The sequence below is a fragment of the Ornithorhynchus anatinus genome, chromosome 2 (assembly GCF_004115215.2).
Source record: "Ornithorhynchus anatinus isolate Pmale09 chromosome 2, mOrnAna1.pri.v4, whole genome shotgun sequence".
Classification (NCBI taxonomy): domain Eukaryota; kingdom Metazoa; phylum Chordata; class Mammalia; order Monotremata; family Ornithorhynchidae; genus Ornithorhynchus; species Ornithorhynchus anatinus.
Window position 1 is genome coordinate 55,423,531 of NC_041729.1, and position 287,002 is coordinate 55,710,532.

The 287,002-nt window shown below is 49.2% G+C and overlaps 4 protein-coding genes and 2 non-coding genes across 8 annotated transcripts in view; 2 read left to right on the forward strand and 4 right to left on the reverse strand.

The window, feature by feature from the left end:
- RMI2 (RecQ mediated genome instability 2) overlaps window positions 1–5,307 on the forward strand; it is a 7,547-nt gene extending 2,240 nt beyond the window's left edge. The window contains exon 2 of the mRNA XM_029051584.2: window positions 4,273–5,307. Coding sequence (XP_028907417.1) covers window positions 4,273–4,421 — 149 coding nt within the window. The 3' untranslated portion in view covers window positions 4,422–5,307. The remainder of the gene's footprint in view (window positions 1–4,272) is intronic.
- A 25,105-nt stretch (window positions 5,308–30,412) lies between these two features.
- On the reverse strand, window positions 30,413–154,644 carry LOC103170737. Its single transcript, XM_029051572.2, has 72 exons — window positions 154,575–154,644; window positions 150,541–150,591; window positions 149,095–149,255; window positions 148,391–148,461; window positions 145,233–145,398; window positions 144,206–144,343; window positions 141,089–141,275; window positions 139,682–139,809; window positions 131,494–131,597; window positions 128,120–128,285; window positions 123,541–123,723; window positions 122,286–122,438; window positions 121,080–121,224; window positions 118,371–118,529; window positions 117,222–117,346; window positions 115,600–115,872; window positions 114,648–114,806; window positions 114,365–114,549; window positions 112,674–112,856; window positions 112,392–112,483; window positions 112,128–112,291; window positions 110,624–110,783; window positions 109,391–109,470; window positions 108,626–108,806; window positions 107,131–107,286; window positions 106,259–106,392; window positions 105,121–105,279; window positions 104,053–104,233; window positions 102,566–102,777; window positions 101,460–101,648; window positions 100,324–100,463; window positions 98,818–98,980; window positions 98,570–98,656; window positions 96,294–96,431; window positions 95,496–95,612; window positions 94,899–94,991; window positions 92,816–93,033; window positions 92,361–92,557; window positions 89,916–90,227; window positions 88,164–88,387; window positions 87,062–87,223; window positions 86,226–86,303; window positions 83,978–84,334; window positions 81,533–81,889; window positions 79,136–79,486; window positions 76,985–77,116; window positions 76,538–76,687; window positions 75,682–75,798; window positions 71,973–72,180; window positions 69,533–69,699; window positions 69,071–69,183; window positions 67,850–67,931; window positions 66,320–66,457; window positions 64,139–64,301; window positions 62,904–63,025; window positions 60,808–60,948; window positions 59,556–59,669; window positions 57,117–57,245; window positions 55,923–56,084; window positions 55,080–55,244; window positions 52,555–52,720; window positions 52,081–52,271; window positions 51,355–51,447; window positions 50,664–50,868; window positions 49,195–49,382; window positions 48,763–48,860; window positions 46,764–46,948; window positions 42,866–43,059; window positions 39,287–39,476; window positions 38,105–38,214; window positions 34,130–34,252; window positions 30,413–31,436 (listed from the first exon to the last, which is right to left on the reverse strand). Exons 1-72 carry the CDS (start codon window positions 154,642–154,644, stop codon window positions 31,245–31,247), a joined length of 11,547 nt encoding a protein of 3,848 aa, XP_028907405.1. The 3' UTR covers window positions 30,413–31,244.
- LOC114809661 lies at window positions 111,230–111,367 on the forward strand. Its single transcript, XR_003757438.1, has one exon. It is a non-coding gene; the product is annotated as a small nucleolar RNA SNORA7 (small nucleolar RNA).
- Window positions 154,645–170,853: 16,209 nt separating the features above from the next.
- Window positions 170,854–197,425, reverse strand: LITAF (lipopolysaccharide induced TNF factor). 3 transcript variants are annotated; one of them, XR_003756866.1, is made up of 6 exons: window positions 197,390–197,425; window positions 178,734–178,852; window positions 177,781–177,984; window positions 175,955–176,111; window positions 172,430–174,667; window positions 170,854–171,488 (listed from the first exon to the last, which is right to left on the reverse strand). XR_003756866.1 is itself a non-coding variant. In XM_039911128.1 (6 exons), the coding sequence occupies exons 3-5, from the start codon at window positions 177,977–177,979 to the stop codon at window positions 174,559–174,561; spliced, it is 465 nt and encodes a 154-aa protein (XP_039767062.1). In that variant the 5' UTR covers window positions 177,980–177,984; window positions 178,734–178,852; window positions 197,390–197,425; the 3' UTR covers window positions 172,234–173,797; window positions 174,541–174,558. The 3 variants fall into 3 exon arrangements, 2 of the variants coding, with proteins under 2 accessions (XP_039767062.1, XP_028913937.1); XM_039911128.1 differs by lacking the exon at window positions 170,854–171,488 and having other exon boundaries at window positions 172,234–173,797; window positions 174,541–174,667; XM_029058104.1 differs by lacking the exon at window positions 170,854–171,488 and having other exon boundaries at window positions 172,234–174,667.
- Window positions 197,426–256,746: 59,321 nt separating this feature from the next.
- Window positions 256,747–269,523, reverse strand: LOC100075226 (H-2 class I histocompatibility antigen, Q9 alpha chain-like). The gene is given in 2 exon segments (XM_039914586.1): window positions 256,747–256,871; window positions 268,869–269,523. Coding segments are annotated over 2 exon segments (759 nt in total). The 5' UTR covers window positions 269,503–269,523.
- A 14,376-nt stretch (window positions 269,524–283,899) lies between these two features.
- LOC114809629 lies at window positions 283,900–284,036 on the reverse strand. The gene has a single exon (XR_003757405.1). It is a non-coding gene; the product is annotated as a small nucleolar RNA SNORA7 (small nucleolar RNA).
- Window positions 284,037–287,002: the final 2,966 nt, after the last annotated feature.

The following is a 287,002-nucleotide window of genomic DNA, read 5'->3' on the forward strand; positions in this document are numbered from 1 at the left end:
GAGCCACGCAGCTTCTCGCTGGGGAAGATAGACCACGACAACGAACCGACCTCAGTCCCTGCCCACAACAAGCTCGCAGTCGAAAGGGGGGGAGACCGATGTCAATACGGGTAAATGATTGGGCAAGTCACTGCACTTCTCTGGGCCTCAGTTTTCTCATCTGTAAAATGGGGATTCGTGCTGGGCGCCCCACCCAGGACAACCTCATCTCCCCCCCAGTGCTTAGAGCCGGGCTTGACACATCATAATAATGTTGGTGTTCGTTAAGCGCTCACTATGTGCAGAGCCCTGTGCTAAGCGCTGGGGGAGATACGGGGTAATAGTGAGTGCTTGCTTAACAGATACCATTATCATTATTAATAGAATGACAGACATGTACATACGTGCTGTGGAGCTGGAGGCCGGGAGAGAGCAGAGGGAGCAAGTCAGGGTGATGCAGAAGGGAGTGGGGGAGGAGGAGAAGTGGAGCTTCGTAATAATAATGATGATGGTGTTTGATAAGCACTTATTAAGTGCCGGGCACCGTAATAATAACGATAACGATGGTATTTGTTAAACGCTACGTGCCAAGCGCTGTCCTCAGCCGTGGAGTAGATACGAGGTTATCAGGTCGTTCCATGTGGGGCTCTCAGTCTTAATCGCCATTTTCCAGAGGGGTAACTGAGGCACAGAGAGGTTAAATGACCTGCCCGGAGTCACGCAGCGGACAGGTGGCGGAGCCGGGATTAGAAACCGTGACCTTTGTCTCCCAAACCCGTACGCGCGTTCCACTAAGCCACGCCGCTTCTCAGCGCTGTACCAAGTGCTGTACTCTACTAAGCGCCGGGCTGGAGGCGAGCAAGGTGGGTTGGACACGGTCCCCGTCCCACATGGGGCTCACGGGCTCAATCCCCGTTTTACGGATGAGGTCACCGAGGCCCAGAGAAGCGAAGTGACTCGCCCAAGGTCACGCAGCGGACAGGGGGTGGAGCCGGGATCGGAACCGGAAGCCGGGCACTGGGACCGGCCGGGACCGAGTCGGAAGCAGCGCGGCTCGGTGGAAAGGGTCCGGGCTTGGGAGTCAGAGTTCATGGGTTCGAATCCCGGCTCCGCCGCTTTGTCAGCTGTGTGACTGTGGGCGAGTCACTTCACTTCTCTGCGCCTCAGTTCCCTCATCTGTAAAATGGGGATTAACTGTGAGCCTCACGTGGGACGACCTGATTATCCTGTATCTCCCCCAGCGCTTAGAACAGTGCTCTGCACATAGTGAGCGCTTAAATGCCAACGTTATTAAATCGTCCAGCCTTACCTGGGGTGGGGGGGGGGGCGTTGCCCTGGGGGCCTGTAGCCCAGTAATAATATAATAGTGAAAATGATATTTGTTATGGGGAGGATACACGGTGATCAGGTTGTCCCACGTGGGGCTCACAGTCTTCATCCCCCTTTTACAGATGGAGTAACTGAGGCACAGAGAAGGGAAGCGACTTGCCCAAAGCCACACAGCTGACAAGTGGCGGAGCCGGGATTTGAACCCATGACCTCTGCCTCCCAAGCCCGGGCCCTTGCCACTGAGCCACGCTGCTTCTCTAAGCAGCGATCTGGTCACTTCCAGGCCTGAATCAGGCAGGCTGGGCTAGTCCTAGAATTCCTCTAGACTCACTGTGGGCAGGGAACGTGCCTGCCAACTCTCTCGTACTATACCCGCCCAAGTGCTTAGGACAGCGCTCTGCACCCAGAAGCAGCGAGGCTCAGTGGATAGAGCACGGGCCCGGGAGGCGGGAAGCCCTGGGTTCTAATCCCGGCTCCGCCACGTTTCTGCCCTGTGACCCGGGGCGAGTCGCGTAACTTCTCGGGGCCCCAGTCGCCTCGTCTGTAAGATGGGGAATAAGACTGCAGGAGCCCCGTGTGGGACGGGGGCTGTGCCCAACCTGGTCAAGCTGTAGCTACTCCGGTGCTTCGAACGGTTAACGATACCATCGTTATCATTATTAGGAAATCCTCAATAAGCGGAATTGGTTCTCGAAGGCGCATCTCCAAGAGGCCATCCCTGACCCGGCCCCCATTCTCTCACAAGGCCCTGATTTCCTCTTCTCCCAATCCCTTAGGCGTTTCCCTTGCTCCCTTTATTCACCCCTCATCCAGCCCCACAATATTTATGTATACATTCATAATGTATTTCCAGTAATCTCTCTAGACTCTGAGCTTGTTGTGGGCAGGGAGCGTCTCTCTCATTGTTATATACGGTTGTATTGTCCTCTCCCAAGTGCTTAGTGCAGTGCTCCGCACACAGTAAGCGCACAATAGATACGACTGATTGTGCTTCCGGTCCAGGCATCTTGAAGCGACCCTCGCCCTCTTTGCACCTTTTTTTTGTCCCAGATTTTGGAAGTAACCAGCCTCGTCTCTTATCTCTGCGTCTCTAGGGCTTGGTGACTTTTATCTTTCCGGTAAGGCCTCGTCCATCCCCACTGCATAGTTGTTCCCGGGTCCTTACTCATCCCTCCCTGAAGAATTTATGATTCGTCCCTTTGATCAAAGCACTAAGCGAGAAATTGGGGCCGAAGGTTGGAGGGGGTGGGGTAAAACCGGCTCATCTTCGTCGGGTTTTCGCTTTTTTCTTCTTTTTTCCTTTTTTTTTTTTTTTTTTTTTTTTACCCAGTCGAGTGGGATTTAAACAGACCAAGTTTTGCTTTCGAGCCCAGGCACTTCCTCAGGGGATCAGAGACGTCATTAGATCATTAAAATAGCAGATTGAGGAGCCGGGAGAGCCAGGGAGCAAAACCGCTGGGACCTTTGCGGAAGAATTACGGGCAGAGGAGTCGGAGGACCTGGGTTCCAATCCCGGCTCTGCCACTTGGCCGCTCTTTGACCTCGGGCAAGTCACTTCTCTGGGCCTCCGTTTTCTCATCTGGAAAAATGGGAATGTTAATACCTGTGCCCCCCCCCCCCCCCCCCCCATCCTCAGACTGTGATTACCCCTGTGGAACAGGGACCGGGTCCAACCTGATGATCTGTTTTCTACCCCAGTTCTTGGTCGCTGTTGTAATAATAATAATGTTGGTATTTGTTAAGCGCTTACTATGTGCAGAGCACGGTTCTAAGCGCTGGGGTAGATACAGGGTTATCAGGTTGTCCCACTTTGAGGCTCACAGTCTTCATCCCCATTTTATAGATGAGGTAACTGAGGCCCAGAGAAGTGAAGTGACTCGCCCGCGGTCACGCAGCTGACAGGTGGCAGAGCCGCGATTCGAACCCATGACCTCTGACTCCCAAGCCCGGGCTCTTCCCACTGAGCCACGCTGCTTCTTACCATTATTACTGCCCTCACATTTTTTAGTTTGCCAAGTGGTGGTGTGGGGTTTGGGTGGATATTGGCACGGTGTCATTTTCGTGCCATTTGGTCCAGTGATCTGCCTCTTGGGTTTTTCGGTAACTCCGGGGGAGGTCAGATTTACCCCGTGTGCAGATCAGCTCGAATGTGCTGAGGCTCTTCATCGGCCAGCCTGTTCTTGGCTTATGATGGGTTTTGGTGCCTTTTGTTTTCATGGTATTTGTAGTACTCGGGTGTTTGCTGGGATAGATAGAAGCTCATCAGGTTGGACACGGTCCACGTCCCACAGGGGGATCACAGTCTTGATCCCCATTTTGCGGGTGAGGAAACTGAGGCAGAGAAGGGACGTGACTCGCCCGAGGTCACACAGCAGACGTGCGGCGGAGCCGGGATTAGCACCCGGGTCCTTCCGACTACCAGGGCCGGGCTCTGTCGACTGGGCCACGCTGCTTCTCAGCATATACTTCAGGCAGAGGCATGAATTACCTTCTCTCCTAGCATTCCTGTCGGTGTCGTGTGCTCCGTTTCTCTGATTCATGCACGGTTTGTGCGCAGGGATTTGGTTATGATTTGATTTTATTACCTTTAACAAACACATATGTGCCAGGTATTCTTGTTGATGGCGATGACTGATTATTTCATTTATCTGCAGTCTGCTCAATTACGAGTGAACTTTTGTCCACTCAGCCTAACCTGCGAACTCGATCTTTTGTTTCAAGTTATGGGCGGGGAATGGGTCTGCCGTTTCTGTTGTATCGTACTCTCCCGAGTGCTTAGTACAGTGCTCTGCACCCAGTGCTCAGTAAATGCCACCGATGGACGACTCAACGGTAGGTAGTTCACCTCTGGTCTTGGCAACCCTGGCACAGAAGAGACACGCGTTTTGACGAATCGGAGCCGCCTTATTTGTTTTTACATTTTCCTTTTCCAGTGGAGTAAAAAGACTTGTTTCTCTCTTTCAGGGATGTATGTGATGATAATGGGAGTGGTTGAATCCTTTTGTCCCGAGCCCTGTCTTCAGGCGGTGAAGATGACAGATCTGTCTGGTAATCCTCTGCACAAGAGCATGTGGGGACTGGAAGTTGAAGATTTACACAGCGCTATTCCCTAGACGAATTTTAATTTGCGCTTGCGGGAATTGGCTTTCAGCACTCCTTGGGCCTCACGGGACTGTTTGTGCCTGTTAAGTTCTCAAGAGCCCTCGTTCATTGGCTTAAGCGATCGAACGATTCCTTTCTAAATGGCCTCCGCAGTGAGGGTAAGGATTTGGGACTTTTAAAATGCTGAAGATATTTCATTTTATTCAGCCCCAGCACAAGCGCTCATTCCTTTCGGCCAGAGTACTGTTGTGAGGAAAACCAGATGTTGTTTTCTGTTTGTGTTTTTTTTTTTTCTTTTTTGTAAGAAAAGCCCCGTATTGCATTTTCCAAATACGGCAGGTGATCTTTTTTTTTTTTTCCACGACCCCGCTCTAGGTTGCAGTATTTGAATCTCAGTCACTGGCCATGGTGATTAGCGTGGCTTTGGGCGGGAAAACAGACTTTATGTGAGAAAGAAGTGACATCACTGCCCCATTTGTTCTCCATTGATGACTTCCATATCCAGTCTGCAAGGCAAACGCTACTTTTTGTAAAGGCAGCCGCTAACAGCTAAGTGGAAAAGACAGCTGCCCTTATATATCAGTCTCATCCCGGTCCAGGACCACATTACCCTGGGACAGAGGATAGGCTGCATCCCCTTACACCCTCAGAGTAACTGTTCAAACTGATCCGCGGGTGTCTGTTTTTCATGGCCTGTTTCGCTTCCGACTGCAAATTCAGCATCTGTACAACTTGCAGCAAATTCCTGAGGCGCTGGCATTGTTAATAAGAGCCTAATGTATTCTATTAGATGTGGAAAGGGTACGTCGGGAGTGGCTGGAAGAGACGGTGTCTTAATTGTGGTTTCACATTTGTTTAGGGTTTTCCAATCTCTGAATAAATTCTTCCTGATATTCACCGGTTGCCTCTGTTGATATTTAGCGCGTCCAACCCAGCCCAACTGAATGGGCTCCCCGGCAAGATCTTTTGTCTTGGGCTGTGAGGTTCAGACACGCCAACTTCTCGTCTAGGAGCCGCATGGCCTAGTGGCTAGAGCCCGGGCCGGGGAGTCAGAAGGACCTGGGCTCTAATCCCGGCTCCGCCGCTTGTCTGCTCTGTGACCTCGGGCCAGTCACTTCACTTCTTCGGGCCTCCGTTACCTCATCTGGAAAATAGGGATTAAGACTGTGAGCCCCTCATGGGACGGGGACCTTAGAACGGTGCTCGACAGGTAGTAAGCACTCAACAAATGCCATTACTGTCATTATTGTTGTTGTTATCCGGAGCCCCTGGGGCAGAAAGGGAAGTGGGTATGAGGACTGGGAGAAGAAGGGCCTCGAATTGCTAGTAGGTCAGTCTCCATTTTGTATCTTTCTCAGCCCTGATTAGAAACTGGCGGATCTTGTCAATCAGTGGTATTTAACGAGCTCTTAGCGGACGCAGAGCGCTGCACCAAGCGTTTGTCAGGCACCTGGGGATAAGCAACTGTGGGAGTGCAGGCCCAGAAAGCCGTGGGGACCATCATTCAGCAGTATTTATTGAGCGCTTACTATGTGCAGAGCACTGTACTGAGCACTTGGAATGTACAAATCGGTGTCCCCATGAAATGGACACTTAGGGTAATCAAAAGCATCTTTGATCTGATGGAGCTTGTTCGGCAAAGCTCTGAGGACGTTAGAGATTCATTTGTGCTTACTAAATGGACGTAATCGACCTGACAGTGTTACACAGCAAGTGGTGGAATGCAGGGGGAAATTATGCTTAAAAATGTGTCTAAGATCTTCCTGGGACACTAAACTTGAATGCTGACCTCCTTTCCTCCAGAGCCTTTGTATGTTAATTGACGTGCTGTAGTAGATTTGATCATTTTGGGACGGGGGGCCCTTTGAAGTGGATTTTTCTTTCCTCACCTGCCATCTACCCTCTAGAGCCTGCCTTAGGATTTATGTCAGTCTGCTTGCTGTGGGCAGGGACCGTCTACCAGCTCTATTACCTTGTACTCTCCCGGACCGTTTGGTAGAGTGCTCTGCACCCAACTGTTCCATAAATACCATTGACTGGATGAAAGGACAACCGTTGGGATTGGCAGGACAAGAAAAGTGGAGAATCAGTCAGAGAATGTCTCTTGAAAGGCACTTTTGTGGATAATAATTGTAAGATCGTCATCCATTCATGTATTCAGTCATTTATTGAGTGCTTACTGTGTGCAGAGCACTGTATTAAACGCTTGGGAGAGTACAATGCAGTGATAAATAGACACATTCCCTGCCCACAATAAACTTACAGTCTAGGGGAGAGAGACGTCAACAGCAGTGAGTAAATTACAGATAGGTACCTAAGTGCCGTGGGGCCGGAAGGGGAGCAAGCCAGGGCGTTGCAAAAGGGAACGGGAGATGAGGAAAGAGGGGGCTTAGTCTGGGAAGGCCTCTCGTAGGCCTTCAATAAGGCCTACAATCTTATTGATGTACCTTCGATGAGACTTTGAGGCAGAGGGGGAGAGTAATTGTCGGATTTGAGGAGGGAGGGCGTTCCAGGCCAGAGGCAGGACTTAGGCAAGGGGTCGATGGCGAGACAGATGAGCTCGAGATGCAGCGAGAAGGTTAGCACTAGAGGAGCCAAGTGTGTGAGCTGGGTTGTAGGAGGAGAGAGGGGAGGGGAGGTAGGAGGGGGTAAGGCGTTTGAGTGCTTTAAGGTCAATGGTGAGGAGTTTATATTTGATGTAGAGGTGGGATGGACATCCACCGATGTAGAGGTTGGAGAAATAGGGAGAAAACCGCAAAAAGTATACTGTGTTGGCAAAATCAAGGCTGGAGAAAGGTTCTAGGTAGGACCGATCAAGGATCAGAGGCAGTCAAGATACCGAGGTGAACAGGAAGCAGCGAGGTCTAGTGGAAATATATCTGATGGAGAGGTGGGATGGACATGTCCTGAATGTTTTTGTAGAAAAATGATCCGGGCAGCAGAGTGAAGTGAGAACTGGAGTGGGGAGAGACAGGAGGCAGGGAGGTCAGCGAGGAGGCTGATATAGTAATCAGGGTCAAATAGGATAAGCGCTTGGGTTAAGATAGTAGCGGTTTGGATGGAGAGGAAAGGGTGGATTTTAACGTCGCGAAGGTTGAAGTCGCAGGATTTAGCGATGGGTTGAATGGTTTGAATGACAGATGAGTCAAGGATAACGCCAAGGTTATGGGCTTGTGAGACAGGAAGGATGTTGGTGCCGTGATGGGAAAGTCACGGGAAGGACAAGGTTTGGGTGGGAAGATAAGGAGCTCTGTTGCGGACATGCTAAGTGTGAGGCGACGGAAGGACATCCAAGTAGCGCTTTCTTGAAGGCAGGAGGGAATGCGAGATTGGAGAGAGGGAGAGAGATCAGGGCTGGAACTATAGATTTGGATGTCATGGCGGTAGTCGAAGCCGTGGGAATGAACGGGTTCTCCAAGGGAATGGGGTAGATGGAGAAGAGAAGGGGACCCGATACTGAACTTGAGGGACCCCCACAGTTAGGGGGTGGGAGGCAGAGGAGGAGCCCGCAAAGGAGACTGAGAGCGAACGGCCAGAGAGATACGAGGAGAACCAGGAGAGGACAGAGTCAGTGCAGCCAAGTTTGGATAACGTTTCCAGGAGACGGCGGTGGTCCACAGTATCGAAGGCAGCTGAGAGATCGAGGGGGATTAGGATGGAGTATTCATTCATTCATTCAGTAGTATTTATTGAGCGCTTACTATGTGCAGAGCACTGCACTGAGCGCTTGGAACGAACCCGTCGGATTTGGCAAGATCCAACTCTGTTATAGTGGTCTCTCCCAAGTGGTTAGTACAGTGCTCTGCACACGTTAAGCGCGCAATAAATACTATGATTGATGATGTGAGAAGAAATGAGCCAGGAGAGGTTTTGGGGAGAGTGAACTGACATCTTAAGATGCAGCGTGAGGCATGTGCATAGGTAGGATGTGTGTCCGCTGTAAGCAGGGACCGTGTCTACCAACTCTGTATTGTAATCTCTCAAACGCTTCATGCAGTGCTCTGCAGTGAATGCTCAATAAATACCTGTGATGGATCGATTAGGCCGGAGAGGAGTCAGGCTGGAGGCCGAGAGCCCCCCTTGACTTGGGACTGGCATGCTCATGCAGCCGGGAGGTGGTGAGGGATTGAAACAGGTTGTGGGCGGAGAGGAAGAAATGGCAGGATTTGGAGACCATCCCAGTGCCAGGGAGGACACGAAGTTCACAGCAAGGGAGTTTCTGGGAATGGCAGTGACGGGCACGTTAAGAAGATGAATTCTATTTTAGAGAATATCGGTCAACCGGTAGTATCGTGGAAGCGCTCACCGTGTGCGGAGCGCTGTACTGAGCACGTGGCAGAGTCGGTAGACACTTCCTCTGCCCAGATATGGAGAATTACGTGGCATTGGGAAGAGGGCTGGACCTGGAGATGTTGATTTGAGAATTGTCTGTTGGAAGTTGGTAGGTGAAACCATTGAGCTTTCCAGGAGAATAAGTGTCGGGGGGGGGGGGGGAGCGTCGAGAGCCCTGGATTAGCACTGGTGGGACACCCACAGTTAACGGGTGAAGAGAGGAAGAGCCAGCAAAGGAATTTTCAGAGAAACGGTTGGAGAAATAGGGAGAAAACCTAAAATGCGTCTTCGATGCCTATCCTCCCCTCCTATTTAGACTGTGAGCCCCATGCTGGGCAGGGACCCTGTCCGACCAGATTAATTTGTGTCTTCCCCAGCGCTCTTAACGGTGCTTGACACGGAGTGAGCGCGTAACTCGTAGTGATGAAATAGATTTAGTCAGAAGGCGATCATTGGAAATTGTGGTGAGCGAGGATTCAGGAGAGGTTGAAGGTGGAGACGTTTCAGAGGGGAAGTGGAAGCAGCAGGACGTCATGGCTCAATCTCCAAGATTTATGGAGAGGAACCGTTCATTCATTCAATCATATTTATTGAGCGCTTACTGTGTGCAGAGCACTGTACTAAGCACGTGGAAAGTACAATGTAGCAATAAAGAGAGACAAATCCATGCCCATTACGGGCTTACAGTCTCGAGGAATATTATCAATAGCATGTCTTGAGCGCTTACTCTGTGACGCGATCCCCGCCTTCAAGAAGCTTACGGTGTAGCCGGGGAGATGGACACTAAAATGAATTGCAGGCTGGAAGAAGCAGTGGAGTATAAAGATATGTATGGAAGTGAAGCAGGACCCCAGAAGTACCCCAATCGTTTAGATGACCCAGAAATGCTTAGGTGCTGGTGGGGGGAACTATGTTGGGGAAAAGAGATTAATCAGGAAGGGCCTTCCGATGGAGATGTGATTTTTTTTTTAAATGGTATTTAAGCACTTACTATATTCCAGGCACTGTTCCAAGCGTTAGGATAGATACAAGATAATCAGGTTGGACACAGTCCTCATCCCTTGTGGGGCTCATAGTCTTTATCCCCATTGTACAGATGAGGTAACTGAGGCCCAGAGAAGTGGAGTGACTTCCCCGAGGTCACACAGCGGACAGGTGACGGAGCTGGGATTAGAACCCAGGTCCTTCTGCCTCCCAGCCCGTGCTCTGTCCACTAGGCCACGCTGCTTACAGAGGGCCGTGAAGATAGAGGAGAGGGGTGTTGCTTCAGGCAGGAGAGATGGCATAAGTTTAGTGGAGAGATGTGGACACGTGGAGCAGATTGCCTCAAGGGATAGTATCTGCAAGCTGGGGTATAGGGGGAGAGCAGCGAGAGCGAGCTTATTTAATGTGTTAAAGCCAAGAAATCAGTTATTTATTGAGCACTTACTGTGTGCGGAATACTGGGAAAGTACGGTAGACACGTTCCCCATCCACAAAGAGCTTCCAGGCGAGAGGGGGACACAGACATTCAAATAAATTATGGATGTGTACAGAAGTGCTGCGGTGCTGAGGTCGGAGTGAATAAGAGGCACAAATCCAAGTGCAAGGGTGACCCGGAAAGGAGAAGGAGTCGGGGAAATCAGGGCTTAGCTGGGGAAGGCCTCTCGGAGGAGATGTGATTTTAATAAAGCTTTTAGTAGCGGTCGGGATTTTCTGTTGGGTGCCGAGGGAGGTTCTTGAGGAATGGGGAGATGTGAGGAAAATGATGTTTTAGGAAAACCTTCTGGGCAACAGAATGATTAGAGTACGGGTGAAACTGGAGGCGGATGCAGTTAATTCGGGATACGACTGGTGCTTGGACTAGGTGGTGGAGGTTTGGACGGAGAGGTGATATCTGGAGGAACCGGTGGGGTGGGTCGGGAGATAGCGAGATAGAGACACAGGTTTTCTCCGGAATCGGGAGAGGTTTGGACTTATCTGAAAGCTGAAGGGAAGGAGGCAGAGAAGAGTGAGAGAAGGAGATGATGGTAAGAGGAGGATGTTGAGGGGGAACAAGTCTTTTAAATAGAGGGGAAGGAATGGGGGTCTAAGGCCTAGGGCATTTACAGTTCGCGTGCATGGTCGGTTTCCTTGCTCTGTCTTTGGAATCCCATATTTTTGCCCAGTTCCGATTTGTGGGCTTCTGCTTCACGTTGTACGTTTTTCATCATTCAATAGTATTTACTGAGCGCTGACTATGTGCAGAGCACTGTACTAAGCGCTTGGAATGTACAAATCGGTAACAGACAGAGACAGTCCCTGCCCTTTGACGGGCTTACGGTCTAATCGGGCGGGACGGACAGTCCAGAACAAGGGCAATAAATAGAATCAAGGGGATGGACATCTCATTAAAACAATAGCAAATAGAATCGAGGCGATGTACGTTTCATTAACATGATTATCTTCTCTCATGGCAGGATAGAAAGGGAAAGGGGAAGAACGGGAGAAGAAAAGAAAAAAACTGGAGGCGGCATTTAAGGAGGATAGGGACAAACGTCCATCGCACCGGTGAAAGTCAAGAAGGTCAGTGGGAGAAAAACGGCTCTGTAAAATGTTCCAAACCGACTCCCCTCTCACTCGCTCTTTGTTGCACTGCGATGACATGTTTTCTCTTTCTCCTGTAGCGCCGGTTGGTTAGCATTACCCGTTGTTGAGACTGTGAGCCTGTTATTGGGCAGGGATCGTCTCTATCTGTTGCCGAATTATACATTCCAAATGCTTAGTACAGTGCTCTGCACATAGTAAGCACTCAGTAAATACTATTGAATGATTTATCCGGGGAGCTTAAATGTTAAGCGTTCCCCATCTTCTTTAATAATAATAATGATGGCATTAGTTAAGCACTTACTGTGTGCCATGCACTGTTCTCACTGCTGGGGTAGATATAAAATAATCCGGTTGTCCCACTTAGGACCCGCAGTCTTAATCCGCATTTTCCGCATGAGGTGACTGAGGCACAGGGAAGTTAAGGGGCTTGCCCAAAGTCACACAGCTGACAAGTGGTGGAGCTGGGATTGAAAACCACGACCTCTGACTCCCAAGCGCGGGCTCTTTCCCCCAAGCCACGCTGCTTCTCTAACATTTCTGAAACGTCAACCTTCTTCTCAGCCATCCTCAAGGCACGCAGGGGATCCGAATCACATGGACCAAAGCCCACGTGTGTCTGTGGGATAGCCACATTGGTTTGAGCCCAATCCCAAGCCTATCCTGAGTGATTACAACATATACGGTTTCCCAGATGGTTTTTTCTGCTTCGAGAACTTACCCCTTTAACAATTTTTTTGTTGGTTTCTAATGTGAAACTAGCTGGCTTTTGTCTCGTTATCTTGGCCGGTGTAGGTCTCTCAGTTGAAGGAGCCCGGCCGGATGAAAAATGTGGGGACACGATAGCGACGGGGGGCCAAATCAAAGTCGATTTGTCAACATCCAGTGCCGGACAAGATCGACTCAGATGCTAGGGCAGAATGACTTCCTTTTTTAAGGGAGCCTTTTCTAAGAACCGAAAGCATGCAAATTAATTTATTGACTTTACTTTTCTTTGAACTGTTTTACATAGGAAAAAGAAACCGAGTCCAAATTTAGCTATTTGTGAACGCAGTGATCCAAAAATCACTTTTTCTGGCTCATTCAGCTGAACACGTGTGAAGAAAGTGGGTGGGAGTGAAGTGCGTATTTGTAATTGTTTCTGTGTATTTAGTTGGTCTGTGAACTCCCGACCATTGAATTGAGGGCACTCAAATCGGCTCTCTGACGCCTACCTAACCTTACTGATATCTTACTTCAACTCAGTCATTCATTCATTCATTCAATAGTATTTATTGAGCGCTTACTATGAGCAGAGCACCGTACTGAGCGCTTGGAACGATCAAGTCGGCAACAGACAGAGACGGTCCCTGCCGTTCGACGGGCTTACGGTCTGATCGGGGGAGACGGACAGACGAGAACGATGGCGATAAATAGAGTCGAGGGGAAGAACGTCTCGTAAAAACCGATGGCGACTGAATAGAATCGAGGCGATGTACATTTCATTCACAAAATAAATAGGGTAATGAAAATATATACAGTCGAGCGGACGAGTACGGTGCCGAGGGGATGGGAAGGGAGAGGGGGAGGAGCAGAGGGAGATGGGGGGAGAAGAGGGTTAAGCTGCGGAGAGGTGAAGGGGGGGCGGTAGAGGGAGTAGAGGGAGAAGGGGAGCTCAGTCTGGGAAGGCCTCTCGGAGGAGGTGAGTTTTAAGTAGGGTTTTGAAGAGGGGAAGAGAATCAGTCTGGCGGAGGTGAGGAGGGAGGGCGTTCCGGGACCGCGGCAGGACGCGGCCCCGGGGTCGACGGCGGGACGGGCGAGACCGAGGGACGGCGAGGAGGCGGGCGGCGGAGGAGCGGAGCGTGCGGGGTGGGCGGTGGAAAGAGAGAAGGGAGGAGAGGTAGGAAGGGGCAAGGGGACGTAGAGCCTCGAAGCCTAGAGTGAGGAGTTTTTGTTTGGAGCGGAGGTCGACAGGCAACCACCGGAGTTGTTTAAGAAGGGGAGTGACATGCCCAGAGCGTTTCTGCGGGAGGATGAGCCGGGCGGCGGAGTGAAGAATAGACCGGAGCGGGGCGAGAGAGGAGGAAGGGAGGTCAGAGGGAAGGCCGACACGGCAGTCTAGCCGGGATATAACGAGAGCCCGTAGCAGTAAGGTAGCCGTCTGGGTGGAGAGGAAAGGGCGGATCTTGGCGATATTGTAGAGGTGAAACCGGCAGGCCTCGGTAACGGATGGGACGCGTGGGGTGAACGAGAGAGACGAGTCGAGGATGACACCGAGATCGCGGGCCCGAGAGACGGGAAGGACGGTCGTGCCATCCACGGTGATAGGGAAGTCTGGGAGAGGACCGGGTTTGGGAGGGAGGATGAGGAGCTCAGTCTTGCAGTCGGTACCCTCTGCCCCTCTGACGCCAACCTGCTCGCCATACCTCGATCTTGTCTGTCTCCCCGCCGTCAGTCGTATTTAATTGAGCGCTTACCGCGTGCAGAGCACTGTGCTGAGCGCTTGGGAGAGTACAGTACAACAATATAACAGATACATTCATTTGGCCTGGAACTCCCCGCTTCGTATCCGACAGACCACCCCTCTCCCCACCTTCAAAGCCCTCCTAAAATTGTATCTCCTACTAGAGGTCATCCCCGACTAAGCCCTTATTTCCTCACCCTGTTCGCCCTCCTGTCTGTGTCGCCTAAGCACTCGCGTCTGTACCTTACGCACTTTGCTCATAATAAATAAAAAAATGATCGTGGTATTCGTTAAGCGCTTACTAGGCGCCGGGCACTGTACTCGGCACCGGGGTAGATACGAGCCAATCCGGCTGTACACCGTTCACGTCCCGCATGGGGCTGACGGTCGTAATCCCCATTTTACAGATGAGATAACTGAGGGCCGCAGAAGTGAAGCGACTTGCCCGGGGTCACAGAGCAGACAAGCGGAGGATCTGGGATACGCACCTGACCCCACAGAACTTTATGCGCCCGCTTCTCCTTACATTCTGCTGCTTCCCCATCGGTAATTTAATGTCTGTCTCCCCCAACTAGACCGCAAGCACCGTGAGGGAAGGGATCATGTCTACCGACTTGATTGTCCTGTACTCTCCCAAGGGCTCAGTGCTGTTCTGTGCCCACAGGAACCACCCAGTAACTACCATTAATTAAGGCTTTCATAGAGTAAAACAGTGCTTTGCACATAGTAAGCGCTGAACCAATACCATCATCATTATTATTATTAAAACCAGGAATCGAAAGATGTCGGGTTTCAGGCATCAGCTGAAGAAAGCTCGTCAAGGGTGGAGAAGCAGCGTGGCCTAATGGGTTAGAGCACGGGCCTGGGAGTCAGGAGGACCTGGGTTCTATTCCTGGCTCTGCCACTTTCATTCAATTCAGTCATATTTACTGAGCGCTTACTATGTGCAGAGCACCGTACTAAGCGCTTGGAATATACGATTCGGCAGCAGATAGAGACGGTCCCTGCCCATTGACGGGCTTACAGATTCTAAGCTGGTTGCGGGCAGGGAACGTTTCTGCTAATTCCGTTGTACGGTACAGGGGAAGCAGCACGGCGTAGAGGATAGAGCACGGGCCCGGGAGTCAGAGGTCGTGGGTTCTAATCCTGACTCTGTCATTTATCTGCTGTGTGACCTTGGGCCTCAGACACCTCATCTGTGAAATAGGGATTGAGACAGCGAGCCCCGTGTGGGACAGGGACCGTGTCCAACCCGATCTGCTCGTATCCACCCCAGTGCTTACTACGGTGCCTGGCACGTAGTAATTGCATAAGAAACCCCATAATTCTTATTAATCGTTGTTATTACTCTCCCAACTGCTTGGGACAGTGCTCTGCGCCTAGTAAGCACTCAGTAGATACCACGGATCGATTGAGAGACTTTGTTAACTCTCCTTTGTTTCCAGAGAGGCGGTTTCGGAGGGCAAAACCAAGCACGCGTGTGGTGTGGTGTGGGTCCGGGAGGCCGCCGTGGACGCCGGGGTGGGCGGAGGGGGCTTTTCTTTCCTTTCATCCTTTGGGTGGGTACATTCCACGTATCGCTTTGTCCCGGGTTGGCTTCGTCAGACTTGTAGGGATGTATATCTCGAGGTGCACGTAGGCGGATCTCGATTTTTTGGGGTCTGAAATCTGTGAGTCGCAGAGCTGTGAAACAATAGCAGGAATTCCAGAGACGTCCAGGCGAAGCAGACCTTAAGGAGCCGTGTGTCACCGACTCCGCCCTTGCCCCCCCGGCCCCCTTCTCCCCGCCCCGGCCGTCTTCACTCTTTCCCTCTCTGTTCTTTCCCCCTTCCCGCCGTCAGCACGGACACCGCGTCCTCGAGTGGGCCCGACCCCCCTTCTGATGAGGGGAGGCGAGCCCTCTGGGAGTCAGAGGACCTGGGTTCTATTCCTGGCTCTGCCGCTTGTCCTCTGTGTGGGCTTGGGCGAGTCATTTCACTTCTCTGTGCCTCAGTAACCTCATCTGCAGAATGGGGTTTGAGACCCTGAGCCCCACGTGGGGACAGGGACCGTGTCCAACTCGATCTGCTTGCGTCCGCCCCAGCGCTTCAGTACGGTGTCTGACACCCAGTAAGTGCCTCGCAAATACCGTAATTATTATTAGTAGGCCACACTACTTCTTAGTAGGGCGTCTGACACGTAGTAAGTGCTTAACAGATATCACAATTATCAATATCATTTTTTCCCATTCTGCTCCGGGCGCCCAATTGCCTCATTGCCAAGTTGCGCCCTATTCAGGGCGGCCGGGATCACGGAGGGTGAAGCCACTTCCCACGGGAGGGAGTCTGAAAAAGGATCAAGGGAGAGAGGTGGGTTTGGTTGAGGAAAGAGTTTGGTTTGGTTCCTAGTCGAAAGGGAGTAAATTCCTTTTTTCAAAGAGTTCGGTTTTAGGCTGCTGAGGGATGGGAGGGAATCTTTCCCCTTTTTGAAGTTGTCACTTTGTCTTGCCCTGATTAAATTGCCGATGTTTGGAGCTCGTGCAATTAAAAGCAGTTGTTTGGGGCTTAAAGGGCAGTTTTGCGGGCCTCGAGGCTTCCGTGTGGATTAGTGGTTTCGGGGTGTTGGGCGTGCAGCGGCTAATCATTTGCTGGTTTGCGCCAGGAAAACTCCTTCTTCTCCGGGCCCTCCAGGGAGAAGGGAAAAAAAAAAAATCTCCTAATCCCCCCGCCTCCATGCAGCTTTAGTTTGGCGCCACCTGCTGGAAAGCACCAGCGGCCCCTTCCTTTTCCGTAGGTGAAACGGGGAGTGTAAAACCTGGGCAAGAGAGAGGGGTTGAATACAGGCCCTCAAAACAATCAACTAACGGTATTTATTGAGCTCTTCCTGGTGCAGAATCCCGTACTAAGCGCTTGGGAAAGTACCGGCTGTTCCTTCTTCTTCCGCTGGTAACCGGGAGCGTGAACCAGGGGTGAGAAAGAGCGGTCGATTGCGGGCCCTTGAACCAATCATTAGAGGGTATTTGTTGGGCACTTGCCCGTGCTGACTGCTGTACTGAGCGCTTGGGAAGGTACCAGCTGTTCCTCTTCCTCAGGTAACCGGGAGCGTAAACCTCGGGTGAGAAAGAGCAGTCGACTGCGGGCCCCTGAACCAATCAATCAGTGTATTTGTTGAGCACTTGCCGGCGCAGACTACCGTACTGAGCGCTTGGGAAAGTACCGGCTGTTCGTTCCTGTTCCTCCGTGTCCGTGCGCCGGTTCTGCTTCTGGGGAAGTTCGGTAGCCCTTCCCCCGGCCCTCCTGGCTAACGTGGATGCACTGTGCTCATTTCGTGCTTTCCCACTCGTGCCGATGCCCTTGGGGGGGGCAAACGTCTCATCGATTGGGAATGAGCGGCAGGGAATGTGTCTGTTGTGCTGTTTGCTACTCTCCCAAGTGCTTAGTACAATGCTCTGCACACAGTCAGCGCTCAATAAGTGCAGTTGATTGACCGAGGGCCTCGATCCACAGCAGTGTCTTTTGATGATATTTGTTACGTGCTTACTATGTGCAGCCGCGCCGTCCATGTGCCGCACGGGGCTCACAGTCTCAATCTCCATTCTCCAGATGAGGTAACTGAGGCCCAGAGAAGTGAAGTGACTTCTCCAAGCCGGGATCGGAACCCGCGTCCTCTGACTCCCGGGCTCGTGCTCTATCCACCGGGCCGCGCTGCCTCTCCTTTCCCTACTGGGCCCCTCCCGCTATCGACTCCTGTTGCGTCCAGAAAACGCGGCGATGCCGGGAGCACGTGCCCTGGCCAGGCTGGTGGGCGAGTTCGATAGCGGGGCGGGGAAGGCGGCCGTGGCACGGTATGGTGCCGCCTGAGGGAGGGTGGCACCCTGGGAGCTGGCCTGCGGCTGCCGGTTGTGCGGGAGCGGTCTGTCCTCCGGGTGAGGATCCCTCAGTCTGAGAATCGCTGGGATCGTCCCTTCCGAAACATCAGTTACAGTAAGTCTCGTATTTGTTAAGCGCCTGCTACGAGCCGGGCACCGTACAGAGTTCTGGGGTGGCTCCAGGCGAATCGAGACGGACGCAGGCCCTGTCCCGTGTGGCGCTCACCTCTCAATCCCCATTCTGTAGATGAGGGAACGGAGCCACAGAGAAGTGGGCGGCTTGCTCAAGGCCACGCGGCAGACAAGTGGCGGAGCTGGAATTAGAACCCGTGACCCCGCCTGTAGGGAGTCAGTGACCCCGCATCCAAGTGGGCGAGGGTCTATGAGACCCTCTCGTACAGGATCGCGGCTCAGACCCCGCTACCTGTCTGCTGGGTGACCCTGGGAAGGTCACTTCGCTTCTCTGCGCCTCAGTTCGCTCATCTATAAAATGGGGATTGAGACCGTCGGTCCCGCGTGGGTCGGGGACTGTGGCGTTGAGTTGTCTTGGCAACAGCGGTGCTCTCTCCACTCTGCCCAGAGGACCAGGTGACCCCCCCGGGTCCACCAAACTGCCCCGTGGCCCAAGTGTGCTTGTCTGGACAGCCCCATCCCTCCGGCTCCTGCTGTTATGCAGTGTAGCCCATAGTAAGCGCTCAGTAAGTACGATCATTTGATTGACTTCTGCCCCATTCTGGGTACCCGTGCAGAAGAGATCTCTGCCGTTTTCGAGGATACCTTGCTTCTTTTGGTTGACTTCTGGCTTTTCTCCCGCTTTGTGCCAGAAGGTCCTACCGACCTCTCCCTAGCCTCGCGGATTACCGTAATAATAACGTTGGTATTTGTTAAGCGCTTGCTACGGGCAGAGCACCGTTCTAAGCGCTGGGGGAGACCCAGGGGAAATCAGGTTGTCCCACGTGGGGCTCACAGTTTTAATCCCCATTTGACAGATGAGGTAACTGAGGCACACAGACGTTAGGTGACCCGCCCACCGTCGCCCAGCTGACAAGCGGCAGCGCCGGGATTCGAACCCGTGACCTCTGGCTCCAAAGCCCGTGCCCTTTCCACTGAGCCACGCTGCTTCTCATGGTAATGGTGGGATTTGTTAAGCGCTTCCTATGGGCTAAGCCCCGGGATAAATACAAGGCAGAGAAGCAGCGTGGCTCAGTGGAAAGAGCCCGGGCTTGGGAGTCAGAGGTCACGGGTCCGAATCCCGGCTCTGCCGCTCGTCAGCTGGGCGACTGTGGGCGGGTCGCTTCACTTCTCTGTGCCTCAGTTACCTCATCTGTAAAATGGGGCTGAAGACTGTGAGCCTCACGTGGGGCAATCTGATTCCCCTGTATCTCCCCCAGCGCTGAGAACAGTGCTCTGCGCGTAGTAAGCGCTTAACAAATACCACCATTATTAAGATGCTCGAGTGCCACGTGAGGCTCACGTTCTAAGTTGGAGGGCACGCAGGTACCGACCCCCCCCCCCATTTTGCAGGTGAAGGAACTAAAGCACGGAGCAGTTAAGTGACTTGCCCAAGGTCACCCAGCTGGTAAGTGACAGAGCTGGGATTAGAACCCAGGTCTTCTGACTTCCACTAACCCAAGCTGGCTCCCATCCTGTTCAGCAGCGGCCTACCCAACGGGCGAGGGACCGGTGGGGGTCTCACGGCCGTTGCCGGCCAGAGAGATTCTCTTCTGGGAACCCAAATGGTACTCAGAGAAGCAGCGTGGCTCAGTGGAAAGAGCATGGGCTTTGGAGTCAGAGGTCACGAGTTCGAATCCCAGCTCTGCCACTCGTCAGCTGTGTGACCGCGGGCAAGTCACTTCACTTCTCTGGGCCTCAGTTACCTCATCTGTCAAATGGGGATGAAGACTGTGAGCCCCACGAGGGACAACCCGATTCCCCTGTGTCTCCCCCAGCGCTTAGAACAGTGCTCTGCACGTAGTAAGCGCTTAACAAATACCAACATTGTTATTATTATTGTTACTACTCCCCTCTGGGCAGAGAGCGCCGATGGTGATGCCAAAACAACCCAACGACACAGTCCCTGACCCAAGTGGGACTGACAGTCTTAATCCCCATTTTATAGATGAGCGAACTGAGGCACAGAGAAGTGAAGTGACTTGCCCAAGGTCACCCAGCAGACAAGTAGCGGAGTCTGAGCCGCGATTCTGTACGAGAGGGTCTCACGGACACCCACCCGCTTGGATGCAGGCTCCCTACAGGCGGGGTCATTTTTTTTTTTTTTCCTTAATGGCATTAAAGCGCTTACTATGCGCAAGGCGCTGTGCCAGGTGCCGAGGTAGATACAAGCCAATCCAGTTGGACACCATTCACATCCCACGAGGGGCTCACGGTCTTAATCCCCATTCTACAGATGAGGGAAATGAGGCGCTGAGAAGTGAAGTGACTTGCCCGAGGTCACGCAGCAGACGTGGGGCGGAGGGCAGCCTAGAGAGCGGATTAGAACCCAGGTCTTTCTGACTCTCGGGCCTCCAGACTGTAAGCCCGTTGTGTCCTTTTGTGTTGTGCTCTCCCAAGCGTCTAGGACAGTGCCCCGCAAGTGCTCGATAGAGGCGATTGATCGATCGATTGCTTTATCCATTAGGCCACGCTGCTTCGCTGCTTGAACCTTAGGACACCTTGGCAACTAGGGTCCAAACCAGTCCTCCGGCCCGAGCTCGTTGTGGGCAGGAATGTGTCTGTCGTTATATCGTACTCTCCTAAGTGCTGCTCTGCACGCAGTAAGTGCTCGATAAATATGATGGATCAATCGATCCCAGGCAAGCCAATCTGGGGGGGGGGGGGGGTGGGGTGGGCAAGGAAACACATTATCGTTGGAAAGACCCTTCTTTAGACTCCCCTTTCCAGCCTTTATCAGTCATTTTCTGTGACCGCTAAACGGCATGAGGCAGGCACGCCCATTGGACTGTCCTACCCTACTCCCCTCCCCACCTTCAGTCAGCCGGACCCAGACGGCCGAGAGCAATTTCCTGTCCAGAAAAGTAGTAAAGGAGTAGCGTGGAGTCACAAGGAGCTGGGTTCTAATCCCGGCTCTGCCACCCGTCTGCTCCGTGACCTCGGGCGAGTGGCTTCACTTCTCTGGGCCTCGGTTACCTCATCTGGAAAATGGGGATCACGACTGGGAGCCCTGTGTGGGACAGGGACTGTGTCCGACCCAGATACCTTGTATCTCCTCACATAGTAAGCGCTTAACAAACACCGCTATTACTGTAAGTAAGAAGGAGAAAGAGCAAAATGTCCTTTCATTGTGCTGGATCCTCTTGCTGGGACAACATGAAGAGTGAGTTTCCTCGATATTTCTCAAGGCCCTGTCTCCTGCCCCTCACCTACCTGTGTGTCCAGTAAGAGCCACGAGAGATGGGAACCGGCGTCACTCAAAGAGCCGCTTGGTCTTCAGGAACAAGCGTGAGTGGACAAACTGTCCTTTTTCATATTTCACCTGTAGTGTTTCTTGAAATGTCTATCCCGTGTCGGCCCCTGTGCCAGAAGCGGCCCGCTTCTTGGTCAGACTTGATTTTTTGGGGTCAGTGGACTCAAATTCCCCACCCCTCATCATCCCCTCCAGGTGGTTTAGGGTAGGTCAGGGAAGGCTCCCTGGAAGAGGGGAGCCTCTGAGCGTCGGGAGACTCTCACCGGGAATTTTAGTCATCGACATCCCGTTTGCTCTCCTTTTGAGGGCCTTTAGCACCAAACCTGCTTGGAAATCTTGTGAAATGATTTATGGGGAAAGGAGGGATGAGGAAGGTTGGGCAGCGTGAAGCAACCGATGGGATTTGCGAAAGTCCCCCGGTACGGGTGGTTTGCACGTAACTGAAAAAGCGTGTCTCTTGAAAGCTGCCGTGGGATTTCACCGGCTTTTCCCAAGATCCTCAAGGCTCGATAATCTCTCCTAGGTGGCCGCCCTAGACTGACACGAGCTTATCTGAATTACCCAGGCTGGTTTGCAAAAATTAAGCAATCGGGTGTAGTTATTGAATGCTTACTGTGTGCGGAGCCCTGTACTAAGCACCTGGGAGAGTACAAGTTCAAGCTGGAACAGCTTTTTTGGGGGAGTGGGGTAGGAGGGGTGACGGTTTCTGAGGTCACTTGCTGCACATGAAGCTCTTCTCAAAGCCAGGTAGATCCTAGAGCACTTAGCTGCTGATGTGTACTTTCCAGGCGCTTAGTACAGAGCTCTGCACCCACTAAGCGCCCAAATATGACGGAATACATGAATGGTGCATTCATGTTTCTCTCTTTCCCTTGTTCCCTGCTGCCCTCCCTGCCCCCCAGTCCTGCTCTTGAAAGCTATACCAGGGTTCCCGGCGCTGGCGAAGCAGATGGCAGTGTGGTCTAGTGGAAAAGGGCGCAAGTCTGGAAGCCAGAGAACGTGAGTTCTGATCCCGGATTTGCCCCGTGTTGGTTGTGTGACCTCGGGAAAATCTCTTAACTTCCCTCGTTCCCTCATTTGTAAAATGGGGATTCAATCCTACGCAGACTGTGAGCCCCATGCGGGACGGGGACTGGGTCTGACAACCTGGTACTCACCCCAGTGCTTAGAACAGTGCTTGGCACCTTGTAAGAGCTCAACAGATGCTACAATTATTATTATTATTAGATAGGATGCAGCCTCCACCTTTGCCCTCAGAATGACTTTTGCTCTGTCAATCAGTCGTATTTCTCGAGCACCTACTGTGTGCAGATCACTATACCAAGCGCTCAGGAGACTTCAGTAGAGGTAGAAGACACTCTCCCCTCCCACCAGGAGCTTATAGTTGATGATGATGATGATGATGACAGTGTCTGTGAAGTGCTTACGATGTGTCAAGCACTGTTCTAAGCGCAGGGATAGATCCAAGGTAACCACGTTGGACATAATCCCTGTCCCACGTGGTACTCGCTGTCTTAATCCCCATTTTATAGGTGAGGGAACTGAGGCACAGAGCAGTGAAGTGACTTGCCCAAGGCCACACAGCAGACAAGGAGCAGAGCCAGGATTAGAACCCAGGTCCTTCTGACACCCAGGCCCAGGCTCTAGCCACCAGATACACTGCTTCTCTGTAACTGAAGCACGTGCATTAGTTCAATGGCAAAGAGAGAACCGTGGACGACTCTCGGCCCCTTCTCTCTGCAGCATTTTGGAGTAGAATACGAACGCCCAGAGGAGTTTGTCGTAGGGTGCTGCGGAGCCCCTTATGGCGGGGGAGACGCCGCGATCGACCCTCTGCTGAAATCCACAAGCGTCCCGGGACTCGTGGGCCCTGGCTCCTGTCAGAGCAGGCAGTCGCGCCCAACCGGCCGAGCCGGGCTCGGAGTGTCAGGTGGCAGGGTGGGGATCACACTCATCCAGAGGAGTCTGGGGGTTGGGCTTGGGCTGTTTTCTCCTGCCTGCAGCCAAAAATGCATTTCGCTGGAAGTGGCTTTCATTTCCTTAAACGTCAACTGGAATTCTCGCTTGACCTTCCAGCAATCTTTGCTCTCAGGGAACAGGGAAGCGGTCTCTCCTGGGGCCTTCTGGTTCCCAGCGATCTTCACGACGCCGTGGACATCATTCATTGATTCATTTAATCGTATTTACTGAGCACTTACCGTGTGCGGAGCACTGTACTAAGCTCTTGGGAGAGTGCAATGCCACGATAAACAGACATATTCCCTGCCCACAGCAAGCTTACATCATCAAAGCGGTACAGTCCTCTGGGAAGGAGGATTTACTGTTCTTGCTGCTGCTGCTGCACCTGTTGATCATAGAGGTCCAGAAATGGGTCATCTTAATGAGTGGCCCATCTAAGAAAGAACTTCACCAGCAATCATGGATTTTGACATCGATGAGCTGCCCACCTCGCCGATAAGGAGCTGCTTAATTAGATAAGTTTAATCAGCTCCAGAGAACTCTAGGTGGACTGGCTGATTTAATCAATTAATCGATTGTAATTCTTGAGTGCTTACTGCGTGCAGAGCAGTCAGTCCTACTTATGGAGCGCTTAATGTGTGCCCTGCATAGCATACCGAGTGTTCTGCACGTGTACTAAGCGCTTAGGAGAGAACAATATAACAAAAATATTCCCGGTCCACAGTGAGTTTAACTATACTAAGTGCTTGGGCGAGTATAACAGCATCTTTACACACGTTCCCTCCCCACAGCTAGCTTACAGTCTAGAGGGAACCCCAGGATAGTGAAAAAGCTGGGTTTTAAAATAATATTTAAGCACCTCCTACGCGAAACGCACTATAATGAGTGCTGGGATAGATATAAGTTAATCAAGTTGGACACAGTTTACGTTCCAAGAGGGTCTTATAGTCTTAATCCCCATTTTACAGATGAAGTCACCGAGGCCCAGAGAAATGAAGTGACTTGCCCAAGGCCGCACAGCGGTCAAGCGGCAGAGCCAGGATTAGAACTCAGGTCCTCCTGACTCCCAGGCCCCTGCTCTCTCCACTGGGCCATGCTGCTTCCGTATCCCTCTTGCTGGTGTTTTCTCCTTACTGTGAAAGGAATGTGGCCACTCGCCCACATTCCGTTTCCCAACGGATCCCAGAAGCCCAAATCCCGGGCTCCTCTATAAAGTTCTAGACAGGGCCCAGAGGCAAAGGAACCACTGATGTTTGGGTCGACTCACCTTATTTTGGGTATGATATCGAGGTCAGAGTCAAGAACTGACTTCCTTTGGGAGATGGGGAATTACTTCTTTCCTGATGACTTCACCGTTAATTCGTACATTCTGCAGTAAAATGCACCTCAGATGAACCTTTCTCGTTGGGCCACTGCCTTCTCTCGCTCTTGAGGGCCTAGGGGAATTCAGAGTCATATTTCACTTCAAAAGTACTGAGCTCCGAGGGAGACACGAGGTAATCAGGTCTGGACACAATCCCTGTCCTACAAGGGGTTCCCAATCTTATAGGGAAGAACTGGTGTTTTCGGTTCATTTTACAGATGAGGAACTGAGGCCCAGCGAGGTTGGGTGACCTGCCTGAGGTCACGCCGCAGGTAGGCGGCAGAGCCGGGATTCGAAACCGGGTCCTCTGACTCCCAGGCCCGTAATGCTCTGCCTCAGATTTCCCAGAGGCTAAGTAAACTCTGCGCCTTGCGGGGACCAGTTCCTTCAGAAGCTTAGCATGTATCTGTGGATTGTTATCCTATTGAGGCGAGGTGTTTCCAGAAAGCAAACCGCCCTCCGACAGGTTACGGGCAGGTGGCGGTGGCGGAAAATGTCTTTAAGCTAGTGGGAAGCTGGGCTTAGGCCAGGGACCCCGTCAACCCCGTCTGTGCCCCTCGGAGGGCGGTGGCTTCCGCGAAGGGACGGTGGATGAATTGAAGATGCTGATATGAACCTGAGCTCACTGCCTCTCTCCCGAAGCAGTGTGGCCTAGCGGAAAGAACCGGCACCCGGGAGTCAGAGGACCTGGTTTCCAATCCCAGCTCTGCCTCCTGCCTTCTGGGTGACCTGGGGCAAATCACTTCTCTGCATTTCACCCGTAAATTGGGGCGGGAGGGCGGGGGAGATGCCTGTCTTCGCTCCTGCTTACCCTGCGAGCGCTACGTGGGACGGGGACTGCGTCCGATATGATCGACCCGTTCCTGCCCCGGCACTTGGCAACGAGTAAGCACTTTAAAGATACCACAGTTATTGTTAAATGTGCGCAGCCGACAGCCTTAAGCCTAATTCAACGGAGGCAGATTCCCGGTTCTGGAATCTGCAGGCTCGCCGACCGAGGTGACCAACCAGATTATGGCGGGAGACTGGGGGGCTGGGGCCGGACAGCCAACCGTCTGGCTCGTTTTCCTCACTTTTCTGCTGTCCTTCAGCCCTGGGGCCCAGTCAGAAAGAGTAGAAGGACCTTTGGCCCAGTTTGCCACAGGCCAGTAACCCAGAGGTACTGTCTTGTTGCTTTAGTCTTGTGACCACATGAAAATGATAATAATTTGGTCATCTGTGTGCCAAGCCCCGGGGGAGAGACAGGATGGTCAGGTCGAGCACAGCCCCTGTCCTGTGAGGGGCTCACCGTCTATGCAGGTGCCGAATTCCCATTTTGGAGGTGAGGAAACTGAGGCCCAGAGAAGTGACCTGCCCACGTGAGAGGGCCCAGATCTCCCGACTTCATTCATTCATTCGTCCAATCAATCCTGATTATTGAGCGCTTACCGTGTGCAGAGCACTGTTCTAAGCGGTTGGGAGAGTACATTACAAAAAGAAACACACGTTCCCTGCCCACAGCGAGCTTACAGCCTAGACGAGGGACGACAGACATTAATATAAGTAAATAAATGACAGACGCGTGCATAAGTGCTGTGGAGCTGGGAGGGCGGGGCGGACAAAGGGAGCGCGGCAGGGAGATGCGGAAGTGAGTGGGAGAGTAAGGGCAGCCCCGCGCCGTCACCGTAATCGTCTCCACAACGAGGGCAGCCGTGCCAACCACTCAGCACTGTGCTCATTTGCTCATCTGGATCTATCTTTATTACCCTATCTATTTTGTTAACGAGGTGTACATCCCCTTGATTCCATTTATTGCTATTGTTTTTGTCCATCTGTCTCCCCCGACTAGACCGTGAGCCGGCCAGTGGGCGGGGATGGTCTCCATCTGTTGCCGAATTGTCCGTTCCAAGCGCTTAGTACAGTGCTCTGCACATAGTAAGCGCTCAATCAATACTATTGAATGAATGAATGAAAGAGGAGAGGGGGGGCTTCGACAGGGAAGGCCTCCCAGAGGAGATGTGCTCTGAAAGAGGGGGAGAGTAATTGTCTGTTGGATTTGAGGAGGGAGGGTGCTCCAGGCCAGGGGCTGGACGTGGGCGAGGGGTCGGCGGTGAGATAGGTGAGTTCGAGGCACGGGGGGACTTGTAGGCCTGGCTCTCTCCGCTCGACCACGTGGCTTCTTAACCAAACATCTTATCCGAACCAAACAGTTAAGATGAGGTAAGGGAGTGTTCAGAAGGCCTCGTGTACGAGCACTTAGTCCAGTGCTCCGCACACAGTAAGTGCTCAAGTACCACTGTTTGATGAGGGTGCCGTTTTCTACTGCTCCTTGGGCTCCCTGGCATGCAGTTGGGGTGAAGCTGCGTTCTGGCTGCTTCCTAGTAGGGCTCAATAATTGGTATTTACGGAGTGCTACTGGGTGCAGTTCATCGTACTGAGCGCTTGGGAGAAGACAGCAGAACAGAATCGGTAGACGTGATCCCTGCCCACAAAGAAGCTAACGGTCTACAGATCTTCCCGGACTAAGTCTCTCCTGCACTTTTTCAGGTTCCGGTGATTTCTCTTCCCGTTGTTGGTTGAGCTGTGGGTTGTTGGTCGTGCAGAGTTTCATTAGGAGAAACATCTTGAGGGAGACTGTAAACATGGTTAAGAGGCGGCAGACTTCTCATTCAGTTGAAATCGAATACATCCGTTGTGAGGGGGAGGGCTGAAACTATGCTTGATGACCATATTAATGCCCCAACCACCACCCTCTCTACTGAACTGAACTCACTCGCTCCCCCTATCCCTCCGTCGATCTCGCACCACTATCCCACAGTCCTGGATCACCTCCGCAGCCCGCCTCCTTTGCTTTCGTGCACGAGCCGCGGGACGCCGCAAGCTCTCGTGATATCCCGACTGGATTATTGTATCAGCCTCCTCTCGGATCTCCCTTCCTCCTGTCTCTCCCCACTCCGGTCTGTTCTTCATTCCGCTGCCCGGATCATCTTCCTGCAGAAAGGCCCGGGGCGAGTCACTCCCCTCCTCGAAAACCTCCAGTGGTTGCCTATCAACCTTCGCGCTAAACAAAAACTCCTCACTCTTGGCTTCAAAGCTCTCCATCACCTTGCCCCCTCCTACCTCACCTCTTTCTACCGCCCACCCCGTACACTCCTCTCCTCTGCCGCTCACCTCCTCACGGTCCCCCGTTCACGCCCGTCCCGCCGTCGACCCCTGGCTCGTGTCCTACCGCTGACCTGGAATGCCCTCCCTCCTCACATCTGCCAAACTGACTCTCTTCCCCTCTTTAAAGCCCTACTGAGAGCTCATCTCCTCCAGGAGGACTTCCCAGCCTGAACCTCCCTTTTCCTCTGCTCCCCCTCTCCTCCCTTACTCCCTCCCTCTGCTCTTCCCCCTTCCCCTCCCCTCCACACTGTGCTCATTTGTATATTTTATTTATTACCCTATTTATTTTGTTAATGAGGTGTAGATCTCCTTGATTCTGTTTATCTTGATGATGTTGTCTCCTTTAGTTTTGTTCTATTTTGCTTTGCTGTCGCCCCCGTTTAGACTGTGAGCCCGTTACTGGGCGGGGATTGTCTCTGTTGCCGAATTGTACGTTCCCAGCACTCGGTACGGTGCTCTGCACATAGTAATCGCTCAAGAAGTACTATTGAATGAAATATAGTTGTCAGGTCAACCTCGTCCACTTCAAGTTTATCTTTGTGTGCTTTAATAATAATAATAATAATAATAATGATAATTATGGTATTTGTTAAGAGTTTACTTAGTGCCAAACAGGGTTCTCAGCTCTGGAGTTGTTACAGGGTGATCAGGTTGTCTCATGTGGGGCTCGCACTTTTAATTCCCATTTTACAGATGAGGTAACCGAGGCCCAGAGAAGTGAAGTGATTTGCCCAAGGCCACACAGCAGACAAGTAGTGGAGCCAGGATTAGAACCTATGTCCTTCCACTCCTAAGCCCATGCACTTGCCACTAAGCCATGCTGCTTCACTTTAACTCTGCCTGGCGAAATTATTTCTCCATCCTTATTGATACCCACGCCCATTATCCTAGCCAGTTGTTCCAGATGTTTAATACCCTCTTCCAATCCCCTGCCCCCCAACCTCCCCTGTCCCTCGCCCCTACTTTACTGAGAAAATTGACACGATTAGATGTGATGTCCCTAAAATCTCCCCAGTCACATCTCCTCTAAGAGGCCGTCCCCAGTTAAGCCCTATTTCCCCCGGCTCACTCTCCCTTCTGCGTCTTCTTTGCATTTCAATCTGTGATCTGTGGACTATTTGCCCCACCCCCAATCCCGCAGCATTTAGGTACAAATCTTTAAATGATAAATATAGAATAAATCATTTATTCATACTGTCCGTCTCCTCCTCTAGACTGTAAGCTCCTTTCGGACAGGCGTCTGCTCATTCTGTTTTATTGTACTCCCCTAACCTCTTAGCACAGTCCTCTGCACATAGTAAGTGCTCAATGCCAACGATTCGCTGATTATAGAATCCTAAAGGTCTCTCTCTCGCTCTCTCTCTCTAGACGCCACTTATTTTCCGGACCGGAAACCTGTTCGCTACGCAGAGGGCGAGGCGGCTGGTAGGGGCATCTAGTGGCTCGTTCATCTTCCACCCTGGCCACCAGGGACGGAGACTCAGGGCGAGAGCGAGGCAGTGGCGACAGGCCGAGACCTTCGGAAAATCCAGCGTCACGGTGGAGTTGGAATGGCACGCAGCAGCTGCAGGCTAGTCAGGCAGCAGGGCCTGATCGCTGGTTGATGTCTGCCACGTGAGTGCTCTCTGTCTCTCGTCTCCCACCACCACAGACTCCCAGCCCTGTTGCCCAAGAGCTGCATAAAGCACTGAGGGCTTCTCTCTCTCCCCCACCCAACGCCCACAACCTCCCAGGCCTGCCACCCAAGAACTGCGTATAATGCTGAGGGCGTATCTCTCTCTCTCCCCCCCACCTACCACAGAGTCCCAGTCCCGTTGCCCAAGAGCTACTTACGGTACTGGCGGTCTCTCTCTCTCCCCCCCCGCCCCCCCCCCAGAGCCTGCGACCCAAGAACTGTGTACGGTGCCAAGGATATCACATTCCCTCCCCCACAGCCTCCCAGACCTGCCATCCAAGAGCTGCGTACGGTACCCAGACCATCACGCGCTCACTCTCCCGCTCTCTCCCCCCAGCCCCACCACAGCCTCTCAGTCCTGTTGCTCAAGAGCTTCATACAGCACCAAGGCCTCCCTCTCTCTCTCTCTCTCTCCACAACCTCACCACCATCCTGCCACCCGAAAGCTGTGCGCAGCGTCGAGGGAATCGGGAGGAAGCCAACGCCAGCCTCGAGGAGGGACACGGACTTGGGCGGACCACGGGGAGAACGGAGAGTATTGGCTCGGCCTGCTCAGGTGGGTCAGGACTCATCGGCCCTCGGCGCCTCTGCCCTGCTTCGTAGAGGGTCGGCCTGCCGCCTCTCTGCCACGTCAGTTCAACCTTGGCGAGGGTTTTGCCCTTTAGAAGCCAAGTAGGAGTCACTGCAGTTCCCACATCATGAATGGAGGTCAGGTGAGCGCTGTGTCCAGCCGATAGAGCTCCGTTTTAGGTAGGGGGTGGAGGTGCCACCCCTTTTATGCCACGGGCCCTTGAGAGCCTGAGAGAGTTTAACCCAGCTCCGAAAAAGCCAGGAATCTCCCCCGGTCCGCGCCTCGAAGCTCGGCACACCTGGGTCACTTGTCCCATCTCCCGTGTGGAGGTTTGCAGAATGACCCTCCCAGGGGAACCACTGCCCAGTAGTGCCTCAGTCCCCACCCTTTCCCCCTCCTTCCATTCCCACCTCCAAGCCACCAAGGGCCTTACCTCCTGACTTTTATGTTGATTCAAAAACATAAACTTGCCCATCTGTACTGTCAGGCTTGGTGAGAGAGGGCGAGTATCAGGGCCTCCCCACCACCCTCCAACAAGTTCCTGGGAGGGAACTGCGAGGATGGACTTCCATCCTTTGTTCTGTAAGCAGCCAGAGGGCAGAATCGGCTCGGATTTCTCAACTTTGGTCAGGGCTCCAGCTCGGCCCGATATTTGTAGTCGTACTTATTTTACCCCAAGTGTGACGGAAGACTTTGGAAAGCTTTATTTTTCTGTTCCCCCTCAGGAGGAAAAGCACAGTGTTTGGGTGGGCTCCCCTGACCACCTCTTCACTGAAGCCCAACGTCTTGATGAGGTTTTTTAAAAAACGTCTACAGTCCTTCCTGTCTTCTAGGGTAACAAGGAGGAAAAGTGGACGGAGATTCAGAAGCAGTTGATTCGGCCAGTTAAAAACCGAAGAGGGAGTTTTGGCTGAGTGGGAGTCTTCCTCCTCCCCCCTCCTCAGGCTTGCAGAGCCTTTATATCCCTTCACAGGGGTGGAAGGGCTCCTACTTGTAGCATAGGGAGAATTAAACTACCCAGAGAAGATTCCTCCGGACAGGGCGCTGCAATGTGTATCGCAGGTCTGGGTGCTGTCTGTGGTGTGACTAGACCCTCAGTAAAATGGCGATGGATCAGGCTTGTGTCTTCTGGTCCCTCTAGGTTAGAGTGGAAACGCAGTAGACAACAGGTGGGAGAGAATGGTGGAGCTATTATTTGGGGGAGATAGGATGGGGCGACCCCGGAGGATCCTTCCTGCCATTTGGGGTGGGAGCCCCTGGGATGGTGTTGGAGGGAGATTAGGGAGTCTCCTTGTTCTAGTGACCATCATGAAACTCAGTGCTGGCCAGAGCCCTTGGAGTTGTCCCTCTGTCTCCCCACCATCACCACCCCAACAAGGAGTTGAGGAATCTGGAAGAGAGCGCATTTTTTTCCCATCATCTCAGCCTTCCAGCACAAACAGTTCCACCTTGGAGCCGGGTGAGGAGCCCAAACGCAGCGGGCTGTGGAGAGAGATCGCCTTTCGAAAGACTCAGGGGTGGTGGGTCAGGGAGCCTTTCAGCCCTGATCGCTGGAACTGACTACACTGAGGTGGAGTTTCCAGGGGAACAAAAGCCCTGTTACACAGATGAATGAAGGCGGCAGCCAGGCCGCAGGCGGCTTGGAGCCCGTTGGCCTCACAGGTGTCCTGGACGCACGTGCTGTAAAATGGGATGGGATCCACCTGAAACGGAAGCATCTGGAGTCAGTCGCCTCCCGCCTTACGGCTCAGGTAGAGACTTTGCAGCCGCACAGTATGGGGGAGAAACTGAGCCAGAGTGTTTATCCGACCGATGCCAGAAGGGTTTTCGATTAGAGAAGAAGCATAGCCTCGTGGCAAGAGCACAGGCCCGGGAGTCAGAGGACCTGAGTTCTAATCCCGGCTCTGCCACCTGTCTGCTGGGTGATGTTGGGCAAGTTACTTTGCGTCTCCTGGCCTCGGTTTCCTCATTTGCCACATGCGGGGCAAGGACTGTGTCCAAACTGATAATCTTATACCTACCGCAGCGCTCAGAACAGTGTCTGGCACATAGTAAGCTCTTAACAAATATCTTAATTATTGTTATTATCGGGGTGTGAGCCCTGTGAGGGGAGGTGGAGCACCCCTCAATCAGTCAGTAGTCTTTAGTGAGCACTTACCATGTACAGAACACGGAGAGTTATAGTGGCATAGGTAGACATGAGCAACTCTAAGTTCCCTGTGGGCAGGGAACCCTACCAACTCTGTTATACTGTGCTCTCCCAAGTGTTTAGTCCAGTGCTCTGCACAAAGTAAGTGCTCAAATACCATCGATTGATTAGGGGTCTGGACTTAAATGTACATAGGTGATCCGGAAGGGAGGGAGAGCAGGGTGGGAAGGCGAGAGATTAGTCCAGGAAGGCTTCCGGGTTGAGGTTTTAGTAGGGCTTTGAAGATGGGAAAAGCAATAGAGTCTGTCAGATATGAAGGGGGAGGGAGATTCAGATGGGAGGGAGAGCTTGGGCCTAAAGCTGGCCCTAAAGCGAGTTTCTCTTTGATGTGGAGATGGATGGGCAACTGTTAGCATTTTTTGAGGAGTGGGGAGATGTGTGCAGGTATTTTAGAAAACCAATCTGGGCAGCAGAGTATGGACTGGAGAGGAGAGGGTTTGGAGACAGGGAGGTCAGTGAGGAGACTGATGCAGTAGTGAAGGGGGTGGGGGGATGTTGAGTACCTGGATCAACATAGTAACGGTTTGGATGGAAAGAAAGGGGTGGATTCTAGAGGTGTCACGAAGGTGGAACCGACGGGATTTGCTGACTGAATGAATGTGCAGGTCGAAGGAGAGAGAGAATATCGTGGTTGTGGCTTTGAGAGACAGCGAGGCTGGTGGTGGTGTCTGCAGTGACAGGAAAGTGGGGAGGAGGAAAGGCTTCGGGTGGGACTGTGGCTCCAGTATAGAACAGGCTACGTCTGAGGGGTCGGCAGGATGTCCAAGTGGAGATGTTCTGAAGGCAGGAGGGAATGTGAGACTGCAGAGCTGGAGTGGTAGATTTGGGACTCTACTGCTTTTACCACCTGCGTAGAAATGGTAGTTGAAACCATGAGAAGGAAAGAGTTCCCACGAGAGTGGGTATAGACGGAGAATAGAAGGGGGCACGGAACTGAGCCGTGAAGGTCTCCCGCGGTTAGAGGGTGGGAGGGAGAGGAGCAACTGTCAAAAGAAGCTGAGAAGGGACAGCTAGAGAGCTAGGAGGAAAACCAGGAAAGGAAAGGACAGTGACAGTGAAACCAGGGTTCAGTAGTGTTTCGAAAGCTGCTGAGAGGTCAGGGAAGATGAAGGTGGAGTAGAGTCCATTGGCTGTGGCAAGGAAGCCCGTCGGTGGGCAGGGACTGTCTCTATCTGTTGCCGATTTGTACATTCCAAGCGCTTAGTACAGTGCTCTGCACGTAGTGAGCGCTCGATAAGCGCTGTTGAATGAATGAATGACCTGGGAGAGGACCATTTTAGTGGAGGTGAGGGGACAGAAACCAGATTATAGGGGGTTGATGAGAGAGTGGGAGAAAGCGGATGTAAAGAACTCATCCAAGGATTATGTAAAGGAATGATAGGAGGGAGGTCAGATGGTAATTGGAGGGAAAAGTGGGGTCAGGGGATTATTATTATTTTTTTTTTGGATAGTAGTTACATGGGCATGTTTAACAGATTGAGGGAAGACCTGACTCTCGACTTTGGGGGAAAAATAATGGCAATTTTATTTGGTAAATATTATTATGTGCCAGGCACCCTACTAAGAGCAAGAGTAGATACCTGGGGTGGACACAGTATCTGTCCCTCATACAGCCAGACAAGTTCCAAAGGTTTGAGATGCCTTCCGTTTTATACTATCCCTGTCATTTCTCCACTCCTAGAGTCTGCCACTTCCAGAGAAGCAGCGAGGCCTAGTGGATAGACCGTTGGTCTGGGAGTCAGAAGGGTCTGGATTCTAATCCCGGCTCCACCACTCGTCTGCTTTGTGACCGTGGGCAAATCACTTCACTGTTATCGCCTCTGTTATCTCACTGTAAAATGAGGATTAAGGCTGCGAGCCCCATGTGTGGCAGGGACTGTATCCAACCTAACTTGCTTCTGTTCATCCCAGCACTTAGTAGAATCCCTGGTACATAGCGAGCGCTTAACAAATATCACACTTATCACTATTATTAATTTCCTCCCTGTGATTTTTTTGCCCAATTTAGATTGGAAGTTCCTTGAGGACAGAGATCACGTCCAGCAGCTCGAATGTATTGAACTCTCTCAAGCACCGATTACAGTGCTCTGTACACTGTAAGCACTCAATAAACATCACTGATTGCTCCATTTGTATCTTGGATTTCCCTTCTGCCCACCCAGGCAGAACCACCATTACAGAACTTACCACCTGGAAACAGTTCCGGAGCAGGGAGTGAACATCCCGAAAAAACATCCCACAGATGTTTGGTGTCACGGTGCTAGGACAGGATTGGGCTTTCCTCGGCAAAACACTGCACTCACTGTCCACCTGGTAGGGCAGACACAAACTTCAGCTTTCCAGGAGTCAGATTCAGTTAGATAGGTAAAAGAGACAGGAGAAGGAAAAGAGAGAGATGTGTAAAAGGATAAGGCACTTGGTAGAAGATAGAAGAGAGGGGAAAAAGACCGGTAAGAGAGAAAGATAGAGAGAGGTAGGAAAAGGTTGAGATGGATGGTTAGAGAAGGAAAAGAAATAGAGAAAAGGTAGGTATTTGAAGAGGTGAAGGAAAAGAGATAGGTAAATGATAGAAGAATGAAGAGAAAGATAGGTATGAGAGGAGGAGGAAAAGAGCTGGGTAAAAGATAAATTCATTCTAGACTGTAAGCTCATTTTGGGCAGAGAACAGGTCTGCTAATTCTGCTGTACTCTCCCAAACACTTAGTACAATGCTCTGCACATAAGTGCTCAATAAATATCATCGATGAAGGGAAGGAAGAGGTTAATGTCAGAGTTCAAGAGGAGAAAGAAGGTAGAGACAGGGTAAAAGATGAGAGGACAAGGAAAAGAAATGAGGTGAGGCAGAGATGAAAGAAAAGAGCTGGGTAAAAGAAATAGAGAAAAAGTAGATCAAGAGGGAGGAGAAGGAAGACAGGTTAATAATAGAGAAGGAAAAGAGAAACAGGAGAAAGAGGGCGAGGTAGGGAAAGGACAGTTGAGAAAAGAGAGACCAGTAAAAGATAGAGGGAAAAGAGATAGGTAAAAAGATAGTTTGAGATTAAAAGGAAAAGAGGTGAGAGAGAAGTAAAACAAGAGAAGGAAGAGAGTGTAGGTTAAAGATTGAGAGAGAAGTAAAACGGGGCAAGGAAAAGAGGTGAAAGATAAAGATTTATAGAGAGGAAGGAAAAGAGCACAGGCCTGGGACTCAGAGGACCTAGGTTCTAATCCTGACTTTGCCATTTGGCTGCTGTGTGAACTTGGGCAAATCACTTAAGCTCTCTGTACCTCCTCTGTAAAATGGGGATTAAGACTCTGTCCAACCTGATTAGTTTGTATCTACCTCAGCCCTTAATATAGTGCCTGGCTCATAGTAAGCACTTGATAAATACCATTTTTTTTAAAGAGAGAGAGAGAGAGATAGGTGAGAGGTAAAATCAGATAGAAGGAGAAATAGGCGAGAGATGGAAAGAAGGCGGCAAAGAGGAAAAGAGGTAAATGATACAAGAGAAGGAATGGAGAGAGAGGGAAAAGAGAGGTGAAGGAAGAGAGAGGCAAAAGATAGAAGGAAAGGGGAGGTAGGTTAAACATAGATAAGGGAAAGAGGTCAGGTGGATAGCTAGAAGGAAAAGATAGGTAAATCAAATAGAGGAAATAGATCAGTGGACAGGAGAAGGAAAAGATAAATAGGTTAAACAAGAGAGATAGGTAAAAGAGGGAGAGAGAAGATGAGGAAAAGATAGGTAAGATAAAAGAGGGAAAGGAGAGTGGTGAAGAAAAAAAGGAAAAGAGAGAAAGGGGAAAGATAGATTGAGAGATATTTTGGAGGAGTGAGGTAAAATTAGAAAGAAAATAGAAGAGGAAAGAGAAATAAGTAAGAGATAGATGGAGAGGAGTGGAGAAGGCAAAGAGAGATAAGTGATCAGACAAGGAAAAGAGAGAGCTAACAAAAAGATAGATGAGGAGAAGGTAAAGAAAGAGATAAAAGGGAAGGGAAGGACCTCCACTGGTTGACCATCAAAAAGAAACTTCTTACCCTTGACTTTAAAGCACTCTATTATCTTGTCCCATCCTATTTTACCTTGTTGTCCTACAACCCAGCCCTCAAACTTGCTCTTCTAATTCCAACCTACTCAGTATATCTTGATCTCCTCTATCACTCCACTGACGCCTTGTCTATATCCTGCCTTTGGCCTGTAGCTCCCTTTATTGACTTCACCCTCATCCCCACAGTACTTATGTACATAACTGTAATTTTTGTTTATATCCGTCTACCCCTCCCCCCCATTCTAGACTGTAAGCTCCTTATGGACAGGGAACATGTCTACAAATTCTGGTATATTGTACTTACCCATGCACTTAAGCACAGTGCTCTGCTCTGCACACATTTAGCTTTCAGTAAAGACTGTTGATTGAAGGAAAAGAGATAGAGAAATGGTAGACTGGCAGAGGAAAAAATAGGTAAAATGTTGAGGGAGAGAGGTACAATTAGATTAAGGAAAAGAGAGCTAGGTAAAGATAAATGGATAGAGGGGGAAAGGAAAAAGAGGGAAAGATTAAAGACAGAAAGAAGGAAAAGGAAAATGGGTAAAAGATAGATAAATGATAGGTAGTAAGAGAAAGAAAAGAGGTAAGATGGATAGACAGTGAGAAGGAAAAGAGAAGAGAGACAAAAGGTAGGTGTATTAACAGAAGCAAAGGAAAAGAGATATGTAAAAGATATTCAGGTGCAGAAAAAGCTTGGAGAGGAGAAGGAAAACTGGGAGGTAAAAGAGAAGAGAATCAGAGAGAGGAAAAGGAAAAGAGATCAGTAGAAGGAAGAATGAAAGAGGTAAGGTAAAGATAGCTAGAAAAGATAAAAGAAATAGGTAAAAGATATATACAGAGAAGAAGGAAAAGGGATAAAACAAGGAAGAGAAAGGTAGATAAAAGATAAGAGAAGGAAAGAGAGGTAGATTGTAGAGGAGAAGGAATGGGAGATAAAGAAGAAAGATGGGTAAAAGGATAAGAAAAATATTGAGAGGTAAAAGAAGGAAAAGAGAAGTGAAAGCTAGATAGAGGAGAAAGAAAAGAAATAAGTAAAAATAGTTTCAGAGGTAGATGGACCAATAAAGAAGAGAGAGTTAAAGATAAAGAAGAGGGAAGTTAAAATAAGGAAAAGAGTGGTAGAAGGTGAAAGCAGACAGGAGAAAGCAAAGAGATAGTTATAGAAGACAAGGAAAAAATAGATGGAGAGAACTATGAGATAAGAAAAATAGAGTAAAGGAAGAGAGATGAGTAATAGAAGAAAAATAGTCAAAGGTAAGGAGAAGGAAAAGAGAGGGAAAAGATAGGAGAAGACATAGATGAAAAGATAAGCAAAGGAAGAGAGAGATGGGTAAAAGAAGAAAAATAGTGATTGGTAAAAGGGAGAAGGGAAACACTGAGGTAGGTAAAATATTGACAGAAGGGAAAAGATGGAGAGGAGAAGGAAAAGAGAAATAAATAAAAGATACATAGCTAAATGGAGAGGAGAATAGAGAGATGGAGACAAGGAAAAGAGAAGTAGGTAAATAAATAAATAAATAAATAAATGTTGGTATTTGTTAAGCGCTTACTATGTGCAGAGCACTGTTCTAAGCGCTGGGGTAAACACAGGGGAATCAGGTTGTCCCATGTGGGGCTCACAGTCTTCATCCCCATTTTACAGATGAGGGAACTGAGGCACAGAGAAGTGAAGTGACTTGCCCACAGTCACACAGCTGACAAGTGGCAGAGCTGGGATTCGAACTCATGAGCCCTGACTCCAAAGCCCGTGCTCTTTCCACTGCTGCTTCAAAGATAGAGATCGTTAGAGAGGATATGGTGTGAAAAGAGGGTGGCCAGAGAGGGCGTGCCCCAAAAGCTCCCTCCGCACAGGCACCGGAAAAGGAAGAAGGGAACACCCAGAAAGCTCTCTCCTCTCATTTTAAAAAACTTTTCCTGGGATTAGAACCAGCTACCTTTCCCACTGCACCTCACTGAGGAGTCCTCTTGACCCCAAGTACTCACCCTTTTACCTCTCACGGCCTAAGCACCCTCCCCCTCCCTCCTCCCCGAACCACAGACACATCCTCTCACCCAGATAACTGCCATTCCACAATCAATCACCTGTCTCCAGAGGAGCCACATTCCAGGACACGCAAGCTGTCCGCTGCTGGGTCTCACCTGCCAGGCTTCCGTGAACTCCTGCCAACTCCGTGCAAGTGAACCATCAGGAAGCATCAGTTCGTCGCCTGCCTCGTTGTCGTTGGTGCCCAGTAGCCCGGCTGACACACCTGGGAGAAGGAAGCCACACGACTTATTGACTGCCCCGGCACCGATGAGGGAAGACCGAGTTACGCCACCCTCCTGCTGTCTTCTCGCACCACGCATCTCCCCAGCCAGGGGCTCAAAATCTCCCTGGGAGGCATAGGGCCATCCGGCAGACCCTGCTGCCTTGTTGCCCTGGAGACTCTGTGCTGAAAATAAGAAAGTGGCACCATCAGTTGTCTGCTGTGTGAGCCTGGGCAAGTCACTTCACTTCCCTGTGCCTCGGTTACCTCGTCTGGAAAATGAGGATTGAGACGGTGAGCCCCATAGGTCCTACCCAATTTGTTCGTATCCCCCCCCCCCCCCCCAGTGCTTAGTACAGTGCCTGGCACATTGTAAGCACTTAAGAAATACCATAAGTATTATTTTGTACTTTTCCAATGCTTAGTACAGTACTCTGCACACATTAAACTCTCAATAAATACGACTGATTGATTCTCTAGGCCTCAGTTACCTCATCTGTAAAATGGGGATTAAGACTGTGAGCCCCATGTGGGACAGGGACCGTGTCCAAACTGATCATCTTGCGTCTAATAAAGTGTCTGGCATATAGTAAGCACTCATCTAATACCATAAAAAACACACACACAAAAAAGCACATGCTGTTTGCCTGAGAGGAACCAATGAGTAAAACAGCCAGTTATTCCAGATTCTCCGGAAAACCCTCACGTGGGCAGGCGGGGAACCCAAATCGGATTTCCACAGGTGCACCCCCGTGTGAAATCACAGTGGTCCGAGGAGGTGGGTGGGTTGTTCTGGGTCTGGTCCGGAGAGAGCAGAGGGTCCACCTCACTCCCGCTTGGGTCCTCACCCATCCCGGAGGGAGAGGACAAGGAGAAGGGCCGAGTGGGAAGCGGGCCGTTTGGGGGAAATTCTTCTGCGGCCATTTCGCACAGAGAATCTTGTCTGTTGCTGACAGCCCAGTGGCCGGAGGAGGGGCCGAAGGAAGGACCGTCCAAGTGGTGATGGACAGAGCTGGAAAACCCGGGCAGGGGGAACCCCGATGGAAGCTGAGAGGTGGGGTTGCTTGGGACTCACCGTGGTTCCAGCCGTCCAGCGTTAGGCCGCACAGGTCGGCCTGGGGGTCGCAGGACAGGGTGACCCCGTTCTGATTGGACAGTTCCACTTTGACCTCTTCTCTCCTCGCGCTGGCCCTGATTTTGGCAGGGGGCAGAGCCAAGTTGGGGCAACTCTCTTCCACCTGGGAAATACTGTTCATCCTGTGGACCTGCGGTTCGGACAAGTAGAAAACGGCATTTCCCAAATTGAGGACTGCGGTGAGACGATCTGAGCCGAACCATCCCGCGGCCTGTATGTGTCTGGCCACACCTTAAGGACTTGTCCAAAACTGTGCCCACTCTATTCCTTAGGTTTGGAGCAGTGTCCCTATTCTGCTCCGCTTTGACCATCTTGCTACTTGTTAAAAAAATCATAATTTGATTCCACCTCTGCCTGGAAGCCTTCCCTGATCCTGGTAGTTGTAACGGTTCGGAGAGCGGTGCAGAGCGCTGTACTGAGTGCTGGGAAAAGATACACGGCGGTTGGGATGGGGTTATTTAGACACGGACCCTGGCCCTTGAGGGGCTCATGTTCGATGAATAAATGTTGGGGGAGAGGGACTGGAGATGGGCACACTGGGAGCAACAAATTACTAAAACGGCATAAGAGGCCAGGACAGATAGTCTGCGAAAAGAAAAAAAAAGTTGGCTGTGGTTAGAGGAGTAGAATTTCTCTGGTTGCAGCGAGGCCTAGCGGATAGCACACACGTGCCTGGGTTCCAGTTCTGCCTCTGCCACTTGTCTGCTGTGTGACCTTGGGCAAGTCGCTCGGCTACCTCATCTGCAAAATGGGGATTAAGTCTGAGTCCCATGTGGGACAGGGACTCCGTCCAACCTGAATACCTTGTATCTACTCCAGTGCTTAGTACAGTGCCTGGTACACAGGAAGCGCTTAGCGAATGCCATAAGAAAAAGAAATTCCTCGTGATTCAGTGGCCATAGCAATGGGTACATGAGCACCAGCTCTCCCGAGGTGATGTGAGGCTTCGCGCTGCTCTGCCGTCCTCTTTCCTGCTGGAGGGGAATAGAGGCAAGGCAGCAGCTTGTACACCCGGCACAGGGTGGGGCTGAGGGCACAGGTGAGGGCAAGGTTGCCATTACTGGGTGTTCTTCCGGGCTTGAGGGTCCACTCACCCCTCAACCCTCCCTTGTAATCCACAGTAAACCGGCCGGACTGGCTGGCCACAGTCAGAAATGGCATCGGGCTGATTCCTCTCTGAATCGAGCATCTGTCCGGGACCGTTGACTTCAAGGCACGTGATCGGCTCTCTCCGGCCTGTTTCACAACCTCTTCTCCCACTACCCCAGGCTTTCCGCCCTTCATGGCCCTCGAGCTAACCCCTTCACCACGTCGGGTGGTCCCCATCTCCTATACACCGTAACCTCCTTGTGGGAAGGGATCGCGTCCCACTGTGGGCAGCGAATGTGTCTGTGATATTGTACTCTCCCAAGCGATTAATACGGTGCTCTGCGCACAGTAAGCTTTCAGGAAATACGACCGACTGACCAGCTCGCTCAGACTGTACTCTCCCAAGCTCTCGGTACAGTGCTCTGCACACAGTAAATGCCACTGACTCGATAAATAACACTGAATGTTTGGAACGATCTTCCCTGGTGTACAGATCTGCTGGCTACTGCTCTGCCCCTCTTCAAAATCATTTCTGAAATCACATATTCTACAGGAGGCCTTTCCCAACTAATCTCTCTCCATCACAGTCCCCCAACGACCGCTTCAGCCGTCTGAACCACCTTAGAGCACTTTTTTTTTTTTTTCCAATGGTATTTAAGTGCTTACTATGTGCCCGGCACTGTAGTAAGCACTGGGGTAGCACAAGCTTATTCTAGCCCTCGAGGGTGGCTGTATTCCTTTCCTTTTCCTCACTCTCACCCCAAACAGTCTTCCCTGCTCCCCGCTGGGCACCCCTGGGTGAGGCTATTGCTTAGACAATCAGACTAGATGACCCTTCCCCTGACCCCTTGCTCTTGGGACTCTCTCTCTCTTTGCTTGCCTCTCCCCCGTTCCAGCCCCCCGGTTTTAAGCGATCGAGACTGTAAGCCCGTCAATGGGCAGGGATTGTCTCTATCTGTTGCCGCATTGTACATTCCAAGCGCTTAGTACAGTGCTCTGCACATAGTAAGCGCTCAATAAATACCACTGAATGAAAGAATGATAGAAAGAAGCCTTGATAAGTCATACTTTGCCTTTTACATTGACTCAGAGACCATCAGCACCTAAAAATGATGATGGTCAAGATGAAGGTCAGCTCCGCTTTTGTGGAAACATTCATTTTCATGCATTCTAATATTTTTATATTACGTTTGCTATTCTGGGCCATTTATTGAGTGCTTACTATGTGCAGAGTACTGTACTTAGGCAGTGTATTAAGCAGTGGGTTAGGCAAGCTAATCAGGTTGGAAATAGTCCATGTCCCACTTGAGGGGTCACAATCTAAATCCTCATTTTCCAGATGAGGTCACTGAGGCCCAGAGAAGTGAAGTGACTTGTTCGTGGTCACACAGCAGGCAAGTGGTGGAGCCAGGATTAGAACCCAGGATCTTCTGTCTCCCTAGGCCTGTGCTCTATCCGTTAGATCATACTGCTTTTCTGGAAACATCCAGTCATCACTGGCCTCCGACTTTCCACTCTGCAGTTCTTCATTTCCTCTAACAATAATAATAATAGTCCTTGTTAAGCACTTACTACGTGCCAAGTACTTTCATAAGTGCTGGGGTGGACACAAGTTAATCAGGTTGGACACCGCCCCGTCCCACAAGGGGCTCACACTCTTAATCTTTGTTTTACAGATGGGGGGACTGAGGCCCAGAGAAGTGAAGTGACTAGCCCTAGGTCATACAGCAGACATAGCAGAGCTGAGATTAGAACCCATGTTCTTCTGACTCCCAGGCCCATGCTCTAGCCACTGAGCCACACTGTTTCTTTAGCCTCAGGGACACAGCCATAAAGATGCCCTTCTGTACCTTTATGCCAGCTCACTGTGTCCAGAACCAAGCTCCTCACCTTCCCTCCCAAATCCGCTCTCCCATCTAACTTTCCCATCCCGGTTGACACTACCATCCTCTTCCCTGTCTCCGGAGGCCTTGACCTTGGCATTATCCTTAACGCTCCCTCTCTTTCAACTCTCCTATTCAGCGCGTTGCTGTCCTTTCGGTTTTTCCTCCGTGACGTTCCCCGGATCTGCCCATCGATCAGCGGATATTGTCTGTTGAGTGCTTACCGTGGGGAGAGCGCTTGGAAGACGACGATACGAAGGATACAATACAAAACAAATACAAGTGCCATCCCTGCCTATGAGAAGCTGGCAGATTAGCGGCACTTCTTCTCCATCTAAACTGCCAAAACCCCGTTCTTTATGTACTCTACTATTTAAGCCCTTACTCTTCTATTTACCAATCTTTCCAGGTTCTTCTCCCTTCTATCTAGAATACATTTTGTGTCTGTGAGACCTGCGAGAGGGCAGAGGCCTGCTCTCCTAACTCTATTGTGTTCTCCCAAGCGCTTAGTACAGTGTTCTGCACTCAGCAGTGTAATTGTTCTTACCCTCAGGCCTGGGGCCATCATGAAGGCCGAACCGTTCATCTGGACGTACAGGGATCTTGGGCTGCCGCTGAGGATCACGGTGAAGGTGTCCCCGGCAAAATCCTTGGCCAGCAGGAGGCTGCACTGGGAGGCCAGTTCGTACACCTTCCCGTCGAACGTCACCACATACTTGTTGCCAATCACCACCGCATGATCTGGGAGAAGACAGGGAAGAGGAATGGACTTCTCTGGGCTCTCAAGAGGGCCAGGCAGAACAAGCACGAAGAAGCAGTAATAATGAAAATAATAAATGATAACTGTGATATTTGTTGAGTTCTTTCTGTGTGCCAGGCACTGTCCGAAGCGCTGGGATAGATGTGAGGGCAGTTGTGTTTGACACAGACCCTGGCCCACATAGGGCTCCCAATCTTAATCCTCATTTTCCAGACGAGGTAACTGAGGCACAGGGAAGTGAAGTGACTTGTCCAAGGTAACACAGCAGACAAGTGGCAGAGCCGGGATTAGAATCCAGATCCTTCTGACTCCCAGGCCCATGCTCTATCCATTAAGCTACATGCCAGGCCTCTTGGAGGAAACACGGGAAGCCTTGGTGGTCCCATATGGGAAATATACAGCATCAGGCCTGGGCCCTCGGCCAGAGGGAGCGGGAGAACCAATAGGGAAGGGAAGCAGCAAACCCTCTCCCTAGCTTGGCCTACCTGCCCCCTGGCTCAGGTCTTCCCCAGAAATTCCCGTCTCCTCTCTCTGGGGGGCTGAATCCCAAAAGGAGGCAGATTCCAGAGTGAATGCCTGGAAATTTCCTCCCGATAAAAATAATAACAACTGTGGTATTTGTTAAGGGTTTACTGTGTGCCAAGCACCGTACTAAGCGCTGGGGTGGATACAAGCAAATCAAGTTGGACACAGCCCCTGTCCCACACGGGGCTCACAGTCTCCATCGTCATTTTACAGATGAGGTAACTGAGGCGGAGAGGCGACGTGACTAGCCCAAGGTGACACAACAGACGAGCGACAACACTGGCATTAGAACCCAAGTCCCCCGATTCCCGAGCCCTTGCTCCTTCCGCTCGGCCACGCTGCTTCTCAAGGAGTCAGAAAGACAAAGGGACAGTTCACAGGGACGTTGGAGACGGAATTCCATGGTAGCTCCGGCGTTTCTAGCAGCTGCTACTGCAGCGCTAGCCTTAGTGGAGATGCTTCAGCGTGGGCGGGGATGGAAGGAGGGAGGAAGAGAGAGAGAGAGAAAGAGGGCTAGTCATTTCACTTCTCTGTGCCTCAGTTCCCTTATCTGCAAAATGGGAATTCAATACCTGTTCTTCCTCCTATTTACACTGTGAACCCCAGGTGGGACCTGATTATCTTGTTTCTACTCCAGCACTTCATAATAATAATGATGAGGGCATTTGTTAAGTGCTCACTATGTGCAAAGCAGTGTTCTAAGTGCTGGGGAGGACACAAGGTGATCAGGTTGTCCGAGGCGGGGCTCACGGTCTTATTGCCCATTTTACAGATGAGGTAACTGAGGCACAGAGAAGTTGGGTGACTTGCCCAAAGTCACACAGCTGACAAGTGGCAGAGCCGGGATTTGAACCCATGATCTCTGACCCTGCTCTTTCCCCTGGGCCACGCTGCTTCTCTAGTCTAGCCTCAGTACAGTGGTGACATGTAGTAAGTGCTTAACAAATACATTATATTATTATTATTATTATTATTATTATTATTGTCCTTGGCAGCTGGAGGTTTTTATTTTACCTCTCTCTCTCCCTGACCAAGAACCCGGGGCCTCCTGTCTCTGGGCATCAGACCAGCCCAAGACACCTTCCCCAAGAAGCTGAAACAGCCTCTCCAGAGGACTGTACTCTTGACCCTACCCCAGTACACGGAACGGTGCTTGACACGTAGTGAGCGCTTAACAAACACCCTAAAAAACAAAGAAAAAAAAACCCCAAACACACACACACTCAATAGGTGGACCGCCCTGGAGGTTCCATGGGGATCCATATAACCCCCAAATTGCTGGCTCCGATTCGGCCTTCACTTTGCCTAGTGCTTCGTGGCCGGTGCCGTCTGCCTTTGGACAGTTGTCCCGCTGAATGGTCTTACAACACAACAACAAAAATCCAGAAAGTGCAGAAATCTGAAACATTTTACTAGTAGTCAGCGGGGCTTTCTCCTTCCCCACACGTGTGCTGTCTCTCTGCCCTCCTCCGCCTGTGGTCATTCAGATGAGCCTCCTCTCTGGAGGCGGTGGTGTAAAACCAGAATTTCTCTGACGCCCGGGGGTCAAGAAGAAGAGCGGCAGCTACTGTTGCTGGGAGAGGGTATGGACAAAGCAGGGAAAGGTCTGACCCTGGTGTGTGTGTGTGATTGTGAGAGAGAGAATGTGTGCACATGGGTACATGCATGTGTAATGATGATTGCGATATTTCTTAAGCATGTGCCAAGCCCTGTACTAAGCACTGGGGTAAATACAAGGTGATAATCAGGTCAGACACAGTCGCTGTTGCACAGTGCGTTGTGTACGCTCATGAGCTAGTGTGTATATTCGTGGACCACTTAAGCCTCGGCTGGCTTAAAAATCCAGAGGTGTTGGGGTCTCTGAATGGTGTTTTTTTCCTTTTTCCTTCTCATCCTCCCATTTCTGAGATCGTCTCCTCCATAGGTAGGGCAGAGTGAGATGGAAACCCCAGGGAGAGGGAGGGAAGCGGCTGAGGGGAGAAAGAGTTGGAAGCTGGGAGCCTTCAAAGACGAATCCATCAAAGAAGCCAGGGATGCTTCCAGGGATGGGTGAATGGAGCAGTAGGATGGGAAACTGGGTCTTCCCTGCTGCCCCACAGCTGGGCACAGACGCCCCTCGCCACGGGTGGTCGGGCAGGCGGGCGGGAGTGGACCAGAGTGGGAGCGAATGAGTTAAGCAACTGCCCCCACAGGCCAGCGGCAATGTCCAGCAGCGGTGACCATGAGATTGGGTGGGAAAGAAGGATGTTTTCATTTTGCTCGGTCTGGTGGGGTGTGGGTGGGTGGGGGGCCTGAGAACAACTAGTGTGAGATGGGAGGTTTTCCTGGATATGGGCAAATGGGACATGGACCAGTTGTTCTCCGGATCCAAGTGGCCCCAGAAGGGAGGAAACGAGTTTAAATGGCAACTGGAGTGTTGGCTAAATATTGGAAACAGGGTGAGTAAACCTAGAACAGGTTTTCAGTGGAGGCTGTGGAGTCTCTGGGCCTGGGATTCCTTCAGGAAAGGACAGACAACAGCCCAGGCTGGCTAGGTAGGTATTCATCTGCCTGGAGGCGAGGGGCTGGACCAAACGGCAACCCGAAGCCCCTCTCTGTTCTAAGATTCCACTAGGTTTTGTTACGCTTTACCCTAACCCTGGCACGGTTCACCGGAAATGCCTCCGGGCAGCGATGGGAGCTGGAAATGCTCCTCGATCAGCGCAGGTCCCAGCTCCTCCTGGGAAAAACAGCTCAACAAGCAGTGTTCCCAAGATGCCAGGGGCTGGCTTCCTCTGGTCTCCCCAGTCTCCCCCACTGACTTCTTGCCTCAAGCTGGTCAGAGTCCCGGGAGAGGGGAGGGGATTCCTCAACGACGCCAAGGCCCTAGAAACCCCGGCTCTAACCCTGACACCGCTGCACGGCTCCAGACCCGTGGCTCACCTCTCCATCTCCTCTTGTACGCCTGGATCATTCGTTCATTCTTTCAGTCGTATTTACTGAGCGCTTACTGTGTGCAGAGCACCGTACTAAGCATTTGGGAGAGCACGATATAACAATAAACAGACACCTTCCTTGCCAGTCCAGCACGATCTGCCCTCCAGGAGGCTGAGAGGGATCTTACAACTGCCCGTGGAGTCTCAGGGAGTGGAGGGAAGGAGGGGGGGCAAGGGAGGATTACATTCAAAGGGGCTCTCCAGCAGCCGGCGCTTGAACCTGTAATACTCTGCCGCGGGGTTGATGCCGTAGAGCTCTCGCAGGGGCCTCAACAACTTGTCCTCGATGAGGTAGCGGGTGAGGCGGGCCGGGTCCAGGGGCTGCTCCTCTGCAGGCAACACGGGCAGCTTCACCCGGACGGAGCAGTTCCTGGGGAGGTGCGGGCGGTGGGCTCAGCTCAGTTCGGCCGGGGACTGGCAGCAGGCGCGCGTACTCTTTCGCGGCCTCCTCCTCGGCCTCCCACCCCGTCGGAGTCCCTCGAGGCTCGGTTCTCGGTCTCCTTCTATTCTCCATCTAAATCCACTCCCTTGGAGAACTCATTTATTCCCCTGGCTTCAACTACAACCTATATGAGGATGACTCCAGTCCTGATCTGTCTCCTTCTCTGGAGTCTGACATATCATATCCCACCTTGGCGCCTGTATCAGGCTCCTAACGGACCCTCCTGCCTTCCGGACATCTCTACTTGGATGTCCCACTGACACTTCATACTTAACACATCGAAAACAGGACTTCTCATCTTCCCACCCAAACTCTGTCCTTCCCCGACTTCCCCATCACTGTAGACAGTACCACCATCCTACCTACCTCCCAAGCCCATAACCTTGGGGTGATCTTCAATTCTCCCTCGTTCAGCCCACATATTCAATCTGTCATCAGATCTTGTCAGTTCAACCTTCACAACACTGCTAAAATCCACCCTTTCCTTCTCCACCCCCAATGTTTCCACGTTAATCCCAGAATTTATCCTATCCTGTCTTGATTACTGTATCAGCCTCCTTGCTCATCTCCCTATCTCCTGTCTCTCCCCACTCCGGTCAACACTTCACTCTGCTGCTTGCATTATTTTTCTAAAACAAAGTTCAGTCCATGTTTCCCCACTCCTCAAGAACCTCAGTGGTCGCTCGCTCACCGCCTCATCAAACAGAAACTCATCTCTCTCGTCTGAACCCACGAATTTAGTCTGTCTCCAAATCCTGTCGGTATTTCCTTCACAACATCTCCAGAATCCACTCCTTCCTCTCTATCCAAACCGCGACCACGCAGATCCAAGCTCTTATCGGATCCCACCTTGGCATTACATCGGCCTCCTAACCGACCCTCTTGCGTTCAGCCTCTGCCCACTCCATTCCTCACTCCATTCAGCTGCCCGGATCGTTTTTCTGAAAACGATTTCACTACCCATCTTCCCATTCCTTAAAAGCCTCCAACTGTTGCCCGTCCATCTCTGAAAATAGAAATTTCTTATTACTTTTAAGGCGCTCGGTTCTCTCCCTCCTGCCTTACCTCGCTGATCTCCCACTACGACCCAGGCTGCACACTCTGCTCCTCCAATGCCAACCTATTCACTACTTTAATCTTGACTTTTGCTGCCTACCCCTTGCCCACATCCTCCCTCTGGCCTGGAACTCCCTATCCATTTACATCTGAAAGACCATCACTTTCCCCAACTTCAGAGCCTTACTAAAATCATATCTCCTCCAAGAGGCCTTCCCTGACGAACCATTTCCCCAAATATTTATCCTCCTTTCTGTGCGGCCTGTGCACTTGTGTCTGTATCCCTTAAGCACTTTGATTCCCTAGTCCCAGCCCTGTGTCATCCTTAAGCACTTTGATACACATCCCATCCCAGCCCCATAGCACTTAGATACATATCCTTTTTTTTTTTTCAAGTGTCTGTTTACTCCACTATTCAGTAAACATCTTGAGGTCAGGAATCATAACTACTAACTCTTTGTTTTGTAGTTTTCCAAGTGCTTAGAAAAGTCCTCTGCATAAAATAAGCACTCAATAAATATCCAATTGATTGATTAGGAATTTGGCAATCTCCCCTTGGCAAATTTAGGCCCAGCGAGTTTGGCTGCTCTTCCTCCGCTCGTTGGCTTGGATCCTGCAGCCCCTGCCAGGTCCAGGGGTAGGGACAGAAAATCCCTCAGTTCCCGGGCCCGTCATGGAGACTCTACCTGGTGGAGTAGTTGAAGAGGCTGGAGAGGGGTTTCCGGATGCTCCGCACGGCCCGGGACAGTTTGGATTCTGCCCACCTCAGCAGCTGCTGGGTGGCCTGTGAGGATGGAACGAAAGAGTTGGGTGATCCCATTCTGCCTTCACCCCCCATCACCCCTCGAGGGGTGGGAGGGTAAGCCATCCGCTGCGCGGGTCTGCAGCCTCCAGCCTGTCCTCGCCCCGGGGGGCAGTGACCCGCCCCCGCAACCCGCCCTCCCAGACCAGCTCCCGGACTCAATCCATCAATCGTATTTATTGAGCGCTTACTGTGTGCTGAGCACTGTACTAAGCACTTGAGAGAGGACAGTATAAAAGAGTCAGTAGACGCGTCCCCAGCCCACAGTGAGCTTACCGTCTAGGGGGGAAGACAGACATTAATATAAAGTACTCACCAGGTCCAAGCTGACCTTAAGAGCTCTTAATGACACAAGAACTGGCCTCATCAGCCAGCTGTCTTTCACAACCACGGGCACGAGGGCCCGGATTTTCCTCACATAATCATCCGCCCTCTCTCGCCAGACCGCGTCCAGCGGCTTGGATGTCACGTCGTAGTAGGCTTCCTTCAGCGTGACCAGAGGTTCTGAAACAGAGAGGCGGGTAGGCGTGTGGGCCGGCCATTAACTCTCTGAGGGCATCCCTCCCCCACCCCCCCATGCTCCTGCTGGGGGGGGTGGGGGTCTATTAAAAATACCACTCTGCAGCTGTCTAGATGGGACAACCTGCAGATAATCCTTTCGATTAACTTTTATCACCATTATTATCATTAGTATTTTTATATTTGTTAAGCACTTAGTATGCGTCAAGCACTGTTCTAAGTGCCCGGTTAGGTAGAAGTTAATGGGGTTAGACACGGTCCCTGTCCCACGGGGGGGTCGTTATCTAAGTAGGAGGGAGAGTCAGGTATTGAATCCCCATTTCACAGATGAAGAAACTGAGGCATGGAGAAGCCAGGTGACTTGCCCAAGGTCACACAGCCGGCAAGCGGCAGAGCCGGGATTAGAACCCAGATCCTCTGACTCCCGGGCCCGCGCTCTTCCCACTAGGTTACACTACTTCTCTGGAAACTCCGTTGCAACAAACGTCTCCAGGAACCATGTTTGCAGCCCTCTTGGTAATTTCAGACTTTTAAGACGCCGGCCTCACAGAGAAGCCCCGCGTACTCCCGGGTCTGTGGACGAGTGGTACTAGCTGTAAACCTGAGCTGGGCACTGACGATGTTTTTGAGGGGGGTGGTCCCTGTGCTTCTAGGGTTCATATGAGTTGAGGCAGAGACTGAGAGGGGGGACTCAGAAAGACACCCACCCATCGCGGTGCAACTAAGACAACCACCCTGAAGATTAGCTCTTCCCCTAGGAACCGCTTCTCCACCTAGAAAGCAGCACGGCGTAGTGGATAGAGCACGGGCTTCGGAGTCGGAAGGTCATGGATTCTAATCCTGGCTCCACCACTTGTCTGCTGTGTGACCTTGGGCGAGTCACTTCACTGGGCCTCAGTTACCTCATCCGTAAAATGGCGATTAAGACTGTGAGTCCCATATGGGACAGGGACTATGTCCAACCTGATTTGCTTGTATCGGTAAAGTGCCCGGCACATAACAAATGGCGCTTAACAGATACCATCATTATTAACCGCAAAGCCCCGGCAAACCGCTGCCTCAGATACTGCAACAAAGATGGGTTCTAGTTTCTAATAGCGGCGCCTCCCTCAACTGGCTTCTTCCATTTCCTTCTACGGAGAGAGAGGTTCTGCTGACTTGGTTTCCCATTTCTGCCCCTCCTGGTCGGTCCCCCGGGGGGCATCTCTGGGGGAAGGGGGAGGCGGGGTGTGGCCCGGACCGTCTGCCGGCTCTGGGGGCACTCACTCTGCAGTTCGCTCTGCATCTGATCCAGCACGGCTTGGAGCCCCGCCAGGGCCCGAGGGAGGTCGTACCCGATCACCCGCCGGGCGGCGTTCTGCTCCCACAGCCGGGCCGCGGTCATCGCCCCCGTCCGCACGGCCCCCGCCGCCTGCCGGGACGCCTGCAGGAGCCCGTCGGCCCCCGTCTTCAGGAAGTCCACCTGCTGCGCCTGTCAGAGACGGAGCCGCGCCCTGAGGCCCAGCCGGCCCGGGGCCTCTTTGGGGGACCCCTTGGGGAGGGGGGGCTCACTTGGGGGTGGGGTGGTGGCCTTCAGCTAGCATCCTGCCAAGGCCCCCTCCCCACCCTCTGCGGAGCGCTCTGGTGGGGGGGGGGGTCCCCGGCTTCCGGGCTCCAGAAAGCCACCCGCTTCCCCCCGTGACCGTCCTTCCTGGCCTTGCTGGACCACATCCCTCCTGGAAGTTCTTTCATCCAGGAGCCGGATGAAAGGTGGAGTCCGGCTGGGCTGAGAGGGTGGTAGATTGGGCGACGGAATCGTGGGGGCGATTTTCAGAGAGCACAGACACCGAGTGTGGGGGATGAGAGGGCACCCTTAGCCTCCTGCCTCCACCCGCCACGTGGGAAGGAGGAAGAGGCCTAGCCGTGAGCTCTGTACCACCCATCCAGAGAACCCAGATGTCCAAACCATCCAACGCACCAGGTCTCGGAATCTCCAAATAAAGGCATCCAAGACTTGGAGCTCCTCTTCGAGCCCGGCTTGGAGACGGGCCCCGGCTTCGGCCAGTTTCGTCTGTGAGAATGAGCGGACACGGGTGAGGGCGGCGGCGTTGGCTCGAGGCCCTGGCAGCACTGCTCCTTTGACCCATTTTTTTTTTTAACCACCCGAGTGATGCTCCCTGAACCTCAGTTGGGGAAAGAGGAGCAAGAAGAGTGGCACCCCCGGGCCGCCTGACCCTCCTGGCCCACCACTAGCCCACTCCATCCCTGCCTTCCCAGGGGCTCGAACCATTCCATCCTTCTCGGCGCAGGGCCCAGACCCAGGGCGGAGATGGCACACGGGCACCGGGGACCCGAGCCCCTTTGAGCATTTGGAGCCCAAAGAGTCGGCAGTAGTTCTGTTCCGACGCTCTGGGGGGGAAGGAGGTCCAGAAAAGCCATCTGCTTCCACCCACGCTCGTTCAAGGCACCTGACCCGTAAGCTCGTTGAGGGCAGGGAATCTGTCTACTAACTTGTACTCTCCCAAATCCTCAGTAATGTGCTCTGCACACAGTTAAGTGCTCAATAGATTCGACTGAACGAATGAATGACCTCTGGCTGGCGGCCCCACAGCCAACAGCCCCGCAATAGGCAGAATTGAAGCAGGTAGACCCGCTGTGAACAGCCCCACAGTGGATGGCAGCCCGGGCTGCACTGGACCAGTACCTCCAGCTGCTCGAGGGGTGCCCCGCAGCGGTGAGCGCGTGCTTGCAGACTCAGGCTCTGGTCAGCGGCCGTCAGGGTCAGGTGGCCCAGGCTCTCCCCCCGCCGCCCCTCAGCCCGGAGCAAGGCCTCCGCGGCCATTTCCCGCCATCCCGCTGTGCACGTGCGGAGCTCCACGCCCTCTTCTCCGTGCCCTGAAGCGGGAAAACCAAAGTCTTTCACCTGGGTACTCTGGAGTCTGCAGCTTCCGTCTGGGGTCTAGGTGCGGGGAGGGGGGGCTGAAAAAGACAGAGAGGGGAGAGAGAGCATGCACAGCATCCAGCCCCTCGGGTCTCCCACGAGCCAGGCCTGACCTCCCATTCGGTTCTGTTTTCTATTCCATGCACCCAAATCCCAGTTTTTGTCTTTTCTTGGCCAAACACCCACCCACCCACCCTTCCCCGCTCCGGATTTGTCTCTCACCCCTCTCTCGCTCACCTCTCTGATAGCCCAGGTAGCCTCGAACACACTTCTGGCTCCGGGAAGCCACGAGTTTCACCTTTTCTGCTTTATCCAGGCTCCCCTCCACCTGGACCAGATTCTGAGAGGCCGAGGCAGCGACTCTGCCCGTCACCGCGACTCGGTGGACTCCCGTTGCTCTCAGCTGCATTGGGAGAGAAGCTCAGGCCGAACAGGGAACTCTCCCTGTCACGCCCCCCCCCCCCCCCGCCCCGTGACCCCAGGGTTGCCCAAGACAAAGTACAATACAGTGCTCTGCACATAGTAAGCGCTCAATAAATACTATTGAATGAATGAATGAAGACCCAGGGAACGGGCGAATGTGTCGGATTATTGTTACAGTGTACTCTCCCAGGCGCTTAGTACTGCGCCTTGAATGTAGTAAAATACGACTGAACGGACGATTTGGGAATCACAGTGGGGAAGAAGGAGCAGGCAGGGCCAGGGGCCGGGAAGTTTGGACTGTGACATGCCCTCAGAGCCAGGAGATGCTCCCTGAAGCGGGGACCGGTCTTGGGAAGCGGCATGGTCTAGTGGAAAAAACACAGCCCGGGAGTCAGAAGACTGAGCTTCTAAACTCGGCTCCACTTGCCTGCTTCCTTAACCCTGAGGGAGCCACTTCATTTCTCTGCGCCTCAGCTGCCTCATCTATAACATGGAGATTCAGTGCCTTCTCTCCCTCCTTCTCAGACTTCGAGCCCCATGTGGGACGAGGACTGGCCGATCTGATCATCTTGTCTCTATCCAATGCTTAGTACCTTAGGGTACTAAGACTGTAGACTGTAAGCTCACCGTGGGTTGGGAATATGTCTCCTGCTATATTGCATTCTCCCAATCGTTTAGTGCAGTGTTCTGCACACAGTAAGCACTCGAAAAATACAACCGGCTGCAGCCGAGTGGTGTGTGTATATGAGCTAGAGGGCAGTGTGGCTCTAAGAGAGCGGGGAGCAGGTGCCCGGCCCCCCGCGTCAAATACATTTCTGCTTTGCTGCTGCTGCTGCTTTCAACCTCACCCGGGACCAGCACCGTCCCAGGACTCCTGCAGCGCGGGAATCCTCACCACAGCTCCTGGGGTCTGGGCTGAATTACCCCCGCAGGCCCCCAGGGAGGGTGGCACTGCCCGGGAGGATCCGGAGAGGAATAATCGCTAGGAGAGGGTCCATCTGTAGGAATGACCCGGATGAGAACAGCACCCCTATCATGGAGGTCCAGGGAAGCCCTTGTCAGTAGTGTTATTCCCCTGGTGAGGACTAGCTCTTTCGGGCAGTAGATGGTGGACATATTCGATCTATCACTAAACGCTGACGATTCTACCTTCACAACATCACTAAAATCCACTCTTTCCTCTCCATCCAAACGGCTACCCCGTTAATCCAAACACTTATCCTGTCATTCCTTGATTACTGTATCGGCCTCCTTGCTGACCTCCCTGCCTCTTTTCTTTTCCCACTCCGGCTCACACTTCACTCTGCTGCCCGGATCATTTTTCTACAAAAACATCCAGACCACGTTCCTCACTTCTCCAGAATCTCCACTGGCTGCCCATCCACCTCTGCATCACACGGACACTTTTTACATCAGCTTTAAAGCACTCAGTCGTCTTGCTCCCGCCAACCTTACTGTGCTGCTCTCCTACATATTTTCGTTACCCTATTCATTTTGTTAATGAATTGTACATCGCCTTGATTCTATTTAGTTGCCATTGTTTTTACGAGATGTTCTTCCCCTTGACTCTGTTTATTGCCATTGTTCTTGTCTGTCCGTCTCCCCCGATTAGACCGTAAGCCCGTCAAACGGCAGGGACTGTCTCTATCTGTTGCCGACTTGTTCATCCCAAGCGCTTAGTACAGTGCTCTGCACATAGTAAGCGCTCAATAAATAAATACTATTGAATACTATAACCCAGCCAGCACACTTTGCTCCTCTAATGTCAACCTCCTCACCGTAACTTGATTTCTTCTATCTCGCCGCCAACCTCTCGCCCATGGCCTGCCTCCTACCTGGAATGCCCTTCTTCTTCATAACTGACAGACAAGTATCCTCTCCAACTTCAAAGCCTTACTGAAGGCACATCTCTTCCAAAAGGCCTTCCCTGATTAAGTCCCCTTTTCCTCTTCTCCCACTCCCTTCGGCATTACTCTGATTTACTCCCCTTATTCTCCTCCTTCAGGCCCACAGCACTTACATACGTACCCGTAATTTATGTATTCATATTAATTTCTGTCTCCCCATCTAGACTGTGAGCTTATTGTAGGCAGGGAATGTATCTACTAACTCTGTTATGCTGTCCGCTCCCATGTGCTTAGTACAAGTGCTCTGCATACAGAAAGCACTCAGTAAATACAATTGATTTATTGATTCATTGGATGCTCTCAACAAGGCAATACAGCAATCCAGAAGGGAGTTACTGTCTAAGAGGCTAGACCTGGGGTGGGGTGGCCTGCAGATCTGGCCGCCAGTGGCCCGTGGTCCCGGGGCGCTAGGCTGGGCTGGTGGCCGCTCACCTCCAGTCCCCCAGAATAGTCCCGGGCTCTGGATGAGCTGTCGTTGCGGAGCGTCACGGAGAGCTGCAGACCGGGCCCCGGGTCCCGGGCCAGGCGGAGTCGGGTTTGAGAGCGCAGCAGGAGGTGGCCCTGGCCCAGCACGTGTTCACCGGACAGCTGGACTGCCTGAGGGAGCGATGGAGACGGGTCCGGGCACATGGTCTCACGCCAATTTTACATCCCCCTTCCCGCTTCCCTCCCCATCTGGACAGTGACCCCAAAGGGCACTTTCTGCCTCACAACCCCAAGAGCTGCCCAGACTTTGCCCTGGAGGTCAAAAGACATTTGAGTGACAAGAACAGGAGTGAAGGAGAGAACTTGCTCTGGCCCTAGAGGAAACTGCAGGGCAGCTGGGAACCCAGGTTCGGGATTTAATGTGGGGATTCACACATACCAACATCAGACCGAACCTTACATGGGAATCCTCAGGACCTAGAGAGAGCCTCTGGGGCAGCGGGGTACCCCTAAACACACCCTCCTATGCCCTAGACCACTAGGTTTCCCTTCTGGATACCCAGGAATCAGTGAACCTGGGGGCATTGCTGAAATGAAGGGAAGCTGGGTGCAGAGAATAAAAAAATACAGGGCAGACACTGGGGCTGTATCACTATAGGGTAGGGGACGGATCAGGTGGGAAAATTGATTACCTGGTATAAAACTAGGCAAATGGCCGATCTGCCCCTCCCTGCCCTGGTGGGAAATTCACTTTCAAGACAACCCCGGGACGCCCCCCTCCACCGCCCCCGATCCTGTCGGGCTGCCGGGCTGGGCGTGGGCCCGGGGCTGGGGCTGGCGAGAGCTTACGCTAGGAAGGTCACAGAGGCCCAGGTGCAGAGAATGCCTCAGCCAGCTGGAGAAATTGGTCTCTACTTCTCCCCAGAAGCTTTGCTGGGAGCAGGAAGGCAGGAAGATGTTTTCCAAAGCCACTTCAACTTGGAACTTATCTGGTCGTGGCCGTCGGCGCCTCTGCGAGGAGAGAGGAGATGGGGGCCGGAGGGAAGGCGAAGAGCCGGGACAGAGCCGGGGACAGGGGTGAGGGACCTAGGGGGTGGGAGGGGAGAGGCCGCAGGCTGGACCTGCAGGCAGGATGGAGGGCTGGACTGCCCGTTGTGGGGGCCTTTGGGCTCTCTGAGGCCAAGACAAGTTTCCTCTACCCCACCTCAACCGTGTTCCCTCCTGCCTGCCCAGATGTGGGAGCCGAGCGGCTGAAATGCTCATATCTGATTTCTCTCGTTCGACACGACTAACCGCCATCCTTTCCCCAACAGCTCTGCTGGGTGCGCCTTGGGTCCTGCCTGTCACGTCAATACTCGCTTCCAAGCTTCCTGGTCCCGCTGGAGGCAGGACTTCCGGGCCAGGCCACAAGATCCACAGCTGGCCCGGGGCGTTCTGCTTCGGGCGCCGCTATCTGTTCAGCTGTCATCTTCCCTGGCAGCCGGGCTTAGAAGGAGACTGTAAACTCGCTGTGGGCAGGGAATGTGTCTATCAACTCTGTTAAATTGTACTCAGCCAACAGGAAGTGCTCAATAAATACGACTGATTGAAGATTTCCCTGCCGCTCACTCTCACCTGTACCTAATGGTCCTGAACTGCCCAGCAGCTAAAAATGCCCATTCCACAGGGATGGGATGTCTGGGAAAGGCTGGTGTGGGGGGAAGTGGAGAGTGGGAGAAAACAACTAGATCCCAGCAGGCTCAGGTCTTGGCCACTTCCACATCTTCACTTGTTTGAGCGCTCTGAGCCAGGAGGGACAAGGCCTAAATCATTTCTCTGCGCTTTTCCAAGACCCAGGTTCAGGACCTGGAACGGAGTGGGCACCATGGGCAGAGTGGGTAGCTGATCCCCAACTGGATGGAAGATGGTTTAGGGGATGCGGAGGTGACAGGGTGAAGGATTAGGTGACCTGTGCCAGACCTGGGCTTTTTTGAATTTGAAATACGATCATGCAATATTCACCTCCCTCAGTGTGAAACAGGTTCATCTTTCCTCCCCATTTACCTCAAACGTCAGGCTTTGTTTGACCTTCTTTCTGTCCCAGTTGAGATGGAGGCGTTCATCAAAGAGCACTGTGGTTTGCATCACAGACCCACAGGCCTGAACGTGGCCCAGGGTCAGGGCCTTCTGGAGCTGAGAGGAGAAAATCAGCATGATTAATCGCCAGGGCAGGAAGGTTTTCTCTCCTGAAAACAAGTTGACAGTCACTGAGGCTGCACAGCTTTCAGAGATTCTCTAAATGTGTTCGTGCCTGGAGGAAGGGGGCCGGACTTGATGACCCCAGTAAGTCCCCATCTCTAGGTGTGATCGAGCTACCTCAGCCCCAGAGTTCCCTTGCCCGGGAGCCAGGAGCCCAGCATAGAAAAGGGCTCTGGGCACCAGTTTGATCTCAGCACCTCTGCCCAGGAGACCAGTCAGGTTGTTTAATAATAATCATGTTGGTATTTGTTAAGCGCTTACTAGGTGCCGAGCACTGTTCTAAGCGCCGGGGGAGATCCAGGATAATCAGGTTGTCCCGCGTGGGGCTCACACACTTTTTTAATCCCCATTTTACAGATGAGGGAACGGAGGCACAGAGAAGTTAAGTGACTTGCCCACAGTCACACAGCTGACAAGCGGCAGAGCCGGGAGTCGAACTCATGACCTCTGACTCCAAAGCCCAGGCTCTTTCCACCGAGCCACGCTGCTTCTCAAGCACCCTATTGGGGCCAGACACCCTATCTGCCTCAGGGAGAGCGCAGACGACAAGTGAAAACATCTTCCTTAATCCAGAAGCCCACAAGCTCGGTGTCGTTCTCGGCTCCTCGTCTTTCCTCTCTCATTCGGCCTAGTTCTTCCTACGTGACAGTTTCTGTACCTGCCCCGTTTTGTCCAGCCAAACTGCTGCTGCTCTGGTCCAAGCCGAGGTCATATCAAGGCTAGACTAATGTTATCAGCCTCCTCACCGGTCTCCTTGCCTGCAGCCTCTCCTCTCTCCAATCTATACCACACGCTGCTGCGTGGATCAGTTTCTTGAAGTTTTGCTCAGCCCACGTCTCTTCACCCCTCAAAAGCCTCCATTGGTTTCCCATGTCTATCTATAGCAAACACTCCTCCCAAACTGATAACCTTGGATCTACCCCAGCATTTAGAACAGTGCTTGGCCCATAATAAACACTCAACAAATACCGTAGTTATGATGATTATTAATAGGCTTCAACATTCCGCACCAACTCACCCTGTCCTCCGTCCTGGCTCTCTTTATCCATCGTTCCCCGGTTCACCCCTGTCCTCCGTATTGGCTCTTTTTTATCCATCATTCCCCAGTTCTCTTTTTTCCTCTCAAACTGTAGCTCGCCCTTGAATCTCCCACCTCTACTCCTTCCCTCATTCCATTTCCCTGGCCTGGAACTCCCACCCTTCCCAAATCCAACAGAGCACAGCTCTCCCTGTCTCAAAGCTCTCCTAAAACCCCACCTCCTCCAGAAAGCCTTCCCCATTGCCTGAAATGGCAAGTCATAACCCACCTGCCATTTCTCACGCTTAAGGAGCCTCAGCACTTGTGCGTTTATTCAACTGTACATTCAACTGTTCATTCTGCTAAATCTATGTGTAAAACATTTTATATCTATCCCTGGCTGTTGGGGTATATCGTCTAGACTGTAAGCTCATTATGGCAGGGAACATGTCTACCGACTCTGTTGTACTGTACTCTCCCAAGTGCTTACTACAGTGCTCTGCACACAGTAAGAGCTCAGTAGATTGATTACTCTCCCAAGTACTTAGTCAATTGCTTTGCACCCAGTAAATGCTTAATAAATACCAGGGATGATGACAATGTACGCTCTTTGTCACGTTTGTTTCTGCTATACTTTCCCAGGAGCTTCGCCCAATAAACATCATGGCTACCCATAAAGCGGGTTTGGGAAGGGAGCCCCCTCTTCAGCCAGCAAGAACCCTCAGTCCACCCAACTCCCGGGGGAACCGGATGGATGTTTAAGTGACAGACAGTTACTCTCCCCTGCTTCAGAGTCTAACTGAGGGCACATCTCCTCCAAAAAGCCTTCCCTGTCTAAGCCCTCCTTTCCACTCCTTTCTTCATCGCCCCATCTCGTTCCCTTTCTTCACCTCCCCACCCCCACGGCACTTATGTACATAGCTGTCATTTATTTATTTATATTAACGCCTGCCCCCCCCCTTTCTAGACTGTAAGTTCATTGTGAGTGGGAAATGTGTCGGTTTATTTTTGTAATGTACTCTCCCAAGCACTCAGTACGGTGCTCTTTACAGAGTGATCACTCGATAAATACGGTTGAATGAATGAATAAATGGAAGGCATATCGCAAATGCAATGGTATGGTAGCCTTGCCACATTAGCTCAACCTCCTGGGACTCCTGCAGACATCCAGTCCTGGGGTTTCAGACTTTACTTCCTTGGTACCAGCATCAGGGTGACATATATACCTGTCCCAAGGACACAGTGAGGCAGCTGTCCCAGGCCACGGTGTCCGGCGCAGACCTGTCTTCCCAGGTGAGTTGGACATCGGTAGGCTTGCCCCGGTTCCAGGCCAGTTGCACCTGTGACCAGAGGCAGAGAACAGCTGTGGGGAACTGCCAGGCCGGGCCCCAGCGTGCCCCGCTCCCTGCCTTGCCCAGTTGCAGCTGCTGCCCATAGCTGGCATCTGGGTCCAGGTCCAATTTCTGAAGGACCCAGTGTGGAAAGCCCACCGTTCTCAAGGCTCAGATGTGTCTGAATGGCATCCGTCCACCTGGCTCGGGAAGTTTATGGTCTGCCCTGTTTGGAGGCAGGGAACTGGATGAGATGAGCTCTTCTTTCTGGTTCTGTGGGCACGACTTTGAGGGTTGGTGAGGCTAAATCCACTGGTGGAAGGACCAAGGTGATGCTAGCATTTCCCAGAAAACTTTAGGGCGGGGCCTGGGGGTGGGGGGGTCGGAGGGGAAGTCCTTGCTGGCTGTAGTTTCTCTCCAGCCCCAATCCCCCTGGATCTAGCCCAGGAGATATTGGTTCCAAGAAACCCCAAACTGACCGATTTATCCATTTTTCCCGTGGCTTTACTCCTCTCTCGGATGAAATGAAGGTCCTTTAAAGCAGAAATTTCCTCCTAAAGCACAGGGTGCCTTAAAACTGCCAGCCACGGGCAGCCCCTTGGTTCATCTGTCCTGAAACTGGATCTGCTGAAGTTTGAGCTCCTCGTCAACAGCCTCATTTCCTTTACCGTAACCCCTCCCCTAGCTGTCCTGCCCCACAGCTGACTCTGGGGATCTCAGTTTACCCGGTGGTCAGTCAATATGACTTGAACGAGTATCCTTGGTGGAGGCGAGGGGCTGCGTGAACTTGGACAAATCACTTCACTTCTCTGCCTCAGTTAAGTCATCTGTTAAATGGAGATTATTACTACGACCCCCTGTGGGACATGGAAAGTGCCCTACCTGATTAGCTTGTATATCCCCCAGAGCTTAGTACAGTGCCTGGTACGTAGTAAGTGGTCAACAGATAACATAAAAAGAAGACTGCCCCCCCCCCCCATACAATGGCATTAATCTTCTGAGAGGGCAGGTGAGGCGAAGGGGAAGCCAAGGGGAGGCAAAGGTGTAGGTATAGGCTTGTTGGGGCACTGGAGGGGACGGAGGGGACTTGGGAAGTTTCCAGGAGGAGTTGGGCCTTGACTTTCCCTTCCTCACCGCTACCTCTTACCCTCTGGCTGCCCTTGTTTCCTCTCCTCTCGGATTGGGCGGTGGCCTCCACGTGGCTCCAGGAGAGATTGAGGGGATGAACGAAAGCCACGTGTCCGTCCAGTCGCTCTCTTCCCAGCTTCAGAGAGCAGGAGATCAGCACCTGTTCCAATCGGAGTCCATTAGGGGGTCCGCAATGGGGGTGAGATTTGCATGAGGTGTTCAGTTGGCTTACGGATGGGCCTCAGCATCCCAACAGATCAACCAAACCCAAGGCAGAGGGGTTGAACTACGATTCCACATGGCGCCACCTCCCCCTGCCAATCATATGACACAATCCGACACCGGCTTAGGGCCCATCTCACCGAGGGCCCGGTGTGGACATCGATGTAGGGGGTGAATCGGGGGCCCGTTGGGGAAAGGGAAAAGAAAAGTCAAACCTGGATTTACTTTTCATTGGTTTTTTAAATGAAAACAAACACAAAGGGGCAGCTGAGCCCAGCTTACCTGTTTTCCTCGCTCTGACCACTGATCCAGAGTTCAGCACAAGTGAGGAGACAGACTACGTGCGGGATGAACTTAAAGAAACAGCTCCCGCCTCTTCTCCGTCCCCAAGACCAGCAGTTTAAATCACACATGCGATCCCCCTTCACCCACAAAGCCTCCTCCTCCTCTCTGTCCCGTGGTCCGGCGGTGGAAACCGGACTCACATGTATCCCCCTTCACCCAAATATTCTTCGGTTTCGAAGAGAACCACGCACTCCTGACCCTAGCAGCCGGTCCGCTCCCGGTGGGCGAGACCCTTCCTCTTTTGGAGCTTCACGGCAAGTCCTGCCTCCATCTTCCCGGCTGCCACCCCCTGCTTGGAAGAGTGGGCCACCAGCCAATTTAAACCATGAAACAATTGATCGGTAGCCATTAAAAATGGCTCCCCTGTCATATCAAGTTGAAGGATTTCTCCTCGTTAACGTTTTGCAATCCAAGGCTCATCGACCGGTTGTGGAACAAGCATAAGCTCCATCAGAGCGTCCCCTGCAGGGCGCACCCAGCCGTGACCCAGGAAAAACACCTCCTGGGAATCTCTTAGGTTAGGTGGGTTTGACTGAAAGAGCCCATGGTGGCTATCTGGGTTTTGGAAGAGACCCTCCATCCCCTCCCAGAAGATTTTCATTTTTCTTCTCTTCCACAGGGGAGGAACATGCTATTGTCCAGGAAAACGTTGTTATTCCCCCAAAACAATGAGTCTTCTTGGAAGTGACCCAGACCCAATATTGTCACGAGCAACGCGGCCTTTCTTCATCCCATCTCCCTGCCCGGGCTACCCGGAGACTTGGTTTTCCTCAGGATCCTCTCTGCCCTGGGGTTCATGCTGGCTCCACATTCATCATGCCACTGGCAGTTCCAAGCCCATCCCTGGAACCTTCCCCGGCTGGGCCGAGCCATGCCTGATGGTGACTTGGCGAGAAAGGGAAGCAGAGGCAAAGGTTTTGTGTGAGGGAGCCGTGTGTGTTCCAGAGGGACAACGTGTGGAGGTAGAGAAGCAGCGTGACCTGGGTTCTAATCCCAGCTCCGCCACCTGTCTGCTCTGTGACCTTGGGCAACTCACTTCACTTCCTCTGTGCCTCAGTTATCACATCTGTAAAATGGGGATTAGGACGGTGAGTTTTTGTGGGACAGGGACTGTTTTCAACTTGATCAACTTGTATCTACCCCAGAGTTAAGTACAGTGCCCGCTACTTAGTAAGCTTTTAACAGAAACCATTAAAAAAGTGAGTGGGAGAGGGAAGACAATGGGACATAAATAGATTTCCCTCTTGAAATATGAAATCTGGGGCTCTCCTCTTTGGGGGACCCATGGGTGATATGGGGACCCGTAAGCCTGCTGGTTTCCATATCCTGGTCGGAGCTGATTTTAAGAGGAATGGGCTGATCCCCCCTGAACAGGGGCTGGGGGCCCACATCCTAGCAAAGGGGCTCGGACTCCCTCAGGATTAGGGTGCGTTCCTGAGCTGGTTGTTCACTAGGCTCCTTTCCTCTCCGAGTGGAGGAAATTTAGTTTTCCTGTACCTGCGTCCAGCTCCTCCCCCCCACGGCCCCGGTCCCCACACCCTGTCCTACCTGATCCCTGCCATTCCACCGGAGGACCAGGTCATCCCGATGGCCGTCGGGTCCGTGCTGCAGGGACAGACTGAGCTTGGACTGCTTGGGGAAAGGAACCTGGAGAGGATGGGCCAGCTCCACTGTAAGAAAGGGCAAGAGAGGCCATCAGGGCTTGCGTTCAGCGGTCCCACTTTCTGGCAAACATCAGGGTGGGGTCAGATGCACTTCTGCCACGTGGACGCAGACACACCACCGCCTCTTCTCAGCTCCACATTTCTCACTCCCCTGCACCCTTGAGGAAAGAGGATGGTGGCATCCACGGGTTCGCGGCCCGTGCTCACTCGCCTCGGAAATGTTAGCGAAACTGACCCCATTTCACAGATGGGACCACTGAGGACTAGAGCCGTCAGACCATTGAGAAACCAAGTTTTCCACCCTCCCAGTGTCATGCCCCACTCCTTGGGTCTGAGGATAAGTGCAGTTACAGGACTTCATCAAAACCTCCTTCAAAACAAAAAAGAGCCATTCAACCCTAGTTTCCTCGGGGCCTAGAAACTCACTACTGTTCAAAAAGCTCCACCTGTCCCTACCACCCCAAACGACGGATTCCTCAAACTCATCCCTTTGGTTTATCGATAGGTTTCACTGCCATCAGAAACTGACTAGGTTAAAGATGCAAGAATCTGTCTCAGAGGAATCTCGAACCAGCCCTCTCCGGGACACAGGCCAAGCAGAAACTTCCCCGTGTCTACAAAGAGGTGGTCAGACCCAGCCCCTGCCGTAGACAAGGGCTGGGTCTGGGCTGGAGAGCAGCCCGGTCTAGTGGAAAGAGCAGAGGCCTGGAAGTCAGAGGACATGAGTTTTAATCCTGGCTCCACCACGTCTGTTGTGTGACCTCTGACAGATCACTTCACTTCTTTGTGCCTCGGTTTCCTCAGCTGTAAAATGGGGATTAAGATTATGAACCCCATGTGGGACAGGGACTCTGTCTGACTTGATCACCTTGGATCTACCCCAGTGCTTAGAACGATGCTTGGCACCTAGCAAGTGCTTTACAGATACCATCAGTATTATTGTTATAAATCGCCGTGGAAGCTTCGTGGCTCCCCTCTGGCTGCAGTCGCTGGCATGTAATCTGTGGTGGGCAGCCCGCGGGGGCACCACAGCGACGGTCCGTGTTGGCGCTTGCCCTTCCTGTCTCCAACCGCTCCGGGCCCAGTGGGCCCAGCTCCAGCCCCCGCGGGCCACCTCACCCTGCACGTGGTGCTTTCCAGCCAGCGAGGGGAAGGGCCCGCTGTAGCTCCCTCCGAGCCGGGTCTCGTGTCCGTCCCAGAGCACCGTCTGCTTCAGCGAGCGGGTCCCATTGGCCCTGCGGTAGGCCGTCTGCAGCAGCAGCTCCCGGGGGACGGATCGGAGCTGGAGAGGGAAGAACATAGGGAAGGCAGGGTGGGGAAAAGGTCGGTCCAGGGGTGAGGTTCGCTCAATGGGAGGGAGAGAAGGCTTCGGAGAGACAGCAGGGGCTCCAGGGTTTGGGGGAGTGGAGGACCTCAGGGACCAGATGTATGTTGGAAAGCAGGACAAATGGACACAATCCCCGAGGACTGCTCTGACTGTGGGACGACAGCACAAGGGCCCGAGCGGGTGAGAGGACAGAACCCTGGAGGGCACTGGACCAGAGACAACAGGCCAAGTGTTGGGGGAGGAAAAGAGGCTCCGACAGCACCGATACTGTTAAACACGGAGTGATCGAGAGGGAACTCCTTGGGAAGCAACGTGGCCTAGCGGATAGACCTCAGGCCTGGGAGTCAGAGGCCCCGGGAGGGCCACAGAACAGGGAACCTCCGAGAGTGCGGACTTTTACGAGACCCTTGAGGGAGAACTCATGCTTAGTGGAAAGATAACATAAAATGACGGGCCAACCTGACCCCGGGGAGAACATACAGGGATTCAGCGATCCTACAGGTAATATGATGAGGGAGGGAATAATAATGATGGTATTTGGTAAGCGCTTACTACGTGCCAAGCGCCGTTCTAAGCGCTGGGGTAGATACAAGGTAATCAGATTGTTCCACGTCGGGCTCACAGTCTTCATCCCCATTTTGGGGAGATGCCAGAGTTGTTGCAGTGTGAGGATACTAGGTTGAAAAGGCAGAATGTGGACCTCATCTGGCTCATTTTGAACTCGGCAGCAGACTGACTCATGCTCACACACAGAGTGAGGCATTGCCCGGTTACCCGGTGAAAATTTGGTGATAAGTCCAAATAGATGTTTATTATCATCATTATCATTATTATTTCGCCCAGAAAGACTCTCCACCTTTTATCGGGTTCGACATCTGGGCAGCCGAGCGGTACCGACAGGGCAAATCTGACCAGCCATCCTGACACCCAGGAAACCAGCAAGGCTAGTCTGCCTTTCAGTGTGCATGCCAACTGCATTTTCAAGGTAAGCACTTTGGAGGAAAAAACAAAGCAGTGCTTTATAGAAAACACTTCCCCTCCTCCTCACTCAAGCCTGGGGACCCCCGTTCGTTCACCCTGGAGACACTTTGAAGGGACACACCTGTGTTCTTTCTCCATGAACACTGAGGGGCTCTGAAATGGGACATCCTATGGAGAAACAGGCTGAAGGCAGCCCTACATGGGCTTAAAAACGAAGCCAATTGCTCTGGAAGTCAGAAATGGATATTTAGTTTGCAAGTGACGTCTTCTTAGGAGATCTAAGAGCAAAAGGACAAGCACTGCTCTCGCCTCACTGATTACACACCCATTACTTCTCCCGCAGAAGAAAAGGCAGGGGAATGAATAGAACAGAATGACCACAGCAGAGTCCCTTGGACTGTGCAGCTTTGGACGGGAGAACAGAGACCAGTTCTCATCTGATTAACGCGGGGCTTGGCACGGAGTAAGCTCTTAGTAATGAGAGGTATTGAAGACCTTGCGGAAAGAGCCTGGGATTTGGAGCCAGAAAACCAGGAGTCTAGCCCCATCTCCACCATGTAATCTCGGGCAAGTCACTTCACTTCTCTATGACTCAGTTTCCTTACCTGTAAAGTGAGGATGAAATCCTAGGTCTTTTCCCTTCCTGTTAGACGCTTGTGAGACTGGGCCTGTACAGATCCAATTAACTGGTGCACAGGGTTTGGCACATAGTAAACACTTAAGAAATCCCACCACTATTATTGTAAATACCCTACCTAACTAGGAGAGTCTCTCAGAATGAACGCTGGGTCAGCCTAAGCTTTGGAAACCTCCTTTTTCTCTGGGCAGAAGTTGCCCAAGGCCCAGGCTGGCTCTTGGTCTCTCTAGACCATAAGGTCTTTGTGGGCAGGGGTATCAGCTGTGCTCAGTATCATGCTCTGCGTGCACAGTAAAGCGCTTGAAAAATACCACTGATTGACTGGTTGATTGATCGACTGACCACTGGCACCAACCTCGGGGATTGTATGCATTAGTTCGACGACGCCGTGGAGCCCGCATCCCACCAGCACCAGCTTCGTTGCGATGCGGAAATGGGATTTTTCCAGCCCGACGGAAAACCGGCCTTCCGCTTCGCCTACTGAATGATTTACCTCGGGCGGGGAAAAGAAAAAAAAGAAATTGCTTGACCAGGCCTCTGGGACAACATTTTACAATGGGAACATCGCTCCCGGGGGATTGATCCACTTGCCCGCGGTGCTGACCACGTGAGCCACAGCAGGAACGATGTGTGTGAGAGCAGGAGCGGGGAGGAAGACGGGGAGGGGGGGGGGGCTGCATTTTTGAGCCTGCCATTCCATTCCCAGACTACCCAAGCCCCCAGGTGGACCCTCTAGCTGTAGAGCAGCCTTGCAGACAGCCACAGAACTGGAGCCAAAAACTCAGCCTGGCAGATCAGATGGAAAGAATGCTTATTGGATCGGTTTTCCTATGGGAGTCGTGTGGGCGGGGCGGCCTCAGGGAAGCGTGGGCTGGAGATAAACTGTGTGTGGGACGGATCCCTTTGGGTTCTAATCTGGCTGAGGGCGGTTTGGCAAGATGGTATTGTTAGACGTCTCCTTGGAAAAGCAAACGCCAATCTGGGGAGACAGAGTCGGAGATGATATGAAGCTGGAACTGAAGGGAAAAGAAAACACAGAGCCTGGTCTCGCCTGGGGAGGTCAGGAATGTTCTGTAATAGGTTCCAGTCTCAGAGGAGCCTGGGCCCAGCCAGAGCCAAGCGCCCCGGGAGGAGGAGGAGGCAGAGGGGGAGGAGGTGGCGGGGGGAAGGAGGAGAGGGAAAGGAGAAGGAGGACGACGATGATAACGACAAAGAGGATGAGGAGGAGGAGGAAGAAGAGGTGTTTGAGGAGGAGGAGAACTACGATGAGGAGGAGGAGGACAAGAAAGAGGAGGACAAGGAGGAGGAGGAGGAAGAGGAGGTTGGTGAGGAGGAAAAGGAGGTGAAGGAAGAGGATGATGAGGAGGAGGAGGAGGATGACAAGGATGATGAGACAAGGAGGATGAGGAGGAGGAGGAGGAAGAGGAGGTGGATGAGGAGGAAGAGGAAGGGAGAAGATGAGATGGAGCGGAGGAAAAAGAGGAAGAAGAGGAGGAGGAGGGGGAGGAGAAGGAGGAAGAGGAGAAAAAGGAGGAGAAGGAGGAGGAGGAAGTCTCCCTGGGTAGTTCTGATCTTGGCCAGGGGTACGGCAAGGTATTGGAGGGATGAAAAGACCCAGATGTTTGGAAAAGCCACTACCCTTGCTTTTGAGCACCCATGTGAGGTTTTGCTTTAGTTCATTTGGTAAATGCAAAACAGGTTCACACACCCTCCTCCCACATAGAGGTCATGAAGCTCCCTCTCCAGGGTCGCCTGCCCCCTCCCCCGGGGGTCACCCTGGAGACCAGCTGTGGTGGGGAATGAGAGCCCGGTGGGCCCATCTTTACCCCTGAGAGAGGCTCAGGGCTGAGCCGGAGCAGCCAGGCCGGACCAGAGGAGCCATTACCTTGGTGAGCAGTTCGGCTCTGCGCGGGAAGTGGTGCAGAAGGAGGGGGAGATGCTGGCGGCCTTGGATATGCAGCTCTGCGCTAGACGGGGTGGGGGAAAGGTGAGGTAAACTCCCAAAGCCTGGTCCTGATGAGGCTCTTTTCATCAGGGAGACAATCATAAAAAGAGACATTTAAAACCCAAGAGAATTCCCCGCAGACCCTCAACCGAGTCGACCGGACACAGCTGTGAAGTAGTGAGGGAAAGGGGCAAGTCCGCTGTTGAGAGTGCATTTCCCACCTCACCCCACAAAGGACAGGATCTCCATATTCTTCATCCAGAAATCTACTCTCTCTTCCCACACAGCTTGGTTCAGGCCAGCGTTACATCGGCAGTTTAGCTGGGCACTCAATCACCTTGCCCCCTTCTACCTCACCTCACTACTCTCCGACTACAACCCAGCCTGCACATTTCTCTCCTCTAATGCCAACCTTCTCACTTTGACCTCGTTTATCTCGCCTCTGACCCCTTGCCCATGTCCTCCCTCTTCATATCAAACAATTCACTCTCCTTACCTTCATAGACTTATTGAAGGCACATCACCTTCAAGAGGCTTTCCCTGACAAAGTCCTCCTCTCCTCTTCTCCCACTCCCTTCTGAGTCGTCCTGACTTACTCCCTTTATTCATCCCCCACTCGCAGCCCGACAGCACTTATATATATATATATAGATCTGTAATTTTATTTATTTATATCAATGTCTGTCTCCCCCTCTAGACTGTGAACTCATTGTGGGCAGTAAATTTGTTATATTGCTATATTATACTCTCCCAAGTGCTCAGTACAGTGCTCTGCAGAAGGTAAGCACTCAATAAAAACGACTGACTGACTGAGCAACTTGACTGCCCCCCCTTCAAAACAGGAATTGATTCCGAAACTCCAGGTAATTGAGCTGTAAGGGAAAGTTGGAGGCTTGAGTTACCAGCATAGTTTGTAGTGCAGACCCAACGCTGGACTTCCATTGTGCCTGGAATCACTCAGTCAAATTGTGGTTTACTGTCCCTTGTTCCATCTCTATGTTATTTCAATATCTGTCTCCCCACACTACCCTGTAAACTCCCTGAGGCATCTCGTCCATCGGCTCTATGGTACCGTCCTGTTCCAAGCGTTTGATATGGTGCTCTGCATACAGGAAGTGCTCAATAAACACACACTGATTGATTGCCACAGCCTCTCCTAACCTGGATGGTAGATTCCTGCCGCTGACGCTGAAGCCGAGCCTCTCGTGGGAGTCGCAAGTCAGGGTCAGGGAGACTGATGTTCCTCGGGTTGTCGGAATTTCAAGGTACATCAGCTGAGGGGCAGAAGAGCGGAAGGTGTTGTTTGTTCTCTGGCTGGCAAGACGGGGCAAAGTTGGGACGAAGGGCGATCGGTGAAGAGGGCGGAGCGAAGGAGTGAGGGACAGGCCCGTTGGGCTGGCCGCAATGGATGATTCGTCACCACTAAAGAGGATCCGGAGCCGACTCTCTAAGATGCTCAATCTCATTTCTGGAATCCAGTGTAGCTCTCCCCGTAGGGGCCATCCGGAATGAACAGGGAGCCCTAGGGAGTCCTGCTGCTCCTCGTTCAAGATGTTCAGCCCTCCTTCCCCACCCCCGGGCCTCCCACCCCTTCCCCATCTTCCCAGCCCACCCTGTCATTACCTGGACTGAATAGGGCAGGCCCAGCTGCTGGAGGGTGGGCAAGGAGTGGTTGACTTGGGCCACAAGCTCCGTGGTCCCACTGAGGTCTGAGGGCAGAAGAGTCTTCACTTCCACAAGGCATTTCTGGTCCCCACCCTGAGCATTCACGCTAGCCCGGATCTGGTTATCTAGGCACAGGGCGCAGACAACACGTTTTGGATCTTTGCCCGCTATTCCACCTCTCTCAGTTTCCACCTCTCTCTCCAGATGGGCAGATGGATCTCTCAATCCCAGGATAGGAGCACAACGGATAGAAACCCAGGCTGCCAGTGGAACATTAGAACGTCTGTAGATTGAGATTGCCGCTATCAGCTCTAGTATACCGTGTTTCCCAAAGCCTTCAGTACAGACCTCTGCACACAGAAAGCAACGTGGCCTAAGTGGATAGAGCCCAGGTCTGGGAGGCAGAAGGACCTGAGTTCTAATCCCAACTCTTCCACTTGTCTGCTGTGTGACCTTGGGCAGGTCACTTCACTTCGCAGGGCCTCCATTCCCTCATCTGTAAAATGGGATTAAGACTGTGAGCCTTAGGTGGGACAGGGCTGTGTCCAACCTATCTTGTGTTCACCCCAGTGTCTGGTGCACGGCAAGAACTTTAGACCCCAGTTATTATTATTAGAAAGCAGTCAATAAATACCACTGATTGCCTGAACATCTCTGCTCTTTGGTGGTCCAATCCCTGCTCAATCTTCTAAATCTTCTCTTACGGAGGCATAGCACCCTCTCCTTGACTCTTGGGGCTAGATCTCACGAACTTCTTTCGGTCGGAAACTCTTGTGTCCAACACCTCTGATGGTCACAGAGTTCTTCCCAAAAACCTAGCCTAAACTCCTCCTGTTGCAGTGTAGTACATTTCTGGAAAATCGCAATCAGAAAGGAAGAGCTTTGGCATCCTTCCTGTTGAGTGCTCACACGACCCATGGGCCGAAGGGGGGTGTGTCTGTTTATTGTTATATTGTACTCTCCCAAGCGCTTAGTACAGGGTTCTGCACACAGTAAGCACTCAATACATACGACTGAATAAATGAATGAATTCTGTGCAATGCAGGTGGGCCCAAAGGAGCCAGTTGCTTCTAGCTCTTCCTGAAACTGGACTGCCCCTAGTCCAGGGATCCCTGGAAAATAATAATAATGTTGGTATTTGTTAAGCGCTTACTATGTGCCGAGCACTGTTCTAAGCGCTGGGGTAGACACAGGAGAATCAGGATGTCCCACGTGGGGCTCACAGTCTTAATCCCCATTTTACAGATGAGGGAACTGAGGCACAGAGAAGTTAACTGACTTGCCCACAGTCACACAGCTGACAAGTGGCAGAGCTGGGATTCGAACTCATGAGCCCTGACTCCAAAGCCCGTGCTCTTTCCACTGCGCCACGCTGCTTCTCCATAGTAAACTGGACACATGCTAGATGTCTGCCCTGTCTCCCTCAGGGATTTACGGTAGCTCTGGGAGCCCCAAGGAAGTTACTGTGGCCCTCTCCTAGAATTTGGCGGAGGACACACTTCAGAGAGTGGGCTGGAGGTGGGTGAGCAAGAAGCCCTGACGGGGGAACTGGAGGTTCTTCTCCTTCAGACTGGAAGCTCATTATAATAACGATGGCATTTGTTAAGCACTTACTATGTGTCGAGCACTGTTCTGAGCGCCGGGGTAGATACAAGCTCATCAGGTTGGACACAGTCCCTGTCCCACATGGGATTCACAGTCTTAATCCTCATTTTACAGATGAGGTAACTGAAGGATAGAGAATTTAAGTGACTTGGGCGGGGAATGTGTCTGCTAAATCTGCTGTTCTGTACTCTCCCAAGCACTTAGTACAGTGCTCTGCACTCCGTAAGCACTCAGTAAGTACGACTGACTGACGGATTCTCCTTGATGATGATGGCATTCATGTCTACATGTCTACATGTCAAGCACTGTTCTAAGCACTGACCACTGTCCTAATCACCTTGCTTTGCCTCTCGAGCCCTTCCTGGGCTGACCAGAAGCATTTCCCTTCACTGGGCTGGCTACCGGCTATCTGTGGTAACGAAGATGGGGAGAGCCCAGATAAACTAAATTCATTCATTCATTCAATAGTATTTATTGAGCGCTTACTATGTGCAGAGCACTGTACTAAGCGCTTGGAATGTCCAATTGGGCAGCAGACAGAGACAATCCCTCCAGACTGTATCCTGCTGAGCACCAGCAGCTCTGACCCACCGCCCTCCCTGGCCCCGGCCATCTTGGAAGAGTCCCCTCCTGCCCTTTCCCTGCTCTGGCCTTCTTGTGCTGCGGAGCTCCTTGGAGTCAGCCCGCTACAAGGTGACAACCATGAAGGTAGGGGCCAGCAAGAGTGAGAACATCAAAACCCCATGCTACTCCTGTGCCTTTTGCCCAACCAGGTTCCTCAGCTCCCCCCTACCTCCTTTCTGCAGGCTGGCCGTGAGCTGGGCCACTTCGGGGAGCCCGAGGGCTAGCAGAGCGTCGCTGTTGTGGTCGCTCTTGCAGGCAAGCTCCCATCGCCGCCCGCTGCGGTGAGATCTCAGGGTGTAGCCGAGAGACGTCAGCCCGGCCAGAATCCGCCCGGAGGTCTCGAGGTTGAGGAGGGCTCCTTGCATGGACAGGGCAGCCTGAAATAGCCGGGGGTTGGTGCCCCGAGCATCAGCCAACGGAGGGGTAAGTTGTGCGCTGACACAATCCTGTCACTGCCGAGTCAGTCAGCTAGGACTATTTTGAACAACACAGTCTATATATGCCTAGGCACCCTGATGGGGTAAAGTGTGGAAGGCCCAATCAGTCAGCCGATCATATTTATTGAGCGCTTACTGTGTGCAGAGCACTAAGCGCTTGGGAGAGTACCATATATTAAAAAACAGACCCATTCTCTTCACCACAATGAGCCTACATTCTAGTGGGGAGACAGAAAGTGAGAAGCAGCATAGCCTGGTGACTAGAGCACAGGCCTGGGAGTCAGAAGGACCTGGGTTTTAATCCCGGCTCTGCCATCTGTCTGCTGTGTGACCTTGGGCAAGTCATTTCATTTCTCTGTGTCTCAGTTCCGTCGTATGTAAAATGGGGATCATGACTGTGAGCTCCAGTGTAGAACACGGACTGTGTCCAACCTGTCTTGTCTTATGCCGTTGCGTCATTTCCGAACTACGGCGACATCACGGACTACCTTGTATCTACCCCAGGGCTTATTACAGTGCCTGGCCCGTAGGAAGCACTTAGAAATACCATTTTCGAAAAGGCACATAACCAGTGATTAACTAACACCATTATTATTGTTAAAGTTATTGTTATTAATAATGAGGAGGTTCCAGTGTGCCGCAATTCTCTCCCACTGGGAGAATGGCTCCTGCAGTCAGCATGTTCCTCCAGCACTTACAGATTTTTAGATTTTTAGTTGAAAACTTAGACAAGATCTCACAGGCTGTTGAGCTCTCCGGAGATCACCTCATCCATCTCACTGCTTTGTTTTCCGTTTTTTGTTTTAATCACATTTGTTCAGTGTTTACTATGTGCCAGGGACTCTACTCAGCAGTGGGATAGATACAAGAAAATCAGGTTATACACACTCTCTGTCCCGCGCGGGGCTCACACTCGTAATCCCCATTTTTTACAGATGAGTCCAATTATAGGGGATAGGTCTAATATCACTAATATCCTTATTCACATCGCTGAGGCAGCATAAACTGCACCTTGGGCAGTAGCTTCTATATGGACAGTGACAGCTGTGGCCTGTGACTCAGCCGAATGGACCCAAGTCAGGGATGAGGTCAAATCACAACTGAGGCCCAGAGAAGAAGTCGAGTGACTTGCCCAAGGTCACACAGCAGGCACGTGGCGGAGCCAGGATTTGAACCCAGATTCTCTGATTCCCAGGCCTCTGCTTTTTCCACGAGGCCATCCTGCTTCTCAAGGCAGAAATAACCTTAGCCTCTTTCAGATGGATAAATGGTCTGGTTTGGGAACTAATTATACACATTTAAAGATCACTGTTACCATAGCTTTACTGGAAGCAAGGAACTTTAACTAGCTATAATTAGTTCCCTGCAAAATGCTAATGTATTAACGGTGTTTTTGATCACTGTGGGCAGGGAACATATCTGCCAACTCTGTTGTGTTGTACTCTCCCAAGCGTTTAGTATAATGCTTTGCACATACTAAGCACTCAATAAGTACCACTGATGGATTGATTTGATATGGAAACACAGAAGCAGCGTGGCTCAGTGGAAAGAGCCCGGGCTTCAGAGTCGGAGGTCATGGGTTCGACTCCCGGCTCTGCCACTTGTCAGCTGGGTGACTGTGGGCGAGTCACTTCACTTCTCTGGGCCTCAGTTACCTCATCTGTAAAATGGGGATTAACTGTGAGCCTCACGTGGGACAACCTGATTACCCTGTATCTACCCCAGCGCTTAGAACAGTGCACATAGCACGGGCTCAACAGATACCAACGTTATTATTATTATTATCAAAGTCTGCTGCAACAAACTGTAGGGGGCCAAAGCTTGGCAGTCTCTAAGCAGTGACTAAGAGCGACTCACAGACACTTAAGCTATTTGATTGTCTTCAAACTATCCTCCCCGTCGTCCCTCGTTGAAGGGGGCCATTTTAAAGGAACGGGGGGGGGGGGGTTTCAAGAACCCAACTTTTGCAATGGAGCAGGAATGATGGTAATTTAATAGGAAGAGAGAGAAATGGCTCCAGAGTAAAGTGACCAGATGATCCACTTTAGCGGGGGACAGTGGCACACCTTAGGGTCCCATCCAGACACCCCTCTAGAAGCTTCACTTTTGGCTGGGTGGTGGGACGGGCAGAGCAGGGACTTCAGAGTCAGGAGGCGGAGGAAGTGGACAAGGGGATTCCTTTTTCAGTGGCCATGGCCATAAAGGCGACTTCCATTACGCCCACCGGGAAGCTTCAGTGTCCCACCGAAAACCCTAGTGGTTATTAATAATGATAGTAATAATAATGATGATATTTCCTAAGCACTTCCTTTGTGTCAAGCACTGTTCTAAGTGCTGGATACAAGCTAATTAGGTTGGACACAACTCCTGTCCCACATGGGGCTCATAGTCTTCATTCCCTCCTCCCTTCTGTGCCCATCCCATCCCACCTAATAAGATGAGGGGAGTTTTCAGGCCATCTTGGCCCAGAGCTAGGTCCAAAACTCAAAGCCTCCAGCACCCAGACAGCTCCCCTAGAGATCCAAGCACTCCTGGGAAGGGGTAGGAGACTATTCTCGATTCCCAGACCTCAGCAAAAAAGAGGGAAACCTCAAGCCCAAAATGTCTTCCCGCAGTCCCGGGGAAGCCAGCCTTGACCTTCCAGAACAGAGCCTCAGAACAGAGGGCTCTCCGGGGAAGTTTCAGGAAACTTGCTTGGGAGAATTTAGCTTTAACACCTTCCGTGCACCTCACTGAGGGAGGTGGCCAGATCATTCCAGAGAAATCAACCGGGCCTCCACCCTCCTCCTCGGTATCCCAGCCATGATGCTTCAAACTGTCAGCAAGAAACAGGAGGAATAGAAAGATCAATGCTAGTCCCGGGATCAAAGTTTCCCATTTGTATTTTAAATTCTCCCTGCATGCAGTGTGGCCTAGCGGCAAGAGCACAGGGCTGGGAATCGGAGAACCTGGGTTTGAACCCCGGCCCTGCCACTTGCCTACTGTGCGACCTTGGGCAAGTCACTTCACTTCTCTGGGCCTCAGTTTCCTCCCCTCTAAAATGGCCATTAAATATACCTTAGTCTTACGGGACAGGGACTGTGTCGCAACTGACTGTAAACCTCACTGTGGGCAGGGAACTGGTCAACCAACTCTGCATTACTGTGCTCTCCCAAGCGCTTTGTACTGTGATCTGCACATAGTAAGTGCTCATGATCGACGATGATGACTGTACTCCAGTGCTCGGCACATAACAAATGCTCAACAAATATACCGACGTTATTGTTTTGTCTTGTCGATCCTCAATCTATTTTCTCTCAAATTAATTTGCCCAAGTCCTCTAAATCACCGAGTTCCCTCCTTTCTCTCCAACTGGGAAGACGAGCCGGCCTCGTCCCCAAGCGGCAGTGAGTCCGCCTGGATTCTCCTCTCCTCCTTCTGCTGAGGTGGCAGGCCACTTACCTCCAGATCTACCCTGTCTCCCACCCAAAAGGTTCGGAGGGCCGGGACGTTGTGCCGGAGTTTGTAGTCGAGGAAAATGCGATCCAGGCTCCGGGTGAAGTTCAGCTCTTCTGAGATCTGTCAGGTCAGCACAGTGATGGTGTTTGCTAAGCGCTTACTAAGCGCTGGGATGGATATCAGCAAATCAAGTTGGACTCAGTCCCTGTCCCAAGCAGAGCTCACAGTCTCAATCTCCAGACCTGCCCAAGATCGCACAGCCGAAAGGTGGCAGAACAACCAACCCAAGCTGGGCAGAACAAATGTTTTAAAGACATTCTTTAACAATATGATACAGGAATGAAGTGTTGAGACACCAACAGGCTGATAGCAGGAAGTAGGGCAGGGGTTATTCTCCTTGAAAGAGGCTATAGAAAGACCAAGAATCCGGTCTTGGAAACAGAGGCAGATTCCGTTTTTAGCCACGTCAGAGCTGCATGGAACTCTTTGCCCCTCCCATTCCACATCACCGTAAAATGGAGATTAAGACTGTGAGCCCCATGTGGGACAGGGACAGTGTCCAACCTGACAACCCTCTGTTCACCCCAGCACTCAGTACAGTGCCTGGCAAATAGTGAGTGCTTAACTAATATCAAAAAAAAAAAAAAAGTATAGGGTGATCCCAATTCTCCCGTCTTGAAAATGTCATTTCTCCACTGAGACAGATTTGGACTGAACATTCGAGTCATCTTTTGGATTAGATTTCATACTACTCGAGGGCCGGAACTGGGTCTGGGCTCCACCGTCTCCTCTTAGCGCCCGAGGCCTTACTCGACAGAGACTCTGGGACGGACGTCTCCCAGTTGGAGGGGCCTCTCACCTGCTTGCTGCCCACACCGAACTGGATGGCGCGTCTGTAGTTTTGGCCATCTCTCTCTATGGTCACATCCACGAGTGTCCTGGTGGGAATGCCCAAGCGGGCAGCACCGGGCAGGTTGTGGGTGAGCACTGCATCCAGTTCTTGGTGGGTCTGGGGGGTGAGGAAATACCTCAGGTTAGAAAAGCCATGACCTCCTACCTCCTACTGCTCATTAGACTCCCTCCCTGCTCAGAAACGGGCTAGTCAGGGAGGGTTGGAGAGAGTTGAATATCGCGATCCCTCCAATAGTAGAAGGAAGACTGGGGGCATGGCCCTGCTCCCTAAATCAGAGTCCTCCAGCTCGACTCTCTCTTCAAATCGCTTCTCTCCAGTGGGGGCTCCCATCCACCCAGAGCCCACCCACCCACAGCCCCCAGTACCTGCCAGACTCAACGGCCGCTTGCTCACCTCTCTGGCTTTGAGGATGAGGAGCCCCTGCAAAGCCCGGTTGCCCAAGGCGACGAGCATCTGAAGGTCCAGCTCCTTGTTGTCCAGCACCACGTAGCCCGAAACGTCCGCCCGACCCGGGATGCCGAGGTCCTACAGTCGATTAATCAATAGTATTTATTGAGTACTTACTGTGCGCAGATCACTCTACTAAGCGCGTGAGAAAGTACAATATAACAAAATGGTTGTTTTTTCAATGTATTTGTTAAGTGCTTACTATGTGCCAGGAACTGTCATAGGGTAGATACAGTGCGGCCTAGTGGATAGAGTACAGGCCTGGGAGTCTGAAGGACCTGGGTTCTAATCTCAGCCCCGCCACTGTCTGCTGTGGGACACTGGACGGGTAACTTCACTTCTCTATGCCTCAGTTACCTCATCTGTAAAATGGGGAATGAGACTGGGAGCCTTATGCGGAACAGGGACTGTGTTCAAATTGACTATCTTGTATCTACTCCAGTGCTTAGTACAGTGCATGGCACATAGTGCTTAACAAATACCACAGTTGTTTTTATTATACAAGCTTATCAGGTTGGACACAGTCCCACATGGGGCTCACAATCAAGGCAGGTGGGAATGGGACTTAATCCCCATTTTATGGATGAGGTAGCCGAAGCACAGAGATGTTCAGTGCCTTCCCCAAGGTCACAGAGCAGACAAGCGGCAGAACCAGAGTCTGAACCCAGGTCCTCTAACTCCCGAGGCCTGTGTTCTTTCCACTAGGCCATGCTGTTTCTCCCACAAGGAGCTCACGTTGTTCAGGGGCCGACGGACATTAAAATAGATTACAGGAAGGGGAAATAACGGAGCTCAGAACTGCTGCGGGTGGGAATGCTGGAGAGTGGGGAGGGGAGTAAGGGACAAGAAATCTCTTCCCCTTAGCTAGGGTGGGACGTAGAGAAAGCGAGCAAAGAAAACAAGGTATCAGCGGGCCGACGGCGTCAACAGGCTGCAGAAGCGAGTCATCCCACACAACTCCACCCACAGCTCCCAACATCCCTACCTCTCCCCTTTTTATTATATTTCATTCAATCCTATTTATTGACTGTGTGCACTGTCCTACATGCTTGGAAAGTACAATTCAGCAATAAAGAGAGACAATCCCTGCCCACACAGTTTATAGTACTTGTTAAACACTTACTATGTGCCAGGCACTGTTTTAAGCACTGGGGTAGATAAAGGCTAATCCAGCTGGGTACAGTCTATGTCCCACATGGGGCTCACAGGATTAATTCCGATTTTACAGATTAGCTTCTCCCCAGGCTCAGAGAGCAACAAGCACCGGCCTGAAACAAACACCACTGAGTTCCTTCCCAGACCGAGGTTTCTGGAGACAGTAGCCTCAGAAGAGAGAGAAATGAGGGAGAGCAGATAACCCTGCTTGGGCCCTACTCTCCGATTTCTTCTAGGCCAGGAAACATTCCACTCTCCTGGGTCTTCCGACTCCACTGTAACAACATTCAACCAATCGATTGTATTTATTGAGCACTTACCACGTGCAGAGCACTGTACTAAGTGTTTGGGAGACTACGAAAGAAGAGCATATGCATCCCCTGCCCATAACAAACTCTCTCAAGCATTTAGTTCGGTGTTCTGCACACAGTAAATGTTCTGTAAGTACCACTGTTTGATTAACCTGTAAACTGCAAGTTCGCTGTGGGTAGGTATTGCTCTGTTTATTGCTATACTGTACTCTTCCAAGAGCTTAGTACAGTGCTCTGTACACCGTAAGCGTTCAATAAATATGATTGAGTCCATTATCTCCCATCCTAATAATAATAAAAATAACCGTGGTATGTGTTAAGAGCTTATTTTTTGCCAAGCACCGTACTAAGCACAGGGGTAGATACAAGATAAGTGGGTTGGACACAGTCCCTGTCCCACATAGGACTCACAGTCTTCATCCCCATTTTACAGATAAGGCTAACCGAGACACGGAGAAGTGAAGTGACTTTCCCGAGGTCAGAGAGCAGACAAGGGGCAGAAGTGGGTTTAGAACCCAGGTCCTTCCGACTCCCAGGCCACGTGCTCTTTCCACTAGGCCATGCTGCTTCTCCAATTCCGGTGCTCCTGAACCCCCGGCCCTTCCGGCCAGCGGCGCCCCTCCGGAAGTACCTTTAGGGCTCCGCATGCGTTGTCCAGCAGCGCTTTCCACTGAAGCTTCCTTTCAGCCTGCAGCTCCCCGCTGGCTTGAAGCCTGCAGGCGTCCGCTCCCAGCTCCAGGCCCAACTGGTAGGGGGCCTGCTTGGCGGCACGGATGGCCAGCTGGCTCTCCCCCGGGAGGGCTCGCAGAGCTGGCAGCTCGTGCCTGAGGGCGGCGCGGAGGGCGAGCCTGGGCTGGCACATTGCCTCCACGGCCACGGAGGCCGCCTTGCCCCGCACCACGAGGGTCCCCAGCAGCTCGGCGCGGCAGCTGCCCGTCTGGATAGATCCGTTGAACCGCGTGTGAGCCGGGATCCGGAAGCCCTGCCGTCGGCAAGACAAATGGTCCTTGGTAAGTGCTTACTGTGTGCCGAGCACTGTTCTAAACACTGGAGAAGATACAAGCTAGTCGGGTTGGACACAGTCCCTGTCCCACATGGGACTCACACTCTTAATCCCCATTTTTTTACAGATGAGGTAACTGAGGCACAGAGAAGTGAAGTGTCTTGCCCCGGAGCACACAGCGGACAGGTGGCGGAGCTGGGATTAGAACCCAGGTCCTCCTCAACCCAGGCCCATGCCCTATCCACAACAACACTCTGCTTCTTCAGCGTCTCATCCCTGGGCACGGAATCGGGCGTCACCCTTCTCGTTGCCGAGCTTCAGTGACTTCTCTCCACTGACATCCTTGGCACCTGAGATTTCTCTCCGGGAGCTCCGCCTCATCATTACGCTTAAAGCTCTCCTTAGAATGAGGTTTACTATTGTTTCCAGAAGCCCTGAGTGCCACTCAGCGCACCTTTTTTTAAAAAAATGTTATTTGTTATGTTCTTACTATGCGCCAGGCCCCATACTAAGGACTGGGGTGGGCACAAACAGATCGAGTCGGACACAGTCCCCGTCCCGTATGGGCCCCACAGCCATTTTAGAGATGAGGAAGCTGAGGCACAGAGAATGAAGTGACTTGCTTAAGGTCACAGTAGACCTTAAGTGGCAGAGTTGGTGCTTGAACCCAGGTCCTTCTGACTCCTAGGCCCGTGACGATGTCCGTACAACAAATGCCCAGATGATAAACTTCCTCCACCTAAGTCCTTTCAGTTTTGACAGAGAGGAGTTTCCTGATACGTGTATGCGGAAATAGTCCCACCCGGGAAGTCTGTGGAAACATAGGGACGTATTGCTGAGCTCAACTAGCAGTGTTTGTGCCTCAGGGGCCGCCTTTAACACCCGCCAAGGCCTCGCTCCTCCCACCCCCATAAGCCCCAGTCCCCTCCCCTTCCCCCAGCCCCCTAAACACCAGTGCTTTCCTCTCAACTCCTCTATGGCGGCACTAGGCCGAAAACCGTATTAAGAAGGAAGAATGTGGGCCGGGAAGCAGCTGTGGTCTTTGGGAAGGTTGTGGGATGGCACACTAAACGAGAGCCTTAATTCCAACTCCACTATGTCCTGCTGTGTGATGCTGGACAAGTCATCCCACTTCTCTGTTCCTCGGCTCCCTCATCTGTAAAATGGGGATTAAATCTCTCTTCTCCCTCTCTCATACTGAAAGCCCACGGGGGACGGGGACCGTGTCTGACCTGATGAGCTTGTATCTGCCCCAGATACAGTGCTTGGCACGTAGTGGGTGCTTAACAAATACTATTCCTTCTTCTTCTTATCATTATTATTACCATTGGGCTACCAGGATTTTGTCTTCCCCAGGTCCACTAGACGCTTAATCTGGCCCTAAGCAGCTGCCGTTTCCCCCACTTCTGAGTGCGGACATCTTCCTCTCGGGCCGAGACCACCTCTTCTTCACACTCCGAAATGCCCACAGAGTCAAGTTGGACCTATCTGAAGTCACGGGGAGGTATGAATGGTCATGTAAGCCGTGATCAAGTCCCCTAGGTTCTCACCTCACCTCCCTATAGTAAAGCAGAGGGGGATTTTAGAGACCAGGCAGGTGTAAATGCTGTCCTGTCCAGGTCATTGGAGGGGGGCTCGTCATCCTGGCCCCACGCAGAATCTGACATTGGAAGTAGAAGCTCTCACCCTGGTCAGACCAGACCTTTCTCAGCCATTATAATAAAATCCTCAAACTGGGCAGCCGATTCATCGGTCCAGATGCGGCTGGGTGGGTGCAAAACTCCTTTCTCTCCTTCCCTCCCAAATCCACCTTCTTCCTCTCCCTCCCCCAAAGGAGAAGACATCATCACCAGCATTAGGGATTCAGTCATTACCAGGCTGGAAGCTGCCCTGCTCGTGCCAGCCTCTGCCACACCACGGGGACCTTACCCGGTCCCTCTCCTTGCCCCCCGCTGCCAGATCACAGCATTCTCACCCAGCCCTCTTCCCACCAACCTCCCTCAACCCCACCACCCCATGAATTACCTTCAGAGGCTCACAGTCCGCCTCCGACTCTAGCACCCAGCGGGTCTGGTTTCTGGGCCGGCGCTCCACTCTGGCATGCAGCTGGCACTGCCCAACCTGCACGGAGAGAGCCCCCCCGGGGGCAGGGCCTGGACCCATGGAGAAGTGGACGGCGCTGTCGCGGGGCAGCCCCACGAGACTCAACTGAGGGAAGGAGTGACCCAGCCTGCCCTGCACCACAGACCCAGGTTGGCAGGAGCCAGTGAGGTGCAGGTGGGCATCTCTGTCATCGCTTTTGACGTTGAGGGTCAAGTCGAGGACACAAGGGTCGAGACCGAGAGAGCCCCTGATGCCCAGAATTTGTGGGAAGCCAAGGTCCTAAAGAGAGAAGAGATGACATTAGTACACAGGCTAGTTTATTCTGGTGACTCGTGGTTATTTTACTTTGGGTTTCACTGGTGCCTTCAATCACACAGTGTATTTCCCCAGACATAACTGAACTATTTCCTGTTTTATCCCCCTACTCGTACGGTTAATAAATCATTTTGGTCCATTTCACCCTTGAGGCAGGGTCCGTGAGTCGCCCAAGTGCCTAGCTCAGAATCTAACACCACTCGACAGTCGCTCAATCAGTACCACTGACCGGGCGTATCGATCAGCGGGACCTAATGTGGCAGAAGACAAGTAAATGTCTCCAAACTAACAGACCGACTGGCATGGAATTTGCACATTCCTCATTTGACATCTGACTGAAAAAAATGTACACTATCATTCTTCCTTTCCCATTAAAGTCTTCTCAACCTTCCCGGTCTGGTAGAACCGGCCTTACCTGGAAATACTCCTGGCTGGGCTCCTCTTAGAGTGCCCACCTGCCTTTGCTTCTAATAATCTCCTGGGGATTTTTCCCTCTCATTCACTGGTATTGATTGAGCACTTACTGTGTGCAGAACACTGTACTAAGCACTTGGAATGTACGCAACAGATGGAGACAATCCCCGCCCAGTGAGGGGCTCACAGTCTAATCGGGGAGACAGACAGCAAGAGCAAAGCAGAACAAAAACAACATTATCAAGACAAATAGAATCGAGGGGAGGAACACCTCTTTAACAAAATAAATAGGGTAATAAATAATACCTACAAATGAGCACAGTGCTGAGGGGACGGGAAAGGGGAGGAGCAGAGGGTTGGGGGGGGAGGAGAGGGAAAGCAGAGGGAAAGGGGGCTCAGCCGAGGGGAGGGGAAGGAGGAGGAGAGGGTGGAGGGGAAGCAGAGGGAAAGGGGGGCTCAGTCTGGGAAGGCCTCTTGGAGGAGGTGAGCTCTTAGCAGGGCTTTGAAGAGGGGAAGAGAGTTAGTTTGGCGGACGGGAGGAGGGAGGGCAAGACCCCTGCTCCTCTGGATAGACTTTTCTAGAAATAGAAGAGAGCAAAGACCAGGCAGCTCCGTCTGGGGCCAAGGCCTTGGAGGGAAGCAGACCAGTGAGGTGAGAGAGGGGATTTAGCTAAAGAGAGGATTTAGCGCTTATGGCCGAGCTGGACCTAAGGCTGCTATGAAGTTATCTGCCATAGGAACACCTGACCTAGTTTTCAGGGTCCAGAGGGGAAACGAGAACGTGAATGAAAGACAAGACAGTGTTACCCAGTGGATAGAACACGGGCCTGGGAGTCAGAAGGACCCGGGTTCTAATCCAGGCTCCACCACCTGTCTGCTGTACGACTTTGGGCAAGTCACTTAACTTCTCTGTGCCTCAGTGCCCTCATTTGTAAAATGGGGAATAAGACTGTGAGCCCCATGCAGGTCAGGGTCTGTTCCGACCCGATCTGCTTGTGTTCATCCCGGCGCTCAGTACTGTGCATGGCAAATAGTAAGCATGTTGGGTAGGGACTGTCTCTATCTGATGCTGAATTGTACTTTCCAAGCGTTTAGAACAGTGCTCTGCACTCAGTAAATATGAAATACTACAATTATTAAGTCACTTAACTTCTCTGTGGCTCAGTTACCTCATCTGAGCCCCATCTGGGACCGGGATTGCATCCAACCTGAATATCTTGCATCTACCCCAGCGCTTACTGGAGTGCCTGGAACCTAGTAAGTGCTTAACAAATACCACTGAAATAAAAAAGAAAAAGAAGCCCTGCTCATTTTGGTTCCGGCTCAGGAAAGCTAGTCAGCAGGAATAAAGGCACCCAGGTAGCGGGACTCCTCAGAGGCAGACAAGGATTCAAGTGGCCAGAGTTTGATATAGGTGGCTTTGCTTGCAAACCCAAACGACGCAGGCTATCTCCAATCAGTGGTACATATTGAGCCTTACTATGTGCAAAGCACTGTTCTAAGCACTTGGGAGAGTACAATAGAATTAGCAGACACGTTCCCTGCCCAAAATGAACTTACAGACTAGCAGGACTTCCAAAAACGTGTCCTCCCCCCACCCCCCCCCCACCCCCCCAGCCCAAACGAATGACAGCCTACCTCCAGGGCCGGGCACCCGTTCACCAGAGACAGGGTCCAGTTGGTGCCATTCACGTCGCTTTCCCGCCCGAGGCCTCCACCCGCCGTTAGCAGGCACTGGCCCAGGGCCACCTCCAGGAGGGCCCCGGGCCTGCTTCCCTCCCCCGCCTCCATCCGGATCCGGTTCTCCCTGGCGACTCCCAGGGCTCCGAGCGCGGGCCAGGAGTGCCGGAGTCCGGCTTCCAGGTTGTTCGGGGGTCCGCAGAGGGCCTTAAGGGGCAGGTGGGCGGCGGCTTCCCTGGAAGGGCCCTGCCCGGTGACACTGGCCTCGCAGCCGCGGGCCTGGAGGGAGCCGTTCAGGTCCACCGTGGCTGGAGTCTGAAACCGAGATGATTGGGTTGGTTAGACAAATAATAATTATGGAATAATCATGGCATGCGTTAAGTGCTTACTATGTGCCGGGCACTGTACTAAGTGCTGGAGTGGATACAAGCAAACTGGGTTGGACACAGTCCCTGTCCCACGTGGGACTCAGAGTCTCCACCCCCACTTTACAGATGAGGTAACTGAGGCACAAAGCAGTTGAGTGATTTGCCCAAGGTCAGAGAGCAGAAAAGTCCTGAGCCGAGATTAGAATCCATAACCTTCTGACTCCCAGGCCCGTGGTCTATCCACTATGCCATACTCCTTCTCAGATGATTGCGCTGGATCCCCTGAAGCACTCTGATACTCATCACGGCACTTACATAAATATCTTTATACTTTTCCACTTCCTTTTTCACCTCCTCCAAGAGGCCTTTCCAGCCTAAACCACCCCATTCTTCCCGCGGTTTTCCCTCCCCTCCACATCGCCCCGACTCGCTCCCCTTGCTCTCCCCACCTCTCCCCCCAGCACAGCGCTTGTGTGGATATGTACATATCTATGATTCTATTTATATTTACTGATGCTGGATTACTTGTTTGGATACGTATGTATCTATAATTCTATTAATATATAGATGCCTGTTTACTTGTTTTGATGTCTGTCTCCCCTGTTCTAGACTGTAAGCCCAGAGTGGGACAAGGATTGTCTCTCTTTATTGCGGAATGGTACTTTCCAAGCCCTTAGTGCAGTGCTCTGCACACAGTGAGCGCTCAATAAATACGATTGAATGAATGAATTTATTTTAATGTCTAGCTCCCCCGGTAGACTGTAAGCTCCTTCTTGGCGGGGATCGTGCCTACCAACTCTGTACTGAAAGCACTGTACTTTCCCAAGAGCTTAGTACAGCGTTCCGCACACCATCAGTGCTTGGTAGTCCTGCTTCCCGTTCTGAGAGGAATTTCCATCAGATTGTAAACACCCTGCGGGCAGTGAACACGTATCTTGCCTTTATACGGTTCACTGCATTCAGTAGGAGCCTAATAAATATCCCCGGTCGTTGGATTGATTTGCCACCTCCCTGACCCACCATTTTCAAAAGGATCTTGGAAGACCGAGTGGAGAAAAGCTTATTGCAGGATCCTACGTTTGTGTCACATTTTGCCTTCTCCATTTGTGAGTGAGAAGGGGAGGAAATGAGTTCAAAATTGCAGCAGTCCCGAGTTTGAGTAGGCCCAAAGACCAGATTCCTATCAGTCGGAAAGATAAGGCTCCCCTGGTTCCCTGAGAAGAGAGCTGTTCGGAAAAAAGTGGACCACCATCTGCCCCGCCTGGTCTAGAAGGTGAGAAGAAGCTGGTGAGAAGCAGCGTGGCTCGGTGGAAAGAGGCCGGGCTTGGGAGTCAGAGGTCATGGGTTCGAATCCCGGCTCCGTCACTTGTCAGCCGTGTGACTGCGGGCGAGCCACTTAACTTCTCTGTGCCACAGTTACCTCATCTGGAAAACGGGGATTAAGGCTGTGAGCCTCACGTGGGACAACGTGATCACCCTGTATCTCCCCCAGCGCTTAGAACAGTGCTCTGCACACGGTAAGCGCTTGACAAATACCAACATTATTATTATTATTATTATTAGACATTCTTCTGTGTAGAGGTGGGGGGTGGAATCGCCTGACCTTGGGGTCCTTTCCGGCTCATGGCTTCTCTATGACCATTCCCATTTTGGGGAATCCGCAGGATAAGCAGGAGGTGAAAAAATTGGAGAAAGGCCAGAGGAAATGCTGAAATGCTGAAACGACTGGGAGGGGTGCCGGGCCAAGGACTGCTCCCCACACCCAGGCCGGTCTATTGGCAGTTCAGCTTTCTCCCACTATACTGCCGGAAGCCCAAGGCTGACAAGAAAGCCCGTACCTCAGACGGCCGGCTGGCCACCTCGCCCCTGCAGTGGCCGGACAGCTGGCTGGACGAAGCTTCTCCGCTGCAGTTGACCTGGGGGGAGGGGGGGAGAGGGTGGCATAAAGGCAGGAAAGGGCCGGCACCCATCGGAGATACTCCCTGCCTGGAACTCCCCTCTCAGTTAAGCCATCCCACAGCCCTTCTCGCCCACAGATCTCCCTCCTCCGAGAGAGATAACCCTAATACCCATCCACCTACCTTCCGGGTCACGCCACGCATCAGCCTCCTCAACAGACGTATTTACCTTTTCTTTCATTTCATTCATTCGTTTGGGTCTATGACTAAAATCTAGTCTCCACCTTAGCTATTGTACTTTGGGCAACGTATGCCTTCTGTCTTGCCCGTTAGATCCTAAGCTCCCTTAGGGTAGAGGTCCTGTTTCTGATTTCTTCTGTCGGTTGCTCAGGCCTCTGGGCACCGCCCACGCCCGGTGTGCTACGAAGAGCGCTGGAGGAAAGAGCGGTTGGCAAATGCTGCTTTGGCACCCACTGAGACTTGCACGTCCTTCCACCCTCCTGCCCTTCTGGTCACGTCCCCAGCCCCTGATCTGCCAGCTGAACTTGCCCAGCCTAAGGGAGCCCCTAGCCATGGTGCCCTTCTGCTCGGAGCCCGTCAGTGGAATGGAGCAACCAGAGATGGGGAGAGATGGCCTCCCGGGAGCTCCCCAAGGACACGCAGGCTTTGCCTTCCGCAGTTCCCCCCCCCCCCCCCGCCCCGGCCCGTGTGCCCCGGCAGTAACGGATCCCCGACGATCGGGCCGTGGGGGCCGGGCAGAAGAGCGGGTGGCTCACCCGGACCTCGGAGGGAAGGGAGCCCAAGAGCCCCGACAGATCGTGCTGCAGTCCCAGGGCCACCACCACCGTGCTGTCGGTGCTGCGCCTCTCCAGCTCCGCACGCAGATGCTGGCCGTCCACGCTGGCCTTCAGGCCGGCCGCCAGCCTCCTCAAGGACTTCTGGGAAGGAGGGAAAGTGAACCACGGGGCTGAGGAGGAGCTCCGCCGGGATCCCGGCTGGAGGGTTCCAGCGAAGGGCGGACAGGGCTGCTGCCCCGGTATGGGAGAGGGGAGAGCCCCCACCCTCGAGCCGGACTAGTAGAGGATGGAACCAAGTCCGGCGGAGGGGAGAGAAGGGGGAGACAACCGGTAGTCTCCTCCTCCCGTTGCTCTGGCCCTTCCTCCTCGGGCTCTTGGCCTGTCGGCAGGTGGAGAGGAAGAAATTGGCTCCTGGGTCACCTTCTAGCGGAACAGTGGGGTCCAGCGATGAGGGCGTAAGGCTCGGGGTCTTAAATAATATACTCGATAAAGATTCGATCTATTTACCTGTTTAGATAATCTATTACTCAGTTCATTCGAAAATTATTGTATTTAAATAATTCAATTCATTTCTTTATAGTAATGTCTGTGGCCCCCTCTGGACTGTAAGCCTATTTTGGGAAGGGATTGTTTCTACCAATCTGTTATACTGTACTCTCCGAAGCACTTAGTACAGTGCTCTGCGCAGAGTAAGTGCTCAGTAAATGCGATTGATCGATTGAGTCAGGAGGCCCAGGCCCCCTTCCCAGCCCTGCCACTGGCCTGTTACGTGACCTCGGGTGAGCCACCTAATCTCTCCGGGCCTCAGAGATTAAGGCGGGGCAGGGCTGCGTCTGATTATCTTGGCTGGACGCCAGTGCCTGACGTATAATATTCTCACCGTGCGTCAATCCCTCAAAGTGTTCCGGGAGGTCAGTAGGTGGAAATATAGGTGCAGGCGGCCAGGAACCTGGGGGTGAGGAGAGGCCGTGAGCGCCACCCGGACGTTCCACTGGCCTTGTGCATCTGCCCGTCAGCTCTCTCCCCTCTCTCCACCGCCTGGCCCGAGAAGGCCCGCGGCATCTGGGGCTCCCCTTCTCACCTGGTAATAGCCAGCGCCTTCCGCAGAGCGGGGGAGCCCCAGGGAGCCCGGGGGTCCCACGTTGTGTCTCAGCCGGGCGGTGACGCGCGTGGACGAGGTCGAGGGGCTCTCCGTCCCAAGCGCGGCCTCAATCCATCCGCGGTCACTCTTCAACCCCACGGCCAGGGAGCAGTTGGGGGCCGCAGGCCCGCAGGAGGCTACGACCTCTCCCTCGGTGGGAAATCCTGGTAAAGGGTAGGCCCGGGGCCGGAGAGAACAAAGCAGAGGCACAACTCTGGAAGCACACGGGACGGTGTCCATCCTGATCATACTGTATCTAGACTGCTCGCTTCTTTTTTTTTTTTAATCTGTTTATCAATCAGCGGTATATTTACTGGGCCCTTACTGTGCATGACACTGTATTAAGTGCTTGGGAGCGTACGGTACGGCAGAGTTGGTAGACGCGTCCCCTGATCGAGACAAGCTTACGGTAGCACTTACTAAGTTCCAGGCACTGCATTAGAGCAGTGGGGTGGATACAAGCTAATCAGCTTACAAACAGGCCCTGTCCCGCATGGTGCTCACAGTCTTAATCCCCATTTTACGGATGACTTAACTGAGGCACAGAGAGGTGAAGTGACCGGCACAGGGTTACACTGCAGACAAGTGACGGAGCTGGGACCGTGGGGGGGGAGTGATCATGTCTCTGTTATATTGTACTCTCCGAAGCGCTTAGTACAGTGTTCCGCTCGGAGAAAGCGTTCAGTAGAAACAACTGATGATTAAAAGAGTGATTGATCTACCAAGGCACTTGGTACGCTGTTTAGCACATAGTGAGCACTGAACAAAGACCACAGTTATTTTTATCATCTCTATATTTGATTGGTTTTGCTCTCCCTATTCCTCTCTGCCTTCCTCCTCCCAAGCGTGTGTAATTATGGTATTTATTAAGTGATTACCAAGCGCCAGGCACTGTACTAAGCAATGGGGTGGATGCAAGCAGTCGGACACAGTCCCCGTCCCACAAGGGGCTCACGGTCTCAATCCCCATTTTACAAGCGAGGTAACCGAAGCACAGAGGGGTGAAGTGACTAGCCCACGGTCACGCAGCAGGCAAATGGTGTCTAGAGAAGCAGCTAGAGGAGCAGCGTGGCTCCGTGGAAAGAGCAGGGGCTTGGGAGCCAGAGGTCATGGGTTCGAACCCCAGCTCTGCCCCTTGTCAGCTGGGTGGCTGTGGGCAAGTCACTTCACTTCTCTGTGCCTCAGTTACCCCATCTGTAAAATGGGGATGAAGATCGTGAGCCTCACGCGGGACAACCTGATTCCCTTGTATACCCCAGCGCTTAGAACGGTGCTCTGCACATAGTAAGCGCTTAACGAATACCAACATTAAATGGTGGAGCCGGGATGGATTTATTTCTCATTTGACCGAGCAGGTGGAGGTCTGGGGAAGCCTGGCGCTCCCCCAGGAGACCCCAATCCTAGCCTCTCCTTTAATTACACCAGCACCAGGAGGGATAGAGCATGGACCTGGAGAGATCACGGGTTCTAATTCCTGCTCCGCCACTTGTCTGCTGTGTGACCTGGGCCGAGACACTTCACTTCTCTGGGCCTCAGTTATCTCATCTGCAAAATGGGGATTGAGACGGTGAGCTCTCCTTGGGACAGGAACTACTGTCTAACGCAATTTGCCTTGTATCCACCCCAGCACTTCGTACAACGTCTGGCGTATAATTAGTGCCGAATAAATACCACAGTTCTTATTATTATTACCTGTGTCTTTCAGAGCGCTGATGTTGTGGGTCAGGCTTCCCCAGATCCGGCTGGACCCCTGGCCCGAGGAAGTCGAAAACTCCAGGGCTAAGGCCCGTCCATCCACGCTCACGCCGGCTTGGACCCCGCGGGGCCCCGGGCCCTCGAGCCGCAGCCGACCTCTCAGGCGGACCTCCCGGGGCACGGCCCGGCTGCCGTTCTGAGTCAGGGCCAGGCTTCCCGCCAGGCTCTGCGAGCTGCCATTCCCCGGCACCATCCTGTTGCGAAGCTGGACTCTGTACAGGGACTGATCGACCAGCACGCTGATGCTCCCTGTGGGAGACGGGGCAGGGCGATATATGCTGCAGAGCCCATCTCCGGGGGAAGGGCGGTGGCTGACGAAGCTTAGGGGAGTCCAGAGTTAATGGGGACAGGAAAATGTTACAAGATTTCAGCAACCGCCGGCTTGAAGATCAGCTCTGTTGAAGAGGTAGCAAACTGAGGCCATAACCCGGTGTTATCCTTGACACCTCTCTCTCATTCAACCCATCACTGGATCTTGTAGGTTCCGCACTGACAACGTCGCTAAAACCCTCCCTTCATTAATGCCACCCCGTTAATACAGCGATTTATCCTATCCTGCCGCCATCACTGCGTCAACCTTCTCGCTGACCTCCCAGCCTCCCGTCTCTCCCCACTCCGGTCCATACTTCACTCTGCCGCTCAGAAAACCTTTCTACGGAAACCTTCAGGTCACGTTTCCCCGCACTTCAAGAAACTCCAGTGGTGGTTGCCCATCCACGTCCACCTCAAATATAGACACCTCGCCATTGGCTCTAAAGCACTCGATCCCCTTGCTCCCTCTACCTCGCCTCGCTTCTCTCCTACTCCAACCCAGTCCGCGCAGTTCACTCCCCTAAGCCTCACCTCCTCAGTGTACCTCAGTCCCGTCTATCTCGCTGCCGACGGACTCCTCGCCCTCTTCCTGCCTTAGGCCTGGGATGCCCTCCCTCCTCAAATCCGACAGACTACGACTCTCCCCACCCTTTAAAGCCTTACTGAAGACACATCTCCTCCAAGAAGCCCTACCTGACTAAACCCCGCCTTCCTCTGCCCGCTCCCTTCTGCGTCACCCTGACTCGCTCCCTTTATTCCTCCCCCCCTCCCAGCCCTACGGCGCTTATGAACAAATCTGTAATTTATTTATTTAATGTCTGTCTCCCCCTCTAGACCGTAAGCTCACTGTGGGCAAGGAATGTGTCTGTTTATTGTTATATCGTACTCTCCCAGGCGTTAAATACAGTGATCTGCACACAGTAAGCACTCGGGACGAATGACATGTCCGCCAACTCTGTCGTGCTGGACTCTCCCAGACGCTTAGTACGTCGCTCTGCAGATAGTGAACGCTCAGTGACTACAGCGTGGCTCAGTGGAAAGAGCACAGGCTTGGGAGTCAGAGGTCATGGGTTCGAATCCCGGCTCGGCCACTTGTCAGCTGTGTGACCGTGGGCAAGTCACTTCACTTCTCTGTGCCTCAGTTACCTCATCTGTAAGATGGGGATTAACTGTGAGCCTCACGTGGGACGACCTGATTACCCTGTATCCACCCCAGCGCTTAGAACAGTGCTCTGCCCATAGTAAGCGCTCGACAAACACCAACATCATTATTATTACTACCACTGTTGGATTGATCGGCTGATTGTTCTGTCACCCGTTCCTGGATCTAGTCATCCCACTGTCAGAGAAGTCTTCGTCGGGGCTAACGATACTTTTGGGGGAGAGGCCCCATTATCCCAGAGAGTTGCTCCTCTGATTAGTCCAGGTCAGCCTGCAGGTTCCGTCTGAAGCCTGGAGGACTCTCTTTTGCCTCTGGCTGGGAGAGTTCACGTTGGCCGTTAGCCAAGCACAAAGCCCAAGAGGGGCCACCCCTCTCAAGTGGATGAAATCAGTCAGTCGGCATATTTGCTGAGTGTTTACTGCGCGCAGAGTGCTGTACTAAGTGCTTGGGGGGAGGACAGCATAAGAATATAACAGACACATTCCCTGCCCACAGCGAGCTGACAGTCTGGAGAGGAGATAACCTTGTTCTTTCAGAACCTCCCATCTCCAGGCCCTCATCCCTGCCTCACCCAGGTTTTCACCCCAACCTCGTGCCTGAATAGTCATTCATTCAATCGTATTTATTGAGTGCTTACCACGCGCAGAGCACTGAACTAAGTGCTCGGGAGAGTTACTGTTATTATATAACGGTGAACAGACACATTTATTCTCCTGCAAACTCAGCGCGGGCAGGAAACGTGTCTACCAACTCCATTACATCGGACCCTCCCAAGGGCTTAGCCCAGCGCCCTGCGCCCAGTAAGCACTCAGTAAATAGCACCGGTGGGTCGAATGATTGCCGACAGACCCCGCGCTGGGCGACACCTCCCAGACATGCTCCCGTCGGACGGGGGGGGGGGGGCTCACCCTGGTTGTGGTGCTGGCTACTGCGCTTCAGGAGGCCGCTGAGGGAGAGGCGCCGGGGCACGGGCCTCCAACTGATCAGGCTGTGCTGGACGTGGCCCCGAAATGTCAGTGCCCGCCCCGTCTTCTGCTCTCGGCCTCCCTCGAGGAACAGGTTGACGGCCTTCTCGTCGAGCATCAACTCAGAAGAGAACAAAGCCCTGGGAAGAACGTGCAGAGGCAGGCGACAGAAACAGTAGTAAAGGTAATGATGATAACTGCGGTGTTCAAGATCTTATTACGTGCCAGACACTGCTCTGAGCACTGTGGTAGATACAAGCGATTCAGGTTGAACAGAATCCCTGTCCTTCAACGCCGAGAACAGCGCTTGGCTCGTAGTGAGCCCTTAACAAATGCCATCGTCATTATTATTATTATAATCGACGCCCTCCCCGACCCAACCCCTGGAAGTCTGGTACCTGGCAGGGGCGACCTTGCCCGTCAGCTGCAGCCGTACCATCCTGGGTTCTGCGCGAACCGACTGGCGGAAGAAGGCGCTCAGGCCCCAGGCTCGCCTGCTCCTCCTGCTCTCCCTGCTCACGTCCGCTTCCAGCAGGGCCCGCTCCTTGCCCCCGGTGTTGACGGACACGGAGACGTTGACCCGGGGACCCCGGTATCTCCTGGCAACCGCCCAGACCTACGTGACGAATCCAAGTGGCCATTTTCCCGTGCCCCATTGCGTGCGGGGCAAGCTGGCAAGCTGGAAAAGATCTGGGGTGGGCGCTACCGATTCATTACCCACCCCAGATCTTACCCACCATTACATTTTACAGATCTTACATTACCCACCACTCCTAACAATATAATCGGGGCTCTGAGGAGAAATGATTCCCCTTCTGGGCTCTGGTGGCGGGCATTCTCACTCAGCACAAGAATGAGGGGGTGACCTGATCGTTACCCTCAAAATTCCCCTTCCCACCTAACCACGGTCCTCTCCTCAGCTACAGCCCTCATACCGAACCCCCTCACCTATCTCCAACTTTTGCCATGACATGGAACCACGGTTCTGCTGCGGTCTGCCGTATTCCCCTTTTCCACCTTTAAATCACAACTCAGAGTCCACCTCCTCCAGGAAGTCTAATAATATTAAATAATTGTGGTATCTGTTGAACATTTACTACGTGCCAAGCACTATTCTAAGCATTAGGGTAGATATAAGCTAACTGAGTTGGACTCAGTCCCTGTCCCACATTGGGTTCACAGTCTTAATCACTATTGATTGAAGTGGGGGTGGTTACTCGGGAAGCGGCATGGCCTAGTAGAGAGAGCACGGGTCCGGGAGCCAGAAGGACTCCGGTTCTGATCCTGGCTCTTCCGCTTATCTGCTGTGTGACCTTGGGCAAATCACTTCACTTCCCTGTGTCTCAGCTCCTCCTCTGTAAAATGGGGATCGAGTGCTTACTCTGTGCAGCGGGCTGTACGAAGCACTCGGGAGACTACAGTCGAGTCGTCTATCTAATCTGCGGACACCATCCCAGATCCACTCTCCCTCAATTTAGTTGGGTAATTCCTAAAACGGTCCGCACGGAGTCACGGTGACCGTAGATGTCCCCTTTTAGACTGGAAGAAGCACCTGGAGGTCGGTGATAATGCAGATCCTCGAGAATGGGGTGTTAAGTGCCCAGACGGTTGCCCTGAACCCTTGCTCACTGAATGATCAGGAGGCAGGGAAATGGCAGGCTCACGTCAGTGGCAGGCCCCAAGCTCGGTCACTGAAATTGCCTTAATGATGTTGCTCTCCGAGAAAGCGACCCCCTGGGCCTCATTGCAAACTGGCCCCTTAGCCTGATGCAAAATAGCCGTACGCTCTTGCCTCGGGCTGTCGGGTCGTCTCCGTCCCATAGCGACTCCATGGCCGCAACTCTCCCAGAATGCCCCAGCTCCGTCCACAATCGTTCGGGTAGCGTAACCATTCCGGTAAATATCGGAAGCGGTTGGCCACTGCCTTCTTCCCCGTAGTCAACTAGAGTCTCCGCCCTCAACTGTCTCCCCTCCCACTGCCGCCCAGCACGGGGGGGTTTGACTTGTAGCAGATTGCCTTCCACTCGCTAGCCACTGCCCGAGCTAGGAATGGAATGGGTATGATTCTGCTTGACTCTCTCTTCCGTAGACGAGACTGTGGAGTACTGGAAACCCTCCAGGAGCAATCTCGAGAGGGGGAATCATACACTCAGTTCTGCCCTAACACATGATTTCACAACGTGCTTTAGCTAGAATGACCTTAAGAAATTATGGAATGTTTGCCTTGAAACATGATTCTGTTTCACGCTTCATGGAACGATCGGAGCCCAGATATCCGCACGCGGAGTTGGACACGGTTGCTGGAACGCAACCCTCGCGTTGTCGACACATCGGACATGCTACTAATACCACTGATAATAATAGTCACTGCGGTATTTGTTAAGTGCTTGCCGTGCGCCAAGCATTGTACCGAGCGCCGGGGTAGATACGAGCAAATCCAGTCGGACACTGGCAAACTCGATTCACCTTCAAGAACGGTACCTGAAAGTTTGGTGGGAACTCTGGTCTGTGAGGGTGGCTGAGTTGGGAGAAAAAGCCAAAATGAGTGTCCGATCCATTTAGCTGAATCCAGAGCTGTTGGGGGAGTGAGAGAGAAAGAGAGGAAGAGAGGGAGATAGAGAAAGAGATTGCACACATGAAGAAAAGCAGGGCTCTTTTCCAGGAACTTTGAGGTCGCAGGCTAGTAAGTTTTCAAAGCTAAGCCTCTGATCCCAGCCGCCCAGCCCCTCACCCCGACGTTTTAGACAGTACCCATTTTCCAGATGAGAAGATCCATGGGGCAGGAAGTTCAGAGAGGGAGGCCCGGCCTGAGGCCCGTGGCAGGCTAGGTCTCCGGGGTCCTCATTCTATTTCTTTTCCTAACCAGCCAGCTCCGGCCTTCCACAGCCTCACCCCCACCTATCGACCCCGCATTTAAGCTTGCAGCTGCCCCGAGACCCCGGTGACAAGCCCGCCCATCCCTCCGCTTGGAGAACAGCATCGGGCCGAGAGCCCCGCCATCCTCATTGGCAGCAGCCCCCGCCCCCGAGAAAACCAGCTCTCCAGGGTGGGAGGACAAGGGCACACGAGCAGCCTGACCCGTGAGGAATTGTGGTCCACGGTGGCTTGGGCTCTCAAACCGCAATCGAATTCCCCCTTCTGGTTCCGTGTGGAGAAGACCTCTCCGTCCAGGCCCAGTCGCTGGGGAAACCTCAGCTGGTGAATAATAACAACAACAATGTTGGGATCCGTTAAGTGCTTACTAGGTGCCGAGCATTCATCCGAGCGCCGGAGGAGATACAAGGTGGTCCCACGTGAGGCTCACGGTCTTAATCCCCATTTTACAGATGAGGTAACTGAGGCACCGAGAAGTGAAGTGACCTGCCCGAAGTCACACAGCTGAGAGGCGGCGGAGCCGGGATCAGAACCCACGACCCCTGAACTCCTAAGCCCGTGCTCTTTCCAGCGAGGCACGCCGCTTCCCTCCAACAAAGCGAAAAAAGTGAACAAAGCGAACAAAGAGAAGAAAGCGGGACACATGGAGGCAAGGTTAAGGAGTCGGGGCAGACCAGAGGTCAGCGCCTGTGAGGGCACGTCTCTTCCGAGAAGCCTTCCCTCCCTAAACCCTTCTTTCCTCTTCTCCCTTCCGAGTCACCCTGACTTTCTCCCTTCAGTTATTGCCCCCCTCCCAGCCTCACGGCATTTAGATACATATCTGTAATTTATTTATTTATATTAATGTCTGTCTCTCCACTCTAGATTATAAACTCACTGTGGAAAGGGAATGTGTCTGTTTATTGTTGCATTGTACCCTTCCAAGCACTCCGTACAGTGCTCGACACACAGTGAGCGCCGAAGAAATACGACTGAATGAATGAATCAGTGAAGCTCAGCTACCTGGAGGAATGAGTGGGTCACGTCCAGATGTAGACCGTGCCGGACGTCCCTTCCACTGGATCGGTCCTGGTGCTGACCCATCACTCGCAGCACATCTTCCTCGTCGACCTTCATCGTAGCTTCAATTTCCCGGTGCGCCTGAGGGCGGGAGGAGCCAACCACCCCCCCCCCCCCATATCCAAGCCTGGTCCACTTTTTTTCCTCAATGGTACTTTAATGGTACTTTTTTAATGGTACTTGAACACTGGGGTAGATATAAGGTAATCAGGTTGGACGCAGTTCCTGTCCTACAGAGGGTTCGCAGTTTAAGTAAGGAGGGAGGGGGATTGAATCCCCATTTTACAAATGAAGTAACTGAGGCACAGAGAAGTGAAGTGATTTGCTCAAGATTATTCAGCAGGCAAATGGCAGGGCTGGAATTAAAACCCAGTCCTCTGGTTCCCAGGCCTATGCTTTTTACACCAGGCCCCTCTGTTTCCCGGAAGCTAGGCCCGGGGACGAGGCTTGGATCCCGGAGGATTTTCCAGGATCTCCAGAAATAGACAAGAACTGCCAGGATATCGGAGGACCCTGCAGAATCTCAAACCGGGGGCGTTTTCCTTCAGAGAGCTTGAATGTCATTCAAGTCATTAAGCGCTTAGCACAGTGCTCTGCACCCAGTAAGTGCTCAATAAATACGATCGAATGAATGAAGTTCCAACTTCTAGCCACCTCTGGTTACAACTTGAGGAGGAACATGGCTTGGTGGAAAGAGCATGGGCCTGGGAGTCAGAGGACCTGGGTTCCCAGCTCTGCCAAATGCTTGCTGGGACATCTTGGGAAAGTCACTTAATAATAATAATGTCGGTCTTTAAAATAAAAAAAAGTTGGTATTTGTCAAGCGCTTACTACGTGCAGAGCACTGTTCTAAGCGCTGGGGTAGATGCAGGGGGAGGAGGTTGTCCCACGTGAGGCTCACAGTCTTCATCCCCATTTTACAGATGAGAGAACTGAGTCACCGAGAAGTGACTTGCCCACAGTCACACAGCTGACAAGGGGCAGAGCCGGGATTCGAACCCATGACCTCTGACTCCCAAGCCCGGGCTCTTTCCACTGAGCCACGCTGCTTCTCCCTCTGTGCCTCAGTTCTCCCTCCTACCTAGAATGTGAGCGCCATACGGGACAGGGACCGTGTCCAACCTAATCAACCTGTGCCTACCCCAGAGCTTAGAACAGTATTTGACGAATAGTAAGCAGTTAACAAATACCATAAAATAAGCTTTGACTGAGAAAGATAAAACCCAGAACCCCATTCAGTCACGTCCCCCCCCCCATCACTGGAAGGTGTTTCCCAGCATGGTGTAGTGGATAGAGCCCAGGCTGGGGAGCCAGAAGGATCCAGGTTCTAATCCCACCACTTGTCTGCTGTCTGACCTTGGGCAAGTCACTTCACTTCTCTGTGCCCAGGTTACCTCATCTGTAAAATGGGGATTAAGACTGTGAGCCCCATCTTGGGACAGGGACTGCTCCCAACCCGATAATCTTGTATTTACCCCATCGTTCAGAACAGTGCTTGGCACATGGTAGGTGCTTAACAAATACCATCATCATTATTATTACTCCCAAGAGGTTAGTTTTGAGACAGAGGAAGAGAAGGGGGCAGGATTTCCCCCTTTGCTTCTGGGGTCTTGGGGGATGTGTATGCCACTAGTTTCCCCAAATAAATTCCCAAGTTTGCCTACTCAAATCCTTTTAAAATCTATTTTTTTTTTTATCAAATCCTTCTCCAGGAGGGGAAGGAAAGACAATGGGATCAATGAGTGCAAAAACAAGTGCTTGTAGTACAATCTCCATTACTTCTGGAAATGTTGTAAATGAATAACGCAGGCAGAGACGCTCTCATACTCTCAGACACATTCCTCACTTATTCTGCAAGATCATTTTTCAAAAGAAAGAAAGGTGGTGTGGAGTGACCGCAGGCAACATTTGACCAGCATGATCTTCCGTACCCCGAGGCGGTTCACAGGTGGGGGACGGAAGCATTCAAGGAAAAAAAAAAAGACTTCCCCAAAGCCATGATTAAATGGAAACAGGGACGGAGTAGATGTCTAACTTCTCTGTCGCTCCTCCATGGACTGATCAGGGAGGGTCTCCCCAGCCCCTCGCCTTCTCTTCTTTTGAGGTTTCCAACCCACCGCCCCGTCTTAGTTTCCTAGGATGGCCGGCGCCAACACGGCGGGAGTGTCGAGGGGTCAAACAGGCCGAGCTAGGCTTCACTGGCGCTGGATCTCACTTACCTCTCGGTGCTGCCTCATGAGCAAACAGACGTCCATCTTCCCGGGGAACACCTTGTTGCTGTACGGATGGGTCAGGCCCACACAGATCTACGATAACAACACGCGTACGCAGCCCACCATTGCCCATTCTCAGATGTAAACACACCGCCCCTCACAAAGCCAGGGCCAGGCAGCTTCCCCCCACCCCCCCACAATTCCCAACCCAACCTTCTACCCCAGCCGCAGCCTAAGCCTCCCGGGTTGCTCACGTAGGGATGGGTGGCCTGGTAGCCCACAGTCAGGAGTTGCACGATTTCCTCCAGTCCAGACAGCAGAACTTTGGTCTCCAAGAAGTAACGTTTCCTTCTCTTATCCACTGTGAATGTCTCCTGCAGCAGGAAGCTCCGAGGGATGGGCAGCTTCAAGGGATGCCTGGGGTTTGGGAATTTCAAAACCGATTTCCGTGTGTGTCCTTCCCACCTAGGACTCCCAAATAACCCACCCGGGCTGAGATGAAGCGTGGAGGGTCTCCAAGGGGGGGGTCCCCATCGGAGCCTCCCGCACTATCTGGGAAGGGCTCGAGCAGGAGGCTCCACGCAATTTGGACCACTGGGAAACTCTGGTTGTGACTGTTGCCTCGTGGTCATCCGGGACAAGGAGAAGACTGGAGATGGTGCTAATGATAATAATGATAATAATTGTGTCATTTGTTCAGCACTTACTACGCGCCAGACACTGTATTAAGCTCTGGGGTAGATAAAAGGTGATTGGTTAGGACACAGTCCCTGTTCCACGTGGGGCTCACAGTCCTTAGCCCCATTTTACAGATAAGAAAACTGAGGCCCAGAGAAGGTCACACAGCAGACAGGTGGGCAGAGCCGAGATTCAAACCCCGATCCTTTCATTTATTCGTACTTATCGAGTGCTTGCTGTGTTCAGAGAACTATACTGAGTGTTTGGGAAAGTACGATACAGCAATAAAGAGAGACCATCCCTGCCCACGACAAGCTCACGGCGTAGAGGCCCCCCTGACTCCAAGGCCCATTGCTCTATCCACTAGGCCACACTGCTTCCCACGCTGCTCCACGAACCTCCTTGTTCCGGTGCTCTCTGTTTTGTCACGGTGCTTTAACACCTTGCCGGAACAACCCCTCCCCCAGCTCCCAGGACAACCTCTCGTCCCCTTTGCAGGTGGTGAGCCCCGAGGGCCAGGGACTCGGTCTTCCCCAGTGCTTAGGACAGTGCTCTGCACACAGTAAGGGCTCAATAAACACCATCAGGTGAGGATACAAGCCAGCCACTGTGTCCAGGCACCCCCTCTTCCCCGTACAGCTGGGCTCCTAGTTGGGAGCCTCTCCGATCCCCCCACGCTGGAGAAGCAGTGCGGCTTAACGGATAGAGCACGGGCCTGGGAGTCAGAAGGACCTGGGTTCTAATCCCGACTCCATCCCCTGTCTTCTGCGTGTGACCTCGGGGGAGTCGCTTCGCTTTGTTGTGCTGTGCCTCAGTTCCCTAATCTGTAAAAAATGGTGATGAAGACTTTGAGCCTCAGGCGGGAGAGGGACTGCGTCCAACCTGATCACCTTGTAGCTACCCCAGTGCTCAGAACGGGGCTTGACGCATAGCAAGTGCTTAACAAATACCGTTAATTATCATCATCATCATTCCGGCCCCCGGGGATTGGCACAGCGTGGCGATCTGGCTGGATTTCTGGGGCTGGGAATGAAAGGTTCACTGGCTGGCTTTAACACTTGAGGAGGCTGAGGACTCTGGACCTGAAGCTGAGAGTCGCTCTCTTCTGGTAAAGCCACCTCTCCCTCTTGAGCTCCTCCAGCTGACCTTCCAGTTGCAGCCCAGAGGGCAGACGTCCGGGACCGGTCCAGACCGCCCGCAGGGAGATGTGGGTTTTTCTAGGCTGCAACAGAAAGCACACAGTTGTGACGGCGGAGCGGGAAAAAGAACAAATTCGAAGAAAGATGGGGCCGGGAATAGAGGAGCGGCATGGCCTAGTGAAAAGAGAGTGGGCCAGGGAGTCGGAAGGCCCGGGTTCTAATCGCAGCTCTGCCACTTATCCGTCGTGTGTCCTCGGACGGGTCACTAAATGCCTCTATGCCTGACTGCGAGCCCCATGTGGGACAAAGACTGTCCAATCTGAATACGGTGGATCTATCCCAGCACTTACTAGGGTGTTTATCACTTAGCAAGCGCTTAATAAGTACCATGACTATTATCAGAGTTAGAGAAGACACCCTCTTGTTCTAAGTAAGATACGGCAATTGAAATGGCCAAACTGAGTCTCTCAAATCCCTAGTAGAGGGATTCATGGACACCGCCTAACCTGGTGGTGGTAATTAGCCTGCTTGGGCAATCATCTGGTAAACGGGAGCTACTCAAGCCCAAGGGAACAGAAGTTAGAAACTTTTCCACCGCGAGAATCGGCCAACCTCATCCTCAGCAGGGAGTCAGTTTAAAGAACTTTGAGGGAGTTGGACTCAATTTTACGCCTACAGTCCGTGGAGTTGCCATACGCATGATGTGGCGGATAGAACGTGGGCCTGGGAGTCAGAAGGTTCTAATCCCGGCTCTTCCACTCGTCTGCTGTGTGAACTTGGGCAACCCACTTCACTTCTCTGGGCCTCAGTTCCCTCGTCGGCAAAATGGGGTCTGAGACTGTGAACCCCATGTGCGATAGGGACTGTGTCCAACCTGATCTGCTTGTATCCTCCCCTCCCATACGCTACCTGTCCCATAGTAAGAACTTAACAAATACTGCAATCACTAACAGAAGATGCTCGGCTTTTCTCAGGCCCGTCCCACCAGGGCCCAAATTGGGGCTCTTCACAGACAAGTTCCCCCAGACAGATCTGCTCCCGGAAACGGAGGCGGGAGCGGCGAGGTCTTGCCATCTTACCTGTTCCTTGTGCCTGTAGACGGCAGTCAGATTCAGCCCTTGCTCTGGCCCTGCCAGCCAGAAGAGGAAGAGTTTGCTGTCTCGGCTGTTGAACAGGTGAATTTCATTCCGGACCAGTTGACTCCACGCCGTCGCCAGTTCGCTCTGACTGTGGAGTCTGTTCCGCTCCAGGCGGTTCACCGTGGACACCTGAATGGGAGACAGCGATGTTGCCTCCAACCTGAAGTTGCACAGACTGGGTTGTCTGCTTGGGGCGGCAGGTGAGCGAAGAATCTCCGCGAAGACCACGGTTGGGAGGCTCACGTGTTTTCGATATAATGGGGAAATGGGGAGCTATCCTGAATAATAAATGGCTACTCGCCAATTCTCTCGATGAATATAGTCCTCTAGACTGTCAGCGCACTGGGGCACGGAATGTCACTGTTTATTGTTGTGTTGTATTTTCCCAAGCGCTTTGTACAGTGCCCTGCATATGGTAAGTGCCTAATTAATTCAATCGAATGAATGAATGAGCAAACTTCTGTTCATATCAGAAAAACTGGGTTTGGTCTACAATAGGAGGGATGGAAGACAAACGCACCTGGAGATCACTGAGGGAAATGCATGAGTAGGGAAGGAAAGATCATGTCCGTTGAAAACCCTACCTCCCAACGTCATTTTCATTCGATTGTACTTATTGAGTGCTACTGTGTGCAGAACAATTCAACAATTAGCAGACCCCTGACCACAGTCTAGAGGGGGAGGTGAACACTGATATAAATTACAAATATGTCCCTATTACAGATATCCTCTGCCCATCCCCAGCAGAGAAAGCATTGCAGACTGGTGGATTTCTTCATCTACCTGCAAGGCCGGTATCTGGTGACATTCCTACTGAGCTCCAGTCTCTGCCCTGAGCCCAAGCCCCCCCAGGGGTGTCCATCAGACGTTCACTCTTTCAGGCCACTAAGTCAGAAGCAGAGCTTCGGCGGCTGAAAGGATGAAGGTCCCTGTAGGGAGCCATTCCCAGGAGAGGCCTTGAGCTCTGGAGAGAATCGGACTTGGGGAGCTGAGATCTGAGGACCGGCGCCGCGTGCCCTCCCGCCCCGCCGTGCCCAGAGACTCACGCGGAGATAGGTGGTCGTGGGGGTGTAGATGTGAATCCTGCCCTCCTTGTCACTGCCTTTGTCTTTGCAGGACAGCTCCAGGACCAGGTTCCTGACGGACAGGGCCTTCCCGGCGGTCAGCTCCAGGGTGGCCTGATAGGTGCTGCCTTGGGGCTGATGCAGCCTGTGAGTCAGCGATAGGGACAGCCAAGGGGTATCCAAAGTCAGGGCACCTAAGGGACAGGGGGCAGAGGTGGAGAAGAGGAGCTGATGATGATGCAGACGAAGAAAATGGTGACGGCTTCTGGCTTGCAGGATGCCAGGCTGGTTTCCCACCTCTATTACGTGGGAGAGAGCTCTGCCAACCCCGACCGTGTTTCCAAACAGATTCGATGAGCTCCCAAGGGCACTTGGACCAGCCGGTCAGGCTGACCGGGGGCCGGCAGGACCCCAGCTGTACCAGACCTGATTCCCTCTTTTGGGATCCGTGACTAGATGAACCTGGAGTCCCCTGTAGCTGTGACATCTTGACTACAGGCAAGCTCAAATACAGCGGTGCAACACGGTCTGGGGTGGGTCCGGTCTAGAATAGCTGGATTCTGCTCGGTTAGAATCCTGGGGTCCAGCCTGCCCCGGGTCTGGCCTTTCTTTAAATGAACCCCAGAAGTTGGGGCCTGGATCCAGGTTGGTATTACAGTTGGCCTGACGGGACCCCTCCACCTCCCACCTCCCAAGGCGACAAGAGAGCAGGGAGGCTCGCACAGAGATGTCCCTCTTGAACACCGGCTTGATGATCCAGCAGTGGAAAAGACCCAGCTCTGAGAATCGGGAGACCTGGGTTCTAATCCTGCTCTGCAAGTAGGGGATTGCTGGAGCCAGGCCAACAGTAGAGCAGGGCATTCTGCAATCAATCAACGGTATTTTTTGTGCACTTACTACGTGCAAAGCACCGTGCTAATAGCTTGGGAGAGTACAGTACGACGGAATTAGCAGACCCGTTTCCTGCTCATAATGAGTTTACAAGATGGACAGGCCTAGGAGGAATCCCAAACAATAGCTGGCTGTGATAGGCGGCGAGGATCACAGCAACTACCAAGGCATTAGGTACATATCCCCACAGTCCTTATGTACATATCTGTAATATATTTTCATGCCTATCTCCACCTCGAGACTGTGAGATCAGTTTTTTGTCTGAATGGGACAGAGCTGAGAACCGGATGGGAGATTTATTCCCGACGTTCACTCCCCACCCTGAAGTCTCTGGAGACGGAAAGCCCACCCCTCTCGTCTTCATCATCCTTCATCCTCCTTCCCAGCTCCGCAGCATTTATGCACATACCTGTAATTTATTTCTTTACAGTAATGTCTGTCTCCCCCTCTAGAATGTCAGCTTGCTGTAGGCAGGGAGTGTCTCTCTCATATTGTACCCTCCCAAGCACGTAGTACAGTGCTCTGCACACAGTAAGCGCCCAGTAAATACGACTGACTGGCCGACTGCCTCCACTCACCTTCCCACTTCCTCAGAGGGCCCCTGGACGTGTCCTTCCACTGCAGCCCAGCCACAAAGGGCAGCCGCTCGTTATACTGAACCTTCAGGTGGGTGCCGATCTCCACGTGGCCCCGGGAGAAGCTTGAATGCTGCAGCTGCGTCCGGTAATTCACCTGCCTCTCGGGCACCAGCAGGGCAAACTGGAAAGGCAGGCATGGGGGGGGCTCCCGTGAGGGCGGGCAATGCCGCACCCAGGGCCTCGGCAGAGAGCAGGCTAGGCGGGGGTCGTGGGCTCTCATCTGCCCACCTAGGCCTACTCTCAGATCAAATGGAAACCTCTTTATAAAGAAATGGAAGAGTCCCCTTTGTATGGGGGTGCAAGTGTGTTATATGGGTGACCTTTGTATGACGGGGTTTAAAAAGATACTTTAAAAAGAAGGTATTTGTTAAGTACTCAGCACGTGCCGGGTACCGTGCTAAGGGCCGGGAAAGGATAAAAGCTAATCAGGTCGGACACAGTCCGGGTCTCGCCCGGGGGCTCATGGTCTTAATCCTCATTTTCCAGATGAGGTAACTGAGGCCCAGAGACGTCGGTTGCCTTGCTCATGATCACCCAGCAGACAGGAGCGGAGCTGGAATTACAAACCCTGCGCTCTGCCTCCCAGGCCTGTGCTCGATCCACTAGGCCCCACCGCTTCTCATTTTTTGAAGGCCTTATAATAGAGGAGTTCTTTATAAAGAGGCACAGCCCTGCTTGAGGCAGAGGGCTGAACCAGATGAGTCCTCTCAAACTCTTGGCCTAGCCCACTGTGGGCAGGGAGTGTCTCTCTTTATTGCCGAATTGTACTTTCCAAGTGCTCAGTACAGTGCCCTGCACACAGTAAGAGCTCAGTAAATAGGACTGAATGCATGACCCATGTGCTTTTTTCCCCTAGCACTTAATATGGCGCTTCGCCCATGATAGCGCTTGATAAATCCTACCGTTACCTCTAGGCTAGGCCCTCGGACCACAATTCTGGGTGTCCTCTCAGGGCTTTCCCTTGCCTCCCCGCAGCCTTCCCCCAAGCAGCCAACCCCGGGCCACCACCTCCATGAAATAGTTGCTCAGGGCTGGGCCCGAGTCATTTTTGAAGATCTGGCTGATGCGCAGTTTCTTCTTGTTGTTGAGCTCATCCCAGTGCTTCCCGTAACTCACATCCAGTTGAGAGTGGAGCCGGGACGCACTCTCCTCGTGCTGGAGCTCAACCTGGAAGCCAAATGTCAGAGAGTCTGGGGCCGGGAGGGCCCTCAAAAGGTCATTTCATCCCTCTTCCTGCGTCCATTCAGGACAGATTCTTCCCCATTTCTAGGAAGACGGTGGCCTTTCCCGCTCTTCCCCTCTAAACCGTAAGCTCGTTTTGGGCAGGGGATGTGTCTGTCATATTGTACTCGCCCAAGCGCTTAGCACAGTGCCCAGCACACAGCAAGCGCTCAATAAAGACGACCGACTGCCTTTCTGAGGACAGCGATCCCATGGTCCTCCTCGGTATTTCCTTCTGGCCCGGGGTGCCCTAAGGAGGCACGGGTGAGCTATGGGAGGGTGGTGGGTGGAATTGATCAATGCCACGCAAGCGCCGAGGATAATCATGCGACTGGGAAAGCTCGGGCCTAGGAAAGGACGGGGAGGTGTGGGCTGTGGGAGGCGTGGGGCGGTGGCTAGTCGAGGGGCTCCAACTTGGTTGTCACCATTACGGGCGGGGAAGGCGTGTGCTCATTGTGGCACTGTACTCTCCCAGGCGCTTAGTTCAGTTCTCGGCACACAGTGAGAGCTCAGTAAATACAACTGAACGAATGATTGCCTGAGTAGGGAGGAGAGGAAGGGGGCAGGGAGTTGGCGATAGTAATAATAACGATAACGTTGGTATTTGTTCAGCGCGTACTATGTGCAGAGCACTGTTCTAAGCGCTGGGGTAGATACGGGGTGATCAGGTTGTCCCACGTGAGGCTCACAGTCTTCATCCCCATTTTACAGATGAGGTAACTGAGGCACAGAGAAGTGAAGTGACTTGCCCACAGTCACCCAGCTAAGTGGCAGAGCCGGGTTTCGAACCCATGGCCTCGGACTCCCAAGCCCGGGCTCTTTCCACCGAGCCGTGCTGCTTCTCTGATGACTCGAGAACTTCCGCCCAGTGGGAGCAGAGCAGGCTAAGGATGAATAGAAAATCCCTGCAGCCCCAGCCACGCACCTTGTGGTTATAAGCCGGGGCTTGGGTGCAGTGAAGTTCGTGACCAAACTCCAGCTGGTACAGCTTCTCCGGACCGGTCTCCGCTCTGAATTTCTGGGCGGCATTACATTCCTGCCGGAGTTGTCTGGCCTCCCCTAAACCAATCCACACGAGAGGCACTCTTTCTTACCCAGATGACCATGGGTCAGGGAGTGTTAGGTCTTTGGACGGTTAGCAGTGCTGGGCAAGGGGAGGGAGGTCAAAACGTCTTGGGACAAGGACATTCTAGAGGCAAAAGCACTTAGATTTGCACCCTTTAATCACCCCTCCCTCAGTCCCACAGGACTTACGTACATATCCGTAATTTCTTTATTAAAGTCTGTCTCCCCCTCTAGACCGCAAACTCACCGTGGGGAGGGAATATGTCTACAGTCTCCCAAGCATTTCGTTCAGTGTTCTGCACATAGCAAGCACTTAATAAATGCGACTGATTGACTGACTGATTGAAAAACATCCAGAGTCCAAGGTTTGGAAGTGGGAGATCATTTTGCTCACCAGTGCCTTCTAATAGGCAGCTCAACTTCAACCATACAAAATTGGATAATCGGTGTGCCCAAGTCTAAGAAACTCTTTGTGGGCCTGCAAATGACAGAGTCAGGAGCAGATCGGGAAACAATTTTGGCGCCTGCAGGTCCGTTCCACTGAAGCCCCAAGGCTCTGGGATTTAAGAACTTTGCTCTCCTCCTCCATCCGCCCCCACGGGAACAAAGGTCTCTCGATATTTGAGAGCTGGAAAGAGCAGAGATGAAGGAGGCGCAGCCAGGGAGAATGAACCAGAGACCTTGACCCAGCTCTTTCGGGGGACAGGATCCACTCGAGAACCCCCAACCTACCTAGCAATCCGTATTTCATTCTCAGGGTGTTGGTCCACAGGCTTCCTCTCTTCTGCAGAAGGTCTGTGGCACGGCAACCCAGGATACCCGGCAGGTAGGCTTCTCCGTCCAGTGCGTAGTGCCACAGCTGGTCTTCCACTTTCTTTTCCAGCATCACTGAGGAAAGAAAGGATCGGGCCACACAGATCTGGTTCTCCTTTGGTATGGGGCAGCTGGATTTGGGAGATCGTTTCATGTGGCAGGATGGATCGAAAGAAGCTCATCTCTGCTTCGATCCCTCTCGTTCCTCTGCAGTCCAGAACCAGTTCCTTCTACGAGTGACATTTCGGACATCATGATTCTAGCTGGCTCTTACGTAGTTAAGCGACGACTGGTTTCAGTAATGTAGCCCAACGAACAGAACTTAGGCACGACAGTGTGAGAATCTTGCCTGGGTAGAGCGAATGTCTTTCAAACATTTGCAGCTACGAAGATTATGACTGGTTGAAAGCACAGAATTTGCCTTGCCTGCATCTTCCAATGCTCTCGGTAATAATAGTAATAATAATAATACCAATTATGTTGGTACTGTTAAGTGCTTACCATGTGCCAAGCACTGTTCTAAGTGCTGGGGTAGGGAGAAGGTAATCAGGTTGTCCCACGTGAGGCTCACAGTCTTCATCCCCATTTTACAGATGAGGTAACTGAGGCACCGAGAAGTTAAATGACTTGCCCAAAGTCACACAGCTGACAGGCGGCAGAGTCGGGATTCGAACCCACATCCTCTGACTCCCAAACCCCGTGCTCTCTCCGCTGAGCCACGCCGTTTCTCCTCCCTCTCCTCTGGGTTCCACCTCCTCCTGCTACTTATCCTACTAGACTCAGAGGACGTCCGTATCTGCCCATAGCAAGCACATTCAGAACCCCTTCTCCTTCTCATCCCCCCAAAAGATTCCATGAAAACTAAATGACTAGGGAAGAGAAGAAGCAGTTAGGCATGTTTTCTCTGGGCCGGTGCCCGTTTCTCCTTCAACTAAGGTGAGCGGAAACCTGGTTGTGTGAGACCGGTAGGATCAGGGCCAAGATGGAGTGGAGGAGAAAAGGGCAGTGGGACATATAGAGGGAGAGAAAGAGGGCTGGAGAGAGGAAAAAGTGAGAAGGAAATCAGGAAGGGAGACAAAAGGGAGAGGAGGGGACCACCGTGCCCCCTCCCAACCGTGCTGTGCCCTCCTGAGCAGGAAGACTTTACCCAAGAACTACCATGCTCTAGAAGACCCTATCCCTTGGCTTGGGCCATGACAGTTGGAGCCCTAACACCACACTATTCCGGGGAGCTTCTGGAGCGGGAGTAGAAAAATTCCATTATCCAGAACACCGTATCCGGACCGAACCTGAACCTAAGCATTCTGGGTAGGAGGATGTTTTGCTACAATTTAGATGCTCTCTTAGACGTCTCCAGTGGCCCCATTCTGCACTTCCTTGCGGGGCAAAATTCCCCCTTGCTTGGCTCCTTTACCTGAGACGAAGGCCGCATCCTTCAGCAGGTTGGTCAGGGATGTGTAAAATAAGGTCTTCTTGCCGACTTGCTTGGTGATGTTCCCAGTGAGGATTATGGGGCTACTTTGCTTGGCCGGCTTCACTTCTAGCTGGGTCATATATCTCTGCTCCCCATTTGCGCTCTGAAAATCAGTCATCCCCTGCAACAACAGGAGAAATGAGCCCCGGCCCACCGGGTTGGAGTTGAGGGATTGGATTTGGGTTGAAAATAGCACATTGACCGAAATACATGCTGCTGAGCCAAAAAAGGCATGTGGGTTCAATTTGTGAGGGAGGGGAATGTTTAAACTTTCTGATCTAATAGTGTTGAAGCCGTGGTTATGCTGAAATAAGCATCAGGCCAGGATCTAGCTACAGTTGGTTTTTCATATTCAAAGGTGGTGTCACTGGCGCTAAGTGTTTCCACGGGCCTGGGGGGGGGGGGGTCAGGAGACCCGGGTTCCAATCCCGGCTCTGCCACCGGTCTACCGGATGAGCTTGAGTGAGCTTTAATTCACATAATATAAATTATTGACATAGCAATGTCCGTCTCCCCCTCTTGACTGTAAGCTTGTTGTGGGCAGGGAACGTGCCGGCCACCTCTTCTGTCCTGTGCTTTCCCGAGCACTTAGTACGGTACCCCGCCCACAGTAAAGCGTTCAGCCAATTTAAGTGATTGACTGACTGAACTTCGTGGAGATGCTCTATGTGCAGAGAGACGAGGCCCTGGGGCCGGTAGACGAACCTTGACGTAGTAGATATCGTTGTCGTCCAGGATCAGCTCTAGGTGACCAAGGCGTGCATTCTGGAAGGACTCGATTCTTCCTGGCGAAAGGAGCCATGACAGGAAGGGAAAAGAAATGAGGGAACAGAGAGGGGTTTATTGTTTAATCTCTGGGAGGGGGAGAGTTAGCAGTCCCTTTTTAGTGGTTTTTTTGTCTGGCTGTTTTAATTAAGAGTTCCTTTCAGAGGGTGGGAGCAGCAAGAGAAGTCTGGGGTAGGAGAAGTGGGGAGGACCATGGAAGATATTAGGGAACCATTTCCAATAATTGGGAAATCCAGGGCTGCCCCTCTAATCTGTTGCTATGCGGGAACCCCCTAGGGCTCCTGAGTCTTCCCTGATCGGTGTCCCCAAAAGATGTGCAGTATTATTCAACGGGGCTTGTTACCAGCTGCCGCAAATCTAGAGCCAACGTTAGGCAATGTACTATGCCTCATCCTATCTCATTCCCCACTCTTGGCTGAGGAAAATTAGAACTCAGATCCCTGGGGATAATGCCCTCCCACTGATTCATTCAATCGTATTTACTGAGGGCTCACTGTGTGCAGATCACTGTACCAAGCGCTTATGCTTGGAGGAATTGAAACATGGGTGAGGGGTTGGATGAGGGGAGAGGAACATTTAATAATAATGATAATAATGATGTTGGTATTTGTTAAGCGCTTACTACGTGCAGAGCACTGTTCTAAGCGCCGGGGGAGACACGGGGGAATCAGGTTGTCCCACGTGGGGCTCACAGTCTTAATCCCCATTTTACAGATGAGGGAACTGAGGCACAGAGAAGTGAAGTGACTCGCCCACAGTCACACAGCTGACGAGTGGCCGAGCCGGGATTCGAACTCATGACCTCGGACTCCCAAGCCCGGGCTCTTTCCACTGAGCCACGCTGCTTCTATTAATAAAACTAATAGTAGTAATCGTTAAGTGCTTACTGCGTGTCAAGCACTGTACTGAACTCTGGGGTAGACACGAGGTAATCAGGTCCCATACGGGGCTCACAGCCTAAGTCGGAGGGAGAGCAGGTATTAAATCCCCGTTTTGCGGATGAGGGAACTGAGGTACAGAGGAGTGAGGTGACTTGCCCAAGGTCACCCCGGAGACAAGTGGTGGAGCTGGGATTAGAACCCAGGCCCTCTGACTCTTAGGCCCGTGCTCTTTCCGCTAGGCCACGCCGTTCCCCACCCTCTGCGGACCTACCTTCCATTTGGAGTTTTTTCTTCGGATGGAGGAGCTTCAGCTTGAACGTCCTCTGCCGCAAGCTGAAACCGAGGTCAACGCTGACATCCCTCTGCAGCGCCGACTTCGGTGTCCCCATGAAGAAATACAAGGCGGCTTCCCCGGGGATCCAGCTGTCCTTCTGGAAACAGAGGGTGATCTGACCCACTGAGAGCCCCAGCTAAACACTGGAAATGATGAAAATTCAGCTGTCCCGTGGCTTCGACTGGGTTTTCTCCCTCATCTGACTTCCCAACCGAAGCCTCCGATCAGCGTTTCTCTTGAAATCTCACCCAGATAAGTCCCCCCGAAAGAGAGGAGGCCTGACGGGAAGGAAGGCTGCCTTGTTTCAGTTTCCCTGGGCTCTCTGTCTACCTCAGACTGTAAGCTCTTGGCGGGAAGGGAACATTTCTTAAGTTTCGGTTACATTCATTCAGTGAGTCAATCATATTTACTGAGCACTTACTGTGTGCAGAGTACTGTACTAAGTGCGTGGGAGAGTACAACAATAAGCTCCCTGTCCACAGGAGCTTTCGGTCTAGGGGAGGAGACAGATTATTAATATAGATAAATTACAGGTGCTTAGTGTCCCTCTCAGGGTCACCCCTGGAGAGTTTCCAGTCCTCTACCAGTCTTGGCTACGGGAGGGAGAGTCAAGCAGAGGCCTAGTCATTCCATTCCTAGCTTGGCCAGTGGCTAGGGAATGGAAGGCAACCTGCCACAAGTCAAAACTCACCTGTGCCGGGCAGCAGCGGCCCGGGAGAGAGTCGAAGATGGAGACTCAGGTTTACTGCGCGGAAGGCGGCGACGGTAAACCACTTCCAGATTTTTACCAAGAAAACTCTATTTTTAGACTACCAGAATGATTGCGGATGGAGAGCAGGGCGTTCTGGGAGAGATGCGTCCGTGGTGTCGCTATGGGTCGGAAGCGACTCGACGGCGTAAGACAAGACAGATGCCTAGTACAGCGCTTCGCACACACTAAGCGCTCAATAAATACGACCGAACATGTACATAGACGGTTGTACTACCCAAGTCGCTGGTACAGTGCATCGGATTGAGCAAACACTGAATAAATACCCTTCTTCTCACTACTACCGTTCGTTTATTCGATCAGGGCACTGTACTAAGCGCTTGGAAAGTCCAATTCGGCAACAAATAGAGACGATCCCTACCCAACAACGGGCTCCTGGTCTAGAAGACTGCCACTGTGACTACTCTGCCACTAGGGAGAGTGGAAAGAGATCTGCAGAGCCTATTTCCTGCAGCTCTTACTCCTCCTGCTTCCGAAGGAGAGGACCCCTGACCCACCCACACCCCTAAGGTGCTGACCCGAGCCACTGACGGTAAATAGGAGGGGCTCCTTCCCTCCCTCCCTCTAGACCGTAAGCTCGCTGTGGGTCGGGAGTGAATTTTTTGTCATATTGTACTCTCCCGGGCGCTTAGTACAGGGCTCGGGATGAAGCACGCACTCGATAAGCCCTACCTGGGGAGAGAAGGTATAGGCCGCTTCCAGCAGGTACTGCTGCAACTCTTCATCTCGCCTCTTCAGAGTGACGGCCGCGGTCACCGGAACGGAGAGCAGGAAGGGCTGCCCTCCGGCTCGGAAAGACGCTTGCGAGCACAGCTGCCAGCCCCACGTCCTCGACCCTGGGCAGGGGGAGCGGGTGGCTCGGTTCGCACGCGGGGCCGCTGGCCATCCGCCCCGGGCTTCTGTAACCAGGGACCGCCTCCCACTCCGGGTACCTGCCTTCCTCCTCGGCGCAGGTCCCGGAGTCAGGAGAGTCTTGAACTCGGTCGATATTCTTCACGCTGTGCCCGGTCACCAGATAGAGCTTAGAGCTGGAAGGGCACAGACAGTCTGAACTGATCAACTCTGACTATCCTCTCCTTTTAGAGCCATTTGATTCCCTTTCATTTCGGCCTCCCCACCTTTTCTGAATCAGAGCCCCGAGGACCGTCATTTCTGAGGCACAATCCTCCCCTCCCCACCGTACCCGTTCTTGGCCCCTCACACCTCCGTCACCGTCACCTGAAATTCAGCAGCTCCATGGCGTCCTCAGGGGTGTTGAGGAATATCTTGAGCTCCCGTCCCTTTTTCACCTGGATTCCTCCATCCAGGCTGGTGAAGGTACGAGCGCCACTCACCCACTTCATGCCCGACGCCCCCAGGGGCCCAGCCGCGCCCATCTGGGCAGAGATCTGGATAAGGGCACTGAGGAAGATGAGGGAGACACGGAGGTGGCCGAGGGCACGCCCGGAGGGGCAGTGAGAGGGGAATCCAGGACACCCGATTCAACATTCCCTTCAACCGACCAATCGATCAGTGGCGTTAATGGAGTAGTTACTGTGCTTGGGAGAGTATAGTACAGTGGAGCTGATAGACACATTCCCCGTCCACTAGGTCAACCCTCACACCTCCTAAATGAGCCCTTCCCAGACTCGGCATCCCTACGTGGGTGATGTCACGCCCTCCACCAACACCGACTACTCCGCCCTACTCCGGAAATCCTCTCTCTGATTTGCACTCTTCATTCTTACACCCCCGGCCATTGCACCTTCTTCATTTAAGTCCACATTTCGCGTGTTGACATTGTTTCTGTTAGGCCTATCCCTTCCATTAAATTTAAAAGGATTTGGATGTCTCCGTCCTCTTTCGTAAATCCTCGCAGTGCCTATCCAAAATAGTCTCCGCGGAATAACAGTTGAACTGGTATTGCTGCTGTTAATGTTGCTTCTAATAAAGTGCTTACTATGTGCCAAACACTGTACTACGCGCTGGGGTAGATACAGCATCATCGGGTCATAGTCCCTGTCCCAGGTGGGGCTCACAATCTAAGAGAAAGGGAGAAGAGGTATTAAATCTCCATGTTACAGATGAGGAAACTACTTTGTAATGGTATTCGTCATGTGCTTACTGTGTGTCAAACGTTGTTCTAGTCAAGCTAATCAGGCCAGATACAGTCCTTGTCCAACATGGGGTTTACAGTCAGGTAAAGCAGAGTGGCTCAGTGGAAAGAGCCCGGGCTTGGAATCAGAGGTCATGGGTTCTAATCCCGCCTCCGCCACTTGTCAGCTGGGTGACTCTGGGCAAGTCGCTTAACTTCTCTGGGCCTCAGTCACCTCATCTGTAAAATGGGGATTAAGACTGGGAGCCCCATGTGAAACAACCTGACTACCTTGCATCTACCCCAGTGCTTAGAACAGTGCTTGGCATATAGTGAGCACTTAACAAATACCATTATTATTATTATTATTATTATTAAGTAGGAGGGAGGACACGTTTTGAATCAACTTGCACTTGAGGAAACTGAGGCACGGAGAGTTAGGCAACTTGCCCGGGACCTTTGTGTCCCCCGGGACACATTTTCAAGTCTCTCTGTGGCAGAGGCTCATCTGTTCGGGGGGGGAGGGGCAAAGTCGGGGTCATACGGAGAAGCAGCGTGGCTTACTGGACAGAGCACGGGCCTGGGAGTCAGAAGGACCTGGGTTCTAATTCCACCTTGACATCTGTCTGCCGTGTAACCTTGGACAAGTCACTTCCCTTCTCTCCACCTCGGTTTCCTCACCCGTAAAATCGAGATTAAGAGTGTGAGCCACATGTGGGACGGGGACCGTGCCCAGCCTGATTAACCTGTATCTATCCAAGCGCTGAGGACGGTATTTGGACAATGGTAAGCACTTACGCACCGTCACCATCATTATTATCATTGTTGTTATTACCTGGGCTTGACGTAGCCATTCGCGGAGAAATCCAAGGGCTGCGGGAAGTCCGCCACCCCCCGCACCCGGACACGGACGGCGGCCGAGGCGTTCAGAGCCAATCGCACCGGGAGCCCAGCCAAAGAGGGGAAGCTGAGCTGCTCCGTAGCCAGGCTCAGCCTTCTGGTCACTTGCACCTCCTGACCCTGCAGCCACAAGGGTCAGCCAAGGTCAGCGGCCCCGTCCTTCTCCGGCCCCGCCCTCCAACGGGGCCCCCGGGGAGGGAGAACTGTCCCCTCGGTACCTTTAGGAGCCTGACGGTCAGTTCGGCCAGGTGCAGGGAGTACCGCTTCAGATGGCCCCTTGGGTCCCCGCAGTCCACCAAGCTGAGCTCGTGCCCGAAGACCTTCATGCTCAGCTCACACAGCAGAGCTGCCTTCTTCTTGCCCAGCCTCCGGGTGACCTACGAGAAACGGGGTGGAATCCCCTCAGGACTGGTCTGGTTTGAGATGGCAGGGGCGGCCGAGCCGATGGGGAGGGGATGATGGCGAGTGGAGGAGCAGCGTGGCCTAGTGGATAGAGCACGGGCCTGGGATTCAGAGGACCTGGCTTCTAATTCCGGCTGTGCCACTTGCCTGCTGTGTGACCTTGGACAGGTCACTTAACTTCTCTGGGCCTCAGGGACCTCATCTGTATAAAGGGAATTAAGACTGCGAGCCCCATGGGGACGAGGACTGATGAGCTTGTATCTACTCCAGCCTGGAACAGAGTAAGCGCTTACCAAATACCATTAAAAAAAAAAAAAAGAAAGAGGTGATGGAACGGAAGAAGAGGGAGAGAATCAAGACTTCGGGCAGGTAGAATCAAAGGCTCACCCCAGCTCCGCAGGTGGAAGACTAAGCTCATTGTGAGCGGGGAGTACGTCTACCAACTCCGCTGCATTATACTCTCCCAAGCGTTTAGTACAGAGCTCTGAACCCAGTAAGCGCCCCAGAAACATGTCTGATGACAACGGGGGAAACTCCTTGAGCATCTCAGGGGGAGAATCTAGCATCGTACGATCAAGCCTCAGCATCTTCGCGGCTGTGACTTCCGAAGACAGAGCCCGTACCTGAGCCCTGATGCCACAGAGATCCTCTCCCATTTCCAAGGCCCACTGACCGTTAGACGCCTCACCCCGTGAACCGACACACCTCCCTGAAGGCAGGGATCTCTGAGGTGCCTGGTCTCCCCAACCTCCGGGCCCATTCCCTTACCTTCTGTTTTAACTCACTCATCTTCCTGGGGTCGCCACCCGGGCAACCGGGCTTGGCCAGTCTCCCTCTGGGCTTGGGTGTTTGAGGTTCTGAGGTTGGACCCTGCCCGTTGGCATTCGGCTTCTCCTCCCTGGCTTTGCCCGCTGTTTCTGCGGGGGGTTCCGCCGGGGCCTCGCTCTCCTCCCGGTTTGGGAAGTCTTCCCGGAGAGCCGCTGGCCGCTGACCAAACAGCTTGCGGACGAGCTCTTCGGCGTTTTCTAATCTCAGCGTGAGCTGAGAAAGGGGAATAGAAGCCCGACAAACTAAAAGGAGATAGTGGTGGACTTGAATCAAATTGGGGAGGGAGGTTAGGAGTGGAAGGGAAGAACAACGCAATCTAGTGGAAAGAGCACGGGTCTGGGAGTCAGAGGGCCTCAATTAATGTTGGTATTTGTTAAGCGCTTACTAGGTGCAGAGCACTGTTCTAAGCGCTGGGGTGGACACAGGGGAATCAGGTTGTCCCGCGTGGGGCTCACAGTCTTCATCCCCATTTTACAGATGAGGGAACCGAGGCACAGAGAAGTTAAGTGACTTGCCCACTGTTTCTAATCCCAGCTCTCTCGGTTGCCTGCTGTGTGACCTTGGGCAGGTCACTGAACTTCTGTGGGCCTCAGTTTCTTCATCTATAAAACGAGGATTCAATTCCTGTTCTCTCTGGGACAGAGAACACGTTCTCTCTCACATTCTGGGACAAAGAACGTGTCCGGCCTGATTCTCATCTACCTACCCCCTCGCTTAGTACGATGTTTGCCACACAGTGAATGCTTAACAAACGTTATTATATTAAATGATATTATACTATATGATTATTAGTAATAGTTATGCACCAGTAGAGACCATGCTAGAAAAGAGACCAATGGGAACAAGTGACATGCAGCCAGAGAGACACTCAGACCAAAGGACAGGCACCTGGAAGGCGAGTAAGTCCGATGGTCAGTACTGTTCTTTGGGGGCTCAAGTGCTCTGCTAGCCCACTTAGGAAGGAGTAAAATAAGCTGAATTCTGGTCTTGGAGCATGTGTACTGACAACTGTGACAGGTCGGGGGGGAGGGAAGTCACCCGGTTGGGGCTTATTTGGACAGCACACCCCAGGCCCAGTGCCTGGTATGGAGAAGGCCCAACGGTGCCCAAGCAACAAGGCCTAGTGGATAGAGCATGGGCCTGGAAGTCAGAAGGATCTGGGTTCTAGTCCTGGTTCCACCACACGTCTGCTGTGTGACCTCGGGCACCTCACTTAAATTGTCTGTTTCTCCGTTACCTCATCTGTTAAAAGGGAATTAAGATTATAAACCCCATGTGGAACAGGAACCATGTCCAACCCACCCAGGACTTTTTTCCACCCGGTACTTAGAACAGTGCCTGGCACACAGTAAGTACTTCAATTCCTCAATAATATTATTTTGATTATTGTTATACAACAGGTGCAGCAGGGGTGGAGTGGGGTAGTCACAGTATCCCTAGTTGGGTCATCCTACCAATTACTCCAGTGACCTGGGAAAAGGTGAGTGTCGGAGTTCACCCTCGTGTTTCCAGGCAGGATTCCCATTTTCTCCTCAGTAAGGGAGAAGGAAGACGGGTCTTACCTCCAGGAGGTTGACGGCCCGGCCCATCGAGTGCACCGTCAGGTTGGCCGTGATGGAACGGGGAAGGAAGGAGGCTGGAGTGAAGACCACGGCGGCTTCCAGGTTGGCACCGGCTCCCCCCGAGGCTACAGTGGGACAGATCGGCATTCAATAAATACCATCGATTGATCGATCAGAATTTCAGATTGGATCAGACTTTTGTACTGGGGTCCAACCTCCTCCGCCTCCCTCTCTACCTCCATCAGAGCACTTGGCAAATTTGAGTTTCAGCTGCCCAGGCACTCAGTCAAGCTTCGAGTCATGAGGGAGTACACACTCTTTCTCTCCAGAAGCCTGACATTTGTGATGACGGTAGTGCATTCAAGAACAACAACATAGTCTTTCTTGTAGTATGGGTCGCTGGAAAAGGAATTAGCAATTAGCTACAACATCCTTTTCCCTTTAAACCACCACACTAGAACCTTCGGCAGGGAACAATGCGGATTAATCTATTTGCTCTTCTCTTCCCTGCCTCTGTGGTCAACAGAAGTGAAATGGCCCAAAAGGCAGAGGGAAGAGGAGAAAGAGAAGCAGAGTGCTAATCCAAGTTGGACAATTAAGAGTTGTCTGTAGATGCTTTTGCTCATCAAAGTAGCTCCAGGGAGACTAAGCCTGGGCTCCAGATGGCCATCAGCTACTGAAGCAGGGCTGCTGGGCAGAGGGAAACGCTTCAAAGCAATCTCAGGGCTTCCCCTCTCACTTCCCCCATCTCAGCCCCCTCGGTGCCAGCTGGGATGGCCCCCAGACTCAGGAGAGCACGGTGGGGGCAAAGAGTGGGGCAGGAGGAGATTCCATCCTGGGTTGCCCCAGTTAGAGGAAAATGGGGAGCATAACCCATGAGGGCATTCTACCCTGTCGCCATCCGGTTATGTCTCTTGGGGATACAACTTACTTGCATTCAGTTGGAGAATGCGTCTTCCCCATCTGTCAGATGAGAAGAAAAATCTCCACCCTGGGCTGATTTCCCAAGGGTGCTTATAAAAAGATTCAGTAAAGCATCAGGCTTTTTTTTTTTTGTCTGCTAAAGGGATAAAAAGACGGAAGAGAGGGGATCCTTGGCGGCTGTTGATCAGGGAATACCCCCGGCCCAGAACAGGAGGGTCCCCACACCTGAACGGAAGGTGACGTCTGAATAGGAGGAATATTTCCAAGTCTCCAAGTCAAACTCTTGGCTGATGATGTCGTCAGGAAGGGCATCCCGGAGAGGCTGCTTCCGAGGGTCAGTGGTCTCCAGCAGCTGGGACAGATGACTCCACACGAAAGCTCCCACTGGAACCAGACAGAGGGTAGGGGGCACATCAGTTCCCCGAGCTCCTTGGGGAAAAGGGATGCGAAGGTTCCAACTGCCAGGCTACCTAGGGTCTCTCACCCCCATACCCATCCCAGCACGGCCCATGATGCACCTCAACCTCGCCATCAGGACAAGCTTCGGAAAACCATTAATCAATTTCACCCGCTGGCTCCCAGCATCTCTCAGAGGAGGGACCTGTTGACGGGAAGCCATCTCTCTAGGTGGGGAAAGGATCCTCTGTAGATCAGAGACTCGTGGGGAGGAGTCTGGGTCCTGGCCTTCCCCTTCGCTCCTCCCCTTCATCTCCACAGCCTGACCCTGCTCCGTCATTACTCCTGCTCCTCCATGAGAAACAGTATGGCTTAGGGAATAGAGAACAGGCCTGGGAGTCAGAGGGACCTGGGTTCTAATCCGAGCTCCGTCGCGGGTCTGCTGTGTGAACTTGGCTCAGTCACTTCACTACTCTGGGCCTCATCTGGAAAATGGGGATTAAGACTGCGAGCCCTAGGTGGGACTGGGGCTGTGTCCAACCCAATTACTCTGTATCTACCCCAGCGCTTAGTACAGTGCCTGGTATATAGTAAGTGCCTAACAAATAGCACTATTACTATTACTTTCCTAGCATCCCAGGCTCCCCAGAGAACCTGCCAGCTAACAACGGCAAGGAGCCGAGTTGTCTCCATAGAGAAATCGTGTTCAATTATCATGTCAAATAGGGAAAAACTGTTTAGTGCAGGAGGAGGCTCAGCCCAACCCAGCAATCCTGGTCTGCCCTGGCCACCATGGTCAGCCTGGACACCTACCCTACTTACACATTCTCCACCCCTGCCCAGAGGCTCACTCTCTCCCCCGGCACCAGGCCAGGGGAACTTCTTCCCTGACAATACTTGGGAGTAGACACCCCCTCTCTGAGCCACTCCGCAAGTTCCCTCACCCCAGGCAGGAGGGAAGCTGGGAGACCCCATAGACTCCCCCCAGCAGCCAACAAGCCAGAGGCTCTGATTATCGTCTGTTCCCCGAGCCCCCGGGAGAGGTTTAGAATCTGCAGCCAGAGCTGGGCGGGTGTGAATTGGAAGCAGCGGTCACACGTCTAATCTGTAAGCTCATCCTCTAGACTGAGCTTGTTGCGGCCAGGGAATGTGTCTGTTTATTGTTATACTGTACTCTCTCAAGTGCTTAGTACAGCGCCCTGTACACAGGAAGCACTCGATAAATACAATTGAATGAATGAAGGAAGGCCACATTCCCCATGCAGTAGCCACTCTCTGGACCCTGGTGGGGTTAGGATAGTAGGGAAGCCTCTGGCCAGAACCCGTAGTGGCTCCTGAGCAAATGGATCTGGGGAAGAATCTTCTTCCTGCACCGACTCCTGCTGGGCACTCAGCCCATGATTTCCCAAGCGAGGGGACATCTGGACAACCCACGTAAGCCCCTGGAGAGAAGGGAGCTCCCTAACCTGGCCCAATCAATCAATGGTATTCATTAATAATAAGTAATAATGGTGATAAAGCACTTACTTTGTGATTAGCACTTGTCTAAGCGCGAGGTAGATACAAGGTAATCAGGTTGGACACAGTCCCTGTCCCACATTCATTCATTCATTCATTCAATTGTATTTATTGAGCGCTTACTGTACGCAGACCACTGTACCAGTGCTTGGAAAGTACAATTCAGCAATAAAGAGAGACAATCCCTGCCCAGAAGAGGCTTACAGTCTCAGGGGGGGCGGGAGGGGGTCGTGAGGAAGACAGACATCAAAACAGTTAGTAGGAGGGTTTGGGAGGAATGCAGGGAGCAAATTGGGGAGTAGGAGGTGAAGAGAACCGGCAAGCGAAATAGAGAGAGTTGGTGGAGAGCAACTTTACCTTTTACTAAAATGGCAACTGAGTACCTGGAAATCATTCTGAAATAATCATTTCTGAAGGGGAAAGAAATCTGTCTTTCCTGAAGTTATCATTCTAAGTCTTCCAACATGGTAAAATATTAGTTGGCTCATATATCCGTTGCATCTGATAGTCTCGGAATTCCCCACCTGTACTTTCCATTGATCAGAAAACAGCATTCATACTAGAACAACTTAAAGAATGTATATTGAGAATTCTTTTTTGAGACTGCTAGGCAACACAGATGAGGTAACTGAGGCACAGAGAAGTAAAGCGACTTACCCAAGGTCACGCTGCAGACACGTGGCCGAGTCTGACTCCCAGGCCCGTGCTCTTTCCACTAGAACACGCTGCTTCCCTACAACTGGGAACTTACCGTGGACTATATTGAATGCTTGGGAGTGTACTACACAATAGAGTTAGTAGCCACAATCCTTGCCCACTAGGAGCCTACATCCAGCCTCTGACTTGCCTGAAATAGAAAGCATCACGGATATACAGCTGCCTACGACATGTGGTAGGGCCTAGGCTTGGCTTAAGCCACCCACCCGGATCCTCCGTATGCCGAGGATACTTCCCACGTCCCGTAATGACGGCTCTGACTCATCCTTCGGCCCAAGGATTGACCCAAGCATCACCCCTGACCTTGGCTGGATGACTCTTCTGCCAAAGTCCGCTGCACCTGGGTAAACACCTCTTCGCTTGGGCACTTCATCAGCTGGGAGTAGGCGCTGATTCGGATCTCCGGGTCTTCTCCCGTGGATCGATAGAGCCGGGCGAGCACGGAGCGCTGTCGTGAGCAGAGGAAATTCCAGCAGGAGGGATCTGGATTAGATTTAGGGAGGACTTCCGGCTGACCGAAAACCTGAAGCGTGCTCAACAGGGACCGGTTCGGGAGATGAATGAGGAACAGACTGTCTGACACAGCAGCTTTGAGTACCGATCTGTCCAGAATCAGGGGAAGTAATTTAAGGACGATGCTTTGCCATTCTTGACAAACAGGTAACCGTCATAGGACCCAAGAGGAGCCAGAATGGGCGGGGGGGCGGGGGCGGAGCGGGGACACTGGCTGCCCCATCCACCCGCTCCCAAGAGAAGAGCACAGAGGCAGCGTGACCTCTGTTGGAAAGCACAAGGGTCGGAGAGTCAGGAGACCCGGGTTCTAGTATTGGCTCCACCACTGGCCTGTTTGGTGACCTGGGGCAAGTCATTTTAATAATGTTGGTATTTGTTGGTATTTGTTAAGCGCTTACTAGGTGCAGAGTACTGTCCTAAGCGCTGGGGTAGGTACAGGGGAATCGGGTCGTCCCGTGTGGGGCTCACAGTCTTAATCCCCATTTTACAGACGAGGTAACTGAGGCACAGGAAAGTGAAGTGATTTGCCCACAGTCACACAGCTGACCAGTGGCAGAGCTGGGATTCGAACTCACGACCTCTGACTTCAAAGCCCGTGCTCTTTCCACCGAGCCACGCTTTACTTCCCTGTGCCTCAGCGTCCTCCTCCATAAAATGGGGATTCAATCCTCCTCCCTCCTATTCAGACTATGAGCCCCATGTGGATCAGGGACTGAGTCCAACCTGATTACCTTGTATCTACCCCAGTGCTGAGTACAGTGTTTGGCACAGAATAAGTGCTTAACAAGCACTCCATTATTATCATTACTAGCAGTGTTATTATTGTTATAAAATGGGGATTCAGCACCTATTCTCCCTCTCTCTGTGACCTTGAGCCCTGGGCCAGGGACCGTGTCCGCTCTGCTTACCTTGTAATCTGTGTCAATGCCAGGTACATATTCTGAGCTTCATAAACTCCTATATTTATCATCGTTAATATCATTAGCAGCCACTCACATCAGCAGAGCAGGGGAGGCGACGGAAGGCCTGAACGGCGGCCAGCCGCACGCCGCTGGGGTTGCTCTTCCGGGCCGCACAGGAGCTCAGGACCGGGATGAGGGGAGCCGCTGCCAACCCTGCGTTGCCCACAGCCTTCAACACGAGCTGCACCTGAAATACGGGGGAAACAAAAAGCCCAGTGGCACACCCAGGGCACCTCACCCCCACGGTCCACACCTCGTTTCCGGCTGCCGCAGTCTCTGCCCCCCTGCGCTCGTGGCTCCATTCGCGACGCCCCGATTCTGAGACCTTCAACTCCACGGGGCTGTGGGATGGGACAAGGCGTGGGTTTATTCGGCCTGAGGAAGAGCAGGCTCAGTAAAAGTCTCCAGCTGCCTAATACACGAGAAAAGGTGAATCGCTGTGTACTGTGGAGCCCAGAAAGAGGAAGCAGGTCCAGGTTGCAGCTGCAGGGATTTAGGTTAGAGGCATTAGGAAGAATTTCCTGATGGCACGAGCTCTACGGCACTGGGATCCACGGGATCTGGAGATGTTAAAGAAATGGGGTAGACAGCTCCCTCTAAATGATGATTTGAGGGCAGTCCTGCTTGGAGGCGGGGGATTGATTGATTGACTTCTAGTCCTGGGATCCTCTAGGGAGCCTAAGGGTTCACGTTTCTGCGAAATAGCTTTCCGACGGGTGGGTAGAGGGAGAAGAAGGTGTTTCCAGGACCGAACAGGGCACCTCTCTAGCACTAGCAGCATGGGAAGTCACGTGGCCTAGTGGAAAGAGCACAGGTCCGGGACTCAGAGGACCTGGATTCTCATCCCGGCTCTGCCACGTGTCTCTCGTGTGGCCTTGGCCAAGTCACATAAGTTCTCTGTGCTTCAGTTACCTCATCTGTAAAATGGGATTTAAGACCATGAGCCCCAAGCGGGACACGGACCGTGTCCGACCATGCATCTACCCCACCACTTAGTACAGTGCCTGGCACGTGGTAAGTGCTCAACAAGTACCGTTTTAAATAAAAGAGCCCTGGCTAGTCCTTCTGCAGGTAAATCTCTCAAGCAAGCTAGGCAGAAGGAGGCGCAGGCAGAGGATGAGAAGAGGCTGGGCGGAGAGGGACAGGAAGACTAGCACCAGTATGGGTGAGATGAGAGAAATCAAATCCCTTAGGTTTCAGGGCCACCTTACTGCAGTCCCTCCTCGGTCCCTCCAGCCCCCCACCCATTCTTCCACCCCACCCCCACCCCAGACCTCCGAAGCCCTTACCTGGCTGATTTCCTCAGGCTTCTGGGCAGTGCAGTTCCTTCCCAAAGCTGCTTCCAGGACGCGAATAGCTGCACTCACGGCAGGAAGGTCCTCACACCCCTCGTTTACCGTGCAGAGGTTGTGCACCAGGGCAGTGACCCCCAGAAAGGCAGCCGCACCGGCTTCCGGGGCCTGGAGCAGAGGCTGGAGGTACCACACCCGTGGGTCAGACGCTGGCAGAGCCACCCAGGGGACCGGGCCCGCAGCGGTCGGCTCAGCTCCCAAATGGCTAAACGCAAAGGTGGAAGGGGCGTCTGGGAAGATCCCAAACGCGGGGCCTTGTCTCCCAGCTCGGGCCAGCACCCCTCCTGGTCACGGCTCAGCACGGCCCCCTACCCCTCGGCATTCCCAACCCCACACTCAAGGGATCCAAGAGCCCCCCCCGGAGCAGAGGGAAGCTTAGATATGATGCTTGCTCAGGAGGACCTGGAACCAAGGAGACGAAGGGGATGTGTGCCCATTCAGGCTTTGGAGAATCGGAACCAAAAGCCCAGTGCAGACTCCGGGGTCTCTCTCAGCCTCGAGATGAAGGGGTGGCTGAATGCATCAGAGGGAGGGAAAAGACCCATCCACCAGGTGTTGGTGCTTCTGAGGTGAAGAAGGTGGGAAGCCAGGGACAGCTCCGAGAAAAGTAGCGTTAAGTCTAACGATGAGCCCATTGGAAGCGCACCAGCACATCTTCTCTGGTGGGTCACCTGCCAGGATCATTGTCCAATAAACCTGCAGTTCGCCATCGGTCTCTTGCAGTGCAGGCTTCAGACAGGAACAGGGAAACTGCTGAAAAAGTCAGAATGCTCTCCCCTTGGAAGCAGTATTCCCTCATTCCAGATTGCTGGGAGAGAGGGGCCTAAATCCCCAAGATTTGGGGTGTGATTTTCCATTCCTGAGGGGGATGCCGGGGGGTCAAGGTCTGCGGATTGAGTGTTCAAGGGCTGTATCCCAAATCAACCCAGTTAGAAGTCAGCGCTAGGAGGTCTCTATACTGTGGCTGGGTTCTCCGGCAACTCCTGCCCTTACTGGCTTGGACTTTGGGGACTGGAAACCCAGAGCCAAAGCTCTTCAAACTTCCCATTTCCGCTTTAACTGGAGGTAGGAAGCAGCAGCTCCCTTCTCAGTATCCTGGCCCTGCTGCCCAGCAGATTAGCTGCCAACCGCGAATGGTGCCAGCGGAGAGAGAGAGAGAGAGAGGAGGAGATTCACCAATGGCTGAGAGGGCAGAGCTGTGATGGACATCTTAGAAAAGCGTTTCTGTTTCACTTGGATTGGTTGTGGAAAAAAGTGGGAATCCAAACTTTGATCGAATCCAGACTGTTCCGGACAAGCTGCAAGTCAGGAGCTGAGTAAAGGAAGGGGATCCATTGTAGAGCAGGCCCAGAGAGGACGCTCAAAAATTTCAGGTAATAATAATAATGATGTTGATGGAATTTGTTAAGCACTTACTATGTGTCAAGCACGGTTCTAAGTGCTGGGGTAGATACAAGCTAATCAGGTTGGTCACAGTCCCTGTCCCACATGGGGCTGACGTCTTGTTGGCATGGCACAGTGGATAGAGTCCGGGCCTGGGAGTCAGAAGGTCATGGATTCTAATCCCGGTTCTGCCATTTGTCTGCTCTGTGACCGTGGGCAAGTCACTTCACTTCTCAAAGCCTCAGTTACCAAATCTGTAAAATGGGGATCGGGACTGGTCGCCCCACATGGGAGAGGGAGTCTGTCCAACTCAATTTGCTTCCATCCATCCCAGCGCTTAGTACAGTGCCTGGCACTTAATACCAAAATAAAAATAATAACAACGTAGTATTATTATAATCAATCCCCATTTTACAGATGAGGGGCTGGGAGCAGAGGAGTACAAAGGGTGAAAGTCAGAGTGGCACTAAAGGAAGAGGGAGAAGAGGAAAGATGGGCTTAGTCAGGGAAGGCCTCAGGGAGGAGATGCGCCTTCAGTGAGAATTTGAAGAGGGGGAGAATAGTACAGGGTACTTAATAGATGCCAGAGTTATTAAGAGAGCGGGGAGAGAGAGAGACAAGTGAGAGAGGAGGAGACTGAACATTGGAAGACCTGCAGTGAATGGGAAACGCACCCTCTGTCCCAGAGCTTCCAGATCCCTAGGCAGCATGTCCTGGTGTTTCTGGTATCTCTACTGGTTGTGAGCTCTTTGGGGTGTCGACCCAAGCTCCAGGGTCTCCAGGGGTACACCACCCTTGGCCCTCAGAAACGGGACAGTGTCGAAAGCTCAATTACTAGCAGACAAGGGGGTCTGTCCCTGCACCTTCACATTGTCACTCTCAGCCTTTGACTCTGCCGGGAAAATGCTCTGTGGCTGACACTCACTCTGTCCTGTAATTCCTAACTTTGGGCAGCTGCTTCCCACAGACTTCCCCCTTCCCCTGCACCCAGAGCTGTAAAAAAAAAAAAAAAATCAGAAGAGAGCGGGTCAGTGGTCTGGCTTCTCTTATTTATTTATATTAATGCCTGTCTCCCCCTTTAGACTGTGCGCTTGGAGTGGGCAGGAATGTGTGTGTTTGTTGTTATACTGTACTCTCCCGAGTGCTTAGTACAGTGCTCTGCACACAGTAAGCACCTGGTAAATGCAACTGAATGAAAGAATGGCCCAATGACAAGTTTCATTTCTCAAGACAGCTACTTTCACCGGTTGGCTTGCTGTGGGCAGGGGATGTGTCTGTTATATTGTTAGATTGTACTCTCCCCACAGTAATCGCTCAATAAATATGACTGACTCCTGGTATCTGAGCCCCGCATTTATTTATATTAATGTCAGTTTCCCTCCTTAGACCGTAAGCTCACTGTGGGCAGGGAATGTGTCCGTTCATCGCTGTCCCCCGGCGCTTAATACAGTGCCGTGCACATAGCAAACGCTCAATAAATGTGATTGCTGCAGCCTCTCGGTTGGCATCTGTCACTGCTATCAGCCCCTCCCTCAGGCCACGGGACATCAGCCCGGGCACATCTTCGAATCCCAGGTGCCTGTCCGTGTAGAGCCGCAGCTTGGGCGGAAATCAAACGCTGCGTGTAGGTCCTTTGGTCTGGCCCAGGCAAGAAAAAACGTGGCCTAGTGGATGGAGCACAGGTCCGGGAATCAGAAAGTCATGGTTCTATACCCGGCTCTGCCACTTTGTCTGCTGCGTGACCTTTGGCAAGTCACTTCACTTCTCTGGGCCTCAGTTACCTCATCTGTAAAACGGGGATTGAGACTGTGAGCCCCTCATGGGACAGGGACCGCGTCCTACCCGATTTGCTTGTATCCTCCCCAGGGCTCAGTACAGTGCCTGGCACATAGTAAGTGTTTAACAAATACCATTATTATCATTGTTATTATTATTAATCATGGCCCAGCCCAGGGAACAGGCAACAAATTTGGCTGTCTCTGTCTCCTGCTGTGGACTCCTTTTAATGAAATTTGTTCCTTGATCTTGAACTCTATTAGATTTCCTTCCTTCGCGGGAAGTCAGGGAGGAGGGAATATGCTGGGTTAAGTATAACTTTTAAGAGGGAGGAAGCTCCAAGGTTAGTATAAGTTTTAAGAGGGAGGAAGCTCCAAGGGAGACAGAGGAAGTAAAAGAACAGGGCACAAAGCAACAGGTATGACTCATTTTTCTACAGTTGCTATCTTATAAACTCTTTGTTGTTAAATGAGAAGCAGCGTGGCTCAGTGGAAAGAGCCCGGGCCTGGGAGTCAGAGGTCATGCGTTCGAATCTCGGCTCTGCCACTTGTCAGCTGTGTGACTTTGGGCAGGTCACTTCACTTCTCTGGGCCTCAGTTCCCTCATCTGGAAAATGGGGATGAAGGCTGGGAGCCCCACGTGGGACAACCTTATCACCTTGTATCCTCCAGTGCTTAGAACAGTGCTTTGCCAATAGTAAGTGCTTACAAACACCAGCATTATTATTATTAAATGAAACGTGCAGTGGCTGATCTGATTATTAGTGAACAGCTTTCATTTCTCCACTGGATTTACTAACTCCTTTTCCCTCCCATCTCTCTTAATCCTGGCCAGGTCCTTCATTGAGACGATCCCTGCTTTTCACAGGCTTGTTACATGAAACTTAGATGAGAAGCAAAGTGGCCTAGGGGATAGAGCACAGGCCCGGGAGCCAGAGGACCTGATTTCTAATTCCGGCCGCACCCCTTATTTGCTGTGTGATCTCGGGCAAGTTACTTCATTTCCCTATGCCTCAGTTACCTCCCCTATCAAAGGGGGATTAAGTCGGTGACACCCACGTGAGACTGGGAATGGGTCCAATCCGACTGACCCCAGCGCTCAGTACAGTGTCTGGCACATAGTAAGCGCTTAACAAATACCATTTAAAAAGAAAAAACAATTTATCAGGTGGGCAGGAGGCCCAGCAGACTCTACCAGGAAAACTCATTTCTGGGGCTCACAGAAAAGGCTCTTGGATTAGGGGAGGGCGAAGCAAATCCACGACTTCAACTCGAGCTCAAAGGAAGAGGAGCCGGCCCCTCGCGAGGTGAGCAGGGAAGCTGTGACCCGAGAGAGAACGTGGGGGGTCCACACTCACCAACGCCAAATCAACCATGCCAGCTGTGGGCTCCGGAATGAAGGCCAGAGACCAAAGGAATGACTCCGCCTCTTCGGCCTCCACTTCTCTAGAGCTGACGAGCTCCTTCATGAGGGCAACACAGGCCTCGGTTCCACAGGAGGGCAGGGCGTCCACCAGGGGCTGCCTGAGACGAGGAGACGGGAAGCGGAGAGGGAAGATGATCGCGACGGGCAGTGACCCTCCGGGAGTCCTCAGAGCCGCAGGAAGCAGTTTCCCAAGAGTACACTTTCCCCCTAATCCGAAGTTCTGTTGAAGGCGCAACTCCTCCAAGAGGCTTTCCCAGACTAAGCCCACTTTTCCTCATCTCCCACTCCCTTCTGCATCGCCCTGCCTTGCTTCCTTTGCTCTTCCATCCCACCCAGCTCCACAGCTCTTAAGTATATATCTGTAATTTTACTTCATTGTATCGATGCCTGTTTATTTGTATGGATGTCTGTCTCCACCCCCCCCAACCCCCGCCACCCAACCCCGAGACTGTGAGCTCCTTGTCTGCAGGAATTGTCATTGTTTATTGTGTTGTACTTTCCCAAGCGTTTAGTACAGTGGTCTGCACATAGTAAGCACTTAATAAATATGATTGAATGAAAAGTGAGACCGAAGGGGAAGAGCTCTGTGACATCAAAAGCCTGGCTGTTAACTTGCGTTCAAATACATGACTTCTACATCTGGGTAAACAGTTTGGGCTTTTTTTAAAAAAAAATAAAAAATGGTATTGATTGATTATTTAAGTGCTCATTAGGTGCCAGTTTGGAGTAGAAACAAGCTAATTAGGATATATCTGTGCTACTTGGGCCTCACAGTTTTAATCCTCATTTTACCTATGGGGTAACTGAAATGCAGAGAAGTGAGGTGACTTGCCCAAGGCCACACAGCAGACAAGTGGTGGAGCTGGGATTGGAACTCAGGTCCTTTGACTCACAGGCCCTTTGATCCACTAGGCCATGCTGAGGTTAGGTTTTAGCCCTGCTGAGAGAACAAGTGGAGAGGCTTCACCCATGTCTCTCAGTGGGGGAAATGAATGCAGAAAGGCACTCCATCTCCCTGGGCCTCAGTTTCCTCACCTATAGAACAGGGATAAGGTTTCTGCTCTCCCCACCTCTTAGACTGTGAACCTTGGGTGGGAGAGGGCCTGTATCCAATATAACGGTCTTGTACCTCCTCCAGGGTTCAGGCTTGTAGTAAGCGCTTAAATACCATTTTTTATAAAGAGGGAGGGAAAAAAAAAGAAATCCAGGTTCCGGAGCCTGCCACAGAAAGGGACTGGGGGCTCGTGGGGAGGGGGACAACCTTTCTTCAGCACCTCCCATACAGAACAAAGGCAGGGGCTGGTTGGAGGCCTCGACTCTTCAGCCCCAGTAAATGTCAATCAAGAGCCATTCTTCCAAAGAAGCAGAGAGGAACAGATGCTTCTTTGTCTGCTCACGCAAGCCAAGAGTCTGGGCTGTCAGAGGGATTTCCTGAGAAGGTCTGGGTCCCTGGAAACCTGATCCTGGGTGGGAATCCGCAGGGCAAGAGGCCCAGGGGACAGGGTTGGGGTCTCGCCAAAGGGAATAAGTTGAGCTCGCCTATGTAGGGATCAGCTCAGGGGAGGCTACACACACGGCTGACCCGCCCACCGGCTCCATCAGTTTGGACGGCTGAGCTTCATCCCAGACGCAATGGGAACTGCTGGTCCTAGTGAGATTGGCCGGACCGTAAAATGCTCCCAGCAAGACCAGGGGCTAGGGGAAAACAGTAAGAGAAAACTCCCAACTCTCCAGAGTGCCATCAACCCAAACAAGTTAGATTTATTGAGCGCTTATTGCGTGCAGGGCACAATACTAAGTGTTTGGGAGAGTACGATATAACGGAATTGGTAGAAAGGATCCCAGCCTACAACAAGCTCAGCAAAGCTTCTGGGATCCTTCCCATTTCTACCTCCTCTAGAGCTTCTGGCCTCTTTACTTCTCCATCTCATATGTTTACTAGAGTGCTCTGCTCACCAAGAATACCACTGATGGCTAGACTGACCACAGATACAATCCAGCGGGTGGCCTGAGTTCAAGTTGGTGCCTGCCTAGCATGATCAGAACCCTTGGTCATCCCTCCCCGACCCCACACCTCCCCAGCTAAATATTGCACCCACGGGGATCTAAATACCATTTCCAATTCTGAGTCCCGATCTGAAAGCACAAGAATGACTTTGACGGGTTCTGTCCCAGGAACGTTCAATTCTGTGGCAGCATAGCCTGAGCTCATGGGAAATACATTGGAGTGCCACACCCCCTCAGTTCTCATTCCTAGTAGTTGTCCCATAAAGCATATTAATGTCCAGCAAGCAAACCTCAGGCTGAGATGGCTCCGAGAGATAGGCAGGAAGACATTTGCTTTCCTTCCTTCCAGCACTCAAGCTCAGCATAGACTCACTGTGCGGCTCCGTGTTCAGTATTTGCTCCCGGAAATCTGGACAGCCCCCCTCTCTCCGTTCTTCTCTCCTCCTTCCCTCCTATGGCTGGTCTGGCATCCTTAGCCCTATCCCGCCTGGACCTCGGTTCTTTCGTTTCTCTCTTTTTCCTGCTTTTCTCCCTCTCAGTTGGCATGATTTGCTATACCTCACCCCTCATAGGCTGTAAACCCCACGCGGGACAGAGACCATACCTGAGCTACTTCTCTCGTATTTGCCCCAGCACTTAGGACACAGTAAATGCCTAATAAATACCATGACTGACTAAGCTGGAGGAGCGGCCAAGCTGATGGCCCTGCATCATCATCATCAATGGCATCTATCGAGCGTTTGCTATGTGCAGAGCACTCAGCACTTGGGAGAGTACCATACGGTAAAGATGGTAGTGGAGAGAGCCCGGGCCTGAGAGTCAAAGGATGTGGGTTTCTGCCACATGTCCGCTGTGTGACCTTGGGGAGGTCACTTCACTTCTCTGTGCTTCAGCTGCCTCATCTGTAAAATGGGGATTAAGACTGTGAGCCCCATGTGGGACGGGGACTGTATCCAACCTGATTACCTTGTATCTACCCCAGTGCTTAGAACAGTGCTTGGCACATAGTAAATGCTTAACGAATATCACAATTTTTACTATTATTAGACACATTCCCTGCCTACAGTGAGCTTACAGTCTAAAGGTGATGACACATATTAATATAAAAAAATTTATAATACATAATTTAAAGATATGTACATAAGCTTTATGGTGTTCAGGATGGGATGAATATCAGATGCCCAGAGGTCACAGATCCAAGTGCATCAGCGACGCAGAAAGAAGAGGGAGCCGAGGAAAAGCGGACTTAATCCGGGAAGGCCTCCAGCCCAGCTTCCCGCTCCCGGAAACTGGTCTTACCAATTGTTTCGGCACTTGAAGGACGAACTCCTCCACAAGCCCGTGAGCGCATCGGTGGCTAGGCCTCGGAGCTCAAATACCAGCACCATGAATAGGTCTGAGGTCTGGGGAATCAAGGAAGAGGAGGAGATTGAGTAAAACCAACACATCAGTCCTCACACAGTCAGCATCGATTTCTCCTTCCTGTTTTCAAAAACCTTTAAGCCCACCTACCTCGCACTCCGAGTGTGAAACCTCTGAAATGTTTTCACGTATTTTACTATTTTTTAGCGCTACTATGAATAGCAGTAGAAGCATTCTCCCAATTTCTTTCAGTCTTTATGCCTGCTACCTCTGACTCAGCTGAGCTAACCTGATTTGATCATCAAGTTTCGTCACACCCATGTCTTTCTAATATGGCCAGGAAAAGCTTGATCCCTTTATCGACCTTCCCCTATTTTCACGAATAAGAACAAAACACTAATTATGAGGAATTCCAATATTCGGGGGGAATCGGGGGGCTCTTGTCACTTATCAGGTCTGTTGGCAGTGGGACAGCACTTATTATCGGTTTCAGTCTGAGATTTCTCCCGTCAGTCTCTTGTTTCATTTGAAGATGTCTACTTTCTGTCCCTTGTTGATCCAGGACATTTCTCTGCAGCCAGGCTTCCAGAGAACTGCCAGTGGTGTGAGCTCTTTGTGGGCAGGGACTGTTTACTTTTGCACTGTACTTTCCCAAGCGCTTAGTACAGTGCTCTGCACATAGTAATCTCTTAATAAATACCATTGAACCAATGAATGACTGAGTCAAAGTCAAAATGAGCAATCTGGCCCGAAAGACACCGTGCAGTGGGCCTACCCATTCCCCAGGTCTCCTGTGACATACACCTCAAGGCCCAGAGAGCTGCATTTCTGCGTCTTGTCACTTTCCTCTGTCTTCTGTTCCAGGATAAGCTGCTTGAAGATCTCCCTGCCTGTTCCACCCCACTTCTGCGAATGAAGCCTTAGATGCAGAAGACTTTCACTCAATATGATTCAAGGGGAGACCAGGCTTCGTTCTCTCCCTGGTCAGCTGAGGATGCCCAATCCAGCAGGTTGTATTTCCTAAAAAAAGCCCCAGGGTCACGATTTTTATTCTTGACACTTTCTGGGTCTGCGATTTTTTCTTTTTAATTTACGGATTCCCTTCTCTCTCTAACATGCTTTCTTCCTCTGCTCTTTCTCTCTCTCAACTCCAGGCAGCTCTAGAAGGCACCCCTATACTTCATTATCATCAATGAGTAACAATATTTGAGCTTACTATGTACTAGACACTGTACTTAGCCCTGGGGTAAATACAGGTTACTCAGGCTAGACGGTCCCTGTCCCACGTTGGGGCCCACAGTCTTAATCTCCATTTTAGAGATGAGGAGAGTGAGGCAGAGAAAAGTAAAGTAACTTGCCCAAGGTCACACAGCAGACAAGTGGTAGAGCTGGGATTAGAACCCAGGTCCCTCTGACTCTCAGGCCTGTGCTCCATCCACAAGGCCACTCTGCTGCTCTTCATTTACCAGCCTTGGAATAATCTCTGCAGGCACTTCCCTAGTCCCCAGTGTTAATAATGTGGGTATTTGTTAAGCGCTTACTATGTGCAGAGCACTGTTCTAAGCACTGGGGGAGATACAGGGTAATCAGGTTGTCATACGTGGGGCTCACAGTTAATCCCCATTTGACAGATGAGGTCACTGAGGCACAGAGAAGTGAAGTGACTTGCCCACAGTCACACAGCTGCCAAGTGGCAGAGCCGGCATTCGAACCCGTGACCTCGGACTCCCAAGCCCGGGCTCTTTCCACTGTTCTCGATGGCAGATGGTACCTGAGCGTCAGGGTCTCCCAGGTGGTGCCTTTCCACTTCCTAAAGGTCTCTTTTCCAACATCACCTCATAGCATGGAACCAAAACACTTCCATCACCTTGCCCTGCCAAATCATCTTTCCCTAGTGTCCCTCCCAACCCTCTGCTTCCTAGCAACCTCTGTGCTAAGAGAGCTCGGAAGGAAGAAAAATGCTGGCTACCCAAAGTATTTTCCCCTGGCAGGGGTGGCAGTGAGAGCAGCCAGCTCCTTCCTGGCAGCGGGTAGAAAGACGAGCTGGAAGAATGAAACGGATGGCTGGAAATCCCGGGTCATGCCAGGGATTGATGACTGAAGATGTCGATTCGAAGAGGCCAATTTGTTGGCCCTGTGGTTGTTTTGTTGAAGGTTCCTCTTATTTCAGGGCCTTGAGCTTCTTGACAGCCATCAGGGCAAAACAGTTCGCACCCAACTCCAGAATGGCTCATGCAGACAGAGCTGGGAAACGCCACACTTTCTCCCTTCCTTTTCATATGCTAATTGATCGGTCCCTGGCAGTGGGTGGTCAAGTGGCTTTCAGACTTTTTTTTCCTCTTCCTTTGACACCTCCCCCACTCGCCTACGAGAACCTGAAAACCAACTACAAAACTGGGTATAGAGACTATTCGTGAGTTAGAGCCCTGCTCTGATGAAAACTAGGAAAAAAAAAAAACCCAACAATATGACCATTGTGGGATTTGGTATACAGCAATTTGTTTTCATCCTCGCCTCATCCTTCTGTATTTTGTAAACTTCAATTCTGCCCCTTTCAGCCTTTCCTTTCTCCAGGCTGAAGAGTCTGAATTTATTTTTGTTTATCTTGCTCTATTCTGATAATTGTTAGTTCTTCTTCAAGACTTTCCAACCTCTTGTTTTAGCCTTCCTAAAACCCAGTGACTAGAAGGAGTCACAGTTTGCTGGGGGGAGCCAAACTGAGCTTTTTACTTTTGATTCTCTTCCTTTTGGAATTTGCAGAAGTTAGTATGGGTTGAAATGTTTGCCTACTTAATAGAGAATGTGATTTGGATATAGACTGCCATAAAAAAGGATAAATTTGTTGGGGAGGCGGTGGTTAGGCATGAAATCCCAGAAATGTTACCAAAGTGGTAACTGACTTATGACAGTCCATCGTATTTGAGCGCTTACTGTCTCTCATTCAACCCATCACTAAACCTTAATAATAATGTTGGTATTTGTTAAGCGCTTACTATGTGCAGAGCACTGTTCTAAGCGCTGGGGGAGACACGGGGGAATCGGGTTGTCCCACATGGGGCTCACAATCTTAACCCCCATTTTACAGATGAGGTAACTGAGGCCCAGAGAAGTTAAGTGACTTGCCCACGGTCACACAGCTGACAAGTGAACCTTGTCAGTCCCACCTTCACAACAATGCTAAAATCTCTCTTTTCCACTCCATCTAAATGGCTACCAGGTTCATACCATCCCATCCCACCTGGATTACTGCATCAGCTTCCTTGCTGACCTCCCAGTTTCTGTCTCTCCTCGCTGCAGTCCACATTTCACTCTGTTGCCTTGATCATTTTTCTACAAAAATGCTCAGGATATGTTTTCCCACTCCTCAAAAAGGCTCCAGTGGTTGCCCATCCAGCTCCACAGCAAACAAAAACTCCTCACCATTGACTTTAAAGCACTCAACCACCTTGCCCCCTCCTACCTCACCTCGCTACGCTCCTCCTACAAACCAGCCCACACACTTCACTCCTGCAATGCTAACCTTCTCACTGGGCCTCAATCCCATCTATCTCGCTGCCGACCCCTTGCCCAAGTCGTGCTTCCGGCCTGGAATGTCCTCCCTCCTCAAATCCGATAGACAATTACTCTCCCCTCCTTCAAAGCCTTATTGAAGGCACATCTCCTCCAGGAGGCCTTCCCTAACTAGGCCCCCCTTTCCTCTTCTCCCGCTCCCTTCTGCGTCGCCCTGATTCGCCTCTTTGCTCTTCCCCAGCTCCCAACCCCACAGCACTTATGTACATATCTGTAATTTATTTATATTATTGTCTGTCCGCCTCACCGTAACTGTAAACTCATTGTGGGCGGCGAATGTGTCTGTTGTACTCTGCCAAGCGCTCAGTACTGTGCTCTGCACACAGTAAGTGCTCAATAGGTATGATTGAATATGTGCAGAGCACCGTACTAAGTCCTTGGAGAGTACAACAGTAAACAGACATATTCCCTGCCCACAATGAGCAGAGACTAGAGACTAGAGACTACAGGACAGCCATAATACATAGAAGTAGTAATGCTTTATTTTTTGTTATTATTTAGACTGAATTGTCGGTTTCTATAGTCAGGACTGAAAAGAGACAGAGGTGACAGCTCTCTTATTTTTGACTTTAAGATGCTCTTGTGGATAACCCAGAATTACTGGGGTATGAGGAAGGCATCATTTTCTCCTGACCCCAAAGCATGTAAGACCAAGGAACCCAGATGCCCTGCTCTGCTGAAAACTTGGGGGAAAAAAGATTTTCCACTATGACTGTTGTGAGATTTGGTATACCGCAATTTGTTTTTTATCTTAGTCTCATCCTTCATTATTTTGTAGACTTCAGTTCTGCCTCAGTCAGCCTTTCTTTTTCCAGGCTGAAGAGGGTGGGCAGCTTTCCTCAGGCAGTTTTCTGCCTCTAACTGCACTCAGTAAACACTTGCTAACTGATTGCCTGATCACTTAGTCTGCCCAGCCAGGTCGAGCTTCTACCCGGTGCCCCTCAACTCCCTCCACCTCCTGGACAACCTGACCAGGCCTGAGACCTCCTGTGGTGGCCTGATGTGGCTAGTCCCCTTCCTCTCCAGCCCAAATCCCTCTCCTTTGGGGATGAAACCGTTTGCCCCAAAACACTCACTCCGATAATCAGGAGACAGTCTTTCCTCTCCCTTCTCAATGCTCAGGCTAATTTCCCACTTGCTCCCTTAATGGTCCATTAGGTATTCCCAATCTCCATTAGAATGCCATCCATCCTGAGGAGTGGGAGATCCAAAGAAAAGACTTTGTGGGAGCAGAGTTGCCTCCCCCCAGCCCACACACCCCTCGTCTTGCGGCCCCTTACAGAGCTTCCCCCCTTACTCAATTGGGGACTTGTTTCTCAGCTGAAAAGCCAAATCTCTTCACCTCCCTCCTACGAGGCCAAAAGAGTCTGTCCCCTTGGCAACACCAAAACCTTCCCCAAACTCCCTCGAGTCACCAGCTCTCAACTGGGGGCTTGTTGTCTCATCGACTGGGACCTAGCGGGGAATTTTAGAAGCAGTCAACAAGCTCAGGGAGCCCAGCCTGGTGACCTGGACAATGAGGATAATTCATTTCTCCTTCTGTTCAGTGAACGCAAGACAAACACCCTGCTTACCAAGCAAACACCCTGATTCTCGGGGGGAAGTAGGACCCCTCAATTTTTTTAAATGGTATTTGTGCCGGGCACTGCACTAAGCACTCAAGTAGATACAAGCTGATCAGGTTGGACACAGTCCTTGTCCCATGTGGGTCTCACAGTCTTGATCTCTATTTTACGGATGGGGAACTGAGGCACAGAGAAGTTAAGTGAGTTGTCCAAGGACACACAGCAGTCAAGTGGAGGAGCTGGGATTAGAACCCAGGTCCTTCTGATTTACTCATTGCTAACTCACTATTTTTCAACTCTCATGTTCAATCTAGTGCTGCCTCCTGGTTCTTCCTACATTTCCCAGACACGCCCTATACTCTCCACCAAACTGCCATCCTCTGACCTTAGCACACTAGTCATACTGCGGCTAGACTGTTCTCTTTGCCACCAATTTCTCAGCACTCCAATCTACTGCATGCTGCTGCCCAGATTGTATTTTTCAAGTGTAGCTCAGCACACATCTCTCCACTCTTCAAATGCCTTACTGGCTTCCCATTTCTTTCCCCTTCAAGCAAAAATGCAAAAAACTGCCTTCAAGGCTCTCTACCAACTTGGCTCATCTCAACAATCAGCTCTCTGGCTCCTTCTCTACATTCCTTCCAAGTGAACCTTCTAACTGTACTTTGTTCTTGGCTCTCCTGACTACCCCCAACCCTCACACACAACCCCCCCCCCCACACCCCTGATCCCACGCTTCTCCTGGCCCAAGATTCCTTTCCTCCTCTAAATCTGACAGACCACAGCTCTCCCCTGATTCAGAGCCCTTCTAAAATTCCAACTCCAACGTCCAACTCCTGAGTCTATCAGTCCCTCCATCATTGAGTTCATTTTTCCCCACCCTCAGCCCTCGCAAATGCAGGTACTTGTATGATCAGCTATACAGTCCATCATTTACTCTGATTACTGTACTTGTTCATATTTTTACGTCTGTCTTCTCCATTAAAGTAGTGGCTCACCATGTTCCTTTTGTGCTTTCCCAAGCGCTTAGTAAAATGTGTTTCACCTAGTGGATGCTCACTACCATTAATCAATCAATGGTGTTTATTGAGTGCTTGCTTTGTGCAGAACACTCTTCTAAGCACTTAGGAGAGTACAAAACCAGAGAATTAGCAGACATTGCCTGCCCATAATGAGCTTACCATTTCTACTACTATGACCCACCAAAGCTGATGATGTTCTTAGGTTCTGATCTGCTCTGCCCCAGCAGCCTGACACCCTCCGCTTACGCCTGTAGGAGAGGAAATGGAATATACCTCGGAAAAGGGGCCAACTGGGTAACATGTGAAAGGACTTTCTGGCAGTGAGGATTTAAAGACGAGTAAATGGTGGAAGATTAGGGGAACATCTCTCTAGAAGACTGTACCTAGGATAAAAAAGCCCAAAATCTAGGCTAGAAATGGTCCGTTCTGGGAACCTAGGATTCCTGAAGCGAAATCATCGGCACAATCAGAGTTGCTGAACTGTTAGTTCGGTTAGTTAACGAATATCATTATTATTATTATTATTATTACTCTCCTAAGTGCTTAGAAGAACGTTTTGCACAAGGTAACTGTTAGTCCCAGACCAGCTTGAACGAATCCCAGCTCCACCACTTGACTGCTGTGTGACCCTGGGTAAGTCACTTAACTTCTCTGAGCCTCAGTTACCTCTTCTGTAAAATGGGGATTAAGGCTGTGAGTCCCACGTGGGACAGGGACTGTGTCCAAGCTGGTGAATTTCTACCTACCCCAGTGCTTAGTACAGTGCCTGGCACATAGTAAATGCTCAACGATTACCTTTTTTTTTTAATGGGCAAATTTTCCTCCTCCATAACAACCACCCAGCCATCCCCCTGGGACTGTCCTGCAGACTGTCCTCAACGGGACAAGAAAAATCTAAGGACTTGTCAAGGAGCGTCATGAGAACACAGTCTGGAAGATGGAGGCGATCCTTCCTGGGCTCCCAGGTGATGGACCCAAAATACTTCCTCCACATCTCTACCTCCCGCTACCATTTGTGCTGCCTCAGACCAAGGGAGAGAGATTATTTTCCAGCATTGTTGCCCAGATTACCACCTGACTGACAATATCAAATATCCACATCTACAGTGTTTTGTCAAATGTACCCTTTAAAACTAGATCAACCTGATGCCGATAGCTCACTTCTAATCAGTGCTTTTTATTGAGTGCTTACTACTTGCCCTGTACAAACCATGTGGGGGAGTACAATACAGGAAAGTCTACTTTATCAGCTTCTTTCCTGACCTCTCTGCCTCCCGTCTCTCTCCGCTCCAGTCCATACTTCACGCAGCTGCCTGGGTCATTTTTCCATAAGAACATTTAGTCCATGTTTCTCCACTCCTCAAGAACCTCCAGTGGGTGCACAATTATCTCCACATCCAATAGAAACTTCTTACCATCACCTTTAAAACACTAAATTACCTTACCTCCTCCTACCTCACCTTGCTGCTCTCCTACTACAAACCAGCCCAGTCTAAAGAAGGATGATAAGGGCCTGGACAGTAAAAGCTTAATGGGGAAGGTGAGCTGATAGCCAAAGGGCTGGCATTTTGTATTTTCATTTAAGAAATGCATACAGCGGTGACTCTGGGGCTCGGCCATGTATCTCAGATTCAATTTCAGGTAAGATCACCTTCTGCTTCCTGTATTCTCCCTCTGGGTTTAATCAGAGGGGAATGTAGGCCACTTGTTTTCTCAGGACCTTCCCCTTCCTTGTGTTGGGGACAGGTTATTTTCTAGCCAATCCTTGGTTTCTCTTGCCCTTGGGGTCAAGGGTCAGAAAAACAGGCTTTAACCTACCTAGGACAACTCGACCGTTACAGGACTCAGCCTTTCATCCTCAAGGATTGGACAGCACCATGGCATTTCTCCTCCCACCTCTCTCTGAGAGGTCCCCAAATTTCCTCCACCCTACCCCAGCCAGCCGGGCACAAATTAAACCCAACTCACCTCAAAACTGGCAGTCTGAGCCTGGCACAGCTTCCTCACTGTCTCGGCCACCTCAGCTGGCTCGGCTTTCACGGCCAACCCCTCTTGCTCGTACAGCAGATTGGTCGCATAAAGGTCTCCCGAGTCTCCTGAAGAAGCAAGAAGCATCAGCAGGGTGCAAGACCATCAGTAGGAATCAAGGCAGAGGAGCAAATCCTTAATGAGCATTCACTTCTGCATAATTAAGACCTTTTTTTTCCATTTCATTTCGGAACTAGTCTCCAGGTGTGAGGGGAAGCCCTCTGTGATTCTTCTGACTCTTCTTTCCCTTCCCAGGTGTGTATAATCTTGTCCCTTCCAACCCTCATCAGGTGTGTGAAACTCCTATCCACCCATCACTTCCTGGTGCATAAGCAAGGTGCAATTTCTCCATCCACCCTCCGTGGCATCTTTCCAACTAGAAATTCTGGACGTAGACAGTTACAGGGACCTCTAGACCAACCAGGCAGGATTACTATTGGATGATCCATTCACAGCTCTAGGGCAGGTGCCCAGAGGCCAAGCGAAGAGGGAAAGTTCCTTCCAATCTTCATTAAAACAAATTCTCCTCCAGCCAGAGTGGCTCCTTGGACTGCTCTCCTCTGCCCAGGAAGTTTTGGCAGGGAACCGGGAGTCTTACTCCTGACATCCCTCTCTCACCCATCTACCTCCATCAGTGAGAACCCAAAGCATCCTAGAAAAGTCATAGGAAAAAAAATAGCAAAGCTTGTATAATAAACTCACTTTAACAAACTCAAGGGACATTAGAAAAAAAATAATAGAATGAAACTGATCTGGCTTGAGCGAGAAAGACACCCCCACTTAAATATACTTTTAAAAATGTTTTTAATGGGGTTTGCTAAAAACAAGTTATTTTAAAAGACAAAGAGGCTTTTGCTGTGAAATGTTACATGTTAAAGGGTGCTTGTCTTGAATCATATTTGCTTATTTTGCCTATGAGCTCATAAGTATAATCTGGTAGTGGGTGTGTATTTTTAACTTAAATTCTGAACAGCGGGAACTGGGCAAATGTTTTGTTGACAGCATGTTTGGTGTGTTGGGTAGGGCTGCAGTGGAGCAAGAGAGACTCTCTTTATAGAGAGGAATGGGATGGTGGGTAGCAGGGTGTGGAAGAAAGGGAGATTTGATTCCAGGTTTTCTTCCAGTTCAGCTGGCCCTCATCTTGGTTACTCCATTTCCTCACTGTGGAAGAAGCAAGATGAGCATTCGCTAGTTCCCCGGGCTCTAAGCTCACCCCTATCAGAGACAGTCAGTTGTAGGCTCAGTGTCTTCCTATGTACACAAAAGTGTTCTAGGAGCCATTTTAATCACTCTCCTCCTCCTCCTTCCCAGCCTCCCCCCCCCCCGCCAAAATAAACCTTGCGTTACCTGCGCTGGGGGCGGCCTCAACTCCCATCCGCAGCAAGAAGAGCGTGGAACGGATCTGTGTCTGCACGCTGCTCCCCTTCCCAGAAAAGGGCAGCGCAGCCACGTGGGACTCCACACACGTGGTCTCTCCCAGCACTGCCGCCCGGAAGGTCTGACTGCAGGCCACCTGGGAGGCCAGGACAGGCTCCTGGGAGGAGGGGAAAATTTGTCAGAAATGTTCCGTGGTTCCAGCAAAACCCAGGAAATGCCACATTGCAGAAAGGGAGTGCTGACATGTAACTGGGACAGGGATCTCCACTAGTGTTTCTGTTTCCAGGCATGCTGTCTCTCTGGGTCCTTCCATTTTGTGTGTTGGGGTGCCTGGGGCTCCCTCCAACCAAAAGGGAGTCAAGAAACACAGAGAGAGGCCCCAGAAAATCATTTCTGGCAGGTGAGGGAAAGGAACCACGGGTCTCGTGGACTGGAATTTGGACCTACTTCTGATTTGGTCTGCCTCATTTCTTCTCATGTGATGTCACCTGTGCTGAGCTAGTATTACCACAGGCTGGAACAAGGTTCAGTCAGTAAACGTTGGTTGATCTGAGTTCTGGACGTTGATCTGAGTTCTGGATTTCAGCTAATGCAGAATGTTTCCTTTGGAGTTAAGGATTTAGAACAGGACCAATCATCCAAGACCAACATGAATTTTGTCTCTACATGATGGTATTTATGGAGCGCTTAGTGCAGAGCACTGTACGAAGCACTTGGGAGAGATAGGTGGTAGAAATGATCTCTCCCCTCAAGGAACTTACGGTCCAGTGTTGTGGGGCAGAAAAACATCAAAGTAAATTACAGGTAAGGAAAGCAACCTAGTTTAAGGATACGTACGTAAGTTCTGTAGGGTTTGGAGTTGGATGAAGGACCCAAGTGTTAAGACTTGGTGCCTGGATGAGGCAGTAGGGAAGGAATATAGGCTGGGAGGACGAGAGCTTAGCCTGGAAGCAGCACGGCCTACCGGATAAAGCAAGGGGCTGGGAATCAGAAGGGCCTGGATTCTAATTCCGGCTCTGCCACTTGTCTGCTCTGTGTGATCTTGAGCAAATTACTTCATTTCTTTGCATCTCAGTCCCCTCATCCGTAATATGGGGATTAAGGCTGTGAGTCCCATCTGGGCGGTGTCTGACCTAATTACCACGTACCTACCCCAGCACTTAGTATAGTGCCTGGCACACTGTAAATACTTAACTGATTCCTCAAAAAGAAAAAAAAGTAAGGCTTCCTGGGAGACACGTGATTTCATCAGGGCTTTGAAGATGGGGAGAGTGCTGGTCTGTTGGATATGTAGGGTGAGAAAGAACCAGGCAGGCGGGGGGATGAGGTGAAAATGAGGCACAAGGAGTAAATTGGTGTTGGAGGAGTGAAAGGTGCAGGTTTCATTGTGGTGGGAGAGGTGTGAGGATAGGTAGAAAGGAGATTTGCTCCCTTTGCTCTTTCCCCCTCTCCATCCCCATAGCACTTATGTACATATATATGTATACATATATAATTCTATTTATTTATTTTTATGCCTGTTTACTTGTATTAATGTCTGTCTCCCCGCATCTAGACTGTGAGCCTGTTGTGGGCAGGGGTTGTCTCTATTTTCTGTATTGCACTTTCCAAACACTTAGTACAGTGCTCTGCACATGGGAAGCGCTCAATAAATATGACCGAATGAATGAATGAAGGCGTGCGGTGATTGAGTCAGTCCCACTACTCTCAAAAATCCCTCCTTGGGCTGAGAAAACCACGGTGGTAGTGGAGGAACCAGTGAGGAGCCCAGAGTGGGTGGATTAGAATCAGAAAAAAGGAAAGCATCAACCAGTGAAGTCCCTCCCACTTACATGTCTGCCAGCAAACTACCATCCGCACTGATTTTTTGATGGGGAGCGCCACGGACCACGTATAATTCTCACCCATGTATCCTTTCTCAGCCCTCGATCCTGTGTTTTGCACTTAGTAGGTGCTTATCAAAGACAATTACTCCTGGTACCGATGACCCCAGAGGTGCACGGAGACCAGCACCGCTCCTGACTCGCGTGTGCAAACCCTCTGCACCACCGGGTCCCTTCAGGGTGCAGGGGACGACTGGATCGAGGACGAAGATAACGAGGGGGAAAGAGGAGGAGAGGCAGCGGTGAAGGAGGCAGGGTTGGGAAAGAGGAAGTGGCGTCACTACCGCAGTCCGTTCACACGGTGCCAACCGCGGTTCGGGGTAGGCGGTGTCAGGGAGGTGGGGAGTTGTCTTGCCAACTGACCATAATAATAATAATAATAATGTTGGTATTTGTTAAGCGCTTACTATGTGCCGAGCACTGTTCTAAGCGCTGGGGTAGACATAGGGGAATCAGGTTGTCCCACGTGGGGCTCACGGTCTTGATCCCCATTTTACAGATGAGGGAACTGAGGCACAGAGAAGTTAAGTGACTTGCCCACAGTCACACAGCCGACAAGTGGCAGAGCTGGGATTCGAACTCGTGAGCCCTGACTCCAAAGCCCATGCTCTTTCCACTGAGCCACGCTGCTTCTCCTTCAGCTGCTTCAGCTGCTTCTGCTTCAGCTGCTTGACCAAGCAGCTGGTGGTTTTTCCTGCCCTCCTGGGTTACCACCCAACAGAGCCAAGGCCGTCATCCCTTAGGGAAAGACGGTCAAACTGCAGTAAACAGGAAGGGATCACTTTGCAGCCCCTACAACCGCTGTGATAACCCAGGCTTACTGTGTGTTTATTTCATGTATGTAATAATGTTGGTATTTGTTAAGCGCTTACTATGTGCCGAGCACTGTTCTAAGCGCTGGGGTAGACACAAGGGAATCAGGTTGTCCCACGTGGGGCTCACAGTCTTAATCCCCATTTTACAGATGAGGTAACTGAGGCACCGAGAAGTTAAGTGACTTGCCCAAAGTCACACAGCTGACAAGTATGTGCCCATGTAATGCCTTTTTCTCACCCGCAATATGCTCGGTCCTTTGGTGCCCGGAGCCCCAGGTACCTCATCCCCTTTCCCACTCTAAAGAACAGAAAGAGTGGTCACTTTGATCATGCATCTCTGTTCAGGAAACTCTAAGAATTCTTGGTTGAGTCCACCACCCAACACTTACTGCCACTCCAGGAAGAGCCTCCGATCTCAGGGAAGTGACCCCAGTATGCCGGTGGGAACACTGGGCCAGGTTCTTTGTCTTCAGGAGCCAGGAGCCTTTCCTCTCGTACCTGGTGGGGCATTTTCCAAGGACATCTACCTATAGGCAAACCCACGGCCAGAACAGGCACACACAGAGTCACATCTCCAGAACTCCATTAGCCCTAAAGGGCAAAGCACTAGTTGGTTCCCAAATTCTCCCCAGAATGCCGACCCTGGAGTATAGCCGCCACCCTCGAATATTCCTGGGCTCTAATGTTCCTGCTTACCTCAGGCCCGTCCGCTTCCTGACTTCCTCCTGTGGGCCCAGATTACTGAGGAAAGGTACTTCCTGCTTCCTGTTGCTCTAATATCACTCCCTCACCATTAATACTTCATCAGTTACTCATTCATATTTATTGAGTGCTTACTGTGTGCAGAGCACTGTACTAAGAGCTTGAGAGAGTACAGTGTAAGAGTTGATAGATTCATTCAGTCGTATTTATTGAGTGCTTACTGTGTGCGGAACACTGTACTAAGCTCTGGGAAAATACAATTTGGCAACAGAGACAATCCCTAACCAACAAAGGGCTCACAGTCTAGAAGTGGGGCATGGGGGGAATATGTTCCCTGCCTACAACGAGCTTAGATTCTAGAGTCTAGAATCTACTCTTCATCTCTCTGAACCTCCATCTATCCTGTCCAGTCATAGTGCAGGGAGTTCCTGATACCTTACATTTCCTTTTTTCCCTTTTGCACTCAACTACCCACACTTTCTCTCTCTCACACACACACAAAACACCCCACCTCCCATCCCCACCCCCTTCCATATCTCCCTAGGTCCTTTCAACTTTACTCCCTCCCGGGCCTTAATTCCTGAACCAAAGTAAGGAAGTTGCCAAGTCATAAACATATGAAAATAAAACTCCCCTCTGCTCTCTGGGCCGAGGGCAGGACTGCGACGAGAGAGGGAGAGGAGAGCTGCCCGTCCTCTCCCCGGCCTCACTCACCTCCTCAATGGTCTCCGGGACGGTGGTGTTAGGGTGACTCTGCAGAAGGCTCAAGATGCCCCGTTTGATGTTGAGGACCCAGCGTGGCTCATCCCGCCGGGGGCAGATCATGGGGATCTTCCCATCATGGAATGCAAATAGCAGCGGAAATCTTCCCAAAGTCACCCTGTCACAAACCAAACAGAATCTAAGCTATCTCAGAGGGGAAGAGGGCACAGTTGGAGTCCCAGAGGGACCATGTGTAACTGAGGAGAAACTTATTTTCTGTTTTTCTGGCATCTAATTTCCCCAACACTTCTAAGTTTAGAGAAGCAGTGTGACTCAGTGGAAAGAGCCCAGACCTGGAAGTCAGGGGAATCTGTGTTCTAACCCCACTCCATCACTTGTCTGTTCTGTGGCCTCGGGCAAGTCATTTAACTTCTCTGTGACTCAGTTTCCTCACCTGTAAAATAGGTATTATATACCCCTTAGACCACGAGCTCCGTTGGGGGCAGAGTCAGTGTCGATCTGATTATATCGTACTTACCCCAGCACTTAGTAGAGTGCTAGGCACAAATAATAATAATGATGATGGTGTTTGTTAAGCACTTACCATGTATGAAGCACTTTTCTAAGCACTGGAGTAGATACAAGGTAATCAGATTGTCCCACAGGGGGCTCACAGTCTTAATCCCCATTTTACAGATGAGGTAACTGAGGCACAGAGAAGTTAATGGCTTGCCCAAAAGTCACAAGCTGACAAGCGGCGGAGCTGAGATTAGAACCCAAGACCTCTTACTCCCAAGCCCGGGCTCGTTTTAACACTAAGCCACATTAACAAATACCATCATTATTATTATTATGATTACTACTGTTATTTCTATTACTATTACCCCTTCCCATCTTCTATGTCTTCCTTGCCTTCCCCAACTCCCTAGGCCCTTTCCCATTTCTCCCTCTCAGGCTTTGATTCAGAAACCAAAAGAAGGAAGTCTCTGTGACCCTGAGACTATCCCCCACCTATCTCTCCCCATTCATTGCTCTCTTTCCTCTCATTCAACTCACTCGGGGGACTTGAGGATTTTGAAAATGAAAATTCAGGAGGCAATAAAAAAGATGATATCCCGAAACACTTGCCCTCATATCCGGGGTCTTTAGAAAACTGGGAAGCAGGCATTAACCTCCCCCCAAAAAACAAGCAGGGAAGTCAGAGGTAATTCTCTGCCTCTCCTGTATATTCCTTTTTTTGTTTGTTTTAGCTGGTCATGGGAACCTGTGCCCTGGGGATAGGCAGAAACTTGCATTCGCAGCTTGATGATAGCAGGGAGGGTTGCTAGAAGGGAATCGAGTTTGGTTTTTTTTTAAAAAAGGAAAATACTGCAGGGCTAATGTTCATTTAGCAGCTGGCTAACATTTGGCTGAGTGCTTTTGAAAGCTTTCTCGAGCTGCAGTGAAGGGCTCCTCAACTGTCCTCTCTTTGGTACACACTGGTCATTCTCCCATTCTAGGCCTGGAATGGTCTGGGAGAAAGAGGGACTCTGTCTGTCTCTCTGTCTCCAAGGCGGTACTCGAATCACGAGGTCTCTGACCCAAATGCCAGGTGTTGACCAGCCCCGTGTCTGAGCCGAGGCTGGGGAAATGCTAATGGGGTTTGCAAGCCGCCCCGGATGGTGGGGGGCTTTATTTGCTTGGCTCCAGTGAGCCAGCCACGTCCCCTGTGGATAACTTAGCATTTCTGGTGAGTAGCCGGGGACAATAGCCATCCAGGCCCCGGTTGGACCTGGTCCTCTCAGAGCTAGCCTTTCAGTTTCAGCCGATACATTTATCCCCTCACGTTCCCATCTCCAGGCTGGGGCTCGGGACAAAAGCTTTTATAAACAGATAAAAAAAGGCAGCGAATGTTGAGCAGGCTGCAGGGGCTGGGACCGGCCCGCTTGGCTCTAGGCTTTGAAGTGACTGTGGCCCAGTGAATCCCGGTGTCAGGAAAGGGCTGGGGATTCATTGGCAGGACAATGCCGGGAGATTACCAGGCTCAGTCAAACCAGACAACAGAGACGCTTTTCTTGGAGGCAGAGCGAGAACTTTCTCTCTGGGAAAATCTCTATTGGAGAGTTGGGGGGAGGGAAAGCTTGCGACGTGAGAGGGGGCTTAGTTTCCCAGCTGCTACTGCTGCCAAATCTTCAAATCACCGCTGGAGGATGGGGGAGGGGAAAGGAGAGCCCCAGAAGGATGCCTGTCAAAGCCCAAGAATGGGAGGGGACGGTACTGAAGAAACATTCAGGAAAATATGGGAAACTAACTCCTCTCTGCCCAAGGGAAGGTTAAGTGGGGGACTTATTGCCTGTCTCCACCCCCACCATGCTAGTGTTTGCTTGCAAGTGTTTATCAAGCACTGCTCTGCTTGGCAAAGGCTGGAAAAACCTGGGGACAAGTCCACTGTCATCTAATAATAACTGTGGTATTTGTTAAACGCTTACCTATGCGCCAGGCACTGCATAGGTACAAGATAAGTGAATCGGTTACAGTCCCTGTCCCACATGGGGTTCACAGTCTTAATCTCCAATTTACAGATGAGGTAACTGAAGCCCGGAGAAGTGAAGTGATTTCCCAACGTCACACGATGGACAAGTGGCAGAGCCGGGATTAGAACCCAGGTCCTTCTGACTCAACTGTATATATTTTCATTACCCTATTTATTTTGTTAATGAGGTGTACATCACCTTGATTCTATTTATTTGCTATTGTTTTAATGAGATGTTCATCCCCTTGATTCTATTTATTGCTGTTGTTTTCGGCTGTCCGTCTCCCCCGATTAGACTGTAAGCCCGTCAAAGGGCAGGGACTGTCTCTGTTACCGATTTGTACATTCCAAGCGCTTAGTACAGTGCTCTGCACATAGTAAGCACTCAATAAATACTACTGAATGAATGAATGAATGAATGAATGACTCCCGGCCTCATGCTTTATCCACTAGGCCACGCTCCTTCCCCTGACATTTCTCCGCTTGTACCTCAAGAGCCTCTGTCTGCCCTAGAGGGGACCTCTTCTCTGAGGGGTCTGCCAAACTGCAGAGGCCTGTAATCTGCTCGGCGCAGCTGTGGGAGACTCGATCTCAGGATGGGGCAGGATCAGTTTGCCAGGCCAGAGCAATGCATTGGGTCAGGGACAGGTCTTCTTACCTCAAGCTCTCCAACTCTTTCAGGGGCTCCTCCTTAGATGCCAGGGAGGACTTTAAATGAATGTCCTGCAGCTAGGAAGGAAAACGACATTTCAAGGAATGTTGCAGTCCAGAACTCCCTGGCTAGAGCAAAGCACGTGGACTGTAGGACTACAGAAAAAGAGCCTGTGTCGGACCTGATAGTCTTATATCTATGTCGGGGCTTAGTACAGTGCTTGGCACATAGTAAGCACTTAACAGATGCCACCATTATTACATTACAGAGACTCATGAGAGCCTAAATTACCTGCTTCTCTCAGATATAGCTTTGAAGCAGGATTCAGAGAACAGAGTTGGTGAGGATTTAAGCGAGCTAACCCTTGTGAATTCAGGCTTGACGAGAAGGATCTTTAAAGAAAGCAGACTGTGAGGGTCATCAGAAGCATCATTCCCGGGGGAAGCGAGAAAGTCTAGGGGTAAGTTCAAACCCTCGCCTCCCAAAATTCCCCTCCAAAGGCACCGCTTTAGATGAATTATGGGATTCCTCACAGAACCTCGGCTAGTTAATTAGATGTTGGAGCTTTCTGCTGTTGGGCCGCCCTTCCCCACACCCCCCCCCCCAAACCCCCGCCAGCCCCAGGGGTTCTTTTGGGGCCACCCCAATCCCTACAGAAAGCAAACCATGGCGAGGCGAAGTCCTGGCCTGCCTTCCCCAAAGACACTCACCCTCAAGACCATCCGGCAGTGGCCGATAACGTCAACAGTCACTAAGCAATCGAGTGTGATGCTGCTGTTTTCAGCCCCAGGGCCCTGCAAGGCAGTCCGGATGGTGGTGGAGTAGCGGTAGCTGAGTCTGCTGCCTTTGGGGAAACTGAGTCTTTCAGAGCCTAGGAGATAGCAGAATGGTTTGGTGCCCTGTCTCAGGAGATACTTCCCAGCCAACTCACATTTATAGATACTCCCTCCAGTTGAGGCCCCAGAAAAGACCCTCCCTGGCTCCGGTCTCGGTCTTCCTGTCCGTACAGTGGGGCCCGTGGAACCAGCCCCTTCTCTACTACCTGAGAAGACTGAGCTGATGTATGGATTGTGCTCTGATTTCCTTGGAAGAGAAATGTGATATAGATATGAGCTACTCCCAGGGAATGGAGTGGGGCCTGAAGGAGGAGGGACTGTAAGCTTGTTGTGGGCAGGGAATGTGTCTACCAGCTCTGTTATGTTGTTAGAATGTACACTCCCAAATGCTCAGTAAATACCACTGATTGACTGATTACCAAAATAAGGGTGAATGCATCTCTCTGCACAAGCTTCTATCTTGTGTATCCCTGCTCCTATTCTACGACCTACCGTATATTTGCAATTTGTGACTTGCCTCCCCATTCCTCCCGTGTGTCCTTTACTTTACAGAATACAGTGCTCTGCACATCGAAAGCGCTCAGTAAATACTATTGATTGATTGACTGTTCCCAAGCACAGTCTACTTGGACTGTGAACCCTATGTGGGACAGGGATCGAATTCGGCCTGATTAACTGGTATCTACCCCAGTGCTTAGAACTGTACTTGACACATAATAAGTGCTAAACAAGTACTATTTAAAAACAAAAGCACCGGTACTGTGGGACAGTAATCACTCCATGAACCAAGAAGATGATGAAGAGTAGAATTCTAGACTTCCTGAACCTACCAGGAGAAACCCACTACCACAAAATCCAGGCTCCGTTACAAAAAAAATGAAGTTTTCATGTCATATACTTTTCCTCGTGAAGGACCCCCAGTACCCGATAGTCAACTTTGGCAGCTCAAACTAGGAGGCTAACAAGCACCTTGGAGGAAACCCAAAGGACTGGGTGGCTGAGGACACAGCAAGATATCTCTCCTTAACTGTTCTTCCATGGTGTGATTTTAGAGTTCCAGGTTTTAATTTACTATTTAACCAATCCAGAATGTGATTGCTCACAGTAGATGGAAATTTATGACTTCTCAGCTAGAGCAGCTCAGCAGTACAGTGGTTTGGCTCCCCTCCTGCCTGGCACAGCCCCAGGAAATCCCATCTTTAATGGAGAGAAAGTGGAAGGGAAGTGGATGGTGGAGTGTGAAGAGAAGGGGAGCCTGGAATCTCATAGACCCAGGTTTATGAATAGAGAGTCACTCTGTAGCTTGTGGGGTTTACTCACCAGCACATTCTCTCGTACAGAAGGCTTCCTGCCCTGGCATCTCTGGGTTTTCTGAAATAACAAATCAGAAGGAGTTGTAGCAGAGACATAAGGAGACCTTGTGTAACTTCAATAGCTGATACTGTTCCCTGGGGTTTGCTGCAAATTCAAGCCAAAACATGAAAGTCGCTTTCATGGGGGAGAAAGTCAGACTCTTTTCCTCATTGTCCCATGAGGGGGTGCTTCCCAGCTCCTTCTGCCTCTGCCAAATGATACACCCCCCAGATCCAAGACCCCCATCCATTGTACAGTCCACAGGTACACTAATGACTTAGAAATGCAGTCTGGACTTGAGGTAGTGGCTGGAGTGATAAAGAAGGCCAACATAAACCAATGAATGAAACAAAAGATGCCCATCACTCCCCTACCCTCTCACACACCCTTAACTGCTTTTCTGGGAGCTCTGCTGTCTCGGCGTAGCCGGAAAGGAGGTAAAGGTGGGTCAAGGATAATGGCTCACCGTGTCTCACTGGGGTCATAGGCTTATTGCAGCCATGTGCCACAGAGATGCAGATCAGAAGAAGGTTAGAGAGTGATGCTGCTCTGAAAGCCCTCGTACCACACACCCGAAGCAGGGCAGAGCCCAGGTACAGCCTGAATGTACTGTAAACAGCCCAGGGGGTAGGCGGTGGGTGGTGGCAGAAGTCCACAAAACACTTCTAGCAAAGTGTTGGTGAATCCGGGAAACAGAGTGTTGATCCCGGCAGCCGTTGCTCTGCCAGGGAGCATCTCCAATTCTCCCAAAGTCAGGAGTGAGAGGTCATAGGCCCATCTTCTTCTCAGAAGATGAGTTTCCAACGTCTTGGGAAAGGGAAGGCCTCCCAACCACGGGAAATCCAAGAGGAGCTGCCAAGGACCCAGGACTCAAAGGAAAAAAACAATAATAATGATAATAATTATGGTATTTGTTAGGTGCTTACTATGTGTCAAGCACTGCTTTAAGCGCTGGGGTAGATACAAGGTAATCAGGCTATCCCACGTGGGGCTCACAGTCCCAATCCCCATTTTACAGATGAGGTAACTGAGGCACAGAGAAGTTAATGGCTTGTCCAAGTTCACGTAGCAGACAAGTGGCGGAGCTGGAATTAGAACCCACGACTTCTGACTCCCAAGGCTGTGCTCTTGCCACTAGGCCATGCTGCTTCTCTAAAGCCCTTTCCACTCCAGTGGATAAAGCACAGACCTTGAAGTTAGAAGGACCTGGCTTCTTATCTTGGTTCCACAACTTGTCTGCTGTGTGACCCTGGACAAGTCACTTCGCTTCCATGTGCCTCACTTCCCTCATCTGTGAAATGGGGATTCATGTAGGACCCATGTAGGACATGGAATGGGTCCAACCTGACTAACTTATATCTATCACAGCACTTAGGGTGCCTGCCACATATAAGTGCTTAACAAATGCCACTTAAAAAGTCACTTACCGCTACCCTCTTCTTCCTCCCAAGATCCCTTATGCCCCGAGAAAGAGACCTGCACTCTTCTTTACCACTACTTTCCCCCTCCCACCATCCACTTCACATATCATTTGTCATCGAAACTGTGCTGGGCACACCTGCCTCTGGGATTCTTCCTGTGGAGGGTTGGGAAGAGGGGAAGATGAGAAAGGAGAATGGGCCAGATAGGCCTGAGCTCCCTCTAAAGAAACGAATGTCTCTGAAAAATCAAACCCCAATTCAATTTCTTAGTTTCTTGTATGGTGAAGAACACAACAGCTCAAGACATTCTTCTTATAAAATGATCCCTGTCTTAGCTGTTTTTAGCTCAGAGACTACTGAAGACAAGAGCTTCGCTCCCCTGGACCTGTGAACTATAATCCCCTGACTTCTAATAAAGAGTAAATGACCCAAGGCTTCAGTGAGAGACACTGAAAAGAAAAGATGCTTCAGCTATCCTTAGTAGCAGGCTTTTCTATCTTGATCTCAGCAGTGGCAGCAGGAGCATCCTGATACACTTCTCTCTCTCTCAAATTGCTGCAATAGTGGGCAGTTCAGCATTGTTGAATCCATCCCACCTTCGTACTTTGCCTGCGAGCAAATGAAATATCACATACAACTTTGGGCTTGGTTTTTTTTTCCAACCCAGACGCCTTCAGTACAGACAAGGAAGGCTTCCTTTCCTATTTCCTAAAGCATTTTGACCATTTTCCCCTAACCGACTCAGCGCTCACCCCTCTTTAACCTGCTCAAGGCAGCCATTCTGACCTCCTAAAACAACTGAGAACCCTATAATCTGAAGTTCAGTTATTCCAAATAGAGCCTGCAATATAAAGTAGTTCCAGACCAGCTACTATTTTGGGCTATTTCATTCATCTTGCTTTCATCTCCAGAATGTCATAGCACAGGTATATTAAAGTCCAATTCAGATTGCTTTATCCTGAAGAATTCCTTCTCCAGTGTTTAAAAACATTGAAAGACAAAAACAGGATCTTGCAAGAGAAAAATCCCCCTTAACTCTAACACTGTAACAACCAAAATACTATATAATCCTTAGTAACTGTGATCATTTTGACCCCGACTCAAATACTCACCCAAATACTCAGATTTTTTTCCTTATTAAAGAGTAATAGGGCCTAATTATAAAATAATCTATAACTGCATTTCTACCCCTAAAGATTACCTCATTTTTAAATGGTATTTCTTAAATGCTTACTGTGTGTCAGACACTATTCTAAGTGCTGGGATAGAAACAATATAGCAGCGTAGCTCTGTGGAAAGAGCACGGGCTTGGGTGTCAAAGGTCAGGGGTTTGAATCCCGGCTCTGCCACTTGTCAGCTGTGTGATTGTGGGCAAGTCACTTAATTTCTCGGTACCTCAGTTACCACATCTGTAAAATGGAGATTAAGACTGTGAGCCTCTTGTGGGACAACCTGATTACCCTGTATCTACCCCAGCGCTTAGAACAGTGCTCTGCACATAGTAAGCGCTTAACAAATACCAACATTATTAAGGTAGTCAGGTTGGACACAGTCTGGGCCCCATATGGGGCTCACAATCTTAATTCCCATTTTACAGATGAGGTAATTTAGGCACAGATAAGTTAAATTATTTGCCAAAGGTCACACAGCAGACAAGTGGCAGAGGCAGGATTAGAACTCGGGTCCTTCTGACCTCCAGACCCCCCATCCTCTTCCTCTCTGATATACGCTCTTTTCTCCTCAGGCATCTTGGAGTCTTTGCACCAAATCAAACCCCTTCACAAAATATCACAAGGTTTACCTTTCAACTGGGCAAAATCCAAGCTAAGACCCCAGTTTTCTTATTATAAGTGCAAATAAATCTCTGCTCTATTACACAGTGCAACCCCTACTAAGCTATCAGAACTGCAGTAAAACTTCCAGAGGAACTAGGAATGCACACTTTTAACTACAAAAAGCTACAAAGATAGCAATACTATTTGAAATGCCAAAGATGTTTCATTTTAAGAACTTCTGTTCTCTTTCCGTTTCTTATGCCCTTAAAAAATCCAGGAAACATAATAACCAAATGGAAAAAAATGGGGGGAGGGAGTAAAAATATAAGGCATAATTTCCTATTTTTCAGGAAAGAAATCATGTAAACACATTCAAATGAGCCCTCTAAAGAAAAAAAAGTCTCTGAAAAATCAAACCCCCATTCAATTTCTTAGTTTCTTGTATGGTGAAGAACACTACACCTCAAGACACTTTTCTTATAAAATGATCTCTGTCGGCTCTTTTTAGCTCAGGGAGTACTGAAGACAAGAGCCTTGCTCCCTTGGACCTGTGAACTAAAATTCCCTGACTTCTAATTAAGAGTAAATGACCCAAGCCTTCAGTGAGAGACACTGTAAAGAAAAGACGCTTCGGTCATCCTTAGTAGCAGGTTTTTCTAACTTGATCTCAGCGGTGACGGCAGCAGCATCCTGAGACTGAATGGAGCAGGGGAAGAACCTCAGAAGAGCAAGCCATCTCATTAAGCGCTTAGTACAGTGCTCTGCACACAGTAAGCGCTCAATAAATACTATTAAATATACTTACTTCCCATTGTTCCCAATACAGCGGCCCAGAAGACGACGAGACCAGGGAGCTCCATGACCATCAGAATCATTTCATGAGTTCACGTCAGCCATACAGAAGCAGGACCATTCCAGCTCTCAGAGGCAGCTCTGAGCAGGGCGCTGAAAGAAAACTTTCTTCCCAAAGGAGGAGTGAACTAGTTCAGTTCAGCTCTCTCCCCCAGAGTTGGGGGAGGAGAAGGGGGATGGGGAAATGGGCAAAGAGGGGTTGCAGGGTTGGGGGAAGGGGGATACTTTCAGGGAAACAACTCAGCCAATCAGAGTCCTCTGGTAGTTCCCGGCTTCTCCACCTCCTCCTCCGAGACCCCACCAAAAGGAAAAATGAGGAGGCTCCTCCCCCATCAGAAAAGAAGTTAGAAGCCAGAAGCCAAATACAGAACATACCTTGGGACCACGGCCGGGGGTGGGGTGGGTGGGAGGGGAGCATACGAGGTCATTGGCCTTGGCTCCTCCAAACTAGAAGGCAAGGGTCTGTTGGGTGGGGGAGAGGGGTGAGGGGGGAGGAAAGAGCTTGCCTGTCTAGATTGGGGTGGGGAAGGAACTTTACCAATCGTGAAACAAAAAAGCTTTTTTTCCACCGTAGGCTGGGACACAGAAAATACCACTCTATTCAGAAATAGCTCCACCTCCAAAACATTTGAATTTGAGCCTAGACCTTCACACACACATGCACACACACAAACACGCTGCACACCAGGAGTACCCATCCAGGGCAGTCTGCACTTTGTGCATATACAAGGTTCCCTGTAAGGAGCATCTTCTAGCCCCCTGTTAAAGACACATATCCCTACAGTCCACTGAAGTTCTTCTTCCTGCTGTCCCTCCTCCATCATTCTCTCCAGACACAACTATCTCCTTCCTGCCATCTTTACCCGAAAACTCAAAGACACCACGCTTTTCTGAATGGGCCCTGATCTTCAGCTTTGAATATGCAACAGCAAAGTGTTCTTAGTCAAACTATGGCAATGGGAGCGGGCTCGTTCTTGCTCCTACCCGAGAGCCCACGTTCTCTACCTTTCAGTAGCAATAATAATAATGTTGGTATTTGTTAAGCGCTTACTAGTAGCACCTCTCTATGGGTTGATGGATACACTAGGAACCTTGACTTCCGAATTCAACTGTTGAAAATCCTTTTGGGGGATCTGTATCTGTATCACTGTCAAGTCAGCAGAGCAGGGCAGTTTATCAATCAATCAGTGGGCTCCAAGAGGCCTTCGCCAACTAAGCTCTCATCTCCCCTACTCCCTCTCCCTTCTGCATCACTTTGTTCTTGTATCTGTATCCTTTAAACGCTTGATATTCACCCCATTCTGAGCCCTTCACCCGCCCTCAGTTCCACAGCACTATGTACGAATCCAAAATTTCATTTAACATCTGTCTTCCCTCGTAGATTGTAAGCTCCTTGTGGCCAGGGAACAAAACATGTCTACTAACTCTGTAGTACTGTACTCTTCCAAGCACTTAGTCAAGGGCTCTGCATACAGTAAGGACTCAATAAATCATTGATCGATTAACCTCCATTACAGATAAGGAAACTGAGGCACAGATAAGTGACTTGTGTAAGATAATGCAGCAGGCAAGCAGCAGAGCCGGGATTAGAACCAAGGTCCCCTGACTCCCTTGATCTGTTCTTGACACTGAGCCACACTTCACACTGCCCCACCAGACCTCTTGATGGCCCAGTTTCTGATTATTCCCAGAAACCCAAATGGGGAATTTAAAGCTGCTCTGCATAGATGGGATGCTGACTGGCTAATTCCTTTGATTTCCTGATCTCGTAAATGGCCAGAACCTCAATAACAGTCACAGCGAGATTTTCTGCTTAAACAGAGAATGTGGATGGATAGCTGACTTTAACATAAAACTATTTCCACTTCTTTCTCCATCCAACTGTATTAGGCCTCTAAATGTGGAAGTTGTGTTTGAGAGTCTTAGGCCAATCAGACTACAAACAGAAAGGTACAGAACTTTTGTAACATGTAACGTCCTGATTCCCGAGGTGGTGCAAAAGTTCTAAATTGCTAGTTGGGAGAATTTGATCTGGAGAGGAGAAAAATCTGTCAGGAAAATCCTCCTGGGGGAGGTGTGATTTTAGAAGGTTTTTGAAGATGGGGAGAACTTTGGTTGGGTAAATTTGAAGGGGGAAGGACATGAGAGAAAGTTTGGAGATGGGAGAATCTAGAATGAGACACGGGGAGAAGGTGTTATAGGGAGGAAGATGGAATATGAGCTGGAGAATAGTAGGAGAAGAGCGTGGAAAATTAGAGAAAGCTGATGGAGTGCCTTATAGCCAATGGTCACAAATTTCTCCTTGATGCAGAGAGAAATGGGTAATCATGGCTAGATTTTGAGGAATGCGGAGACATGCAGAATGATATTTCAGAAAAATTATCTGGACAACAAAGTGAGAGGACTGGCTGGAGCCAGGGAGACCATTGAAGAGGCCAATGTCGTAGTCAAGGCAGGATACAATCAGAACTTAGACCAAGGAGGTGAGCATGCAGTTGGAGAAGGGATTGATCCAGGAAATGTGCAGGAAAAATCCATAGGATTTCATGAAAGACTCAGTGAGAGTGTGGAAAGAGAGCAAGGAGTGGCAGTTCCGGGCAGGGAATGTGTCTGTTTAGTGTTGTACTTTCCCAAGCACTTAGTACAGTGCTCTGCACACAGCCTCAATAAAGACGGTTGACTGACTGACTAACATTAATACTAAGGTTGTGGGTTTCAGAGAAAGGGAGGATGGAAGATCCCACTGTGATGGGAAAGTTGAGTGAAGTGGATTTGGGAGGGAAGTTCAGTTTTAGACATATTGAGTTAAAGATGCCAGTGGATTATCCACATGGGTAGGTGCTGGAGGAAAGGGGAAAGTCTAGATTGCAGAGGAGGTTAGAGGCAGGCCTCACGAGATAGATTTGGGAGTTCTCTGCAGAGAGAGGGTATAGAAACCACAGAAGTGGGTGATCTCCCAGGTCCAGCCCAAACCAACCCAAACAGAATACAGTGAGTGATCTTGACTTTTGACCTGAATTCTCTGGCCGCCCGAAGGGTCTGGACTGGCTTCCTGTGGTAGAAAGAGACAGAAAGGAGAAAGGGTCATGCGTGTGTACACCAAATAAAACATGTACTTTTGTCCCTGTTTTCTGCTGGGTCTAGTAGTCTTAGTGTGTGCACATGGATCATAAGGGTTGCTCTGTGAATGCCTGGCCAGAGGCACCTGCACAGCTGGACATCACTTGCTGAAAATTAAGGTTCCTAAGGCTTTGAATGTTAGAGTTCAAGGCTTCCAAAATCAAACAAGATTGTATCGTTGCCACCAAATGGTTGATTTGCTCTTGGAGATGTCAAATGCCTATATACTCGAACATATTTCCCTTGGTGATGGAGGGATGTGGGAGCCCATCTCTTTTAATGGAAGACTAAAAGTTTATGGATGATTATTATTTGTTAGAAAAGCCATGGCAAGGAAATGAAAGGGAAGGAAAGGAAAAGAAAGGAGAGGAGAGGAAAAGGAAAGGGAAAAACAAAGGGAAAAGGAAAGGAAAGGAGAAAGGAAAGAAAAGGAAAAAGGAAAAGAAAGGAAAGGAAAGGAGAAGCACAGTCCTCTAGACTGTGAGCTTATTGTGGGCAGGGATGTCACTCTTTATTGCTGTATTGTACTTTCCCAAGCGCTAAGTACAGTCTTCTGCACACAGTAAGTGCTTAGTAAATACAACTGAATGAATGAATGAATGAATGAATGAATGAGAGGACTCTGGCCTGGGCAATAATCTTGCTTATGGCATCCAAAATATAAAGTTAGTCACTAGAAAATACATATGAAAGTTTGGTTGCACCCCTAAAAATCAAAGCCCAAAGTTTTTCATTGTTTTCTAGACAGGGTTGTCTGGCTTGTCTAGCCTGTCCTTTGGCAAAGTGTTGATGGCCTATGCCTCTGCTGGAATCATTAATTTTCCATTTGGAGGGAAATAACTGAGGCGAACGCGATGACTTCTTGACATGATCGATGGGGTCCTCTCCCTGACTCCAGGAGCGCAGGGCCTGGCTCGTCACCTTCAATTCTTGCCAAGAGCATTAGGCACCAAAGAAACGCTTCCTTTCATGTCGTTTTCAAAGAAGCCAGGCTTTCCTTGCGTTGCCGTTGCAGCTGCCCTGAAAGGTTACTGGGAGATCACAGTGAGCTTGCTGCAGAGATCATTAGTCAATGTGTGTTGGTTTGTATCTTCAGTTAATCACACACTGAGCATTTAATTTGTTTACTGTAATCACTCATTTCTTCCCCTCAGTTCTGCTTAATAGCTCCGTTTCAAGAAGGAGAGGACAGATGCACCCTCAAGCTGGGTTTCCTACATGGTTGCTAATGCTGCATTTTCAATTCACCCAGTGTATATCCACTATTAACCCTCTGGTCCAAAATAAGAATTTCCTTAAATCCTTGATTGAGATTATGGGAGAATCCAGAGCCAATTGTGAAAGGGAAAGTCACTGCTTGGGAATGCAAGGCCAAAGCCGTGCAAGTTCTGCCTTGTCCCACATACTGTAATCAATAAATTGATGGTATTTACTGAGCATTTTCTGTGTGCAGAGCACCGTAATAAACACTCGCTTAGTAAGTGGCTCGGTAAATATCAAACCGCCACCAAATACCTGGATTGTATTTCATTTTTCCAAGGAATCTTGTAAACTCCCTTGAATTGTCTTCAAATTTCTTTCTGAAAATATCGTTGATTTAAAACTGATGGGGTTTTTCTTCACTCTGCTCTTACACACCCTGGGAAAAGGGGTGTATCCCTGATGGCGTAGTGAATCGCGTGCCAATTTCATGTCCAAATTCACTGAATGATTTCACTCCATTTCATTTGATAGTTACCTGTATGCTAGTTCCATATTGGCACCCTAATCTCTCCAAAGAACATGGTCATGCTTCATGCTGGCCCTTCCTAAGAAAATCCAAATTCCCACTTATTTGGAGTATTCTGGTCCCATTTTCCTGAGTTGGTAGAGGTTCTAAAGGATCAATGTAGGGAGAGTCTGGAAAACCAAGACCAACCCAACTTCCTGACCGTTAGGCTGGGGAGAGAGAATTTTTCTGTATCATAACAAACTCTGAGGAAAATCATAATAAGGCTGGAGATTTATAAGACCAAAAATGCTAGCCCTAGTCAGCTTTAAAACTGTATGTAAAATATTAAAGGGAAATAAATGGCAGAAATAAGCAATTCCACTCCTTTGGTCTCTTAAATGAATTAGTGAGATTGTGCTCTCATCACTGGAGCTATTGATACACATGCACACACTTGGAGAACACCCAACAAATCCAACAGAAGCAGCATTCAGGGAAAGTGGAGTTCAAACTGAGGGAATTGCTTACATTAGAAGCACCTTTCTAATAAAATAAGCCACCTTGAATTTGAGAACGCATCCTTCGGAAAGCCAGAAGAAAACTTAACGCCGCTAGAAAAGTGAAAACATGATTTTCCAGGTTGGAAAAGAGCAGGGAAAACTTGGTTTGGGGTTTTCTTTTTATATACTACTTGGTAAGTACCTACTGCGTGCTAGGTACTGTATCAACCACTGGGGAAGATACAAGATAACCAGAATGGATAGAATTCCTGTGCCACATGGGGCTCACAGTCTAAAGAAGAGGGGGAATGGGTATTGAATCCCGATTTTACGGAAAAGGAAACTGAGGTGCAGAGAAGTTAAGTGACTTGCCCAAGATCACACTGTAGATAAGTGGAGGAGAATCCATGTCCTCTGACTCTCAGGCCCATGTTCTTTCCTCTAGGCCACGTTGCTTCCCTGGATTTGGTGGACACAGCGAAACCTGGAACAGTGAAAAAGAAAAAAAATTAAATCGTCAACCACTACTTACTTCAGAAGGTGCACTCAAGAGGATTGAGGGTTGACAACCATAAGACATATGTAAAATCTGAATAATAATCTTAAAGATGCAGATGAAGTGCGCCTCAACAGCATGCACTGAGTAAAATGTTATCATTGTAATTTCTTTAGGATTTTTTTCTTCTTTCTTATCAGCTCACAGTTGGTGATTCATACCTATGCTCTGTGAGGGTCCAGAACAAATTATTAGCTCACTGAATGCCTTGTCCTTCACATAGTAAGTGCTTAATAAATACCATCAACGGGCTGATTATTCCCTCAACTGGCAGAACCAAGGACCTGAGCAAGCCAGCAGGTGTGCTCCTTGGTCCAAGTGGGGAGAAACTTCACAGAATTGTCCTTTGTTCAAAGCTCTGAAATTCCACTCTCTGACCACAACTTCCTCACCCGCCTTCTCTCCCAAACTCCCTCCCCTCAAAACTGACCTCTCCCCCCACAGAGAGCTCCAATTTCTTGACCCCCTCCAATTTTCTTGTCACCCTGTCCCATTCAGTCTCCATGCCTACCCTATCTTCTCTTGTTGCACAAATCCACACACTCAACTCCACCTTCTCCACTGAACTCAGCTCCCTTGCTCCCGACTCTCCGTCAGTCTCTTACTATCCACCCACAGCCCTGAAGATTTCCCACCTCCTCTCAAATTCAACCCCCTACAACTGCACCTCTTACTCATCCCTTCACACCCTATCTAAACACTTGCCCTCTCCTTTCTTCCCTCCTTGACCACGACTCATTTTCCAAAGGCTCCTTTCCCACGGCTTCCAACATGTCCATCCATCTCCAGTCCTAAAATAGTCCTCCTAAAGATCCCACGCCTCCCTCTAGTTATCACACCATCTCCCTCCTACTCTTCCTTTCCAAACTCCTCCAACGAGTTTACACCCACTGCCTCCACTTCCTCACCTCCTGTTCCCTGGATACCCTATAATCTGTCTTCTTATCCTCTCCACTCCACTCCACTAAGATAACCAGTGGCCTTCTTCTTGCCAAATCCAATGGCCTCTACTTCTTCTTATCCTCCTCAACCTCTCAGTTACCTTCAATATTGTGGACCACCGTCTGGAAGTACTAGCTAATCTTGGTTTCACTGGCACCATCCTCTCATTCTCCTATTTCTCTGGCCACTCCTTTTCAATATCTTTCATGAGTTCCTTCATTCATTCAGTCATTCGTCATATTTATTGAGTGATTAGTGTGTGCAGAGCACTGTAGTAAGCACTTGGGAGAGTTCGATACAACAATAAACAGACACATACCTTCCTCACAACAAGCTGTCTAGAGCAGGGGAGACAGACATCAATACAAATAAATAAAAATGACAGATACGTACATAAGTGCTGTGGGAATGGGATGGGGGAAGAGCAAAGGGAGCACGTCGGGGTGATGCAGAAAGGAGTGGGAGATGAGGAAAGGTGGAGTTTAGTCTGGGAAGCCCTCTTGGAGGAGATGTGCCTTCAATATATTAACAAATGTGTCCCCCTCCAACTGTAAGGTCCTTTCATTCATTCATTCAATTGCATTTATTGAGCATTTACTGTGTGCAAAGCACTGTACTGAACGCTTGGGAGAATACAGTAAAAAACAAAAAGACACATTCCTGCCCACAACGAGCTCACAGTCTAGAGCGGGGAGACAGACATTATTATAAATAAATAAATTATAGATGTATATACAGATATATGAGGGTTGGGAGTATGTCTACCAATTCCACTGCACTGTACTTTCCCAAACACTTGATCCAGTGCACTGCACACAGTAAGCGCTCCATAAATTCTATCAGTTGACACTGCAGACAGTGAGATTGTATCAATGAATGTATCACACTAAAAAATTAAAAAACATTTTGCACACTATCATGAATTCACAAATAGGAAAACTTTGTATTTAGAACTTGCTTCTCAAAGAGGTAATGCTAAGAAAATCCAGCCCACTGTTAGGGGGGCCAGGCACTTGGCATAGGTATGTTATCAATCGATCAATCAATTGTATTTATTGAGTGCTTACTGTGTGCAGAGCACTGTACTAAGCACTTGGGGGAGTACAATTTAACAGTATAACAGAGCTGGTAGACAAGTTCCCTGTCCACAACGAGCTTACAGTCTGTATGCCCTGGGAACTGTGTTTCTTAGAATCCCAGCAAGCTGGGCATTTTTTGAAAGGGTGGTATTGGATTTGTATTTATTTTCTCAGCATCTACCCCAAAATTCAGAAAGCACATAAACAAATCTTTAGTGGATAATCTAAAGTTTCATTTTCACAAAATACGGCCCTCTGAAAAGACACCGACCGCATGCTGAACTGACAGCATTCATTCATTCAATCGTATTTATTGAGCACTACTATGTGCAGAGCACTGTACTAAGCGCTTGGGTAAGTACAATACAGCAATAAAGAGAGAAAATCCCTGTCCTCAACAAGTTCACAGTCTAGAGGGACAGACTGGAAGACAGACAAGAGGGAAATCTCCACAGACCTGGGGCAGAGTCAGGTTTGACCTGCACAAAGGGGGAATCCCAGAGGCAGCATAGTCTAGTGGATAGAGCGCGGGGTCTGGGAGGCAGGATGTGGGTTCTAATCCTGGATTTGCTACTTGTTTGCTGGGTGACCTTGGTCAAGTCATTTCACTTCTCTGTGCCTCAGTGACCTCATCTGCAAAATGGGGAATAAAATGGTAAACCACGTGGGACTGGGAGTCTGTTCAACCTGATTTGCTTAAATCCACCCCAATGCTTAGTATAGTGACCGACACATAGTAGGTGCTTAATGAATACCACAATTATCATTACTATTATTATTGTTATTACAGAGCAGACCCAAAGCTGGAGTGATTCAGTCTACGGAGAGGATCGAGGAGGCTAGCAGCCCTGACACCCCAGGTCCTGCCTCCCAAGGAGGGAGAGGGGCTTCGGTCGATGAACGAGGAGGGGTCTGGAGGTGCGGGGCCGAAACCAGCCGAAGACATGGGAATGGCAGGTTCTCCTAACAGTTCCACGCAAGGTTCTGAGCCGAAGCTGGGTGCTTTGCCATCAGTGGCTCAGGCCAGAGTAGCACAGACCAAAGACAAGGTCTTGGAGAGTTCCTTGTGCAGGAGAAACCCCTGAAGGTCCCTTCTGGGGGAGAATCAGCATCCTGATTCATCAGCCAGAGAGAGGAGTGGAGGCGGTGACTGGTGGAGAATTTATAGAGAGACCAGGGCAGTGATTTTTTTTTTATATTTGTTAAGCCCTATGTGCTTAACACATAGTTAATGCCACAGTTATTGTTATTATACATCAGACACTTTACTAAGCCCTAAAGAACACCTCCTTACCTCAGTTCCCCCTTCAAAGCCCCACTGAAGGTGCACTTCCTCCAAGAGACCTTTCCAGACTAAGCCCCATTTTTCCTCGGCTCCCACTCCCTTCCGTGTCATCCTGACCCTCTCCCTTTGCTCTTCCCCCCTTCTCTCTGCCCCACAGCACTTATGTGTATATATAAACATATATATATGTAAAATTCTATTTATATCGATGCCTGTTTACTTGTACTGATGTCTAGCCCCATGCCTCCAGACTTTGAGCCCATTGTGGGCAGGGATTGTCTCTCTTTATTGCTGTATTGCACTTTCCAAGGGCTTAGTACAGTGCTCGGAACACAGTAAGCACTCAGTAAATACGAAAGAATGAATGAATGAATAAATGAACTCTTACAAGTACTAACCTGGATCTCCTCCTGCCTCTCTGATGATGTCTTCTCCGTTGTGTTCCCTGGATCCTCTTCTGCCACTCATTCCTTGTCAGCATTCCTGCATCAACGGGAATACAACCGGCATACAACCTTTTGAACTTGGAGCATTTCCGAATATGTTGTTTTACGAACACTACTATTTAAGTCTCTTACCCCTCTCTATATCCCTTTTCTCTTCCTCTTACCCCTCTCTATATCCCTTTTCTCTTGTTAGTCTAACGGGAAATTGCTTCGTCTCTACCTCCCCGGCTAGACTGAAAACTTGTTGAGGGTAGGGGTTGTGTTCTTACTCCATTGCACTCTCCCAAGTGCTTAGTACAGTGCTCTGAACACAGTAGGTGCGCGTGGCCTGGTAGAAAGAGCACGGGCCTGGGAGTCAGAGGTCATGGGTTCTAATCCCGGATATGCCACGTCTGCTGTGTGACCTTGGGCAGGTCACTTAACTTCTCGGTGCCTCAGCTACCTCATCTGTAAAATGGGGATCAAGACTGTGAGCCCCATGAAAGACATGGACGGTGTCCAATCTGATTACCTTGTATCTAGCCCAGTGCTTAGAATGGTGCTTGGGCACATAGTAAGTGCTTAACAAATATCAAAATTATTATTAATAAATATTAGTTGACAGTAGGTTCAGACTTCATGGGTTTTGTTCTTCCCACTCATTAGTGGATGTGGAATCCTGGACTTTGATGTGTGACCTGGTGGAAAAAGCATGGAGCTGGGTTTTAAATCTAGCTCCACTACTGTCTGCCTCTATAGCCTTCGGGACATCACTTAACTTCTGTGTCAGTTTACTTATCTGTAAAATATGAATTAAATAACTACCCACTTTTCCCGACCCCAGCCCGTGTCTCTTGTGGGAGAGGGACTGTATTTTGTCTAATTGCACTATATTTAACCCCTCCCCCCCACCTTGGCAAAGTACACGAGACAGGGTAAGTGCTTAAATATTAAATAATATTTTATTATTTAATGGCGTGCCAGGGGTCTGGCCAGACAGTGGACAATGTGTCTGTTTTGTTGTGATCTCCCAAGTGCTTAGTACAGTGCTCTCCATAGAGTAAGCACTCAAATACAATTGATTGGTTTTGATCTTCAAGTCTCACAGATTGATGGAAGGTGACAGTTGACTAGGTGAAACAATAGCCAGCCAGAGGAATTGACAAACAGCCTGACTGCTTAGAGACAACTTTGGGAGCAAACTCAAGGTTCTCTGGGCCAGACTCATAGCTTTTCAAGGTGAGAAAGAGCAGAGGGTCAAAACCAGAAGGCTTATGTGTACATTCATTAGATTATGGATTTAGGTTTTTACTTGGGAAGAGGTGGATTTCTGTCAGGACCTTGATGAAACAGACCCTAATCACTAAAAAGTTCTTATTTGGTGTTGCGGCTGTCTGGCAATATATGCGTTTACCATTTCAGTGGCCATGTAAGGATGAGACACAACTGGGGAATGTTCAGATGCTCAGTTGTGCCGTAAAGCCCAGTGGCTCACTGGAGATCGTTAAATTTCCCTGACTGGACCTTAGAGGAGGAAATTTCAGCAAGTTCCTCTTTCAACAAATAATTGGTTCTAATTACTTAGGTAGTATTTCCACCAGTGACTTTTTCAAAATTAAGATTCATTCTTCAACTATGGGCATTCGTGAAATAAAAATTTGGCTTTGCACAAATCACGCTCACTTAAATGGCAAAGGGCCAGAAGAGATGCACAGATTGAATTTTCATGGACAAGGTAAGAAAGCATGCAAGAGCTTTTCATAGTTGCAACACCTGAAGGACAGCCCTTCCACAAGATAATTACTGAAGTTGATTTTAAAAATAAAAAATTGGCATGAAATGATTAACTCATCTATTCATTAGGTTGAGGTCCTCTAGACTGAAAACTCATTATAAGATATAGAATGTGTCCATTAATTCTATTGTATTGAACTCTCCCAAGCACTTAGTCCAATGATCTGCACATAGTAAGGGCTCAATAAACCCCACTGATTGATTGTCACTACATCTCTTAATCCAGGGAAAAAACCCATCAGACAATCTCACTTTCTTCTGGTGTTTTTAATGTTACCTGCTTCAGATCTGGAAACTGTAGGAAACAGCTTCCATTTTGGTTGCCCAGGAAATATAAAGAAAAAGAAAACAAATGTACATGCTCTAAAGACTGTCATATTCCACTTTTGCTTCCAGCTCCCATTACAGTTCTTCTATCAAAAATAATGTCCAATACCAACTACTGATGATAGCAGAAGTCATTTGTGAGGTGGAGTAATTTAATCGATTCCCACAGGGAGGAAAAGGTTCAAAATCTGAAGTTTGATTTACCTCTAACTACAGTGATCAAACATTTTCAATCTAGTGAAGCAAGACTGTTTCCAGAGCTGGGGGATTTGAGGTCTTTTTCATATCCCCACATTTTTAAAATGTAGTTAATCTCTGTGTGACCAGATCTGTAGAGGAAGAGCTTACTTGGAACAAGAGGGCCCAAAGTGAGGATTTTTCTTTTTTTAAAGCTGCATGGATCAAGTGAAATCTTTCTCTCAGGATTTATAGTTTGGATAGAGGAGATCCCTAACATATAATCAAGGAGCTAAGCAAGTATCTTTCTCTTTGGTTATATGGTTTCAGTAGACTTTCCCCCCCAAATCTCCAGTCTATATGGTATTGAGAGTAAATGGATCAACCCTTGAACTGGACCAGGTTAAATGTCCGTCCGGTAGGGGCTAGAGACTGTGAACTCCGAAACACAAATCACTCCTTACCAACTTCTCTGAAGTCTATGGATCCCTTCCTTTGGGTATGCCCTTTGTTCTCAGACACTTCAAGGCTGTTTTTAACTCCTCAGGAGTCCCAGAGGACGTAAGCGAGGAGGAGTCGGTCAGTACATCAGTCAACTGTGGAAGAAGGGAATTCCCAAGAGCTTCAGAGGCGCCCCCAAGCAAGTGGGCCCTGGAGCTCCTCCTTCTACCCTACTTAAAGTGGCCAGGGCTGTGTCATATCCAACAATATCAGCTCCCTTTTCTCCCCAAAGGGAAGGCTGGAAAAGAGACGACGAGATAAACAACTGGGCGAGAATCTTTTGCAGTGGTCGTGGGTCCCAGCAGAGGGAACTCTAACTCTGCAAATACCGGGTAATGAAATTCCACTTGGGTCATTGGCCTTACCAAAAATTGTTCTTTGTATCCAAGGCCGGCTCTAGACACCCTGCAATCCAGAGTCAAGGGTTTGCTCTCATGAGGTACCTGACAACATTTCAGGCTTCTTACCCACCGTTCCCTACGATGAGCCATCAACTTCTGAATACAGGAAAGAAACAGAGCTGTCCAGAAATCAGAACAGTGACAGAAGTACATCTTTCAATCCTGAAGGCCGGGAAATGAAACAACAGCAAAAAGTAGCTTCTGATGCTTTATAAATATGAAATTTGGTCTCTCAAAGCAGTAGGATTTATATACTGGTATTGAGGGGCATTCCTCATTTTTCACAATTTCAGAATTTATCTCGTCACTGTGCAACTAGGTCTGCAGTGCAAGAACTTACTGCATCGCTGAACAGGATAAATCCGGTGCTCCGTTCTAGCTTCTTTAGGTAATGTGGAATACTCTTAAAGTGCACAACTGCATGTTGACAGATTAAACTGAAATTTGAGAGGTTTTTGTTTGTTTTTTTTGCTTCAGGAAAAACCCGGATATGGTATGCTATGAGTTGTTTGCGAATATTGTGTAACAATAGACTTAGACGTGTGCTCAGGAAAAGGAAAGGAGAAGGAAAACTAAGACTGCCCTGGGAGTTCAGAAAGACACACACCTGCAACTTGCTAGTGATGGTTTAGCTGCCAAAAACTGAGGCCCAGAGAGACTGGATGATTCATGATTTGATCGTTGCTATTATTATACACTGACAAAATGCATTATTTGTTATTCTCTCCATATGCTCTGGAAGGTCAGATATATGTCTTGTTCAGCTCTGAGCTTACAGTGGCTGCTCAATAAATGTTACATATCTGCAGCGACACTTTGCAACTACCTAAAAAAAAACAGATTTTTTTTTTAAAAAACCATCCCTTAGTATTTAGGGAGAAAGCTAGAAAGAAGTGATCGTGTTCACTTCAATGCAGAAAAGTCCTTGGGTTAGCCCAGTAAATGACTTTCTAGGCTGTAGCTTTCCTTTCTCTAAAACCTTGCTATCTTCTCTTTGTTATAAAAGAGCCTATAAAACATCTTGGAGAATGTTTTTTCCTCATTGCTCTATTTATGTTTTCAATTGAAAACATATCTTTGGTGCCTTTGGTTCAGCCCCAAAAGATTTTAAGATGTCTAAGAGTGGCCTGGACCTTCACTTGTAAACAAAGACAATTTGTTATATCATATCATTACCACATTACTAGTGGATACCACTTAAAAAATTAGTTTTTAAAAGGCTAATCTTCTCCTAGTTACCCTCTCTTTCTCTCTCGGGCACAGGTACCCATTCTCTCCCACTTGAGTGTTCACCCTCTCCTACTCAGCGAGCTCCAGAAACAGCATGGCCTAGTAGAAAGAGCATGTGCCTGAGAATCAGCGGACCTGGGTTCCTGGTTCCACTTGTCTGCTTCGAGACCTTGGGCAAGTCACTTCACTGGACCTGTTCCTCATCTGTAAAATGGGGATTAAGACCACGAGCCCTACATGGGACATGGACTGCGTCCAACCTGATTAGCTTGTATCTTCCCAAGGACTGAGTACAGCGATTGGCAGATACTAAGCACTTAAATACCATAAAAAATTTAAAAGTCTCTCACTTATCCACTAGCACCTTTGACTTTTTGCCTGCTTTTATTCCTGATTTGCTCTATGTGATGTCTAGGCCTCTCTTTGGGAGGATCTGCTTCTATGACTGTTTTGTGTCTTCCATCCTTCATCCTTCTGTCTGCTTCTAAGCCTGTCCCTATTTTTTCTGTCTCTGCAACTATCTGGCTGTCTGTATCTCCTTTTCCTAACTCACTCTTTTTCCATCTCCTTGTGGCTACACATTCCCATCTGGCTTCTGTCCATCTCTATCCCTGTCTGTCCCTGCCGCCATCTTTGATTCCCTCTGCTCCTGCTTCTGTCCCTATCTTTTCATCTTTAACTTCTTCTACCTCTGCCTACTGCTCACTCCGCTCCATCTAGCCTTTGTGGACTGTGTCCAGGATCTCTTTTGCAGGCCCTAGACTTGTGTATTGCTCCTTTCCCTTACCTCCTGGAAGTAGCACCTTCAGCTTTTCCCTTTACTCCTGCCTTCGCTGCTGGATCTTTCCTTCACATCTGCTTGCTCTTGCTTTTCCTATCCATTGGCTGGGCGCTGGGTTCCTTGGTTTCTCCTTCCTTCCTCTCTCTGGCCTTTGATTTCCCTTCCCTCTGCTTGAGCTACAGTTTCTTATCTGCAGATGGCCAGAGAACCCCTACAAAAGCATGTAAAAGCTAGGAGAATAGAAAAAATTCCACATTAGCCTAATTTAGATAAATTAAAAACTAAAATGTCATGAACATAATCTTCCAGATTCATCCAGGAAACAATATGTGCAACACTGCTCTCATGCGCTACAGAATCTATTTGGATTGCAGGGAAAAGAATGTCAAACCTTGGTCTGCCAAACACCTGCACATACATCACTTGACTTTCCCAAACAAAAATGGGATTGTATTTTTCTAACACTACAATTTTGGATGGTCTCTGTAGAAGTCCAAGAGTGCAGTGAGTAAACAAAATGAAATCCCTATAATTTATTAGGCTATATCCACAAATTGCAGATGAATCCAAGTCTTTCCTTCAATCATTCATCTAATAACTTTAACTTTCATTTGTCAAAGAACAATAGCAGCAAGGGCTTTTAGTAGCAAGGGCTTTTTTGGGGGGGTTGGGGAGTAAAACAAGCTTGTTTTACTTTTCGCTTATTTGTAAAACGTAAAGATTTTAATAATGAAAACCTTATGTACAAGGGCAGGCTGACCTTATAGAATGCTAGTCCTCCCTCATTTTTATTCAACATATGGATTTTACTTTCAGAAAAGAAAGCCACGGATTAGTCCACAGAATTGTACTTCATAGGGTGGACTTATGAAATGAGAATCACCATTATGATCCTTACAATGAATGAGCTTGCCCAAATCGCTCTCCATTAGTACAACTCTTTGATCATTCTACTGGAATGGCAACAAATACCTTGGTATCATTTTGTCCATAATAAACACATTCTCTTGACCTGAAACATAACCGTGACCTTCATAGTAATAACTCATTAAGTTCCTTTTAAAGATCATAACCTCAAAGAGATCAACCGTCCCCCAGAGCTACGTGATTTTGCAAAAGGAATTACAATTACTGAATGTACTTACAATAGGATCTACTGAGAACGTGAAAACCACCACAGAAACTCAAACATAAACATGCTCACAGCAGGATGGTTTACCCAATTTGTTTGAAGGATAGACACACAGGAATTATGTGTAACAAGTCACAGTAAAGGAATTTTTTCTCTCAAAACAACTCAAGTCCGCTGCTCATTACCTTCAAGAAGCTAGGTTACATTCACTCCACATGTTTACCCAGATAGAATAACTGTCCTACAAAAAACTCAGATGACTCTTTTAAAATGGATTTAGTAATAAAACCAGGAGATAACTTTAATAAAATCCAAAGTAGAAATCAGAATTTGTAAGAAAAAAATGCAAATTTCCATTCTTTTATAACATTCATACAAAGCAAGTTCTTATACCAAGGAAAAATGGAAGAGATTTCATACTCCACAAGGCAAAGAGTCAAACAGAAAACCTTAAAGAGAAGACACTTAGGCTTATGATACAACATGAGACATGTGTGAGACAATAGATCTAATGCAAACTTTCTGGAAATTGCCCGAACACAAAGCATCAGAATGACCACTTGAATGACCTCAGCTTCCAGGGTCTTAAATCATCAACTTTAGCATTTACAGAGGAATCTGTTGGAGGCACCTGGAAGAATAGTGAGAAAAAAAAAGACAGCCCTTGTCGTTGAGTTTACAATCTATTTACCAATAATATTTGGAACAACAATAGCATAATAGGGTCATTACACATCATCAAGGTGGACTTATGAAATGAAAGAAATTGACGTCCCTGTCAAATGATTGGGGAAGGGCAGTGGTAATGTGAAGGGAGCGGAAAGGAGAGAAGCTGGGGTAAGGGTGGTAAGAGCTTCAGCAACAGCCCAGGGAAGCTTGGGGGAGGAATCAGGTTGAGATCCGACCCTGGAAAAGTAAGGAGAAGCACCAGTGAGTGACTTCTTCTCAGGCAGTGTCATGCCTCCTAAAAGGTCCCCCGGCCATACCGCCCCTATTCTGATGTTAATCGGTTAGAAATTTCTGCAGTTTTAATTTAAAATAGTAATAAAAAATAATAATAATTGTCCTATTTGTTAATCGCTTAGTATTTGCCAAGAATTGTACTAAGCACTACAATGGATACAAAAGAATCAGGCCAGGCACATGGTCCTGGTTCCTTGTGGGGCTCAAAGTCTAAGGGGAAATCCAGGAATTGAATCCCCATTTCACAGAGGAGGAAACTGAGGCCTAAAATAGTTAAGTGACTTGCCCAGGGTCATGCAGCAGGCTAGGGGCAGAGCCGGGATTAGAACCCAGGTCTTCTGAGTCCCAGGCCTGTGCTCTTTCCACTAGGCTCCTTTGTGTGTGTGTGTATATATATATATATATATATATATAAAATTTCCATTCATACATGTGTATAAATATATATATATATGAAAGAAAAATAATTTTATGATTATTTAAATATAGTTGAGCGCAGTTGCATTTGATGTGATGTTTGCAATGGATGGCTAAAATTTTTCTGTGTACAAGTACGATTGAATAAATACATTTCGTTCAATGTTTACAGTGGATGAAAGCAAGGTCTAGCCTGAGGACTTTCCAACTGGTGAAAGTGGAGCTATACATATGAACTCGGTGTAACAAGACATCCTAAAATTCACCACGGTCAAGAAAACCAATTTTATTTTTAAATTAATACATTATACATTTTCCCATATCTAGAGGGGAATTTGCACTGCAGAACATGTATACATTAAATTAACCAAGAGCCTGAGACCATTTTACAGCACCTCTTAGGTAAAATTCCTAAAACACAGTTGCATACGGATAGGGGCACTGTAAAACAAAATGTTTAAACCTACCTAGTATTAATAGACTGCGGGTTGGAGAATGATCAACTGTAAGAGCCTCCATGACAACCCAAGAGATCAAGAGATGATTCGTGATTTTCTTGCACCATTAAAATGAACTTGTATTCTCCAGCAGTGGAAAACAGCTGGAAACATAGTGAGGGTGGGCCAAATTCAGTCACTGTTGTCTCGGCCATACACAACTGTCTCGGACTGATAAAGAAGAGCCTTGTTTTTGAAGAACCATGGAGACTCTCTTCTTCCATATGGCTTTGTGGTTTTCCGTGTGCTTAAACTGGGACCAGGGCTTGACAATCCTGGAGCTGAATGTTACAGTCCGTTAACTTTTCCCACCACACCAAGAATCTTGAAGGATACGTTTTAAGAGATTTGGCAAGTCTGAACTCTTCATCCCTAAATACTTTCCACTACAGTACAACTTATCCTTTCTGCAAAGCATGAGAAAGCTTTTAAAACTGTTCATCGCATGAACGAAAAGAGCCTTTAAAGTGAGGAAAATAGCAAGTAAAGGTACTTTTTCAAATATGTAGAAGAGTAAGTCTCAAAAGTCAACAGTCATTTTTGAAAATTACTTTAGAAACTTCATGTAATTACACAATGCAGTCATAAAGATACACGGTACTGCTGAAAACAAATATAATTTCTGAATCAATGTCCAGATTTGAATTTCACTTCCATGTTTGGCTTTCCTAGATGAAAATTATCCAGATGCTTTCTTGGCTTTGGTGAATATCAGAAGAATGAGGGACTGTACAACTGGACACCATATCTGAGCTTTACTTCAAACAGAACACGGCTCTGACGCAAGAATTCCGTCTTGGCACTTGGGTATTGTAAACCGTGTCTTCCAAGCTGATGCCATAAATTGGATTGGTAAAAATAAAACCCAACCAGGTGGTTGGGCTCTCTAGCTATAATGCAGACTGCCACCTGCAAAAAATGTATTCTAAGAAATCTATTTATAAAATAAAAATATGCTTTCCCATACCTAACCCCCAAAATACCTTGAGCACTACAAAAGGGATTCTGATTTGTAATTTTGGTCGCTTTTTAAAAAAATCATCAGGTGACTGAGAGGTCCATGTTGGATCAAATTAAAGGCAGTGGGTAAGTTTTTCATTTGTTTCTATATTCACAGAAAAAAGGCCTCAGCACTAGGCTATGTAATAACGCATCTTTCGCATGGCTATTGCGATTGGGCCCGCCAGTCTTCTTTGAGAGAAACCTGTTTTCGGAAATGATGTAACAGCAGGTATTTTTTTTAACAAAGGATTTCTAAGCTGTGTAATATGAAAATAAACTCCTGTACATAAACACCTTTATGTCCATGGTGTTACAGGTCTGGCCATTCACCCAAACCTAGGAAAAGAGGAATCAAGAATAAATCCCACTTCTGACGTGCTTTCCGGAATGCACGTGAGTCAGATGGCAAAGTGCCCTATGTAAAAGGTCATTTGGTCTTTGCCTTCCCTCCCCTTAAAAAAAAAAAAACACCAAAAAACACTCACATACACACGCAAAAAACACACACACCAATTTTAAAGATAAAGTGAATGTTTGTGCTCATAAAAAGTGCCAGATTGACAGCATCAGAGACCACAGCTCGCTAAGATCCACAGAGCAAGATTCATCCTTAGCAGATCCACTACGAAGGGCTCACCCCGAACACAACAGTTGATTCTGTCTGGTTGGATCTCGGAAACAAAGCAGCCCTTGACTTCTCTGTTAAGACTGCAAACAAGGGTGCTAATTGTGGAGGCGGAGGGGCCTGCCAACTATAAATCACCAATTCATTTATGCATAAACTGATAAGCAGCTATGGGGGGGGGGGCGATTTCGGGTGACTCGTGGGCAGTTTACAGTGGAACCAGCATTCTAGAGGGAAAAGTCTCTGCAACTCCTTTGAGATCCTTCAAGCAGCACTCTCTGGGATTTGAAGGTTTATTCTTTTGACTCTTCCCCCTCACCTCTTTAAAGGACTCAGTAAAGTACCCTGGAGAATTTCAACTGCAAAAGCAGAACACCGCCATGTGCTGGACTGGGTGAGGTTCAAATTGGAGTTGAAACGGGGGCAAAGCCCCCTCTTTTACACAGATCTTTACCATATTTTCATCCTGGTCCTACAATCGTTTATAGGTACCAAGGAGAGCTTTGCAATTTGGACAGTAGTGATCCACATCCTGAAGGGCATCCACACAAAATGGAATGAAACAGCAGCCAGCTGCACACCTGAGAAAAACAAAATGCACAGTCCTTTATTCAACGATAACTTTTTCAAACAGCCGTCCTTTTCCCATGGACAATCGCTCTCATAAAATTATGAACACCAGAAAGGACTGAAGCTCAAAATAGTGATGAGGGCATCATTTCTAGAATCTGTCCATACCACCTGCTCGGGGCAAAAAACTCTTCCCCAGTCGATACTTTAGATTCAGTTTCGCCGGGAGAAAGATGACTACAAAAACAGTTCATAACTTTTCCTCCTGCTTCGGAATCTGCCATCCCAGTAAGGCTCGGAAATACTCGGGCAACTGGCTCTAAATGAGAATGTTCTTGACGTGAGAGCATTCCAAATGTGTCGGCCAGTTCTGACTAGGTGATTGTTGCTTATCAATAAAATAACCACAGGTTAAGCAGTCTCAGAGTTTACTGGAATATTACAAAAAAAATGGAGAAATTATGTTGAGAAACTCTTTCAGACTCTGTGAAGCAACTTCCTTATTTGTTCAAAGTCACCTTTCTTCCCACGGTATTTAAACGCTACCTTCTTTGATTGAAAATGTACTTCAGTGTAGGCTTTTCACTTTGCATTTGCTTGGTTTCCAAAAATGAATCAGACTCCAAGTTAAATGGTTTCCAAAATGAAAATGCTAATGCTCAAGAAAAATGTTAACTTTTTTTATGTAGCACTTTATTCTTACGGAATTCAAAACATTTAACCAGCAGAGCGGTCTAGCAGACAAGAATTCTAGATTAGGTGTCAAGAAATACATTTAAAGAGAAACCGACTCTGCTACTTATTAAGTGGGTGACCTTGAGCAGAAATCACTAAACTTCTGGGCAATAATGTCTCCAAATGAAAATGAAGATTAAGAGTTCCAGCTGTGACCAAAATAACCTGTAACAAAGACAGGCATATTTAACCATAATCCTACTTAGGGAAGTGGGGCAAATCTTTGTTATAAAAGGTCAAAATGCTTTGAAAAGAATAAGTCCAAAAAAAATTGAGAAAGGTTTCTAAAAACTTCCCTTAACTTCAAACAAACATTTGAATTCAGGCCACAGACCTAGAAATTGCCGAGAAAAGAAAAATCTGTTGAGGTCATTGCCAGGCGCAGATGAAAGCAATGACCATGATTGTTTCCACATGCTCCTAGGTCACTTTCTCATAAACACTGAGTAAACTAAGAAGCTCAAGTCTTCCTGGATCTTTTCCAACCAGAGAGGAGAAATGTCAAAGTGGAAGTACCGGGGGAATTTCTCAAAACACTGAGCCACGTGACGTTATCGACTCACCCCAACAGGCAGAGGCTACCGCACGACAGCCATGTTAGGGCCCCTGCATTGTAGGAGAGGTGCGTCACTATCATCTTGTTACAAGAAGGGCAGCACATCTGGACAGGACGATCAAAATATGAGACTGGCTGCTGCACATAGACGGTCTGAACGGTGACTGAGCAGACAAAAAGGAAACGTGTGTCAATAAAAACCGGATAGGCGGGCAATGAAAAGGACTGCGTGAAAATGGCCAACTGTCTTATAGGATCCAACAGGCTGAAATCATTATAGTTGATATCTGGTATATGGGATGCAAGAGAAAGGAAACAAATGATTAGGCCTCCATGACAAGGTGGCTAATCATTACCTGGATTACTTGTGCTAAGCAGGTTGGTAAGAGTGGAAGGGAAATTGTACTTTCCAAACGCTTAGTACAGTGCTGTGCACATGGTAAGCACTTAATAAATACGACAACGAATGAATGAAAATGTTGGATCGCCTCCTCTTACCTGAGCTCCTAGACACATGTTAAAAATACCTGCAGAAACTGTAAGGAAATAGAAAATCTTCCCCTCTGCAGCCCCCTCTTATTTTTTGCTGGAGGAAAGAGTGGGAAGTCGCTTCTTGGAGAGCAGCTGTTTATGCTGACTCCACACCTCTCTAGTTTGCCTCGCTTAGGACAGTGCTCTGCACCCAGCAAAGACTCAATAAATTTCACTGATTGGTAGCAATTGTGGTCGGACTACCATGAGCACTAGTTTCCCACCCTGCCCCACTAATGACACTGCCCACTTATTTGCACACTAGCACAAAGAGATAACTGAGTGCCGGGAGACAGGGGAGAACAATAGTCTTAAACAACATTCCCCCAACTTAGGTCCTCATTAGGAATTCTCTGTGGCTTTTTTTCCCTCCACAATGGGGAGAGGACAGGGCTTCACTGAGTATAGTCAATGCTGCATTCTGGAATGTAATTCTGGAATGTAAGGCCCACGTGAGTGGCGATTAAGGCAGTGAATCAATCGATCAATGGCATTTATTGAGTGCTTACAGGGTGCAGGGCACTGTACTAAGTGTTTGGGAGAGTATAATATAACAGATTTGGGTGGGCATGTTCCCTGTCCACAACGAGCCTGCAGTCTAGAAATGAACGTACAAGTCTTAGGGCAGTGAGGCCAATTACCTGCCCTGGAAATAAAATGCATCAGAGTTGCTTCAGAAATAGAGTCCAAATGACAGTATTTACTGAGCACTTACTGTCTGCAAAGCACTGTACTGAGACTTGGGAGAGTACACTACGAAAGATCACAGTGATGAGTTGAAAATCCTATATACCCATACCCAAAGAAATAATCCTTAATGTGTGATGAAAGTATGGATAGGTATGGCAATTTATAGCTATATATCTCTCTCCGATAGTGTACATATCTTTCATTACATACTATCAATTATTTATTCATATCAATGTCTGTCTCCCCCTCTGGACTGTAAGCTTCGTATGGGCAGGAAACGTGTCTGCTAATTCTGTTGTACTCTACTCTCCCAAGAGTTTAGAACAGTGCTCTGCACATAATAATAATCATTACAGTGTTTGTTAAACGCTTACTATGAGCTATGTACTTTACTAAGTGCTGGGATTGTCTCATGTGGGGCTCACAGTCTCAATCCTTATTTTATAGATGAGGTACCTGGGCCACCGAGAAGTGAAGCGACTTGCCCAAGCAGTGGCAGATCTGGGATTAGAACCCATGACCTTCTGACATCCAGGCCTGTGCTCTATCCGCTCAATAAAGACCACTGATCGATGGACAGACGTAGATACATATCTAAATCGGCAGACTTACTCGCATTTGGATTAGGTGCTGGCACCGGCTGGGGATAGTAGGCGGGAGGGTTTACCCCCTTGGCATCCGCCCCTGACCACACTCCAGGGACAGTTCCAGGAACAGGGGGAGGGTAACAACTGCTGAATGCCAATGTCTCTTCATAAGACGGAGGAGCGGATGGAATGGACGAAGCACCGGGAGCGGCAGGAGCCGACATCTTAGCTGAGATGAAAACAGAAGAAAAAAAGGCACTTAGAAATTCCTTTGACTTTTCAATCTTGCGGCGGCCATCAAAAGCATATAATCGGCTACTTCATCTGGATAGGCTGAGCCCAATCGTGCCCCAGAGTGGAAGTTGAGATTAGTCATCCTCTAAAAGTCTTTTCCGACTTATTGTTCTCTGGTTGCCGCTCAGGTCTATTCCTTTAGAATTCCTTTTTCTCCTGAAGGAGAACCGTAATGCTGAAGGCCAGATCCCAGTCGATTTTCCAATAATGATGGTAAAAATAATGACTGTGGTATCCCTTAAACTCTTAATCTCTGCCTAGAACAGTGCTAATTCGCAGGAAAGATACAATTCAGTAAGATCAAACACAAGAGGGTGACGCTCTAAGGGGGAGAAAGAATGAGTATTTAACCCCCGTTTTACATATGAGAAAAACTGAGGTAAAGAGAAGTCAAGTGACTCGCCCAAAGTACCGCAGCAGGCAGTGACAGAGCCAGGATCAGAACACAGCTCTCTTGACTCCCTGTCCCGTGCTCTTTCTACTAGGCCACGCTGCTTCTCTAGTATTTATTAAGCGCTAACTACGTGCTAAGGACTGTGCTAAGCCTAGGGTAGTAACAAGACAGTCACATTGGATACGGCCCCAGTCTCACATGGGGCTCAATCTCAGAGAGAGGGAAGGCAAGTATTTTATCCACATTTTAGAAAATAGGAAACTGAGGTACAGAGAAGTTAAGTGACTTACCCAAGGTCACAGGTGAGGGACAAGAATTGAGACTAGTATCAGGCCTTGTGACCCCCAGCGCCAAGCTCTTTCCACTTCACCACACTGCCTCCCGACTATCCGCTAGCATAATTCTTTTTCTGAAGGGAAGCAAAGAGATCAAATGTCAAAAAAAGAATGGTGGGACACTTGAAACAATAGCTCCACTCCCACTTTTCGTCCAGGGCTTAAATCCCACATCAAAATATTTGGATGTTTTATTTCAGTTTATGTAAATATTCCCGATGCCTCAGCCCTCCCTGATCAGCAATCCTTGGAATTATCTCTAAACCAGGATACTGAGAAATGGCAATCAAGACAGTAACAAATATACAAATACATAGACCTACACATTAAAAGAAACCATCTTTGGATAACCTGGAAGTGGCTCTTAGAAATCACCTCTGTTCTTTCTAGAAACTCTTCCAACTCATTTGGAATCGCCAGTCCTTGAATAAGTCATACGGTATATCCTCTAAAATAAGCTCTGGAGGCACACTCACAAGATAGCATGAATATGACTATGAATCACTCTGCAGAGCCAGTAAAATGCTATTGATAGAATCTCACCATCACCAGTCATCTTCAAACTGAAGGCCAATCTTACCAGTCATTCATTCATTCATTCATTCATATTTATTAAGCGCTTACTGTGTGCAGAGCACTGTACTAAGCGCTGGGGAAGGTACAATACAACAAAAAACAGTCAGGAGAACTCTACACACCAGGAGATATTTTAATAGGTGTAACTGAACTGAAAGCTTTCCCTGAATTCTTCTAGATGGGCAGCACCCATTAAGAAACAAAGAAGAAACCAAATCAAGAGGGCTTATAAATCCTTTAGACAACTGATAAGCAATAGTGTGTGGTGTCAACACTTTGTCAGAATGAGATTACCTGATGGTTTCCAAATGGCTATATGAGAAGTACCATGGCCTAGGGGATCTGGAGTCTGATCCTCGCTCTGCAACTTACCTAATAATAATAATAATGTTGGTATTTGTTAAGCGCTTACTATGTGCCGAGCACTGTTCTAAGCGCTGGGGTAGACATAGGGGAATCAGGTTGTCCCACGTGGGGCTCACAGTCTTAATCCCCATTTTACAGATGAGGGAACTGAGGCACAGAGAAGTTAAGTGACTTGCCCAGAGTCACACAGCCGACAAGTGGCAGAGCTGGGATTCGAACTCATGAGCCCTGGCTCCAAAGCCCGTGCTCTTTCCACTGAGCCACGCTGCTTCTCTAGCTGCTTCACCTGCTGTGTGACCTTGGACAAGTCACTTAACTGCTCTGTATCTCAGTTTCTTCATCTGTAAAATGGGGATTTAATACCTGTACTCCCTCTCCCTTAGACTGTGTGCCCGATGAGGGACACGGACTGTGTATCCAACCTGATATTTTTGTATCCATCCCAGTGTTCAGTACAGTGCAGGCACATAGTAAGCACTTAACAAAATGTCACCAATGATCACCTTCTTGCCAGATTCAATGGCCTTTACTCCATCCTAATCCTCCTCGACCTCTCAGCTGCCTTCGACACTGTGGACCAGCCCTTTCTCCTGGAAAAGTTATTCAACGTTGGCTTCACTGACTCTGTGACTCTGACTCTGTCCTGGTTCTCCTCATCTCTCTGGCTGTTCATTTTCAGTCTTCTTCGTGGGCTCCTCCTCTGCCTCCCACCCCCTGTGGGGATCCCTCAAGGTTCAGTTCTTGGTCACCCTCTATTCTCCATCTACATGCACTCCCTTGGAGAACTCATTTGCTTCCATGGCTTCCACTACCACTTCTATGGACATGAAACCCAAATCTACATCTCCAGCCCTGATCTCTCTCCCTCTCTCCAGTCTCGCATCTCCTTCTGCCTTCAAGACATCTCTATTTGGATGTCCTCCAGTCACCTCAAATTTCACTTGTTTAAAACAGAGCTCCTTATCTTCCCCTGCCCCACCCAAACCCTCCCCTCTCCCTGATTCTCCCATCACTGTAGATGGCACCACCATCCTTCCAACCTCAAAAGCCCGGAACCTTGGTGTTATCCTTGACTCCTCTCTCTCATTCAACCCACATATTCAATCTGTCACCAGATGCCGTCGGGCCCACCCAACATCGCTAAAATCTGCCCTTTCCTTTCCATCCATACTTGCCTGGTCTTATGCTAAGTCACCTCTGACCCATAGCGATGACATGGACACATCTCTCCCAGAAAGCCCCACCTCCATCTTCGATCGTTCTGGTAACGTAACCATAGAGTTTTCTTGAAAAGTACGGAAGTAGTTTACCACTGCTTTCTGCCACACAGTAAACTTGAGTCTCCGTCCTCGATTCTCCCCCATTAGGCTGCTGCTGCCCAGCACAGGTGAATTCTGACTTGTAGCAGATTGTCTTCCACTTTCTAGCCACTGCCCAAGCTTGGAATGGAATAGGTATGTCTCTGCTTGACTCTCCCTCCCACAGTCAAGACTGCTAGATACTGGTAGAAGGTGCCATAATAATTATGGTATTTGTGAAGCACTTTGCCAAGCACTGTTCTAAGCGCTGGGGTAGATAAACGGTAATCAGGTTGACCCACGTGAGGCTCGCAGTTTTAGTCCCCTTTTACAGATGAGGTAACTCATACAGAGAAGTTAAGTGGCTTGCCCAAGGTCACACAGCAGACAAGTGGCAGAGTCAGGATTAGAACCTAAGTCCTCAGATTCGCAAGCTCGTGCTCTTTCCGCTAAACCACGCTCCTTCTCCAACCATACTGCTACCAAGTTAATACAATCACTCATCCTATCCTGCCTGGATAACGGCATCAGCCTCCTTGCTGACCTCCCAGCCTCCTGTCTCTCCCCACTCCAGTCCACACTTCCTGTCCTGCCCAGATCATTTTTCTACAAAAACTTTCTGGACATATCACCCTGCTCCTCAAAAAAAAAACTCCAATGGCTGCCCATCCACCTCCATATCAAACAAAAACTCCTCTCCATTAGCTTTAAAGCTCTCCCTCACCTTGCCCCCTCCTACCTCACCCCACTTCTCTCCTTCTACAACCCAGCCCGCACACTTCGCTTCTCTAGTGCCACTGACCTTCTCACTGTGCCTCATTCTCCCCCATTTAGCCACCGACCCCTAGCCCACGCCCTGCCTCTGGTCTGGAATGCCTTCCCTCCTCTAATCCGACAGACAACCACTCTCCCTCCTAAAAGCCTTTTTGAGGGCACATCTCCTCCAAGAGGCCTTCCCAGACTAAGCCCCACTTTTCCTCCCCTCCCCCTCCCTTTTGCGTTGCCCTGACTTGTTCCCTTCGTTCTTCCCCTTTCCCAGCCCCTAAAACACTTATGAACATATCTGTCATTTTATTTATTTGTATTGATGTCTGTTTCCCCCCCCTCTAGACTGTGAGCTCATTGTGGGCAGGGAATGTCATTGTTTACAGTTGTACTGTACTTTCCCAAGCACTTAGTACAGTCCTCTGCACACACAGTAAGTGCTCAATAAATACGACTGAATGAATGAACAAATACCATTACTGTTATTATAAACTGCAGTGTCAGGCTTCTTCATAGCTCTAAGTCCTAGATTTACCACAGACATAAAATATGGATTCTCAAGCAATTTCATCAACACCCATATGTCATCCTTACCATCACATGGCATGGCAGGATCTCAAACAGTGAGGTCCTAAACCACAGTCATTCCACCAAATTTAAGCAACCCTCAAGACAACTTTGCAAGATGAGACAGAAATGTCACGTGTGTCACGAGCCCGCCCCCTCATACCAACGAGGACTTTCCTGGACCAGGGGAGCCTCAGTGACACGTAGTAGAGTTCAAACCACACCTCTGATCACCAAGGCTGACGGGCAAAGTTTTTTACTTAGTTTTACCAACGTGCAAGGGAGTGACACATACACACACTCACTCCACCAAGGGTCCAATACCCGTCTGTGGTCAAAGGAGCCCGTTCTGCCAATGCTTCTTCTTTCTGCTTCCAAGCGCTCTTTTTGGCATGCCTCCTGCAAGCCACAGGGGCCAGTCTTTTATCTGCCTTAGGCATTGCAGCTGTGGTCCCTACTGGGTAGAACAGGGAGAGAAAGCCCCTGCTCCCTCCAGGCTCTGCTCCCAACAGGCCAGCAATCACCTGCCTCAGATAGAGCCCGTCAGTGCTTTGCAAAGTCTCTTCCTCATTGTTGTTCGCGGGTCAGTGCTTTGCAAAGTCTCTTCCTTGTTGTTGTTCGCGGGATCACAAAGAGTCATTAAAAAGGCAGTTTGTTGTGGGCTCACCACAAGGAGCACAGTGGTGGAAGGGTATTCACTCAGCTGCTCTTTGCCATTGTCTCCACATTCTTACCTCCCAGACTCCATTGCACTCCTTCAGATCCTTGGTACAGTGCCCTGGATTCAGTATGTGTTCAATAAATACCATTGACTGATTGGAAGGTGCGGCCCATGCTTGGCCTGATACCTGGTCAATCCCAAAGGGGATTTGCTCTCACAACTGGTTGGGCCCAACATCATTTCTGAGAAAGCCCTGGAGGATTTGTGGCCTTAGCTGCCTTCAGGAATAGAAGCATGACTGCCATTGTACCCGTCCTCGGGAGCAACGTCATGGCCACTGACCCATATCTCACCTGGCCTGAGAAGATCCAAAAAAGGTTGGTGGGAAGAATGAGGGAAACATGGACCACCTCCCTCTACAGCCAGGTCTGCCCTGTACAGGACTGTACTGACTGCTAAACGAGTGAGGTGTCTGTTGGCAGAGGATTCCGTTTTAGAGATTCAAACTCTGACAAAATTGTGTACCACTAGGAGACAACAAAGGTATAATTATAATTATTAATTATTATGTCTGTCTCTCCCTCTCTAGATGGTAAGCTCACTGTGGACAGGGACCGTGTCTACCAACTCTCTTCTATTATACTCTCCCAACTGCTTAGTGCAGTGCTCTGCACACAGTAATTGCTCAATAAATACAATCAATTGATTGGGCATGAGGGAATCAGTAATGGATGGCTTTTTTTCCAAAGAGAAGCTTCAAGAAAGTTGCAGTACTAAAGGATACCATTGAACACAGTACCAATTATTGTGACCAGTAAGTGCCCAGCAGGTGATATTGGAGAAGGGACTGTCGGTTACGCATCAATCTCCAGCTACATCCACCCCCATAATGGGGCTCACAGGAGGAAGAACAGATATTTAATCCCCAATTTTGAGAGGCGGACATTGAGGCATAAAAGTGTGATCAAGGACATGCGGTACACAAGTGGCAGAACTGGGATTCGAACCGAGGTCCTATGACTCCCAGGCCCGTGCTCTTTCCACTAGACCACACTACTTCTCTGGAAGCAACCCAAGCACAAGCGCTGGTCCTTATTTTGCAGAAAGTTTACAGCCCGGAGCACACGCCAAACTTCAGTTACAGATGGTGCTGATATTTCCCGCACATCTGCTTCTTTGTTTTGTTAATAAGACATTTTCCAGGAAAGGCTAACTAAAGTGCTTTGGAGTAATTTACATCTTTGTTCAACTTCAAGAACACACCACTTTTTTTTCCCCCTTTTTTACTGAATAAAAGCCTTAAATCTCTCAAAGAGAGTCATCCCAAAAAGCCAGTTTGAAGATGGCCAAACAGCCACGCCAAGCAGTACAGGTGTATGTTAAAACTCACATTACTGAACTTGGTTTGGCACAGTGCAGTGTTGGCACAACTGGTCAAACCTTAACCAGAACAGGATGGGTGAGGGAGTTGGTAGGATGAGTAGAGGTGGGGGTAAATAAGAGCAATGGGGCCAGAGGGCAGCTTTAAAATAGACTGTATTCAAAAATAAACTACTATGAGGAAGTGCTCATTTCTGATACTACTCACGTTTAATTTTCCCAGCGCCACCACTGCTCTGTCTTAAGGGCCAATTCTGGTTTCCAATATGCCTCTGTTCTAGCCTGTTCACTGCTGAGATTAGTCTCCTATCTGCCTTTCCACCTGCTCCAGCCCCCTGCATCTTGTTGTCGCTATGACGACCTGGTTGCCGAAAAAGGACACAAGTTCAACACCGGGGAAGACTCCCTAGGCACGAGGCCAACAGAAAGTCATGGAGGTTATAGTCAACTACAAAATAAACATGAGTCATCGATTTAAGATGGTATAAAACAAAAGCCAACGTGATATTAGTGGTGATTACCAAGGGGAGGATAGGCAAAATCTGATACTGTGCCAGAGGTGCCGGAAACAAGGCAAAAAGCAAAAGAAATCTACCTTCCTCCTCAAAGAGGCCCAAGACCTTAAGCAACACTTGTGGATTGTGGATCTGTCCTTGTCCCCTAAGCTGTTTTAATGTTGTAGCATCTCATCGCTCCCGATGTGTCTGCTACCAGTCCTCCTTGACCGCAGATTGTGAGTTCAAGGTATTGGGTCCCTGGAAATTAGGCTTAATTTCCAACTGTATACTCTTTCCTGGCACTTAACACAGTACTCTGCACACAGTAAGTGCTTAATGTCCTGCCATTATCTCAAATTCAACATGCTCAAAACAGAACTCCTTATCTTCCCACCCAAACCCTGTCCTCCCCCTGATTTTCCCATCACTGTAGACAGCACCACTATCCTTCCTGACTCGCAAGCCCGTAACCTTGGCATTATCCTTGATTCCCCTCTCTCCCTCAACCCACATATTCAATCTATCACTAAATCCTGTCAGTTCAACCTTCACATCACTAAAATCCATCCTTTCCTCTCCATCCAAACTGCTACCATGTTAATCACTTATCCTATTCCGCTTTGATTACTCTATCAGCCTCCTTGCTTATCTCCCGGCCTCCTGTCTCTCCCCTCTCCAGTCCATATTTCACTCTGCTCCCTGGATCATTTTTCTACAGAAACCTTCAGTCCATGTTTCCCCTCTCCTCAAGAGCTTCCAGTCGTTGCCTACCCATTTCTGCTTGAAACAGAAACTTCTTACATTGGCTTTAAAATACTCAATCACCTTGCCCTCTCCTACTTCACTTTGCTGTTCCATTACAACCCAGCCTGTGCACTTCACTCCTCTAATGCCAACTTATTTACTGTAACTCGAGCTCTCCTATCTCACCCCTGAACTTTCTCCCATGTCCCGCTCCTGGCCTGGAACGCCCTCCCTCTTCATATCCGAGAGACAATTACTCTCCCAGCCTTCAAAGCCTTATTGATGGCACGTCTCCTCCAAGAGGCCTTCCCAGACTAAGCTCTCATTTCCTCTTTTCCCACTCCCTTCCACGTCACCCTGACTTGCTCTCTTTATTCACCACCCCTGACACCTACAGCACTTCTGTACACAGTTGTAATTTATTTATTTTTATTAATGTCTGTCTCCCCTTCTAAACTGCAAGCTCGTTGTGGGCGGGGTGTGTATCTGTTATATTATTGAGTTGTACTCTTTCAAGTGCTTAGTACAGTGTCCTGCACACAGTAAGCACTCAATAAATACGATTGATACTACTCCTCTCCCAAGTGCTTAGTACAGTGCTTTGCACCCAGTAAGCTCTCAATCAATACAATTTATTGAATAACACAACAGTCATATAAAATGCTGTTCAGGGAAAAAGCAAACTCTCTGTAGGCCCAGCTAAATAACCACATTTCATTCTTGTCCTTTATTCTCAGTTAAATTGAATACTAAGAAACTTCTCACCTAAATGGAACAGGAATAAATATAACAGTGACACTTAAGCTACCATCACTAACTTCCACACAAATTAACTTGACTTAAAAACAGAGACCTAAGTGTAATTTTTTTTTCTATTCTCCACTCTCTTTCACCATCTTCCTCAAAGAACCCAAGGATGCAAACAAGTGCTGAGGGGCTGATTTTCATCACCTTACATTAACTATTTCCTCTTCATGGAGCCACTGTGTGAGATACTTAATTTCATTTGGTTTCCAGGTTCTAAATAGCAAAAGGAGGCCTTTAAGACTCCTTCCTGGAAGATAAGATGGGAAAATCAAGGGGTGGGTGGTCGTTTCACACATTGGTGAAGCTGATGGAGGACTTAATAAAAGGCTCAGGAAACTGGTGATCAGAGCGTGAGGCAACTGAACAGCTGGGAAACCAAACAGCTCTTCACACAATTTCTTCAGGTTTACAGGATATTCTCACAGAAACCAGAATGAAAAACTGCTCTAACACAGAGATGTTTTCAGGGCCCATTGCAAAATGCAGAAAATGAAGAATTGAAGACTTGATTAAAATATGCAGCTGATATTACTGACAGCAGATCAGAATTTAAAGAAGATCACACTCCAACTTCAGCCTTTTCATTTTCAGGACCCATTAAAAAATGCAGAAAATGAGGAATTGAGGAATCAATTAACATATGCACCCGACTTACTGCTGACAGCACTTGAGACGTTTACAGAAGTTCACTCTGCAACTCAGCTTTTTCATTTTTCCAGTTAGCAAAAAAAAAAACTTGGAATCATTGATGGAATCATAACAGTTGGAAAAGCAATGAAAATCATCTGGACTAAAATGAATGAGAAGCAGTGTGACACAGAGGTCATGACCATAATAATTAGAGACAAATGAAGAAGGTTTACTCAATTCTTCTAATTTAATTTCTAAAATATCAAAACTCAAAATGTTAAATCTTCAGACTAAAATAGTATAAAACCTGAAAACATTCATGGGTTTTGTACTTAATATCTAAGTACAGTTCTCTGCACACAGTGTTCAAATACCACTGATGATGAGCACATCTTTTAAGAAAAATAATTAATAATAATAATAATAAGGTCACACAAGCCTGGGAGTCAGAGGGCCTGGATTCTTATCTGGGCTTCGCCACTTGTCTGCTGTGTGACCTTGGGCAAATCACTTCACTTCTCTGTGTCTACGTCATCTGTAAAATGGGGATTAAGACTGTGAGCCCCAGGTGGAACATGGATTAGCTTGTATCTAATCAGGTGCAGGTGCCTGGAATATAGTAAGCACTTTAGAAATACAAAAACAAACAAAAAAGAACCCAACCTTGAAGGTGGGATCCAGATAAAAAGAGATGGCAGTATCCGAGATTGTAACTATTAATACAAGTAGTCAACTTGATCACCACAAGCATCTGCTTTATGGATTTCATGCTGGCCTCTTCATGAAATGTTTTATCAGCAAAGGTTCTGAGACAACTTCATTCATAGGTACACAAATTCATGAAAAAGCAAGTTGCCTGAATGATACAGAGCTAAAAATAACTGGGGGTCATGAAGTCCCCTTACTATAAATCATTTAGTGAAATAGAATGGTCTACATCCCAAATATCTCAAAAACAATTTCACAGTACATACCATTCTCAGACAGGACAGACTGCAGACCCCAAAAGCACTGAGGGAGCAACATCTCTGCTTCAAGTTGAGATTCCTGAGTACCAATTTTCGGATCAATCAGTCGTATTTATTGAACACTTATGGTCTGCACACCACTGAACTATGTGCTTGGGAAAGCACAACATAACAAAATCGATGAGAACAAAATCGATGAGACATGTTCCCTGCCCTCAGCCGGCTTCCAGTCTAAAGGGGGAGCTAGACACTAATATAAATTTCAGAGACATACAAAAAGTGCTGTGGGGCTGAAGGAGGGTGAATAAAGGGTACAGATCCAAGTGCAAGGGTGGTGCAGAAGGGAGTGGGAGAAGAGGAATTGAGGGTTTAGTCAGGGAAGTCCTCTTGGAAGAGATGTGCCTTCAAGAAGGGCTTTGAAGGCAGGGAGAGTGATCCTCTAACAATCCTCCTGGTCCAACAACTGTTCTCACTTTCCACGGCTACTCTGTCTACCAGTCTAGGCAAGAGGAAACTCTTTCCTCTCCTGTCTCTAAGACTTCCACCCATAGTCCACCAGGCCTGAAATGCCTCCCTTCACCACCCATCAAGACATAGCAAACTTCTCTGAGCCTTCCCTAAGAGAAGTGAGTTGTAGGCTCACAATTCGTATACTTCCTTTCCTCAAGATGTGCAAGAAGGAACACACCCATGGTTAGATTTCGGATGTAGATGAAGAGCTCTTTGAGGGAGTCTTCTTCATCTTCATCTTGAGAAGCAGCATGGCCTAGTGGATAGAGCACAGGCCTGGGAGTCAGAAGGGCCTGGGTTCTAATCCTAGTCCGCCACATAGCTGCTATGCGACCTTGGGCAAATCACTTAACTTCTCTGTTCCTCAGTGACCTCATCTGTAAAATGGGGATTAAGATTTTGAGCCCCATGTGGAAGACGGACTTTGTCTAACCTGAACTGCTTGTATCCACCCCAGCATTAAGTACAGTGCCTGGTATATAGTAAGTGCTTAATAATAATAATTGTGGTATTTGTTATCTTCCATAATGTTTCCACATCACACTAAGTAGATTACCTTAGTGTGATTATCTGACTGCTGGTTCTTTCTGATATAGTCTCTGAATAGGGAAAATATTGGGTATGTACCTTCCTAATGATTCCTCTGGATACTGAGGCAGAAAAGAGCAAACCCCTAAATTTAAGGAAATGCTCACAATTCTGAGAAACCTGTGAATAACTGCCGTACCACCCCTGTGATAAATAAAGCTCTAAAGCCACCATATACGAAAGCCACCTGTGCCCATGATTTAAAAAAAAAAAATCACGAGATGACAAAATGCTCTTAACAAAAGATAGACCAGGACCACTCACACAAAAATCGAAAGCCACATTTCCACGACTGTAATAATTAGAGACAAATGAAGAAGATTTGCTAGATTCTTCTAATTTAATTTCTAAAATATCAAAACTCCAAATGTTAAATCTTTAGACTAAAATGGAAAGAATAAAACCTGAAAACATTCATGGGTTTTATACTTAATATCGAAGTACAGTTCTCTGCACACAGTGTTCAAATACCATTGATGATGAGGACATCTTGTAAGAAAAATAGTTAATAATAATAATAATTGTGGTATTTGTTAAGCCCTTACTATGTGTCAGGTACTGTACTAAGCATGAGGGTAGAAACAAGCAAATTGGGTTGGACACAGTCCCTACCCCATGTGGGGCTCACAGTCTCAATCCCCATTTTACAGATGAGGTAACTGAGGCACAGAGAAATGAAGTGACTTGCCCAAGGCCACCCAGCAAACAAATGGTGGGGCCGGGATTGGAACCCACGACCTTCTGACTTCCAGGCCCGTGCTTTATTCACTATGCGGCTAGGGCATTTTTCCAGTATTAACTGAAAGACATTGTCAGAAAAATTCCTAAGAATTTTTGGCCCCAGCAGACATATTTTTGCCTAAATGGCCTCTCTCCTATCTCAGAGTTCATATACTCTATTACCCCAAAACTTCACTGATTTTAGGGAGAAATTATTTTTATCTTCACTATATATGGGAAAAAGAAAAGCTAGCTTTAGTTATGGGCAGCTTTCAGGGCGATTCAGTCAAGTGGAGGCAGGGTGAAAGTTATTCTCACTTCACAGTTGTACTGACTGCTCCTTCCATTTAAGTAAAATACAGATTCTATTTTTATTTCATTTTCAGCAAGTTTTGTAAGTGTGTGTGAAAGCCAAATGCCAAAAGAAAAAACAAATACCAAAGGGAAATTTCATATCTTTCTAATTGCTATAATGAGGTAATGAAAACACACAGGCCACGCCAAAATTTTCCTGAGGTGGAGAGAAAATGCCTACAGACCCTTTAGGAACTACTTCCTTTCATTCATTCAATTGTATTTATTGAGCACTTACTGGGTACAGAGCACTGTACTAAATGCTTGGGAGAGTACAATATACTAACAGACACATTCCTTGCCCACAACGGGCTTACAGTCTAGAGGGACAAGCTTACAGTCTACTTCCCATATTATCTAGTCCCCCTTCCCTCCCCACTTCACAAATAATCCAAGTTGTTTTAAGATCTTAACTTCAGAGCTTATAAGATTTATTTCTTAGTGTATATTAGTAATGCATTTGTGACAACTTCTTTAACAAATGTGTCTTACACAGTTCCCAAAATTTAGTTTCTTACATAAGGCATACGTACATGATATTTAAGACAGTCGGGGACACGGCACTTTAACCATCAACCCAAACACAGTAGTCAGTGTTATAGAAACTCCAAGGAAAAAAGATCACTAAATTCCGTGCACCTGGCTTTACAGTTCCATGGGAACAAAAAGATAATCCTGCTTCTGTCCACCGCAGTGGGACCAAGAAATATTTTTTTTTTCCAAAATATCTGAAATGAATTAAGGAAGTGAGAAGTTTGGGAGAAAAAAAATTGCTTGAAAAATCTCTGAAATTGGCTTCAGAACACACAAAAAAGTACTCGAGACTTTGGAGAAAAGTTTTCTACCAATCACCTTCATTGTTCCTCTCTGAGAACTGCATCTAGTATATTTTAAGGGAGATGTGGATAGAATATATAAATCCCTTAGCAGCTCCAATTTATTGTTTACTCTGTAGCCGCTTGGTTTTTATGGAAACCAAAGCGACAAATCAAGTTTGTATTACAACAACTTGAATTTCAAATTCCAATACGTCCTGACTCTACACTACAATCATTTGTAGAATGGAAAATGTTTCGTGAGGTATCTAAGACCAGAGGGTAGTTAGAATCCATGACCCTAAGTACAAGGAGCAGATAACTTCCCATTAGACTTCTAGTTCATCCATTCGACCACAAACCACTGTTTCCATAAAGAGTAAGAGCTTTGGCGAAATGTAGTGCACAACAGTATTAATAACACTGTGTCAGCTACCAACATCAACTTACCAGCTTACTCACCATGACTCATGGCAGTTCAATCTTCTGACATAGAAAATCAAAGATTTTTAATGGTGAGAGACAACATTAGAATCCATCCACCACATTTAGCATTCTTCATCTATACTGAGGTACTCCAAGCTGGGTTTGGCACACATTCATCCTAGGGAAGTCACTTAAAGTTGCCTAAATTCACTTATTTTCTCTAAAGGGAGCCCGAGCCAATCAAAATCTTGGGTTTGAAGCAATGTAATACAGACATTTCTATACTTCACACCACAACATCATAAGCCAAGAGGTTACAGTAAAGAAATAAAACATTTCTCTACTCAAGAAAAACCTTCAAAGCACAAGCAAATTGTCTCTACAAATACACATGGGTAGGCTAACAACCAAGTGGCACAAATCTCGGACTCATGCTGCTATCAATCAATTAATCGACGGCATTAACTGAGCACTTACTGTGTACAAGGTACTGTGCTAAGGTCTTGGGAAAGCATAATACTTCAGAGTTGGTAGTGCCGACCTTATGGGACCTTACAGTCTAGGTAGAGGTTTAGATTTTTTTTTCTTAAAAAATAACTTCACAGTCTAGAAGGCGGTTTAGATCCTTCACCCAAAGTTAGATCCCCTGACCATACCCTCCTTACTTCTGCTCCTATAACAACGATTTTTTTTTCTTTGGCATTTGTTAAAGCGCTTACTATGTGCCGGGCACTTTACTAAGCACTGCGATAGTACAAGCTAATCAGGTTGGCTATGTGCCATATGTCCATTTCCCACATGGGGCTCACAATCTTAATCTCCATTTTACAGATGAGGAAACTGAGGCACGGAGAAGTGAAGTGATTTACCCAAGATCTCAGAGTAAGATGAGTGGCAAAACCGGGATTAGCAACCAGGTCCTTCTGACTCCCAAACCTGTGCTCTATCCACTAGGTCTCGCTGCTTCAATTCTTCTACTTGAATAAGGAACACGAAACATTCTGAAATGCTTTAATGCCCTTAGCAAGATGTCAACTTTAGAACCGGGAAAACCACCCACGGTATAAATCATCCCCAACTTTAAGGATCATATTTCCACCTTATCCAAGTCAGTACAGGCTACAGTCCCAAGGTGTCTTCTTTGGATATTGTGCAAAACTACCTTGAAGTTCTGAAATTCATTCATTCATTCAATAGTATTTATTGAGCGCTTACTATGTGCAGAGCACTGGACTAAGCGCTTGGGATGAACAAGTCGGCAACAGATAGAGACAGTCCCTGCCATTTGACGGGCTTACGGTCTAATCGGGGGAGACGGACAGACAAGAACAATGGCAATAAATAGAGTCAAGGGGAAGAACATCTCCTAAAAACAATGGCAACTAAATAGAATCAAGGCGATGTACAATTCATTAACAAAATAAATAGGGTAATGAAATCCAAAGCCAAGCTAAATGTTTACCTTAAAAGACTGAAACACCTGTGCTATTATCTTTACTTTTATGGGCCATGGGCAGATATACAAAGCCACAGGCACAATGTCAGCTTCCGGATCTCCGATTACAGTCAGAGGTGGTCCTACTATTTGCTTTCAATTTTTCCACAATTACTGAGGCCATTTTGTGGGCCATACTTGCAGGGATATCATCATCTTGCTGTAATTACACATGAAACATGAAACTCCTAGATAGTTATGCCTTGAAGTTGTAGGAAATATTGATCAGCACAGATAACACTGGGACATTTTGGTTTTTTCCATATTAAAGTAATTGGCAGGATTGCCAATTCATTTGAGAACCATCTTCTAAAAGCTGAACATTTTAGCCAGGAGTATTTCCCATTAAATTTATTCACCTACTTATTTATAATGAATGAAATTTTTGTATCTAATATTTAAAAGTTTTCACAAAATGGATCCCAGCCATTAGGTCAATTTGAAAAATCACATTAAACATTAGAATAGGGTATATCTCATGACCAACAGCATAAATTGGTCATGCTACGTTAGTTTTTCGATCATTCAGTCATACTTATTGAGCACTTTCTGCGTGCAAAGCACTGTACTAAGCGCTTGGGAGAGTACAATATCACATCAGACACATTCTTTGCCCACAACGAGCTCACGGTCTCAATCTAGTGTTGGTATTTGTTAAGCGCTTACTATGTGCCGAGCACTGTTCTAAGCGCTGGGGTAGACATAGGGGAATCAGGTTGTCCCACGTGGGGCTCACAGTCTTAATCCCCATTTTACAGATGAGGGAACTGAGGCACAGAGAAGTCAAGTGACTTGCCCACAGTCACACAGCCGACAAGTGGCAGAGCTGGGATTCGAACTCATGAGCCCTGACTCCAAAGCCCATGCTCTTTCCACTGAGCCACGCTGCTTCTAGTCAAATGTCTAGCACTTTAGTACCTCTTTTTCCGCTCACCAGGTTTTCTAAGACTACGAGGTGGATTTCAGATCTAGGCCCTTTTTTCCTAACACAGCAGAGTAAGGGAAGAACACAAATACTTTAAATATTCTTTTTGAATAAATGAAAGTCATTTAGCACTTTGCGCCTTACTTTTCTCACGATGTAATGAATAAAAGTTAACACTGGCTGAAAAAGCGAACAGGGAGTTCTTTGCGTTAAAGGTATTAATTCTTTTGACCCATACCATTTAGGTACTTACTGCGTGACTACTGATTTAAAAATGAACACCCAAATCTTAATAGGAGGACAGGCAAAGTAAAGTATTTTGACCAGAGAATTTTCAGAGAAGTGTCCAAGGTAGATCTTTTTTTTTTTCTTTGCATCCCATACAAAGAGCCAGGACCTAAGTTTCAGGTTTCAACTGAACTACAAACAAAACTATAACTGCAATTTATCTAGTCAAGAAGGCTGACAGCTGAATCTACACTGCACAGATTCAATTGTATGTTTCCACTTGGTCTTGGGAAAATCCATTCTGTAACAGACCCTCCAAACCCTAGGGTTTCTGAATAAAAAGCAAATAAGCTGACAATTACATCAAACCCATTAATAACCCACTAAGCCAAAAGTATAAACAACCCAATATAACCACAACTAACGATTATCTTGCTTCAGGACTGGCTTCAACCCTCAGGAGAGTTTGTGTCTACCAACTCTATTATACTGTAATCTCCCGAGCACCTACGGTTGGTTAGCAATAAGGCCAGGTCTTACACTTCTTTCGCATATTACTTGGTTCATGATCATGTTTTCCCTAAATAAATATTCTGCGGCCATCATGTTTCCAGACCCTAATTAAGATATCAATCATAATGAAAGAACTCTTCTTCATTACGGAGATGGAAGTAAGGCCCATCAGAAAGTGTATTTCAGTGAGTGGGTGGAGGTATTAGATGGCAGTTTCCAACAGTGGTTCACAGGCTCCGTTTCCTACCAGATCTGCAGTTCCTTTGGAAGATTAAGCTGAACTCATACTTCACACACAAATGGCTGAGTAATACACCCACACAGGATCATAATAGCCTTTCCTGACTCCCTTTCGTATCCTCTCCCTTCTCCTCCTCCCCATCCTTTGCTTCTCCTCCCCCTCTCACTCACCAGAAGCCAGAAACAGTGACCCCAGAGCTCCCCTGCATTAAGAGTGGCAATCAAATCAATCATATTTTACTGAGGGCTCACTGTGTGCAAAGTACTGTACTAAGCGTTTTGGAGAGTACACGGCGGGGAGAAGAGGGCACCTGATGAGAGAGGCAGCTTCCTCCCTTCGCTCCTAACTCCCTTCCTCCCAGTGCTAAATCCCACAAGGGACATTAGGAAAGTTGTGACAGTACTGACCAAGGACAGCCCGGCCTGGAGCAGTGAGAGGCCCTGAGTCTATTCCTTCCCAGTCGTAGCAGTCGCTATTTTATTGAAATTGAATAATTAAATCATGTAAGTGCTTACTATGTACCAGGCACTATATTAAGCACTGGGAACATACAACAGAGTTGGTAGACAAGTGGCCTGCCCACAACAAGCAGGGTACAAGATAAAATCAGATTGGACACAATCCTTGCCCCACATTGAGCTCACAGTCTAAGCTGGAGGGAGGATGTAAATCCCATTTCACAGTTGAGGAAACTGAGGCAGAGAAAAGGTAAGCGAGGTGCCCAAGGTCCCAAGGCAGACCCGTGGCAGAGCGGAATTAGAACCCAGGTCCTCTGGCTCCTCTCAGTGTTTATCTTCCTCTTCCCTCCCTTTTGAGATGGTGAGTTCCCTGGGGTCAGGGTCTCTCTGCCCCTTTCACTATCCTCGACCCTTTCCCCCAGAGTTCGGCAAAAACCTTCACACACTGGAAGGCGCTTAAAATAAATGTCATCGTTACTACTATTACGATTCAAATTCCGCAGTCGGGCTTGTATTTTGACTGTCACCGGTGAACTTTGTGACTTTGGGCACACCCTTTGTGCTTACTTCCTGTCCTGCTAAATAAAAATAGCAGCACTGAATCGAACTAGCACAACTCACGGGGTGGTGGCATGGAATAGCTAATAAAAGGGGTTGCGAAGCCCTTTGCAAAGACTAGAAAAGAAATCAGTCACCATTTGGGGGGCCAGCCTCCGCTTGACTGGTCTCTGCTCCCAAGCGCAAAGCCTTCAGCATCCTGTGGACCTGCCAATTCCCATTCCTGATCCCGGTCCCCCAACAGATACCGCAGACCCTCCGGGAGAAGTAGCATGGTGTGGTGGCCTGGGAGTCGGAAGGTCATGGGTTCTAATCCCGCCTCTGCCACTTGTCTGCTGAGTGACCTTGTGCAAGTCACTTTACTTCTCTGGGCTTCAGTTCCGTCATCTGGAAAATTCCAAACTAGCTCTCCTCCCCTCTTCAGAGCCCTACTGAAAGCTCACCTTCCCAGACTGAGCCCCCCTTTTCCTCTGCTCCTCTTCCCCTCCCCATCACCCCCTTCTCCACCCCACAGCACCTGTGTATATCTGTACATATTTACTATTCTATTTTATTAATGATGTGTATATATCTACAATTCTACTTAGCTATTTTGATGCTATTGATGCCTGTCTACTGGTTTTGTTGTCTGTCTCCCTCCTTTTAAACTATGAGCCCGTTGTTGGGTAGGGATTGCCGAACTGTACTTTCCAAGCGTTTAGTACAGTGCTCTGCACATAGTAAGCGCTCGATAAATACGACTGAGTGAGCGAACGAAAATGGAGTTTGAGACTCTGAGCTCCACATGGTACAGGGACTGTGTCCAGGCCCATTCGCTCGTATACACCCCAGCGCTCAGTACAGTGCGCGGCACGTAGTAAGCACTTCCCAAACGCCCTTATTATTATTTTCGAAGATGCCCAAAAGCTCGGCCGCGGTCTTCAACAGCTGAAGGCCTCTTGTGTTTGGAGCAGAGGGTCTCCCCCTCTGGGAGGGTTGGGAGGGGCCAGCTGGGGGTCGTTCGAGCCCGTTCGGTCTCCTGGGAACCCAGGGACCCACCTGGGACCCGGGGCCGGCCGAGCATTGGGGGGGGGCGGCCCGGGGGGGGGGTCGGGGGGACCACCCAGGCGGCCCGGCCCGGGGCGGGACGGGGGAAAGCAAGGTTTCCAACCCAGGCGACGCGGGGAGGGGAGCCGGGGGGGGGGCGGGGGGTCTCGGTAGGGGGAGGGGGTCCCGGTGGAGGAAGGGGATCCAAGGAGGGGCGGGGGGTCTCGGTAGGGGGAGGGGGTCCCGGTGGGGAGAGGGGATCCGGGGGGGGGCGGGGGTCCCGGTGGAGGAGGGGGCCAAGAGGGGGAGGGGATCCAAGTGGGGGTCGGGGGTCCCGGTGGAGGAGGGGGTGCGGTGGAGATCGGGTCCCACGCTCTCTCCGATGGCAGCCCAGGGCTCAGAAAGTCCCCCGACCCCCAATGAGGGGCTCCCCCGCTCCCTTCCCGGAGCGGAGCGTCCCGCAGAGGAGGGGGGGGGGGGGAGCGGCGCACTCACCGGGCGGGGTTGGGCCGGAGGCCGGGGCCGGAGCCGAACAGGACCGGACGCTGCCGCTGCCGCTGCCGCTGCCGCTGCCGCCGCCGCCCCGTGTGGGCCCGCTGTCCGCCCGCTGTGGGCTCCCGGGCCGGCCGGACTGGCCTGGGCGTGGCGGCCCACCGACTCCCCCCGCCGCCCGCCTCCGCCACGCAGCCCTCCGCCACGCCTCCCGCCCCTCCCTTCCCGCGCCCCCAACTCCCCGGACCCTCCCTCCTCCTCCTCTTCCTGCTCCCCCGTCCCCTCCCTCCTCTTCCTGCCCTCCCAGCCTCTCCCCCTTCCTGCTCCCCCAGCCCCTCCATCCACTCCCTCTTCTTCCTGCTCCCCCAGCCCCCTTCCTCCTCTTCCTGCTCCCCCAGCCCTCATCCCCTGCCTCTTCTTCCTGCTCCTCCAGCCCCCCTCCTCTTCTTGCTCCCCCAGCCCCTCCATCCCCTCCCTCTTCTTCCTGCTCCCCCAGCCCTCATCCCCTCCCTCTTCTTCCTGCTCCCCCAGCCCCCTTCCTCCTCTTCCTGCTCCCCCAGCCCCCTGTCCCCTCCCTCTTCTTCCTGATCCCCCAGCCCCACCATCCCCTCCCTCCTCTTCCTGCTCCCCCAGCCCCCTGTCCTCTTTCTGCTTCCCCAGCCCCTCCATCCCTCCCTCTTCTTCCTACCCCCCAGACCCTTCCTCCTTTTCCTGCTCCCCCAGCCCTCCATCCTCTCCCTCCTCTTCATGCTCCCCTAGCCCCTTCCTCCTCTTCTTCCCCCAGCCACCCGTCCCCTCCCTCTTCTTCCTGCTCCCCCGGCCCCCTTCCTCCTCTTCCTCCCCCAGCCCCCTGTCCCCTCCCTCTTTTTCCTGCTTCCCCAGCCCTCTCCTGCTCCCCCAGTCCCCTCCCTCCTCTTCCTGCTTCCCAGCCCCTTCCTCCTCTTCCTTCCCCAGCCCGCCATCCCCTCCCTCTTCTTCCTGCTCCCTCAGGCCCCTTCCTCCTTTTCCTACTCCCCCAGCCCCATTCCTCTTCTTCCTTCCTCAACAGCAATAATACTACAGAAATAATAAAAGTAATATAAAAGTAATATCAAATCCCACAGGATGCTGTGGAAATAAACAGTAGAGAAGTAATGACCATGACATGCTTGGAAATGCATTGAGCGGCGAGGCCTAGTGGATAGGGCGCAGGCCTGGGAGTCAGAAGGTCATGGGTTCTGATCCCAGCTCTGCCACCTGTCTGCTGTGTGAGCTTGGGCAAATCACTTTAACTTCTCTGTGCCTCAGTTTCCTCATATGCAAATGGAGGTTTAAAACTGTGAACCCCATATCGGACAGGGACTGTGTCCAACCCAATTATCTTGTATTTACCTCTCTGCTTATAACAGTGTCTGGCGCAAAGTAAGTGCTTAACAAATGCCATAATTATTATTAGTAGTAAAACTGTTAAGTGCAACAATAATATCATCAATAACATTTATTAAGTACTTACTGTGTAAAGAGCACTGTACTACACTTAATAAAGATGACAGAAAGGCCAGTTTGGGGTGGAAAAAAAACATGCAATCAACCATTAAATTGTGTCAACTCATTCTAAGTATGACGGATGTTTATCCAAATGTAGTAACCCCAGAGACCCAAATGGGAGTCGGTAAGTACCACTGATACTAAAAAGGGGTCTGCTTCAATATGGTTCTGTACATTTGCAGCAACTTGTAGACTTGATTGCTTTAAATGAGATCATCGTGACTTTCACATTTCTCATTTTCACCTGAATATCTTTCCCATGCAAATCAAAAAAAAAAAAAGTGGGATTCCTTGACTCTGAAAATGTAAATGAGAAACCTCAAGAGAGAAAAGAAAACCCTTGTACAGAGAAGGAAGTTAATTTGGAGATCTATGAAATTTATAATGTGAGATTTGGGGGAGGAGGGTGAATGCAGAGGTTATGTCAGTGTGAAAATGGAGGCCAGTGAGGAGAGGAAGCATTCATCAATCAATAACATTTATTGAGCCCCCACTGTGGGCAGAGCAGCAAACCTGGCCCTTGGAAGAATACAACAGAATTAGTATGCATGATCCCTGCCCTCGAAGACTTTACAGTCCACTTGAAGGGAGACAGCCTCTTAAATAAATTACTCATAGGAGGAAGAACATAAGATGCGTACAGGAGGGCTATGAAGAGTTGTGAGCACCAAAGGTTTTTTTTTAGGTGAATTTTTTGTTTTGTTTTGTTTTAATGGTATTTGTTAAGCGCTAACTACGTGCCAAGTGATTGGAGGATACTGGATGGGGAGGTGAGCGAGTTTTAGAAGGGCTTCGAAAGTAGCTGTTGTCTGCCAAATGTGGAGGGAGGGAGTTCCAGGCAGGAGGAAGGATGTGAGCAAGAGGTCAGCTGTGGGAGGTACAGTGACAAAGTTAGCTGGAGGGAATAAAGTGTGTAAACTGAGATGGAGTGGGAGAAGAGATTGGGCAGGTGGGGTGAGAGACATGATAGTTTGCTTTAAAGTCGGAGGCCAAGAGTTTTTGCTTGATATGGACAGAGAGATGGGCAGGCTTTGTGGGGTTTTGAGGAGTGGGTAGGCAAAATGATGATTTAGAAACGTGATCCAGCAGCACAGTGAAATACAGACTGGTGAGAAAAAGCAAGACTAGAGGCAGGCGGATTAGAGAGGGGGCTGATGCCCGTTTGGATGCAGAGGAAGAGGCAAATTCTGGCAATATTTTGGCGGGAGAACCGACGGGATTTGGAGACACATTGGATCTGGAGGAGTCAAGGACAATGCCAAGTCTGTGGACTTGAGAAATGGTGATGTTATCAATTGTGATGGGAACGTTGCATACTGGAGAGAGGATCTGGCGGGGAAGATGAGGAGTTCAATTTTGTCTGGTTAAACTGGAGGTGCTGGTAGGGCACCCATGTAGAGGTGCCCCGAAGGGAGGAGGAAATATGAGCTTGCAGAGGAGAGAGATCAGGGTTAGCGATATAGGTTTGGAAGTCGTAGGCGTAGAAGCAGGAGTTGAAGTCATAGAAGGAGAGGCCAGGAAGAAGAAAAGGGAAGTAATGGAAAAGGGAAGATGAAAAGGCTGAAAAAAATGAGAAAGCAGGAAGGAAGAGGAAGTAAAAGTACATAAAGCTCAAGCACTGTCTCCTCCGCCACCTCCCCTCTGCGCATCATTGGGGCTGGGTGCAAACAGTTCCTTTCACCTCCGCCCCAGTGCCGTCCCGCCCTTGTCTCACCCCTGCCCTACTGCATGCCCATCCAAGACTACACAGTCCCTGTCACCGCAGCGGAGGCCAACTCCAGAATTCTGACCCTCTAGACTGTAAGCTCACTGTGGGCAGGGAATGTGTCTGTTTATTGTTATATTGTACTCTCCCAAGTGCTTAGTACAGTATTCTCCACGTCGTAAGTGCTCAATAAATACGATTGATTGGCTGACTGACCAGTCTGCTCACGACCCCCCCGTCTTAAAGACATCTCTACTCGGATGTCTCGCTGGCACCTCAAATTTAACATGCTCAAAACAGAACTCCTTACTTTCCCACCCAAACCCCATCCTCCCCTTGATTTGCCCATCACTGAAGACAGCACCGCCATCCTTCATGTCTCACCAGCCAGAACCTTGGTATTATTCTCGATTCAGCTCTCTCGTTCAACCCATATATTCCATCTGTCACTAAATCCTGTCGGTTCAACCTGCACAACATCTCTAAGGTGTCCTTTCCTCTCATCCAAACTGCTATCATGTTAATCCAATCACTTATCAAAACCCGCCTCGATTACTGCTTCAGCCTCTTGCTGACCTTCCTGCCTCCTCTCTCTTCCCACTCTAGTCCAAACTTCGCTCTGCTGCCTGGATTATTTTTCTACGAAAACATTCAGTCCATGTTTCCCCACACCTCAAGAACCTCCCGTAGTTGCCCATGCCCCTGTGCATCAAACAAAAACTCTTTTCCATCAGTCTTAAAACACAGTCACCTTCCCTCCTATCTTACTTCCATGATTTTCTACTACAACCCAGACTCCACACTTCACTCCTTCAATGACAACCTACTCACTGTACTTCAATCTCATCTATCTCACCGCCGACCTCTTGCCCACATCCTGCCTCTGGCCTGGAAAGCCCTCCCTCTTCATCTACAACAGACGATCACTCTTCCCAGCTCAAAGCCTTTTTGAAGGGACATCTCGACCAGGAGGCCTTCCCTGACTAAGCCTCATTTCCTCTTCTCCCACTCCCTTCTGCAACACCCTTGCACTGGATTTGCACCCTTTATTTACCCCTCCCTCAGCCCCACAGTGCTTATGTACATATCCGTAATTAATTTATTCATATTAACGCCTGTACCCCCCTCTAGGCTGTAAGCCTGTTGTGGGCAGGGAGCATGTCTACCAACACTGTTTTAGTGTACTCTCCCAAATCCTTAGTACAGTGCTCTGATTGACTGATTGATTGATTGATTGATGACCAGGTCCGACTCATGTCCTGAGGACCCTAGCCCAAGATCAGCCACACCCAACTCCACTCACTCCCCAGAGACCCCTCCCCCCATTCATGCTGTGAGGACTTCATCCTGCATTTGCCCTGCAGAAGCTCCAGCCTACCCCAGCCCCAGTCTGCATCCCGAGGACCTGAGCTCACGTGTGTGTGCAAAAAATCCGGCCCACACTCAACTCCCACTCATGCCGCAAAGCCCCCTCCCCTTGTTCACGCTTCTGGGGCGGAGCCCGAGCCCTGTCCTTATGGCAGGAGGCAAGAGGTGGCAGAAGGATCCAGTTTGCCACCCTTCTTGCCCAAAAAGTGTGGGGGAGGTGAAGATAAGGCATCACCTCCACAGTGCTATGGCCCGAGGGAGGAGTGCCTTGGGGAAGTCACGGGTTGCTGAGCAGATAAGAGGGTAGGGTTTTAGCAAGTAATAATGAAGTGGGTGAAGTCTGCCCGTTGCCTGAATTTCCATCAGTGACTATGCAGCCCAAGTGCAGAAGTGGAGGAAAAGTATTGTGGAGGTGCACTGGTAGGTTGGACAGGGCGGGAAAGGGGGGATTGATGGTACAAAATAAATGGAGGGGCGAAACAGTGGGCGAGGGAGGTGAGTTCAGCAGAGAGGGCAGAGTTGAAGGTGTGAATTTATGCAGAGAGGAAGGGTTGAGTAGGAAGTCCAAATGAGATAAATCAATCAGTGGTATTTATTGAGTGCTTACTGTGTGCAGAACACTACACTAAGCACTTATGAGAGCACACTATAATAGATTTGGAAGGCCTGATACCTGCCCACAAGGACCTTACAGTCTCGAGGGGGAGACGGACATTAAAATAGATTACAGATAGGGGAAATGGCAGAATATAAAATTAGGACATAAGCTCTTTGGGGCGACTATCAAAAGCTTAAGGGATATAATTCCAAATGCACGGGTGATGCAAAAGAGAGGGCAAGCAGAGGAAATGAGAACGTAGTCAGGGAAGGCCACCTGGAGGAGCTGTGATTTTCAAAGGGTTCTGAAGGTGGGGAGAGTGGTGGTCTGTCAGATACGAGAGGGGAGGAAGTTTCAGGCCAGAGGCAGGACGTGGGCAAGGGGTCAACAGTGAGAGACAAGATTGAGGTACAGTGAGAAGGTTGGCGTTGGAGGAGTGATGTGAGCACAAGCCGGCTTGTAATTTGGAGATCGGCAAGAGTAGGTATGAAGGGGGGTGACAAACTGATTATGCAGGGTGTCTTTCTAGGGGCAGAGAACAGTTTTGCAGAGAGGTGGAATGGGGGAGAGAAAGAAGGTTAGAAGAATATTTTCAGAGAACAGGAGTTTGGAGTTGGTCAGGTTAGGAATGGCGGTGATGAGATCCAAAGTGTGTCTGTGTTGGTGAGCTGGTGAGGTGGGGAGGAGCCAGAAGCCTGTGAGGTGAAGGAGTGAAGGGGAAGCAGAGGGTTGTTGGTGGAATCATCGGTAACATAGACGTGGATTTTAATGTCTCCGAGGCCCAGTATAGAGGAGAAGGAGACAAGGAAGGGGAGAAACATATCAAAATTGTTCATAGTATCAGTGGCGGGGCCAAGGGGGTGCCAGGTGACAGAAACTAGTAATTGGAGTGGGTGGTAAAGACGGATGACATGGGTTTCAAAGAAAGAGGTGAGAGATGAAGGGTGTGGGATGATGTGAAACTGGCACTGGCGTGTGAGGAGCAGGCCGACTCCCCCCAACCCTTTCCGAGTGAGTCAGGGGTGTGGGAGAAGGAGAGCTGCCCCCTCAGGAGGGCGTGGTCATGGAGACAATGTCATCAGGCGTCATCCAGATCTCAGAGATGGAGAAAAGGAGCAACGTTTGGGTTGGGAACAGGTCGAAAGTGAAAGGCAGTCTGTCCATGATGGATCAGAGTTTCCACTGGCTGCAAGCAGAAGTGGATTGTAGGGATTTAGTATTGGCTAGAGGAAATACATGGTCTGTTCCTGAGTTCAGTTTTCGCCTCTTCTGTCATTTCTCCCTTTCTGTTTTTCCACTAGTGTTTTCTCTCTGTGCTCTTCTCCTCTGGGTCTGTATTCTCCTGACATTCTTTCTGTCCCCTTGGTCATTTCTGTGTGTTTATCTCTGTGTCCTTGTGGGCTTCTTGTACTCCTGTGTTGTGTCTCTTTCTAGGTGTGACTCACTGTATCTGTGAGAAAACATGTTCCCTGTGTTCCTGCCTCGGTGACAGAATGAGGACAAGTATTCAAATATATTTATGGGTCTTTGCTGAGGAAGAGGTCGTGACAGGATCTATGCTTGGGTGAATGTGTTCATGTATATGCACATGTGTGGGTATGAATGTTTGTGAGTTTTGTGGCGAGGGTAGCTTCCTTCCTAAAATGTTTCAGTCTTAATGGCTCTGGTTTCCCTCAGCCACCACAACTGGAACACTGACCCGGAGCCAGGCTTCGGGGTGGGTGAATCACTCAGGTGATGGGAGCGAACAGTTTGAATGGGCAGTGCTTTTGCGGGGAGGGTCTCGCTCCTCCCCTGAGCAAGCTAAGTGAAACCATGGCGGTAGCCGGAAGTTCCAGTCATTAACCCCCACCCCTTCCTGCCCCCAGCCCAGAAATGAGCCTGACCGAGGTGGTCCCATAGGGTCAGACCCATCCCAGGCCCTGCATCGCTGGCAAACATCAAGACCCCGCTCTGATCCCAAGGCCCTAAAGGCATCCAATCGGCTACTGGCTGGGAATCCCTCCCTCTAGATATTGGCAACCCTCCCTTGCGTTCAGCGCCTGACCCCAGCTTCCTGGAGAAGGGTGAGAAAAGGTAGGGCAGGTGAATAGGTGGGCTCAGGATTTTGGAGGAGGGAGGACCAGCCAGAAGTCCCTATTGCAGCCATCCCGGGCCCCTCCAAGGATGAAAGGAACAGCGGGGAGGGTGGATTCCCTGTTGGGGGCCTTGAACCATGACTAGAGGGTTATATCCTGGCTAGACAGAGGGCTAGAGAAGGCAGAGACCCAGTAGGAGGGCAGTAGGAGTGGATCAGACACAAAAACTGTGAAGACAAGTGTTCCCCATCTTGGTATTAACAATAATTGTGGTATTTGTAAAGCGCTTACCGTGTGCCGGATCTCTGGTCTCTCTGCCTCCTCTCTCTCCCCGCTCCAGTCTATTCTTCACTCTGCTGCCCAGCTCATCTTCCTGCAGAAACACTCTGGGCATGTCACTCCCCTTCTTAAAAACCTCCAGTGGTTGCCTATCGACCTCCGCTCGAAACAAAAACTTCTCACTCTAGTCTTCGAGGCTCTCCGTCACCTTGCCCCCTCCTACCTCTCCTCCCTTCTCTCTTTCCACTGCCCACCCCGCACGCTCCGCTCCTCCGCCGCCCACCTCCTCACCGTCCCCCGTTCTCGCCTATCCCGCCGTCGACCCCCGGGCCACGTCCTCCCGCGGTCCTGAAACGCCCTCCCTCCTCACCTCCGCCAAACTGATTCTCTTCCCCTCTTCAAAACCCTACTTAAAGCTCATCTCCTCCAAGAGGCCTTCCCAGACTGAGCTCCCCTTTTCCCTCTGCTCCCTCTGCCATCCCCCCTTCACCTCTCCTCAGCTAAGCCCTCTTTTCCCCCCTTTCCCTCTGCTCCTCCCCCTCTCCCTTCCCATCCCCTCAGCACTGTACTCATCTGCTCAACTGTATATATTTTCATCACCCTATTTATTTTGTTAATGAGATGTACATCACCTTGATTCTATTTATTTGCTATTGTTTTAATGAGATGTTCATCCCCTCGATTCTATTTATTCCTATTGTTCTTGTCTGTCTGTCTCCCCCGATTAGACCGTAAGCCCGTCAGAGGGCAGGGACTGTCTCTATCTGTTGCCGATTTGTACATTCCAAGCGCTTAGTTCAGTGTTCTGCATATAGTAAGCTCTCAATAAATACTACTGAATGACTGAATGAATGAATGAATGCCAGGCACTGTACTAAATGCTGGGTTGGTTACAAGCAAATCTGGTGGGACACAGTCCCTGTCCCACTTGGGGCTCACAGTCTCAATCCCCATTTTACAGACGAGGGAATCGAGGCCCAGAGAAGTAAAATGACTTGCCCAAGGTCACAGAGCAGACAAGTGGCGGAGCTAGAATTAAGAATCCATGACCTTCTGACTCCTATTCATTCATTCATTCAATAGTATTTATTGAGCGCTTACTATGTGCAGAGCACTGTACTAAGCTCTTGGGATGAACAAGTCGGCAACAGATAGAGACAGTCCCTGCCGTTTGACGGGCTTACAGTCTAATCGGGGGAGACGGACAGACGAGAACGATGGCACTAAACAGCGTCAAGAGGAAGAACATCTCGTAAAAACAATGGCAACTAAATAGAATCAAGGCGATGTACAATTCATTAACAAAATAAATAGGGTAACGAAAATATATACTGTTGAGCGGACGGGTACAGTGCTGTGGGGATGGGAAGGGAGAGGTGGAGGAGCAGAGGGAAAAGGGGAAAATGAGGCTTTAGCTGCGGAGAGGTAAAGGGGGGATGGCAGAGGGAGTAGAGGGGGAAGAGGAGCTCAGTCTGGGAAGGCCTCTTGGAGGAGGTGATTTTTAAGTAAGGTTTTGAAGAGGGAAAGAGAATCAGTTTGGCGGAGGTGAGGAGGGAGGGCGTTCCAGGACCGCGGGAGGACGTGACCCAGGGGTCGACGGCGGGATAGGCGAGACCGAGGGACGGTGAGGAGGTGGGCGGCGGAGGAGCGGAGCGTGCGGGGTGGGCGGTAGAAAGAGAGAAGGGAGGAGAGGTAGGAAGGGGCAAGGTGATGGAGAGCCTCGAAGCCTAGAGTGAGGAGTTTTTGTTTGGAGCGGAGGTCGACAGGCAACCACTGGAGTTGTTTAAGAAGGGGAGTGACATGCCCAGATCGTTTCTGCGGGAAGATGAGCCGGGCAGCGGAGTGAAGAATAGACCGGAGCGGGGCGAGAGAGGAGGAAGGGAGGTCAGAGAGAAGGCTGACACAGTAGTCTAGCCGGGATATAACGAGAGCGCGTAACACTAAGGTAGCCGTTTGGGTGGAGAGGAAAGGGCGGATCTTGGCGATATTGTAGAGGTGAAACCGGCAGGTCTCGGTAACGGATAGGATGTGGGGGGTGAACGAGAGAGACGAGTCAAGGATGACACCGAGATTGCGGGCCCGCGGGACGGGAAGGATGGTCGTGCCATCCACGGTGATAGAGAAGTCTGGGAGCGGACCCGGTTTGGGAGGGAAGATGAGGAGCTCAGTCTCGCTCATGTTGAGTTTTAGGTGGCGGGCCGACATCCAGGTGGAGACGTCCCGGAGGCGGGAGGAGATGCGAGCCTGAAGGGAGGGGGAGAGGACAGGGGCGGAGATGTAGATCTGCGTGTCATCTGCGTAGAGATGGTAGTCAAAGCCGTGAGAGCGGACTCCTAGACCTGTGCTCTATCCACTTTACCATGCTGCTTCTCTAGTATCAGGAGTCTTGGAAAAATCAGGTCTGCAGGTGAAATCCAGTACGGAAAGGAGAGGAGAGGAGGCTTCCCCGTCCGCTTCTGGACCAGTAGCACAGGCAACAGACGTGCTCCTGCTCTATAGTCAGATGGAGAACCTGTCTTCCTTACAGGCTCCATCATCTCCAGAGGTCCTGGAAAGGTGGAAAGGCTTGGAGGGCTGGAGTAGGATGGCACATATTTGACTTGTCCCTTTCCAAACCGTTTCAGCCTGAGGAGAGCTATGGTCTCCAAAAAAGATGGCCGTTATTACACGGTCATGAGGTCTCTCGCGTGTAGCAACCCTGTCACACCCTCCCAACAGGGGCATTACAAGACCGAGGAGTACACAGGACCAACCACACATATGTGGCATATCCTACAGGCTCAAAATCCGAGGACACTTTAAAGCCTGGGCAAAAGGGGCAGCTACCCTGAGTCCACTGCCTCAGGGGGAGGGTCAGAGCTTCGTCTCCCCCTCTAGACTGTAAGCTCTTTATGGGCAGGGAATGTCTCCGCTAATTCTGTTGTACTCTACTCTCCCAAGCCTTTAGCACAGTGCTCTGCACACAGTAAGTGTTCAGTAAATACCACAGATTGTTTGATCGATCTGAGAAATAGGATTCCCGCTCTCCTTAAGTCTTAGATTGTGAGCCCTCTTTAGGTCAGCGGCTGTGCCCGATCTCAGAATCATGTAATGATAATAATAATAGTATTTGTAAAGTGCTTATTATGGTCACAGTCTCTGTCCTACATAGGGCTCACGGTCTTAATCCCCATTTAACAGAGGAGGTAACTGAGGTAGTGAAGTGATTTGCCCAAGGCCACACAGCAGACAAGTGGCAAAGTCACGCTCAGAACCCACGACCTTCTGCCTCCCTGGCCTGTTCTCTCTCCACTACGTCATGCCGCTTCCTATCCTACCCCATCGCTTAGTACATAATAATCATTTAGCGAGAACTAAAATAAATATCCCCCTCTCAGGGTCACACCTGGAGAGTTTCTAGGACTCTATCAGTCCCGACTACGGGAGGGAGAGTCAATCGGAGACATAACCATTCCATTCCTAGCTTGGGCAGTGAGTAAGAGAAGAAGGCAATCTGCAACAAGTCAAAACTTCCCTGTGCTGGGCAGCAGCGACATGGGAGAGACTCGAGTATGGAGACTCAAGTTTACCGTGCAGAAGGAAGCAAATGTAACCCACTTCCGTATTTTTACCAGAACAATTGCAGAAGGAGGTGGGGTATTCTGGGAGAGATGTGCCCACGGTGTCGGTAGGGGTTGGAGATGACTCGAGAGGGTAAGACAAGACAAAATAATTATCATAGTGTAGATTTTTGGCCTTTGCAAGACCATACCTATAGAACAGCTGTAAAAGTGTTAGCGTGGTCAGGGTGAAATCAGAACAACTTTCCACTCATCATCTCCATTCCCAGAACTCGTGGTGTTACTCTTCTTTTGGAAAAAGCTCAAAATCTGCACCTGTATGCTGGCTCCCCGCAATAGGAGAACTTGCATAATAATGAGTAATTGTGGTATTTGATAAGCACGTATTATGTGCCAAGCGCTATTTTAAGTGCTGGGGTAGATACAAGATAATCAAGTTGGACACACTCCCTGTCCCTATAATCTAGGTAAGAGGGAGCAAGATTTGATCCCCATTTCACAGATGAGGAAATTTAAGCACAGAGAAGTTCAGTGACTTGCCCAGAGTCACACGGCAGACAAGTAGTGGAGCTGGGATTAGAACCAGGTCCTCTGACTCCCAGGCCCGTGCTCTTTCCACTAAGCCAGGCTGCTTCTCATAAAATATGTAATATGTAACTATGGGGCCCAGACTATATAATAGGTATTCATGGAGGGCTTTAGGCCTTCGAGAGTCACGTTTTCCCTTTCACACCACCCACAGAGACTGACCAGATGTAATTTGCTGTAAATTTTGATTTTGTTCCCACGGAGTGTTATTAATTAGAATTTTGGCCTGCAAAGAGGTCGGTCATCACTTTGTGGTTATTCTTGGAAATCACTGCCCTCTCCCACTCTCACCCCTGAAAACTTGTATCTCCTTCAAGGTCCAGAAAGGTAAGTGATACCCCAAGTTCTCACAGGCAGCAGCAGTCTTGGCCGTATACCTCTTAGCTGGGTTTCGAGGTATTCTAATTTTAGAAACCTGCTGTGTCTCTTCTCCCTTTATGCCTTTCCCTTTCCTCACCAAGTTTGACCTCATTAAACCCCTGGATAAAATATTAACCTTTGACAAACTCCCAGTCAATAAGACTACCTTCGCACTTTATGATCTTTCTCATTCTTTTGGGGTACATTCCAGGATACGTTTCCTGGAAAATGTACCCGAGCAACAGTGTTTGTCCACTAGGAAGTTTTGTCCAAAACACTTGGCTCCAGCTGCAGAAGAGCTGCTTTGGTTATGATTTCCTGTCCCCAGCCAAGAAGTAGCCGGCATGAAGCCCCTAGTTTGCATGCCGTAGAGATGTAGTAGAGTCTCTTAAAGGGGGAATTTTTTCCTCTGTTTTGCACCACCCTCAAAATTCTCATATCTGCCAACTGAAGTCATAGTCCCAGCCCACAGAGTGTCCATTAATAGCATTTTATTTCTCAGTCTGATAGCATAGCCACTCCAGGCCTAAAGGGAACTACTAGGAAGGCCAGAAGGAGCCATTAACAACCAGGCCTAAGCTGGGAGGTCGTTAAGGCCGTTGTTTCTTATTGAATCCCATGGCTGGTGGGGACACTGGCAGACATAGGGAAGGGCTCCCACAGAGTGAGAGATGTTCTGGCTCACCCTGAAGCCCAGTGAGGATGATGGAAAACTCACAGGGCCCCAGGCCCCCGGGCCTGGCTCCTGTCGGCAGAGGGTGAAGAGTGCAGCCGCCATCTTGGCTCCACCTGGCTGGGGCTTAGGGCCCAGGCTTCAGCAGGCCAGGCAGTCGACCACCAGAAGTGCCCTCTTCTCTCACAACGAGCCTGAAATGACTAAGAGCCAGGTGCAGAAGAATGTGGGGGTCCCCTCCTGAGTGGAGGCGAGGCAAGCTGACACCCCCATCCACCTGGGCCCGGGCCGAGAGGGGCTGTGGCACCTGAACCACCTCCACTCCTGGCGCAGCCTCATGGTCACTGACAGCCGCAGCCCCCTCATTCCCGTTTCCATTTTTGCGGGGAGCCCTTGGCCCTAGGCCCTGCCCGACGCCGTGGGGCCCAGAACCAGCAACTCCAACATCAGGTGATCCGGCCGCCTCTCCTAAGTCGGGTTGCCGACAGTTCTATCATTCCAGCGTTTATTCTTTTACCAGAATCATATTCTAGACAGTTCCAGCTCATTTCCCCCACCTCTTGACTGTAAACTCATTGTGGGCAGGGACTATGTCTGTTACATTGCTACATTGTATTCTCCCAAGCACACAGGAAGCGCTCAATAAATACAATTGATTGACTGATTTTCCTCCTGCTTAGAAGAGAAAATGCTTCTGACTGTGTGCAGGGAGAAATCAATCAATCAACTGTATTTACTGAACGCGTACTATGGGCAGAGCACTGTACTAAGAGCTTGGAAAAATGTGAAAACAAAATTGGGCATTTCTACTATCGTAGTTCTGGCTTTGAACCTTAACACCCTGACCCAGACTTCCCCAGAAGGAAAGAACAGGGAAAATTTTAGTTAGCCTATTGATTTCAAGAGGGCTTGAGGACAAATTCATGTTTTGAGAATCAACAGACTGAGAGTGTAGATAAGAGTACATCTTATCGCAAGGCAAATTTCTTCCCCAAACTCATAATTCCATTTCCTGAAAAAACAAAACTATCAAAAAGTACAGTTAAATGCATAATGAATGCTTTCCGTGAAGGCAAACTTAACTCCCTGTGTTTCTGGAATACTTGTTATAGGTTTGGAATGCCCATATAACACCAAAAACTCAGCACTCCATGAATGCCAAGCAAGTGGTGGAAGGGAGTGAGGGATGATGTTTGGAAGGCAAGATGCCCAACCGAGTGGTTATTGGTCAGTGCTTCAGGATAATAATAATAATAAGTATGATATTTGTTAAGCCCTTATGTGCCAGGCACTGTTCCAAGTGCTGGGGCTGATGCAAGATAATCAGTTTGGACAAAATCCCTGTCCCACATAGGGCTCAACGTCTTAATCCCCATTTTATAGATGAGGTAACTGAAGCCCAGAGAAGTGAAGTGACTTGCTCAAGGTGACACAGCAGACAAGTGGTGAAGTGGGGATTAGAACCCATGACCTTCTGACTCCCAAGCCCTTGCCCAGTGAGATCAATGGAAGCTAATCAGCAGTAAGAGGATCAGTCCCCTGAGCCAGAGTAGGGGTTTGGGAAGCTGAGGAGTAAGGTGGGATCCTTCATTTACACAATAATAATAATAATAACAGTAATGTTGGTATTTGTTAAGCGCTTACTATGTGCAGAGCACTGTTCTAAGCGCTGGGGTAGATACAGGGTAATCAAGTTGTCCCACATGAGGCTCACAGTCTTAATCCCCATTTTACAGATGAGGTAACGGAGGCACAGAGAAGTGAAGTGACTTGCCCACGGTCACACAGCTGACAAGTGGCAGATCTGGGATTCGAACCCATGACCTTTGACTCCCAAGCCCAGGCTCTTTCCACTGAGCCACGCTGCTTCTCGTCTACATTTACATAGGGCCGTACGCCCTAAACTCTTTATTACTCACCTCCCCCTCACCTCCCCGGTACTCGGGGACATATTGTTATCCTCTACTCATTGTGGTCAGGGAATATATCTATCAACCTGGTCATATTGTACTCTCCCAAGTACTTAGTACAGTGCTCTGCACACGGTAAGTGTCTGTGGGCAAGTCACTTAACTTCTCTGTGCCTCAGTTCCCTCATCTGAAAAATGGGGATTAAGACTGTGAGCCCCACGTGGGACAACCTGATTCCCCTATGTCTACCCCAGCGCTTAGAACAGTGCTTGGCACATAGTAAGCGCTTAACAAATACCAACATTATTATTATTATTATTAAATAAATACTACTGTTTGACTGATTGAATGCTGCTTCCCAAGCTGTAGTGCTTTAAATTATTATTATTATTATTGTTAATCATATGTATTAAGTGCTTACTGTGTGCAAAACACCGTACTAAGCACTTGGGAGAGTACAATATAACATCAGACACATTCCTTGCCCACAACAAACTCACAGTCTAGAGGGGAAAACAGACATGAATATAAATAAATAAATTACAGATATATATATATATATATACAGATGATATACAGATATTATTATCTTTAAAGCACTCAATCAGCTCACCCCCTCCTACCTTATCTCACTAATCTCCTACTACAGCCCAGCCAGCACGCTTCACTCCTCTAATACCGGTTTACTCAGGGTCTGAGATTGTCTCTCTTTATTACTGTACGATACTTTCCCAAGCGCTTAGTACAGTGCTTTGAACTGAGTAAGCACTCAATAAATAAGACTGAATAATCCATTTCACTATCTGCTCCTTTCCCACGTCATCCCCTTGGCCTGGAACTCCTTCCTCCTTCATATACACCAGACCACCACTCTCCCCCACTTCAAAGCCTTACTATGGTCACACCTCCTGCAAGAGGCCTTCCACGATTGAGCCTTTTCCCCCGGCCCCCTCTCCCCTCTGAATCATCTATGCACTCGAATCTCTGACCACCCTCAACCCCACAACACTTAGGTACATATTTACAATTATATATTGCAAATTATTAATTTAGATTAATGACCGTCTCCCTCTGTAGACTATAAACTCACAGTGGGCAGGGGACATATCTACCAACTCTGTTGTATTGCACGCTCCCGAACTCTTAATATAGTGCTCTGCACACAGCAAGCACTCATTAAAAACCATTGCTTGCTTGATTATTAATGCATTTTAACATTTGTCTCCCCCACTAAATTGTAAGTTTCTTGTGGGCAGGGATCTTGTCTATTGTATACAATACAATCTATTGTATTGTGCTCTCCCAAATACTTTGTACAGTGCTATGCATGCAGTTAAGCACTCAATAAATACCCCTTACTGATTGACTGAGTCTCCACCCAAGGCTGAGAAGAGGGGGAAATTTGTTTGGGATGATAACGGCAGAAGGAAAAACATCTCAGAGAACAGGTGAAAGTTTAGAGGCTAGAGTAGTGAAAGTTCACAGGTATGTATTTACTTCATATGCAGTACTGAGGTAACATTTCTGTGATCTTTTCAGTAGGTATTTGTGAGACACAGGCAATAGCTCCTAATGAGAACAAAATTGATTATTTGAGCTTCAGGGAGATTGGGTACAATTCTATGGCTCAGGCTGCTTCCTCCCTGCAGCTACCGGTTGGGCTAAATCAGCTATGAAAGATGGTTTTTATTTTTCCCCGCAAAAAAATCTCCCCTATTGGACCTCCCAATAATCTCCCTTTGTAACTTGTTTCTTTTGTTTTATCACCCTGGTAATCAGGAAGTTCTTTCTTTCTTCCACTAAGTTCTCTAAAACTTCAGTTAAAACCCATTTCCTCTTGTTTGTGCCTCTGTGAACACAGAATACAGCTAATCAGAATGCTCTATATAAAAGGTCCAGATATACTTGAAGGCAATTATTAAGTCACCTAATTTACCTCCTCTTCTTCAGGCTAACTGACCCCAAGTCCTCTGTCTTTTATCATTTAGCCTGTTTTCCATTTCTTCATTTTTTGTTGCTGTTTTCTGAAACGTTTTGAGTTTTTCCAGATTCTTTTTAAATGTGCTGACCAAATAGAACACAATACTTTAACGAGGTCTGACCAAAGTATAGAATTATATGAGGGTTACTTCCTAGCCCTGGCACAGAATATTTCAGTTAATTCCTGTATCATCTGTTCACTGTTCATCTGTTCATCAGTTCATCTGTTCCTTCTCATTTAAGACTGTGGCTCCACGTGGGACAGGGACTGTATCCAACCTGATTACCTTGCATCCACCCCAATGCTTAGTGCGGTGCCAAGTTTAACAAATGCAATTAGTATTCACGCCGACTTTCGACGCTTCAAAGCAGCTCCCCATGGGAGTGACCAAAATGAGATGAGGCAGGGATCCCGAAAAGAACCTTGAGAGATATCCAGAGGTAGAGAGCAGTAGGCCGAGGAAGAGCCTGGGAAAGAGACTGAAAAAGATTGGCCAAAGAGATTAGAGAAAAATCAGGAGTCAGTCAATCAATCTTCGGTATTTACTGACTGTGTCCCAGGGTTTAATACAGCGCTCAGCACACCCCACCTTTAATATGATTGAGTGCTTATTGTGCACAGAGCACTGCTTGGGAGGGTTAAATGGACTAAGTTCACCCAATCTTCCCCTGAAGGAGTGTCCAATCTAGGCCGGGAGACAGACATTAAATAAATTATGGGTAGGGGAAGCAACAGAGTATATGGATATGTACCTAAATGCTGTGGAGGTGAGTATCTAAGTCTTCAGGGGGTACAGACTCGGTATCACAGAAGCAACAGAGTATATGGATATGTACATAAATGCTGTGGAGGTGAGTATCTAAGTCTTCAGGGGGTACAGACTCGGTATCACAGTAGGGAGGGAAAATAGAGTGACGGGTACAAGAGGTTATTCAGGTTAGACTTCCTTGAGGAAATGTGACTTTAGAATGGCTTTGAAGAAGGAAATGTGCCCAAAAAACCAAGGGTAGCTAGTGTTTCAAGAAGAAAAGAGTAATCCAGTGTCGAGGACAGCCAAGACAGAAAGTTAATTAGAGCCTGTTAGATTTGGTGAGAAGCTAGAGAGACTAGTCTTGGTGGAGGGCAGAAACCAGGCCGTAGAGATCCAAGAAGGTAAGTAGAGGAGAGGAAATGGAGGCAGCAAGTGTCTCTAATAGGTTTGAGGAGTTTGAACTAGAATAGGATTAGGACCTGGGTTCTAATGTCAGATCCTCCACTTACCTGCTGTGCGACCGCATGCAAATCACTCCACTGCTCTGTGCTTCAGTTACCCCTTATGTAAAATAAGGACTAAGACTGTAAACCCCATGTGGGACATGGATTGGGTCCAACCTGATTAGCTTGTATCTACCCCAGTTCTTAGTACAGTGCCTGGCACATAATAAGTACTTAAATGCCAGGAGGCGGAAGGTGGGGTGATAACTAGATGGTGTAGTAGGGTCCAGAGAATTTAGTTTTATCTTTTTTTAGGAAAGGGAAGACGTGAGTATATTTGAATGCAAAGGGAAAGGAGCCCTCAGAGACTGAAAGTTGCAGGTGGCATTCAGGGAGGGAAGAAGAGAGGGCACAAATGTTTTTAGAAGGTGAGAAGCGAATGGGGTCATCAGAAGAGGTGGAGAACTCATTCAGATTTTGGTCTTCTGTGACCTCCTTGTCCTCCCCACCCTCTTTGTTGCAGAGTGGCCTAGTAGAAAGTGGATGGGCCAGGGAGTCAGGGGACTTCCGTTCTGATCTTGCCAGTTGCCTGCTGTGTGACCTTGGGCGGGTCACAACTTCTCTGTGCCTCAGATTCATCATCTGCAAAGTGAGGATTCAGTGCGTGTTCCCTCTCCTACTTAGACTGTGGAAGAGGGACTGTGTCTGACTTGATTAACCCGTGTCTACCTCAGCACTCAGTACAGTGCTTGACACATAGTAAGGATTTAACAAATACCATACTAATAGTCACAATAATTTGCACCTGGCTAGTCTCGTGCCATCTCATATTTTGTGTTATTTATTTTCTGACAAAACATTATTTCTAGTCCATACTGCTTGACATCTGCTCTCCCCCACTAGACGGTAAACTATTTGTCTGCGGAGAACGTGTCTACCAACTCTGTTTTTTCGTATTTTTTAAAATATGGTATTTGTTCAGTGTTTACTATGTGCCGGGCACTATAAAAGCCCTGGGGTAGCCACAAATTAATCGGGTTGGACACAGTTCATGTCCCATATGGGACTCACAGTCTTAGTCCCCATTTTACAGAGGAGGCAACTGAGACATGGAGAAGTGAAGTAACGTGCCCGAGGTCACACAGCAGACAAGTGGCACAGGCTGGATTAGAACCCAGGTCCTTCTGGCTCCTAGGCCCTTGCTCTATCCACTAGGCCATGCTGCTTCTCATTACATGCAAGACAGGGACTTTTTCCAACCTAATTCACTTGTAATAATAATAATAATGATAGTAATATTGGTATTTGTTAAGCACTTACTGTGTGCAGAGCACCGTTCTAGGCACTGGGGTAGATACAGGGTAATCAGATTGTCCCACGTGAGGCTCCCAGTCTTCATCCCCATTTTACAGATGAGGGAACTGAGGCCCAGAGAAGTGAAGTGACTTGCCCACAGTCACACAGCTGACAAGTGGCAGAGCGGGGATTCGAACCCATGACCTCTGGCTCCCAAGCCCAGCTCTTTCCACTGGGCCACGTTGCTTCTCATCTACCACAGCGCTTAGAGCAGTGCTTGACCCATAATAAGTGCTTAACAAATACCATAAAAAATACAACTCCGTTGTATTGTACACTCCCACGAGTTTAGTACATGCGCTGGACGTGGTAAGCCCTCAGTAAATACGACTGTTTGGTTGATTGAACTAACACTGGATTTACATAAATGTCAACATCACCGAAGATTTTTTCCACCACCTAGGATTTCCTTACGGGGACCCGGGGACAATGTCCACAGTCCTGGCTAAACTGTGATATTTGTTTACAAGGCGGTGAGCCATTTAACTGTGTCGGACAGGGCTTCCCTTGTCTATGTCTGATCCATTTGTAAGTTAAGATGAGTTAAGTACCTTAAGATCTATGTCTAATGCATTTGTCAAGTGTATTTACCTTGTCACACAGGTTTGCTTTAAAAACTAGTTGAATCACTGCCTTCACATTCTAAGGGAAAGTATGCTCCCTTAGACGCAGGACCCCAAACTCCGTCTTCAAAAGTAGAGATAAGAATAGATCAGAGATATACCTTTTTCCTTTAAAAATGATTTTTTCCCAGTGTGGGTTCAACTACCCAGCAAGAGCTTTCATTTTGTCCTTGAAACAATGAGAGAATACAGAGTTACCGAGCATGTGACGTTAGAAAGCCTTTCGGTAGGGAAAGAGATAAGAGTCATGAATTGTCCAGAACAATTAAGGGGATCAGAGAGATCAATACATTGCACAGTTAAACTGTTCCCAGCGGATGAGGGACGAATAGGCTCTACTTCTCCGCCTCTAGGACTGGAAACTTGTAGGGGCAGGGATCCTGTCCCCCAAGAGAAGCAGCGTGGCTCAGTGGAAAGAGCACGAGCTTGGGAGTCAGAGGTCATGGGTTCCAATCCCGGCTCCGCCACTTGTCAGCTGTGTGGTCTTGGGCAAGTCGCTTACCTTCTCTGTGCCTCAGTTCCCTCATCTGTAAAATGGGGATGAAGTCTGTGAGCCCTCCGTGGGACAACCTGATTACCTTGTGTCTACCCCGGCTCTTAGAACGGTGCTCGGCACATAGTAAGCGCTTAACAAATACCAACATTATTATGATTATTATTCTTAATTCTCTCTCCCAAGCTCTTGGTAAAGTGCTCCGCACATAGTAAGTGCTCAATGAATTCCACTGATTGATTGACTCTTGATTGACCTCTCATAACACACACACAGCCACGCAGGCCCCTTGAATTCTGTTTTGGTCTGTTTTCCCTTTCAAGGGAAGCATTATGGCCTAGTGAATACAGCATGGGCCTGGGAGTCAGAGGGACCTGGGTTCTAATCCCAGTTCCACACTCGTCTGCCGTGTGACCTTGGGCAAGTCACTTCACTTCTCTGTGCCTCAGTTATCCTATCTGAAAAATGGGGATTAAGACGGTGAGCGCCGTGTGGGACAAGGACTGTGTCCAACCCGATAAGCTTGTATCTATTCCAGCACTTAATAAAGTGCCTGGCACATAGTAAGCCCTTAATAAATACCATAAAAATATATTAATGGTTCCCCTCTACTGGCTTGAGATATCCTTACCATTTGCAAACTTTTTTTTTTGCACTCATCAAATTCTCCTGCTCCCTTTCTCTCCACATCCACATCCCTGAACTACTTAACCAATGTTGTGAAATCAATTTATTAATAATAGTAATAATAATGTTGGTATTTGTTAAACGCTTACTATGTGCAGAGCATTGCTCTAAGCGCTGGGGTTGATACAAGGTCATCAGGTTGTTCAATGTGAGGCTCACAGTCTTCATCCCCATTCTGCAGATGAGTAACTGAGGCACAGAGAAGTTAAGTGACTTGCCCACAGTCACACAGCTGACAAGTGGCAGAACGGGGAGTCGAACCCATGACCTCTGACTCCCAAGTCCGGGCTCTTTCCACCGAGCCACGGAGCATTGGGGTTTGTGATGATCTGGGGTAACTGTACCAACATTTTTGTCATAGAGAGATACCAATTTTTTTCTTTTAAAGATCCAACCCCAAAGCGTTTTTAAAATTAGCAAACGAGTGTGAGTGTGTGTGTGTTTATGTGTGTAAGTGGTTTTCTTTAAGCGAATTGAACTCTGCATTGATAAAGGCAGCAGCTCATCAATGCCAGGGTCCAAAGTAGCTTCCATGCAAGAGCTCAAGAACCTCTCACTTTGTAATCCTTAACCCTGCCTAGGAGCAGTTACATTTCCCAACTTTCTCTATCCCCCTCAAATTGGCTCATCTTTCAGTCTTGGAAGAAAATGGCAGCTCCCTGAGGGGAGAGAACGTGTCTTCTAACTCCATTTTACTCTTCCGAATGCTTAATCCAGGATTCTGCCCACCATAAATGCTCAATAAATACTACCGATTGTGTGTAACTTATTTTAATGTCTGTCTCCCCCTGAAGACTGTAAGTTCCTTGTGGGCAGGGATTGCTTCTATCAAGCCTTCATTAACTCTATTACATTGCACTTCCCCAAGCACTTCGTACCGTGCTCTCCAGAAGGTAAAAGTTCAATAAATACTACTCCACTGATTTTGTTGAGGAGGACCTTGACTAATAGATCTAGTCCATTTCCCTTCTATCCAGTGTTCTAGTGTTTTAGGTAGACTGAGGGGTGAGAGCAGAGGTGAGGGGAGTATGTGACAGTAGCTTTCTGAGGCTGCTAAATTTTGCCTGGATTTTTCTCCCCGAGCAGTATACGGTAGTAGAGATGATTTTTGAGTAATATGGCCACTGTTGTTAGAGTAAAATCAGTTCAATTCTCACTGCTTTATCTAGAATGATCAAAGTCCAAAAGAGCTTGCCCAAATTTTAATCTAACACAGCCCAAAGGCCAGCTCCAAACCTGAATCCTCCAAGAGGTAGATTTCTTTAGTCAAAACACGTCTAGAATAATAATGGAATTTGTTCAACACTATGTACAAAGTACTGTACTAAGTCCTGGAGCAGAAACAAGATCTTCAGGTCCTACATAGGGCTCACAGTCTAAGCAGGAGGGAAAACAGGCATTGAATCCCCATTTGGCACTTGAGGGAACTGAGGCACAGGGAAGCGACTTACTCAAGGTCACACAGCATTTAAGGGGTGAAGCCGGGATTAGAACCAAAGCCCTTTGACTCCTAGGCTTGTGCTCATTTCACGAGGCGCAGCATGGCTCAGCGGAAAGAGCCCACAAAGAGCCCGGGCTTGGGAGTCAGAGGTCCTGGGTTCTAATCCCCGCTCCGCCACTTGTCCGCTGTGAGACTTTGGGCAAGTCACTTAACTTCCTTGGGCCTCAGTTACCTCAACTGTAAAATGGAGATGAAGACTGTGAGCCCCATGAGGGACAACCTGATCACCTTGTATCCCCCCAGCGCTTAGAACAGTGTTTTGCACATAGAAAGCGTTTAACAAATACCAACATTATCATTATTATTATTATTTAGTAGTATGAACTAGTAATGTGAATATTATGAACTATTATGAACTAGTATGAGCTATTTTACTCATCCTCATACTTCTTACTCAGTATTAGTCAGAGTTACAGATAACGCACAGTTCTCGAAGTGAGTAGCCCGAAAGTAATTTATTGCAATTCCAAGGTTCCAGCATAAACAAAATTCCTCCCCAGATTGCTGAAAGCCACTTAATGTGGAAAGAGCAAGCCAGATTAACAATTATCAAATTCCTTGTCATACAGAATAAACCTCATTCTGAGTAAAGAGCTATAGATGATCTCTTTATGGCTTTATAACAGACAACGCACAATGATTGGCAAAGGAATTCCTTCTTTATACTGTAAACCTGCTGTGGGCAGGGACTGTGTCTGCTATATTGTACCTTCCCAAGTGCTTAGTACAGTGTTCTGCACACGGTGAGCGCTCAGTAGATATGACTGATTGATCCACTGACCAAACTTCAGAATAGGTCGAAGACCATAGCTACAGCTGATGGAAATGTCTCGCTCCAGAACTGCCAGGAAGAGGTAGCAGGAAAAGATTTGCAGGCACTACGGCAGAGTGAAAGGCCAGGGGGAGTTCGAATCCTGACTCTGCCACCTATCTGCTGTGTGACCTTGATCAAGTCGCTCAACTTCACTGTGCCTCAGTTACCTCATCTGTAAAATGGATTAACACTGGGAGCCCCATGCTGGGCGTGGATTGTGTCCAACCCCATTAGCTTGTATCTACCCCAGAGTTTAAGTAAAATGCCTGGCACAAAGGAAGTGCTAAATACCATAAAAAAAAAAGGGACAAAAGAACCAGTCTGTGAACACAGGTTCTTCACAAGGCACCCTGAGCGGGAAGGAAAACGAAGAATCCAATCAACATTTCTCAAAGAAATCTTTTTTTTTTCTTTTAAACAATTTGCTCTTCAAGTCAGGTGAAGTCTAATCTTTATTACGCTTCCAGGAAGATTCCTGCGAAGGTTGGAAGGGAAGGAAGGCGAGTGTGAAGCAAGGAAAGGCTGTTCAAGTCAAACCAGAGATAATGAATCTCTGACAATGAGACACAGTGTTGCTGAAACCTTTGAAATTGGCCAACCATCTGAATTTTAATGTGAGGCACCAGCAGATGTCAGTTTAACCCCAGGAACCGAACACCCCCATCTGCACATCCTGCATTTGAGGGTCAGAAGCAAATGAGGGGTGGGAGGTGGGGGAGTTCGAGCCAATTCCTTACCCAATTTTTTTTATTGAATTTGAATAGTTTAGTTACAAAACAGCGAAAGACCCCCTGCCCCTAGGGAGCACAACCTCCAGCGAAAACAAATGAATGAAAATAAAACCCACTTTCCATTCCCTGAGAACTTGATTTCCCTGTTCATGTTAGTTTAAGAACCAGTATAGAAACTAAGAGTGAATTGGAATTCGGGCTGCCACTAAATTTACCAGCTGATGAATGCGGCAAAAGAGCCTGATGAAACAGAAAAGGAACAATATCCTTTCTGGGCTGGTAGGTATGTAAATTGCCGCTCTTAAATATGGTCATCAACTTCGATCCAGCCCTAAAGAGTTGGGGGAAAATTGGGTAACCAGATGGCAATTTAAAATAGAAAAAAAAAATCTCAAAGCAGCCTAGTTGGCTGGAGGATTGCATTCCGCACAATTTGTCATGTTTTTGTTGGTCCCAGCTTGTGGTAGAATTTGTACACTGGCATCAAATGCCCTGTCCACGACAGTACATAAATTCATATTCCAGGGTAGATTTAATCCCTGTGGCTACATGCATAAGAGAAGCAGCACGATTTAGTGGTAGAGCAAGGGGCCCGGGAGTCAGAAGGTCATGGATTCTAATCCCAGATCCACCACTTCCCCGCTGTGTGTCCTTGGGCAAGTCACTTCACTTCTCTGGGCCTCGGTTACCTCATCTGTAAAATGGGGATCGAGACTGTGAGCCCGCTGTGGGACAGGGATTGTGTACAACCGGATTTGCTTCTGTCCACCGTAGTGCTTAGTACAATGCCCCGGCACAGAGTAAGCGCTTAACAAATACCATTATTATTATTATTATTATTATTATTATTCATTCTTTCGTTTGAATTTATTGAGCACTTACTGCGTGCAAAGCACTGTACTAAGCGGTTGGGAGAGTATAATACAACAATAAACAGACACATTCCCTGCCCACAAAGAGCTTACAATTGTCAGAGAAAACCTTGAGCTCTGACAAATCAAGTGTGGCTTTGACCTTGTTTTCCCCTAACCATCTCCTCAGACGGGGCCATTCAGGCTTGTCTTTTTCGCCTTGGTTCCTTCTATTTCTTAAATGAAAATTTTTAAGCCATGTGCCAGGCTCTGTTCTGAAATCTGGGGTAGATACAAGTTAATCAATTTGGACACAGTCCATGTTCCACGTGGGATTCACAGTTTTAATCCCCATTTTAGAGGTGAGGTATCTGAGGCCCAGAGCAGTGAAGTGACCTGCCTAAGGTCACACAGTGGACAAGTGACAGAACCTGAATTAGAACCCAGGTCCTTCTGACTTCCAGGCTTGTGCTCTATCCAATAGGCCATGCTGCTTCTCAGCTGCTTCATGCTGCCATTCTTGAAGATTCTCCCAGAAACCTAGCTCTTCAGCCCAGCGAGGACAGTCGGCTGGTTTCCTCTGAGTTCTAGTAGAAAGCCAGGGTGTGCCCGGAGGAAAAAAATGAAAGGAAGGGATAGCTAGGGAATTAGTTCTGCCTTGGGCACCTATCTTTTTCAGGGTAGAGGAAAAGCCACATAAGCCCACTGGGAGCAAATCTTCCTGATCGAGAAACTTGGCAGTTGCTTGAGACTTCATTTTCTCTCCGGATTCCGACGGATAAAGAAGCCAAGAGGAAAAGGAACTCGACGGTTACAAATGGAAAATCACCTGGGTGGTCAGAAGGGAGGAGTTTCCGTGAACACACAAACGGCAGATCTGGGAAGCTATTCGTCTCAAATCCCTAATGCAAATAAATTCAACACTAGGTAATTTTTAAGCTTTTATGGGAGCAAAAAATCATTTCTTTAGGGCCAGACGTGACATGTCCCATTTCAACCACTTAAAGCCAACTCACCCAACTTGGCCTTTGATTTCCTGCAGGAATTTTCAAATCGTCGTAGAAACGGGGTGAAGATGGGGAGTGCATGGCGTGAAGTGGGATGTAAAATAACCAATTAGTCCTATAATTTGAGTAATTCTAGTTTAGAATCTTTGTCCAAATGAGGTGTCATTAAGGGACAATCTCAGAACAAAAAGGTTGTTGCAGCTTTGGTGTTCCCGCCCCTCAGATCTTGGGGCACAAATTGTGTTAAGATTGTCTTAGAAAAGGACACCCAGGGTGTAATTATTTCCTTGTAAAAATTACTTGGCCATCTCTGCGGGGAACTGGTGAGGCATTACAACGAACTGTTTGCAGTTTGTGGCCTGCAAGTCATTGAAATTACTGTAATTTTTTCCCTTTGTGAATACGTTCAATCTGGTGGAAACATTGCTCTGAGCTGCAGCGTTGCTCTGAGAAGGGCAGAGTTGAGGATTCAGCCAGAAACACCAAAATGGCATCAAGGTACAAAGGAAAAGGAGGGTTAGCTATTATCTGGTTAATTCAGGCCAGGTAGATGGTCTGAATTATCCAGGAAATTGTAACTGCATAAACCTGGCCTAAGGTCAGGTCACACAGTGACTCCTTCCCCGGGTAGGGGAAAGAGTGAAAACGGTCAAAAGAGCAGCAGGCGCTGTAAAATCCGGGACCCACAGCCATGCGAATGACAAACTTTGTGTGTGCACAGTATGATGGGGGTCTCTAAATGATCTTTTCAGCCACTCACGTGCTCAACAGAAAACAAACCCCTTAGGTCTATGGCATTAATTTCAATTATGAAGCCCAGTTTCAACCACTACTAATACAAATTGAGCAAGGACTCCTATTGCCACAAGTGCTCTCCTTCTGTAGGCTCCAAGTCGTTTTATAGTAAAAATGATAATAATGATAATTGTGGTATTTGTTAAAATGTGTACTATGTGCCCAGCACCGTGATAAACGCTGGGAGAAAAAATACAAGATAATCAGATCGGACACAAACCCTGCCTCACGTGGGACTCAAAGTGGAAATAGGAGGGAGATATGTATTGAATCTCTGTCTCACTGATGAGGAAACGAGGTGCGGAGAAGTGATGTGACTGGCCCAAGGTCACACAGCAGGTATATGGTGGAGCTGGGATTAGAACCCAGTCCTCTGATTCCCATGCCCGGAAGAATCTGGGGGTTAATTAATGAGAGTTGACTATAAACAGAATAGACAGAGTGAGTCAAATGCTATAGAGGCAATAATAACTGCCTTGCCCTGATGGAGGATTGTAAATGCATCAGTGATTTCACAGCTGGATTCATCTGGTGGGCGTTCGGCTGAGAGAGGGACTCCCAGCCTGTTCCGATGACGGAAATCTAGGAATGCTCATGTAAGACAAAGTAAACATTCTGCCAGAACTCTGCTCAAAACATATGAAATCAGGAGAGGCCGAGGATACTCGCTACTTAGAATTACCCCGAAATCGTCTCCCTGGCTCACAAAATAATAACTGTGGTATTTGTTAAGCGCTTACTATGTGCCAAGCCCTGTTCTGAGCGCTGGGGGTAGATACAGCGTAATCAGGTTGTCCCACGTGGGGCTCACAGTCTTCATCCCCATTTTCCAGTTGAGGTAACTGAGGCCCAGAGAAGTGAAGTGACTTGCCCAAAGGAGGGTTTCTCTGCAGTCAGTCCAGTCAGTCAGACAACTGTATTTATTGAGTGCTTCCTGTGTGCAGAGCACTGTGCTAAGTGCTCGGGAGAATACGACAATAAAACAGACACATTCCCTGCCCCAAACGAGCTTAAAGTCTAAAGCCTAGTCTGCAAACACTAGATTTTAGTTTTAGACTGCTTCTAAAGCCATCATTAACTTCTGCAGTGCTTCCATAATTAAAATGTGAATCTGAATCATTAAAAACACATGGCTTGTGAGTTTTTTATACCTACTAAGTGCCACCTTGCTCTTTGGATTTGCTTCTTGCAATTACTGAGTTTTGTAGTAGGCTATGTCAGCAATGAAAGCTCGTCATGAAATGATTTTGCTCAGTGATTTCAGGCCTTAATTTCTATTATTTTGTCATTCTGGCACTAATTAATCCGTTCTTTTCTTTCTCCTTGTGGAAACCAGTTACCCACCCCTTGAAGGGGTCAGGAATGCAGAATTTCCCTGAGTTGCTTCCTCTAGGAATCTCCCCTCTTCCCAGGCCACTATCAATCAATTAATCAATGGTATTTATTGAGCACTTACTATGGGGAAAGAGCCCCTGCTTGGGAGTCAGAGGACGTGGGTTCTACTCCTGGCTCTGCCACTCGTCAGCTGTGTGACCTTGGTCCAGTCACTTAATTTCTCTGTGCCTCAGTTGCCTCATCTGTAAAATGGGGATGAAGACTGTGAGCCCCACGTGGGACAACCTGATTACCTTGTCCCTACCCCAGCGCTTAGAACAGTGTCTGGCACATAGTAACTGCTTAACAAATTCCAACGTTATTATTATTATGTGCAGAGCACTGTACTAAGAGCCTGAGAGAATACAGTGCAACAGAATTAGCGGCTACCTCCGGTCTAGAGGTGGAGACAGACGCTGCTATAAATCAATAAGTAATTTGTGATAGGTAATGTATGGATAGATACAGACCACCTGCTCTGGCGGCTGGGCTGTCTGGAGAGGAGGAAGCCCCCCTTTCACCTCCCCTCAGCTAAGCCTCCTCTCCCCCCTTTCCCTCTGCTCCTCCCCCTCTCCCTTCCCCTCAGCAGTCTGCTCGTTGGCTCATTTGTATATATTTTTATTACCCGATTTATGTTCTTAATGAGGTGAGCATCTCCTTGATTCTATTTATTGCTATTGTTTTCGTCTGTCTCCCCCGATTAGACTGTAAACCCGTCAATGGGCAGGGATTGTCTCTATTTGTTGCCGACTTATACGTTCCAAGCGCTTAGTACAGTGCTCTGCCCATAGGAAGCGCTCAGTAAATACTACTGAATGAAGTGAATGAGTGGTTACGTCACAGTAGCCCACACTTCCTCAATGGAGGTAGCTGAGCCTTCATTCGCTTTGGCAGAGATGCCCAGCAAATGGATGAATGGGCCGAGGGCCAGGCCTCAATCAGTTCAACCAATCATTCATATTTATTGAGCGCTTCCTGTGTGCAGAGCACTGTACTGAGAGCTTGGGAGAGTACAACCCAAGCTCAGTGGAAAGAGCACAGGCTTGGGAGTCAGAGGTCATGGGTTTGAATCCCGGCTTTGCCGCTTGTCAGCTGTGTGACTTTGGGCAAGTCACTTAACTTCTCTGCGCCTCAGTTACCTCATCTGTAAAATGGGGATTAAGACTGCGAACCTCATGTGGGACAACCTGATTATCCTGTATACCCCAGCGCTTAGAACAGTGCTCGGCACATAGTAAGCGCTTAACAAATACCAACATTATTATATAATAGACACATTCCCTGCTCACAGCGAACTTGCAGTCTGGGAGGGAGACAGCCATTAATATAAATATAGAAATTACGGATTGTATACATAAGTGCTGTGGGGCCGGGAGAGGGATGATGAATAAAGGATGTAAATCTAGGTGAGGCAGAAGGGAGTGGGGGAAAAGGAAATGAGGGCTAAGTCAGGGAAGGCCTCTAGGAGATGCGTCTTCAGGTAAGGCTTTGAAGATGGGGAAAGTAATTGTCCATGGGATATGAAAAGGGAGGATGTTCCAGGTCGGAAGCAGGACGTGGCCCACTCGGTCTCCCTACGGGAAAGGGGTAGAGCGAACGGAGAGCGCAAACACCCTCCCAGGGCATGACTTTCATTCATTCATTTCCAAATGGTACAGTAACGTCGTAGACAAGTTGAATAACAAGTTCATTTCATTCGTTCATTCAATCGTATTTATTGAGCACTTACTGTGTGCAGAGCACTGTACGAAGCACTTGGAAAGTACAATTCGGCAACAAATAGAGACAATCCCTACCCAACGACGGGCTCTCAGTCTAGAAGGGGGAAAAATGCTTTTCCCTGGAGTATCAGAGCACTTAGGTTGTCCAGCTCCATATTTTGAAACCAATGCCTCCTTCCTCCCAGCCTATGGAAATCACCACAGGTGCTGTGTTTATACAGTGCAGAGACATGTCTGTGATCATGATGGAATTTGCCATCGTAAACGACGGATTAACTTTGGTCCAGACATGAAGACTTCAGTCAGGATGGAGAGATTGGGTGAAGGAATTCACCGTAGTGCTATTGGTCATCTCTGACCATCGTCATCGTCATGAATATATGTGTATTATGTATATATATAAACATATTCATGTACACAGCCTAAAGGAAAGAGCACGGTCCTGGGAGTCCCAGGACCTGGGTTCTAATCCCAGAATTGTCACGTCTGCTGTGTGACCTTGGGCAAATCACTTAACTTTTCTGAGCCTTAGTTTCCTCCTCTGTTTAATAGGGATTCAATACCCATTATATAGGGTAGGGTAGGTCTCCCTCCTACGTAGACACTGTGAGTCCAAGGTAGGGCAGTGACTGGGGCTGAGCTGATTACTTTGCCTCAACCCCAGTGCTTAGAACAGTGCTTAACACATAGTACATATTCATTCTAACAACTAACACACACACACAGAGCGATATATCAAATATATGTGAGGCATCATGAATATGGACATATGTGTTGTAACAGCAATATGCACACATATATATATAGATATGCATATGTGTGCATACTATTATTATTAATAATCCTATTTATTGAGTGCTTACTGTGTGCAAAGCACTGTTCTAAGCACTTGGGAAGGTACAATATAACATCAGATACATTTTCTTTCCACAGCGAGCTCACAGTCTAGAGTATATAGACATATCTACTACACATATATACTATACATATACAGTGTGCATATATACACACTCGCAGGTGTTGGTGCATATATATATATGTGTGTCTGTATATATGCACATTATATAATGTAATATATATTGTATGTAATATAATATACATAATATATTATATGATAATATTGTGATATATTAATGTCTGTCTCTCCCTCTAGACTGTAAGCTCATTGTGGGCAAGGAACATGTCTGCCAACTCTGCTGGACCGTACTCTCCCAAGAGCTTCGTACAGCATTCTGCACACAGTAATTGCTCAGTAAATACCACTGACTGATTTACTCTCAGCCTCAGTTCAGGATTGTTCTCTGCCTGGTTCTACTGGGTTAAATATCTTGTTTGTGCTATTTCATTGTTGTGTGGCCTGACAGTGCTGTCATGTTGACAAAGGCAGGTTGCCCAGGGTGGGATGGCGTTTTACCTGATAGGGATGTTGCGATGCTTTAGCTGGGGAACCGCACTGATGGATTGGAGGGTGGTCCCTAGGATGGAGGTGAAGGTGGCTTCCAGGATCTGCCGGGCCCCGTCCACTGGGGAGAAGTTCCTGATTTGGGCAGATAACTCCTCTGATTATTCATTTCTTTCATTCATTCATTCATTCAGTAGTATTTCTTGAGTGTTTACTATGTGCAGAGCACTGTACTAAGCGCTTGGAATGTACAATTCGGCAACAGATAGAGACAATCCCTGCCCGTTGAAGGGCTTACAGTCTAATCGGGGGAGACAGACGGACAAAAACGAGACAACCTAACCACGATAATGAACTGGCTCACTAGAGTTGAGAGTCAAGTGTCTCCACGCCGGGGTTGGAGAGTCGAACAGAAGTTGGCTTGGCCTGCCTATCTCCGGGGACCCATGCCTGTGGGCTGGATTGGTTCAGGCCTGGAAAGCCTGTGATGAGCGGGGATTGTTTCTATCTGTCGCCAAACTGTACTTTCTAAGCACTTAGTACAGTGTTCTGCACAAAGTAAGCGCTCATTAAATCCTATTGAATTCGGTGCGAGGTCTGAGCCCAGACCCATTTAATCCTCGAGAGAGAGTGGTGTATCACAGAAGTCAGCCCTCATCGCCTAGAATGTATACCTGCCTGGGGACCTCATATATTAAGTACAGTGCTCTGCACATAGTAAGCTCTCAATAAATACTACTGAATGAATTGAGCAAACGATCTGTGGAGAGGGGCCGTGTCTACCAACTGTAATGTATATTTCTGAGCGCTTAGTACTGTCCTCTGCACCAGTAAACACTCAATAAATACCACTTATTGCTTGACGGGTCACTCTGTTACACAAGGGTGCGCATGTATTCTTCATATAATCTCAGACCAAACCGGCCCACGTCTGCACAGACCAAGCACATCTTTAAAGATAACTTGCCCGTCGGAAATCCCAAATCTGTTCTGAATCTGAACGGGATAAGCGGCATCCAACATCAAAGGTTGATGAGCCTGGGCCACACGGACTGGATTGGATTTTGAGAGCCACAAAATACTAGTTCCCCCGCCAGGTCCACCCCAGAACCCCCGGTGTCACACGGACCCCTGACCGACAGACTGCACTGTAGACATTTTTTCACCCCCTGGTGCTCCCTCGTCACACGACTGCTGTTTCCCTGGGGGGCTTTCAGGTCGTTGGGCTTGAAATGGGAAACTGGTTGGATTCACTGGGCTTTCAGCCCACCTGGGACGCAACTGTCAGAAGGCAGAACTCAGCACCATGTCAGAGATTTGTCCAGTGATGTAATCGCACAGCCGTCTCCGCAGCCTCAGCATCTCTGTGTCTTCAGCTCGTAGGGTATTATGACCTCTCCAGGAGGTCGCTCAATCCAAGGCGATGGATTGAATCAAAGGACTGGGTCTTTTTGTTAGGACCAAAGCCAGTAGTTCTGGAAATGGCATCAAAGGACTTTTTTTTACTTTTTCCTCTTCTTTGGTTTCATAGAACCTGCTTGCTCTCTCGGTCTGTTGGGCTTCTCAGTTTGGTCGGTGACCGAATATCAGTAAATCGTCTTTATTGAGCAATTACTGTGTGCAGAGTACTATACGCCTTCACCCCGTCACCCCCAGGAGAGTATGGATCTATGCTTAGGTTATTCCATAATAACCACCAAGCCGCACGGCCTAATGGTTAGGACGTGCTCCTGGAAGACAGAAGGACCTGTGTTCTAATCCCAGCTCTGCCACGTTGCTGGGTGACCTTGAGCGAGTCGTTTCACTTCTCAGCGCCTCGGTTACCTCATCCGTAAAATGAGGTTAAGACCGTGAGCTCCACGTGTCCATCCTAACCTATCTACCCCAGTGCTTAGTAAAGTGCCTGGAACATAATAAGCGCTAAACAGATACCACGGAAATAAAAAACATACCAAAAAAATGGTACTTGATAAGCACTTACTACGTGTCAAGCACTGTACTAAGCACTTAGGTAACTATAATACAGTCAGATCAAACATAGTTCTCTGGCCCACATGGGGCTCCCAGTCTAAGGAAGAGGAACAGTATTCTTCATTTTACAGATGAAGAAACTGAGACAGAGAGGTTAAGACACTTGTCTAAGGTCACCCAGCAGGCAAGAACCCAGGAAGATGTTGCCCAGAGAGGTGTGAGTGCACAGGATGGAATCCATTTTGATTGTTTTACCTTATTTCCTGTTTGCTTTCTCACTTATACCCCAAGAGGAGAAAAGTTTGCAGCTAACAGATAAATCAAGGCAGAGGGATCCAGATGTCTCCAGCTATTAACGGTTGGAGGCCTTGCAGGAGAGATGGGAAAGGTAGCAGGAGGAGAAGGAAAGCAATGTGTCCTAGTGGATAGAGCACGGGCCTGGAAGTCAGAAGGACCTGCGTTCTAATCCCGCTTCTTCCACTTGTCTGCTGTATGACCTTGGGCAAGTCACTTCACTTATTTGTGCCTCAGTTAGCTCATTTGTAAAATGGAGATTAAGACTGTGAGCTCCATGTGGAACATGGTCTGTGTCTAACCTGATCATCTTGTATCATCCCAGCGTTTTGTACGGTGGTTGTCACATAGTAAGTAAGCACTTAATACATACCATAAAAATTTTTTTAAAAATCTGGCAGGAAATCTTCACCCAATATAGTAGCTGGTTTTTTTGTTTTAGGGAGAAATCTTTTAATACATTTATTAAGTGCTTACTATGTGCCAGGCTCTGTACTAAGGACTGGAGTAGATACAAGCTAAACAGATTGAAACACAGTCCCTGTCCCACGTAGGGCCACAATCTTAATCCCCATTTTCCAGTTCAGGGAACTGATCAGGGAACCGAGGCACAGAGAAGCGAAGTGACTTGCCCAAGGTCACACAGCAAACATATAATAGAGCCGGGTTTAGATCCCAGGTCCTCTGACTCCCAGAGCGATGTTCTTTCCACTAGGCCATGATGCTTCTCTTTAAATGCTGCAGTTCGTTCAACCAGCCTCTCTTTCCCCATCACATCGAACAAGATCAGACTGTGCGACGAATCTAATCCTGTTTAACCTATTCTGCGCTGCCATGCTTGAAGATATAATCAAGTATCTGAAAGCTGGAGTCAATTTACAGTTTTGATCCACTGGTAAACTCATCCAATTCAACAAACTATAAGCATGAATAAAAACTGTTGAGAAAGTCATCCAGGAACTGATGACTTCACTCTAAAGGCATCCACACAAGATGATGTGCAGATGATTCTGAATTGATTTGCTTTAAGAAAACAAAGTTAGGAAGTGACCCAGGCCCAGGAAGCTCTTATATACATACGAAGATTTTTCAGCGATAACACAGATTTGAATCTAGTCACTGAATTCCATACCCAGGAGTGCATTTTCAGGATAACAGACCAAGAAATAGATAACTGGGTTAAGAAAGAGGTGACTTGAAAGCACTGCATGGGAGGTGAAGAGAAGATCAAATGGAGTGATGACCAATTAATTTGGGAAGGCTTCCTGGAGGAGATGTTATTTCAGATGGACTTTAAAGATGGGCTGCGGTGTGTCAGATATGAAGGGGAAAGACATTCCAGGCAGGGGGAGATCAGTGACCTCATCTGTAAAATGGGGATTAAGACAGTGAGCCCCACGTGGGACAAGCTGATCGCCTTATATCCCCCAGTGCTTAGAACAGCACATAGTAAGCGCTTAACAAATACCATCATTATTATTATGAACCGGAGATCATTGGAGGGAGAGATGCGACTGAGGCATAGCAATTAGTCCAACTTGAGAGGAATGAAAAGCATGAGCTGGGGTATAGTGGGAGAAGAGAGCGTGGCCTAGAGGAGAGATCACAGGCCTGGGAGTCCGAAGAACCTGGGTTCTGATCCTGGATCCACCACCTGTCTGCTGTGTGAGCTTGGGCAAGTCACTTCACTTCTCTGGGCCCCAGTTACCTCATCTGGAAAATGGGAATGAAGTCAGGGACTGTGTCCAACCCAGTTAGCTCGTTTCTACTACAGTGCTTGGCACATAATAAATGCTTAATAAATACTACAAGTATTATTATCATTAGCACTATTACTACTAGTGGGGAGAGAGCTGACTGAGTGCCTTAAAGTGTCCTAAAGCCGATGGTCAGGAGTTTCTGCTTGAGACAGAGGCATTTGTGCTCTAAACAAAATAAGCGCTCAATAAATAACATTAATATTAATGATAATAATGGTATTTGTTAAGCACTTACTATGTGTCAAGCCCTGTACGAAGCTCTGGGTTGAATACAAGCAAATTGGGTTGGACACAGTCTCTGTCCCACATGGGGCTCATAGTCTGAATCCCCATTTTACAGATGAGGTAACTGGGACACAGAGAAGTCAAGTGACTTGCCCAAGGTCACACAGCAGACCAGTAGCAGAGCAGGGATTAGAACCCCTGCCCTCCTGACTCCCAGGCCCGTGCTCTATCCATTACACCATGCTGCTCCTCTATCTATGCCACTGATTGATTATTAACTGAAAAATTTGGGGCTTTTAAAGTGTAAAGAAATGTGTGGGAAACAACATTTTAGGAAACGATCTGGGAAACAGAGTGAAAGAAGGACAGAAGAAGGGAGAGGCTGGAGGCAAGAAGATCGGAGAGGAGGCTGATACAATAGTCAAGTCAGGACATCAGAAGTGATTCCACCAGTGTGATGATGGAGAGGAAGAGGCAAAATCTGGCAATGTTTCCAGATGAAGAAATGACAGGATTTGGAGATAGACTGAATAAGGGGGAATGAAAGACAGGGAGGATTCAAGGTGTCCATCTCTCCCTCTAGACTGTAAGCAGGGCATTTATCTACCAACTCTGGTGTAATGTACTCACCCATGTGCACAGTACAGCGCACAGTAAGCGCTCAGTAAATTCCGACGATGATGATAATGGCGATGATGATGACAGGCTTGAGAGAAGGGGAGATATGCTCCATCTACGCTCCATCTAAATCTCGGATTTCAAAAGTCCCGATGATGGGTCAGCTCGTCCAAAATCATATATTTTCAAGCTCCTCTACTTTTCCAACCCATAATCTTGCCACCTTTTTCTATGCCAACAAAACATTCAATTCAAAATGGAAGTGAAGTCCTCTAATAGTAATTATGGTATTTCTTAAGCACTTACTATGTGCCAGGCACTGTACTAAGAGCTGGATACAAGCAAATCGGATCGGACACAGTCTCCGTCCCACGTGGGGCTCACAGTCTCAATCCCCATTTTACAGATGAGGTAAGAGAGAGAAGTGAAGTGACTTACCCAAGGCCACCCAGCAGACAAGTGACAGAGCCTGAATTAGAACCCGTGGCCCTGAGGCCCATGCTCTATCTACTATGCACGCTGCTTCTCTAGACTGTAAATTCACTGTGAACAGGGATAATGTTAGCAACTCTGTCATACTGTACTTTCCCAAGCGCTTAGAATAATGGTAATTATTATTATGGTATTGGTTTAGCGCTTACTTGGTGCCGAGCACTGTTCTAAGCCCTGGGGTAGATACAAGGTATCCCAAGTGGGGCTCACCGTCTTAATCGCTATTTTACAGATGAGGTGACAGGCACAGAGAGGTTAAGTGACTTGCCCGAGGTCAGACAGCAGACAAGTGGAGGATCCGGGATTAGAACCCACGTCCTCTGACTCCCTAATGCTCTTGCCACTAGGCCTTGTGTGTTCTGCACAAAGTAAGCACTCAATAAATACAGTTGATTGATTGATTGATGGGAGGTTGGTGGTATCGTCAATGTCAAAGGAAAATTAGGTGGACGAGAGGATTTGTGAGGGAAGATAAAGAATTGGACTTCGGGTGTAATAATAATTTAACATCCACGTACAGGTGTCTGGGACGTAGGGGGAAGGCCAAAAATGCAAAAAAGAAGAGAGAATTAGCAAAGCAGATTCGAGAGTTGAAGTTGAAGCTGTGGGGATGGATGAGCTCCTCGAAGAAATAAGTATAAAGAGAAAAGAGAACCGAAACTCCAAGGCCAACCAGAGTTAGGGAGTGGGAGGCCGAGGAACAGCCGGAGAAAGAGATCGAGAAGGATCGGCCAGAGAAGGGGAGAACCAGGAGGAAGCCGCATCTCCAGGCTCCGGTGTCAAAAGCAGCCACCAAATTGAGAAGGAGGACGACAGAGTAAACACGTAAAGTTTGCCAAAGAGAGCAGTGGGGAGCTTGAGAACGGTCTCAGTGTGGTATTTGACTGTTATTTGTTAAGCGCTCACCGCGTGCCAGCCACTGTACTAAGCACTGGGGGAGATACAAGTATATAACGGGGGACACAGTCCGTGTTCCATATGGGGATCACAGTCTTAATCCTCATTTTACAGATGAGGTGACCGAGGCCCACAGAAGTAAAGTGACTTGCCCAAGGTCACATAGCAGAAGAGTGGTGGAGCCGGGATTAGATCCGGGAATGTGTCTTTTTATTGTTAATAATAATAATGTTTGTATTTGTTAAGCGCTTACTCTGTGCCGAGCACTGTTCTAAGCGCCGGGGTAGACACAGGGCAATCAGGTTGTCCCACGTGGGGCTCACAGTCTTAATCCCCATTTGACAGATGAGGTAACTGAGGCCCAGAGAAGTGAAGTGACTCGCCCACAGTCACACAGCTGACGAGTGGCGGAGCCGGGATTCGAACTCATGACCTCGGACTCCAGAGCCCGTGCTCTTTCCACTGGGCCGCGCCGCTTCTCCCAAGTGGGGCACTGCACTCTCCCAAGAGCTTAGTACAGGCCACGCTGCTTCTGGAGTGAAGAGGGAATTAACAAGGCTGTAGAGGGTCAAGGTGGGATTTGGAGGCAAAGGAAACCGAGGCAGTGAGTGCACACAGCCTGTTGGAGATTTGGGATGGGAAGGTCGGTGGCGGGTGTCCCCATGGGAGTTCTAAAGTGGCCTCCTGGATCCTGATAGCAGGTTGAGGCACGGAATCATATGGCTTTTAATAATAATAATAATGTTGGTATTTGTTAAGCGCTTACTATGTGCCGAGCACTGTTCTAAGCGCTGGGGTAGACATAGGGGAATCAGGTTGTCCCACGTGGGGCTCACAGTCTTAATCCCCATTTTACAGATGAGGGAACTGAGGCCCAGAGAAGTGAAGTGACTCGCCCACAGTCACACAGCTGACAAGTGGCCCAGCCGGGATTCGAACTCATGACCTCTGACTCCCAAGCCCGTGCTCTTTCCACTGAGCCACGCTGCTTCCCTTAGCAGTAGAAGCTGGCAAACGTGAAAACCCTTGGACCTAGCGGGAGACACGTTCGAGAGAAGCAGCGCGGCTCAGTGGAAAGAGCACGGGCCTGGGCGTCAGAGGTCGTGGGTTCGGATCCCAGATCTGCCGCTTGTCAGCTGTGTGGCTGAGGGCAAGTCACTGGCGTGGCTCAGTGGCAAGAGCCTGGGCTTCGGAGTCAGAAGTCATGGGTTCGACTCCCGGCTCTGCCACGCGGCAGCTGTGTGACTGTGGGCAGGTCACTTCACTTCTCTGGGCCTCAGTGACCTCATCTGTCAAATGGGGATTAACTGTGAGCCTCACGTGGGACAACCCGACTACCCTGTATCTACCCCAGCGCTTAGAACAGTGCTCTGCACATAGTAAGCGCTTAACAAATACCAAGATTATTATTATTCTCTGCGCCTCAGTTACCTCAGCTGTAAAATGGGGCTTAAGACTTGGAGCCTAACATGGGACAACCTGATTACCCTGTACCTACTCCAGCACTTAGAACAGTCCTCTGCACATAGTAAGCGCTTAACAAATACCAACATTATTATTATTATTATTATTCAAGGATGTAATCCCCCAACAAACTCCTTGTACATGCATAATACATGGGACCAGGAGGCAGGAGACCCAGGTTTTAGTCCACTGGCTCGCTGAGCTAGGGCAAGTCAAGTAGCTTCTGTGTGCCTCAGTTTCCTCATCAAAATGGGGAGTACACAGTGGTTTTTTTCCTCCCTGCCCCTCTCTCATTTTCACTGGTACTTGTCAAGCACCTACTAGGGGCCAGGTATCGTACGAGGCATGGGGTAGACCCAAGATAAGCGGGTTGAACAGAGACCCTGTCCCAAATTGTCCAAGTTGCCGGTCTAAGTTGGAGGGAGAAGGATTTGATTCCCATTTTGCAGATGAAGAAACTGAAGCGCAGGGAAGTTCAGTGACTTGCACCATAGCAAGCAGCAGATAAGAGTTAAAGAAACCCAGTTCCTCTGATCCCCGGGCCCGAGCTCTTTCCATTTAGACCACGCTGCTTCCTTTAGACTGGGAACTCTATCTGGGAAAGAATGTCTGAGCTGATTGTTTTGTACTTACGCTAGCACCTAGTGCAATGCTTGGCATACAGTAAATGCTTAATATCATCATCGTCATCATCATTATTATAAAAACACCCAGCAAATTTTCGTTGGGCCTACTCAACGGAAGAGACGCTGAAAATTCTGATTTCCAGTCCCCCTGTAGCGTTAGCGGTTAGGAAATGGAAAAATTCACCTCAGTGTTTTCAACCCACCATCAAGTCCGTTGCTCGTTTCACAGACACGGTGTTTTATTCAATTAACTTGACAGCTTTATTCATCAGTGTCTCTGCGGAAGAAATCTTGACTTTGACCCCGAAACACATGCAAGGGCTGATTCGTTTCTTCTTTTAAACATGTGTTCGGTGCTACCGTGCTCTAAATATCGTCCATACCAGGCACAGGTCACATTCCTGTCCTCTGGGAACTTACATTTGAAGTTCAGAGATCTCATGGGTCACAACTCTGGTAACTTTACGATCCGTCCCGGATGCTCTGCTCTGCACTAAGACCTTGGATGAAGAAGAGATAGGGAGACAGAGACTCGGAGAAAGTCACACAGAGAGAGTGTGGGTATGTGTTTGTGTGTGAGTGCACGGTTGCGTGTACGTTTGTGTGTTTGTGTGCACCTGCATGTGTGTGTCTGAATAATAATAATAATAACGGTATTTATTAAGTGCCAAGGACTGTTTTGAGTGCTGGGGGAGATTCCAGGTAATCAGGTTGCTCCATGTGGCGCTCACAGCCTTAATCCCCATTTTCCAGATGAGGTAACTGAGGCACAGAGAAGTGAAGTGACTTACCCACAGTCAGCTGACAGGTGGCGGAGCTGGGATTAGAACCCACGACCTCTGATTCCCAAGCCCGGGGTCTTTCCACTAAGCCATGCCGCTTCTCAGTCCAGGCTCATCCCTCTGAATGAGGGATGTTGAGGGAATATCCTGAGGGTATCAATCCGTCTATCAGTCGATGGTATTTGTTGAAGGCTTACTATGTGCGGAGCTTGGGAGAGTATAATAGAATTAGCAGACGCGTTCCCTGCCCGTAACGAGCTTACAGTCTAGAGGTTGCTGAAGGCTCAGGGGAAAGAGCCCGGGCTTGGGAGTCAGAGGTCATGGCTTCGAATCCCACTTCCGCCACTTGTCAGCTGTGTGACTGTGGGCGAGTCACTTCACTTCTCTGTGCCTCAGGTACCTCATCTGCAAAATGGGGATTAACTGTGAGCCTCACGTGGGACAACCCGACTACCCTGCATCTACCCCGGCGCTTAGAACAGTGCTCTGCACAGTGCTTAACAAATACCAACATTATTATTGATGCGACCCCGAAGTCTCTCAGCCCAGAAAGCAGTTACCGTCAGTCAATCAGCCGTACTTACTGAGCGCTCACTGGGTGCCGAGCACAATATTAGGAGTTTGGAAGAGCACAATGCAACAGAATCCCGACTCTGCCCCTTGTCAGCCGTGTGACTGTGGGCAAGTCGCTTCACTTCTCTGGGCCTCAGTTCCCTCATCTGCAAAATGGGGATGAAGACTGCGAGCCTCACGCGGGACAACCTCATTCCCCTGTATCTACCCCAGCGCTCAGAACAGTGCTCTGTACGTCGTAAGCGCTTAACAAATACGAACATTATTATTAGTATTAATTAGCAGACATGAGCCCCGCCATAACGAGCTCACAGACTAGAATTTCCATAGCCTCTGGTCAGTCGTTTCTCAGGATTCCTGCTGTGCCCCTGCACCCCAATAAATTGCCAAGCGGTTCTTTCATCAGAAACCCAGAGCCCCTGCAGCAGAGCTGGACCTAGAACCCAGATGTCCCGATTCCCAGATCACAGCTCTTTCCGTTGGAACAACAGCAGGACGCGGCTGGGAAACGCAAATAAATTTTCCTGCATTAAATCTACTCCCCCTGGTGCTTGTAGGGAAACATCACTGCTCATGCCTTCACTGGCCCACATTCTCCTTCCTTAAAAACCAAACCGTTCTCCCTCTTAAAATACGTTTCATTTTAGTGGTGTTTCAACGCGCGTAGTCAGTCTGTCACCAAATCCTCTCTGTTCCAACTTCCAGTCTCCAGGGTCAGAAGCAGCCACCAAATTGAGAGGGATGAGGACAGAGTAGAACACGTAAGGTTCGCCCAAGAGAGCGATGGGGAGCTTGAGTGTGGTTTTTGACTGTATCTGTTAAGCGCTCGCCGCGCGTCAGCCGCCGTACTAAACAGTGGAAGAGATACAAGTATATAACGTGTATATACAAGTGTATAACGTGTATACACAAGTATAACGTGTATATAACGAGTATGGGGATCACGGTCTCAATCCTCATTTTACAGATGAGGTAACCGAGGCCCTGAGAAGTAAAGTGACTTGCCCAAGGTCACGTAGCAGAAGAGTGGTGGAGCGGTGGAGGATTTTCCAGAATCCTCCCCTTCCTCTCCGTCACCGTTTGTCACATCCCGCCTCGACTACTACGTCAGCCTCCTCGCTGACCTCCCCGCCTCCTGTCTCTCCCCTCTCCAGTCCATACTTGACTCTGCTTCGCAGATCATTTTTCTAAGAAATTGGTCTGCGCACATCTCCCCACCCCTCCAAAGCCTCTAATGGTTACCCATCCATCTCCGCGTCCGGTAGAAGCACCTCACCACCACTTCTAGGACGTTCAATCAGTCCCCCCCTCTACCTCTACTTGCTCCTCTCCGACTACAACCCAGGCCACACACTTCGATCTTCTAACGCCAATCTACTCACTGTACCTTGATCTCATCTATCTCGTTGTTTATTCCTTGCTCACACCCTCCGTCCTGCCTCAAGTTCCCTCCCTATCCAGAGGACCACCACTCTCCCGTCTTCAAAGTCCTACTAAAACTGCGCCCGCTCCAGAGAAACTTTCCCGACCGTGGGCTCAGTGGAAAGAGCACGGGCTTTGGAGCCGGAGGTCATGGGTTCGAATCCCGGCTCGGCCGCTTGTCAGCCGTGTGACTTCGGGCAAGTCACTTCACTTCTCGGGGCCTCAGTTACCTCATCTGTAAAACGGGGATGAAGACTGTGAGCCCCACGTGGGACAACCTGATTCCCCTGTGTCTACCCCAGCGCTTAGAACCGTGCTCGGCACATAGTAAGCGCTTAACGAATACCAACATGATTATTATTATTAATCTCCTCACCTCTGCACCCTATTTTCCCTTCCTTCTTCGTCACCTCTGCATCCTATTTCCCTTTCCTTCTGCATCAACTGTGTGGTTGAGTCCATGCCCCCTAAACACTTTTTTGTATTTATTGAGTGATTACCAGGTGGAGAGGACTACACTAAGCTCTCGGGAGAGTACGATACAACAGAATTGGTGGACACATTCCCTATCCACAATGAGCTTAGTTTATTAATAATAATAATATTGCGGTATTTGTCGTTCAATCCGTCGTACTTATTGAGTGCTTACTACATATAGAACCCTGTACTAAGCACTTGGGAAAATACAAAGCAACAGAGTGGGTAGATACATTCCCTTCCCACTTTGAGCTCACAGGCTGGAAAGGGAGACATACAATATTCATTCAATCGTATTTACTGAGCGCTTACTGTGTGCAGAGCACTGGCCTAATAAATAAATAAATAAATTATAGATGTGTTCATAAGTGCTGTGGGGCTGAGTGGGGTGGGGGTGAATAAAGCACATCAGGATGACGCAGGAGAGAGTGGGTGAAAAGGAAATGAGGGCTTAGTCAGGGAATCCCTCAGCTGATTGATTGATTAATAGTTTCTAAGTGGAAAGGCGCAAAGACTTTACTACACTCAGTCAGTCGATCTTTTTTCGAGTGCTTACTGCGTGCAGACCACTGTACTAAGCGCTTGAGAGAGTACACTGTAACAATAAACAGATACATTCCCTGCCCACAACAAGCTTACAGTCTAGAGGGGGAGACAGACATAAATATAAATACTTACTCCAACGCCCCCCACTATTCAGATCAAAAATCAAAATAAACCAAGCAATTGAAGTTATGCAATGTACATTTACAGATTAAATAACAATAGTCGTAACGGCATTCAAGTGAACTAAACGCTGGGGTGGACACATGAAAACAGGGTTGGACACAGTCCCTGTCCCACATGGGGCTCACAGTCTCAATCCCCATTTTACACACGAGATAACTGAGATACAGAGAAGAGAAATGACAGGCCCAAGGTCACGCAGCAGACAGGTGGAGGAGCCAGGATTAGAACTCATGACTTTCTGACTCCCAGGCCCGTGCTCTATCCACTGTGCTATCTACCTAATCCCCAGTAGACTGAGCTCCTTGAAAGGAGAAGTCTCCTTGTTGCCGACTTGTTCATTCCAAGCGCTTAGGACAGTGCTCTGCACATAGTAAGCGCTCAATAAATACTATTGAATGAATGAAAAGGCAATGCCTCCTTGCATAGGAATCATTGTTTATCACACCAATCATCGGAAGGAGTCAGGCTTAGTCAACACAGGTGTCACCCCGGTGGATTTGTGTCAAAAGACTAAACCAATCGCAGTGTGTGCGTGCAAAATTAGCCCCTTCCACCGACCCCTCCCTTATTAATGTACCTTAATGTAATAATAATAATGTTGGTATTTGTTAAGCGCTTACTACGTGCCGAGCACTGTTCTAAGCGCTGGGGTAGACACAGGGGAATCCGGTTGTCCCACGTGGGGCTCACAGTCTTAAATCCCCATTTTACAGATGGGGTAACTGAGGCACCGAGAAGTTAAGTGACTTGCCCAAAGTCACACAGCTGACAAGTGGCTGAGCCGGGATTCGAACCCATGACCTCTGACTCCAAAGCCCGTGCTCTTTCCACTGAGCCAAGTACCTTATTATTGTACCTTCCCCATCTCTAATGATGATGGAGGGGGGAATCCAGTGAGTTTCTCTGTGAGCCTTCATGTGTGTAGGTGTGTGGGTGTAAGAGAAAGATGGAATGTGAGACTGCCATGACTCAATCAATTCGTGTAATACTAATAATAATAATTGTCCAGGTATTTGTTAAGTACTTACTATGTACTAAGCGCTGGGGAAGATACAAGGTAATTGGGTTGGACACAATCCCTGTCCCACAAAGGGCTCAGAGTCTTAATCCCCATTTTACAGATGAGGTAGCTGAGGCCTAGAGAAGTGGTGACTTGACCAAGGTCACAGAGCAAAAATGAGGCAGAGCCGGATTAGAACTCAGGTCCGTCTGAATCCCAGGTCCGTGCACTATCCACTAAGCCGTGCTGCTTCTCCATCTCACGTCTTTCTAAGCTTGGAAGAAGCTTATGGATGCATAAGAGCTGTGACAGAAAGAAGTAATGCTCCCTGCAACATCAACTTCGGTTACAAAAGAATGACGGAAAAATCGACAAATATTCAGTGAAGGGCGTCAAGTGGTTCCGAAAGAATTCCCTCCTCCCCAATCTCCTCTTCCAACTTCACTGATCAAGTCAGACATTGAGCCCTTTCCCTGCCTCCACAGTCCATGTAACAGATCTTCCAGAACTTCTCCTCTTCGAGGACTGCCCTGCCTGGAGCAGGGAGGAGACAAACCCCTTTTTCTTCCCAGCAATCGTTGACTATTATTTTTCTTGCTGAAGTGCGTGGTAGAGAAACAGCGTGGCCTATTGGATAGAGTAGGGGCCAGGGAGTCAAAAGGAACTGGGTTCTAATCCCGCCTCTGCCACTTTGCTGCTGGTGACCTTCGGCAAGTCACTTCACTTCTCTGTGCCTCAGTTACCTCATCTATTAAATGGGGATTAAAACTGTAAGCCCCATGTGGGACAACTTGATTACTTTGTATCCAGAAAGCAATAATAATAATAATAATAATACTGGTACTTGTTAAGCGCTTACTTTGTGCCAAGCACTGTTCTAAGCACTGGGGTAGATATAAGGTAATGAGGTTGTCCCAAGTGGGGCTCACAGTCTTAATCTCCGTTTTACAGATGAGGTAACTGAGGCACAGAGAAGTGAAGTGACTTGCCCAAAGTCATGCAGCTGACTGAACTTCCCCTTTTCCCTCTGCTCCCCCTTTACCCCCCCCCTTCACCTCCCCTCAGCTAAGCCCTCTTTTCCCCCCTTTCCCTCTTTCCTCCCCTTCTCCCTTCCCCTCCCCTCAGCACTGTACTCGTCCGCTCAACTGTAAATGTTTTCATTACCCTATTTATTTTGTTGATGAGATGTACATCACCTTGACTCTATTTGCTACTGTTTTAATGAGAGGTTCATCCCCTTGATTCTATTTATTACCATTGTTTTTGTCTGTCTCCCCCGATTAGACCGTAAGCCCGTCAAAGGGCAGGGACTGTCTCTATCTGTTACCGATTAGTACATTCCGAGCGCTTAGTCCAGTGCTCTGCACATAGTAAGCGCTCAATAAATACTATTGAATAAATGAATGAATGGTGGAGCCGGGATTAGAACCCACAACCTCTGATTCCCAAGCTCCTGCTCTACCCACTAAGCCACACAATAAGTGCTTCGCAAGTACCATAAAAAGAAAAATGATGCTCTGCTGAACGGAAGCCTTTGTTTCTATGCCGGCGTATCTTTCGTCCACCCCTTCGTCCATCCCCATTTTAGACTGTGAGCCTCTTCTGGGCCCAGGACTTTGCCTCTATCAATATCCTGGCACCTTCCCCCAGTTTTTAGAACAGTTCTCTGCTTCACACGTTTCAACGCCTTACCAAATGCCACAAACGAAATGAAAGGAAAACTTCAACGCCTAAAGCTCCCGTAAGATAACACGCCAACCCTCCGCCAGAGGTTGATCCGTGGATTTTCCTGTTTCTCCAACATCCTGTTGGCATCGGCCAGCTTTCTCCCAAGTTCCATTTACCTTTCTTGAGTGGTGAAATGGGGTTTATTCTTTATGAGAGACAGGGATGCTTTCTGCAAGCACAGTACATGCCTTTCAAAAGCATTTACTTAGTAGGGAGTTTCCATGGAAATGCAACCTCACTCTGACTTGCTTCCCTTTATTCACCTCCCCCTCAGCCCCACAGCACTTGTGTCCATAAGCGTAATTTATTTAGTTATATAATGTCTGTCTCCCCCTCTACACTGTGAGCTCGTCGTGGGTAGGGAATGTGTCCCTTGTATTGTTCTATTGTAAATAATAATAATAATTATGGCATTTGTTAAGCATTTGCTATGTGCCAAGCACCGTTCTAAGGGCTGAGTAGATACACGGTTGTCCCACGTGGGGCTTGCTGTCTTAATCCTCGTTTTACAGATGAGGTCACTGAGGCCCAGAGAAATTAAGTGGCTTGCCCCAGGTCACACAGCAGACGAGGGGTAGAGCCGGAATTAGAACCCACAACCTCTGACTCCCAAGCCCGTGCTCATGCCACTAAGCCGTGCTGCTTCTCTCCTGAGAGCTTAGTACAGTGCTCTGCACATAGTAAGTGCTCAATAAATATGATTGATAGAGTGATTGACTCGGGAGAGGAGGGACCTGACTGTCGGTCAATCAGTCAACAGTATTTCTCGGGCCCACGGGCTGGGCCGAGCTCCTGTCTAGATGAGCGATGGCAGAAGCCAAAAGGAAGTCCTGAAGGCCCAGCCTGCCACAATCCCACTGGCATCCTTAATCCCAAACTTTGATTCCAATTGCTTTTTTCGCTTTTAAATTGTGCCACCAGGGAATGATCATCCCCGGAACCGTTCTCGGTTTTCACATTCTCACCTTTCAGGGCAGAGAAACTGGTACCCGGTCAGAGCACAAGGGGTTGGGTGGGATGGAGGGAAGCGAGATGGCAGATTTTTTATGCTACTTGTTACTACTACTAATAATAGTAATAATAATAATTGTGGTACTTGTTAAGTGCTTACTATAGTAATGTTGGTATCTGTTAAGCGCTCACTATGTGCAGAGCACTGTTCTGAGCGCTGGGGTAGATACAGGGTGATCAGGTTGTCCCACGTGAGGCTCACGGTTAGTCCCCATTTTACAGATGAGGTAACTGAGGCACAGAGAAGTTAAGTGACTTGCCCGCGGTCACACAGCTGCCAAGTGGCAGAGCCGGGAATCGAACCCATGACCTCTGACTCCGAAGCCCAGGCTCTTTCCACTGAGCCACGCTGCTTCTGACTATGCGACAGGCATTGTTCTGAACACTGGGATAGATACAAAGTCAGCAAGCTGGACACCCGTCCCTGTCCTACATGGGGGGGGGGGGTCCACTGTCTTCATCCCCATTTTACAGATGAGGTAACTGAGGAGCAGAGAAGTGAAATGACTGGCCCGAGGTCACACAGCAGACAAGTGATGGAGCCGGAATTAAAACCCAGGTCCTTCTGACTCCCCACCCACTAGGCCACACTGCTCCTTTTATTTCAGTGCAGACTCCAGAGACCCCGCTTTTTAAGGTGGCCCAACTGGGGGGAGGGGATGGCAATTATGGGGGGGGGGGGGCGGAAACAACAAAAGAAGATGGCTTCTACCAATAACACTACAAACGATTTCCAATTGCGATTCATGCCCTACACGCTACGTAGCCCACCGCGACATCCTAACCCCTGCAGCGGGATTCTGTGCGTGTGTGTGACTGCAGGAATCGGGAGCGACCTCGATTTACCAAGGGCGGAGTGAGGCAAAGCGTCTGTTTTCGCAGTGAGGGATAGAAGGAAGGTGGAGCGGAACTCTCCGCCAAAACCGGCCGGAGACCAAAGCGGTTAAGCACGTGTCATGTTGGAATCGTTTCCATCGGCTGCCTACTGCAAAATCAGTTCCCCTGCTGAAAGAGAAGCTTGGCTCTGTGTGAATTTTGAAGGCTGTCCATACGGAAGTCGACACGGTTTTATAAGAAAAGACAGTGAGTCATCATTTCACGTTTTCTCATTAATAACGCATGATGCCCGTGAGCAGCATGATGATAAATCCACCCTTGGGAGGAGCACCAATTAAACTGTTCAAAGTCTAAAGTCTGTTTTTTATTTTCGTTTCTCCCTTCTCTCCTAATCATAATAATGTTGATATCTGTTAAGCGCTTACTACGTGCAGAGCACCGTTCTAAGCGCTGGGGTAGATACGGGGCAATCAGGTTGTCCAACGTGAGGTTCACAGTTAATCCCCATTTTACAGATGAGGTAACTGAGGCACCGAGAAGTGAAGTGACTTGCCCACAGTCACACAGCTGACAGGTGGCAGAGCCGGGAGGCGAGCCCATGACCTCTGACTCCGAAGCCCAGGCTCTTGCCACTGAGCCTCGCTGCTTTCCCTCTTAACTGCAGCTGAACAGCAGGAAAGAGGGTGTGTGTATGAGAAGCAGTGTGGCTCGGTGGAAAGAGCCCAGGCTTGGGAGTCAGAGGTCATGGGTTCGAATCCCGGCTCTGCCACTTGGCAGCTATGTGACTGTAGGCAAGTCATTTAACTTCTCTGTGCCTCAGTGACCTCATCTGTAAAACGGGGATGAAGACTGTGAGCCTCATGTGGGACAACCTGATTACCCTGTATCTACCCCAGCTCTTAGAACAGTGCTCAGCACATAGTAAGTGTTTATCGAATACCAGCATTATTATTATTAGTAGTAGTAGTAGTATGTGTTTTGGGGAAGAGGAGGCAGTATTTGCAGGACTAAACGTTACATTCTTGGACTGCAAGGTCCATGTGGGACAGAGACTGTGCCTGACCTGATTATCTTATATACGTTTTGACGCTTAGTACAGTGTTTGGCATAAAGTAACTGCTCAGGAATAGAATTATTATTATCATTACTGTTATTCATACACAGAACCTGCGGATGACAAATCTTTAAGCTATTCTCAGTTCCTCTGGCCTAGAGGAACAATCTCAGAAGTCTGCTCTTCACAAAGTCCTCTTACCTGACAGAAATATGAGGACTGGGGTTTGAGATATTATTTCTATAGTTTTTTCTACAAAGTGAGAGATTAGAAATTAACAAATCTCACTGTATGGCCAATCCCATTCGGATTCACTGAAACACAAAAACCAAGAGGTGGGATTTTCTTTTTTCAATGCTCCGTTTTTCCATTCTCTTGTTCCCTTTAAATAAACGGTTTTAAATTTCAGACCGAGGTAAGAAATTAGGCCAAGCAACAAGTAGGTATTAAGCTTTGCAGTGTTACTAGATATTTGAAAGTAATTACTGCACTTCAGTGTGTATTTGACCAAAAAAAAGAAGCAGTCAATCAGCTCACCCCGTATCTTACGTCACTGATTTACTACTCTAACTCGGCCCACTCGCTCCACTCCTCCAATGCCAACCGGCTCACTGTACTTCAATCTCATCTTTCTCGCCGTTCATATCAATCAATCAACAGCATTTATTGAGTGCTTGTTATGGTATTCGCCACAGCGCTTAGTACAGTGCTCTACACATAGTAAGTGCTCAGTAAATACCACTGACTGATTAATCTCAAAATAGTGTTCTAAGCGCTTGGGAGAATATAATTCAACAGAATTAGAAGACACGTTACTTGCCCATAACGAGCTCCTCTTTCTGGCCAGCAACCCCCTCCCCCTTCCTGTATGACAAACCACCCCTCTCCCCACCTTCAAAACCTCATTAAAATCACATCTCCTCCAAGAGGCCTTCCCTGACTAAGCCCTCATTTCCCCTCCTCCCTTTCCCTTCTGGGTCTCCTGTACATTTGGAACTGTACCCGTTAGGCATTTGATAGTCATCCCACCCTCAGACCCACGGCACTTGGGCACATAATCGTAAGTTATTTTACCGTCTGCCTCCCCCTGTAAACCGTAAGCTCTTTGCGAGGAGGGAACATGTCTGTCATCTCTATTGTCTTGTACTCTGCCGATTGCTCAGTACCGCGCTCAGTCAATCAGACAGTGGTATTTATTGAATGAACTGCTCGTCTTACAGTTATAGCATTTGTTGACATGACCTCGATATGCAGCGTGGAGAAGCAGCGTGGCTCAGTGGAAAGAGCCTGGGCTTGGGAGTCAGAGGTCATGGGCTTGAATCCCAATTCTGCCATTTGTCAGCTGTGTGACTGTGGGCAAGTCACTTCACTTCTCTGTGCCTCAGTTACCTCATCTGCAAAATGGGGATTAACTGTGAGCTTCACGTGGGACAACCTGATTATCCTGTATCTACCCCAGAGCTTAGAACAGTGCTCTGCACATAGTAAGCACTTAACAAATACCAACATTATTACTAACGCTACCCCGAAGTGCCTCAGCCCAGAAAGCAGTTACCATCATTCAATCAATCAATCGTACTTATTGAGCGCTCACTGGGTGCCGAGCACAATATTAGGAGTTTGGAAGAGCACAATGCAACAGAATCCCGACTCTGCCACTTGTCAGCTGTGTGACTGCGGGCAAGTCACTTCACTTCTCTGGGCCTCAGTTGCCTCATCTGGAAAATGGGCATGAAGATTGTGAACCTCACGTGGGGCAACCTGATTACCCTGTACCTACCCCAGTGCTTAGAACATAGTAAGCGCTTAACAAATACCAACATTATTATTATTCTTTGGCTATCCTCCCCTGTTGAAACGGTATCTTTGTATCTCTCGCCAATCCTTGGTCCCGTGCTAAAGTTCAATAAATGTCATCACTGCTACTGCCAGCAGGGCCCCTCAGCTCCCCACAAATAATGCCCTCCCCAACCCTCCCCACTAATATCCACTCCCACTGACCACTGACTGCCCCCTCTGTCTTCTCCCCCTCCCCGGTTCCCCTTTTCCCTCACCTGCAAATTAATGGAACCTTATTTCTGGCCGAAATAGAAAATAACACTCCCTAGCATTCCCAGATTTTAATTGTTTGATAGCTTCCGAGTCATCTCCGCGGCATGGATAAGTGGGAATGGAAGTTGAAGATTTGATGATGTCGACAGAGTTGGTTACTTCCCTAAAAGGTGGATTTATGATCTATAATGTCCCTTGGAGATGACATCTGAGAAACCGAGATGGAGGTTAGCAAGACGGGAGTTTGAAGCCACGAAAAACTGCATTCGAAGAAGTGATTCACCGACCTGAAACAAGATTAAGGTGTGTTCTGCTAAGGCCTTAGTTTGTGGGAGATGTTGACCCACAGAGGTAATCAAAAATATTCCTGTTACATCAGATGGTTTTACTCCCCAAAATCACTGCTATGGGAACTACTGTTAAAATATAAAGCTTACAGGACAATAGAGCACTTCCCTGAATGTAGAAACCACATGAGTTTCTCTGGAGAGCAATATAAACTGCAACTGCAGGCCGGAGAGAATAAAAGAAGCGTTAATAATAAATGTATTATTCTTCAGAACATTGGCCATCATAAAAGGTCACTATAATAATAACAAGGGGAGCAACTCCCGGTGCGGGAGATACTTACCTTGATGCAAGCAATCAAGGGAAAATGGCTGAATGAAAGCTCTTCTAATAGTGGTTTTATCTGATTGTGCAAGTTCAGATTAAAAGCTCATAGACTGGGTGATGTGAGTAGGTATTATTTCATTGATTTCCCACAGTTCAATCAACTAGAAAAGGCAGAGAAAAATGTGGTCATATTCATTTTCAAGACTTTGCCCTTCAAAAGTCTTTTGCTAAATAGCAACAGCAAAGTTTTTTTCACTCCCTTTTCCTCCCCACCTCCCTTACAGAGAGAAATACATATTTGAGTCCATTTTACTTAACGAAGAAAACTAACAAACAGATAAATGAATGGCAGATGAAAACTGTTACCATCCCAAGTGAGAGTTGAATTACTTTTACCAAAATAGACCAACAGAGACACCAGGTCCCAGCAAACAACAACAAAAAAGCTCATGACTTTTATGTGGAATAGTGGATCCCAGCTCCTCAAATTTCCCCAGGGACCAGTTCTTAGCCTGGGGTTTTTATTGAATTAACCTTAAAAGTCCCTCAAAATGCCTCCATCTCGCCTGTCTTGCCACCGACCCCTAGCCCACATCCTACCTCTGGCCTGGGACACCCTCCCTCCTCAAATCCTCCAGACAAAGACCACCTCCCTCCGCCCCCGCTTCAAAGTCTTGCTGAAGGCACATCTCCTCCAAGAGGCCTTCCCAGACTAAGCCCTACTTTTCCTCCTCTCCCACTCCCTTCTGCGTCACTCTATCTTGCTCCCTTTGCTCTTCCCCCCCTTTTCCCCCCCTCCCTTTCCCCAGAACTTTTATATATATAAATGAACTTTTATATATATATGTAATTTCATTTATTTATATTGATGTCTGTTTACTGGTATTGATGTCTGTCTCTCCCCACCCACCCCCAGACTGTGTGGGCAGAGATTGTTTCTCTTTACTGCTCCACTATACTTTCCCAAAAGCTTAGTGGAGTGCTCTGTACACAGTAAGTGTTCATTAAATATGAATGAATAAATAAATGAATCAGGAATCACAACGTGGAAATCACCCAGATGAAGTCCCCTCTGCTTGATGACAAGCAGAATCTTCAAAGGAGAAGTGATTGACACATTTTCAAGCTTGAACAAAATGGGGCTGAGGCATTTTAAAATTTCTCATTTTAAGACGACTAGATTTTTCTTCCAGGGCGGAATATCGGCAAGAGGGAATTACAGATGAGACAAAAATGTTTGTGTCTGGATGCGTGTAGATTACAGAATTTTCTTAACCTAATCAGTCCAAAGTTTTCCATGAGCCAACACAGTTCTTTAAAGACAAAATTCCTGGAATTCCGTGAGAGTTTCCGCAACCTCTGATCTGCATTTCTAAACACCCTTGGGATTTATGAAAACAATGTTTCCTCTCAGGGCCTGTGGGGATGTGATTTAGAAACAAATTAACTGTGCAATGCTTGAGCATTGCAAAGTTTCCCAGCTATTTATTCTGAAATCAGAAGCTACCAAGTGATGGCATTGCAGCCTGTTTTCTAGTCCTTTGAAATGAAAGGGCAAAGTTATCCAGCCTCCTCCTCTGCCCCCAGGCTTGAAAGGGTCTATATAAAATAGATACACTTATTTAATGGTATCTGTTAAGCACTTGCTATGTGCCAGGCACTCTACTAAGCTCTGGGTAAGATGCAAGTTACTCAGGCTGGATTTCATCCGTGTCCCACATGGGACTCAGAGTCTCAATTCCCATTTCACAGCTGAGGTAACTGAGGCACAGAGAGGGGACATGTCCGAGGTCACGGAGCAGACAAGTGGCAGAGCTGTGATTAGAACCCAGGCTCTCTGATTTGCAATCCTGACTGCTCTTTCCACTAGGCCACGTTGCTGCTTCTTCTGGAGTGTTAAGGGCACAAGAGGTTATTTCATTTCTTAGTCTGGATTCTCCTTTGTCTTGATCTTCAAAATCCCATCCTCAGAACAGTTGGGGAAGCAGTTTTTGTGGCCTAGTGAATAATGCATGGACCTAGGAAGCAGAAGGACCTGGGTTTTAATCCCAGCATCACCACTTGTCCACTGTGTGACTCTGAGCAAGTCGCGGCTCCTCTTTGTGCCTCAGTTCCCTCGACTGTAAAATGAGGACTAAGACTGTGAAGCCCCATATGGGACATGGGGATTGTGTCTAATCTGATTATCTTGTAGCTACCCCAGTGCTTAGAACATTGCTTGACACATAGTAAGTGCTTAACAAATACTATCACTGTTAATATTATTCTAATTATTCTTATTAAAGCACATGCCCGGGAGCCAGAGGACCACCTGAGTTCTAATCCCAGCTCATCCACTTGCCAGCTATGTGATTTGGGTAAATCAAATAAACTTCACCTGCAAAATGGGGATTCAATACCTGTTCTCCTTCCTACTTAGAATGTTAGCCCCATGTGGGACAGGAACTTTATCCGGCCTAATATGTACCCTAGGACTTAGAACAGTGCCTGACACGTAATAAAAGCCTAACATACCATTAGAAAAAAAAAGTTGACACCAGGCTAAACGAGTATAAAGTTGCCTTTTAGATTCTGGTTTAGAGAAGAAGTCATTTTATTACAGCCAGCCACTCCGACAGCTAAATTCCAACTGATGCATGACGAGATTTCTTCATTTAAAAACAAACCCATGACAACACTTTTTGCTACTGAATGTAGATAAAGAATTTACCACAGACATCTTGACTAACCATTCTGAAACCTGATAGGCAGCGTGTGTTTTTTTTTACAGGCCCCTTGAGAGGCTCACACTAGGAGAGGCAGAGTGAATATTTATGGCCCTTTTAGTGCCAGTGAGCTGCTTCAGGGTAGGCCTCTCACTCCAACCCATGGAAACTAAAAACTGAACACTTAAAAACAAACTGTGAAATGAAAAGATCTGGGCTTTCCTCACTGTGGTCTAGTCTTCGCTAATTATTTCGCGGGATGCAGAGCTTCCAGGGCAAGTAAAGCCAAAAACAACTCATTAATTAATACATTTCGGGGACCATTTTTCCAAGACCCGTGAGGGATCGGAAGAATCAGAACACTAATTCTTGGCTTCTGTTTCCCAGAGGTCAAGACCGAGTTGCCTAGTGATGATTTAAAGGCACTCAAAAGTTCAACAGGTGACACGGCATGACAGAGATGGAGGAAGTGTGGAAAATGGAGGGCTATTGCGGTCCACTTTAATAATCATGATACGTGTTAAGCGCTTGCTATGTGCCAGGCGCTGATTTAAGCCCTGGGATAGATACAGGGTTAACAGGTTGGACACAGGCCCTGTCCTACATGAGAATCACAGTGTAGGTGAGTCAAATTTGTTCCTTCTGAGATCAGCCATCTGCCAGTCACTGGGTGGGGCTGTTTGCCTGACGTTTTAAATTCCCCTATTCTTCTGACAAAAGATGATTCATTCAACCAGCCTCATCCAGCACAGAATAATAGAGGCATTAACTTCATGCAAACATTTACGTTTAAAGACAAAATGCCCTCTCGAATGAGGAAGGTGGTCTTTTTCATCTCTGATTTCCTCTGATCCTTATAGGCCTTTCAAGTTTGCCTCGTAATTCACTGACTCCCTCCAAGATTACAGCTGCTCTTTTGCAGACAGGTTATATTTCGAAATAGCACAAAAGAGTATTCTTTTTAAGAACAAATGTACTACAAATCGATAGGCAGAACTGAAATATTCAATATACTCAGGAATTTCTCTTTAGAAAATCTCTCAGTTTTGGTAACAGAAGTAAGTGTTACCTCACCTGCTTAGAGATTTGAAGGCTATCTGAAACCTTAAGTCCACGATGATGAACAATGGAGTAAGAGGTAAAGAGAACTACGTCAATTCTTGATGTGGAATTTATGACTTTCTCCAGAGTCACAGTTAACTGAAGCAGCGGGAAGCAGTGTGGCGCAGTGGAATGATCAGGAGCCTGGGAGTTAGAAGATGTAGATTCTAATTGGGCAAGTCACTTAACTCCTCTGGGCCTCGGTTTCCTCATCCATAAAATGGGGATTCAATACCTGGTCTCCTTTGACTCCTGGTCAAGAGTCAAGAGTCACTTAGACTGTGAGTCCCATGTGGTACCTAATATCTTGAATGTACCTCAGTGCTTAGTACAGTGCTTGGCAAATAGTAAGCACTTAACAAGTTCCACTGAAAATAAATAAATAAATGAATGAATAGATAAATAAATGAACAACGGAGCCCTGGCCTGGTTCAGCTCTTACGTACATATCTGTAATGTTATTTATTTATATTAATGTCTATCTTCACTTCTAGACTGTAAATTCAATGTGGACAGGGGATAATAATAATAAATAATTATAGTATTTGTTAAACACCTACCATGTGCCAAGCACTGTACTAAGCATTGGTGTGGGTACAAACAAATCAGGTTGGATACAGTTCCTTGTCCCACATGGGGCTCACAGTCTCAAGCCACATTTTACAGATGAGGAAACTGAGACCCAGAGAAGTTAAGTGACTTGCCCAAGGTCACACACAGCAGACAAGTGGCAGAGCCGGGATGAGAACCCAAAGCACTCTCAAAAGCTTAGTACAGTGCTGTGTACACAGTAAGCGCTCAATAAATACGATTGACTGACTGACTGGATCTTCTAGTGGGGCCTCTTGACCCTTGATGGTGTCATTATAGTTCCGTCGGCCTGAGTGGCCGCAGAAATATAGGGGCATCCGTGACAGACTTGGCAGCTGGGGCCAGAGGCCTTTCATCTGGGGGGAGCAAGGGCCTAGTGGGTAGAGCTTGGGTCTGAGAGTCAGAAATCACTTCATTTCTCCGTGCCTCAGTTCCCTCATCTGTAAAATGGGGATAAAGACTGTGAGCCCCATGTGGTACACTGACTGGGTCCAACCTGATTAGCTTGAATCTACCCCAGGTCCTGTTACAGTGCCCGGCACATAGTAAGTGCTTTAAAATCCTATTAAAAAAGGAACCAGGAGGTCACTCTCCCAACCTGACACTGACTGACTGGTGTTTTCTCCCTAAGGTGCATAGATGAGATGGAAGGGAGAGTGAGCCAGGGAAAGGAGGGCTTAATCGGGGAAGGCTTCTTGGAGGAGATGTGACCTTAGTAGTGTTTTGAAGGTGGGGAGAGTGGTGGTCTGGTGGATATGGAAGGGAAGGAAGTTCCAGGCTAGGGGCTTAATGTGGGAAAAGTATTGGCAGCAAGATAGACAAGATCGGGGCACAAATGAGTAAACTGGCGCTAGATGAGCGGAGTGTACAGGCTGAGTTGTAGTAGGAGATCGGTGAGATGAGGTAGGAGGGGGCGAGCTGACTGAGCGCTTTAAAGTCAATGATAAGGAGCTTCTGTTTGATGTAGAGGTGGCTAGGCATTTGGAGGTTCTTGAGGCATGGGGAGATAGGACCTGAATGTTTTGGTTGATAAGTAATTTGTGCAGCAGAGTGAAGTCCGGATTGGAGTGGGGAGAGACAGGAGGTCAGCAGACGCAGTAGTCGAGGCAGGGTAGAGATAAGTGCTTGGATGAGCACGGTAGCAGTTCGGGTGGAGAGGAAAGGGTGGATTTTAGCAGTGTAGACAGGATTTGGTGACAGATTGAATATGTGAGTGGAATGAGAGAGACGAATCAAGGACAATGCCAAGTTACGGGTTTATGAGGTAGGGAGGATAGTGGGTTTGTCTACAGCGATGGGAGAAACGAGGGGAGGACAGGATCTGGGTGGGAAGATAAGGAGCTCAGTTTTGGACACGTTTAATCTGAGGTGTCGGCAGATAGTCCAAGTAGATATCTCTTGAAGGTAGGAGGGGATGCAAGATTGCAGGGAAGGAGAGAGGTCAGGGTTGGAGATGTAGATTTGTGAATCACCTGCGTAGAGATGATAATTGAAGCCATGGAGTGAGTTCTCCAAGGGATGGGCGGAGAGGGAGAATAGACTGGGCCCTAGAATCGAGCCCTAAGGGATCCTTACTCTCAGAGGGTGGGAGGCAGAGGAGAAGCCTGCAGAAGAGACTGAGATGGAGCAGTCGGAGCGATAGGAAGAGAACCAAGAGAGGACAGTGTCAGCGAATCCAAGGTTGGATAACGTTTCAAGGAGAAGGGGATGGTCTACAGTGTCAAAGGTGGCTGAGAGGTCTAGGAAGATGAGGATGGAGTAGAGGTTGTCAGATTTGGCGAGAAGGTCATTGGTTACCTTAGAAAGGGCTGTTTCTGTGGAGTGAAGAGGGTGGAAGATCTAAGCAACAGCATGGCTAGTGAATTGGAGTGGAGAGAGAAAGGAGGCGGGGAGATCAGCAAGGAGGCTGAGGCAATAATCAAGGTGGGATAGGATAAATCCTTGGATTAACATGGTAGCAGTTTGGAATGGAGAGGAAAGGTTGGATTTTAGGGGTGGAGTGAAGTTTGAACCAACAGAATTTCACGACAGATTAAATATGTGGGTTGAATGAGAGAATGTCAAGGATAACAACAAGGTTGTGGGCTTAGAAGACAGGGAGGATGGTGGTGCTGTAAACGGTGATGGGAAAGTCACGGGGAGAACAGGATTAGGGTGGGGAGATAATGAGTTCTGTTTTGGAAATGTTAAGGTTGAGGTGTCGGGTGGTACATCCAAGTAGAGATGTCCCGAAGGCAGGAGGAAATGCGAGACTGCAGAGGAGACATATCGGCGGGATCTTACCGACAGCAACACCACCTTTCAAACCAAAAAATACCTGCGCTATCCAGGAATAGTAGTCATGGTGTCCACCTCCTGAGTGAAATGCACTGCACTACCCCTTTGGGAAGGTACAACAGGAGTAGCAGAAGTTGAAGAGCAGTGTGGCCTAAATCAGAAGGACCTGGGCTCTAATCCCAGCATTGCCACTGGTCTGCTGTGTGACTTTGGGTAAATCACTTAACTTCTGTGTGCCTCAATTACCTCATCTGTAGAATGGGGATTTAGACTGTGAGCCCCATGTGGGACATGGATTATGTCCAGCTTGAGTGACTTGTATCTACCCCAGCGCTTAGAACAGTACCTGGCACATAGTAAATGCATAACAAATACCATTTAAAAAAATGAGAGAGAGACTTGTCCCCGTCCACAAAGAACTTGAGGCTCCAATGAGGACAGACATCAAAATACCACAGGGTGAGCAGAATATATAATTGTAAGTACAATGGAATCTACACACAAGTCCTGAAGGTGGGTATAAATAAATAAATTGGAGATAAAAACTAGATTGGTGAGATCTGGGGTGTTGGGAATTTATTGGGGAAAGCTTTTGAGAGAAAGTAGGATTTTAGGAGGGCTTTGAACACGGGAAGACCTGTGGTACAAAAAGAGAATTCTCAGCCGGGGAAGAAGATGAACGAGGGGACAGAGGAGGAAGGAGAGTTGAGAGTGAAATACAGTGAGGTTCAGGGATGGGGCTAGCTCAGGAGGATTGAAGAGAGAGAGAGAACTGGTATGTGAAATGGAGAGTTGGAGGGGGGCCTTGAAGCCGACGAATAATTTTTGCTCGAAGCTGAGGGAAAAGAGAAGCCAGTGGCATTTTTGAGGAGCGGGTGATGCTTCAAGAAGATGATCCATTGCAGCAGCTGAAGAGGAGAGTGGAGAGGCTGAAATCAGGGACATCAGCAAGGAGGCAGATGTAATAGTCTAGCCACAGTATGATGGGGGAATTGACCAGGGTAGTAGCTGTTTAAGGGGGAAGAAGGGGCAGATAGATTTATAATTATATTTATTTTTTATTCATGATGTGTATATATCTATAATTCTTTTTATTTATAATGATGCTACTGATGCCTGTTTACTTGTTTTGATGTCCGTCTCCCCCCTTCTAGACCGTGAGCCCGTTGTGGGCAGGGATTGTCTCTATTTGTTGCTGAATTGCACTTCCCAAGCGCTTACTACAGTGCTCTGCACACAGTAAGCATCCAATTAATGCGATTGAATGAATAAAGATCAGGAAGAACCAGCGGGATTTAACAGTAGGTCGAATGTGAGAGCTGAAAGACAGTGAGACATGGAGGGTAACAACAAGAATTCAGGCTTCTAGGACAGGGAGAGACAGTGTGGCCAAGTAGTTAAAGCAGAGGCCTGGAAGTCAGAAGGACCTGCGTTCTAATCCCTCTGCCACTTGTCTGCTGTGTCACTTGTCTGCTGTGAGACTTTGGGCAAGTCACTTAACTTCTCTACGGTTCAGTTACCTCATCTGGAAAATGGGAATGAACATTTTGAGCCCCATGTGTGTCCAACCTGATTGTCTTGTATCTACCTCAGTATTCACCTGCTTCTATCCTCATTTCTTTCTCATTCTGTGTGCGTGTGTGTGTGTGTCTCCTTGTTGGCTCTTTTCTCTTTGGTTTCTCTCTCCCTTTCCTGCATTTTCCTTCTTTCCCTCCATTTTTGGACCGCCATCCTAGCCCCTGTGGAAATCCCCCTCACTAATACTATATTTGCAAGAATTAACTATAGCTCCACATACCTATTTCGTTTCCTTTTATTCTATTTAATGCTAACTTCATAACACTAATTTACTAATTGCATTTCTTTTTATGCCTCTTAATACTAACTTCATAATGCTAATTTATTAATGGCATTTCCTTTTATTTCATTGAATACTAGCATACTAGATTTTGCTAGTATTACAAATATTTTATCAGTAATCTGAAGCTTTTAAAAAGTGCAGTCCATATAGTAAAGTATAACCACAAATGGGGCCATTTTAGCTCCTTAGAGGAGAAAATAATAGGGAATTTTATAAGCATTATAAGTAAGGGAGAATCCTTCCTTTGTCAGTTCTCATACATGATAAAATTAGATTGCGACTTTCAGGAACTGACATTATGACCTTTGCCTTCAAGAGGACCAAATTAACTACAATTTACATTTTGACATACATGGAATAAGGAGGTATGGCCACTTCTCAGCTTAAACCAGTTGAGATTTCTCTGAATCTCTGTCTAGGGCCACCCACATTTGATGGGTTGCTTAGAACAGTGCTCTGCATGCAGTAAGTGCTCAATAAATATGATTGATTGATTGATTGATTGATTGTTTGATTGATGGAAGGCAGCAAGCAGGGTATAAAGGTACCAGAGCCAGCTTGAGAAGACTGTCATTCCGGCAGTCGAGAGAGAGAAGCAGCGTGGCTCAGTGGAAAGAGCATGGGCTTTGGAGTCAGGGCTCATGAGTTCGAATCCCAGCTCTGCCACCTGTCAGCTGTGTGACTGTGGGCAAGTCACTTAACTTCTCTGTGCCTCAGTTCCCTCATCTGTAAAATGGGGATTAAGACTGTGAGCCCCACGTGGGACAAGCTGATTCCCCTATGTCTATCCCAGCGCTTAGAACAGTGCTCGGCACATAGTAAGTGCTTAACAAATACCAACATTATTATTATTATTATTATTAAAGAGGCAGAGTACAGTTCAGCTTTGACCGTCTCTGTCAACCATGATAGGACCCAGATTGAAGAGAGAGAGGGAGCCTTTTTTATTTGCTAACAAAGGACTAGTTTCATTTTAGCTTCAGTCACCAAACCTACAAAGTTGCAAATCACCACCATAAAGGGTTGCCCATCGCGGAAATCAGCTGTAGAAAAGCATTCATTCATTCAATAGTATTTATTGAGCGCTTACTCTGTGCAGAGCACTGTACTAAGCGCTTGGAATGTACAAATAGGTAACAGATAGAGACAGTCTCTGCCCTTTGACGGGCTTACGGTCTAATCGGGGGAGACAGACGAGAACAATGCAGTGTGGCCCAGTGGAAAGAGCATAGATCTGGGAATCAGGGGGTCGGGGTTCTGACCCCGACTTCTCCTCGTACCTGCTACGGGATCTTGGGCAAGTCACTTAACTTCTCGGTGCCCCACTTCCCTTTTCTGCAAAATGGGGGTGCGATACCCGTTCTCCCTCCTACTTAGACTGTGACCACCGTGTGGGACCCAATGATCGTGTATCCATCCCAGCAAATACTACAGTATTCAGCACATAGGAAGCGCGTAAGTATTATTGCTATCATTATTTTGGTTCAAGAGATATACCCTAAGACTATTGGTAAAAAGCCATTTGCAAATCAAAAAGATTAAAATCCCCATCAGTACCTCTCGCAGGTCTCAGGAGTATCAGATTCTGCCTCCTCCACTCAGAGTGAGCGAATGGGTAAGTGTGTGGGGGAGAAAAGGTGGGGAAGACCCCAGTCACATCCTCTTTCCCTTCTCATCAACCCACATATTCAATGCATTACCAAATCCTTTGAGTTTTACCTTCACGACATAGCTAAAATCCACCCTTTCCTCTCCAGCCAAACTACGACTATGTTGATCCAAGCACTTATCCTGTCTCGCCTCAGTTACTTTATCAGCCTCCTTGCCGACCTCCTTGCCTCCTGTCTCTCTCCACCAGTCCCTCCTTCACTGTGCTGCCTGGATCATTTTTCTAAAATGTGTAGAGAAGCAGCGTGGCTCAGTGGAAAGAGCCCGGCCTTGGGAGTCAGGGGTCATGGGTTCGAATCCCGGCTCTGCCGCTTGTCAGCTGTGTGACTCTGGGCGAGTCACTTAACTCCTCTGTGCTTCAGTTACCTCATCTGTAAAATGGGGATTAAGACTGTGAGCCCCACGTGGGACAACCCGATTACCCTGTATCTACCCCAGCGCTTAGAACAGTGCTCAGCACATAGTAAGCGCTTAACAAATACCGACATTTTGGAGAAGCAGCGTGGCTCAGTGGAAAGAGCACGGGCTTTGGAGTCAGAGGTCATGGGTTCGAATCCCGGCTCGGCCACTTGTCAGCTGTGTGACTGTGGGCAAGTCACTTAACTTCTCTGTGCCTCAGTGACCTCATCTGTAAAACGGGGATTAAGACTGTGAGCCCCACGTGGGACAACCTGATTCCCCTGTGTCTACCCCAGCACTTAGAACACGGGATTAAATACCTGCTCTCCCTCCTTGTTAAACAATGAGCCCAAGGAGGGACAGGGGCTTTGTTCCACCTGATTATCTTGTCTCTACCCCAACACTTAGTACAGTGCTTGACACATAGTAATGTAATCTGGACTCTGCTCAGCCTGGGGTAATCCAATCTGGATCAAATTTCTCCCTGTCTATACTGAAAACGTACCATGGGCAGGGAATGTGCCTACAAATTCTGTTGTATTGTACTCTCCCAAGTGTTTAGTACAGTGCTCTGCACCCAGTATGTGCTCCATAAATACAACCGAATGAACAAATACTAAGCCTTGGGGTAGGTACAAGCTAATCACGGTGGGCACAGTCCATGTCCCACAGTCTTAATCCACATTTTACAGATGAGGCACCTGTGGCACAGAGAAGTGAAGTGACTTGCCCAAGACCACCCAGCAGACAAGTGACGGGCCTGTGATTAGAACTCACGTCCTTCTGACTCCCAGGCCTGTGCTCTATCGACCAGGCCACACTGCTTCTATTGCCCTTCCTGTCAGCACTTCCTCAATTTCCTGAAGGAGGTGGGCTCTCGGGTGGGGACATTCTCCTCGAGGGATTTGTTTACATCTAATCCATCCATTTGTTCTGAATCAACCTTGGGTTTCCCATCATTTAATTCAGTGCCCTGATCCAGTACTTCAGGCCATTTTTGTAATGAAATATGTCCCTGACACCTTCCAAGGTACAGAAAGAATTTAAAAATTGCACACTGAGCCTCTTGCCTGTCCTCTCATCACCGAATGCACCTTTTTACCCGACAATCAGCAAGTGACCCCACCGATTCCTTAACCGGTTTCCGGCTTTGGACGTGTTTGAGGAATCCTTTACTGTTAGCTTTGGCATCCCTTACAGGAGATGAATGTAATTCAATCGGAAAGGAGAAACAGATGTGCCTGCGTCCAATAAAGACTCCCCTCCCCCACCTGCAGCAGCTGGAGGGAAGTTGCTGAGGGCCTGTGGTTTTGTTGGGGTTTTGTTTTTGTGTGCGTGTGTGCGCGTGTAATTTTTACGGTAATTGCTAAGCCCTCACTCCGTACTAAGTGCTGGGGTAGATACGAGATCATCAGGTTGGACACGGTCCCTGGCCCACAGAGGGCTCGCCGCTTTAATCCCCATTTTACAGATGAGGAAGCTGAGGCACAGAGAAACGAAGTGACTTGCCCGAGGTCACACTGCAGACAAGTGGCAGAACTGGGACTAGAACCCAGGTCCTTTTGAGTCCCACATCCAGGGTCTATCCTCTAAGCTATGCTAACAAAGTAATAAGGTATGAACCAAAATTCTCCAAGAGATCCGCAAGGGCATAAGTGCGTAGATGGTGCAGGAGAGCCACTGGCCTGCAGTGGGATCTCGGACAAGTCTCTGGGTCCCAGTTCCTGCATAAAGTAGATTCGGAGCCGCATGTGAGATGGGGACTCTGCCCAATCTTAGAATCTCGTACCTCCTCGGCACTATAGCCCATAGGAAGTGCTTAATATATGCCATTATTAGATTGAGAAGTACTGAGGACTTCTTAGCTGGAAGCCGTGGGACTGGGTGAGAGGAAAAATGAATCAGGACAGTCCTCTTGAAGGAGATGTGACTTCAGATGGGCTTTGAAGAAGCGGCGAGTTGTGATGCGCTGTTGGTATCAATTGGAAAAACCAGGAGAATCTGAAGAAAGGAGCAAGGGAATGAAACAGCGGCCGGCTTTCTTGCTATCTTTAAACCCGCCCACGCTAATAATGATGGTATTTGTTAAACTCTTACTATATGTCAAGCACTGTTCTAAACGCTGGGGTAGATACAAGCTAATCAGGTTGGACACGGTCCTTGTCCCACATGGGGCTCACAGATGAGGCAACTGAGGCACAGAGAAGTGAGGTGACCTGCTCAAGGTCACACAGCAGACAGTTGGAGGAGCCGGAATTAGAACCCCGGCCCTTCTGACTCCCAGGCCCGTCCTCTAACCACTAGGCCACGCTGCTTCATACAAAGTAATTTTTAAAAAAACGGGAATGGCGGGAACTCACAGGCCACCAAATTTACTTGAGATACTCCATCCGATGACTTCTTTCTCATCTCCTGCTAGCAAGCTCCCTCCAGGCTCTCCCTTTAGATCTCGTTTAAGACCTATTTATTAGCCCGGCGACAGGAAATATGCGCAGTCTCAAAGGCTACACTTTTAAAACCTTCATTCTGACTGGTTATTTGAGCTACTTATTTGGAAAACTGAACAAAGCAAATCTGCTGCTCTGCAAGGGGGAGGAGATCAGGGGTTTCAGATAACTCCTGGGTGGTGGGTCCCTTTTTATATATATAATGGGAGGGGAAGGGAAGAAAGAAGAGCAGGACAAAATAATTTAAAGACCCTGGCATTTTTTTTTTTACCACAATTATGACACTGGGCTCCCTTATCAGACTTTATTTGATTTCCTGTTGATCTCTTTCCATTTGAGAGCAAATGGGTGACAGGTTATCTGATGTTAGTGCAGGAGAATGAAACTGACTGGCGTCTTCTCACCAATCTCCTGGGGCAGGAGCAGGCCCCGAACTGTCAGACAACTTAGGCCACGCTGCCTGCTTTTCCAGCAGATTTCCATGTCTTTAAATTGAAACCTGCCCACCATCAGAAATTCAGAAGACCAGTAAATATAGCAGATTCACAGCAACTGAGTAACACAGATCTGGATACTATGTAGGAGGTGCGCCATTTAATCCCTAAAAAAAAAAAAAGCCCTTTTCTCAGGGTTCTTGGCAGAAGGTGGATGTGAGAATTCTTTGAGTAGTTCTGCCCTCCTAATTACTGAGGAAGATTTAAAAAAGCGAAGAGGCTCCATTCGATCCGGGAGAGTGAGTGCAGGCGTGCCAGAAGCAAGAGGTTGGATTAAGTCAATCAACGGCCTTTATCGAGCACTTACTGGGTGCAGAGCACTGTACTGAATGCTTGGGAGAGTACAATTCGACAGAGTCGGTGGACACATTCCCTGCCCACGGGGAGCTCACAGTCTAGGGAAGGAGCTGGACGTGAAAATACATTATGGATATTCAATTAAATGTTTAAAGGGTACAGGTCCAAATGCAAGGGTGACCCAGCAGTCAGAGGGAGCAGGGGAAATGAGGGTTTACTGGGGAAGACCTCTTGGCGGAGATGTGCTTGAAGGGGGAGAGAGTTGTGGAAGGGATGAAAATTCCAGGCCAGAGATAGGAGAGGTAGTCTCCAATTTTCCCTCTATCTTTCCAGAAGTGAACCTCCGGGCCAGCGGCTAGAGAACTGGATCTCGGAGTGAGAGGCAGCATGCCCTAGTGGATCCAGCACAGGCCTGGAAGTCAAAAGGATCTGGGTTCTAAACCCAGCTCGCCACTTGTGTGCTGTGTGACCTTGGCCAAGTCACTTCACTTCTCTGCACATCAGTTATCTGTAAAAGGGGGATTAAGACTGCGAGCCCCATGTGGGACATGGACCCTGTCCAACCTGATTAGCTTGTATCTACCCCAGTGCTTAGGACAGGGTCTGGCATATAGGAGGCACTTAGAAAATACCATAGAAACAAAACAAAACAAAATTCTCAGCTCTCTTTCCCTTTCATCTTTCCCTCTTCCCCCACACAAAGACAGCCTGGAGTCCCGTCGGTGTCCAAAACTCCAATTACCCCAGGACTCCCTGGGAAATCGTGAGGTAGCAGATCTCTAGATGGTAAGCTCGTCGTGGGCAAGGAATGTGTCTTTTTATTGTGTCTTTTTAGTGTGGGCAAGGAATGTGTCAGAGAAGCAGCGTGGCTCAGTGGAAAGAGCCCGGGCTTGGGAGGCAGAGGTCATGGGTTCGACTCCCGGCCCTGCCACTTGTCAGCTGCGTGATTGTGGGCAAGTCACTTAACTTCTCTGTGCCTCGGTGACCTCATCTGTAAAAGGGGGTTTAACTGTGAGCCTCATGTAGGACAACCTGATTACCTTGTATCTACCCCAGCGCTCAGAACAGTGCTCGGCCCATAGTAAGCGCTTAACAAATACCAACATTATTATTATTTATTGTTATATTGTACTCTCCCAAGTGTTTAGTATAGTGCTGTGCACATAGTAAGTACTCAATAAATACAATTGACCGACTGATGACACTTTTCAATACCTCCAGAGGAGCTGTCTGAACCAGCTCAACAATTAGCCCTCTCCTTGCCAATCCCGAGCCACAGGTCCATCTTGCTCTGCCGTTCTGCGGAGCCTCCGTCCGTCGGAGTCTCGACCTCTGGTTTCCTTTCCCACTCTTCCTGGTGATGCTGCCGGGAGCAGCTGCTTCACAGAGTGTGGAAAGAAGCTCAGAAAGTCAGAAAAAGTGGACGTCAGGGGTTAGGGAGGCGACAGCTGGTTGCTGAGTAAAGGTGAAAGAGAGAGCTGAACTCTTTTGGAAAGTATGAAGCATCCCTTCGGCTTCCTCATTCAAGAGCATCCAAAACCGTGTGTCCAATCAATCGATCAGTGATATTTATTGAGTGCTTACTATTTGCACAGCACTGTACTAAGCGCTTGGGAGAGTACAAAACAACAGAATTGGCAAACATGTTCCCTTCCCACTGGGAGCTTACGGTCTAGAGGGAAAGAGAAAGGCGGGGAGGGGAAGGGGGGGTGTTATGAGGTAGAGAGGATGTCTTTTGAATAATAGCAACAATGGCACTTGTTACAGTAGTAACAATAGTAATAATAGTAACAATAATAGTAACAATAATAATAGTAATAATAATAGTAACAGTAGTAATAACAATGGCACTTGTTAAGCACTTACTATGTGTCAGCACTCTTCTAAGCACTGGGGATAGGTAAAAGTTAATCAGGTTGGACACAATCCTACCCCACATGGGGGCTCACACTCTTATCAGCGTGGCTCAGTGGAAAAAGCCCAGGCTCGGGAGTCAGAGGTCATGGGTTCTAATCCGGCCTCCGCCGCTTGTCAGCTGGGTGACCTTGGGCAAGTCACTTAACTTCTCTGTGCCTCAGTTATCTCATCTGTAAAAGGGGGATGAAGACTGAGCCTCACGTGGGACAACCTGATTACCTTGTATCTACCCCAGCGCTTAGAACAGGGCTTGGCACATAGTAAGCCCTTAACACATACCAACATTATGATTATTATTATTATTCCCTGTGCCTCAGTTACCTCATCTGGAAAATGGGGGTGAAGACTGTGAGCCCTACGGGGGACAACCTGATGACCTTGTATCTACCCCAGTGCTTAGAACAGTGCTTGGCACGTAGTAAGCGCTTAATAAATACCAACGTTAGTATTATTATCCCCCTTTTTCAGATGAGGCAACTGAAGTACAGAGAACCGAAGTGATTTCCCCAAGGTCACACAACAGACATGTGACGGAGCCAGGATTAGAATTCAGTTTCTTCTGACTCCCAGGCCCCGGTTTTATCCACTAAGCCATGCGGCTTCTACATCATTATCATCATCCAACCAAGTTATCAGGTCCTATAAATAGAGGTTTGAGCAGGCAAGAGAAGGGGGAAAAGCCAATCCTGTGAACGGAGACCAAAAACACAGACTCAGATCTATTTTATGAAATTTTTCGTGAAGTGTTTGATTCTTTAAGACAAAAACAGTCCACCTGCGTGTCCACTTGGCCAGCCCAACTGTCCAGAACAGCCACCACAGACTGCCCACAATGGAGACCCCAACGCAAGAACCCGTCTAGGCTGAAATCCGTATAAGAAGGGCACAACAGGATCACTGGAGTCTCCCCAGACCAGGCCCCCCTCCACCTCCAACACACCCACTGCGGACCACCTCCGTGGCCACCTGGTTTAAGAACCCCAGGGTAAAACTGCCTCATCTGGGAGGAGCCCGAGACCCTGATTGCTCTTTTCTCATTCCAAATTTGATTAATTTATAACGTATAACCAACCCTACTGTATTGTGATAATAATAATATCGATAATGGCATTTGTTAAGCACTTAATATGTGCTGAGACTGTACTAAGCACTGGGCTGGATACGAGCAAATCAGGTTGGACACAGTCCCAGTCCCACATGGGGCTCACAGTCTCAATCCCCATTTTACAGAGGAGGTGACTGAGGCACAGAAAAGTAAAGTGACTTGCCCAAAGTCACATAGACAAGTGGAGGAGCAGGATTAGAACCCATGACCTTCTGACTCCCAGGCCTGTGCTCTATCCACTCTGCCATGCTGCTTTCCAAGCACTTAGTACGATGTTTTGCTCAATAAATAACATTGATTGATTGACAACGAATCGTTGTTCTTAACTTCTCTGTTCTCGGTATCTGTTCTACTCAGTTTAGATGGCGAGTCCCCTGTGGGACTGGGTCTCATCCAGAGCTTAGAACAGTGCTTGGGACATAGTAAGTGTTTAACAAATACCATAATTGTTATAACCTGGTATACCCCTCAGCACTTAAAACTGAGCTTCATCCATCCAATTTTTTTAATGCTATTTGTCAAGCGCTTACTCTGTGTCAAACGCTGGGATAGGTACAGGTTAATTACTTCGGACACAGTCCTTGTCCCACGTGGGGCACACAGTCTGAGTCGGAAGGGAGAACAGGTTGGTTTTTTTTCGGTATTTGTTAAGCACTTACTGCGTGGTCTAGCGCTGTTCTAAGCACTGAGGTAGATACAAGTCAATCAGGTTGGACCTACGTGGGGCTAACACTCTTAATCCCTATTTTACAGATGAGATTACTGAGGCCCACAGAAGTGAAGTGACTTGCCCAAGGTCACACAGCAGTCATGTGGCGGAGCGGGGATTGCTCATTTGTATATATTTTTATTACCCTATTTATTTTGTTAACAAGGTGTACATCCCCTTGATTCTATTTATCGTGATTACGTTGTCTTGTTTTTGTCCGTCCGTCTCCCCCGATTAGACTTTGAGCCCGTCATCGGGCAGGGATCGTCTCTATCTGTTGCCGAATTGTACATGCCAAGCGCTTAGTACGGTGCTCTGCACATAGTGAGCGCTCAATAAATACGATTGAACGAATGAATGATTAGAACCCAAGCCCTGCTGACTCCTAAGTCCGTGATCTATCCCCTAGGCCGTGCCGCTTCTCAAGGCTTAGTGGATAGAGCGTGAAATTGGGAGTACCTGAGGTAGGGAAGAGACAGCAGTGCTAAGCAGCGCGGCTCAGTGGAAAGAGCACGGGCTTGGGAGTCGGAGGATGTGGGTTCAAATCCCACCTCCGCCACTTGTCTGCTATGTGACCTTGGACAAACCACTTAACTTCTCTTTGTCTCAGTTACCTCATCTGTAAAATGGGAATTAAGACTGGGAGCCCCCCCGCCCCGGTGGGGCGACCGGTTCGCCTTTTATCTACCCCAGCGCTCAGAACAGTGCTCGGTGCATAGTAAGCGCTGAACAGATGCCAGAGTCGTTATTATACCAAGGACAGCTGATCCAAGCCAATCCGGGACAGATGGATTTCCAATCTGGCGGAGGAGGCGTGGAGGAGCCAAGCCTTCCTGGAGCTGGGGGGAACCCGTTTCCTATGACATTTATTTAATTAGTAACCGGAAAGGGACTTTGAGGACTGGAGATCGAATGCCGCGATCCTTTCTGATGCCTTTCCGCTCTCCGCGGGCCCCTGGGGTGAAAGAGCTATACAGCCCATTGGTTGTGGAGATGGACGGGAAGAAAAATAAACAAAGTCACTGTTCCTTGTTCTGAAGGGCCAGAATTAAGGAGAGAACAGTTCAGGTCAAAGACAGGCCAGAGGAGAGCCTGAGAAGCGGTGTGTCCTAGCGGAGAGAGCACGGGCCTGGGAATCAGAAGGACCTGGGTTCTAATCCCTGCTCCGCCCCTTGTCTGCTGTGTGAGCAGGGGCAAGACACTTAATTTCTCTGTGCCTCAATTTCCTCAGGTGTAAATGGGAATACCTATTCTCCCTCCTACTTAGACTGTGAGTCCCATGAGGGACAGAGACTGTGTCCAACCTAAATAACCTGCAGCCACCCCAGTTCTTAGAGCAGTGTTTGACACACAGTAAGCACGTAAGAAATACCATTAAGAAAAAAAAGCCAACCTAAGTGAGGAGCAACCTAGCCAGGTGGAAAGAGTGGGAGTCAGAAGATCAGCTTTGCCGTTTACCTCCTATGTGATCTTTTCATTCGTTCAATAATATCTATTGAGCGCTTACTATGTGCAGAGCACCGTACTAAGCGCTTGGAATGTACAAATAGGCAACAGATAGAGACAGTCCCTGCCCATTGACGGGCTTACGGTCTAACCGGGGGAGACGGACGGACAAAAACAACACTAATAGTATTAACACGTGTGGAGCTAATGATAACGATAATAGTCTTAGCAGCTGATGATGATAATAATACTGATAACAATAACAATAATAGAATGGTCCCTCGGGGAGCCGTCGAGAAGACAGATGGCCCATCCGTTGGACGCCTCCTCTCCGCTGAGCCCCGTCCCGAGGGCCGGGCCGGAGCGGGGCCAGACGGTCGGGTCCCTGTCGTACGGAGGGGTCGACCGAGGCCCGGGCCCCGAGGCCACCGTCCCCGGGGGTGCCCGTCGGGGCGGGAATGGGGTCTGGCCGGGACCGGGCCCGTCTCTCGTGGCGCTGTCCCCTCCCGGGCGGTCGGTACGGCGCTCCGTGCGCAGAAAGCGCTGAGGAAATCCAACCGAAGGGCCGATGGAGGTCCCCCCCGCCCGGCAGACCCCGCCACTCCTTCCTCGGGGGCTCCGTGGAGGGGAGGGGAGGGGCGGGCTGGTCGAGCGGGTGCTACCTGCCCGGGCGAGGCCGGGCCCCCCGAACCCCAGGTATCTCCGGAGCCGTGCGATGCACTCGCCCTCCAGATAGGCTTTGTGTCGCTCGGCGATGGTCCCGTCGGCCTCCCACTTGCGCTAAGTGTTGAGGGCCCCGGCGTCCAACGCCGTCCGGCTCAGCGTGGCCTTGCCCAGCGCGAGGTCATCCCGTCCGTCGTAGCCGTACTGCATGAACCCTTCGCCGGTGGTGTTGTCCTCCTGCAGCTGGCAGGCGTACGGCCCCTGAACGGTGTGAGACCCTTCCTCGCTCCGGTTGTAGTAGCCCATGATGTTCCGCAGGCCCACGCGAAAATTCCGCGCCCCGCTCCTGAAGATCTCTGTCTCCTGGTCCCAGTATTCCCGTCCTCCGTTGTCACGGATCCACGGGGTCCGCGGCTCCGCCCGTCCCCGTCCCCCGTTGCCGTCGAACCTGACGAACTGCACGTCGTCCGCGTAGCCCACGGACGTGAACTCAGACACCCCGAGGCCGGGCCGGGTCACTCCGGTGGTGAGATAGTACGGCGAGTGCCACCTGGTCCGGCCCTCCGGCAGGCGGGCAGCCCCCAGACCCAGCAGCAGCGGGAGGAGCGGGGCGGACCGGGCCAGGGTCTCCATCCCCGCCACCCTCGCGCCCAGCCCCGACACATTCCGCCTTGGGCAAGTTACTTAACTTCTTAGTGCCTCGGTTTCCTCATCTGTAAAATGGGGGTTAAATCCTTTCATTCAATAGTATTTATTGAGCGCTTACTATGTGCAGAGCACTGTACTAAGCACTTGGGATGAACAAGTCGGCAACAGATAGAGACAGTCCCTGCCGTTTGACGGGCTTACGGTCTAATCAGGGGAGACGGACAGACAAGAACAATGGCACTAAACAGAGTCAAGGGGAAGAACATCTCGTAAAAACAATGGCAACTAAATAGAATCAAGGCGATGTACAATTCATTAACAAAATAAATAGGGTAACGAAAATATATACAGTTGAGCGGACGAGTACAGTGCTGTGGGGATGGGAAGGGAGAGGGGGAGGAGCAGAGGGAAATGGGGGAAATGAGGCTTTAGCTGCGGAGAGGTAAAGGGGGGATGGCAGAGGGAGTAGAGGGGGAAGAGGAGCTCAGTCTGGGAACGCCTCTTGGAGGAGGTGATTTTTAAGTAGGGTTTTGAAGAGGGAAAGAGAATCAGTTTGGCGGAGGTGAGGAGGGAGGGCGTTCCGGGACCGCGGGAGGACGTGACCCGGGGGTCGACGGAGGGATAGGCGAGACCGAGGGACGGCGAGGAGGTGGGCGGCGGAGGAGCGGAGCGTGCGGGGTGGGCGGTAGAAAGAGAGAAGGGAGGAGAGGTAGGAAGGGGCAAGGTGATGGAGAGCCTCGAAGCCTAGAGTGAGGAGTTTTTGTTTGGAGCGGAGGTCGATAGGCAACCACTGGAGTTGTTTAAGAAGGGGAGTGACATGCCCAGATCGTTTCTGCGGGAAGATGAGCCGGGCAGCAGAGTGAAGAATAGACCGGAGCGGGGCGAGAGAGGAGGAAGGGAGGTCAGAGAGAAGGCTGACACAGTAGTCTAGCCGGGATATAACGAGAGCCCGTAACAGTAAGGTAGCCGTTTGGGTGGAGAGGAAAGGGCGGATCTTGGCGATATTGTAGAGGTGAAACCGGCAGGTCTCGGTAACGGATAGGATGCGTGGGGTGAACGAGAGGGACGAGTCAAGGATGACACCGAGATTGCGGGCCCGAGAGACGGGAAGGATGGTCGTGCCATCCACGGTGATAGAGAAGTCTGGGAGAGGACCCGGTTTGGGAGGGAAGATGAGGAGCTCAGTCTTGCTCATGTTGAGTTTTAGGTGGCGGGCCGACATCCAGGTGGAGACGTCCCGGAGGCGGGAGGAGATGCGAGCCCGAAGGGAGGGGGAGAGGACAGGGGCGGAGATGTAGATCTGCGTGTCATCTGCGTAGAGATGGTAGTCAAAGCCGTGAGAGCGGATGAGTTCACCGAGGGAGTGAGTGTAAATGGAGAACAGAAGAGGGCCAAGAACTGACCCTTGAGGAACTCCAACAGTTAAAGGATGGGAGGGGGAGGAGGGTCCAGCGAAGGAGACCGAGAATGATCGGCCAGAGAGGTAAGAGGAGAACCAGGAGAGGACAGAGTCCGTGAAGCCAAGGTGAGATAAGGTATGGAGCAGGAGGGGATGGTCGACAGTGTCAAAGGCAGCAGAGAGGTCAAGGAGGATCAGAATGGAGTAGGAGCCATTGGATTTGGCAAGAAGGAGGTCACGGGTGACCTTAGAGAGAGCAGTCTCGGTAGAGTGGAGGGGACGGAAGCCAGATTGGAGGGGGTCTAGGAGAGAATGGGAGTTAAGGAATTCTAGGCATCGATTGTAGATGACTCATTCTAGGATTTTGGAAAGGAAGGGTAGTAGGGAGATAGGACGATAACTGGAGGGGAAGTGGGGTCAAGAGCGGGTTTTTTTAGGATGGGGGAGACGTGGGCATGTTTGAAGGCAGAGGGGAAGGAGCCCTTGGAGATTGAGTGGTTAAAAATAGAAGTTAAAGAAGGTGGGAGGGCAGGGGCGATGGTTTTAAGAAGGTGAGAGGGAATGGGGTCCGAGGCGCAGGTGGAGGGGGTGGCACTTGCGAGGAGGGAGGAGATCTCCTCTGAGGATACTGCAGGGAAGGATGGGAAAGTAGGGGAGGGGGTTGGTGGGGGGGAGGGGAGAGGCGGAGGGGTGACTTTGGGGAGCTCAGACCTGATCGTGTTGATTTTCGTGAGGAAACAGGTGGCCAGATCATTGGGGGTGAGAGATGGAGGAGGGGGAGGAACAGGGGGCCTAAGGAGAGAGTTAAAGGTCCGGAACAATCGGCGGGGGTGACGGGCATGGGTGTCGATGAGGGAGGAGAAGAAGCTTTGCCTGGCGGAGGAGAGGGCAGAGTTAAGGCAGGAAAGGATAAATTTGAAGTGTGTGAGGTCAGCTCGGTGCTTGGACTTTCGCCAGCAGCGCTCGGCAGCTCGAGCATAGGAGCGTAGGAGGCGGACGGAGGAGGTGATCCAGGGCTGTGGGTTAGTGGAGCGAGAGCGGTGGAGGGAAAGGGGGGCGAGAGAGTCGAGATGAGTAGAGAGGGTGGAGTTGAGAGCGGAGACCCGCTCGTCGAGAGTGGGAAGAGAGGACAGGGCGGCAAGGTGAGGAGAGATGCTATTGGAAAGACGGATGGGATCGAGAGAGCGGAGGTCTCTGTGGGGCAGTAGCGAAGATTTGCAGGGGGAGGGAGTGTGAGAGATGAGGCAGGTGAGAAGGTTATGGTCAGAGAGAGGGATTTCAGAGTCGGTGAGGGAGGAGATAGTGCAGCGGTAGGAGATGACGAGATCGCGGGTGTGACCGAGTGGGTGAGTGGGCGCGGTATGGTGGAGGAGGAGGTCGGCAGAGTCGAGGAGGGATAGCAGGCGGGCGGCAGAGGAGTCGTCGGGTACATCCGTATGGATGTTGAAGTCTCCGAGGATCAGAGTGGGCAGAGAGAAGGAGAGAAGGAAGGTGAGAAAGGGGTCAAGGTGGTTGAAGAAGTCGGAGGTGGGACCGGGAGGGCGGTAGATGACGGTAGATGAGATCTCTGCTCCCCTGGGGCTGAATCGACCACCACATGGACTCGGGAGCTCTCCTCCCAGGCGGCGGTTCCTTGGGCTGCCTGCCCCCCGTTTCCAGCCTAGCTCTCTAGCAGCCTTTAGGCCACCGACCGCCGACTTTAGCGGCTTATTGGCCGCCGACCGCCGACTCATCCACGCCGAGACCACCCCCCCCCTCCCGGGAAGCTGAGCCTTGTCATCGCCCGGACCCTTGGAGCCATTACCTCGTGGGCTCGGGATCTCTGCTCCCCTGAGGCGCAGCCTCGGCCCACCCGGCCCCGATTCCCGACAAGCCCCCCTTCGCCTACCGCTCCCTGACTCATCTGCGCTTCCTCCCCCTCCACCGGGGAGCTGAGCCTCGGACCGTCCGGACCCGCGCCCGCCTCAGCCTTTCGCAACCTGGACCTCCGCACCCCCGCTCGGGAACTCCGACACTACGGATCTTCGCCCCCACAGACCCCCAGCCACCAGCTTCCAGTCCACCCCCCCCCCCCCCAGAGTAAATCCTACTCTAGCCTACTTAGACCGTGAGCCCCATGTGGGTCAGGGGGTGTATCTGGCCTGATTAACTTGTGTCTACCCAAGCACTTAGAAGAGTACTTGACACAGAGTAAGCACTTACATATTTTACTAAATATACAGATACACCGGGCTCACTGTCAACCCTCCTTTTAAGGATGAGGCAACTGAGGCACGGATAAGTAAACTGACTTGCCGAAGGTCACAACAGCAGACAAGTGGTGGAGCCGAGATTAGAATCTAGGCCCATGCTCTAACGACGAGGCCGTGCTGATTTACCCACTCAGCAGAGAAGTGGTGGGAGCCGGGATTAGAATCCAGGTCCTCTGACTCCCAGGGCCATGTTTTTTCCACTAGGCCACGCTGCCTATCAGGCAGTGGATTCGCTGGCATTTGTATCACGTATACACTGATCCAAGAAGGACCTGAACTGCCAGTGCTGGCTGTTTCGTAAAACCGCAGAACGGGTGAAATCGAGCTCAGTCCCGGGGGCTCCGTGCTTTTAGAGGAGGGCTGGAGCGCTGACGTCGAAGTCAGAACGGAATCCAGAAGCTGGGGAAGCAGCGTGGAATTCTGAAAGTGTGGAAAACCACCATCTGCTGTCTATTCATTTTATTATTGTGGGCATTCATTTGTTTACTTTCCCCGGCCACAGTATCCACCTGTGCCATATAATCTGAATTCAAGGTACGCTGTGTTAAAACAATCAGTCGATTGTATTTACCGAGCACTTAGTGTGTGCGGACCACTGTGCTAAAGGCTTGGGAGAGTACAGTGCAACACAACAGGTAGACACAGAGAACTTTCCTAGCTCACGGCACCAAATCGTGAGAACGGTCTCGGGGCACGGGGCAGGGGATGGGTGGAGCCGGGCACCCAAAGTAGTGTTTTGTGGTGGAAGGGGCAAAGGCCCGGAAGTCAGGAGACCTGAGGTTCCAATCCCAGCTCCACCACCTGCCGTGTGACCTTGGGCAAGTCACTTCACTTCTCTGTACCTCAATTTCCTCATCTGTCAAATGGGCCTCAAGTATCTGACCGTGAACTCCAAGTGGGACAGGGATGCCGACCCATCTGCCTATATTGCATCTACCCCAGCACTCAGCACTTAGTGTATGCTTAACAGATGAACACGATTATTATTACTGCACCTCCCCCTCTAGATTGTAAGCTCGTCGTGGGCAGTGAAAGCGTCTACCAACCGTTATACCGTCCTCTGCACACAGTAAACCCTCAGTAAATACAATTGGAGGTGAGTGGGGAGCTGGGCTGGAGAAGCAGGCACGTGAGGGGCTGCACCCCGTCGCCCCGATCCCGTGAGAAGGCTGTGAATGGACCCCTCCACAGCCTGCAGCTGTCTCTTCTGCTGCGATTCCACAACGACAGAGGTGCAGTGGTGTCTGCGGGGGAAAGAAAGCAGGCTGCAGGCCCCGGGAGTCACGCGACTGCCGCAGAACTAGCTGGGGGGGTGACGGGAGGGAAACGGGCCACGGGGAGGATGAGTTCTCACTTGTGTTTTTTCAAAATCCAATGGACGCCATTGATGGATACCAAAAGATACCATCTTAATCCTAAAAGCTGTAGGAATTCTGGGTGAGCCATGCTGAGCTTGCTGTAAGCATTGACAGAGGTAGAAGATTAATTGGGCAAGCGAAGCGGTCCACCCCAGTCCAGAGCAAAGCAGGACAAAAAAATATCAGAGCAGGAGGGGGCTGAGAGCTGCAGGGGCAAGAAAGAGTTCGAAAAATGCAATCCAGAGAGAGAAGCAGCATGGCCTAGCCCTGGGAGTCAGAAGGATCTGGGTTCTAGTTCTGGCTCTGCCACTTGCCAGTTGTATGACTTTGGGCAAGTCACTTCACTTATCCGGTCCTCAGTTGCCTCAGCTGTAAAATGAGGATTAAGACTGTGAGTCCCATGTGTGGCAGGGACTGTGTCCAACATGATTAGCTTTTATCTACCCCACAGCTTAGAAAGATGCCTGGCACATAGTACATGCTTAAGAAATACCTTTAAAAAAACTAAAGAACTGAGAGGCCATGATGCCTAAGGCTTTTAGGATTAAGGCAGACAGGGCAGTAAAGGAGCTGACTGAATAGACAGTAGGCCCTAACGGTCTTTATTCTATTCCACTCAGCCTGCAAAGCCATGTTACAGGCTCCCTTTCAAAGGCCCTAGAGATCTGGCACTGGGAAAACTCCAGAGTAAATATTTTGGTTGAAAGATTTGTCTCCCATTTGCACCCCAGGAGATCATTTCACAGACACAACCTAGCTCCTGACACACTCCCTGCTGCCTGGCTTTGCCATTGGCTGAGTTGTGGTTCACTGAGTTTGTAGTCAGAGGCTACTGGTTAGTATTAGGGTGAGGGTGAGTGGAGGCCATTTGTCCCTGCCCCTCCTCCTCCTCCTTTTCTGGCAGCTCCATGGCAGATGTGGTGCTCTAACAATAATAATAGCTGACGTTATTTGGACAACCCTCGACAAACATTAATCTAATCAGAGAGGCAAGTTCTGCCCTAGGTCTTGTGCCTGGACTTCCCACAGAGAGTGGAAAGGGGCACGGCTCTCGGACTGCCGGCGTGAGGAAGCTGAGGGGTTTCAAGATCATAACCCCATGGAGATGGCATTGCTGGGTAATAATAAATGATAATAATAATTGTGGTACTTGTTAAGCACTTTCTGCGCGCCAGACACTGTATTAAGTGCTGGGGTGGATACAAACAAATCAGGTCGGACACAGTCCCTGTCCCACATAGGGCTCGTAGTCTCGATTCCTATTTTACAGATGAGGGAACTGAGGCACAGAGCAGTGAAGTGACTTGCCCCGGGCCACACAGCCGGCAAGTGGCAGAGCTGGGATAAGAACCCATGGCCTTCTGACTTCCAGGCCCATGCTCTATACGCTACGCCGTACTGCTTCCGTTCACCCCAGTATCGGGACTCCAACAGAGGAACAGCGTGACAGCTGTCCTCGATACCCATCCTGCCAGCTGGTGATATGTCACCTAATAATCCTAAATTTTCCACCCGCTTCATTAACTTTTCCTTTGGTAACCCAGTAGGGACCTCTCTTTCCTTTCTCAGTTGAAATGATCAAGGAGTTTCTTAGTCTTTTGCAGAATTGGAGGAACCGGGTTAGAGCCAACAGCATTTCGTGATGAGAAAATCATTCTACACTGATTAAATTTCTTCTTAAGATGGAGTGACAGGCCATGACATCTGTCAATAGATGCAATGGATCAGAACTGTAGTAAGGATTTTGATCCTTTCCCATAATTTATCTGCCCGTTCTCTCCAACCAGACAGCTCCACACTGATCCACGCACTTAAAATATCCCGCCTTGACTACTGCACCAACCTCCTCACTGACCTCCCTGCCTTCCGTCTCTCCCCGCTCCAGTCCGTACCTCACTCGGCCTGGATCATTTTTCTAACATTCAGTCCACATCACTCCCCTCCTCAAAAACCTCCAGTAGTTACCCATCCACCTCCCCATCAATCAGAAACTCCTTTCTGGCTTTAAGGTACTCTGTCAGCTCTCTCCAACCTACCTAATTTCCTGCTACAACCCAGACCGCGCACTTCACTCCTCTTACTTCTCACTGCAACGTGATTTTCTTAGGCCTAGTGGATAGAGCAGGGGAGTCAGAAGGACCTGAGTTCTAATCCCGGATCTGCCACTTGTCTGCTTTGTGACCTTGGGCAAGTCACTTAATTTCTCTGTTCCTGTTACCTCATCCGTAAAATGGGGATTAAGACTGTGAGTTCCATGTGGATCAGAGACTGTGTCCAACCTGATTAGCTTGTATCTACCCCAAGGCTTAGAACAGTGCTTGACACATAGTAAGCGCTTAACAAATACCATTATTATTGTCATTATTGGGTCGGACCAGTGGTCCGTCCAACTCAGTATTCTGTTCTTGTCCTGTCTCTTGGATCAGTCCCTCCTCTTTACCTTGTCGGCCTGTCATCCTCCCCTCTCCGTTAAACTGAGAGTGTCCCGTAAAAGTCTGGTTTAATCCCGCTCCTTTCCTTGCTCTATTTCCACTCTCTCAGGGAGCACATCACTTCAGTTGGCTTCAACCACCAGCTCCGAGCAATGGGCTGCTAAGCCCACCTCACTTGGCAGGAAATTAGACCAGAATCAGTCAGTCAATCGTATTCATTGAGCGCTTACCGTATGCAGAGCACTGTACTAAGCGCTTGGGAGAATACGACGTAACGAGGTAACAGAAACATTCCCTGTCCACCACAGGCTTACAGTCTAAAGGGTAACCAGAGGGTACAGCTAGAAGGCAACTCGGGAGGAAAGCTTGTGCCCCACACTGAACGGTGCTCATTGTATATCAGTGTTTGATCGAGAGAATATCAATGATTGATTGATGGAAGGCTGAAAGGAAGCAGGGCTAGAGGTTGGGATTCAGGGGTGGGGAGGGGGAGTTAGCAGGAAAGGGCTTCAGAGTGGATTTCAAGGAGTGAGGTGCCTTAGAAAAAACATGATTTGGGTCTCTTCAGCTCTGCTGAGGAATTCTTATCTCTTTTCAGTCCCACCTCAAAGCTCTCAGCTGCTGTCAGAGACCTGGGATGAACGAGGCTCTGATAGATTCCCCCGGGGGTTGGCACTTATGCGCCCAACTTACAATATGAATTGCTACTTGGAGGCTTTTTCTCTCTCTCTTCTCCAGAAAACCTCTCTCTCCATGAGAATGTGACATCTCTATTAATAGTTCCTGTGGCAGCAGCAGCAAAACAACTGAATTTGTAATCAAGTCTGATGGAGAAACTGCCTACTCTCTCATGCCATCTTTGAAAGGCGGATGGAGATTCCCCTGCCTATTTCGGCTTGATGGGTGGCTCAAGACCGCAGCTGGTCCTATGTGGCATTTGTCCCCTGCATCCTCAGGCGGGAAGGGCCAAAGTGAGACAGAGTGCAAGTCCCTGGAGGTAAAGCAAAGAATTCTGGACTGATGCCGACGTTACTTCTGTCGAGCAAAGAGAAGGAAACGGTCAGTCAGTCAGTCAATCAGCCAGTCTCAATTACTGAGTACTTACTTTGTGCAGATCACTGCCCTAAGTGCTTAGGAAAGTATAACAATAACAGATATATTTCCTGCCCACAACTAGTTTACTAGTTTACTAGTTCAGAGGGGGAGACAGACTTTCATATACTTAAGGTCCCGGGGAATGAAGATGGAAATGGTGGGATGATGAGGCGAGAAGTTTTGCCTTCTAAACACTTCTATTTAACCTTGGCTCATTCTGGATCTTCAACTCTCCAAGAAGCCACAGATGTATATTGACCAATCATCCATAAAGTTGTCTAGCATCGGCAGGCCCCTCCTCCCTCAGATCTGATAATCCCTCTCTGCTTCAGCCCCGTACTTCCTGCCCTGATATCTTTGCTGACGTTGAGAGGGTTCGACGGCCCTGCAGAGCCCGACGCCGGCAGAGCGAACGAGCGCGGGGGTGACTGGCGGTTCCCGTTTCTGATTTCCTCCTGTCACTGGGGTGCGGCTGGGTTGTCGGGACTTCAAGTCCCAGGAACAATCACCCACTTTGGCCCTTCTGTGGCCGGCCCCCCTCCCGCTCTGGGACTGGTCTGGGCTTTGGGATTTCAGCCATGAAAAGCTCTCCTTCTTGGAATGATGCTTCATCCAGAGGGAACTGTCAAGGGCTTGCAAATCGGGACATCTCATTTATTTATATTAATGTCTATCTCCCTCTCTAGACGGTAAGCTTATGGTGGGAGCTTAGTACAGTGGTTTGTGCTCAATAAATATGATTGAATGAATGAATGTACCTTGGCTTAGCTAAATAGAGGGGCAGGATAACCCCACCAACCCCTAAGGCCGCGGTGAAAGAGGCTATGTGCCGTGACAGAAGAATCAGGAAGTAGTCTTCCTGTCCCAGGCCTGACGGGCACGATAAGGAACCGAACTGCTCCCACATCAGACATTTCCCCTCATCCTCTCAGCAAGAACCAAACTCTACCATCCAGACAGAGAGGACTTCTCAAGAACTGTTCTCGGTAACCACGGGTTCCAGAACAACAGATGCTAACGCCCTTGTCTCCTCTGAAGAGACAAAAATGTTCAGTTTTGGAAAGAAGAGAGAGTGCGTTCTCCAAGCTAGGTTTCTTTCTTCATGAAAAAGACACCCACCCTGGCATTTTCGACACAGGTCCCAGTGGCGACGAGTCAGAGGCCCGGAGCAAGGTGGTTTTCTGGGCACACGGCTTCTGAGACTTTTGCAGAAGGGAGTCAGACTGATGGGGTGCACCTTGCCCCTTGTCTCGCTGATTCATCGCTCCCCAACGCTTCAGCCTCTCCAGGGGGAAAGATCCCAAGTACCAGCCCCAGACTTAGACAGAGAAAGCTGAGCCGGAGTAAGTCTTTCTACAAGCTCCAGCATCTCTCGGGGGGGAGGGGAAGGGCAAGGTTGAGGTGTAAGCATGTTGTTTCTCTAAAGCAGGAGTTGGAAACTCGCTGGACGTGGCTGTTTGTGGACAAAGATGTGGCCCGTGACTAGGACCTCTCCTCAGATGGATGGATTTTCTCCATCTCCTAGTCCCTCTGGCCGTGTCGAGGGTGCATTAGGGGGAGGTAGCAGAGATGACCGGGGGGATAGCAGCAACAGCGGGAGAGAAGGCGGCGATGGCGCTATGCCAGTGTTTTTGTGGGTAAGACTGTCCCCTGAACGCCCCCCTCCTCCTTCTTCCCTTCCCCATCTCTACTGGCAACAACTATGAGATGATGAAAGCACACCGTGTTTGAGTAACGTGACGTAATGACTTCCTGGTGGGGAGGAGAAATAGATTACGTGGATCTTCGTGCACGCACAGATTTGATTCTGCAAAAAGCAAGGTTGCGGTCCCTTGCTCTATAGATTTTCATTGTCGAGAGCTACAGGATTTTTACCCTATAGGCTTGCTATGGTCAGGGAACATGTCCACTAATTCTGATGCATTATATTCTATGACAAAGTAAGCACTCACTAAATATCACTGACTAAGGGAGAAAATGCCGCCTGAAGTCGCTGCATACAGCAGCTCCCCAAACTCTTGTCTCAGCTAGCTCTCAGGTAGCTGATCTCTCTATATCTCTAGCTCTCTCGCCTCCAACCCCTCACCCACGCCAACCCCTCACCCACATCCTGCCTCTGGCTTGGATTACCCTCCCTCCTCAAAATTACTCTCCCCTTCAAAGCCTTCCCTGACTCAGCCCTCCTTTCCTCTTCTCCCACTCCCTTCTGCATCACCCTGACTTCCTTCCTTTATTCATGTACACTTATGCACCTATGTACACATCTGTAATTTATTTATTTGTACTGTCGTCTGTCTCCCCCACTCACCCCCCTCCCGGCCCCAAGACTGCAAGCTTGTTGTGGGCAGGGAATGGGTCTGTTTATTGTTGTGTTGTACTCTCCCAAGTGTTTAGTACCATGATCTGTACACAGTAAGCGCTCAATAAATACAATTGAATGAATGAATGAATGAATTCATCCCCCATCCCAGTCCAACAGTAATTTATTCATTTATGTTAATATATCTCTTCTCTGCTAGACTATAAGCTTGTTGTGGGCAGGGAATGTGTCTGTTTATTGTGATATTGTCCTCTCCCAAGCACTTAGCATACTGCTCTGCACAGAGTAAGGGCTCAATAAATAAGAAAGAAAAAGAAAGAAAAAGAAAGGAAGGAAGGAAGGAAGGAAGGAAGGAAGGAAGGAAGGAAGGAAGGAAGGAAGGAAGGAAGGAAGGAAGGAAGGAAGGAAGGAAGGAAGGAAGGAAGGAGGGAAGGAGGGAAGGAAGGAGGGAGGGAAGGAGGGAAGGAGGGAGGGAAGGAAGGAAGGAAGGAAGGAAGGAAGGAAGGAAGGAAGGAAGGAAGGAAGGAAGGAAGGAAGGAAGGAAGGAAGGAAGGAAGGAAGGAGGGAAGGAGGGAAGGAAGGAGGGAGGGAGGGAGGGAGGGAAGGAAGGAGGGAGGGAAGGAGGGAAGGAGGGAAGGAGGGAAGGAAGGAAGGAGGGAAGGAAGGAAGGAAGGAAGGAAGGAAGGAAGGAAGGAAGGAAGGAAGGAAGGAAGGAAGGAAGGAAGGAAGGAGGGAAGGAGGGAAGGAGGGAAGGAAGGAGGGAGGGAGGGAGGGAGGAGGGAGGGAGGGAGGGAGGGAGGGAGGGAGGGAGGGAGGGAGGGAGGGAAGGAGGGAAGGAGGGAAGGAGGGAAGGAGGGAAGGAGGGAAGGAAGGAAGGAAGGAAGGAAGAAGGAAGGAAGGAAGGAAGGAAGGAAGGAAGGAAGGAAGAAGGAAGGAAGGAAGGAAGGAAGGAAGGAAGGAAGGAAGGAAGGAAGGAAAAGGGAGGGAGGGAGGGAGGGCGGGAGGGAGGGAGAGAGGGAGAGAGAGAGAGAGAGAGAGAGAGAGAGAAAGAAAGAAAGAAAGAAAGAAGAAAGAAAGAAAGAAAGAAAGAAAGAAAGAAGAAGAGAGAAAGAAAGAGAGAGAGAGAGAGAAAGAGAGAGAAAGAAAGAGAGAAAGAAAGAAAGAAAGAGAGAAAGAAAGAAAGAGAGAAAGAGAGAAAGAGAGAAAGAAAGAAAGAAAGAAAGAAAGAAAGAAAGAAAGAAAGAAAGAAAGAAAGAAAGAAAGAAAGAAAGAAAGAAAGAAAGAAAGAAAGAAAGAAAGAAAGAAAGAAAGAAAGAAAGAAAGAAAGAAAGAAAGAAAGAAGAAAGAACATCAGAAGCTACAAGTTGCGAATGCAGCAGGTCAGGAGAGGGTGACCAGAACTTGTGTGGGAGAACTGTCCATCATGTAGCAGTCTCTTCAGCTGCAAAGCTGTCCCTCAACAGCATTCACCCCAAAGGGCACCTAATAGCCATTGATAGTGACCCTGGGTGGGAAGAAGAGGGCACCAACACACTGGAGCTCACCTGAGAAAGTGTAAAAAGACATTTGCCTGGCTTAGTGGATAGAGCGCTGGCCTGGGAGTCAGAAAGTCATGGGTTCTAATTCCGGCTCCGCCACTTGTCTGCTGTGTGACCTCGGGTAAGTCGCATTACTTCTCTGTGCCGCAGTTTCCTCATCTGTAAAATGGGGATTGAGACTGTGAGCACCTCGTGGAACATGGACTGGGTGCAATCTGATTTGCTTGTATCTACCCCAGTGCTTAGTACGGTGCCTGGCACAGAATAAGTGCTTAACAAGTACCGTAATAATTATAATTATTGTTATTATCATCGTTATTTGCCAGAGGTTGGGCTGGAAGGTAAAGTTGCCATCCAAGCCAGAGGAACCTGAAGAATTAGAGCAAGCAAATCTTCCTCCAAGCTCCAGCCGTCCGGCTGCTCTCGGTGGGCAAGGGGAGGTGTGAGCACGTTGTTCCTCTGAAGCACAGGTCGGAAACTCGCTGGACGTGGCTCTCTGTGGACTCAGATATGTCCCAGGGATGGCGGGGGTGGGCGGACAGGTGGGCTGTCGGAGGTCTCTGGCTCCCGCTCCCTCTTTTCTCTCTATTTTCAGAGAACAGTGCTGTCCGGTTTTACCCTGATGCCCAGAAAAACGTAGGCATTGAATTGCATTCTCTTGGTTTAGCTACAGAACTGATCCTATCAGCTCTCTGATCAAAGGATCAACCACCAACCCTGGTCCTAGGGTTTTAACTGTGGCTAATTTTGCCCCAGTGAGATTTTGCAAATTTTAATTGAATTGCGGTATTTGTTAAGCACTTTTTTTTTTTTGCGCCAAGCATCGTACTAAGAGCTGGGGTAGACTCGAGGGAATCAGGTTGGATGCAGTCCCTGTCCCACAACTATAAGGTTCAGAGTCCGAGGAGGAAGGAGAACAGGTACTGTAGCCCCATTTTCCAGATGAGGAAATTGAGGCAACGAAAAGTTAGGCGACTTTCCTAAGGTTACGTGGCAGACAGGAGGAAGAGCTGGGATTAGAAGCCAGGTCCTCCGACCCCCAGGCCCATGCTCTTTCCACGAGGCAAAACTGCTTGTCAAATCACAAAAGACATCTCCCGTTTTCCCCAGAGAGGCCACATCCAATTCTCAGCAGTATGGTCCCGGCCTGATGCCTGCTCTCAGCCATTCTGAGGCGTTAATGGACCTTCCTAAGTGAAAATTTAGTCCCTCTGGAGGTTGAGGAACTTCCTCTCTGCAAGTAGGGTTCTCTCTCTCTCTCTCTCTCTCACACACACAAACACACATACACACATATATCCCATCAATGATTCACCCCAAAGCACGGGAAGAATTAGTTTAGGTTGACTGGGCAACTCAATTTAACTTCTTAGGTCTCTGCCTCGGGCGCCGAGCGGGGTAATCACTGCTTTCTTCACCAAGCTCACAAGCAACAGTCAGAAATTTTCTAGGTCCTTCAGAAAACCTCTCTTAAAAAGACAGCACCAGTACCTCACGTGTCGGTGGAAGAGCCACCTCAATCTCCCTCTAGTTCTCTCACGACACATTGACGCCTCGTGATCTGGAGCACTGAGGTTCTGACTTCACGTTCTGGTGAAGGGGTCCCCAGACCAGTGAAGCAAGATTTGCCTATTTTATTGCATCCAGTGGGGTTGTTGGTACCTTGACTCATTACAGCGTCCTCTCCCTAACTCAGTCACTCAGTCGATCGATTGTGCCTAGTGAGCACTTACTGGATGCAGAACACTGTACTAAGCCCTTCTTTACTTATGCCGTCGAGTCGTTTCCAACCCTCGTGACACCGCAGACACCACATCTCTCCCAGAACGCCCCGCTCTCCATCTGCAATCATTCTGGCAGTGTATTCGCAGAGTTTTCTTGGTAACAGTCCCGAAGTGCTTTCCCACCGCCGCCTTCCGTGCAGTAAACTCGGCTCTCCGCCCTCGACCCTCTCCCATGCCGCTGCTGCTCTGCATGGGCGAGTTTTGATTTGTAGCAGATTGCCTTCCACTCGCCAGCCACGGCCAAGCTAAGAATGGAATGGACAGGCCTCTGCTTGACTCTCCCTCTCGTAGCCAAGACTGGTAGAGTACTGAAAACTCTCCAGCTGTGACCCTGAGAGGGGGACTAAGCGCTTGGGGGAGTACGATGTAACAGGGTTGTTCGACACGTTCCCTGCCCCAGTGAGCTTACAGTCTAGAGGCCTCCCAATCTACTTCCAGTTATCACAGAGTCTCAGCCTTCCTCTGTCTCCCTCTCTCTCATCCCTCTTCCCCTCTCTCTCTGTCTCTCTCCCCCTTCCACCTCTTGAAACCAACCTCCAACCTTGATTGAAAAGTTTCCAAAGTATCTGGGGCACAAGAAGAGAGACTCAGCAATTAGGCAGCAACCAGTGCAGCAGAAAGATGAGAAACAAATGACTCCCTCGTGTGCCTCAGTTCCCTCATTTGTAAAATAGGGATCAAAACCGTGAGTCCCATGTGGGACATGGACTGTGTCCAACTTGAATACCTTCTATCTACCCCAGCACTTAGTATAGTGCCTGACACACAGAAAGCACTTAACAAATACCATATTTTTTTTTTTTTTTAAAGAGGAGCCTGGCCAAACAAACAACCCAAGCAGCCAGCAATTCTCTGAGGAAGCTGGCTTGGGATACAACCTTCTGGCTTATTTCTGTCATGGAAATATTTCTCAGTCTGTAACGGGTGAAGGGTTGGTCACAGCTAGATGCTCAAGCCATTCTAATATATAGCTATGCACATACAGACTATGCATTCCCAGGCTAGTACTAAGCCCCCCTTTTCCTCTGCTTCCCCTCCCCTCCCCATCACCCCGACTCGCTCCCTTTGTTCTACCCCCTCCCCGCCCCACAGCACTTGTGTATATATATATATATAAATATGTATAATTACAATTCTATATATTTTTATTAATGATGTGTAACTAGAATTCTATTTATTTATAATGATGTTACTGATGCCTATTTACTTGTTTCGATGTCTGTCTCCTCCCTTCTAGACCGTGAGCCCACTGTGGGCAGGGACTGTCTCTATTTGTTGTGGAATTGTACTTCCCAAGCGCTGAGTACGGTGCTCTGCACACAGTAAGCGTTCCATAAATACAATTGAATGAATGGATGAATGTATAAATACTCTTCTCCCCTTAGCTCCCGTGGAAAGAGCATGGGTCTGGGAGTCAGCAGGACCTCGGTTCTAATCCCAGCTCTGCCACTTGTTTGCTGTGTGACCTTGGGCAAGTCACTTGACTTCTCTGTGCCTCAGCTACCTTATTTGGAAAATGGGGATTAAGAATGTGAGCCCTCAATGAGACAGGGACTCTGTCCAACCTGATTATCTTATATCTACCCCAGCACTTAGCGAAGTGCTTGACACATAGTAAGCATCTAACAAATACCATAATTATTATTATTACGGCATAAAAACTGCCCCTGGCAGAGGGTTTCAAGCTACTTAAGGAGCCAGCTCTCTGTAACAGAGAGCCCCTCTCTAGTCAGAAGGCCAGTGAAGTTCTGGTAGTCTTGCATTCTGTCAAAAACAACCCTAGGTTCAGAGGCATTTTACCCAATGAGGAAAAAGGGGATTTGCCCAGAAAGGCCCCCCAGCAAATAGGGTGCCACCCCTTTACTTTTCTTTCCTCCTCACATCTCTCCCTCGCGTACCACCTCTACCTATGTCAGGGGAGGAAGACTGTTAGGCCTGTCAGAGAGGGGCAGAGTCCAGGGACAGAGAGCAGAGGATAGGGTAGAACTTGATCAGTTTACTTGGAAATGATTTATCCCCATAAATAAAGGATTTGCTTCCTAGTGAAGACATTTCTGTTCTTGTCTTTCTCCATCATCTTCTTGTTCTGCTGAAAAAAAAAAAAGTAACAAATGAGGCCAGTGGGGTTGAGGATGGAGGTGTAGGGTAAGGAGCAGGGGGTGGAGAGTAGAGGGGTGGGGGAAAGAACTGCTCTGGAGGTGAGGAAAGAGAGGTCTTAGATCAGGAATGCCACCCCCCCACCCCCGCTTTCCGCCCCAGCCTGGATTTTCCATCTGGCAGAAATGATCTCTCTTCCTCTTCCCCCGCCTCCTCCAAATTCCCTCAGCATTTCAAAAGCATGAAAATATATTATTTTAAAGACTCCATCTACAGCGTCACCTTTCAAAATACTGGTCCACCTCTTTAGATTAGTAAACCTGACCCAAACAAGCATTTGCTCTTTGCTACAGATGCAGGCTGCAGACCTCATTGCACTTATTAATTTTTTTTGGATCGTTGAAGAGACGGGATTAATTGCAATAAACAGTCTAAATGAAATGATTGCTCCCTTTCATTTGGTTTGGATTTTTTGGCTGCGTTACTGGCTTCCTTTTACTCTTGGAACCTCCCTGCAGGGTCCTTGTAAAATGGAAGTGGTTGAAGGTGAGTTTTTGCTCCCCACATCCCCCAGTCACTGAAAACACAGAGACGAAGCCACCGCACACCTAAAATCGGGACCAGAGGAAAAGGGAGCAAACTGGGGTGGTGGAATAAAAGCAATAGCCAAGGTCCCACCTGACCTTGACCTGTGTTTGTGTTTTGGCTGTCACCTAAAGCCTTTTAAATAGGCTCTAGATTGACTGAAAATGGCATTTAAGGCTGATTCTATTGATCCTCCAACACTATGATGCAAGCAATGGATGTCAACCCTCATCCGCTGCTTCTGATCTTTGACGGCCAAAGAGACCAACGTGCCAGCCCGGCTAGACCATTGTAGGTTTGGCTGTGATCGGGCAGGTAAGAGCTGAATTGACCACTGTGGCCCCACCGTGGAGTCTTAGCCACTCAGGTGGATAAGCTGTGAGCCAGACCACAAAGTTAATTTCATTCATTTATTTGTTCAATGGCATTTATTGACTGCTTACTATATGCAAAGTACACACTAAGCGCTTGGGAGAGTACAGTAGAACAAAAAAAAAACCACATTCCCTGCCCACAATAAGCTTACAGTCTAGAGGGGGAGACAGACAGCGATATAAATAAAGATATGTACATAAATGCTGCGGTGCTGGGAGGAAGGATGAATAAAGGGAGCAGGGCAGGGTGA

Coding starts and splice junctions, on each gene's coding strand:
- LOC103170737 (XM_029051572.2), bottom strand. CDS start 154,644: ATGATTCTGATGGTCATGGAGCTCCCTGGTCTCGTCGTCTTCTGGGCC. Junction 96,432..98,569: donor TCATGAGGCAGCACCGAGAG/GTAAGTGAGATC, acceptor TCCCGCCCTCAG/GCGCACCGGGAAATTGAAGC. Junction 49,383..50,663: donor GATGCAGAGCGAACTGCAGA/GTGAGTGCCCCC, acceptor TCTCTGTTTCAG/AACCTCTGGTCACGCTGAAG.
- LITAF (XM_039911128.1), bottom strand. CDS start 177,979: ATGTCGGCTCCTGCCGCTCCCGGTGCTTCGTCCATTCCATCCGCTCCT. Junction 176,112..177,780: donor AGCACCTAATCCAAATGCGA/GTAAGTCTGCCG, acceptor TTGTCTGCTCAG/TCACCGTTCAGACCGTCTAT. Junction 174,668..175,954: donor GGTAGCCTCTGCCTGTTGGG/GTGAGTCGATAA, acceptor TGTTTTTCTCAG/GTGTGCAGCTGGCTGCTGTT.